The sequence below is a fragment of the Equus przewalskii genome, chromosome 19 (genome assembly GCF_037783145.1).
Source record: "Equus przewalskii isolate Varuska chromosome 19, EquPr2, whole genome shotgun sequence".
In the NCBI taxonomy this organism is placed as follows: domain Eukaryota; kingdom Metazoa; phylum Chordata; class Mammalia; order Perissodactyla; family Equidae; genus Equus; species Equus przewalskii.
Window position 1 is genome coordinate 36,542,043 of NC_091849.1, and position 284,990 is coordinate 36,827,032.

The window sequence follows — 284,990 nt, forward strand, 5'->3', positions numbered from 1 at the left end:
TCTCACATCAAGAAACAACCAGGTTCTTCACTAAATAAATATTTTGCAGGATTTAAGCAGAAGGTGGTGCACCACCATGGAAGGCCAACCTGGCATCTAGACGCCGTCTTTCTCCCCAAGAGCTGTGTCCTGAGTGGCTTCACGTAATTTATGGAAACTCCAGGCCTCCTATAAATTTACTTTGGGTTGTCTTGTTGGACTTGTGTGTGATAAGCAGTCTCAGTTTCTTGTGTACAATTTGCTCAGGGGCTGATGAGTCATATGAGTTAGTTTAAAACACCTGGGAGGATTATGAGCTGATGTTAAAGATCAAATGTAGAAGTGTCATGACGGATCCTTTCTTGATGTCGTCCCCTTGAAGTTCTTCGGGCTTTAAGTATAGTGTCAGGAACTAGGGGAGATGAGATGAACTTTTTCAATCATTTCACATCAAGGCACAGGACCAGCGAGCCCTGCGGCCCACGAGCCCTTGTCACTTGGCCAGAGTCAGCACTTGGTGAAGATGTTCACCGCTCCGATGGGGCCTTCCTGTGCGCAGGCTTGAGTTTCTAGTTTGCCAGTTTGCATAGCAGCTGTGCTGCACCTGCGGTGGTCTCCACCATCCCCATGGAACCAAAGAGCATGTTCACTCAATGAAGATGCCAGCCTAATCGGACAGCCAGGCCTCAGGAGCCAGGATGCCGGGGGCAAAGTCAGGATGAGGCACTGTCTTTGAAAGGATAGTGGGCCCCCTGCCTTCTGGCGCCCCCCAGCAGTGACCTTGCTTCCTATTTCACTGGGAAAAGCAGGATGACCCCGAAGGAGAATACTTGTCCAGGATTGTCTTCCTTCAACACGACTGTGCACCCATCTCCAACTGCTTACCCTCCTCTGCTGCCTCAACGGCAGGCGTCTCTGTCCCCCTCTCTGGAGACTTCCCTGTCCCCACCCCCGCCTCCACCCCCAGCTCCAATGTCTAGCTGTCATCTCAGACACATCTTAAAGTAAACTCATCCTCCACCCAGTTTCCCCAGCTCTGTCCCAGTTTCCCCGAGTCTACCAAAGGCAGCCCTACCCCTCCCAGCACCCAGGCTAAAAGCGAGGCACCAGCCGTGACTCATGCCGCCCATCCAACCAGTCCCCGGGTCCTGAGAGGCTCTGTGGCAACTGCTCCATTAACTTGTCTTCCTTCAGCCGCCGCCCTGGCCTGGCCGCCAGCATCTTAGGAGGATGCAGCACTATCCTCTTCCTTGTCTTCCAGCCTCATCTCGTTGGCCCACCAGGACTCTCCTGCCTGGGAACCCTCCCAGCTCCTCCTGCATGTCACAAAAGGATCACACCTTCCTCCTCCGACCCCATCTTTCTATTCCACCTTATCACCCAGGTTCAAGCTTTGGTTCTTACTACCCTTTGATAACAATAGACAAACCACGTGCTGGGCATTTCACAGTCATATCTGTAGCCTTTACAGCTACTGTGCAGCCTGGGCTGCATAGTCAGTCCCTTTTACAGATGAGGAAAACTGAGGCTCAGAGAAGTTACACATGTCACGTTGCCTGCGAGTAGCAAAACTGGGATTCAACCCACATTTGTCTGATCCAAAGCCCGTCATCCTGTGTAAGTGCCAGTGATCACAGCCACTCCCTCCCCTGTAATGAGCTCGTGCTATGTTTTGCCACAATGCCCTCCCTCCTCCTTCCAGCTTCTCCAAATCCCCCAACCCACAGCTCCACCGCACAGCCTCTCTGACGGCTCCAGCCTGCTCTGCTCACTCTTGTCTCTTAACTATTCTGGCAAGAATCTTAGTCCTGCACAACTTGGTACTTAATTATGGACTGCCTTGTGTGGTCCTCTGGCTATTTCACCTTTATCTGTTTTGTTCCCAAGAAGTGGAAGCATCTGCGTTAGGGGATGGTGCTTCCGCTCGCTCCCACCTCCCAGGGCTCCCGACACAGAGCTGGGCATGCAAATACTCAGTGGAGCTGACCTGACTTGCCAGGAAGGAGGCAGGGTCTCCATGTTCCAAACGCTGATCGGACTCCAGCCTGTCACACCCCACCCTTCAGTCCAGCAGCTGGTCACTTCGTATCTCTCTGTGCGCGCACACGCGCACACACACACACATACACATTTTCTCTGTTGCTCACACATATAATCAAAAGCTCCCTTCCCCAAAGGAGGCACTTACATGCCTGGAGCCACCTGCCGAAGACAGAAATCTCCCTCCTAGCCAAATACTGGGCGTTGCCCTCATTGTGGAATTCTAACACGGACCAGTGAGGCCAGCAGAGTGGGTGGGAGCTCCCTGGGATGGGTTAAGCACTGATGTCACATCCTAACAGAGCGTGGAGCTGGACTGGGCATTGTGCAGGGAACCTAGTGTCCAGATTCTAATTCTGGTCCTGCCTCTGTAAGGTCTGGGGGGGCGGGGAGGAGAGAGATGTGGTCTTGCCACTTGGCTACTTTGTGACATCTTCAGGCTTTGAAATTTGTGGGCTGTCAGGAAGACCCTCCTTGCCAGGGCCACATGGCACAGCTCCAGAGGGGGCATGACCAGCGTCCCCTGGAGCTAACCCCGGTCCCCACGCCCCCTCCCTTACCCTCTGGGCTCCAAAACATCTCTGCCCTGACCCCGGTACTCTCATATCTGGCTTCCCAGTCTGTTCATCCTTGGGGTTAAATATCACCATCTGACACTTCACATTTCAAAGTGGGGTGAGCAGTGTACGATATGAAGCCCCAAACACTTAGAATGATCTAGACTTCAGATTGATTTCTTCTGAGACCCTTAGGACACAGCATGAAGATTTGGGGTTTGGTGAGAGGGTGCTGCCTAAGGGTCAACGGGTCAATGAAGCGCCGGGGAGAAAAGACGGTGAGAGATGGAGAGGCGGTGGTGGGCGGGGCCCCTGAAGCCAAACTTCTCTTCCTTGACAATTTTGCTGGTGCCCAGTCCTGACATCTGAATAAACAGGGAAGTGAATAAGCAGAGGGGTATTTACGTAAGAAGAACAAATAACAATAATTGTCTAACACATCACACATACCACACAGGACCTGGAGAAGGAGCCGAGGGATGGGTGTCGCTGTGGGGGGGAAGGGGGGATGTGAGTGTGTCCCCCTTAGAAACAAGAGCCAATTCCTGCCCCTGCGTGGAAAGAACATGGTCCTCCTGGAGGGAGGCCAGCATTTAATTCCCTTACTACCACAGCGTGCCAGGGAGGGAGGTGCCCTCTGATAACCATCGGAGAGGTTTTGCAACCCCATGTGTGAAGGCTTCGGGCTTCGGGCTGAGGAGCTCCACCTCTTTGGGCTGGCCCTGCACGGCAGCTCCGAGGTGTACCCAGCATGGGCAGAGGGCTGTCTGGGCCAGAGATGAATCCAGCCACGCAATGAAACCAGGGGGGCGCTCAAAGGACCAGGACACTGCGCACACATCTGGGGGACCTTCTGCACCTTGTCCTGGGCTTTTGGGGCTGCCTCCTGGCGGAGCTCAAGTCCAGGAATCAGCTGCCTGAGCCACCCGTGGGTGTCCCAGCTGACCGGGGAGAGACAGCCACATTCCAGGCTCCAGGCTGTCAGGGAAGCTCGGCAGCAAGTTCCAACAGGAGGGCGGCCAAGCTCGGGCAGGCAAGCACGGAGGCCTCAGGCTGAGGAGATGGAAGAACAGGTGTTCAAGGGGGACCCAGACACCCCTCATTCCATTTCCTTCTCGGGCAGTGGATTCCTCTCCTTCTACCAGGCCGGGGCCGTGGACGCCCTTCGGGACCTGGCCCCCCGGATGCTAGAAACAGCGCATCGCTTTGCTGGGACATCAGCAGGTGCTGTGATTGCGGCCCTGGCCATCTGCGGGATTGAAATGGGTAAGGTCTTTGTTCTGGGTTCCCTGGGGAGCTTCTGGAGGGATTCCCCAAAGCGGAGCCTGAAGATCGCTTAGGCATGATTTTGGGAACAAAGCTAGGCCTTCTGGGTAGCAGCAAAGGAAGAGGTGGGTTGAGTGGGTTGGGGACAGCTGTGACATTTGAGATTGGGGTCTGCCAGGTCCCACTCTCTGACCCACTGGGTGAGCTTGGACCCAACTCTCCCTCTCCATCCACACTCTTGCCTGCGATGTCTTATCTCCCAGGGCCTGTGAGTGGGAAAGGCAGCATCTCCCTCCGACATCCTGGTCTGGCAAGTTACCCCATGACACAGTCATCCACTGGGGTGAAGTATTGCTCCTGCCCGGCCTTGTTTAAAATGCAATATCCTTGGGAAGGGCAACACTTCACATCTTTATCACCTTGGTGGGAACAGATTTGTCAGAGCAGCTTCCAGGTGGCTGGAAAGCCCTGGGGCTGGAGGGATGGACAGAAGGACAGAGTGGGAGACACTGGGAAGGGACATGGAAGATCTTCCTTCACATTCTGCCCTTCTTGTGCAGGAGCCCCAGAGAGAAGGGTGGGGCCACACCGCTGACCCAGGGGGCAGAAGCACCATCCCATCCAGAGGGAGAGGACACATTCCTAGCAGCCCCACACAGCAGGCCTAGACCTGGTACTCGATCAGCCCAACATCCACACAGCCTGCCTTGGGTGTATTTATTCATTTACGGTGCTACTGTTCTGTGCCAGCTCTGTTCCAGGCCCTGGGAAAAAATCTCTGCCCTCATGGAGCGGAAATCCTAGAGAGAGGAGACAGATAATTAACATTCAAACGAGTAACCTTACAATGTCACGTCAGAGATGACAAGATCTATGAATAAATAAAGGAAAGGGTCAGAGAACAAAGTGGACAGTCTTCTGGAAAGGGTGGTCAGGGAAGCCCTTCTGGGGGAGATGACATTCAAGTAGAGACCTAAGTGATGTGAGAACAAGCCATTTGAAGATCAGGGAAAGAATGTTGCAGATGGAGGAGCAGCCAGGGAGCCAGTGGGGCTGGGGAGTGCTGGGTGAGGAGGAGGAAGGTGGGGGATAAGGCAGGAGAGGCAGGCAGGACCCACATCACACGGGGCCTTACCGCTGGAGTAGCCAGCACCGATTTCACCCCAGGGAGATGCGGAGCGTGGACACGCTGTGAGGGAGACAGTGCGGGGAGGCGGCCAGGGGCATGCGCCCCAGCTGGACCGGAGCCCAGCTCTACCATTTCACAGTGTGGACCTGGGGCAAATTATTGAACACTCTGTGCCTCAGTTTCTGCATCTGTAAAGTGAAGCTTCTACTACTACCTAGTTCCCAGGTTGCTAAAGGATCAGCAGAGCTGGTGAGTGAACTGCTTATCACAGTGCCTGGCGCGTGGCCGGTGCTTGGAACGTGTCCACTGCCTGGTTTGGGTTTTTAAGGAACCGCGACTGCTGGGCAGCGTGAGTTGGAGGGGGCAAGCGCAGAAACAAGGGGACAAGTGGGAGAGTGTTGAACGTCTGCGCGAGGGATGAGCGTGGCAGGTGCTGAGCCAGGAGAAGCAGTTGGATTCAGGATACAGTTCGAAGGCAGAGCCAAAGAGACTTGCTGACGGGCCAGCTGCAGCGTGTGGGGAAGAGGGGCAAGCGGGGCGCCTTCCTGCCTGGGGACCTCTGTGCTGGGTGGGAAGTCTTTGTCTTTGTCCTTGTTTTGAAGAATAACAGTAATCCCCTTTCACTGAGTACCTCTGTGTGCAAGGTAATTTTTTTCTAATATTTCACAAGCAATAGATTCTTTCTCACTGTACAAAGTTCAAATAATGCAAAAGTATATAGAGTTTTTTTTAAAGACTCCACTCACCCCTCTTGTCCCCTAACCCACTCTCCCTCGTGTAGCCACTGCTAAGGACTCTGCTTGGATCCTTCTAGATCTTTTTTCATGCACAGAGTCCTCTGTGAAGGTAGCAGTTAATGCTTCAGTCACACACTGGACGCTGGGGCAGGGGCTGATCTGAGACCCACACTCCCTCGGGCTGGAGTAACAGAATTCCTGCCCTCGGAGACAGCCCATCCCTGGGATCCTCTCCCTGTCTGGGCATCTGTGTCGCTCACCCGCTCCACTGCACCCACTCTCCTCTTGTCTTTATTTCGACTTCTTAAAATACACCACCTGAGAGAGTCAGTGTTGTCTTCATCCTCTGGCACTCAAGGACTTTTCAGAATCAATTCAGTTCAATCAGTTCAATAAATACCGTCAAAAACTGGCTCAGCCAGGCTGTGACGGGCACGAACAGTAGTTGAGAGGAACTAAAACCAGGAGAGGGGAACCTGACCGCGGGTGTAACCAAGGACTGGACTGTGTGCTGCTCGTGACTCGGAGAGGAGTGCAGGGGAGGGTGAGGTGCACGTGGGCCTTGCTCGTCTCCCTCAGCAGCCTGTTTGTGAGATCAGCCACGTCACTCCGGTCCACAGCGTTCATTTTAACTGCCACGTAGTTTGCTCTTAACTAGCACTTCCTTTATATCAGGCACTGTTCTAAGTTTTCGGCATATTAAACTCATTCAATCCTCACAACAACCCTCTGGGGTGAAAACTATTATTATCTCCATTTTACAGAGGAGGAAACTGAGTCACAGAAAGCGTAAATAACTTGCCTAAGGTCATACAAACAGCTCTTGGTACAGCTAGGATCTGAGCCCAGTCTGGCCAGAGTCTACACGCTCACCGCTGAAACCACTCTGCTTCTTGACAAAGCAGGGTCAGGAGGTGCGGATGCTGGTCGGAGAAATAATGGGGTCCAGGAAGCCTCTGTGAGCAGGTGGAATCTGCACTCAGACCTGAGGGAGGTGAGGGAGTGAGCCACAAAAATATCCGGGGAGAGCATACTACCAAGAGGAACCAGTGACTTGTGTAATGTCCCGTCATCAGTTAGAAGCGAAAGACCCAGGACTCAGCCTCCTGACTTTCCTCAATGCTCTTTACCTCTTTCAGTAAATATTCCATTAAGCCTAGAGCATAGTTTATTTAGCCATTCTATTGACGGACATGGCCAAGTTTTTGTTGCTCTAAACAACACTGCTCTGAGCATCCCTGTTCGTGTCTCCGACGCCCGCGTGGCATGTTTCCCTAGGGTACGCATCACATTAACTCTACCAGACTCGGCTAAGTTACTCTCAAGAGGTTGTACCAGTTTAACCACTAGCAGCATACACGAGTTCTAATTCCCTCACAATGTCATCAAACCTTGGTACTGTCAGACTTCAAAGTTTTAAGTCACTCTAATAAGTGTGAAATTATACCTCATTTTATTTTGCTTATTTAATCGGCGTATCCTGATTACCAGTGACGTTAAGCATCTCTAAGTATTTATTGACCACTTATTGTTTCCCCTTCTTGCCTGCCTGCTCATGACCTTTTCTTGTTTTTTTACCCTTATCTTTTTCTCTTTAACTTGTAGACGTTCTTTGTATAGTCTGCATACTCACCATTTGTTCCGTATAGACATTGCTGATATCTTATTCCACTCCATGGCTTGCCTTTTTATTTTATGACGTCTTTTGTCGTTCAGAAAATTTCAATTTTAGTGCAGTCAAATGTATCAATCTTTTCCTCTTACAATTTGCGTTTTTCAACGTCTTTACTTTGTTACAATGATTTCTTCTCTATTTTCTTTCCAAAGTTTTAAAGTGTTGCTCTTTCATATTTAGGTTAATCCATCTGGAATTTGTTTTGTGGCTAGTTTGAGATAGAAATCTAAGTTTTCAGTTGCTTGCTATGTGATAACCAATTATCCCACGCCATTTGTAGGCAGCCCTTTCCACCCTTGCTTGAAACACTGCCTCTGACTTATTCGAGTTCCTGGATTCTGAAGACTCTGTGCCTGGAGTCTCTCTTCGCTTCCGTGGGGGAATGTGTCTATTTCCGCATCAAATCACATCGTCTTAATCACCAAAGCCTTATAGTAAGGGGTGCATCAAAGGTGGCAACCCTTCTCCTTCTCGTCCAATTTCTTCTTCAAACATTACCTCTGTTGCTCTTGACCCCTTTCTTCCCCATGTGAAAAGCTCTGTTGGGATTTTGATTGAAATGACATCTTCCCATTTATAAACATAGTCTGTCTCTGCATTTCTTCTGTCCTTTTTTTGTCCTACAATAAAGATTTGTGTGTCTTTAATTAGATTTATTAGTTTTTGTTGCTGTGGGGAATAGGATCTTTTTTCCTATGACATTTTCTAATCAAATCGATTATTGCTGATGAAAAGGGCTATTGATTGCTTTGCATGTTCATCTGGTTTTGAGCAACCTTGCGAACATTCCTAATGGTTCTAAAAGTTTGTTGGTGGATGATCTCACATTTTATGTGTTAATAATCACACTATCTGCATATAATCAGAAGTTTGTCTCTTTTTAAAAAAATCTTCAACATGTGGCCCCCTGGGCTCTCTCCTCCAGGCCACGCCCCCTCCTCTTGTTCCCAGCTCCCCACCTTTTCTGTCCTGAGACGGTGTGTTTTGTTCCTGTGAAAGCTGAGGCAGCAGTGGGTCCTCCTTCGGCTGATGTGTGCTTAGTTCTGTGACAGGACCAGTTTGGGGGCACGTGAAACTGTTTGTAAAAACACTTAACACAGTGCCTGGTTTTCACTAGAGATGAGGTAAAGTTCGTTCGTTCATTCATTCACCGGAAGAGAGATGGTCTCCATGACGACCAGTGGGGGTTCAGAATTTCCAGTCTGGTCAGGAGGGGGACTGGGAACTTGCCTCAAAGTTCTATTTGCCTAATTTTTTTTCTTATCAAAGAATGGGGATTTGGTGGACTTAAAACCCATCCCCACTTAAGCTACTACTTGGCACCTTTCCCCCATAAAAACTGCATGCAATCCATCCATCCATCCATCCGTCCATCCATCCATCCATTCATTCGACAAGTGTTTGTTGAGCATACATAGGCCCTGCAGGGGATACAGAGACATCATACAAAATGCCACTGCCCTTGCCCTCAAGGACCTCACGGGCTGCTCAAACTCAAAGGCAGCCATCAAATAGTTATCATACAAGAAAGTTCAAACTGAATGTTAGAAACTAAAACAGCACAGGTGTGCAGAGCGAGGGAGCAAACACGTCCAGTCGTGGAAGGCCTCATGGAAGTGGCAGTTGGGCTGGTGCTAGAAAAGTGTGTAGAAGTTCGACAGGTAGAGACGGGTTAGGCAGCAGCCTAGGCTCCTATCGAGGATGAGGCATGACAGCACGTCAGAGGCATGTGGTGGGAAAATGTGATGCCTCCAGAAGGTGGTGAATAGTGCAGGTGTCAGGGGTTGATGTGAGAGTGTCAGAGAGGCAGCTTTGGGCTCAGCAAGGGTTGTCCAAGATGGAAAGGGCTGATCCCGAAGAAGGGAGCGCCTGCCCTCGGGTGACTGAGAGGACCTGCAAACCTGAGGTCTCCAGATTCCTGGGCCGAAACCCACAGTGAGAAGTGTTTTTTTATATTGTGAGCCCAGTGTAAATGCAAATGTAAAAGGAAAGTTTCCTGATAGAACACTTACCATACGCTATGCCATGATTTTGATCTTCTCTTCTAGTCATTAAAAGACTCTTCACTAAATCAGTCTCAGCTGCACATGCAAACCCCCTGGGGAGCTTTAAACCCTCCGCTGCCCAGGCTTCTCCCAAACGAATTAAATCAGGATCTCTGGGCGCAGGACTCGAACGCCTCTGTGTACTTAACTCCCAGGTGACCCCGGGGTGCAGCCGTGGTTGAGACAGTGCACTTAGGAAAACTGAGATGCATTATCTCCCGAAGATTCTAGGAGTGACTGAACAGGCAGTGGAAGTGGGCCAGGCATCTCATACAGAAACCTGTAAAATGCCCATCACAGTCCTGGAATAAAGAAAATTCTGTATCTGATCATGAATGGGGAATGCCTTTTTCCAGGGTAAAGACAAACAGTTTCCCTGCAGTGGCTTCAGGCCGTGTTAGTTTCCTCCGGCTGGGCCACAAATAAGGAAGCCTGAGCTTGGTTAAGCAGCTGGTCTCTTCCTTCCCCTTAGCCCATCCCCATACGCAATCCACTTGACGAGAAACCGGTGGAGACGCACGGCCCAGAGCCTCTCCTGGCTCTTTTCCCGCCACCCCTCCCCCTTTTTTTTTTTAACTTTTCAAAATAGCTTTATTGAGATATAATTCACATAGCATACAATTCACCCATTTAAAGTGTGCAATTCAATGGTTTTTAGTATATTCACCAGGTTGCACATCCAACATCATAATTACAGAATATTTTAATTGTCCCCAAAAGAAACCCCATTCCCCTTGGCTGTCACCTCTCAATTCTTCCATTTCCCCAAGTGCCCGGCAGCCACTAATCTACTTTCTGTCTGCAGATGTGCCCATTCTGGACATTTAATATAGATAGAATCATATAATATGTGGTCTTCTGCGTCTGGCCTCTTTCACTCAGCAGGATGTTTCCAGAGCTTGTCCATGCCGTAGCGTGCATCAGCGCTTCCCTCCTTTTAATTCTTGAGTAATATTCCATTGTGTGGCTATAGTACGTTTTATTTATCCATTCATCAGGTGACGTACATTTGGGTTGTCTTTACTTTGGGCTATCATGAATAACGCTGCTATGAACATTCACATCCATTGAAAAAACTTTGTAATAACTTTTTGTAATGGAAAAATTTCAAACATATTGGAGAGAATAATACAATGAGCCCCCAAGAACCCATCCTCTAACTTCAACAATTATCAGCATTCGCCAACTGGGCTTCGTCTATCTACCTCCCACTCTGCTTTGTTTTGTTTTGTTTTTTATATTTCTTATTTTGAAATAATTTTAAGTTCTCACAGAAGTTGCACGCAGCCTCCCCTGGCTGTGGTTTTGCCGGAGCGTCTCAGAGCGTGTATCTGTCTACAGACAAGGACCATGAGTCTGAGGAGAAGCCCAGGGGAGCCGGGCTGGTGGAGCTCCTCACAGCACAGGCTGGGGGCGGGCAGGCACCTGCTTCAGGGGCTGTTCCCCAGCTGGGCGAAGGGAGAGATGGGGGCACTGAGTTGACTTTTAGCTGAGCTTATCAAGTGACTTTGCTTTGTCCTTGAAAAGTAAGGATTTTCTAGTAGCTGTCATGTGGCCTTCTCAACGATGCCAACCCCAACCTTACCCACAAACACCCAAACCACTGAATAAAATATCGAAAGGCTGGGATGAGGATTAGGCTGGGATTGGGAGCTCTTCGTCCATGTCCACGGTCATCTCACGTGTCACATCTCTGTGCCCTTGCTCAAGCTGTGCCCTCTCCCCACGATGCTGTCCCCTTTCTTCTCTCCCTATGTTGCATCTCCCCATCCCCCAAAGCCTACCTCAGACATCGCCTCCTTCGAGAGTCTCTTCTGACTCCCAGCAGGCACTCCATCCTTGGTGATCCCGCTGCCGGCTCTGGGAGAGCATACGCCTCAGAGACCAGAATCCTCAGGGGAAAGAACCCTTGACTGACAAGCAGGATCTCTGGATTCTGAGAATAAAAGTGTCCTACAGTCAGACTATGAGCCTACCTTGCCACACACATTATCCTCGCATGGTCTTTCTGAATGAGGTTTCGTAAGAAAGGAGGTACGGTTCCAACCAAAGCTGGTCTGACCCCAATGTCCAAAGTCTCTCCGCCCTTCCTTTCCCTCTGTTGCCGGGAATCCACTCAGCAGTGAGTGACCCTGGACGAGCCACCCTAAGCCTCAGCTCAACTACTGTACAGTGAGAGAGAATAATGCCTGCCTCCTCCCTCCACCCCCAGCAGGCTCTGGGAACCACAGGGGTCCCTATGAACGAGCTTTGCAAACTTGGATTGGTACTGTAGTTGCATTGGTCGGGGTAGCAGAGGCTTCGACAAGGCAGAAGAGCATTGCTCGCTCATGTGGCCTTTGCACTCCAGCCCCAGAAGGCTGGTGTCGTGGCTCCACAGAGTTAGGACCCAGGGTCCTTCCATCGTGTTGCTCATAGTCCAGGAGTGCTCCCGGCTATGACCGCATTCCAGCTAGTCAGAAAGGGGAAGGGGGAGGGCACGCCTCTTCCCTTTAAGGGCAGGCCTTGGAGGTGACACACATCATGCCGCCTTACATGCCATGGATCAGAACTTAATCACGTGGACACACCTGACTGCAAGGCAGGCTGGGAAATGTAGACTTTATTCTGATAAGCCATGTACCCAGCTAAAAATTGGAGGTTCAATTACTAAGGAATGGATACTGGGGGCAACTAGCAGTCTCTGCCACGATAACCACAATCGGAGATACGAGATGGTGGAGAGGCCCTGGCCCTCCCTGGGACCAAGACTATGACTCCACACCACAAGGTCAAGTCCATCTGTTGGCTAGGGAGGGGCTCAGCTCTGAACCATCCTTAGGCTGCCCTCCTGGCAGCTGGGGGTGTGAGCGCCTCAGTCTGCTGAGGGGCCCGTGCAGGGCGCCGTGGCACTCACTGTGTCCCCTACCTAGAGTGACCTTCTGTTCTCTGCTCTAGAGATCTCACCTCTTCCAACACCCTCCCGTTTCACACCACTCGATCTCTTCCCATGATCTCTCGATTATGCAGAGAATCTGTCCGCCCATTCCAGCACTTGCTGGTGGACTGTCTTAATCGTTTCAGACGTTGTATCTCATTTCATTGACTAGATTGGTTGAGCAATCTGAGATCTTACAGGTTCCAATGGCTCCCACAAACTGCTCATCAAATAGAAGCTGCTTGAAAATCCCTGACGATTGCTGGCTGTTGGCAGGCGCGACACTCAGCGTGTCTTTGCAAGTTCTATTTTGAGGTTTACCTGGCTCTTAGATAATTTTCTGGAGTCCAGGTAATGACTTATAATACTAGAATGTCATAGAAGAAAGGTCAGCACGTCCGACTCCTTCGTTTTACAGATAATTGTATTTAGACTTTGGGAGAGGAGGTGACTAATTGGAGGGAGGTGGACCTCACTTAGGCCAGTGGTTTCCAAACTGTGCTCCAAGGAAGCCCAGTGATGTCTGGGGTTTGGGGGGTAGAGACAGGGGAGCAGGGAGAGGACACACACTGAAGCCCTGGGGCCTCCCCCAGCTTCAACAAGTACAGCCCTGCTATTGTGCGACTTATACATGGGGGCTCTTTTGAAAATTTCGTTTAAAAAAAGTGTTCCAGTGATCTTTTTCTTAAGTTTGAAAGCCAAGGTTTGAGCCTAACCCCGCAATGGGCAGACAAAGAAGTTGAGGACCAGATTCTGCCTGAATTACATTAACGAATTACACAACTCATCCATTCATTCATTCTAGGTCCTTGGGATCCAGCAGTGAACAAAATAACTGTCTGCCCGCATGCAGTTGACATCCTTTCGGTGAAACCAAGCCATAAATGACATAAATACAGCCCTGTGGCACAAATGGGCTTGTGTTCTCAGAAAGGAAGGCAGCTGCCCTTCTGGACAGGAAAGGGGCTTCAAAAGGACCTTGCAAAGCATGAGAGGGCAAGGGAGCAGTGAGGGCTTCCAACCCACAAACATGGGCACAGCAGGACCCAGCACAACTCCTCCTGTGGAGACAGAGGACACTACAGGTGTTTTGGTCTGCCTCCCACACCTGGTCCGCTGCTGCCTCGGGCAGTTCCTGCCATTCCAGTGACCAAAGACTTCCTGGGGCCCTGAGCCAAAGGCAGCTGAAGTTATTATCATTGGCAGGTGGCTCATGTGTGTACCGGGCAGCGGGCCCACTGGGGCCTCAGGGGCCAGGACTGGGAGGACAAGACTATCTCTGTGAGCACCCTGGCTCTGGTCATTCTTTTCCTTGGTCACCCGTGTGCCTGTCTTTGTCACTCAGTCGAGGAACCAGTAACCCCAGGGTTGGTGGAGGACACAGTTCCCAGGAAGGAGGACTGAGCTGGAGTCCCAGCTGTGGGTCCTTGGCCATCCAGTGACCGCCTCGCCCTCGGTTGTCCCGTCTGTAACTTGGGGGTACAACCACATCCCTTGGACTTTATGGTGAGGAACAAAAGGCATCACGGATGTGTTCCTGGCATGGTGCCTGGCAAACATTAGTCACAGCGTGAGTCTGTGATAATGCACGTTGAATGAATGGATGAATAAGTGGAAAGAAAATTATGTTGAAATAGAAGAACGTAGGTAAAGTGATATTTTTCAAACTTAACTGAAGAATATCTTAGGGAACTTATTAAACTTATTAAAACAAAGATTACTGGACTCCAGCCTGGTCCAGTTGGGCTCGTCTGCATGAAGACTTGGTTTTCTATGGGAATTCTGTGTGGCCCAGGCAGTGGAAGGACCCGTCTGAGCTGGTTTGACTTGGCCCTGGCCAGGCACCTCAGGGTTCTCAACAGCTGGGGGCCAATTTTCATGCTAACTACCCTGTAAGTGGTGTCAGTTCAAGCTCTAAACCACACATAACGCAGGCAGGTGTGGGACGTGGAGCTTTTCTGGGAGAACTTTGTGTCTTTTCGCCCAGAGCCCTGGACAGGGACAAGCCACTGGCACCTCTCATGGTCCAGCAGTTGTTGGAGGGTCCTCGCTGTAAGCAGGGGTCTCTGCCCCTCACACAGCCCAGGACCACAGGCCCTGTCCCTGCCAGTTTCTGGTGTGATAACCACATCGTCAGCTTTCTCTCTCACGGCGCTGACTTTCAGTTCCTTCTTCATTTCTTTCTTGTGAGTTCAACCATGTCTCACAATTTGGTTTTATTTTATATCAGGCTTTTTGTTGTTACTGTTGTTCCTGAAGCCGGAGAAGTTCCTTTTTAGCTCAGTCCATTATACTGCTGGAGCTGGAAGTCTCTCCAGAGTTCTTTAAGACATGAATGAGAACCTCTATTTTTTCCTGTGGCAGGTGTTCTGTGTGTGTATGTGCGTGTGTGCGTGTGTGTGTGTGTGTTGCCCAGACGTAACCTAGAATTCAGTCCTGGCTCCTGGGAACTTTCAGAATCAAAATGTCTTCATCAAAAATCCTTCCCAGAGTTATTTATCTGCCTGAGATGGCAGTGTTTTCTGTAAAAAGGCACCCTGCCCTGCTTCACATTTTAGCGGCACGCTAACAATGGTTGTTTATCAAGCACGTAGAATGTGCCAGGAACTGTGCTCAAGGCTTTGCACGAATCACTTGCTTTACTCCTCTCGCAACCCTGTCAAGTAGATACTGTATTTATTCCCATTGATACCCAACGGGGCAGCAGGTCTTTAGAGTGATTAGATGACTTGCCCAAGCTTACACAGCAGAGCCAAGCCTGGGATCTCTCTTAATTTCTGTGTTCGACATCCTCTCTAATCATGGTTTCAGAAGTTATTTTACAAGCAACACGGCAACTTTTCTGCCAAACTCCATAGGCCAGGCAATCATTTGCACGTTGGTTAAGAAGGTGAGACCAAATGACATGATATACACAAAAAGGACGTTTTATAAAATGCTACAGAAATGACATCACTGTATGGCGGTGGTTGTAGCTCCCACTACCATGTTGGAACCAGTGTCTTGAGTTACTCAAAGTAACTTGTGTTTTATGTGTTTTAACCTCTCCGACCAAATGGATAAAGATTTATTTTCTCCAAACAACCCTTTGGACTCTTAAGGAGAGCAGAACTGAGAGGAAAATTGGGTTAAACTCTGAATGTGTTGGTCACACAGTAGGAACATCTGGTTCTTTGGAAAGCAGCTCACGCAGGTGACACACCTGGATCCATCCCCCCCAGGTGTTCGCTGAGCCCCTGCTGAGCGGCAGGCACTGTGTGTCTGACAGCCTTGGTCCATCTGTGTTTCTTTTATTTTAATAATAATAAACTTGTTATTCTGGAATATCGTTAGATTTACAGAAAAGTTGCTGAGACCGTCCAGATAGTTCCATACATCCCTCACCCAGTTTCCCCTAATGTTATCATCTTACATAACCACGGTACATTTGTCAACATGAAGACATCAAGGTTGGTATATTATTATTAACTATAGATATCACCAGTTTTTCTACTCATGTCCTTTTTCTGTCCCGGGATCCAATCCAGGATCTCCCATCGTTTGTAAACCAGCTCACTTAGAGAGTGTTAAAATAGTGTTGTTTTCTTTGCTTCTCTTTGGGATGAAGTTCAGTATAGACAGTGGAGCCGCATTTCCAGTGCTACAGGGAAAACAGGCGAGCAAACGATCAACTGCCCTCCAGACTGGTTTGACTCCCATTTGAGTTAGGCGTTGACCCGTCAGTCCTGAGGGTAACCCAGCTCTGTCCTCATGACAGAATGTCCTCCTCAGCCCCAGCTCAGGGGCTCGTGTCCACCGATGTAGGGGCAAGAGTTAGGGGCAGGCCTGACAGAGAGAATGGCTCCGTGGTTTGCCCCATCACAACCCCAGGTCTGGCTGAGTCACTGAAGAATTCCACCTTCCTGCCCATCAGTTGGAAAGATTCCTACCCACCCATTAGAGAAGATACTCTTTGATCTCCTTCAGTTCATTCATTCATTCATTTATTACCATTCATTATTAACCCATTCAGCAAACATTTATTAAATCCCTACAGCATGTCAGGTACTGAATTAAGTACTGGGGGTATAATGGGGAACAAAACAGAAGTAGTCCCTGCTGATGGAACATTAAATTGTGCATTTATTCATTCTTGAATACCCCCTAAGTGTTCGACACTGAGCAATAACAGGGGAGAAGGGTGTTCTGGGCACAGGTTCTGTGCTCGAGGAATGCAGCTAGCCAGAGAGACAGGACAGGCCACCCAAGACAGCCTGAGAGAAACAGTGCAGACAGTAGGGGGACAGGGAGCTAACAGCAGGGGTAATGAGGGAAGGCTTTACAGAAGAGGCCCCGATCTAAAGCTGGGCTTTGGGGTGAGGTCTGCATAGATGGTAAAAAGAAAGAAAGAAAGAAAGAAAAGTGTGTGTAGTGGGGAGAAAAGTAAGACTGTGCACTTTGTGTTTCCCGATGACAGAAGAGACTGAGCTGGCCTGAGAAGGGGGTTTGGGGGTGGGGGTAGAGGAGCACATGCTTGAAGAGGTGATTTGGGTTCTATTGCTCTAAAGAGAGTCTTCCTGTCTCCCAGGGACGTCTGAGCCCTTGGGATGTGTGCCTAAACTAGCTCCTAGGAAGGCAAATCCCGAGAGCCTCCGTGGGACCACCCCCTCGCCTCACGTGGGAAACGGAGGCTCTGAGAGATGAAGGGCCTGTCCCTGCAGCGGGCAGCGAGCTGTGGTAGAAAGAAGTAAGCTGCTGGTTGAGCCTCCGTTTCCGCACCTGTAAAGAAGAGATAACCATAGTACCTACCTCAAAGAAGTGTCATGGGGGCCGGCCCGGTGGTGCAGTGGTTAAGTTCGCACGTTCGGCTTCAGCGGCCTGGGGTTTGCCAGTTCGCATCCCGGGTGCGGCCATGGCACCACTTGGCAAGCCATGCTGTGGCAGGCGTCCCACATATAAAGTGGAGGAAGATGGGCATGGGTGCCAGCTCAGGGCCAGTCTTCCTCAGCAAAAGCAAGAGGATTGGCAGCAGATGTTAGCTCAGGGCTAATCTTCCTCAAAAAAAAAAAAAAAAAAAAAAGGAAGTGTCGTGAAGGTTCACTGAGGCAATGAGTCCTCAGAGTCTGGCACAGTGCCTGGCACCAAGGAGGTACCAAAAAATGGTACCTAAGTAAGAGCGGTAAACAGTGGGGTGGGACTAGAACACTGTGGCTTCATAAGAACTTCAAAACTCATGTAACATAGATGGAGAGGGATGTGGTTAACAGACCCAACCAACTGAAGTCTCAGACAGCTGGGGCAGTGAATAACTCCAGTCGGCAGAAATGAACTTCAGTTATCATGGTTTTGCAAGAGGGAGGCATGGTCATTCCTCTGCAGAGATGCCTTAATTTGGGCAAATCTCAAATGAGGAGATGCTCTGAGAAGGCCTTTTCTCTGCATAGCAGAGGGTCACCTGGAAGTCCCCTGACCACACACACACACATGCACATGCACACCAAAAGACAACTCTTAAGACCCAAAAGTGGGGCTGGCCCCATGGCTGAGTGGTTAAGTTCGCACACTCCAATTTGCTGGCCTGGGGTTTCACTGGTTCAGATCCTGGGAGGGAACACGGCACCGCTCATCAGGCCACGCTGAGGCGGCGTCCCACATAACACAACCAGAGGCACTCACAACTAGAATCTACAACTATGTATTGAGGGGCTTTGGGGAGGAGAAGGAAAAACAAAAAAAGGAATATTGACAATAGATGTTAGCTCAGGTGCCAATCTTTGAGAAAAAAAAAAAAAGACTAGAGAGTGACTAGTTCATAGCTCTCGCATTACCCCAGTGTCCCCTCAGAAGGACAGGAAGAGTCTGTGGGGTACGACAGACCACAGCCTGGAAGCAGGGCCAGTGTTAGTTTCTACCTTGGTGTAGAATCCCAAAGAGACTTCTGGGTCCACCAAAGCAAAGAGTCAGAGAGAAAAGAGCAGGGGCAATGGCCCTGAGAATATTGTGAAGTTCCAGAGAACTTTCTAGACACATTCCCGCCCTGCCTGTTTCATCTCGGGTGATCAGCAGATCCTTTAATGGAAGGTTGGCGAGATCGTGCCTGGCTTTTGAGGGAGAGACATCCAGGGGCAGGGCGAGGGCCCAGGCCCTGGGAAAGAGCCTTACAGACCCTCGATAGCAATCCAGGTGGTCTACCAGCGGGAGGAGCTGATGTTTCCATGGCAACCTGATAGAAGCCGATCTGAACTTTTAAAGTCAATTCTTCAGTAAACTCTTAGGGTTAGAAAAAGGTCTGTGTGGAAGATTGTTATTATCCATAAGAAAGTATTGGTTTTTGGTTTTTGTTTTCTTAAGTGCTTACTGGGTCAGAGCTGTTTTGCTTTTGGCTAAAGCTTATAATGCATTCAGAATAGAGTAGAGAAATGTGAGTTTTCTCATACATTCTAGTTCCGGTTTCTGCTATCATACACTATGTGACCTATGCATCCTTCACCCATTTCTCCAGCCAGCCAGCTCTTCAGCCATATTTACTGAGCTTAACTTCTATCCTGGGCTGGATTTTTTACCTGTAAAATGAGAGAATTACTCTGGCTTAGCATTTTTGACCTAGGCTGCTAGAATCTTAGGAATTTCTGGGTAGTGCTTTCAGGGGGCTTCCTTCCTAGGGTAGGGTGAGGAGATTGGACGAGGCCTGAGACCACACTTGGCTTCAACCCAGAGCAGACCTATTCTTAGCTGTTTTATACGTTGGGCTTCCACTTGAGATTTCTCTTGAACAAAGGCTCCCAGAGTGAAAACTGACTGCCCAGAGGGTCTCTACGGAGAGAGCCTAGTGGCGACACTGCAGTTTTAAGCCAAGTTGTCTTGCAGTAATGCCCCTGCAGTGCCGGGTATAGAAATAAAATGGTGAACAAACCAGGGTCATCGCCCCTCAGGGACTCGCTGTCACTGTGAGGATAAACTGAGATTATAAGTGTGAAAACCTGCTTGGGTAAACGACTATTGTTAAGATAAGAATAATTATTATTATCATAGTGGAGTCAGGCAGTCAGATATACCCGCAGGGAAACGCAGCCCATAATTCAGCCTACAATTAGGGACCAGGAAGGAGCAGCAGACTCCCAGGTGCTCCACACAGGGACTCCGAGAATTGCCAGGGCTTTCCTGGGAACGCAGTTCTGCTTGCCGGCGCCTCCCCAGGGGCCGCTGCTTCCTCGGAGCCCACAGAGCCGGGGGCTGGGGGAGCAGAGCCGGCGGCGGGAAGCGCCTCGCGGTGATTGGCTGAGCCCGAGGTCGTTGCTAGGCTACCAGTCCACGGGAGACTGGGGCCGCGTAGTCCCATCCTCCACGGCAGATCCACCCCCAACAGCAGACCTAATTCGGGCACCCTGTGAACGGGGTGTCCAGCAGTTTAAACTGTCAGCTGCCAAGTGCCCATCTTTCTAGGATTTTTCGCTTAGCAAGAGGTCGTGTGGAGGAGGGGAAGAGAAGCCTTCTGCTTTTATTCTCTGGGTCACCTTGAGTAACTGCATCTCTCCCCAGACCTCCTTTGATTTCTGGGTTCATTGATGTATTCATTATGCATGCATGCATGCATTCATGTTTATTAAGTGCCTACCATGTCTCAGGCACTATATCAGGTGCTAGGGACAAAGGGATGAACAAGACAGAGGCCATCCTTGCCCTCATGAAGGGGGGAAACGTTAGGCACTTAAGCAAATAACTAAGATGAACACATATCTAATTATCTCTTCCTTCCCCTTCAATGATTTTTCTAAGTCTCCTTTTTTCCCTACTAAATCTGTCAGGTCCCTCAAGTTGACAGTGGAGGGAGTGCTGCCGCCAACCGTGCCCAGACAACATTACACCCAACTCATCCCCTTACAGTGCTCTGAAACCAGGGTACACCCTCTCATCTCCACAGGGCTTTTACTTTTGCATCCACACAGGCGCTTGAGCGCACCTCAATAAAGATGTGGGGCAGGGACCATTGTCCCCTATTCAGATGAGAAAGCTGAGAGTCAAACATCAAGAAGCCTTGTCCATGGTCACATGGGGAGTTACTGGCATAACCGATATTGAGCACTTACTATGTGCTGGCACTTTAAAAACTATCTGCCTCATGACATCCCAGTAAGGTAGATTAGCATCCCCATTTTATAGGTGGCAAAATGGAGGCTGGAAGAAGTTATTTGACCTACCAGTGATGACCCAGATGGTATATGGTGAAGCTGAGTTTTGAACCAAATCTCCTGGCTTCAAAGCCTGAGTTCTTTCCAAAAAATGGATCTTGTCACAAAAAAAGAGTAAAAGAGTCTCTGAGTGGCTGAAATTTGGAGTGGCTTCCAAATGCCCTTCAAAATCTCCCTGTCCCAGGATCTTAGTTATTCATTTTCCTACTGAAGTTCTTAGCAAAACAGACTCATAAAACCTGGTGAATTGGCCACACTTAAGATATAGTTAATTCTGTTATCTATCCTTCTGGAATGATCTTGCCTTCGAGCTATTATTGGGTAATTAAGTTAAGCATCTCTTCCCTGTGAACATCTCCCTCGCTTGCTTTTCCTCCCTGTCAGGTTTTTATTTTCCTTTGTTCATACACTGATCAAACATTGAGCACCCACCAAGTGTCAGCGCAAGGCTTTGTGGGCGTAGGTGAGTATGGCCCATCCCTGCCCTTGAGGAGTTCCCAGCCTATACCAAAGGTTTCTGAAGGGCCTTCTATGGGCAAAGCCCAGCGGTAGGCCATAGAGAGGGGAGGACCACAAAGACCTGCCTTCAGAGAACCTCCTGCTGGGCTGGGGAGACAGACAGCACTTAGAAAATACAAAGGTGTGAAAGGAAGTAGGAGGGAGCAGAAGTGGATGTGGCAAGTGTGGGCAGGGGTGGGAGCAGCCAACCTTGAGTTTCCTGGGGTGCTGCTTTCAAATCCCCTCTTGCTGTGGTCTGTGGGGGACACTGTGTCTCAGAGCCCCACAGCCAGCAGCTTGGAAGGAGGCTTTTAAACAGGAGAAGGTGCTGGAAAGTATAGAGATGCATAAAGAAGCAAGCTAAATTTATCCCTCCTCGCAGCATTCAGCAACCGCTATGCTGAACACTTGAGTTTCTACCAATGGAGACTTGTTTAAACGGATCAGTTGCTTCTCCCTCAGCTGGGAAAAGAGGGAGACAGAGAGAGAGAGAGACAGTTAGAGACTCTGAAGACAGAGACACACACACAGAGACCTGAAGAGAAGCAAGGGGAGGCAGAGAGAAAGGCATCCTTTGGGACGCAGCCCCAGTGAGCAGCAGGCAAGAACATTAAATGGGCTCCTGAGTAGGAGAAATCAGACAATCTCATGCCTGCTCCCTCCCTGCCTACATGATTCTGGCCAGAACATCGCTAATTTCCAGGTAGGACCATTTTCAGATGTAAGTATATTGGAGATGTCTATATTATTTCCATTATCTTGGCCACTGCTTGGCCACTGGGTCCCTGTCACCCACCACCACCCCTGATTAGCTGAGAGTTGACTGTAAATGGATAAATACAAAAGCTATGATTAAAATGAACATTACAGGACTAAACGTGCATGTCTTTGACCCAGCATTCTCACCTCTAGGAATTTATTCTAAGGAAAATAATTAAGGAGACAGGCAAAGAATTTATCAGGAGTTTATTCATTGCAGTGTTATTTAGAAAAGGAAGGAAACAAACTAAATAGCCAACCCCTACTGGGGACCTGCTCAAGAAATATTGGTCCAACCTTACAATAGCTTTCCATGCTGCTTGTAAATTGGGTTACACACAGATACATATCGATGTAGAAAGACGTGATTTATCAGGTGAAAAATGCAAGTTACAAAATAGTGTATATAGTATGACCCCATGTAAGTACTCTTATAAGTAAGAATAAAAACGAAAGATCTGGTCTAGGACAACATAAACCAAATGTTAATTTCTGGGTGGAGGGATTTCAGGACATTTTAATTTTTTTTTTTCTTTTTTTGCTTATCTGTATTTTTTTAAATGATTTTTTCCACAATGAGCATGTATTTCTTGTACAACGAGAACAGATTTCTTTCCATGGGTCCCAGCCAGCGCCCCCTGCTGGGAGTCCAGGAGTGGATGGGCCAGCTGAACCAGGTGCCCCTGACTCTGAGGCATTGTGGGAAAGGCCACCAACCCTTGCAAGGCCACTTCAAGCTGCTCATTAAGAATTCCAAAAACAGCGTGTCCCCGCCCTGGTTCGACTCTCCATCCCGACTGGTCTTGTGGGCGAGAACTCAGTGACCCAACACCTTGGTATCCAAATGCTCAGTTGCTGTATAACCTACTGGTGGGTTGGCCACCACCCTCCCTCGAGGGAAAGCACTGTTTGTACAAGTCGGCACATGGTAAAGCTAACCTCGGCCAAACTGCAGGGCCTGCCAACCTCCCAGGAGAGTCCTCCCCTGTAAGGGGGTGACAGCTAAGAGACTCTGTGGCTCAGGTCAGTCCCTACCATACACATGCAGCTGCGATGCTGAATGTTGGCGAGAAAAGGCCGTCACCATGGCAACCCAGGCTCACTCAGCCTCTGGGATCGGTCCAACACCCAGGGAGAGAAGGTGGGGTTTGAAGTCAGAACAAACACTGGCTGGCTGTCTGACCTCAGGCAAGACATTTAGCTTTTCTCTGCCTCAGTTTCTACATCTGTAAAATGATGCTGAGTCTCCTTATCCTATCAACCTCCAGGATTAAAGAGGAATAATCTGTGAACTGTAAAACACAAGAGGAGTAGGGTGTCCCTAGCTTTGGTTTGTCCCCAAATTTCTGTATTTCTCTTTGGGCACATCCCTTAACCTCTGTGCCTCAGCTGCTCTGTTTATAAATAAGAAAGTAATGTCCCCTGTGATAACTTCCCAGGAGTATTGTCAGGCGCCTGTGAGAATCCCAGAATCTCATAGTTGGAAGAAATCTTAGCCCTTACCACCATGCAGGAATCTCTTTAATAAAGTCTCTGAGGTCCTTGTTCCCCCCTCTGCTTGATTACCTCCAGTGGCAGAGAGCTCAGGACTGCACAACTTCAAGTAGCCATTGCTATGTGACACTAATTATAAGAAAATTCTTCTGTATAGGATGTCTTACAGTTAAATATGTGTTTCAAAATATTAGTAATCCTTTTCAGAGCTATTTCTGCTCCTGATTTTCCCAGAAGGCTTGCACTGGGCAGAAATGAGCAGCCATCAGCAAGAAGCAGGTACAGGCCCAGATCAGGAAGTTTGTGGTTTAGTTTGGTGGAAGGAGCATAGGGGTCACAGACTCTAGGTTAAAATCCCACTTCCTCCGCTTACTAGATGGTTGATCTGGGGCAAGTTATGCTACCTCTCTGAGCCTCAGGTTCCTGATCGGTAAAATTAGGACAGAAATACCTACGTCATAGTGTTGCTATGAGAACCCAGCATGATGGCGCTTCTCATTCAGCTTACAACCCTAACTTCCCCGGGGGGACTCTGAGGACTGGGGAGGGGGTTACACCTTGCTCTGCCACCCGGGACAACACATCCTCTCTCCGAGCCCCATCCGGCACTGTAAGCCCTTACGTGGCATGGCTGTGCTCCTCTCAGAAGGAGGGAAGAAGCCATCTCCGCCTCCTGGGGACACCCCCAGCCCAGCCTGGGGTCCATATTTCAGGGCCCTCTCCCTCTCAGGCCCGTAGCGGGGGCCATAAAGGGAAGGCAATGCAATGGTTTCAAGACAAAGTTCAGCCCTCCCTGTAAGTCACCTGCTTCAAGGCCAGCACCCCTCCCTGCCCACAGATTCAGTGGGCACCAAGCAAGTGGCCCAGGGTGTCACTTGGGGAGGGCCCTCAACTGTACCGGCACTTCAATAGGACTCTCACACAGGGCAAAAAGCCTCTAGACCCCCAATAATGTAGTCTGGCGGTGGACTTCCAGGCTCGGGGACAGGAAGTTGGGGAAAGCTATTTTGGGGTAGGAAAGTGCTCCTTTGCCCTCAATACGAAAGGAGTCGGGACACCTGCTCTAGTTCTACCACTGACTCGCTGTGGGCTCTCTGGAGCCAGTGGCTTAATCCTTCCGTGCCTTGCTTTCCTCATGTGCGAAATGACAGGTTGATTCCTGAGAGAGACCTGTCCTGCTTCAGAATTCCGGGTTTTCCCACTCGTCGGATGCAGGATGAGATGGCAAAATCGCCGTGGACCTCTGTTGGTCATGAGCCACTCACCACTGGCTCCACTCTGCTTCCTCCACAGACGAGTACCTCCGAGTCCTCAATGTAGGTGTGGCCGAGGTGAAGAAATCCTTCCTGGGGCCCCTGTCCCCATCCTGCAAGATGGTGCCGATGATGAGGCAGTTTCTGTACCAGGTCCTGCCTGAGGACTCCTACAAGGCCACCACAGGGAAGCTCCACGTGACCCTCACCCGCCTCACAGATGGGGAGAGTGTCGTGGTTTCAGAGTTCACGTCTAAAGAAGAACTCATCGAGGCAAGGAGGGAGGCGGGGCCAGGGAGTGGGGCCGAGGAAGAAGTTGGAGGGCTGGTCCTGCTTCTCTTGACAGGCTCCTGGACTGGTCCATCAGTCTGCCTCACTTCCTTCCTTCTATCTTCCGCTTCCCTGGTACTTCCCTCCCTTCACCCTCCTGGCATCTGTCTGCATGAGGCACACTGTGAGAGGAGACGGACACAGGGAAGCCCTCAATGAATCAGACTTGGTCACCATCCCCGAGACTTCAACACCCAGAGTCCCCAGGGGCTCAGCCCCTCCTTTTGCCTCTGCCCTGCCCTCAGTGCCGATCCTGCAGTTTCTCAGAGGCCCGAGTGTGACCAACAGAGGTCCCACGTCTTCTTTAGCGCCTCTCAGCCTGGGTTGCAGTGTGTCCCCCCCTGAATTACTCCCAGTTGGTGGGAACAGCACCCGTTTCTGTCTCCCTCTTCTAGTGGCCCTTGTTGAAAATATGGGATTATCAGTAAATGGGTTATCACATAGGAAAGAGTACTCTGACAGTGCGCTGCACGAAACTCCTTAATGTGAATTTTAGTTATGAATTATTATTGCTGGAGAGCACTGTGGATATGCCCAATTTTCTTTCAGGACAAAGGGGTTAGGCTGCATGACCCTCCATCTGATATTCCACTCCCCTCCCATCCCCCAAATACAGGGCTCTTACCACCCCATCCGCATATCCCCACCCTGGGCTGGCTGTGATCCTGGGGTGACGATGAGTAGACAGTGGGCATGGATACCTCCTCCACCCACCTCATGTCCCTTGGGTTTGTCAGCACCCAGCTCTTCGAGACTCTTATTTCCCCATCCCTGTCCTACCACCTCCCACTCCTGCCCAGGCCAACCCTAGCAACCCAGACACAAAGCAGGCCTCTGTGCCTTTGCACAGGCTGTGCCCTCTGCCTGGGGTGCCTTCCCTTATTCCCACTCCATTTCACCTGCTTGACAAGACTCCAGTCACTCCTGCCAGGGAAGTTTCCTTCATCACCGCCTGCCCTGCACACCCCTGGGTTGGGTGCCCCTTCTTTGGGACCACAATGCCCATGCTCACCTCCATCACAGCACCTGTCACCTCATGTACATGCCTATTCCCCCTCTTTGAGCAGAACCAAGGGTGGGTATCTCACTGTCCTCTCATTCCAGGGCCTGGGCCCAGACACATACACACAAATGGTTGTTGAATCCATTGGATTCACGGGAATTTGGTGCTAGAAGGGACCCTGCAGATCATTGAGGTCAGCTCTCCCTTTAAAGCTGGAACATCAGGCCCAGATGGACCAAGTGGTTACCAAGTAGTCACCAAGGACCCAGCTAGCTAGGGCCAGGCCAGGACTTGAACTTGGGGCTCCACTTCCCAGAGCAGTGCCTCACCTTGGGTTTAAGGACGGCCAGGCTGGTGGTGGCCCAGTGACCTGCAGGTGAACCGTCCCTACCCAGCCCCAGGGCCTCAGGCATCTCAGCTCTCTTCTCCTCCCACAGGCCCTGTACTGCAGCTGCTTTGTCCCTGTGTACTGTGGCCTCATCCCCCCAACTTACCGTGGCGTGGTGAGTGCTCTCGTGGGAGAGGGGAGCCAGCCGGGATCCAGAAGTGGCCTGGGGGTCCCTGTGACCTGCATCTGGGAGAGCAGAGGGGTGGTCTTGGCATTCTGTGGAAGAGCCACGAGTTGGAAAGTTCCTTGTGTTTTTCTACTCAGAATTTTCAAACAGATGGATTTCTGGGTCTTTAAGATGAACTTCCCCAACTGGGTTGGGCTTCTCTCTGGACCCAGTAACCTATTACTGAGCCTGGAATATCGAGACTCCACAGGCTTGCCAGATTTCCTCAGACTTGACAGAGAGCATAGACTACGGACCCTGGGATGTTGGGACCCGGAACCTTGAAAAATGGGACCCTTTGAGGTCATCTAGGCTAGTGCCTCCCAAACTTTAAGGTGCCCAGGAATCCCTCAGGGGAGTCTTGTGAAATAATGTGAATTCTGATCCAGTGGGTCTGGGGCGAGGCCTGAGAGTCTGCACCACCAACCGGCTTCAGCTGACGCTGGTGCTGCTGGTCCCCAGGCCACACTCTGAGCCGGAGGTTTCCCCCACGCCCCCTCCTCATTTTATATGTAGGGATAATGAGATCCAGAGATTAGGATTCGGCTGGTGGATGCAGCCTGTTGTGTGTCAGCTGTACTCAGGCCCCCAGAGAGCTGGAGCCTTGGTATTTGTTGTCCTTCGTTCATAGTTGAGGAAACAGAGGCCCCAGAGGGGAAGGGACCTGAGGTGGAAGCTCGGCCAGTGGTGAGGCCGTGGTCAGGGGCGCTCTGGAGAGTGTCCGGGGTGCCTGACCTCAACAGAGGGGGGCACTGTGGACCGTGGCCATCTGGGGAGGGGATATTTCACAACCTGCTCAGACCCACTCCACTCCCCAGCCCGCCTGCAACAGTAGAGTGGCTCTAGAGGGGTAGTGTGGGAGGGGCAGCTGTGATGGGGAGAATGCCCTCCTGCTTTATCCAGACTGTGAGTGCCCCCTCCCCACAGAGGCCTGGGAGCCCCAGTCTTGGCCCTACTAAGAAGGCTGAGCGGAGACAGTGCAGGGACAGAGCACTGGGCTGGGAGTCCAAAGGCCACTGTGAACTCTCCAAGTGACCTTGGACACACCACTTACCCACCCAGACCTCGGTCTCAAGGTTTGTCCCGAGGGACCCATTTCCTTGGTGGACTCCCTGAGTGGCGGAGAAGACCTCTGACCCCTGAAGAGCGTTTCTCCCTCTGCCTCCCCTGACAGCGGTACATCGACGGGGGCTTCACGGGCATGCAGCCCTGCTCCTTCTGGACCGACTCCATCACCATCTCTACCTTCAGCGGCCAGCAGGACATCTGCCCCCGGGACTGCCCCGCCATCTTCCAAGACTTCCGCATATTCAATTGCTCCTTCCAGTTCTCCCTGGAAAACATCGCCAGGATGACGTACGCCCTGTTCCCTCCGGACCTGGTGGTGAGAGACAGGACGTCCTGGAGGGGGAGGAGGAATGGGGGAGGGCCACAGGGCCTGGGGGTGGGACGGAGGAGCCAGTGGGGCCCTCTCAGCTCCATCTACGTCTCCTCCCTCAAATGGTCCCTTAAACTTCCTCCTAGACCTGTGTCCTGGCCTTGACGCTAACCACTGTGTGACCTTGAACAAGTCCCCAGAGTGCTCCCAGCCTCGGTTTTCTCCCCTGTAAAACGAGGTGATGCCAGAACCACTAATAGGAATGTTAGCGGAACTCTCCCACTGTGACATGCAGGGTGGGGGTCAGCGAGCTGTGGTTCACAGGCCCAATCCAGCCTGGGCTAGTGTCGTACAGCCTGTGAGCTAAGAATGGGCTTTCCCTTCTTAAAGGGTTGTAAAAAAAAAAGAAAAAAGAAAAGATGTCACAGAGATTGTGTGTGGCCTGCAAAGCGCAAATATTTATTATGTGGTCCTTTACAGAAAGGCTTTGTGGCCGAGAGCTCATGTAATCCTCCAGCATCCTCTGTGATAGATAGTTATTACTCCCTTTTTACAGATGAAGACACTGAGGCTGTGAGCGGTTACAGCCACATAGCCACACAGCCAATAAGTGGCAGCACTGGGATTTGAACCCAGTCTCCAAACTCTGCTCATCATATGGCCCAAATGCGCCTTCTCTGGTTCTGCTACAAAGATCCCAGCCTCTCCTGTCCAGGGGACGCTGATGATCAGCTGTGAGAGGTTTAACATGTTAACGCAGCATCGCTACAGACACGTGGTCAGGAGTTACGCCCAGCTTCTTAGCAGATAGTGAGCGATGGGCACTGGATGGATACATTTTGAAAAGCTCATCAAATAAAGCTCAAGAGCAATGAAAGCAGCTGCTCTGGGTGAGGGGACTGCGGCTCTCTCTGTTGCTGCAGCCTGAGTTCTGTCCCTGGTGTCCCCACCTTGCAGGTCCTGCATGATTACTACTACCGAGGGTACGAAGATGTCGTTTTATACCTGAGGCGGCTGAGTAAGTACCACGAGGGGCCCCAAGGAAGGGGAGGCTTGGAGGTCGAGGCAAAGGCAGGAAGCAGGAGGGCTGAGCAAGGGAGCATTCCCCCCAAATTTGTGGACTGGAAATGCGCTTCACCCAGGAGAACTGGAAATGGGTGCGGGGACCTGGCAGCCTGCATTGTCCAGGACCAGCCACTGTGGCCAGAGGTTAGGATCTCCGTGGAAAGGCGTTGAGGTTAACTGATGGGACAGTGTCTAGGGCTTTTGTACAAATATATTTCTGGATTTAAAAACTGTATTTAGGAAATACGTAGCTCATATCTCCCTGGAGAATTGCGTTTTCATCTCGTTTCATTCTCTTCCATTTTTATTCTTTTTCCAATAAAACTGTATTGTTAATGTAGAACTGGATGTGATTAGTTCATATTTGTGTAAGACTTTGAGTGACATATTGATCAACAAACGAGAGGGAAGAGCCCTTGCCTTATGTTGGTCTAGAAAGCATGGTCCCCACACCGGTCTGTCCTCTGGGCATTATCCGGTGGGAGGAAGATTCCAATGACACGTATGACATGCTCTAACTCCTTGAAGACCATGGCAAACATCTTTGTTAAAAAGAAAGGAAAAAAGCTTTACCATATTTAGAATTAATTCCATGGAATATATTTCCAGGAAAAGGGATTCCTGGGTCAAAGTGTGTTTCCCCAATGTTATATCGTAAATTTTTTTCCATGTTGCCATTTGGTCTTTGTAACTATCTTTTTGGCAGTTGTATAATATTCCATCACAGTTGCACAGAAAACTTTGATCATTCCTTTGAGTTTCCAAATGTTCACGATTATGAACAATGCTGGGGTGAAATTTTTGTGTACATAGTTTAAAAAATATTTTAGCAGTGAAATGAAAAGGTTGAATTGAGGGTTTTTTCCTAGTATACGTTTACTTTTTTTTCTTTAAAATTGCGTCCTGGGGCTGGCCCAGTGGTGTAATGGTTGAGTTCAGTGTGCTTTGCTTCAGCTGCCCAGGTTCATGGGTTTGGATCCCAGGCATGGACCTACACCACTCATCAGCCAGGTGTTAGCACAGGGCTAATCTTCCTCAGCAAAAAAAACAAAACAAAACAACAACAACAAAAATCTTCCTGTTTTCCCAAGCTCCCCTCGTCCTAATCTTTACTTTCTCTTGGGTTCATTCAACAAGCAGGGTGGGGAGCAAGAGAGCAGGATGGAGAGAAGGTGGGTTCTGGGGGCAAGTAGCCCTGGGCTAGGATCCCCATCCCCCTGGCTGTGTGAGCTCAGGAAACCCCCCCTCTCTGAGTCTTGGATCCTAATCTGTGAAAAGGGTTTAGATCCTGGTTCCTGACACCTACCAGCTGTGTGATCTTGAGCAGGTAATTAATCTCCTGGGGCCTCAGTTTCCTCTGTACAAGGGGGCTGATCGTGGAACCTCCCTCAGAGTTTTATTCCTAGCCATGGTCAACGCAGCCCACTGCCCACTCTGACCTCGGAGACAGGCCCCCCTCTCCCCTCTCTGCAGGACAGACTCCTCCTAACCCTGACTCTCCTCTGACAACTCTCCCATCCTCCACACTAACACAGGTGACAGCTATGAAAACTGAGCCCCACGAATCCAAAGGGAGGACCACCTGAGGGGTAGGGTGTAGGTGGAGAAGGGGGCCTCACCTGCAGAGCCTCGGGAATAGGAGGGGCTGGCTAGGGCCTGGGCTCCTTTCCACCACGAGCTGGGGAGCCCCTCCACTCTGTCCTCAGTGACGGTGTACAATGGGGACTTGGGTTGGGGGAGGTCCCCTGATTTGGGACTGGGATCTTGGAACAGACACCAATTCCCTGCCCCAGGAGACCCCTCCACAGCTCAGGTGACAGCCTGGCTGCCTGGCCGCCTCCACACCTGTCCGTCCCCTAGAACATTTCCTTTCTCTTCCCCTTGGGGGCAGCCCTGGGCAGAGTGACGAGGTGAGTTGCTAAGCATCTCTAGTCTGCCCCATTTCTCAGTAGTCCCCCTTCCACCTTCCCTCCCTCCCCAGCCCTTCCACCCTCAGCTGGTGGGGACATTTTCACAGGTATGAATGGCTATCTGAAACCAGGAATGAAACTCTCATAGTAGCAATTGGGGCATCCACTAAAGAATTGGGGCAGTATACCAAGGATGGTGGGTCTTCCCAGTGGCCCTGGAACCCCTCCAAGTAGGAATACACACAACTTCTAAGGAAGAAAATGTCTCATGCTGGCGACCGGCTATTTTTGCTTCCTCTTTCAAATTGCCAGTGTGTGTGTGGCTTCCTCAGGGCAGGTTTCAGCTCCACCATCGAAAGCCTATCGGGTTTGGTGGGGCTGGATTTTCCTACCGGCACCAGATGTGAGCAGGAAGTACTGACACATCCTGAGAAATCGCACTCGATGCCCAGAGTCACACTCCGGTCCCCGCCTGCCATCTGGGAATAGAAAACAGGAGTCGGCTCCAGCCTCCTGCCCCCAGTGCTCTCTGGATGTGGGTCAGCTCAGCAGGAAGCCACACCCGCCAGGTGTCACCCTCAACATCCTGGCCTCCTCTTTCTCCTCCCCCGCCTCACATCCATCTAATTATTTCTGCTGCCAGGCGAGCTTCCCTCTCCACCTTGGCCTCTCCTGGCAGCAGCCTTCTGCCAAAGGGAAGGACATGATTGCTGGTGTGCTCGAACATCCACATTCCCCACATAGACGCGTGGACGCGTGGATGTGGGCGCTGAGGGAGGTTGGGGCTCAGAGGATGCCATGTGTAAAATATCCATCCAGCATCCAGGCATGCCCGGCCAGAGCTCCCTCCCTCCTTCCCTGCCTTCCTGCCTTCCTGCCCTTCTTCCTTCTCTCCCTCCCGCCTCCCTCTCACAATTTAATGTTTTCTGGCACACACACACCACACACACATTCCTGTGAAACCAGCACCACAATCAAGGTGGTTCCTCCCACCTTCCCTCACCTCCCCGCCCCCCCCCCCCCCCCCCCGCCAATCCCCACACAGGTCCTGACCTACTTTCTGTCATTATAGATAAATTACATTTTCTAGAGTTTTTGATAAACAGAATCTTATAGTATGAATTCTTTTTTTGGTCTGCATTCTTTCACTCAACATAATTATTCTGAGATTCATCCATGTTCTTGCATGGGATAAATAGTTCGTTCCTTTTTACATTCCATTATATGAATATACCACTGTTCATTTATCCACTCACCTATTAATGGAGATTTGGGTTGTATCCACTTTGAGCCTGTTATGAATACAGGTGCCATGAATGCATCTCATGCGTGGTCTTTGTGTGGACACATGCCTTCACTACTCTCAGGTGTATACCTAGGAGTGGAATGATTAGATCATATGGTAGATGTATGTTATACATATAAGTAAAAAATATGTAATTATATATTTATACATTTATCATATAAATATATATTTATATATATAAAATTGTGGTAAAAACACATATAAAATTTACCATCTTAGCCATTTTTAAGCATACAGTTCAGAAGTGTTAAGTATATTCACGTTGTTGCACAGCCAATCTCCATAACTTTTTCATTGCAAAACTGGAACTCTGCATCCATTGGCCGACAGCTCCCCATTTCCCCCTCTCCTGGTCCCTGACAACCACCATTCTACTTTCTATTTCTATGAGTTTGAATACTTTAGATACCTCAAATAAGTAGAATCCTACAGTATTTGTCTTTTTGTGACTGGTTTATTTCACTAATGATGTCCTCAAGTTTCATCCATGTTGTAGCATATGACAGGATTTCCTTCCTTTTTAAGGCTGAATAATATTCTGTTACGTGTGTATACCACATTTTCTTTATCCGTTCGTTCATCAATGGATATTTGGGTTGCTTCCACCTCTTGACTATTGTGAACACGGATGCAATGAATATGGCCATGCAAATATCTCTTCGAGATTCTATTTTCAATTCTTTTGGATATATATGGACTAAGACATATATCCAGAATGTATGTTCAACTTTTTAAGAAACTGCCAAATGGTTTTTCACAGTGGTTGTACCATGTTACATTCTCACCAGCAGTATATCAGAGTTCCAGTTTCCCCAAATTCTCACCAATACTTGGCATGGTCGGTCTTTTTCATTTTAGCCATTTTAATAGGTGTGTGGTGGTATCTCATTGTGATTTTAATTCGCATTTCCGTGATGACTAACGACGTTGAGCATCTTTTCATTTGCTTATTATTTGTCCAAATATCTTCTCTGGTGAAATATCTGTTCGACTCTTTTGCCCATTTCTCCCTAGACCTTTAATAAACTTTATTTTTTAGAACAGTTTTAGATTTACAGAAAAAAGATGAAAATAGTACAGAGAGTTTCCATATACTCCACATCCAAATTTCCCTATGATGATGTCTCACATTGGTTAGATGTTATAGTGTGGTACACATACAATTTGGTACACAGTATGGCATATTGTTTACAATTAATGAACCAATATGGATAAATTATTATTAACTGAAGTCCATACTTTATTCATATTTCCTTAGTTTTTACCTAATGTCTTTTTCTGACCCGGAATCCCATCCAGGACACCACCCCAGGTTTAGTGGTGAGTCTCCCTAGGCTCCTCTGTCTGTGATGGTTTCTCAGACTCTCCTCATTTTTAATGACCTTGGCAGATTTGAGTACTGGCCAGATATTTTGTAGGATGTCCCTCGATTGGGGTTGGTCTGATGTTTTCCTCACGATCATACTAGGGTTATTGGTTCAAGGGAGGAAGAGCACAGAGGCAAAGCGCCATTCTCATCATATCGTATCACGGGTACCTGCTATTACATGACGTTTACTGATGCTGTTGACCTTGACCACCTGGCTGTGGGGGTGTTTGTCAGGTTCTCCACCGTAAAGTTACTCTTTCTCTCCCTTCTCGTACTATGCTTTTTGGCAGGAAGTCACTATCCACAGCCCACACTTAAGGAGTGGGGAGTTATGCTTCACTTCCTTAAGGGCTGAGTATCTACATAAGTTAGTTGGAATTCTTCTGCCCCAGAGATTTGTCTCTTCTCCTCCATTTACTCGCTTATTCAATCATTTGTTTATTCAGTGTGGACTCATGGATACTTATTTTACTCTTTAGGTTATTATTCAGTCCTACTTTATTTATTTTGTTACTCAAATTGTTCCAGTTTTGGCCACTGGGAGCTCTCTTGGTTGGATCTTTTGCCCATTTTAAAAATGGAATTCTTTATTTTCTTATTTAAGAGCTTTTATATATTCTAAATAAGTGCGCTTTATCAGAAATATGATTTGCAAATGTTTTCTCCTAGTCTGTGATTTCTCTTTTCAACTCCTTAATAATGTCTTCTGAAAAAGAGTCTTCAATTTTGATGGGATCCATATTATTCATTTTTTTCCTTTATGGAGCATGCTTTTGGTGTCTTATCTAGGAAATCTTTGCCTTACTCAAGACCACAAAGAGTTTTTCTCCTATGTTTTCTTCTAAAAGTTTTATAGTTTTTTGGTTTCTCACTTATGTCTATGATCCATTTTGAATTAATTTTTAGATAAGGTGCAAAGTGTGCTCTCTTCAGCAGCACTGTACTAGACGGGGGACGAAGCATAAATCAAAGTACTTTCTTGTTCACATGGACATCCAGTTGTTCCAGCACCATTTGCTGAAAAGACTGTGCTTTCTCTATTGAAATGGCTCTGTACCTTTGACTAAAATCAATTGTCTCTGTGTGTCCTGGGTCTGTTTCTGGACATTCTATTTTGTGCCATTGATAGACTTGTTTGTCTTTACATCAATGCCATCCCGTCCTGATCTCTGTAGCTTTATAAGAAATCTTGAAACCGGGTAGTCTTAGACTCCAACTTTCTTCATTTTCAAAGCTGTTTTGGCCATTCTGGGCCCTTTGTCTTTCCATGCGAATTTTGGAATCAGCTTGTGAATTTCTACACAGGAAGCAATCATGCTCTATTTCTCTTGTCAACCTATTCTCTCATCGCCTGCAATTACCACCTCAAATCTGCCACCCTCCCTGATCCCCAGCAGAGGACCTTGCCTCCTACTTCACTGAGAAGACCAAAGCCATCACAGAGGTGTTCTCTCAACTTTGTGCTCCCAAATATGCAGACTCCCTTCTCCCTGTTCCCCCTCCTTCCCAGCACATTGAAGGAAGCTCCCCTTTTCAGGCCCAAAGCCACCCCTCCACCCATGCTCAGACCCCTTCTCCATCTCTGGACTCTCCAATTATCTATGATTCCTTCTCTCTCTTATATATCCAACCTCCACTTCTCAACTGGATCCTCACTAGCAACTTTTAAATCTACCCCAGTCTTGCCTATTTAAGAAAATCTTCCCTGGGTTCTCCTCTCCCTGTCTCCTGACTCAATCCTCGTCTCTCTTCTCACTCTGCTTTTCCTTCCTAGGGAATCTCCGCCACAGCCACCATCACGGCTTCAGTCCCACCCATAGGTGGGGCTCCCAAATATACATCTCTAACCCTCATCTCTTCTCTGAGATCCAAACCCACACATCCAACTGCTCACCTTCATCTCTCCTTGGACATCTCGAAGGCCGCTAAACTCAACATGTCCCAGAACAAACTTGTAACCTGCGCTCTCCCCACCCCTCTCCAGACCCATCCCCTCCATGGTCACATTCTCAGCAAATGGCACACGCATCTGAGCATCTGTCTGATTGTGTGAGCCACATACCTTCCCTCATGCCCCAATCCATCCATCACCAATTCTCATTTATTTTACCTCCTAAACAGAATCTTCTACTTCTTTCGATCTCCTTCCAGGTGCAAGCCCCAAACATCTCCCACAGCACCCTGAGGGGTTTCCCTGGGTCACCTGTGCCCTTTTCACTGAGTCCTCACATGGCAGCCACAGTTATCTTGCCCAAACCAGAGGCAGGTCAGCACCTTCCTGCCTGGAATGCTTCATGGTTGCCATGAAAACCAAGTGTCCTCAGTGCGAGGGCCTCTAAGCCCTTGTGGGGTCTGGCCCCTGCCGCCTCCTCAGCCTCGTTCGTCTCCCGCCACAGTGCCCCCTCCCCTGCTCCACCCACACTGAACTTTCAGGCCTTCAGTCTCCTCGTGCTCCCTCAAACCTGTGGCCTTTGTGCGCTGTTCTGTCTGTCTGAGATGCTCCTCCTCTTCCCACCACGACCACCCCCTGGACCACTCGCCCTTCAGATCTCAGCCCAAATGTCCCTCCGTCAGGGAAGCCTCCCGATTAACTCCTCTCTGCTCCCCTCTGTCTTAGCACCCTGTTCCCCTCTTGTCTAGCACTTGTCTTGGCTAAAACTTGAGGTTATTTGGGTGGTCAATGCCTGCCCCCACTCTAGACTATAAGCACCAGGAGGCCAGGAACCATCTCACCTGTTTTTGTCTCCTTTCCCTGCTCAGTGCCTGCTGTAATGCCAGGCACATACAGAAGTTCAATAAATATTCACTGAATAAATGAATTAATACACAGTCAAATACTCAATATAAATTCAAGTAAGTAAGGAAAGGCCATTGAAAAGCACTAATCCTGTTCAGGAAAATCATTGGGGAAACCATCTTTTGCAAACGCCGTGCTGATGCCGGGGGTTAGTCATGCCCCCGTGACTCTGTGCCGTTGTTTTTCCTAGATGCTGCTCACCTTAATTCTCCCTCCAAGAGAGTGATTTTCCCCCGGGTTGAAGTCTACTGCCAGATAGAGCTCGCCCTGGGCAATGAGTGCCCTGAACACAGTCAACCAAGCCTTCAAACAGAGCAGGCCAGTCTGGAAGAATCTGTACAACTTCACACACCAGGGGCTCCCAAAGAGGAGAGAAGGGGTCACCACGGTCCACCTGTGTCCCCATCTGTGCAGACACCTGAGTCTACATGGGAGTGGGCTGTGGAGTCACCTGATTCTCCACCTGTCTCTTCATTTGAGCAGTCACCTGTATCGCCACTTCCCTCTTCACCATCACGTCCTCCAACTGACGTGCCACCTATATCCCTCCCAGCTGTGCACTCGCCACCCAGCTCAACACCTGGGCCGTCACCCGTATCACCACAGCAGCAGATACAACCGTCGGGATCACCACCCAGATCCCCACCCTCCCAGTCATCTGTGTCACCCAGGCCATCCCTGGGGCCTTCAGGTGTGGGGGCGCCTCAAACATTGCCCCCATGTTCTCCTTCGGCATCACCTGCACAGCTACCTGTGGAGGAACTGGGCCCAGAACAGCCCCAAGGTATGGACCCTTCTGGCTTCTCATGGCTTTCTCACGTCTGGAGCGCATCAGCAAGTGTGTAACAACGTGGTGGCCGATAACCGTTGCTTTAGAGGGGCGCGCTGGAGAAGTTAGCAGTTAGCTTTAGCGGCTCTCCCTGTTATGAGGACAGACCACCACTAGAGGGCTGTGGACTTGGCATTTGTTCATTTCTTTCATCCTGTGATTCTCAAAGTGTGGCCCTCGACCAGCAGCAATAGCATCACCTGAGAACTCGTTAGAAACGAGAATTCCCAGGCCCGACCACAGACCTGCTAAATCACAAACTCTGGGGTGGGACTCAGCTGTCTGTCTTTTTGACAAGCCCTCCAGGCGATTCTTTTGCCCGTTAACGTTTGAGAACTGCTGTACTAGTAGATTTTTATGGTGAAAGTCACCGTGCCCGGGCAGTGCTACTCAGAGAGTGGTCTGTGGACCAATGCTCATCCCTGAACTATTTGTTAATAGTTCACAGTGAAATGAGCATAGAAATTGAGAGTAAGCATTTAGAAATGTTTATAGCAAAAAGATGTCACCATGACATCCAAGAGCTTGGTCGTTTTCCTACTAATTTCACAAAAGTACTAGTCCATTACGGATTGTAATAAGATTCTTAAAAACTGGTTCTTCACTGCAGGTAGTTTGAGAAGCAGTGCTGTAGGGGTTGCAAAGATGAACAGTTCTCAATTCCTCACTCTCAGGAAATCTCCCCTCCAGCAGAGAGAATGACATGGATACCAACCTCAAAAATACACGCTGAATTATTAAGTGTTAAGTAATTAACGAAAACAGTGTTGGGGGTATTTATGGAGAATAAGATCTCTTCTCTGTGGGGGAATAAAGAAGGCATCTTGGAGGTGACAGGCGAGTTGAAATGGTCAGGATTTTGACAATCGTGGTTTGTGGGATGGGATTGGATGGAGTAGAAAGAACATTTTGGGTTTCGTTTATTCTAGAAGCTCAGGTGCAGAGAAGGAAAGCTCAGGTTACATTCAGGATAAAGAGGATACCTGTTGGGCCACCATGGATGGTCGGGGTAGGGGCAAGGGGACAGGAGCCCAAATGATGGACTGAAGCCAGGTTGTAGGGTCCTCCTGGTCCATCAGCCAAACTTCCATAGTTATTATGGTAAACAGCGGCACAGATTAGCAAGCTGTCCTTTGAGAATCTGCCCCAAGTCAGGGGTGGTTTTTTCTCTGGAATAGGTTTCCTTTGATTCTTTTAATCACAATGAGACAAAAATATCAGGACATTAAGAATTAGAAAACTGATCAAAGTGTTTTACGTGCTCTCTTATTTCCTGTTAGATGGAATGTGTTTATTTTTTGTTATCACACTCATGCCTGAAGGTATGTGTCTTCATGTGTCTGAGCAGTCCTGGGCCCTGACTCGGCATTCTTCACTCAGACTGGGGGCGGACAGAGGTACAAATAGCCCAGTGGTTCTCAACTGGGGGCAATTTTACCCCCAGGAGACATTTGGCAATATGTGGAGACACATTTGGTTGTCACCTAGTGGGTGACATCTAGTGGGTACAGGCCAGGGATGCTGCTAACTGTCCTCCAGTGCATGACCCCCACGACAAAGAATTATCTGGCCCTTGATGACAGGAGCACCGAGGCTGAGACACTCTGTTACAGCCTCCAGCTGAGCCTCAGTTGCGACATCCTTGGCCATCACAGGGATGGGCAGAGCGAGCCTCCTCAGGCGGTGGTGTTATCAATCACTGATGGCCACGGAGTTGTGGGGGGTGGGGCGGTAGCACAAAGTCCTTGGAAAATCCCTAAACGAAGGAACTGCAAATAGATTTGGGAGCGCCAAGGCCCCAAATGAAAGACCTTCAGGTAGAGGAATTTAACTGGATTCTATACTATTTTTATTTACATGTATTACATAGTCACATGTTCATCTTCATATATTATATATCCTCAAACTCATCAGAAATCTGCAAAGAGCTTACTTAAGAATAATGGTCATAAAACTGTTAATATTTTCTGTTCTAATGAAAAAGAAGAAAGCATGACATAAAGCTGTGAGGGGAGGTTCAGGCCTCTCTGGGGGATTTTCCTGAAAACTTGCCCTCACACGGCTACTTTTTCTGAAGGAATTGTTGATAATCTTACCTCAGGCGTCAGCATCAGTGCTTCCACAGCTGTCACTGCCCTGGGTCTCAGTCAAATCCGACGACACGATTCTGGTCCTAAATATGAGAGTTTGGGAGTGAGAGAGTTCTTTACTGCTCCTAAACACCCTCATTTACTTCCTATTGTTATTTCCAAAATGGCGAAGTACCCCCCTCCCCCATCTCACTCATGTCTCCTGTATCTTTACTTTGGACTGTAGCTCTCCCTGCTTCTTCAAATCCAGACAGCACCGTGCCTCTGGTCAGTGCGAAGGAAACCACCAGCGAGCCTTATGCAGTGTAAGTTTCTCCTGAACTGGGAACGTGGGCGGGGGAGGGCGGCCCAGCGAAGCGGTACTTTCCATCTCTGCAGCTGCCTGAGGAAACTGAGATCCTTTTCTGGTTTGCGTGATCACAGTCCACCCCTTTACAGTTCACAAACCAACCCCCCTACCCCTTCCGCTCAACAATCTGGGGAAAATGAGACTGTCAGCTCCCTGCTGTGCACCCAAGGGAAGGCATCTTCTCTGAGTGCAGTGGGAGAATGCGCCCCCTCATGTCTTACTCTCTGATAATGTCCCAGTTCCAGAGAGCCAGCAGGCATGGGACAACCTAGCCTCAGGTAGCCCCTGCACAGTATGAATTGAGGGACCCCACCAAAGACCTCCCTTAATCCAAATTATTTTGTCAGCGTGATAAGGGGACTAATATTCCTGTGTTGTAAAGTGTCCCCAGAAAATCTTTTTTTGTAATGCACATCGCTTGTCTGGGCTGTGTAACATGTATTCCCTTATTATCTTTGCAGTCATTGTCAGAGGGCCTGGGGATCTGTACATTTTTAAGTTCCATGGGGACCACAGTACCCAGGCTCCCTTGCTGGCTCGATGCCAGTGGAAGGCCCCAGCAGGAGATCAGAGGCTGGGTCAGGGTATCTCCCGCCACCGAGCTCATCCCTCCTTCCTTGGATCAGCCCAGGCAATGATCCGGCTTCTCTCCAGCCACAGTTTCAGCTAATGGAGAGCAGGGCCTGAGGCACTCTTGCTTTTGACATTCCCACTCCATATCATATCAAATATATTTAAAATATACCTGCTTCTCACATTAAGTATAATCTTAATTATAAAACTTTTTTAAAGAGTTTGCATAAATTTAATCATTTTGTGCTTGGGTATTACACATTTTGTTCACGTGATTTAAGCTTTATTGTATTGACATACACTGTATAAAAGTTTAATTGAGTTTCAGTTGGCTAGTTGGCATGGCGTTACTTAGGTAAATATTCATTGATTACAAAATAAAAGTTCGCTGGGGAACTCCGATGCTCGGCCAGGGCTGAGAACCGCAGCCTCGGTGCGTCCGAATACCTGCTGAGGGACCAGGGCCCTGACAGTGGAGGACACGGGACAGGCCTTTAACAAACCACTCAGTTCATCTCTTTGCCCAGGGAGAGTCCTGCTGAAGACTTCAATTGGGTGAGCAAGATATTCAAGAAGAACAAACAAAAGACGAGTGGCACCAGAAAGGGCTTCCCAAGACATCCCCGATCCGAGAAAGTAGGCAGCAAAGCGCAGTGAGCACGACTAACGTTTCTTAAATTGCACGGGGAGGAGCAGCTCCAGGAGCAGTCCACAGGAGGATTACAAGGGGTAGAAGGGGCATCAGTGAGGAGGGCACTAGGAGCTGGGCCTTGGGGTCGGACACACGCAAGGTCAAATCCCCGCCCTGCCTCCGTCTCACTCAGTGACCATGCGTAGGACACGTGCTCTCTCTGAGCCTCTATTTCCTGACCTGTAAGATAGGGACAATAGCAACTCATCGGGTTGTTGTGAGGGTTTAGTGAGGTCATATGGAAATGGCGTCACAGAGTGCAAGGTGTGTACTAGCACTCAATAATTTGTAGACATTATGGTTATATCACTCACAGGGCTCACCTCAATACCTCTCAGCCTCCGAATAGAACTGTACTTAAAACCCAAACTAGAAAGGTGGATGCCCACATAACCCTCAACACGGAGAGCTCAAACTGTTGCCAACCTACAGCGAAAAGCCCTAACAATGTAGGCCTGCTTCTTGGAGCTTTTGGACTCTATTATATTGTCGTTGACTTAATGAGCCCAGCTTCATCGAGCACCTGCTAAGTGCCAAGCCCTCTTCTTGGTTCTGGGGATTTCAAGGATAAATTAAACTCCATCGCCAACTTTCAATCCCAATTTCATCCCAAGTTTCAAACCCAAATTGAACTTCAGACCAAAGATAGGAGTAAAACCTACGAATTTGCTGAACTGTGAGCCCCAGATAAACCAAGTCTTAATTTTTTTACTAAACCACAACATAGTTTTTAAAGGTATCTGTATATATATATATGTGTGTATATATATGTATATATATGTATGTATACGTGTATATGTATGTGTACACATATGTGTGTATATACACATATACACATGTGTATATGTGTATGTATACACCCACCTGCAAATTAAAAATGCCAGCCTCAGACACAAACCAAGCCAGGTGTTATCTATCATTATTTCACTGGACTATCAAACTATTCTCTAAATGGAACAGTCTCACACTGCTATTTAAGTTCCTTTAAGCCTTTCTTGGTCAGAAAAATCCCTAAATCATTCTAAGCAACATCCTTCCGGGTTACCTCTGTTCCAGGTGGGGGCCCCTGGGTAGCACAGGGATGTGTCAGGTAGACCAGGGTCACCCTGGCAGCCACAGGGCCACTTCAAAGGCTGGACAAGTAGGTCTTTGGTGGGTGGTATGAAGCAACATGGGGGAGAGGAGATTCCCAGAGCTGCTACAGGAAATGGGACAGACCCACATGTGATTTGCTGGATTAAAGGATGGGCAGGGAGGGTGCAGGACCCAGGAGGCAGTTGGCGGTCCCTGGGGGTCAGGGGATCAGTGCAGCCTGGGACTAGTCTCACTCTGTTCCTTGCCTCCAACCCCAAGACTTCCCTGACCTCTGAGTGTTCGTCTCTCTGCCCTAGGAGCTCAGGGTCGAGTCTGATGATGAGAATGTAGGCCGGTCTGCCACGGGCGTGAGGAAGCCTCCGTGGGGCTGGGCGTGCCATCCCGGAGCTGGGCGCAGACTCGGGTCCCTTCGTTCCAGGGCCAGGCCTCTCCCCATACATTGAGCAGCGGGAACTACGCATTTCAGCTGGGGCTACTTGGTCGATAAACTTTTAGGAATCAAGGTGCTTTATAAAGAAGCAGGATGTGACAAAAACAAAACAACCTTCGGAAGCCATGGGAAACGCTGTTGTCAGTGGGTCACACAGCCTGCTCTGGCAGGTGGTGTCTGCGGCCCTCCTTTATAGAACGGGTTAGGAAACTGCCTGGGGGCAATTTACCAACTAATGACCTTAAGCAATCCCATGCAGACTGACTGCTTTGAGCTTCAAAGACTAGGGAGGGGGTAGAAAAGAGAAGCTCAAAAACGATAGGCTTAGAGGAGGAGGGGTGATCCAGGAAGACGGGAAATAGGCTCCTTTCCTCCCAAACTACAGTCACGAGAGACACCGTCACATCCATGGGCTCGCCCTCTGCAAACTCCTGGTCCCCAGCTGACATCCCTCCCAACAAAGAGGGGAAACAACCCCCTCCCCACCCCAAGATCTCAGTGGCTTACGAAACGAAACGAGCTTTTGCTTTTCTCTCCCACAGGTCTGTGTCTGGCTGGGTTGGCTCTGCATAGGCTACAGGGTGGGGCCAAATCTGCTCCCTATCCCTTTCATTCCAGGGCCAGCAGTAATGCCAGCTATCCCCTTCTCCGGGAGCGTGGCCAGATGGATGGAGCAGCCCAGCTTTCCTCTGCTGGCCTTGCCTCTCCTCCAGTGGTCAGTGGTCGTCTGACTCAAGTTGTATAACTGGCCTCAAAGTGGAAAGACAGTTTGAGAAAAGGAGAGACTGTCTACAGGCTACAGATGGAAAAGGGGGACATCCAGCTTGCTAATTGCTGGCCAGATCCTCCTAATTGTTACCGAGTCTGTCAGGCTCCCCAAATTTCCCCCATTACAGAGCCCTTCCTTTGACTTACTGTGGAATCTCCCCTATTCTGATGTGAATGTAGTAATAATAGCTATAACTTATACAGTAGTTATTATGTTCCAGGCACCATGGCACAGAGAGGTTAAGTAACATGTCCAAAGTCACACAGTTGGTAGTTGGCAGAGCCAGGATCTGAATGCAGGGTGTCTGTCACCAGCATATTGGTGTTGACGCCTAAGTGATACAGCCTCCCAGGATCCACGGAGCGCTGGAGGGAGAGTCGAGAGTCACGGGGTCTAGTCCTAGTTTCTCCATGTGGGCAGGGAGAGGCCTGGAGGTGCACTCAGAGGGGCACGTGGAGATGTGGCAGGGGCACTCCGGCTGGCTTGGGTGCCATGCTAATGAGGGTGGACATTGCCGCGGTGCTGGGGAGTCACTCAGGGGTTAAACAACAGAGTGACACCATCAGATTGGAAAATTATCCAAGAATGTGCAAGTCCACATTCCAGCATTTCTCCGAGGTGGCCTCTGCAGGTGTCTTCCCACAGTTTCTCAGAGAGGGCAAGTGACTTGCCCAAGGTCACACAGCAGGTGGAGGAGGGCTGGGAACTCAGGTCTTCCCACTCCTTTTTGCCTCCTTTCTCCTCACACGTGCTTCCCCAGCTTCTCACACCCAGGTCTGCTCCCTGCCCCCTCGACGTCTCTCTGCTCTCCACTTCTGAGACAGTGTCACCCACCCGCCTCCTCCCAGCCGGATCCAGGACTACAGCTGCCCTGAGGGTGGAACTCCCCAGGGTCTCCCTGCAGGCCAGGCACTGCCTGCCCTGCCCTGGGATGCTGTGGTGACTCCTGAGCCCCGTAAACCCAGCTTCCTATCCACCCCCACCTGCTGTTCGCTGGGCACAGTCAGGGCCAGCACTCCATCTAATGCCTTGTCCCCTGAGAAAACAGCACGCCTTCCTTGGGAACTTGACTGCCAGCTGCTAGAAGATTGTCACAGTATATGATTTTGTTAGGACAATTGACTGCCAACTACTGGAAATCTTTGAGTGACATACTAAGCTGCAGAACTACATGAATAATACACACAAAACTGTACAAATAACATACCACATAAGTATGTCTAGGAAGTGCCTGCCCCTTTGCACTGGCGGGATATCCTTGTACAGTGTGCATTCTGCACTGCTGTACTGAGCACCCTGGAGGCCACATCACCTCTTCCCCCTTCCTGAAAAACCAAATATTAACTGGACTTTTGTAAACTGAATAATGTTTCGAAGACTCTTTTGTCAACTCCTGCTCTGCAAATGGACGTCTCCATTTGCAAAAGACCCTTATGTAATAAACCAACCCTCCAACTGGCTTTTTGGCCTAAACTGAGATTTCCAATTTCCACGCATCAGGTTGGCCAGAATGGGGCCTGTCTCCTTGCTTGGGACTGCCCAAGGCGTGGGAAGCTGTGAGGGATGTTCTCGGTGGAGGTGAGGGGAGGGAAACCCCAGAGGAGGGCCTTAGAAATGATGAACCTGTGTCCTTTCTCCAGGAAGCTGTGAGCCAAGAGGGAAAAGCTGAGCTGGGACGGGGGAGAATCTGACGACCCCGAAGCGGAGACTCTCCCCACCTGCTCCCAGATGCCCTCCCCTCCCCCGGAGCCCCTCAGGGACCAGGGTGACCCCCACTCCCTGGGCGAGCCCCTCCTTGTCTAAACATCCTCTCAGCTTCCCTGCGGCCCTTCCAGCCCTTGCACCGCCCGGCTCTGGACGGACAGAGGGACGGACGTCAACAGGGACTGGACGGGCGCTGCAGAGCACCCAGCACAGCCTCCTCCCGGCCGGCAGGGCTCGGGGCCTTCCTCCCCACCCTGGCCTGAATGTGCTTCTTTGAGGCGGGCCAGACCAATCCCAGCGCCCAGGATCCAGTCCACGGAGCAAACTCTCGGGGGTCAGGCAGGACTGAGCCGTGGAGGCACTTCCTTTTTCCTGTGCTGTCAAGAGACCAAGTTCTTCTTTTGTTTTGTTTTGAGTTCTCACGGTGCACCAAAGGCTTGACTTGGAACCACCGGACTCCGCCTCAGCGGCTCGCTGGAATCAGCTGATGGCGTTGATGGGCACAAGGTCTTTAAAAGCACGCAGGGGTGATGGGCTGTGGCCGTGTGGAGCAGGCCACTCTGGACTTCCCTGAGTCCTGGTGTGGTTGCTGAGGAGACGGGAGGCCAGCCGTCCCTTCCCCTTCCATCCCCCAGCCCAGATGAGGGCAGCCTCTGTCTGCTGGTCACACCTCCGTGAAAATGCTCCCTGAGAAAGACACCTTCAGCCTCAGTTTTTCCAGCCTGTCCAGAAAAAAATTAGGTCCACCACTCCCCAGAATGTGAATAACCTCCAGCCCCAGCCGGGCCCAGAAAGGAAGCTTGGGCTGCCCAGAGGCCTCAGATGCATTTGCTTAACAAATCCTGGAACACAAAACCCGGAGGACTGGGTGGAAGACAGCCCTGATAGGGGGGAGCGGGGGTGGGAGTGGGCGGTGCCGCTCCGGGAGCCTGAGGAGGATGCAGGCAAATTTAAGGCCCGGGAGGGTGGGGGCCTATGGTGAGAAGGCCCGGGTGGAGGCTGCATTCAACAGGCCCAAGTCAAGGAGAATGCCTCCACACGAGCCCATTTAGAAGGTGCCGCGTGGAAGAGCCTAACTGGACCCTTGAGAGGCCCAGGAAGAATCAAGTCTCAGGTGTCCTTGAGCCCTCTGCCTCCTTGGATTCCGTGGTCCAGACCAGTCAAGGGAAGCGCCCTGGGGGTTGGGTGGTAGGAGGAGCCAGGTCCCTGGAGGGGCTCGCCTGCCTGCTGTGTCTGGCCTTCTCGCTAGGAGTGGCCTTGCTGTTTGCAGGAGGCTGTGTGCCCGGGGGGCCTCTGAGACTCAGGAACTAGCAAAGGAGGGTGTCAGTCTTGCACAACTCGGGAATGCTTGTGTCCTGATGTGCAAGGGAAAACTGAACATTATAATAACAGTTGTTTTAACTCACAGCCTGTATTTACAGCCCAGATGCTCTTATGTTACAAGTTATGCTCTAAGTATCAGTAAATCCCCTGGAATATTTTCCTTCACTTTGCTTAATTTCCCTTTTCCCCATTTTGAGGTAATCAAGAGAATTGTTCTTGCATTAGTCCCAGGGTTGCCAGATAAAGTACAGGACACCTTGTCAAATCTGAATTGCAGATAAACAACCAATAATTATTTAGTGTAAGTATGTCCCCAGCATTGCAATTATTTGTTGTCTATCTGAAATTCAAATTTAACTGGGCCACCCATATTTTTATCTGCTAAATTTTGCAACCCTAATTAGTTCCTGTCTCTTTTTTATGCCGTTTTTTTTTTTTTAAACCAACACTAATGGATTGTTTTTCGTTGTGTCAGTCACTGTGCTTTGAAATGGGAGGTCGCACTGGTGCCAAGGCCAGAACACTCTCTGGTCGTCCTGCAACCCAGCTAACACCCCGAACTCAACCGGTTCCCGGCTGACCCCATTATCTCTGACTCACCCACTTAGCCCCTGACTTCTCAGTGTCCTGATGTCACTTGCCTGCCTTTGTGTGTGTGTGTGAGGAAGATTCTCCCTGAGCTAACATCCATTGCCAACTCCTTTTTTCTTTTTTCACTTGAGGATTAGCTGTGAGCTCACATCTGTGCCAATCCTCCTTTTTTTTTTTTCACTTGAGGAAGATTCGCCCTGAGCTAACATCTGTGTCAGTCTTCCCCTACTTTGTATATGGGATGCCTCCACAGCATGGCGAGTGGAGTAGGTCCACACTCGGGATCCAAAACCCGTGAACCCTGGGCCACCGAAGCAGAGCTCATGGAACTTCAACCACAAGGCCATGGGGCCAGCCCCCTGCTTGCCTGCCTTTTAAAAGCCTTTCAAAGCAGCAGGGCCTCCCAGGCACCTCAGTGCTCTTGAAGGCCTCCGTGGTGTGAGTTGAGGGAGGCCCCCCCCTTGCACGCTGTCCCACCATCCTATATTCCCACTGGCACAAAATTCCCGTAACCAGTGAGGTACATGAGCAACCCAGGGGCAGGGACTGTGGCTTTGCATCTGTGTATGCCATAGACACAGTATCAGACCTAGCATATCGTAAGTGCTCAATAAATATTGGTTGAATAAATGAACTAATGGATTAGATAATGTCGGGGGGCCACAAAAGAAGAGGTTCTCAGAGCTGGGTCCTGGCCTGGTTCTGCCTGTAGCTGTCTGTGCGACCTTGAACGAGGCACCTCCCTACTCTGAGCCTCAGCTTCCTGGTCTGTGAGATGAGGATAATGCTGCCGCCCTCTCCTGCCCTCCTCAGAGCATTACCGGAGCCTTCCAGGGCTGGGGAGTAGAAGCATGGTTTGAAAAGAAGGCAAGCTGTGCACTCAAAAGTGTTGCCTTCCCCAGGGAGTCACTGGAGGGACTCATGTGTTGTCTGAGAGAGGGAAAGGAAGGCCTTAGATGCCTCTGAGTGGAGACCACAATTTCTGGACCAAAACCAGGCTCTGTGTTTTGTCCATTTTTATCCTGGTTCAGAGTGATGGAGTTTGGGCACCAGAGTTGAGGGACTAATAAGACAGATGATATAGAATCACGATTGGCCCAGATTTTCCTGGACATACAATTAACTGTCCCCTTGAAAATCACAGAGTTGTAGAACGTCAGGTCTAAGAGGGCAAGTGTCTTGTCTCCAAGGTCATCAGCCTGTGGGCAGCGGGACTAAAACCCAGGTCCCACGGTGCCCAGAGCAGGGCGTTTTTTTTACTGCCTCATCAAGTTGGGTCCCCAAGGAAGGCACACCTGGAGATCATCCGGAGAAGACCCCACACTCCTCCCGGCAGGAACAACGAGGCTGACCTCACAGCCTTGCAGACACCAGGCTGGCCTGGATGTGGCAGGTGGGCCCCCTTGTTGCTTCCGTTGTGAATAATCCAGGTCAGACCATTGTACTAGTCGGTTTCTTTATTTGCTTAAATAACACAGTACAAAAATGAGACAGACGCCAGCATCGGGAACTCATACCAAACACTCATACAGCTTAAAGAACATCATTCCAAATAAGAAAATACAAACAGAAGTTTCCTGACCCTCATTTCAAAACTGATTCTGATCCTTCACGTTTGGCACTGTGCTCCTGACCACCACCTAAAATAAATCCATAAATAGCTCACCTCTCCTCCACTTCTTAGAAGCAGCAATAACCCTAAATGGCTTTTTAAACATGCTGAGTTGCACTTCCTAAAACTTTGCTTCCGGTTTGAAGCCGATCCCATCCTTAGACGGGGCCTCTCTGCCCTTGGCTTCTCCCCTCCCAGTCCTGTCCTCCGGTGCCCGCCACAGGTTCAACACAGCAATACAATGTCCACCGGGGGTAACAAGATCGAGTTTGCCATCCAGGTTTTAACACCCTCTCCCCTATGGCCTTGTCTTCCAGGCAATGTTAAGGGCTATGTTCATAGCCCTGTCAGACGTGTATATAGACAGCAGGCACAGGGCAAATTGTCCACCTGAATCAAGTCATTGAAACTGTTCAGCTGTGCAGAAGGCAGAACTTCTAGCAACCCACATCTCACCTTTGTGCAAAATCAAAAAGGAGCCCCTTTCTCAAGACACTTTACTGCCATCAGTTGGAATACCGTCATCATAAATCTATAAATCCACAATGTCTAGGAAGGGAATAGCACTTCCTGAGGCATGGTGCTCTTGAGCAGTGCACGCTGGTGCAACCACCCATGGTGATCCAGCTTGAAGCCCTCCCCCAGTTCCTGAAAACTACCCAGATTGTAGCTCTAATAAGAATAACAACATACACAGATATGACACCTTGTAATTTTCAGAACTCTTCACATTCATTTTCTCATTGACTCTTGGCAAAACCCCATGAGGTCAAAGAGGTACCAGGTACCACCTTCATTTTGCTGGTCATAGAATTATAGGACAGAAGGAAGTATTGTGAGAGACCAGGGACACCCAATCCATAGGGCTTCCGCACCTGAGGCCTACAGAGTCCTGGAGGCATCTGCAGACCCACATGGGCATTAAACACTGTTGGTTGACTGAATGAATTCTGCATTGCACGCAGATGTACATTTGTTTAAATGCATGTGCATGCTGGTGAGAGATTCAACAAAAATTTATTTTTAAAACTAACATCTGAAAACACGTCAGCAGGCCTTCCATGTGATAGTGGGCACATTTTTAGCCCCTGGGCATCAAGAAAATACACAATGATAAAAAAATAAATAAGATAAAGGATTTAATAAATATTTTATTTTTGTGCATGTGAGGAAGATTGGCCCTGAGCTAACATCTGTGCCAGTCTTCCTCTAGTTTATATGGGACACCTGCCACAGCACAACTTGTTGAGCAGTGCTGGGTCTGTGCCTGGGATCCGAACCTGCGAACCCCAGACCACCGAAGCAGAGCGTGTGAACTTAACCACTACGTCCCAGGCTGGCCCCTAGTAAGTCTTTTAAATGAAAGTAAAAACCAGGAGACTCACCCAAGGGCACATAAGTCAGCACAAGGGTGGCCTGAGATTGCAAGAGCCTTGACTCCTGGACTAATAATGCCTTTTGAGGTAACTCTCTCATTTCCTCCCTAACCCTCAAATTAGAGACAGAATCAGTGGTTGTGCAATTCCGGTTGAGACTAAGGCCTCCCAGGGAATGCCTGGTAGAATTGCCGGGATCTCAGGAGTTCTCCCCTTTATTCATTCATTCATTCATTCATTCATTCAGTGAGGACTTAAAGATTGCCTCCAGCTCAGAGGGGTGGGTGTATTTAGCCCCAGAGTAAAAGCAATCACTTCCTCTCCTTGGAGAGATTTCAGCATGATAGAGCCAGAAGGGATCCGAGGGTGACTAATCCAGCCCAGGATCCAAGGTCTGGAGAGGACAGGAGGCATGTGTAGGTTCCAGCAGCAAGTCTAAGGCAGCTCAGTGAGCGGAGCCCTGGCCTCCTTACTCCCAGTCCAAGGCTTATTTCTCCCAGCACGGCCTCTGCCTCCAGCTTCACAGAAGAACGCTCTGTGGATTCTGTCTTAACAAGCCCAGCGCAGCCTGGGCACAGGATGGCTGTCCCCTCTTCTGTTGTGTCTGTGAAGCATGGATTAGGACATCATGAAGCATCTTCAGGGTCTCCTGGCTAAAGCCACCAATTGCTTGGCTAGTTCAACGGAACTTGGGTGCAAGCACAGCTTTCAATCTGGACTTTGGATCTCAGGACTTGCAATGTTCTGGGAGGAAAAAAAATACATAGGTTTTAGCCATAGCCCAATTCTTTGTGGATCCCATCCTGATAACAACAGACTTCTCATTCACCCGTCGACACACCACACTAGCTCCCACCTCTGGGTCTTCGCTCATACAGTACCTCCTGCCTACAGTTTTCTCCTCACCTTCTTCCCATCTACAGCCTCCCCATCCTCAGAATCGGTGCTTGCCACCTCCTGAAGGCTCCCAGAACCAACTTGCTTCATTGACCTCCGTTACCACTAATTTGGCATTTAACTGACATTTAATTTTGTCATCAGTAAACATTCTGTCTTTTCCACTAGCAGAAGCTCCCCCAGGCCCTCATAGCACCTTGCACAGTTAGGCACACAGCAGGCTCTCAATATTTCTTGGTTGAATGGATGAGTGAAGTGAATGAATGAATGGTTAGTAAAATCAGAAGATGGAGTTAGGGCTACTGAGCATGTCAGAACTGTTTCTATAATATCCTTCGTAAAGAACTCAGGTCACTCCATAAGCTATTACCTAGCCCATCCTAGAGGGCAAACTATCTGTAACATCCCCATTCTCCGGGAGAAGACAGTGAGGCTGAGAAAAGGGAGGTCTAAGGTCACGAGGAGCTCCCAGCAGGGACACGAGCCAACATAGCACAGCATAGCACACTCGAATGACAAGGTACAAGCATCGTAAAATAAGACCAGCTTTCTCAAGAAACTCATCACGTGGCTTCTGAAAGTAATTCCGGGACAAGGAGACAGAATGTTTGTGATGGTGACATCATCGCAGTAAAGGTCTGGTTTCCGGGGGACCATCTAGATGTAGAAGCTCTGATCCTGTTTGTCCAACACCAACAGACAGAAATTTCATTCTTTAAAGTCACACCTTCGTTCAGTAGCATCTATGCTATAGATCTGGGTCAAACGTCTGTAAGCAGGTTATCTTAAGGGAATTTGAAAAGGGTGGAGAAAATTACTTTTCAGCGTCCACCAGAAAACATGAAAACTCAGATCTTTAAAAAAATCAGTGATGAGTATTCTCTCTAAAGGAAACAACGCAGAGCCTTCGGTGCGGTGGGGGTTACTAGGGAAAGCCTGCAGCAATCAGAAGAGTGACGGGGACACCAGGGGAGGCCCTACCCTTAGTCAATCTACCAAGGAAAGGTGGGGAAGGATGCCTGCTGGGAGCCTTCAACCAAACAGCCCACACGTCCTTCTCATCTACCTCCACCATCCTTTATTTGATGTGGAATCTTCCTCTCCTTTGCTATTCAAACTCTATGACAGTCTAGAATTGGGAAGCCAAGCAGCAGAACCCAAGAAATAAGAAGGAGGCAAGCTAGGATAGTGGCCAGTCCATGTTCCACACTGCTATCAACAGTATGAAAATGCACATACAGCTAGAGACCAGAGCCAAACGAAGAAGATGCTGATTAGTGAGTAGAGCCCATGAGGGTTTTGGAAAAGAAAAGGTCCCTGTGGTGTAGAATCATCTCAGAAGGCCTCAGCAAGGAGGTGGTGTCTGAGCTGGATCCCAACTCCTGAACTAAGGAGGGGAGGGGAGAGGACAGGAAGGAGGTCCTGTCATGCCCACAAGCCTGTTGTCACTTGTGCCATACTGCCCTTTCTCACCTGCGGGGCCTCCCCGTGTGGGAAGTGGGTGTAACTGTGGCAGCTGAAGTGTAGGCCCCTGAGGCTGAGGACGGTGTGGCTGTTGTTGCCAGCAAATGTGTTAGCCAAGCCAAAGGCAAACTGGTAGGATCCCTCGGCCAGGTTCCTGTGGGGCGCAGTGGACTGGGCCTCCCGGCTGCCCAGGGCAGCCGCCAGCTTTCTAAGGGAGGAGTCTGAGAGCTTGCAAGAATACCTCTTCAAGCTGGGGTGTCGCCCGATCTGGAAGCAGAAACGAAGGTGGGTCATCAGTGTTGCTGGCAGCTAGTCCCCTCTCCCGAGCTGAGCCTCCCCCAACTGCACACAGCCAGGCTGGGCACCTCAGTGGCCCGGGGATGGGTGATGAGCTCCCCCTGTTCCATTCCTCCACCCCCTCCCCACCTCTCAGAATCTGTTCTGCAAGGTCCAGCTCCGTGCAGCAGGACAAAGAGGAAAAAAAAGTGCAGGTCTTTGGACTCAGATAGGTGATGCTTCAATTGCATTGAGTAGCTGTGTGACCTCTCTGAGCCTTTGTTTGGTCGTGTGTCAAGTGGGAATAATAATATCCCTTCCCTCCCCCATTGTTGTTGCGGGGAGGGGGATTAAGTGAGGTACTTTATGTAAAATGTTTCCTGCAGAGTAGATGTTGGATGAATTTTGGTTCCTGACCTATACACCTCCTCTTCATACCTAAATGTTTTAGGTCAGCTTTCCCCCAGAGGCAGACCCAGCGACAAGGACTCAGGTGCAGCTCGAGTATGTGGTAAGCGATCCTGGGAACCAGTGATGGGGGAATGGAGACCGGGACAAAGATGGAAGGCAGCCCTGCAGGCAGGCAGCTGGAACCTAATCCCTTCACGGGCAGAACACACTCCTCGGAGTTATGCCCCCAAGGGTGAGGGAGCTGGGGTGTGTGTATACCAGCTCCCATCAGGCAGTGGCTGAGGGCAGCACCCGGGGAGGTGGACAGTGTTCATGCTGGCCTGCCATGTGGACTCAGGCAAAAGGATGCCGGCGATGGGAGTTGGGCTGGCGTGCACGCTGGCGGTAAGGGAGGCACCAACAGTGTCCCCAACACTGATTACTCATCCATGACTGTGCTCCCACTGACACCTCCTCACATGTGGTCTGCGTCTGTCTCTCCAAGCAGACTGTGAGGTTTTCAAGGGCAGGGGACCTTCCGTTATAGGCTATCTAGCAGGAGAGGAAAATCTAAAAGCTCGAAAGAATTGGAGCCCACATAAATGCTGAAGCATGTGCTGAGACAGGGAGAATAGAGAGTTGGCAGAGGACGAGATGAGCAGGACCGGGAGGCCGGACCAGGGGAAGGAGGTTTCCAGGGAGGTGGGCCATGCAAGGCGGATTCGCACTAGGGGAGCCACATGAGCTTTATATTGTTTTAAACTAACATTTATCTCATCTGCTACATGTCTGGCATTTTCCATACAGGCACTAAACTTTGTCAAGTAGATATTAATCCCCCATTTCACAAAAGAGGAAACCGAGACTCAGAGAGGTTGAAGGACACGCCCAAGGTTGTCTAGATGCAAAGATGGGGATTGAACTCCGGTATCAGTCATGGGTTGATGAGGCCCCCCCAGGGTTGACCTTGGGGAGACCAAGCAGTCCTCACCTCCTCCCCCAACTGGCCACCAGCTTCCTGGAGAAGGGCCACCAGCTTCTGGACGATCAGCTCCTCTAAGGAAAATAAAGAAGGATTGAGGGACTGTTGACAAGTTCTGCAACAACACATCCATTGATGACAGATGTATTTTGTCTCTAAAACACAGCACACAGATTGGTTATGAAGGGCAAAGAAAAATCTTCCCCTAAACCAGGGCTGGAGCATGAGAGCTGCATTGGGGTTTGCTTTATGGAAAGAAAGGGGCTTTGGCCTGCTGAGCCTCACCTGCTAAACCTTACCACAGCTCCGTTTGACGGATGGGGGAACTGAGACCTCCCAATGTCCCTTATCCAGAGTTCAGAGGAGTGTGGTCAGGGATGGGAGCTTGGACCAGGAGCAGCTAATCAGGACGCAGGGAGGGGAAACACCGTGGCTGCTGATGCTGGGGGAATGTGCCCATCGACCTGGGCTATAAACAGCCATGCGCAAGTGGCCGTTCATACCAAAAGTCAATTGCAAATATTCAGGAAATTCGTGGACCCATTGTTGTAAACTGTTGGCAGCTTGAAATTGGCCATGGTGAGAATATTTATACCACAGAAATCTGCAAATACTACAAATCAGGGCTCCCCCACCCCACACCAGCCTGTTTGCCAGTGCACATCTGGGGTTCTGAGACCCAGAGCAAGCTAAGGATTTTGCATGAAACATTCAAGCAAACGGATGGGGAGGGGGTGGCGTGAAGTCACATCCCACAGGATAGACAGGTGTCTCCACCTGAAGAAGGCTCTCGCTGCAACCCTGCCCCCCCCCCCCCCCAGCCCCTGCTGAAAGGCCAGTCCCGTCTCCTTGCTGTCCCTCTAGAACCTCCTGGAATATTTGTCAGCTGCCCTCCCAGTTCCCTGCTGGGACTCAGCCTGTGAAATCCCTGCCAAAGGGCAGCCCCAGGCAGCCATTGTCGCAGGTGAGAGCAGGGTGGTACTAACTAGATTCAGACGCTCCATCCGGCTGCGGTCCCCCTTCTGGCTTGTGGCTTCTGGCCTGGGAGGGTGCTTCTGAGGACCGAGCTGGACCCCCTTCTGCAGGCGAGGACTCCTGGAACTCGAGGTCCTCCAAATCTGAGGGCAAAAAGGAGTTGGCCTGGGTGTGTTTTGCACCTGTCTTGAATCCGCAAGCACATCGCTGAATCCAGGTTCTGATGAGAAGCTGTTCAAAGGCACTGGCACCAGAGGGGTCCTGGCTTCCCAGGCTCCTGGGTAAACCCCCAGCGCCCCTGGAGCCACCTCAGAGGAGTTCACAGTGCTCTTTGCCCCCTCCAGAAATCTCATTCTTCTTTCTTCACCAACCCTCTCTGCCTCCTCACAGTCTGGGAGGAAAACAAGCAGGCCTGCCAACAGGTCCCACTGAGTGGACCCACTTCCCGTTTAACTCTGCGAGGCTTTGCCGAGTCACTTAGCCTGTCTGAACCTCACTTTCTCCATCTGTCAAATGGGAGTATGAGACTGACCTCCCAGGGTTGCGAGCAGGTTCAATGAGATAACATGTAGTAGGCACTCCGTAAATGTCAGGGGAATCATTGCACACCCGTGGTCCCCACACTTCGGAGGAGTGAAAAAGCAGAGGTCCAGGCCATACCCTCCTTCATCAAACCTGGGTGTCTGTTTTTCTATCAGCTTTCCAGGCGATTCTGAGGCACTTATCTGATGAACAGATGCACCGCTCTCGTACTGCCTTTGTTTTCAAGTGTTTATGTGTGCATGTATGGGGGTGAGGGCGTGTACTGTGAGTGGTGGCTCCTGCTCACAACCAGCCCCTCTGTCCTCTCCACAGCGCCCCGCCCCCCCCCCCCCAACATCTCCCGTCTCTGCTCAGAGCAGAAAGCAAAAGTCAAGACTGAACTCGACACCGCACAGCTGGCCCTGGAGGAATCCTCGGGGCCAGAGGCAGCCTCTGTTACCATGGCAACACCAGGCCTGCTCACCGAGGCTGCTGGAGCTGGAGGGCCGTTGGCCCCCAACACACAGGGGCAGAAAGCTGGGCCTCTTGGGCGGCCGGGACTCCGGGCTGGCAGCATGTGCAGCCCCTGCTCTCTTGGGCTCCTTGAAGCCATATTTCTTCTGAGAAAAGGCTCTTCTGAAGTTGGACTTTTTCTCTTGGGATTTCTTTCTGCAGGCTAGGCCCAGGTTTTCTACAGCCACCTCTGGCTGCTGGACTTGAAGTTGCTGTGGGGGAGATGAGCGAAACTGAGTCAGGGCCCCCGACTTTGAGGAGAAGGCAAGTGAGCTGGGGAAAGAGACCAACATCCTCTGAAACAAACGGAGGCCCCCCTGTGGGCTGAGGGTGCGGCCCAGGGAGAAGAGCAATGGATGCTCTGAGCCGAGGAGACAAGTGCAGCCCACAGGGGTCAGGGCAGGCTTCCGGGAAGATGCAGAATTGGGGGAGGGGAAGGGAAATTACTGTGCCAGGCAGGGGTGGGGTGTCCAAAGTGAGGGTCAGGGGCCACATGGGGCACATCCTCCTCACCTTCTCTCCCTCCTGCTCCTCCGGGTCTTGGAGTAGGGCAGTGATCTTCTGGGTGAATTCTCCTGAAAAAGATCAAAGGGGCCGCTTACACTTTCGTGCTGAGAAAAGCTTTTCCACAGTCAGGTTTCATTTCCTAAGGCCCGGTGTCTCCCTGGGTCATTCTGACAGGCGCTAAGGAGGTTGCATTTGCGGTTGTCCCCGTACATGGGACCCCCATGGACCCGCAGAGGAGGCCTGAGGGCAGAGCTGGTTTCATGGGAACATAGTCACTCATCCTCTCACCAGCTTAGATGGGCCCTGCTAGGCAGGAGGAGCACAGACAGGCCCCTGCCTCCAGGAGAAGGTGTCTCAAGGCCACCTGGAAAGGCCTGGTCCCCACAAGTCCCCAAACCTTCCTTCTCCTCTAGGTACAGCAAGAGCCCTTCTAATTCCCTTCAAGGCACGTTTTCTGTGAAAAGCGAACCAGGCAGCATGGACGTGGAGGAAGCAGACTTTTAAAAGCATCTTCGCACACAGAACTGAGAGTGATTCCGTGATCCTAGATTTGGCTCTGCCGGTGACGAAATAATAACAATAGCGACGGCAGCGACCATTTCTGGAGCTTCTCCCCTACGGCCCCTGCCCCCTTCTCCTGAGGCTCTCTTCTCAAGCTGGGCTGCCTAACAACAGTAATAATAACCATCACTGGCAGCTAACATTTATCAGCTGCGAATGGGCACTGCTCTAAATGCTCTAGGAAGTAGGGACTATTATTATTCTCCCCATTTTGCAAATGAAGAAACTGAGACCAGAGATGAAGTACTGTGTCCAAGCTCACACAGCTGGGAGAGGTCGGAGCCCAGGCCCTAAAGTCACACCCTCTCTGAGCCCTTGCCACGGGCCAATGTTGCCCTCCATTTCCCTACGCTGGCCCCACCATGGAGGGCGCCACCACTATGGTGGTTTTACAGCCAAGGCTCAGACAGGTGAAGGAACACAGGCCAGCTCGGAGCCTGTGCTCTGGGGCCCTAGCTGCCCCCCACAACCGGCTGCATTCAGAGGCACGTCAGGACAGGCCACTGCCAATCTTTGGTTCAGTTTCTCTTCTGCAGGTGGAGGGGTCAGGCCAGACAGGTTCCAAGGGGCCTCAGGGGAAGGGGGGGTACTGACGGGATTCTGTGTCTCCGTCCACCTGCGAGTCCCCTTCCGGTCTCCAGCTTCCTGCGGGCATGGAAAGCTCGAAGGGACTTGGACCGCCGACATCTGTAGACAAGGCCTCTTGAACTTCAGGTTCTTCCATGCCTGAGAAGCAAGATGAAATGGGGGGTGTGTTTCATCAGGCCAAGGGTGTTACCTCCTGCACAGAAGTTAGCAGAGCCTCTAAAGTGCCTTCGAGGCTAGAGTGCGCCAAGGCCTGGTGGGGTGGAGGGGAGCTGGAGGGGGGGGCGGGCGGGGCTGGGGCTCGGGCTTACTGGCCCAGACCAAGCTCTGTTATCCCTTTGCACTTCCACTCAACTGGCTTTCCTAGGTTTTGCTCCCCACACCTCCCTCCCCTGGCAACCTCGTCCCTCTACCATCTTGGCTTGATCCTCGAGTGGGAGAGTGGATGCCTGATCCCACGGTACGAATTAACACATCACGTCCAGAATCCCGCTGCGTGAAAACATTTCCCCTTGTGGCCTGAAAGTCCACCACTCGTTCTTGCCCCCTCCTTTTTAAAATGTAAGTTCCCCTGGCCAGGTGGGCCTGCCAGGTTCTTCCTCCCGGACAGCCAGAATGACCCTTTCTCCCTCTAGCTCTGTCTGGCTCCCTCATTGACGAGCCATGTGACCTTGAACACACTGTTTCACCTCCCTGAGCCTCAGTTCCCTCATCTGTGAAATGGGGATAATAATACCATAAAATGGCTGTGGGGACTGATGGAGATATAGATAGGCACCCGGGAAGTGTCTTATTTTACAGGCGAGGAGAATGAGGCGCAGAGATGGGGAAGGACATAGAAAGTACAGCTCACCACCCACGTCTCCTGCCTCCCAGGCTCCAGTTCCTTCCTGCATTTGCTACCCCCCGCCAGGGCATGGAAGCTGAGGCTGCGGTGGGGGAATTCCCAAACACAATTTCCATCGGGGGCTTAGCTGGGTTGCCTCAACCTTAGTGAGCTGTCGAGTGTGGAGGTGACCTGCTGGCAGCCCATCCCGCCTCCCCACAGCCCTCCCCACAGCGCTCAGGGTAGAGCAAAAGTCAGAACAGGGAAGGCAGCTCTTAAAATGGCCAATTCCAGCCCTGGGGAAGGTTCCGGAGCTGGAGGCAGCCACAGTGTTGCTATGGTAACGGCAGTCTGCTCACCAAAGCTGCCGGAGGTGGAGGGCCGTTGGCCCCCAACACACAGGGGCAGAAAGTTGGGCCTCCTGGGCATCCGGGACTCTGCACTGAAAAAGTCTGCAGCCCCGGCTCTCTTGGCCTCCTCGGAGCCGTGCTTCTTAAGAGAAAAGGCTCTCTTGAGACCAGACTTCTTCCTTTGAGATTTCCTCCTGAGGGCCGGTGATGGATTTTGTGGAGCCGCCTCTAGCTTAGGGCCTTGAAGTTGCTGTGTGGGAGATGAGAGAAACTGAGTCAGGCCCCGATCTTGAGGAGAGGGGACAGCTCCCCAAGAAGCAAGTGAAGAGCGACCAAGTAGTTCAGAGGGGCCCAGACAGGAGAGGCGACAGAGCCTAGAGCAGGGGAGCCCTGAGGCCCAGGAGGACAGGTGGGCTTGAGCAAGGAGGGGGAGAAGGCGGCGAGCCCCTGGGGGTCTACGCAGACGGTTTGCTCCTCACCTCTTCTTCCCACTGGTCTCCCACTTTCTTGAGAAATTCCACTATCATCTGGATGCAAGCATCCTCTGGAAGAAAGCAAATGCCCCCAGTTAATCCTTCTAGATGCACAGAGAACTCTTTCTAGTCACTGTCTTGGGCTTCTGAGACCAACGTGGGCCTTCTGTATTGAGTAAGGGTCCGCTTAAAACAGCTCCTTAGGCCAAGGAGGGGGGGAAAGCACCACATCCTGGGGCTGGTCCTTTTGAGAGAGGATTAGAAAGGTCCACAGGGAAGGGTACTGGGCCGAAGCATGAAATTTTATGCAGGAAATTTCAGGTCAGCCCTTCATGCATTCCACTTGGGCCCCACTGTTCTTTTGAACTTTACACATCGACGAATATCTGCTTTGGGTCAGGCAAGCTGTGTGATCTTGGGTAAGTCTCTTAACCTCTCCGGGCCCTCTTCTCTTCCCCTGTGAAATGCAGATCATAATCCCTGTCTTGCTTCCCTCTGAAGCTGACAGGCCGTCGAATGAGGGACTGTGCCTGGAAATACTTTGCAAATCTCATGCTGATCGTGCAACCTGGTTAATTCCAGTGGGGGAAATGGCGGAGACCTGGCCTAAGGTGGAAGACGGAGGGACCCCAACAGGCAGGACATAGCCAGCCTGCCGCGATGGCGCCTCCACCACATATCAAATCTTTACAGAGAAGCCACGAACAACAGAAATGGTTTTCTTCGACACCCCGGTCAACCTATCCAAAGACGATGAGCCTAGAGTGGCCTCTGCTGGTTGCCCGCTGATCAGTTTAGGAGCAAACACACTTGCTTCCCTGTTCCCAAGCTGTCTGCAGGGGTTTTTTCACCCCTCACTCCCCTCCGTCACTTCTCTCTCATTTAAAAATCCTGTTTCGCTTCTATTCCTTGAGAACAGAATTAGCATGTAAAATAAACACCCTGCAGAATAACCAGTTAAATGCCTTTTAGCTATTCCTTGACAGACACATAGCTCCTCCATTTTGTATCTTTTATAATATGCCCATTCTTTATTGGAATTAGATTAATAGAACATTACCCATTTTATTAGGAGCAATAACAGTATGGTGGTTGTGTATGAGACTGTCTTTATTTCTTGGGGATGCATGCTTAAGTATTTAGGGATGAAGCGTCATTTTACTTAAAAATGGTTCAGTAACAAAATTATACGCACATACACAAAGCAAATATGGCCAACTGTTAATAATTGTGAGTATATGAGTATGCCTTGAACTATTCTTTGCACTCTTCTATATATTTAAAAATATAAATATAAATTCCATATTCCTCTATTCTATAAATTTAAAAAGACTTCTAAAAAGTCCCATTCTCATGAACACATAAGGCAGGAGCATTTGCCAGCAGCCTTTCTGATTCCTGAGAATCCCTTCAATAAAACTCCAAAATAAGGAAATGTGACGAGAATCAGCAGAAGGAGCGAGATCAGTACACGCATTTTGAGAGCGACCACGCAAGGTCTTAGCGGTCAAGCAGAGCCATCTGCCTCATTGTAACAGCCACCCCAGCTGCAGGCAACAAGGACACTAAGTAGATTCTGACTCACGGTCAGGCTGTGCGAGATCCTCTTCCCGCTGGCGACCTGCGTCCTGGGAAGAAACCTCGGAGACTCCAGCACCCTCGCCTTCGATGCACAAGGACCAGTGGAGATCAGATTCCACCCCACCTGGAACAAAGATGAAAGCAAATGTGTGTGGGTGTGTGGGTGTCAGTGCCATTCTTCTGACCTTGTTAATCGACACAATAAAACAGCGCCTGAGCCACAGCAGGACTGGCACTGCTGCAGCCAGCTCTAGCCTCAACCAGAGCATCAGAGACCCGCCAAGATTTCAGTTTGAAGAGGCTGCCTCAACCCAGACATCCTTCTCCCAACCCCCAAAATATCCTGGATCTTCCTTGGGTCTCTTCTCCCCATTAAAAACATGCTGAGTTTTGAGTGCTACAGGGCAAAGCTCCATCCTTTTCCAGGTGCCTGTGGGGCACCCAACTCCAGGACTCTAGAGTCAGAATAGGAAGGCACCTTGGGGACCAGCTCCCTCATTTTGCAAATGAGGAATCAAAGGTTCCAGAGAGAGGAAGCAACTTGCTCAAGGTCACACAGCAAGTTTATTCCTGACAGAGCCAATTCTAGAACGAAGATCTAGAACCAAGACCCCAGCCACGGGCTCTTTTTACTTCCCAGCATCCACCCCCAGGCCTCACATATGGACTAGTCGGGGGGTAGGGCTTCCCTCCTCTCCTCCCTCCCTGCCTTCCCATTTCTCCCTGGTCCATCGTCCTGGAAATAGAGTACTTAACAATAACAGCTGTCCTTTATGGAGCGCTTTCCATGTGCCTGCTCCGGGCCACGGCCACCCCATGAGACGGCAACTGTTATTATCTCCATGTTATCCATGAAAAAAAATGAGGCTCAGAGAGGAAAGTCACCAGCCCCAGGTCACACAGCTAGTGCATGGGCGGTTTGACCTCAAGCTCTCAGCCACTGTGCCATTCTGCCTCAAAGGAATTTCCCAGTGGTGTTGTCCCTGACAGTCCCCTCTGTTGAGAGGTCTCAAGAGCCAGCTTATAGCACCCTAGCCCTTGGGAGTGGAGTGGTGGGATTACTATAGAAACGGGCACGGTCTGCTCACCCCCACGAGCTGAGCCCAGGTCAGCCTCCTCGGGCCACACGGCAGCAGCCATCGCGGGCAGTCCTGCCTCCCAGCCTCCCACCTCCTGCTCTGGGGGGCCCCTGGCTTCCTCGGCAGAGCGTTTCTTGTGACCGTGTTTCTTGCGGCTGGCCTTCCTGTCGTGGGCTTTCTTCCTGGAAGCCAGCTCCCCGGGTGCTTCAGGGGTTTCCGCGGGCTGCGGGGGGCCATCCTTCCCCTTCGCCCTCCTGCTGGCCTTTTCTTTGGGCTCCTCGAGGCCTGTCCTCAGGAAGATGTTCAGCAGGGTCTTCAGCCACCCCTGCGGGGCCCACCTCTGGGCCTTGTCCTTCTTGGAGTCCTGCGGAGACCTCTGCTCTCTGGGGAGGAACTCCTTGCTCTCCTCCGGGCTGAGGGCTGTAGCTGTGGCGCCCTGAGCCTCCGCAGCCGGGGCTGGGCTCTCGGGGCGTCTGGCCCCTTCGCTGGCCGTCCGGCGAAGTGCCCTCTTGGAGGGGGTGGCAGGCAGGGAGAGGCACCGGCAGTCCCACGTGTCCGAGTCCCTCCTGGGGTCCCGTGTCCTGTCCAGAGACCCTGCTCTCCTCCTCGGGCCCTGCGGAGGCTCCATCGTGCTGCAAGCAAAACAAACAGCTCCCTTAGGACAGGCCACCAGGCGCCGCCCGGGCGGGCCGCCCCCCCCACCACCCGTCCACCCTGTCCGTCAGGGCGAGCGAAAGCCACTCAGCGCTGCCGTCTCCCTTCAAGTCCTCGACAACCTGGGAGGGGGTGTCCCTTGTCCCCATTTTCCAGAGGAAGAAACGGAACTGCGGGAGGTCACACCCCCAGATCCACAGCCGGGCCGCGGCTCCCCGGGGCCTCCAGCCCCGCCAACACCTTGACTTCAGTCCCCGAGCCTGACTGCAGGGACCCTGGACCTCCAGAACTGCAGTAACGAAGTCGGGCTGTTCCCAGGCCACTGAGCTTGTGCCTTTGTTACAGAAGCGACAGGAAACGAATGCAGCCGGAGCAGGAGGCCCAGTCCTGCCCCTCGGGACTTCAGGTAGCTTTTCTGGCCCAGTGTCCCCCTCTGAGACAGGCCGAACACCTGCCTGCCCATCTCCCAGGCTCTTAAGAAGGTGACAGCTCAGTCAAGGGCACTCTCTTTCTCCAGTTGCTCAGGCCAGAACCGTGAAGTGGTCCCGACTCCCCTCTTTCTCTCACTCCTCGTCTGGTCCTCAGCAAAGCTGGCTGCCTCACGTCCCTGTCTCGAGCTCGCCAGGCCTCCCGCCTCCTCCACTGCCGCCTGGTCCAGGCCTGTCCCTGCTCACCTGCACCGTTGCGGGAGCTCCCAGCTGCTCTCCCTGCTCCACCCTTGTCCTCCTTCCTGTGATTTCTCCCCTCAGCAGCCACAGGGCCTCTACAACACGAGGTAGAGCATGGCGCTCTCCTGCCTCCACGGCTCCCTTTTCACTCAGAGTCAAAGTCAAAGTCCTTACGATGGCCGGCAAGGCCCCACGCGACCTGGCTCCATTACCTGTCCCGTCACCTCTCACTCACTCACTCCACTCCATTCACACAGCCCTGCTTGCTGTCCCTCAGGCCCACTCAGCCTCAGGGCCTTCACGCCAGCTGTTCCCTCTTTCTAGAACATTCTTCCCCTAGACAGCCTTATGGTGTGTTCCCTTACTTGCCTCAGGGCTCTGCTCAACTGTCACCTTCCCATAGAGGCCCTCCCTATGCACCCACATCAGCACCCCCTCCTCTCTTAACTTACCACACCATGTTTGTTCATTGTCTGAGTCTCTCTCCCTCCCCTTTGCCTGTCTTGCTAGTTCTCGAATCCTGAGTGCCCAGAACAATGGCGGCACATCACTGACATCAGTTCTTACGAAACAAATGAATAGTGTATTACACACACAGTCAATGGTCCAATACAGAAGGTGTCTCTGGACGTATAGTTAACATACAATAAACGTATCTGGACCAGTCCCATCTTAGAGCAGCAGGGACCCTTCCGGTCTGCATCCAGGATGAAGCAGCTGCCCATGGAAATGACAGATGAACTTCCCCCCCCACCCCCAAGTCCTGGGCAGCGTTTGAAGCGGGCTGCAGTGTGGGCAGGTCATCTGTGTGCCTTTAATCTGAAATTCTTGGGGCTTTCCAACTTTTCCAAAGTCGTTCAGAAACCCTTCGCCCTTTGGTGGAAGTTAAAATAAAAATAAACCATGGTTTTGAATCCCAAACCTGAGCTCCCAGAGATTCCTGTGGAGTTCAGATTTGTGGATTGCCTACTCTAATCTGTAATTACAGACTCACCAGGCATTTACTAAGTATTAAGGAATGCGTTATGTATTTATGTATGAATTATGCATGTATTATGTATTTACATCACATCTCCTGCATTTACCAACTGATTCTTTTACTTTAAAATGCACTGTATTACTATGTCCAGCTTAGAGGCAAAAATAAGAATCTATAGTTGTGATTTCAGATGTGGAGGATCCTTGTGAATGTGAGGAAGATACATAAAGAGAGAGAAGAAAGGGCCTGGGGAAACATGGAGAGATTTGAAGGTGACAGTGACATTCAGGATGCCTTCCCTCTTTCAAGCACGGTTCTAGGAAGAAAGGAGAGAGGTCATCGGCTGACACCGACACGTGGACAATCTTGCGGGAAAGCACAAAACGGGCCGGGGAGGAGGCAGGCAATTCAGAAAGCTTTATAGGTTGTTTAATGTTCCTTAAAAGGGACATCTGGGTTACACGCGAACTTCTAGCAACAGTCGTCTGTGCCTTACATGGGAATCAGTCGATGTTCTCGAAAGCCTCAGAGGCTGCTTGCGTTTGTGCTTCTGAAATACAGTGTGGGGTGGGATAAAGAGAAGAAATCATAGGAGAAAATGTTTTTCTTTCTTCTCATTTATTTCTTTTAACAAACATTTAGTAAGCATTCACTGTGCACCAGGAATTATGCTCGGTGCTAGGGAATTAACAATGAACAAGATGCAGGGTGTGCCCTCAAAGAGAATGCGCTGGTCTTCCAATGGGCAGGAGTGGGGACGTGAGTCAGCGGTGGTGACAGTAATGCTCTACTCCCCTGACATCTGCTCTCTCTTCAGTAGCACAGTCTTAAGAGAAGACAAATTTAGGTGGGAGGTCTATTTGATGTTAAGCTCCAAGTCAGCTGAGCCAGAAATATTTACTGAATGGTGTCAGAGTTCCTTGCTTTTTCCGTATGTTCCTGTGGGCAGGGCAAAGTGGATGGGGTTGGAAGAGAAGCTGTTCAAATAACAAAACCGCCAAACCAGCCGAACACACAGGACACCCTTATTCGGCTCAGCCCCTCATCTTCTTATGCTAACTTGGCTCAAGGGGGCCCATCGCACAGAGAGCCGGAGCATCCTTCCCCAGCTAATGGGAAGAGAGGCTCAGTAATCTTATACAAACCCGTCATTGCTATGGAAACGGTTTTCGCCACTGCCGATGGTTGCAGCGTCCTCCTACCGCATTCAAAGGACACTCTGTTACTTCTAATCAGAGCATCAGTATAATTCTGCCAGGCAATATTTTTCCATCTTGATGTTTTTTCAAGAAAACTGCCTTGATTTGGGCACTGCCTCCCTGGAGCAACAGTGCCTTGAGCCCAGAGGGTAGTGAGGGAGGCTAAGAAAAAGAGCCAAATGCAGCAGCTGCTCCAGCCCCAGAGAGGGAGAGGCGGGACGAGCAACGTGTGGCCTCAGCCATCCAAGAGGTTTCCCCCGTGAAGAGAGATTCCAGGACCTGCCGAGCCCTCCTAATCCCAAACCCAGTGACCTCTTCCTGTTCCTCATCGTCTCTCGAGATGCTGCAGCCTCTAATACCATGCCCACTTCCTTCTTCTGGAAACTCTCTCCTCTCTGGGCAACTGTGACCCAGCTTGGCCTGGCTCTCCTCCTACCTCTGACCACTCCTCCTCTGTAATGTCTCGAAGATTCTGTCTTCCAATGCTAGGCCCCGGGGTTGAGAGAGTGTGGCTGGCCAAGGAGGGCAAACCCAGCCGCCCCCAGGGAGTCACCCTGGAAGGTCCTCTCTGAGGCGGATGTGTTCTCAGACTTCTAAAGTCTCTACACTCTAGGAAGATTGAGTTTTAATATTATCCCCCGACACACACACGTGCACACTAAATTCTATGTGTGCTGAAATTAAATCCTTCCAGATTTTCTGGTTGCAAAGTTTTGCTTATTCAGAATTCATCAAAACAAGACTTTCTTTTTCCTCTCTTGTTTATCTTATTCTGGGCCCCTACTTTGCCTGGGGGTTCACCCACGTTCCACCTGACCCACAGGGAGTCCCACGCTGTCCAGGACCTGCTTGCTTCCAGACCTGTCACCCTGGGACAGCAGCTGACTTTCACTGGATAGAAGCCTGGCTGCCCTCATAAACTTCTTTATTGCCTTGGCAGAAGGTGGATTTCAGAGCAAAGTCCGAGTCTGCTCGGAAATACCCTAGTGATCGGCAGCTCACAGAACCTCTGGTAAGAAGTGACATTCCCTGGTGACATGCTTAAAAACACCAACAAGGTGCCAGGGGAAGCGCACAGAGCTGACCTTGAGTTACCGTGGAGCAGGAAGTTTGCCAGTTTTTCCCAAGCATGCTGCTGTTTTTAGTTTATTTTCTAAAGTGTACACTGACCTCATCTATATACTTATTCTCTGATTTCTTCCCCCGGCCGTATTACTCTGTAACCTCTCTGGCGCCATTTCACAGAGACACCTTGCCACTCCCTTCTCCACGCCTGTGGTTCACACAATCAATATTTAACAAAAAGCTGGTCACTCCAAGGAGGAGTGTGTGTGGCACGCATGTGTGGACCCAGAGTCAACCTACAGACACTCATTGCTGTAAACTGAATGTTTGTGTCTCCCCCCACCCCAAATTCATGTGTTGAAACCTAACGCCCAGCGTGATGCTATTAGGAGATGGGGCCTTCGGGAGGTCATGAGAGCAGAGCCCTCATGAATGAGATTAGTGCCCTTACAAAAGGGGCCCCAGGGAGCTCCCTCACCCCTTCCACCTTATGAGGACACAGAGAGAAGACCTGGTCTACGAACCAGGAAGCCCTCACCAGACACCAACTCTGCCAGCGCCTCAGTCCCAGACTTCCAGCCTCCACAAGAGTGAGAAACAACATTCTGTTGTTTATAAGCCACCAGTCTGCGGGAGTGTGTTATAGCAGCCCAAACGAGCTGACACTGATGTGTCACAGAAATACACACATGTACACTATAAACCTATGTGGACCCAGAACGTCCTGTATTTTTCCCACCCCAAGGGTAAGGGAATAATTATTTATCTATTTACTGTCTGCCTTCCCAGTCTAATTCCAAGCTCCAAAGAGAGGACCCGAGCCTGCATGGTCCCCTTCCATGTCCACACTGCCTGGGAGGCTTTTGGTGTTTGTGGAATGAATAAACAATACACAGATACGTGCAAACACAGCTAGCTCACCCATAAACTGCCACATGGCGGTCAGAATGCCCTTCCATCCACATTATCTCACTTCATCTCGGCCACACCCTGTGAGTCAGAGGGGCCGGCAGTGGGGAATTGAGGCTCTGACGGTTAAGAGACTTGCCCACAGCCGAGAAGAGGAGAGAGTTGGGACTTGAATCCACTCCTCTGGATTCTGAATTATTTCTTCTCTCTCCTACACCAAGTGGCCTCCCGTAAATATAGACACACACATGCAAGGACTTCCAGGTGAGCGAATCTGCTATTTCACACTGAGAGAGATAACCACAGCCACACACATGCCCACCGTGACCTGCACTCTCGGAGTCATGTGTTTACGTGTGCCCAGGTATAGACACCTGCACCTCAGAGGCAGATTGCAAACACGACGCGGGGCACACGGACCCCTTGGCTGGAAGCCAGTCAGGGGCTGGCGGGTCAAGTCTGCGCCCTGAACTCACGTTGCTTCTCCTTGGCACAGGTGGGCCCACGGGCACTCTGCACCCCCAGGGTGAGAGCTGAGCCTGTTGGAGCTCAAAGCCTTCCACTGGGGCTCCTGGGGTGATGCAGCTCACACTTCCCCACATGCAGTGTAATGAGGGGGGGCCTGGGGGGACCCCAACCTCCACTGGCAGCACTCGAGTCAAGGACAAGGTGGTCCTCTCTCCTCCTCAACACTGGACCCGTCCTGCTCCCATGCCCACCCCCCAGGTGTTAGATGGTAACAATTCAAGTATTCCTTCTTCTTGGTGGGGTCCTAACAGGTTCCCAGAGCTGGAGGGATGGGAGAAAGATCTAGCCCCTCCTCCTGTAGGACAAGACTCCTTTATGCCCCACTACCGACAGGCAGACTTGCAATCCCTGTTGGAATACTTCCCACAATGGGAACTCACCACCCTTTGAGGGAGAACGTTCCTCTGCCGGCCAGCCCGGATTTTAAGGAAAGTCCCCTTCAGACTGAGCTGACTCTGCTGGCGGCAACCCGTCACACCCCTGAGGAGAGGTCCCAGTACCCCTGGAGTCCTCTGTCTCAGTCCATCACCCTAAAGACTCAAGTCTCTTGGTAGTTCCTCAGATCGCATTGCTTCTAGACCCGTCCCCTGCCAGGACACCTCCCCTGGGTATTCCCCAGCTGGTCCTTGTTCACTTAAAGACACAAGGCCCAGGCCCAGACACTCCAGCCAGGGCCCGACCACAGCTGCACCCAGTGGCGTCTTTGCACAAAGCCTCAGCCCACAGCGGCATTTGAGCAGCCACATGGCACCATCGGAGGTGTCAGCTCTGCCTGGGCCGACCCACAGCTCCGTGTATCGGGCTGACTTTAACCATCTGCCTGTTCCTTACTGTCACCACACACACTTATCACCTCGTGCCTATTTTCCAAAAGGTCAGGGATTTGCATGTTTTGAGGATCTTGCACAACCCAAAAGAATGAACTTCCTAATGGGGGACCTGAGGCCCTGTGACAGCAGTGGGGCAGACTTGGGGTGGGGCAGTGGGGACGTCATTTACAAGGCTGGAGAACTCCAACACGCCCACCACTCCCCTCCATCCAAAACTAGAGTCTGTGCTCCGAGGGTGTCCCCACCGCACCCCACCCCATCCCCACCCCATCTGTCCTCCATCCAAGACCACAGGCAATGCAATGCTACAGTCCCCCTCAAATCCTGTCAGAGCAGCGAGCCACCAGAGCTCTTTTCATAAGATCTCCCTGTCCTCGGACTAGCTTCCAAGAACCTTAAAGCAATAGAACTTTACTCCAGCCAGACGTAAACATAAAACTTGTTCGTATGAAGCTTCCCTTTTCTACGTCCCTTCACATAAAGTCTATGACTTGCCCTCTACAGCATCTAATAGAAGAACGAGCAGAAGAGGTATGTAACGCTGTCCCCATTCTGCAGATGAGGAAACTGAGGCCCAAGGGAGAGCAGTTCCTTGCTCAGGGTTCTGGGCTAGTAAGCTGCAGGGCTGGGACCCAAGTTCAGAGCTTGTAAGTCCAAGTTACTTCAGAGCTGTTTGCGTGACACCCCATTGGGATCTGCTCTGTCTTTCTAGAGATGAAGAAACTGAGGCCCAGCGAGGGCCCAGGTAGAAGCAGAATTGGGGCTGGACCCAAGCGTCTGACTCCTAGGTCTACCCTCGTCTGAGGACCCGAAGATACCCCTACCCACTGCTCCAGCCCCCTAAGGAAAGAGTATCATTCAACCAACCTCGGACCACGAAAGTCACTCGCGTTCCAGGACGCTCTTGGGTGAACCTCCAGACCAGGGAGCTCTGCGTCAGGTACCCCCGCAGCGGCTGGGTACCACTCCCTGTCAGCTGGAAGTTGTGTCTGATGAGGAGCAGCAGGCCCAGCAATCCCAGAGAGAAGATGCTGCTGTTGCTGCTGCCAAGTCCAGAACGTCTCAGAAGATGCTTTGGTCATAGTATATATAATCATTATCTCCGAGGAGCTGAGCTCATGGGCAGCCAATCCAGGGCCCACCCACTACAGCCCCGTCCCGTCCAATCCCCAGGCTGCTTCCCGCTCCTCCAGCAATAGGAGGCTCACTCACCTCAGCTACCTGGGAAAAAAAGAGTTTCACTTGACAACTTCCTTATGACACCCAAACCCCAATGAGAAACCAATGCTCAGTAAACAACCTAAGGTCTAGCTGGAGGTAGGTCAGTCCACGGAACGAAAAACAAGCCCTTATGGGAAACGCAGGTGAGGGAAATGGAGGGGACGGTTTTACCACCTCCACACCCTCCCTCACTTCTTTCTGAAGGACTCCGAAGAGGGAGGGATCTAGAAACCGAGGTCATTGAACACGACCCATGTATTTCTTGATCTGGAGACAAAATTTGCAAAGAGAAGTTGGTAAGGAGCGTGTTTTCCAAATCCTGCTACCCCTGGGTAGGGTTGCCACGAATCTTGACAAAACATTGTAAAAAGTCTTAAAAACTCACATTTTCACTTTTCGTAGTGCCTGAATTTTTTTTTCTTTTTTTTTTTCAGAGAGAGTACATACATGTTTATAATCAGAAAAGAAAAACTAGTTTTATTTAGACAAAAGGGAAAAATGTCAGAAATCTTGTTTTGGTTAGTTGCCATGGGGAGGCATTACAAGTCACAATTTCCAGAGTGTAAATATTTATTTATTTATAAGAAACTTCAAAAGTAAATGTTGAAATCACTGAGTTTCAAAGTCACCCAGACTGGAACCATCTGCCAGCTGTGTGACCTCCAGCTGGGGCCATGTCTCTGAGCTTGTTTCTCACTCAAAAAACGAGTGGGGAAAAAAAAAAAAAAAACGAGTGGACACCTCAGAGGGTTGATTGCAGGTCCAAATGTGATAATGCTTATAAAGAAGACAAGATCATTTGTGGAGTGCCAGGCACTTTTCTAAGTTCTTTCTGTGTATTAAGAGCGTCCAGTACCTGGCAAGTGCTCCATAAAGAGCCAATATTACACTGTTGGTAGCAGAGTTATTAACGCTTCATTCATTGTGTTGGCAAACAGGTTTTGGATCCAGCTGTGTGCCAGGCACTGTCTCGACACTGAATTTAGAGAACGGATTAGCCTGAGAGCCGACCCAGGCTTCAAACAAGGGTTAAATTATATCCCACCTTTTTCATCTGTTAACGAATCCATGTCTTCTTACCCACCTCCTCGGGCCCCGGGCACATCACTCGTGCTCCTTCTTGCTCAGAGGTGGATAAGCCTGGCCTGGCCCCGGCCCTCGTGGAGGTCACAGTGTGGTCGGGGGAGAGACCCACATACAGGAAGTCACAGAAGCCTGTGGAAGAGATTGGGGAGTTGCTGTTTCACGAGTGCAGAGTATCAGTTTGGGAAGATGAAAAAGTTCTAGAGATGAATGGTGGAGGCGGCTGCACAGCAATGTGAATGTCCTTAATGCCACTGGGCTGTAGACTTAAGAATGATTAAAATGGCACATTTTAGGTTATGTATATTTAACCACAATAAAAGAGATTAAACACAAAAACAGCTGGAAGAGGCAGCGAGCCGTGCGGGGCACGGTGCCGGAACGTACTCTGTGACCCAGTAACTCCAGCTGCAGGTATACATGATCACCAGTTCTCACCCGAGGGACAACCATCCTGGGGCCCTTGTGGGCATTTGGCACCTTCTCTAATCAGGCAGAAGGGCAACCCAGCCCTGTCCTCAGTGCCCGTCAAAGACCAAGCCTTGGATGGGGATCTGTGGACAGACACTGGCAGCTGCCTGTGGCCAGGGCCAGCTATGTAAAGAGTGAGGCCCAGAGCAGACTGAAAATGAAAGGCCCTTTGTTCAAAAAGTATTAAGAGTGTCAGGACAGAGACAGCAGAGCACGAAACCAATTTCAGGCTCTTCTGAGTGCGGGCCCTGTGCAACTGTACCGGTCACACGACCATGAAGAGGACTTTGATGGGGACAGTTCTCAACCAAGTGCTGTGAAGACAGATGACAGAGGAGGGAAGGGAAGATTGAGAGAGATTATTTTTTGAAATTTTTATTGAAGTATAACATACAGAAAAGTGCACAAATCTTAAGAATACAGCTTGATGAATTTTCACAAAGGAATACATCCACGTAACCAGCACCCAGGTTAAGAAACAGAGTGTTACCAGCACCCCAGAAGCACCCCTTCATGCTTCTCACGGGAACCTCCATCCTGGCTTCCAACAGCGTCGGTTGTTTAGCCTGCTTGGGGGCTTCATAGGAATAGGAATCAGACTGCGTGTTTTCTCTTACGTCTGGCTTTTTTCACTCTATTTCATGTTTGTGAGGTTCAGCCGCACTGCTGTGTGTCACTGCAGTTGTAAATTCTCAGACTGACAAAGCCACATGTCAGAGACGATGTGCGGCGACCAGAACTTTCATATGCCGCCAGTGGGAGTAAAAAGTGGTACGAGTACTTTGGAAATTTGAGTGGCGATATCTGCTAGAGCTGAATAGTCGCCCCGGCTGTGACCCAGCAATTCCACTCCTAGTACACACACAGCAGGAACGCATGCCCGTGCTCCCCACAGACAACACCTGGAAGAGTGCTTGTGTCAGCACTATTTGTCACAGGCAAAACCTCAAACGGTGGAACCTACTCAAATGCCCTAACAGTAAAATGAAGAAATAGTGGTATAGTCACAAAACGAGAGAGAATTTTTTTTCCCAAGAATCTGTATGTTTATTTGTCTAGAAAGACTGTTTACCCTCTTGTGTGGCCTAGGTCTGCAACACAGGGACACAGAAGATAAACGTGGTCTTGAGAGAGAATGAAGGCATCAAATTAAGAGAGGAAGGTAGAAGAGAGCCCCCTGGTCTTGGGAGCCATGTCGGGGTAGGGGAGTGGGGAGCTCTGAGTGACACAGTAAAGGGAACAGTTCTCTCAAGGGACACTCAAACCTGCCTGAGTTTCAAACCCCGATTCCCAGAAATCTCATCCCATCCCAGCAAGAATATTTGCATGATGGACATGAAGCCTGTGCTTTCGGTGATTCCCAGCAGCAAGGAGCCAGCGCGTGAACACGCCCTCCCTCCCCGGGCCACGCTCTCTGCCTCCACTGTGCCCGTTCCAGGTCCAGCCCCCACCCTGGGTTTGGGCCTCCCACCCACCGAGCTTCCTGGAGCGATGTCTTCTCCCCTCTCCTCAGTGAGGGGTACCTGAAAGGCTGTGACCTCACCCTTTCCCAAGCCAGGTCAGGACCCAGGACCGGAGTCCCTTGGCCAAAAGATAGTCTCAGAATATTCTTTTGGTTGCTGTGCAAAGCGGCTGAATTTAGGTCTTGTGCCTAAATGGCTCAATGAATCTCAATTCCCATTCACGCTCCCCTGCCTCAGGGACTTTTCCTGTCCCCCCAGTGTCTCCCAAAATCTCCCCTCTCTCAGTCATTCCTGCATCACCACTACAAGTGGGCAATTCAGGTGACCATCAGGATGGCATGGCTTTGAATTGGACAGAGATGCTCTGCCACCCAGCTCCTCATCCCCATGGGCTTATTAGTAACAGTAATAACAGCAGCCGTTCAGGAAATGTTTACTTAACTTCAGACCCTGTACTAAGAGTTTTTACATACATTATTTATTTTTACCCCCATAATAATGTTTATAAAGTAGGTATTGCTATTTTACAGATCTTGAAAGTGAGGCTCAAAAAGGTAAAATAAAATGCTTAAGTGACACTGCTAGTAAACGGCAGGTTAAAACGTGTCGGTCAGTCTGCAAAGCACGTCATTAGCCACACAGTCCGCTGTTTTTCTGATCCCCGGTTTTCACAGATGTGGGATGGGACTGACACCGACCCTGCAGGATTGCTGGGAAACTTCAAGGAGGCGATTCCCATGAGCCCAGGCACTGGGACAGTGGCAGAGTTGGGTCTGGAGGAGCCCACAAGGAGGTCTCACCCGAGGGACGGCAGCCCCCAGTGCCCTCACAGAACTGGCTCCAGGACTAACAGTGTGGCGTGAGTGAAGCCAGCTGGAAGAATTCCCTGCACTCCCTTTCCGGTGCCCTAAGGTGGACATTGGTCTGCCCACCTGCCTGTGGCTCTGGCCGGGCTCTCACCCTCTCAGTATCAGTAAAGGAAACACTTGGTCAACAATGGCTTAAGCTGGGGTTACTCACCTTGGCTATATTGACATTTGGACCAGGTAATTATTGGTTGTGTGAGCTGTCCTGTGTATTGTAGGATGTTTAACAGCATCTCTGGCCTCTACCCAATAGGTGCCAGTAGTACCCCCCTTTCAGTAGTAAAAACCAAAAATGTCTCCACACAGTCCAAATGTCCCCTCAAGGCCAAAAGCCCCCCAGCTGAGAAGCACTGGCTAACGCAGTGGTGACGTGTAACGATCTCCGCCAACTAGGAGTCCCCGCAGGTAGGCAGTTCCAGGTTTGGTGCAGCAGCTCGATGATGCCAACAAGGACCAGCTTTGTCCTGAGACTCACCACCTCATGATCACAAGATGGCTGCCACAGATCCATTGTGCCACCATCACAATCCTATTCAAAGGCAGGCAAGAGGGGCAAAGGGATGGTGCCATTTGTGGCTTCATCTTTAATCTGATGAGTTTTCCCAGACACTTCTCAGCAGGTCTCTCCTATGTCTTATTGGCCAAAACAGGTTGTATGTCCACCCCCACTGCAAGGGAGGCTGGGAAAATGACTAGGTGGCCAGGGAGAAGGGGTTTGGAAATGACATGGCCTCTGAATAACATGTCTCTCTGACATGGCAGTGTGGGCACTCCTCACAGCTGTGGAAATTATTTTTCTATCTCCTTTCCTCACTAGACCTTTAGGTTAGGACAGAAACCTTGTCCTGTTTTCCTCTGTACCCTCAGGACTCAGCCCGGTGCTCAGCACTAGGAAGATGCTCAATCAATGCTTGCTGAATGAATGAATGAATGAACGAATGGATGGGTGAGTGAATCAATCAGTCAATGACTTGACCTTTCCTTTTCCTTGCTTATATCACCAAGCTCCTTGTATAGGCAATTATTTATTCATATGCAAACTAAACTTGGCTTAACGAGAAATAGCCTATAATGCAAATGATAATGCAAACATCTCCCAGTTCCTTCAACAAGCCATGATCTCTCAGCCATTGGACATGCTGTTCTCTTTACCCAGAACGTTCTTCCTGCCACCTCCAACCTCCCCTCACCTCTCTTCACGTGGCCACCTCCCTCTCACTCTCTAGGTCTCTGTTTAGCTGTTACTGCCTCAGAGAAGCTTAGCCTGACCTCCTCAGTGCGGCTCAGAGGCCTCTGCTAGACCCCCCCTGAGCCCCTCATGCAGCCCCATCCTAGCACTTGTCATCCTGGGTTGTGACTGTCTCCCTAGCAGGAGAGGAAACCCACAGGGAGCAGAACAGCACGGCCTTCACTGGCAGGTTCTCTTTAAACTTTTGTCGATGGAATCATTGATACCAGGGCTTGCAAAGCTACCTTGTAAAGGGACAGATGGTAAATATTTTCAGCTTTGTGGGACATGTGACCTCTGTTGCAGCTATTCAGCTCTGCCTTCAGAGAGAGAAAGCAGCCATGAGTAATTCGTAAACAAATGAACGTGGCCGTGTTCCGATAAAACTTTATTCGTGGGCACTGGAATTTGAATTTCATATAACTTTCACATGTCATGAACTACTATTCTTCAAAAAAATTTTTTCAACCGTCAAAAAATGTAAAAACCATTCTCAGAGGTTCTCAGGCCGTAGAAAAACGGGTGACAAGCCGTTGACCGCTGGCCTTGATTAACACTGAGAGTCACACGCTTTGGGTTTTCCAGATTGCTCTTGGGGACACAGTGGGATCGCTTACAGCAGTAATACAACAGCATTTCTTAATATCAAGCAGTAAATTAAACTTGGAAGTACCCTAAACAACTTAGCCATCAATCACATCCAAAATAGACTGTATTTTAGGAAACCAATGATGATTTAAGATTGTGAGTAGATTTAAACAAAACTGTCTGATGATTTCTAGATGCAATCCTGATGGAAAGTTTTTTTAACTAGGCATAGGCAAATATTTCTTTTTCATGATAAAAATTATTTATCTTAAATAATATCCAAAATATTATTTAGATTAATGAAAGCAACCACTGGAAGCCGCCCAAATGCCCTCCATGGATAAATGGATAAAGAAGATGTGGTATATACATGCAATGGAATACTACTCAGCCATAAAAAAAGACAAAATTATCCCACTTGCAATAATATGGATGGTCCTTGAGGGTATGATGTTAAGCAAAGGAAGCCAGACAGAGAAAGATAAATACTGCATGATTTCACTCATATGTGGAAGATAACAAATACATGGATAAAGAGAACACAGTAGTGGTTACCAGAAGGGAAAGGGGTTGGGGGATGGGCCTAAGGGGTAAAGGGGCACATATGTACGGTGACAGACAAAAATTAGACTACTGGTGGTGAGCACGATGAGGTCTATTCAGAAATTGATAAATAATAATGTACATCCAAAATTACACAATGTTATAAACCATTATGATCTCAGCAAAATTATAGAAAAAAAATTTCAGTTCTCTGCAGGTTAATTCACAGTTCGCCACACTTTGAATTAAAATTCTAAAGAATGTTTGACAGAATTAGAGTTTAGAAGCTGACAAAATTTCCCCGGCTATATTTCACCTGGAAAATTAACGGGTAAGATTACTGTAAAATTTTGGGGAAATATAAATAATTGGCATGAGGAAAGGACATTTTCTCTGCCAGATATTAAGCGTATTATAAAGCTAAAAAAGTAAAACAAGGCTGTATCAACAATAGTTAGTGGGCAAATTAATGGGGAAAAAATAGATAGCTCTGAAACCATTCCAAGTAAAATAGGAATTTCATGGACAAGAAATTCACCAACCAACAAGAAGAGGTGGATGATGCAACAAACGAGGTTTGAGAAATTGACAGGAAGGTCAAAAAGGATCCATTTAGATCTGCACTTTACACTGTACCCAAAAATTCTTTCCAGATGGATTAAAAGCATTACATGTAAAAATAATGCCATCTTAAAAAACTGAAAAAATAGAGAACTAAATTTGGATGAAGGACTTTGTACAAACAACAATAATGAGAATAGTCATATAAGAAAAGAATGATTGACTGGACTAAGCCAAAATGATAAACTTCTGCGTATCAAAAACATCCTAAAGGATTAAAAGGCGAACAATCAAACTAAGAAAAATCATTTGCCACAAATAACATAGGCAAAGGATTACTCTTTTTATTTTATAAAGGATACAAAATAAATAAAAGTAAAAGTAAGTACAAATTTTAAAGTAACCCATAAACACAAGAAATGTTCAACTTCATCGTTAATGGACAACCACATCTCATGTACATCTCATGTAATGTAATCTGGCATATACATTACGACATAACATTAAGTAGAAAAGTCAGGACCTTAAAGTACATATGCAGAATAATCCAAATGACATTAAAACATACACATTTTTAAAAGTGGAAATATAATCACCTAAATATTTTAAATGAATTTCATTTGGAGTGGCATCATAGGTGATTTTTATTTATTTTACTTTTTTATTCTTTGCCAAATGTTCCAACTTTTCTATAGTAAATATGTATTGTTTAGAGCCAGCCCTGGGAGCCCTGTGGTTAAAGTTTGGCACTCTCACCGCTTTGGTGGCCAGGGTTAGCTTCCTGGTCACAGAACCACACCACCCGTCTGTCAGCTGCCATGCTGTGTTGGCGGCCCACATAGAAGAACTAGAACCACTTAGAACTGGGATATACAACCATGCACTGGGGCTTTGGGGAGGGGAAAAAAAAAAGAGGAAGATTGGCAACAGATGTTAGCTCAGGGTGAATCTTTCCCTACCAAAAGAAAAAAAAATAAAAATAAATATATATATATATATATGTATGTACGTATTGTTTAAATACTCCATTTTTGAAAATTAGTTGAGTATTTCCCTTATTCACCAGGTGAATTATAGAAATGGCTAGCCTCTTTTTTGGCAAAGGGCGCTTGAGGGGAGGATTCCTGGAGTATCTCCCCCAGCGACAGCTCCCAGTTCGCTGTGCCCCGTGGAAAGCTTCCTTCCTGTCCACTCGAACATGCCCTGGGTCTCTCAGTTTCACAGAGAAACTCAAGCTGCCAGGCCTGCTCCATCATGACCTCTCTCCCAAAGAGAATGCCCAGCAGTGGCTCCAGCTCTCCGGACACAGAACAAACAGAAATCAAGCCATCTCACCTGGAGGGTTGGGGGAGGTCCCCACCAGCACAAGGCCTGGGAGTGACCACAAGCAGAGGGGAGGAGGTAGGCATCTAGAAGGCCCTTCCTCCTCAGGACCTGAGCACCTGCCCCAAAGTCCCCGTCTATTTCTCCCTCCATTGAATGGGCCCCATTATGCCCCCTTTCCAGCCAGGTCTGAGCCAGAAGGATGCAATTTAGGCTCCGGGAGCTGGGACCTCTATTACAGATATGAGGTTACACAAATTATTAGGCAAAGAAAGATTTGCAACATACCATGACAAATTGCAGCAGCCTCAAGGGCAAAGAGAGCAGCGACTGTCCCTCTGGATCCCTAACTATAGAGGATTGAATAATGACCCCCCGAAGGATGTGTCTGAGTCCAACCCCCAGAACCTGTCAATGTGACCTTCTTCGGAAAAAGTCTTTGCAGCTGTAACTGAGTTAAGGACCTCAAGATGAGATCATCCTGGATTTAGAGTGGGCCCTAAATCCAACGACAGAAATCCTTAAAAGAGAAAGGCAGAGGGAGACTTGAGACTCACAGAGGCACACGGACGGAAGACGGCCATGTAAAGATGGAGGCAGAGACTGGAGCGATGCATCTGCAGACCAAGGAATGCAGAGGATCTGGGAGATGGGCACGGAGTGGACTCTCCCTCAGGCTTCCAGAGAGAATCAACCCTGCTGAAACCTTGATTTTGGACCTCTGGTCTCCTGGGAAAGAATAAATTTCTGTTGTTTCCACCCCTCAGGTTTGCGGTAATTTGTTACGGTAGCTACGGGAAACTCACACGCTGTCTTTCACACTCGGTCATTCTCCGGGTCCTGGTGCCCCGACCCAGCTGACCCTAATCCAGGCTCATGGCTCGGCTGCCCATTTCCTCTGAGTCAGGAACCCCCTGGAATAGTCCCCTTCCTGTGGAGGGAGCACTCAGGAGCACTCTTCTTTGATCCATCGGATTGTCCAGCAAAAGGGTGCAAGCCAGGCAGATGACAGGGCTGTCCTGTCACTTCCAAAGTGTTCCCTGCATGGCCCTAAAAAATAAGCAAATAAAATGAATAAAAGAGAACATAATTAATCTTGAAATAAAAAACTGAAAACCAGTATCGAGGAAACTGAAGTCAGGCTGGGGTTGATCCCCACAGCCTGACTCAGCTTTTTCTGCCCTTAGTCCCTTTCATGCTTCGTCAGCCTCAAGCTTCCCTGTAAGTCCAGGGGAAGACCGGGTTTCCGCCTGCAGACACTGCCCACAAGGTGACATTGGAGGGCCGGGCTCTTCAGACCGACCAGAAATTCCCCGGGGAATATGATCAGCTGGCACAAGGCCCGAGCTGGAAGGAGCTATGTTTCAGGGAAAAGGCAGGCCTTCGCAGGAGTGAGTGACTGTCCTCTGAGAAGATAAGTAAGATCGCTCCACAGGCGCTGTCCAGGCGGACTCTGAAGGGCTTATCTTATCCAAACAAGAGCCTATTGACGGGCAGGCAAGTCTGCTAGCCAACTTTGCTGGCAGCAGAGCTGGTACCCTGCAACAATGATGTCTGTGTGTAACTTAAGACACCAGAGACCTCACAACACCCCACACCGTGGAGATAGCCACTGTTTTGAATAAGCTCTTCTGGGATCCTTCTTATAGAAAAGAACATTGCATCATTTTTTTTCTTTTCCACAGATGGGCGCATTCAATACACACTGTTCCACAGCTCGCTCTTTTTCCTTCTTTTGGGTTTACGTTCCTGTGGTGGTGGTTCCACTATAAACACGGTCTTCAGGGAGTTTTTGGCCAAAGAGTAGGCAAGACTCCCTTCTCCCTTGCAAGCCTCAAAAAGTTTCTTTTCTTTTCTTTTTTTTCGGGGGGGGGGGGGAACGATTAGCCCTGAGCTAACATCTGCCGCCAATCGTCCTCTTTTTGCTGAGGAAGACTGGCCCTGATCTACCTTCTGTGCCCATCTTCCTCTACTTTATATGTGAGACTCCTGCCACGGCATGGCTTGCCAAGTGGTGCGTAGGTCTGCACCAGGGATCCAAACCGGTGAACCCTAGGCTGCCGAAGCAGAGTGTGTGAACTTAACTACTGCACCACAGGGCCGGCCCCTACTAGTTTCTTTTTTTGACTTAGTGAGTGAGAGGGTTTAGAACTCCAAGAGACAGTCAATAAGCAAGAGAGGTGCTCAGTAATGTTCCTGTATTTCCCCACAAAGTGACATTAAGAAAGTTGCATTTTACTGGCTTTGCAGCCTCCTGCTGATGACCTTTCTCCTTGGGAGCTTCCAAAGTTGGAGTAGAACTGGCAGCCCCCGCTCCCACCTCAACTTAGGCAGGAGTGGGGGTGGGGGGGGCAAGGAGATAGACCCAAATCAGCTTGTCCACGGCTAGGTCACTGCCTTCCTCCCCGAGGTAACCCTCTCAAACCCAATATGGTTGACAATTAGGACATCCAAGTTCAACTTTTCCTTTCTCACTCGGGGCACTGAGAGGCAAGTAAAATTCTCATGATTTAATGGAAGACACGAAGATGAGAGAATATTCCATGCTTTCAGTCTAATTCCATGATATAATTTTATAAACTACCTTATAGAACAAAGCAGACCTTGCCGTGCCATGCTCTCTGAGTCACGGTTTACCAGTTCCAAGTGTGCACAGACAAGGGTAGCATCACCATCCGGCAAATGGCCAAGAGCCCCCAGCCCTTTACCCGCAGGAGTGCCCACGTGTCCACTCCACGTCAGTACCTTCAGAACTACTTTTCAGTACTGATGTTAGCTGCACAGTATTCCCTTGGATTTCTTTATCCAAACCCCATTGCTGGTCATTTGGAATTTTCCCAAGTTTTTATTTTGATAACCCAGTGCTTCAGAGAATACCTCTATAAATATATTTTTGTGTGTCCGTGAGAACATTCCTGAAAGGTACGTTCTCAGCAGTAGAATGGCTGGGTCACAAGGGAGACACATTTACATTTTTTGGTAGGCCCTGCCAAATCCCCTTCAAAACTTTCCACCTCCTTCCACCTCCAGTGGTGGTCTCTGAGTGTGGCAGCTTCTTCCCGCTCACACCACCGTGGACACTACTGAGCCTGTGCGTTGCTGGATCAGATGAGCCACTCTCGTTTTAATTTGCCTTCATTTAATAGTGAAGTGATGCATCTTCTCGAACGCTTCTTGGCCTCCGAGTTTCTTCGTGAGCAGCTGGTTGTTTGTTGAAAAAACACTCAACTTATCAAGTTATATTGTTTCCTCCAGGAAGTGCTCATTATGCTCAAGAGAATACTTGGGAGCTCCAGCTTCCTATAACGCAGAGGAGTTTCTCACATCCTGCAGAGAAAGCGATTATTCATTTTAGCATCACCCGGATGCAAAGCGCTTGGATTCAGATTTGAGGGCTCCTCCAAGAAAACCACTGCGCCAGGTTTCCAGGGCTTGTGTTCACAGACGGGGCTCGGAGGAAATTTATAGACTCCATAGATGGGAAAAAAGTTATTTCACTCTGCAAATATAAATTTTATACAGACACACACAAAAAGGATCATCCATTGTTTACCTCGAGTAAGTACTGAGCCAAATCAAATGTTAAAATCTTGATAGAAGCAGGCTGGTCCTGAGGGATTGACCCCATTCACGTCCATCCCAACCAGAGGATTCCTTCTTACACCTCACAGGCTGAAAAACTGAGAAGCACACTTCCCAGGCTCCTTTGCGACTAGAGCCTCAGATTTGAATTTGGATCTGACAATTAGATGCCCTGGCCCAAGATTTGGGAAGAGTACGTGAGATGGGGGCATCTGGTTCTGTGGATCCAGTTTCCACTGGGACAAGCAAGGTCAAGAGAGGCTATGTATGTTTCAGCAGTGTTTAAGCATGCGGGCACCCCTTTAGGGGCCAAGGGTGGCCCCCTGCTGTCGGGATCACAGTGGTGCTGGTATTCCCAAACATTTCTGGAGGTCCCACCTGAGACCCACTCCTCCAATCCTTCCAACAACTTTGTCAGCCCTGATTCTTTTCCTGTTAAAATTAGCTGGCTAAGTTTCTGTTTATTCCAACCGGACCCTGCCTGGTACAGCTCACAAATACTTATCTTGGCTGAGCCATTCGAGACAGGAGGAAGAAAAGCCCAGACAAAGGGCAGCGCAGTCGTGAATCACACTCATTACGATTTTCCTAATAGCACATTAGTCAGATACCTCGTCCCTGTAGAAAATTTGAAAAGTACAAAAATGGCACAAAGAATGGAATAAAGATCCTCTGTTACTCCACAAGAATCAAATGTTGATGAGAAGAAAATATTCAGCCCCACTGAGATGTTGGTCCTACTCGGCCAGCGGCTGCCGTTCATTTGAATGCAGAATTCCCGGCTCTGCCGAGGGAGCCTGGGCTGATCTTGTGCTCACACTGAATTTCTGACGTGAGACTGCACAGCATCCCCAGCCCCTTCCCAAGAGGCAGGGAGGAGAGTCGTGGGACAGAATGTGATAATAATAACTTTCCTGTTTTGTCTCCTAGTTCTAACCCACAGACCTGGCGACACCGGTGGGAGGCTGAGTAACTGTATTCTTTCTCCAGTCACCCTCCCAGGACCCACACTAACCATCTCCCCCATGCCTAGAGAGGGTCCTCCATGTCCCTCTGACCCAAACTAGAACCTAAAACCTATTTGTCTATTTCTTAAGCTGGGCGTCCTCTTCCCACCTTTCACCCAAGGCGAGGGTTTCCTCCCAGAGACCTCTTTCCTCTGTGTCCAAGAGAAAACAATAATAAAAATAGGTATCATTTATTGAATACGCTGGGCTACCAAGCAGTTAGTTCTCATAAGAACACTAAAAGTAGGGATTATTTTCGTTTTCTAGATGAGAGGCTCAGAGTCAATTTCCCAACATTCCACAGCTCAGAAGAGGTGGAAGCGGGATTCAAACCCACAACCGTCAGGATCAAAGGCTGGATTTTACCCCTTACGCTGCGTCCCAGTCTTCCCAGCCTAGCAAAGAACCCCCGACCTGCTGCCCTCTTTGGGGAAGCTGCCACTCCACTCAGAGGCTCTGTTGGCTCATAAACTACTTTTATCTTTATTTACACCTTTACTGAGATCTAATTCACATGCCATAAAGTTCACTCTTTTAAAGTGTACAATTCAATGGGTTTTAGTATATTCACAGAGTTGTGCATCACCACTACCTAATTCCAGAACATTTTCGTCACTCTGAAAAGAAATCCCATACCCATGAGTGGTCACTCCCCATTCTCTTCTCCCTCCAGCCCCTGGCGACCATAACCTACTATCTGTTTCTAAGAATTTTCCTATTCTGGGAATTTCACATAAATGGAATCATAAATATGTGGGCTTTGTGTTTGGCTTCTTTCACTTAGCATAATGTTTTCAAGGTTCAATCCATGTTATAGCATGTATCAAAACTTTATTCCTTCTTATGGCCATATAATATTCCATTGTATGGATATATCACATTTTGTTTATCCATTCATCAGTTGATGGACAATTGGGTTGTTTTACCTTTGGCTATTATGAATAACGCTGCTATGAATATTTGTGTACAAATTTTTGTGTGGACATACATTTTCAACTTTCTTGGGTATATACTTAGGGACGGGATTGCTGGGTTATATGGTAAATCTATTTTAGCTTTTTGAGAAATTGCTCAACTGTTTTCCACAGCAGCTGCACCATTTTACATTCATGCCAGCAACATATGAGGGTTCCAACTTCTCCACAGCCTCTTCAGCACTTGCTATTGTCTATCTTTTTTATTAAAGCCATCCTAGTAGGTGTGAAGTAGTACCTCATTGTGGTTTGATCTGCATTCCTGGGGCTGGCCCGGGTGGCACAGCAGTTAAGTTCGTGCATTCCAATTCAGCAGCCCAGGGTTCGCCCGTTCAGATCCCAGGTGTGGACATGGCACTGCTCGGCAAACCATGCTGTGGTAGGCATCTCACACATAAAGTAGAGAAAGATGGAAACAGCTGTTAGCTCAGGGCCAGTCTTCCTCAGCAAAAAGAGGAGGATTGGCAGCAGATGTTAGCTCAGGGCTAAACTTCCTCAAACAAACAAACAAAAAAAGAGTGTGCTCTGCATTCCCCTAATGACTAATGATGTTGAACATCTTTTTACGTGCTTATTGGCCATTTGTATATCTTTTTTGGAGAAATGTCTATTCAAGTCCTTTGCCCATTTTTTAATTGGATTATTCATCTTTTATTGTTGGATTGTAAGAGTTCTTTATATAAGCTGGATACAAATCCCTTGCCAGATACATGGTTTGGAGACATTTTCTCCAATTCTATAGGTTGTGTTTTCAGTTTCCTGATGGTGTCCTTTGAAGCATTTTAATTTTGGTGAAGTCCGGTTTCTGTATTTTTGCTTCTATTGCTTATGCTTTGACTGTTCATGTTTAAGAAACTATTGCCTAACCCAAGGTCATGAAGATTTATTCTTGTGTTTTCTTCTAAGAGTTTTATAGGTTAGTCCCTGCATTTATATCTTTGATACATTTTGAGTTAATTGTGTATACAGTGTGAGGTAAGGATATAATTTCATTCTTTTGAATGCGGATACCCAGTTGCCAACACCGTTTGTTGAAGAAACTATCCTTTCCCCATTGAACAGTCTTGGCACCCTTGTTGAAAATCAAATGCCATAAGTATTTGGGTTTATATCAAGACTCTAAACTCTCTTTCATTGATCTATACATCTATCCTTATGCCAGTAACGCACTGTTTTGATTACTGTACCTTTGTAGTAAGTTTTGAAAGTGGGAATTGTGGGTTTTCCAACTTTACTTTTTTTTCAGTATTGTTTTGGGTATTCAAGGGTGCTTGCAATTCCATATGAGTTTTAGGATCTCTTTGTCCATTTCTGCAAAAAAAAAAAAAAGTGGTTGGAATTTTTGTAGGGATTGCACTGGTTCTGAGATCAGTTTGGATGGGTAAGTCTTCTGGCGCACTAACAGGGGCGTCTGCCCATTTATTTAGGTCTTTCATTCTCTCATCAATGCTTTGTAGTTTTCAGAGTATATGTCTTGCACTTTAAGTTTATTTCTAAGTATTTTATTCTTTTTGATGTTATTGTAAATAGAATTGTTTTTAAATTTCATTTTCAAATTGTTCCTTTTCAGTGTATAGAAATACATTTGACTTTTGTAGATTGATCTTATATCCTGCAACCTTGCTGGACTCATTTATTAGTTCTAATAGATTTTTGTTGATTCCCAAGGATTTATTTATATATATATATTATCATATCATCTGTGAACAAAGATAATTTTACTTCTTCTTTTCCAATATGGATGCCTTTTATTTTTTTTCTCGCCCAGTTGCCCTGGGTAGAACCTCCTGATATCAGGGGAAGGCAGCTAGTCTTTCACTATGAAGTATGATGGTAGCAGTGGGGTTTTCATAGACGGCCTTTGTCAGGTTGAGGAAATTCTCTTCCAGTCTTAGTTTGTTGAGTATTTTTATCATGAAAGCATTTGGATTTTGCCAAATACTTTTTCTGTGTCTATTGAGATGACCATGTGGGTCTTGTCTTTCATTAAATTCGTAGAGTATATTACATTGAGGCTCACAAACTCTTGATCTATGGGTTTGAGAGAAAACTAGAACCATATTCAAGCACTAGGCCTCTAATCCTTAGCGGGAGGAGATTGTACACAAAGGGACTATGATTATTACTGAGAATATTTAATCCACCCCACTAAACCTCCTGAGCCCCCCTGAGGGATTCCCTCTGAATCACCCCAGACAAAAGACATCCCTCTCTGCTTGAAAACCGCAAGTGACGGGGAACTCACCTCCTGGGATAGAGAGAAATGGCCGGCTTGGGGGCTAACTTGAGGAGTGCCAAACAATCTTTTGACTAAAAATTGTACTTTTTCCTCAAAATACAGTCAGAGCTTTGTTAATTGCTTAAGACAGAAACCCCAATTCGTACCAACTTAAGTAAATTTGTTGGAAAGTTATTGGGGTTATCAAAGAATTGAAGGAAGATCCACAGGGATGGGGACAGCTCAGGGATCCTGAGGATTGGAAGTGGAGACCAGACCCTGCGGGACCTCACCTCACCTTTCTCCTTCTCTAATGTTCCCTTGTAGCAGAGGACACGGCACTACCAGCCTGGGGATAACTTCCCTGCCAGCTCAAGTTAGAGAAATCCCAGGGAAAGACTCTGATTGGGCTGTCCTGAGTCACGTGCCATCTCTGGACCAGTCTCTGGAATCAGGGGAATGAGCTTCTCTCAATGGCCCAGCCTGGGTTACAAGGCCCTCCCCACTGCCAGGAGCAGGAGACTGCGATGGAGTAAGAAGGGAGCCACTCCCGGAGGCAAAACCAATTATTACCAGGAGGATGGCAAGAGGGTGCTGCGCTGGTATCTGCATTCCCTCACTGCCAGCCTCTCCGGGGGTTAGGCCGGGTCCTGTGAAGATTCATGTTTCACGCATAGAGGTGTTACTGCAGGAAATTCAAGGGACTCCTTCACCTCCATTAAACATCCTCAGAGGTTAACTTATCAAAGTACTGAGCCGTAACCCAGAGGAGCCTTCAAGGGCTGGAGCCCAGGACGGGACATCATTCGTTTTCTAGGGTTGCCGTAACAAAGGACCACACACTGAGGGGCTTAAACAGCAGAAATTTACTTTCGCGCAGTTCTGGAGGCTGGAAGTCCCAGACGCCAGCAGGGGCGAGCTTCTCCCGGGGCCTCTCGCCTTGGCTGGCAGGCGGCTGCTTCTCGCTGTGTCCTTACCAGGGTCTTTCCTCTGTGTGTGTACGCATCCCTGGGGTCTCTCTGTGTCCTGATCTCCTCTTTTTATAAAACACCGGTCAGATTGGCCCACTCTGATGGCCTTGTTTTAACTTATTTACCTCTTTAAGGCCCTGTGTCCAAATACAGTCACATTCTGAGGTACTGGGGGTTAGGGTTTCAACACAGGAATCTGGGGGGACACAGTTCAGCCCATAAGGGGAAATTAGGAGAAGATAGATGGCAGGTGATGGATTATAGGCTTACCTCCTTTTTGGAGGCAGAAAGAGAAACATGCATTTGAGTTCACAGGTAAAGAGCCCGATATGTCAGGGCGACCAAGATACTATTTGCAGCTGGAGGGGGTGCTGAACATGTGTTGAATAGATTTCCTTGCCCAGCCACTTATTTTACAGAAGAGGAAACTGGAGTCCAGAGATGTTGCGCAAGGTCACAGGCTGACAGGCCAAACAGCACGTAGGTCAGAGTGGATGGGGCAGAGGGCTAGCCGTCCGCCAGAGTCCCTTCCATTCTGTGGGGACAGGCTGCCCAGGCTGCAACTCCACTCCTCAGCCCCTCTGCATCTATGTGCGCCCGTGCATAGCACTCAGGGTCACGACAGGTGACAGGGGGTACACTCATGCCGGACGATTGTGGAGAGTTTAATAACGAGACCATTTACAAGGGTAGGTGTTGGATGTAAGGAATGCACCCATGGCGATGCCGTTTCCTGGGGTCAGCAACACGAGGCGTTATCACCACCTCAAGCCTAAAAGGGCGAGTGGAGGGAGCGGTGACACAACTTGGAGGGAGTGACTGTGTGGAGGGGGCAGTGACAGAAACTGTGGCCCTTAGTAGAGGAACACAGCCAACCTCTGGGACCTGGCAAGGAGGGACTGGGGGAATACATACCTTAGCCACACTCTCCTCCAATCTCTTGCCAGTGGCTTCCCTGACAAACCCAACTAGAAGAAGAGGACAAGGAAGCCTGTTGGTGCAATCCATCCAGGTCAGCCTCGTGGCCACAGAGCAGGATGAAGAAGCGTGGAGAGTGGTGTGAACGAGGGTGGAAAGTCATTCAGAAGGAACAAGGGACATATATGGGATGCCTCATACCTGAGTCTGGCAATGGAATCTGGGCAGAAATCATGGATGCCTTCCCGCTTGGTGTGGCTCGTAAACACCCTCCGCATCCTCTACGCCCTCTCTTTCCCACCTGCGGGCTAGAAGTCCACTCCCTCCAGGAAACTCCATGAAGAGACAGCAGCTCCTGCATCAGCCTGGGTCCCCAAACGTCTTCCTGGAGAGGATCCCCTCCCCGTGCCACCAACCAAACTTTGCGCGACGGAGAAACAAAGGTCTGCCATGCGAAGCCACTGAGAGCTCAGTGTATACGCTACAGCTGTGACTAATGCCGTAGTTTCCTTAACTAATACAGTGGAAGCAGAATCATCGGGACTGGCTTCCTTAGAAGAGGAGCTGGATTTTGATCTGGGCACGTCTACCTCACTGTAAACTCGGATGAATGAAGTGGTATTATCAGAAAGGCACTTCATCTTGCTCAAAATAAAGATGTGGTTGAGCCAAGTTTTCGTTTCTGTCATTTCTTTGAGGACCTTCTGCGGTTAGCTCTAGTGCAGACCTCCGGCACTGTCAAAGGCCCTTTTCTCCTTTTGTGGCCCATCAAGACCCAAGTTGGTGAATTATCCACTATTCAGCCAGGAGAACATAACATTCTTTATTGCAAATCCCTTTAGAGTTGGCAGAGGGCTAGAGTTGGCATGGTCTGTTCCACAGCTTGGAAGGAGCTCTAGATGAAAGCCAGGACCCCAGACCCTTGGGGTCCCCTTGACAACTCAGATCTTCAGTTCTCCCATCCCTAAAACTGGCTCATATCATGATGCTTGTGAGGGCTGGTAGGGAGAAAAGTGCCTTTGTCTGGCGCTTCAGAATCTCTCTGGAAAGCCACACGCCATGTCCAGCCACCGGCAGTCATCTGCTCCCTGAGAATCAGACGTGCAGCCCCGTCCCACGCCACAAGTTGAGAGCCTGTGCACGTCACGGGCTGGCGTGTGTGGACATATGACCAAGGGGAAATCCTTTCCTGCCCAATTGCTGGGATTTCAAGAGCCGTATTTAGAACTCCGGGGCTTTCCAGCCAGAGCACTTTCAACAATACACAGAGGTTCCTTGAGCTGGGATGTTTAGATGGGCCTGACCTGGAGCGCTGAGGGCTGTTCAGGAGACTTTACGATCTCATTGGTCTTAGCTTGTGGCTCGCCCACGGGCAAAGGAGGAGGATAGAGAGGGACGGAGGGCTCTGGGCCAAGGTGGTCTTCTCCTCCCAGCCTTCCTGTTTACATTATTCATACCCATTAAGATGGCATCTGACTGCACATGACAGACACTATCAACAGAGTCTATCTCGGGTGCGACTTTCATGGTGGGAACCACAGGCCAAACAGAAGGAGGACAGACGGACGACAGGCGGACAATCAATGGAGGCAAAGATGACCTGCTCCTCCTTTCACGTGCTTTTCACATCTCTGCAGCTCACTTTAAAGTCGTCCCTTCCCTTGACTCTGTTTCATTTTCCTTCATGGCGCTTATCACTGCTGGACATCATGTGCTGTATTTGTTGCTTACCTATCTGTCTTGGCTATGCTGTATTCCCCAGTGTCTAGAACAGTGCCTGGCATACAGTAGGCACTCAATAAATATTTGTTAAACAAATGAATACATTATTTCATTTGAAGTTTCTCAACAACTTAATGTGGCAAACAGGGCAGAGGATGCTGTTATTCAATTTACAGACGTGGAAACAGGCCCAGAAGACAGGCTCTGCTAAAGCCACTGGGAACTGCAGGAGCTTCAGTCCTTTTGGTTCCTAATCAGGGGCTGGTGGGGGGGGGGGGGTGTGTAGAGAGGCTATTGACACACCCTGGCCTGTGTCCCAGACCTGTGAAAGGTCTCTTCCAGGCCTCTGCTCAGAAATTTGATAAACCAGTCAGGGATAAGGTGATAAGAAAAGGAGATAGTAAGTTCTTCCCAAGAAAAAGGTTGGGAACATAGGAATTTCAGAAACCAGTGGCCTGCAGGTTGGGAGAGGAAGGGTGACATTATCACTAGGCAGGTGGCTTTTTGGTACCCTCAACTCTACTGCCTTTCCTACTGCTTACTCTGCCCCCAGAGGTGGTGAGCTCCCCATCCCTGGAGGTGTCCAAGTAGGGGCTGGGTGTCTACTTACGGAGTGTGCCTGAGTTGGAGACCTGTACTGACATCCTAGCGGGAGAAGGCAGGCGGGCTGCGTCGCAGAACAGGCCCTGTCGGCCGCCGCCCGTCCCCAACACCAACACGAAGGGGCTTTTGCGCCACCTGGTGGACACGGCTTTAAACTGCAGGCCTCTCCGTGGAGAGACGCGCTCAGCCGCGCGTCCCCGGAATCCTGGGCAGTGAAGCCAGAACACAGGCTGTAACCGTTTCACAGGACGCGCCTCAGTTTGCGAGAGCTCAGCCAGGCCCCTGCGCTGGGCCGGCCACCCGCAGGCTTCAGAGAGGCCACTGTTACAGGGAGGATTTATGATGGGCCGAGGGGTTGCCGAGGCCTGTCGCTGAGATGGAAGGGGCCGCATCCCTCCCAAACTTTACTCCAGATTCCTGAGCTGACAAACTGGGAAGCCGCCCGGGGAAGGGCAGGAGGAGGCGCCTTTGTCCATTCTGCTCCTCTTTGTATTCGCCAGTGACCTTGCATTGTCTTTGCCCAGGGGTAAAATTTCCCGATTCTGCTCAGTTCTTCAGTGAGCCCCCGTGAAACCACCAAAGCACAAAAACAAAAACTACCACCTCACCAAAACAAAACCTCTGTAAGGTTTTGCCCCATGGACATCAGATTCTGAAAGATTTTGTCTACCAAAGTGCATATTTTCATTACATTTGTTATACTAGCATTTATGTTTATCTTATTGTGTCATTTATTATTCGTTCAGAGGTCTTTGTAACACCCAGTAGAAGCCAGGATGAGCTTGATCCATTAGCATTACCGCACTTTAAATGCCAACTAAAGATCATTTCATTTGAGCAAAAACTGAAGCCATTTGAGGGCTCAGCACACCAGCACAGCCCGCCTGAGCTTCCTTCTAAAACACTGAGATGGGCTCCGGTGCCCAGTCCAGATTTCTGCTCCCAGCTCAGCTGCCCCTGAGGGACCGTGCTGCCTGCCCTCTGCTGAGCCCCCGTCCCAGGCCAGCTGCTCCTCTCATCATTTCTCCTTCCGGTTTCACTGTATTTCTGAGCAAAGGGCATCGTTTCAATCAACAGTCCATCTCAAGCCCAGACCTGGGCGTCAGAGACCAGCCAGGCTCCTGTGAAGTGAGTGAAGCCCCCTGCGCAGAGCCTGAGACCACGCTGCTCCGTAAAGTCTGTTGGGTGAACAACGGAAGGTGCCCCGTGGACTGGCTTCAGATAGTGTTCTTCTCCTCACAGCATCAGTTGCCCCCAGAAGTGGGTCGTGCGCAGAGGATGCTGTTAGGAGTTTCCTCCTGCTGTTCTGCCGGTCAGACAGTCCCTCCCTCTCCCAAAAGGCTCCCTCCTCACCCTCGTGAGGGTCTGGGCCCCTTGCCTGTCTTAGTGAGCCTGGCCGTCCCAAGCACCAACCTCAGGGACCCCTTTGTCCTCCCTTGGGCACTGGCCTCTGCAGTCAGCCACACTCCTGGCTCCCCTGGAGCCCGCACTGTCCCTGACCCCTCGAGAGCAGAAGGCCCACAGCCTGCCGTGCCTCCAGACTGCACCCCTGCAAAAGGGAAGGGGGGAAACAGCAGAAGCCAATATGATCCTCCTTAGGGACACTCCCTCTGGTGACTCCCAAGCAGAATCCACCAGTGCTAGTTTGTCCCCAGCTGACCCAGGGGGCATGCTGTCACTGCACCTCTCCCTGGGGACTTCAACAATGTCTGCCCATCAGCTGCTTCTGCTTCCCCCACAGATGTGTGGACTTCTCAAGGGCAGGGCCCTGCTCTCCTTTGTGTGCCACTCCCCATCTGAGCAGTTAACCTACAAGGATCCTTGGAATTTAAAAAATTAAGATCATACCTAAAATATTTTTGAAATATGCAGATTCTGGTTTCAGAGCAACCCACTTTAAACTCCCCCACCCAAATCTTGGGGCTGTCCCAGTGGCAGCTCAGTTCACAGGTCCCACATGAGTGGCCAAGCCAGCATGGAGGAGGGTACCTGACACCAGCCTTCAACAAGGCGGAGCCAGCACCATCTTGGCTTTTACCACCAGATGCCGGATAGCTGGGAGTATGGAGACCTTGCTCTATAAAAGTGTATGTTTTCTGTGTGTCCCTATAAAACAGTTGAGAGAACACTTGAGGAGAAAATGTGAATTAACATCATAGGGAGGGACCAGAGGAAGAAGCCAAGAAAAGTTGTCACCACTGGGACCCTGCAAGAGAAAGAGGATGGATCACAGCATCAGCCCAGGCTTCCTGCAGTAAGAGCCCGAATGTGGCAGGGCCACCAGGATTAAAGAAGATGCTAGGCGTTGTGCACCTTAAACTTACACAATGTTATATGTCAATCGTGTGTCAATAAAGCCAGGGAAAAGGGCTAGATCTGGAGCATTCTTGTGAAGGAAAAAGATTTTCTTGGCAAGAATCCATCTAATGGAGAAGATGAGAGCCCGTGCTCCTGGCTTAATGTTGTAAATGACTTGACTGGATGGAAACAGTGACTTGGATCATTTGTTCATTAATGAATTTCTTAATAGACTCAATTTTTTCATAAATTATTTACTGTTGACTTTAATGTAACCTGGCAAAAAAAAAAAAAAGACAGACAGACATGGCTGGCTACTTTTTTAAGTCATGAGAATATATTTCCTGCTTTTTTAAATTATTTGTGAGGAAATTCACCTTGACATGTGTAGTTTTCAGTGGCCCATCAGTTTTCAGGAATCTACTTGTGTAAAAATGGATACAAACCCAGAGACTCACCTGGTGCCAGGAACACAGCAGGTGCTGACTAATGCTTGTGGAAGAAGGGCTGAGTGAATCCCTCATTCCCGGCACCCAGGTGTCCAGCCCAGCCAGCACCAAACGGGCCTGGGGAGGTGGGGAAAGAGTAAACCTCAGCCCAGGCCAAGCGGAGAGTCCGAGGGTCTGGGACCTGGGGCGGCGGACTCTGCCCAAGCCTACAGCCCATTCCTGGCTCCAGTGGTCCTGGCATTGAGTGAGACTCATTGCCCTGGGTGAAGACACAGTCCCTGGGATACACAGCAGTTGACAACATTAACACACCAGCAGGCAAACGCCAACATCATAACCGAAAGAAGTGACTTACAACTCCATCCTCTTGTTTAAACCTCTACATCTTGGACCCACGAGCAAGATATGAGACGAGAGGAAATATGGCAATGTCAGAGGCCAGCACACTGAGCTGGGTTTTGTGACCCTGGGCAAGTCATTCCCCCTCTCTGGCCTCAGTTGCCTTATCTACAAAAGGAGAGGCTAGACAAGTTGATTTTGATGGTCCCTCCCAGTCCAATTCTGTAGTTCTGGGTTGGGGATGATGAGAAAAGATATGGGGTGTGGGTTCATCCTAGAGTGAAGTCAAGGATGGAACAGTCCCTGGGCAGCAGAAAGGGGCCGAGGGTTTTCCTACCGACGCTTTTTGCCCAGGCCACCTGCCTGGCCCCTTCTGGGGTGGAAGTGTCGAGAGCTCAGGCAGGACTAAGCCAGGAGTCTCCCAGCTCATGAGCTGTCACAGCTTTGAATCCCAAAGTCTGAGACCCTTATCAGCTTCTCCTGTAGAGTGACTCAGGGCCAGCTCAGGCTCACAGGACAGGGGCTTTCCTGGCTGGATGGATGCAAGAGGCCAAGGTGGTTTCCTCCTTCCAAGAAAGAAGATGCAAATCCAAGAAGCTCACTCCCCATGCCCCACCCGCCCCCACTCCCACTCCCCACCCCTGCCCAGAGGCCCCAGCCAGTACTGGGGGTTGGGGAGCAGAGAGGAGAAGCTGAACCCATAGGACAGAGGCACTGTCATGCCTTAGAGCAGCTTTGGCTTTGCAGCGTCGTCTTAGCTAACCCGGATTCAGTGCTCCTCACAGAGCATTTCACAAAGACCCTCTCAGAGAAGTTTCCTGGCAATCCTGTGAGGTCAGGTCAGGAGTAGCGTCCCCATCTTACAGATGAGAAACCTGAGGCTCCAGAGGTGGAACGACTGCCCAGGTCACATGGCAGACACGGGTACAGAAGCACAGGAAGCCACGTGGGGGCAAGCTTCACTGGGTCACAGTCACAGAGTCACCAAAGGACCGAACACTGAGGACAAGTGGGTTGGGCCAAGGGAAATGAACTCTTCAGCAAAGATGCTGAGGACAGAGGGGTGGGGCGCTGGCCTCTGTTGAGAAGCGCCCAATACATTCAGAGGCCCCAAAAGAAAACAGGCGACAGCACTGGGCTCTGGACAGGTGTCCGGCTCTGCAAGCCCCTGCCCCGCGTCCCCGTCTTCAAACCTGGTGTGTGAACTGAATGAGAGACAGTCTAGGTTAGGACCCTTCGCACAAGGCCTGGCACCTAGCAAGCCCTTCAGTGTCAGGAGTCATTATTGCTTTTATTACTGAGGCTGAAAAGCAGTAATTCTTTTTTCCATCTCACGCATCAGCCCCCTGAGGGCGGGTTTTCAGGAGCACGCCCCGTTCACAGATGAGGAAAGCTGAGGCTCAGTGCTCCCTTCTTCTGTAAACCGAAGGAGTTGGGTGGGATGCTCTCTCAGCATCTGACTTCCTCTCCCAAGCTGGGCAGGTACCAAGGGGCAAGGCAGGGAGAGAGTTCATTTCCTGTGCCCCGCTTAGCCCCAGGGCTGCCCTATTCGAAGAATGATGCCCCCCACCAACGTCCCGGATGTGGGGCCTCCCAGTTCTCGGCCCTCCCGGGTCCCCAGGCAGCCTCGAGGTCTGAGCCAACAGCTGTGATCCCGTGAGTGCAAAACTCAGCTGGGAGTGCCCACTTGCCCTGGGAGGAGGGAGGGGCCACCCTGCAGCCAGCTGCCTCCGTGGGAGACTCAGGCTCTGCCCATCGGTGCCGGGTGCCCGGAGTCCACGTGCCCCTCATGGAGAGACTGCCCGAATCTCCTCCTTAAAATCCGGCCTGTCCTGTTCCTGGCTCTCCAGCTGCTCCAGGCGGCTGCCCTTGTCCCGGGTGGTCTTCCCGGGTGTCTTCAGAAATCTACAATTGAGGCCCCAGCAGCAAGTCAGCCCCCACCCTCCAGCTGCAGGGGGCTTCCAGCCCACTCGACCGCAGCCCCTCTTCCCCTTCGCACCTTGGCCCCTAGTCTGCTCACCTGAACAGGAGTTTCTGCCCGGGCTCCTTCTTGATGATGTTCAGCTTATAGTAGTGGCGCAGGGCACGCGACATCTTCTCGTAGGTCATGTTCACCCGGTTCTGGAAGGCAAAGCAGCCCCACATCACCCCCTATGCCCACCCTGCTCCTTCCAGGCCTCGGTTTCCACATCTGGAAGGAACAGGTTAGACTGGATGGTTTCACAGCCCAGGGTTCTGTGAGGGCGATGAGAGTTCTCTTGAGTTTGGAAGGAGAAAGGCAGGGGGAAGTCAGGGGAGAAATAACGCAATGGTTCTCTCACCTACCCCGCTGAGAACCACGGGGCGGGGGTGAATCACATGCTGCTTTTACATGGCAGTGTCCCAAGGAGTAACAAGTAACTATATGCTTAGTCAGAGGGACAGCGTGGCGGCTGGCATGAAGGCCTTGCCACCAGCCGCGTGACTTTGGCCAAATCATTGTTTCCTCTCTCGGGGGGTGGGCAGCGCAGAGTAGGGGCAATGAGGCTGGGCTTTGGTGTCAGTGAAGCCCCAGCTCCACCATTTGGCAGCTGTGTGACCTTGGATAAGTTTCTTTACCTCTCTGCGGTTTTCCCGGCTATAAAATGAGGATAAAAACATCTGTCTCACAGATTTGTTGTGAGGATTAAATTAGTGAATGCATGAGAGAACTTAGCATGGTGCTGGGCATGTCGTATGTGCTCATTAAACGGAACTGCTGCTCTCTGGGCCTCAGTTTCCCTCCCTGTACTATACGGGGATTGGACCAGATAAGGATGCCCAAACTTCCGTCATCCTATCTGCCACCAGCACTGCTGAGAGGCAACAAATAGAACAGAGCATAGAGCCACGGGGTCTGGTTTCAAGTCCCTGCTCTGCCACCTACCGGCTGCAAACTCTTGGACAGGTTGATGAGCCACTGTGTGCCTCAGTTTCCCCATCTGATAATACCTGCCTCACGAGGTCGTGGCGAGGATTAAATGCGTTAATACAGGTGAAGCCCTCGGAGCGTGCGGGGCAATAAATGCTGTACCACCTCAGGAAATGCTCAGACTGCAGATTATCAACATTGGTGATAGTTTTCTTTAAAAGATTCATTTTTTTAACTTAAATGAATTTATTCATAGACAAGGACACTTGCTTTATATCACCACGGTAAGTCATGACATTAACATAGCAGTCAAATTTTTAAATTCTAATTCTTACTAAAATAAATATTTAATTATTAGAATTTGGAGCAAACCACCCCAAATCCCCTGGCAGACACCCATTTTGGGTGTGGGTGTTCCCCATGTTGGGAATGCTGGCCTCAGTCGTCCCCAGGCCCTTCCAGCCCTGACACCCGATGCCCCTGTGGGGACTGAGACCTGGGTTTCCGTCTCAGCTTCCTCCAGGGAACAGCTTCCTCATCCGGCTCAATGGCCCCACAGCATCCGATGCTCAGTTCATGCAAACGAGCTTCGAAAGGCTCAGATGCTGAGCAAACGTGGGACTGAATGATCAGAAAGCAAGATTCCTGAGTTATGGGGTCAGTCCCCATCCTCAGGAAGCAACAGCCTTTCCCTCAGGATTTCCCAATATAAAATGATGCCAACACTTCTGGGGCTGCTGGTGAAACATTCTGTCAGTTGAGGACTGTCCCCTAGTGCTGAGGGGTCCACTCTGACCCCCTGCCCTCTCCTCTGCTGGATGTGTTGACACCATCCCGCCTGCTGGCTGAGGTTCACCTTGTGGTTTCCCCAGAGTCTGGCGAGCCCATTTGGATCCACAACTCGGAAGATCTTGGCATTCTTGTCTTCCCACCTGATGTAGGGCTCGTACCTGGTGTCAGAGAGCAGCTGGTACACGTAGTCCCACAGCAGCCGGCAGTCTGTAATCGAGCACAGGGGCTGCAGACAGGGCACTCGCCTGGAGCTGTGAGGCAGCACGGGGGCTCTGGGGCTCCAGAGGCTGGGCCCAGACGTGCGGCAGGACAGTGAAGGTGACAGCGGTAACAGGAACGGCCACTCGGGGGCTCATTACTCAGCATCTCATTCAATCACCCCAACCCCAGGTTATCCCCGGAAGAGGAGAGGAAGCCAGCTCAGAGGGGCACAGACGGGTCCTAAGTCGCCCAGCTCCTAAGCAGCAGGCAGAGGGGGAGTTCTAACCCAGTTCTGCAGAGACCAAAGGCCCCTTCATCTGCGGGCAGGTGGTGGGGCAGGCAGTGGCCGCAGCCTCCCAGTCCGTCCCTGCCCCTGGCCCAGTCACTCAGCCCCCTGGATCTCTGTTAAATAAAGTTCGTAACATCCATCCCCTTGAGCCCCCGACGGGAGGTTAGGGAAAATCAAATGTGCCGTAGTGGAGGCAAGCGGCAGAGGGCGCCTGGGAGCAAGACCTGACGTCCCACCCCAGGCTGCCTGCGGGGTCATTTCAGCCGGTCACCCAACCTCTTCCAAGCCAGTGTCCTCTCACGGGGTGACGTGAGGATTAAGGAACACAAGAGACCAAGGCACGGTGCCTGGGAAAGAGGAAGTGCTCTAAGAATGTTAAGCATTATTATTAAAAAGACCAAATCATTGCGTTTTAGTGGTTCCCAGCCATTTCAGAACCAGGCTTCTGCCCCCTCTGTGCTGTCTTAGAATAAATGTCGGAGCCCCGCCATGACTAGAAAACACCCTTTGGAAAGGCGGGCAGCTTATCTGTCAGTCTGTCTGGCTGCCTGTCTGTTGGTCAATCTTTTAACAATGAATGTGGAGTGGGAGTGTATCACCTGGTTAGAGCTCAGGCTCTGTAGCCAGACCGCCTAGGTCCACAACCCAACTCCACGACTTACTGCTGTGTGGTCATGGGGAAGTCACTTAACCGCTCTGTGCCTCATTTTCCTTACCTGTAAAATGGGGATAACAATACTACCAACCTCAAAGGGCTATTGTGGGATTAAATAAAGGCTTTAGAACCATACCTGGCACATAGTAAATACTCAACTATTTAAAAACAAATAAAGTTTTAAGGGGGGGATACTCCATGTCAATCTGACTGGCTGTGACTGGCTAACTGTCCGTGTCCTGGAGACAGGGTGGGCTTGGTGATCCAGATTGCGGCCAGAACACAGGATGGTCACCCCACGCCCCCAGCACCCAGGACAGACCCTCTTACCCCCCAGATCTAAACAACCCTCTTCCTTGTCACCTCTGGGACTCGGCCTCAGCACACATCCCTCCAGGCCGGGGACACACCCTCCTACTCACCGGCGATCCTGCCGTCGATGGGGGCCCGCGGCATCGGGGGGCGGGGGCAGACCCCCTCAGCCCTGCAGCCGAGCTCCGCACAGTGAGGCAAGGTGAGGGACTCCTCCCTGCTGAGGGGCCACCTGGCCAGGCCGGGGGCATCTGAGTGGCTCAAGGAGCTGGCAAGCCCCAGGTCGGGTGGCAGCTGCAGGAGGCCCCTTTGGGGGGCCACCTGAAAAGGCCCGGTCCCCTCTGTAAGCAGATGAGCACTATTGATTCTGTGGTCCCTGAGCACCCCCAGCCCAGACCCCCCTCCACGTCCTTCCTGGGAGCCCGTGGGGAGCACCCCTAATGCTCTTTCTCCATCCTGCCCCTGGTCAGTGGAGGCAGTGGAGGCCTCGGGTGGGGGCCAGACAGCCCAGGTACTAACCCCGGTTCCCACACAAGTATCTTAATCTCTCAAACCTGTTCCCTCATCCGTACAATCTCTCACAAGGCCCAGGGGTGACAGAGCCAGGCCCAGAGCCCAGGGGCCCTGATTCTCCATCCACCCAATGAACATTTGTTGAGATTCTTCCATGAGCCAGGCATCATTCTAAGAATCTTGGGAACACATCACTGAACTCAAAAAAGCCCTGCCTCCATGGAGCTTATATTCCAGTTAGGGTGGGGCTGGGCTAGGGGGAGAGAGAGGATTAAAAAAAAAATAGAAACAGTATACAATGCAGCTGGGGTGGGGGCAGGGAGGGGAGGCGGGGAACGAAAGCACTATAAGGCAGATAGAGAATCCTGGGAAAGGCACAGTTGCCCACTGATCAGAGAAGGCCTCAGTGACATGCTAACACTTGAATAGACACCTGAGGAGGTAGAGGAGTGAGCTCTGTGGGTGTCTAGAGAAGAGAATGCCAAGTAGAGGGAAGAGCAAGTGCCAAGGCCCTGAGGCAGGCGTGTCTCTGGCTTGTTCAATGAACAAGGAGGCCAGTGTGGCTGGAGCAGCATGACCAAGGGGGAATGGGGTGGGAGAGGATGGCAGAGGGCAGGGAGGTTATTGTTAGGACTGTTGCTTTGACTCTGGGTAAGATGGGAGCCACTGGAAGCTTTTGAGCAGAGAAGTGGCAAGACCCAACTTATGAAGCTCTCTGGCTGCTCTGTTGAGAACAGATCATAGGAGGTGAAGAACGGAAGCAAGAAGACCAGTGAGGGGTGTCTCCAGAGGTGATGGGGGCTGGACCACGGCAGCAGTGGAGGGGCGTGAAGCAGCTGGATTCTGGGTAGATTTAGAAGGCAGAGCCAACAAGATGTGTTTACAATGGGATGAGGGTGGGAGAGAAAGAAAGCAAAGATGACATGCAATGTTTTGGCCCAAGCAGTCGGAAGTATGGAGCTGGGTTTGCTGAGACAGGGACGCCTGGGAGAGGAGCCGGGCTGGAGAGGAGTGAGGGGGCAGGGGGCAGGGCTAGTCTGAGGAGCTGTTAGGGCTCAGATGCCTGTTAGAGACCCAGGGGAGGTGTGCAGCAGACAGCGTGGGGTGAGCAAGTCTGGGATTCAGAGAGGTCCGGGTATACACGGAATCATCAGCACTAGATGGTATTTGACACCCGAGACCAAATGAGATTACCCAGGTCTGAGTGCAGACAGAGAAGAGAAGAGGCCCCCTGCGCCCCGGGGCACCCCAACATCTAGAAGTAGGGGAGAAGAGGAGAAACCAGGAGACTGAGAAGGGGCAACCGGTGACGTGTCCAGGAAGCCAAGGGCAGAGTTTGTGGGGGCAGATGGCCCCTGGGTCGAAGGCTGTGAGAAGTCATAGTGTATGATAAGGACTGAGAGGGGACATGGACAGCCCCATGCTCAGGGCCCTGGAGACCCTGGGCAGAGGGGTCTCCATGGAGAGATGAGGAGGAGAGGAAACTAGTCGCCACACAACTCTTTGCTGGAGAGGAGTGAAGAAACGAGAGGAGAGGCACAGCTTCTCAGACGGCCACAGCACCAAGGGCCGCCAGGAGGGTCCAGAGGGCAGAGGTCAGGTAAGGAGGCGGGACAGGGAGGATGGGGGAGCTGGCCCACACCCGGCCTCTGTCACTGCTTTGCCTGGAGGAAGCCCCGCCTCCACCTCCCAGTGAGGCCCATTTCGGGGAGGGTCTCCGCGCAGAGCCGCCTCACCTTCCTGGAGGCAAGGGCAGTGCTGGGGGGATATCTTCTGCCTGAAGTCTCCTCCAAAAAAGGGCCCACACACCAGAGCCCGCCGCTGGGTCTTGATGTACTGGAGCAGCTCATACAGGACGTCACCTGGGGGTGGGGGCGGGAGGGCAGGCTGCTGACCAGGCCGGCGGGGAGGGCTGGCCGTGTTACCCTGCCATCACCTGCCTCTCGGAGGAGGACTAGCATGTCCCGTCTCAAGCTTAGCGCTGATGGAGATGAGAGGTCCTAGTGTGGAAAAGGGTGGGGAGACCAGGGCCGCGGCGACAGGGAGGGGAAAGTGAGAGGGTGGGACAGGCCCCTGGGGCTCTGAAAATAAGCCCCAAGTGGACTCCTTTGCTGCAGGCTCTAGCTGGGAACCACCGGGCAAACATCTGTGCAAAGAAGGGCGTCTGCAGTGCTGGGAGGTGAGCACGATCCTCCCCAACTGACGCCCCACCTCTCCCCTTGGACCTAGCCGGGTGTCCATCAGAACGCTCCAGGCGGAAACCAGGGAGTTGCCCTGACCTGAGCCTGGTGCGCGGAGCCGGAAGTCATCCTTGGTGAGGATGCAGAGGGCGCGGCCGTTCATGTCGAACCCGTGCTCCCGGGTGGGCTGCAGCGCGTACTCGCCCTCGGCCCAGCGCAGCCAGTGCAGCACGTCCTCCCTGCTCCAAAGCGCCGGCTGGATGCCTGCAACGCGAGGACACGGGCTGGGGGGCGGGCACGGGGTGGGGGGCGGGGGGCGGGAGCTCTCCCCCGTCAATCACTCAGCCTCCTATCTCAGCCCTCACTTGAATGTCGCCTCCTGGGAGAAGCCCCCTCTGAACATGCCGTCTGAGCAGATGCTCTCCTGTCCTGCCCCCCACGCCCCGACACTTTCTCTGTCACTGTGTCTTGTCCTTTTCCTTCCTGGCACCTTACTCTCTTTGTAATTACATTTTACATTTGATAAAATCATGTGTTTATGTTTACTATTATCTACACATTATGTAAGTAATCACTTATTTATTTTTGGTACCCCTCCCCCCGGGCCTATTTACCAATTATCCACTCAACAAATGATTAATGAGGAAGTACTATGTGCCAGGCACCGGGCTGAGCGTGCTGGGAACACTGCTGTATGCATTCAGCACCTAGGACAGTGCCTGAAACACAGTAGGTGCTTGAGAGTGTTGAGTGACTGCAAGAACGACCCAACAGTCCTATGAAGAAGGTGCTAATATTACTGTTTTCCAAACGAGGAAACTGAGGCTCCCAGAGGTGAAGGCTCACCTGAGGTCACACAGGTGCATGCGGTACAGCCAGGCTTGCAACCTGGGTGTCTGGTTGCTGTATTCTTTGCTCTGTTGTGCCAACTCAGATGTGGGTTCGCTTGGGGAATGGCCCAGGGGACAAGGGGGTCTCCTACTCCCAGACTCCAGTCTCCAGCAACACTCAGCCAGGGGCTGCTTTCCTTTATTCCCCGACACCTCTATTCGCCTGGGCCTGTGACACTCCTAACACCAATCCTCAGCCCACCATCAGGGTCGCCTCCGCAGAGGCTCGTTCTGACTCGCTTGGGCCCTCAGCACTCTTCCTTCATGGGCCCTACCTCCACTAAAAAAATTATCTTTTATGACTGCATTGGTATAAAGAGGAGGATACTGTTATATATTAAAACATTTTCTTCTGCCTAAAAGTTCATTTTTTTCTTCCAATTTTAAAAGAATTGGAACATTTGCCTGGGCCCCTCACAGGGTCGGGCCCCCGGCACTGTGCCCACTGTGGTGGGCCGGCCCGGTGGTTCGCTGTGTGAGGGACGTCTCCTCCCCAAGAGCTCCTCGTCCCTCTCAGAACCCCCAGTCGTGTGAGAGTGGAGGAGCTCAGGGCTCATCGGGTCCAGTCTGACAGGTAGGGAAACTGAGGCAGAGGGGAGCAGCGACTGCCCAAGGCCACACCATGGCAGTGACAAAGACTAACCCAAACTCTGACTGCCTTGTTCCCAAGACAACACTGGTGTTCGTGTCTGAAGAAAGAAAGATGTGCGCCATCTACTCATTCATTCAGTCAGCCAATCCTAACAAGCAACAGCCATGTGTCTCACAAGGTGCCACTGCTGGGGACATGGCACAGAGCGAGGCTGGCAGGAGGGAGGGACCCCAGCAACCCAGGACTCGCCAATGACAGTCCTCGTCAGCGGCACTAAGAGAAGGCGCACTGTGCTACAGACACAGAAAGGAGAGCAGCGTGGCCCGCCCTGGGAGGAAGGGGACCCTCCCCTTGCTTTATTGTGGGACCCAAGAATGCATAAAAGGAAAGAATAAATGTCTGAAATCAACCAAAAAATTATTTAAGGGGAAAAAGAAAATAGAGATGACAACTGGCCTGTGCTGTACATCATGTACAAAGCCATGATGTAATCAACATCTGATCGCATTAACCTAAGATTGACAGGTATCATTGGAAACGACGAGGGAGCCCAGAATTCGTGTGTGTGTGTGTGTGTGTGTGTGTGTGTGTGTGTGTGTGTGGAAAGTTAATACATGACAGAGGTGAGATTTTAATTCAGTGGGAAAGGATAGTTAATTTAAGATATGGTAAAAACCACAACTGGGTCTCCACCTGGACAAAAATATATATGGACCCTCACCTCCCACCATTCACAAAAATCAATTCAGATAGATTAAGGCCTAATGAATAGAACAATAGAAATCTCAAAAGAAGTAGAAATAGGAAGCCACATGCCCTAAACAAGGGTAGGGGAGACCTCAACCATGAAACAAACTTGGAAGCTATAAGAAAAAATGAGGGGCCGGCCCCGTGGCTGAGTGGTTAATTTCGCACACTTCACTTCGGCAGGCCAGGGTTTGCCGGTTTGGATCCCGGGTGCAGACATGGCACCATTCATCAAGCCATGCTGTGGCAGCGTCCCACACAGAAGAAACAGAATGATCTACAACAAGGATATACAACTATGTACTGGGGCTTTGGGGAGAAAAAAAAAAAGTGGAAGATTGGCAACAGACGTTAGCTCAGGGCCAATCCTCCTCCCACACACACACACAAAATGAAAGACACATTTAGCTACCTTAATTTTTGTATGTGTGGCAAAAGATATCATAAACAAAACTAAAAGAGGACAGATTTGGGGGAAATATTTGGAATACAGATGGCAGATAAAGGGTGAACGCCTATCATAGGTCAAGAGCATCTCTAAATTGATTTTTTTTAAAAAGGACAAAAAATCTTACCAACAGGTCGCAGTGGAGCAGGGTTTCCCAGCTTCAGCACTACTGACACTTCAGGCCTGAGAATTCCTTGCGGTGGGACAGCATCCCTGGCCTCTACCCACTAGATGTCAGCAGCACATCCCCACCACGAGTTGTGACAACCAAAAACGTCTGCAGACATCACCACATGTCCCCAAGGGGAAGGGAGCAAACTCCCCGCCAGATAAGAACCTCTGCAGGAGAGCAGATCCACTATAAAAACCTATGGTGAGACAGGTCACCTCAACAGTCAGGGACACGCACAGTCAGAGAAGAAGGAGGTGTCATTTTAATGAAGACCCCGCACCCGGCAGGAACGCAGGGAAAAGGCTGCCTTGCTGGTGGAAAGAGAAACACAGAGCCTCTGTGGGAGATCAGTCTGGCGGTTACAGAAGTGAGTCACAAAAAGCTGAATGGTGTAAAACTCAGAGACCACACGATGGTGACATTCAGGTGTCAGGGGCGGCTGCCAGGGCCCCCGGGGCCAACTGGCAATTGCTTTTTTATGGGGTCGCCTATTTCATGATGTTTGAGGCTGTCTCTGATTCCTGCGTCAGAGGTACATTTTCCTGTGTTTGGCCAGAGGGTGGGGATGGATTCCACAGCCTTCTGGCCGTTCTGCCTCCATGAAAACACTAAAATTACACTAAGAGGGGAAAACCCTGAACTTGGCAGACATTATCAACTGCAGATGTGGTCCTGCTCCCAGGCCCAGAGAGACAGGCAGGGGACTTCCCAAGCTGTGTCTGAGGGACCCTGAGGCCCCACACAGCCCACAGGAGCCCCTGGAGATGAAGCCTGTCATCTTCCTGGAGTGGAATTTGGTTTTTCTTTCACTGCCTCCTGCTCTCTTCTACCCTCACCTTTCAGCCCATTGCTGCCAGCACTTCCAGTCCAATAAATAAAGAGAGGGAACCTTCTTGTTCCTCATGTCTTCAAAGATGTTAATGTCAAAAGGCTTTTCCAGGGGCCTGGCCCAGGGGCCGAGTGGTTAAGTTTGCATGCTCCACTTCAGCAGCCCAGGGTTTGCTGGTTCGGATCCTGGGTGCAGACCTACACACTGCTCATCAAGCCATGCTGTGGCACCATCCCAGGTAGGAGAACTAAATGACTTACAACTAGGATATACAACTATGCACTGGGGCTTTGGGAGAGAAAAAAAAAAAGAAGAGGAAGATTGGCAACAGATGTTAGCTCAGGGCCAATCTTCCTCACCAAACGGCTTTTCCAATAGGACTTGATCCCCAGGAAAGGACCAAGTTCCAAGAGTGGGTCAGCCACCAAGGCCTCAATCAAACCAGCAGTGGGTCAAAGCCCCTCACACCAGTGGAAATGCCACTCACTGGATCAGCCACCTGGCTCTGGGCCAAATCCCCAAGCTCAGGGTCTGGGTTCCAGCTCAGCCCCTTGCTAGCCAAGTCACCTCATCAGCCACTCAACCTCTCTCAGCCTTAGTTTCCTGCTCTGTGAAGTGGGGTAATAACATTGCCTCTCTGGGCTGCTGTGCTGTTTGCGGGGCAGTGCGGTGCAGTGGTTGGGAGCTCAGCATTTCCACTCCTAAGGAAAGACCATGGTGGACACGTCCACAGAAAGACATGTATGCAAATGTCCACAGTGGCTCTGTTCACAGTAGAAAATAACTGGAAACATCCCAAATAGCCATCATCTAGAAAATGGACAATCAAATTGTCATGTTTTCACGCAACAGAATGCTGCTTGCCAACAAAACAGAAAGTACAAATGACGGCTACATGCAACGCGTGGGTAAACCTCAAAGATATTACATTGAAGGAAAGAGGCCAGACACAAAACTACAGTCAATAGTTCAGTGCTAATAAACAGTGCTAATCTAGGGAGAGAAAGCAGAATAGGGGTCGCCCTGTGGAGGGGAACTGACTGGGAGGAGACAGGAGGGAACGTCCTGGGCCGTGGAAATGGCTGGATCTTGATCTAGATGCCCTCGGCTACACGCACATGTACGTCCATAAAAATTCACGGAGCTGTACACTTAAGATTTGCATGCTGGACTGTATGCAAATTATACCTAAAAAAATAAAAAGTAAAAGTAAAAACATACAACAGCAACAAAAAGTACCGATGATGCTGCCAGGTCAGCTGTAAATGCCAGGAACTAAATGACTGTGTCTCAGTTTCATTATTGTCATGAGGACAATGACAAAAATAGTACTAGCCACACAGGGCCGTCACGAGGATTCTAAGAGATAATCACTTTAAGACCAGTGTCCAGCACGTGGGATGTCCTTTCCAAGGCAGACGGAGCGCCTGCTGTTCGATGAGGTAACACGTGTAAAATGCTTGGCAGGGACCCAGCACACCTGAGAGCTCAACACACACTGGCGAGTGTTACCTAAGGTGCTCGCTGCCCCCCCTGAGGTCTCCCTCCCAGTTACTGGGGTGAGCCTCTCTGGGTCTCCCCTTCCCGGTCTAACCCCACCCCAGGAGCCTCACCTGCAGACCAGCCCGTGGCTGCTCCCTCTCCCGGCAATGATCCATCATATTTTCAGCTCCTCCACATCTACCATCATCGTCTCTCAGGACTCTAGCCTGCTATCATCTTACTCTCTCTGCCCCAGTGACTCGCTCACTGGGGATTTCCAGCTTGGCCGGCTCCCAGCTTCTGGGACAGATCCAGGAAGAGCCCCCAGCTGGTGCAGTCTCTGAGGAACTCTCTGCCCAAGACACAGCTGGAGGGCTGGGATGTCTCCCTGAAGAGTCAGCACTCCATCCTCCTCACCCCAGAGCAGGGTTATGGGGACTCTCCTCCTCCTCTTCCTCAGCTGTATTGTCCTCCACTGCCCTTACCACTGGGCTTAGGGCTTCCTAGGTAGTCCCCCCGCCCCGCGCCCAGAATGTCATCTCCACAAGGCACACACTGCCGGTCTCAGTCCCTGCGGCATCTCCAGCCCCTAGAGCAATGCCTGGCACATAGTAGACGCTCCATAAACACAAACTATCTAAATGAGTGAGCTGAGCAAGCAGTGAGGGGCCTGAGAGACTTATAGGCATGCTGACCAACGCCCTCTCCTGCCCCCCAGCCCCACCCCAGCCAGGTCTCCCTTCCTACAGCATCTCTTTCATTCTCTTGCTCAAGAAACTAACATGGCTCCCGACTATCAACCCCACCAAGTCAAAACCCCTCTGTCCAGATTTCAACACCCACTCGAGCCGCCCCTCCCCACCTGGTGAAAGCTGTGTCCCCCTACTCCTTACCACACCCCTGCAGTTTACTAGGTCAGTGACCTCCAGAAACAACAGAGCTGGACCAACCTGTAGCAACCAAATAGAACTAGCAGCTGGCTTTGACCTACGGACAGGGTCCCCAGGAGGAACACAGGAGACGATGTAAAATTCTTGGCTAGTCTCCTAAAAATGGGAGTTGTCATCATCTGATGCTGAAGGCTGTCGCTCAGAGTGAGTGACAGCTGTGGGGTCTGAGGTACACAGGCTCGAATGGCAGCTCCAGTACTTTACTGTGGGTGACCATGGACAAGATATTTCCCCTCACTCTACAGCCAGTTTTCACATCTGTAAGGGTGGGGATAATACAAGAATCTACTTCCCAGGCCTATTTGAGTGTATTAAATCAGACAGGTATACAGAAAGCCCAGCACAATGCCTGGTCAAGAATAAAAACCCAACAAATGGCCTTTAGTATGATTATCAGCGTCTTCACTGGTGGAGCTTGCCCCAAACAAAGGAACTATCTTGTTTCTCTACCATGACGACTGTGGTTTAGCAATTACCATTGTCCTTAGTTGACTTCATGTCACTGTCTGTCCAGAGTCCCCTCAGATCCATCCCCCCATTGCTTGTCCTGGTTGTCTTGGCTGATACTGCTTTTCTTGGTAATCATATGTGGCTTTCTGGTTGTCACCAGACTGTGGGGGCAGGGCCAGCACGTACAGTTGTGTTGTGTACTGCACAAAGGCACTGTCTGATGGAGAAATGGGAGAGTGGGGATGTGGTCAAGCCAGGCTGGGTTTGGCTTGGCTTCTTCCCAAAGAAGGAGTCAGCTTAGGGGTGGAGAGGCTTTTTGTCCTCAAATTGTTGGTTTGGGGAATCTTTGATCTGTTTGTTGTTGCCATATTCCCTTTCATTGTTAGGTGACAGCACCACTGTCAATACGCACAGCTTCCAGAACATTCTAAGTTTCTAGTCTCCATGCTCCCTGCTCCATCCCATCTCCCTCTTTTACACCTGCATCCATCTAATTTCCTGCTTCTAATATGCCACGATCCAGGGCAGCATTTCTCAAACCATCCTTTTTTTTTTCTTTTTCTTATTGATGTAACGTTGGTTTATACCATTATATAAATTTCAGATGTACATCATTATATTTTAATTTCTGTGTAGACTGTATCATATTCACCTCAAACCATTCTGACCTCAACTCACAGTAAAAAATACATTTTTATATCATGACCCACACACACGTATATGTAAAGAGCCAAATCAAAGTATTCATGAAATCATAGCTACTACTACTATCTATGATGTACTCTGAAATGTACTATTTCATTTTTTAAAAGTTGACCTACTAAATTGATTTTCCCTCCTTAGTGAGCCTTGACCAACACTGAAAATCACTGTTAGGACTCAGCTGCATAAAATGAGGCCCTTGAAAGCACTTCCAGCAGCAACAGCCCGGCCTAGGAGTTTAATAGCGATGCAGATCTCAGGCCCCATGCAGACCTGCAGAATCGGAATCTGCATTTCCAAAGGCTCCAGGAGACTCACGTGCACGTGAAAATTTCAGGTACCCTGGTCTGGGATTCCAGGAAGCCACACTGGCAGAATTGTATCAAGCACTAAAATCAGTGCTGGGGACTCTCTCATAAGTGAAGGATGTGAACCTGAGCAAGGGCACGAAAAATATGCTGACACTCGCCAAGGGCCCTTTTCCCTTGTTGTATGCTGCCAGGGAGCTGAGGAGAGGTGCCAGCCCTTTGCCCTAAGTGACATCTGAAAATCAGAGGTGGCGCTGTACATCGCCTGTGGCTTAGTCACAGCCAGGAGCTCTGAAAGTCCACTTCAAAACACCAGGATGTCTCAATCCCTCTGCATCCAACAGCGGGAACTTCATAGAGCTTTTTTCCAGGAATAAACTCCTAGAAAATGAAGAGACTCCGGACCTGGGTGTGAGGCCCCATGAGGCCATTAGCATCACAGATAACTTTTGTTCTCTCTCTGTCATTGAATGAGGCTGTACTGGTGACCATCTCTAAACTGCCTCCTCTGAAAATCCCCTGAGTTGTCCCTTGAGGTGGCATCACCTCCTCCATCCCACCCCACCCCCCCCAGGGCAGGGGAGGAGCGAATCCTCTCTCACTGTCCACTTGCACAGAGGGAAGTATAGTTGTGAATCTCCTTTTGTGAGTGGGGGACACCCTGCTAGAGCACCCCTGGACCCCACCCCTCCATCCCAGCCCACCTCCTGTCTCTAGACATCACAGTCATCCTCGGAGTGGACTTTCCGTGCTCGACTGCACATCTTTGTTTATTTCAGGCAAACAAACACTGGCGAGTGCGCTCCACAGGGAAATGCCTGGTGGGCTCCACTTGGGCGGACTCCCAAAGCCGAGCAAGATGCGTTTTGTCTGTTCACCTTCCCGTGGAGGCAAATCAGCCCTGAGGATTAGAATGAAAGCTGGAGGTGGAGGAGGGAATGGGGTGGGCGACTTGGAATAAATGTCAGAGAGATGCCCAGCGATGGAAACCTAATTTCCAGAAATGTGAGAAACGGGCTGACATCACCCCAGCCATGTGAAAGGTCAAACCCTCATTTGGTGTCAGCAGTTTGCTCACTGGGGATGTTGTTTACAGGAAAATGACTCATTTAGCATACCCTATCTTTTAAGACTGTTAGATATTTACTAAGGGCCAGAACTGTGTTGTCTGAATATTTTCAGAAGTAAATATGAGTCATGGAATCTAAGACGAGAAGTATGGGAGGTGCTGTTGGTGCCCCGCCCATGGCCCTTGCTCTCACCTCTACACTCTGGGGGCGGCAAATGCCGAATGCCGGCCTCTGACTCTGCACCTGACTCAGCCCGTGCCCAGGGCACCTGAGAAAGCTGGGAGTCAGCACCCCTGGCAGCAGCCCTCATCCCATCATGCTTGGGAAGCGGGTGGATATAGACCAGCTGCCTTACCCCAGCGTTGGGATAATTCAGGGTAGGCTTTCACTGTCCCCCGAGGTCCCCACTGGGACTGAGCTCCAGCTGCCCACAGTGCCACCTGGCCCAACAGAACGTTCTCAGACTTCCTTCTCTCCTCTGTGGGGAAGAATTTCAGGGTCTGCTTCTGGAGAAATCTAACCCAAGGCAATAGGACTGTACCTCAGGAGCTCTTAATAGGTCATAATGGCCCTGTATCCCGAGTGGAGTAATCAGGGAACAGGCTGGCTTACAAGAGGGAAGACATTCCTGTCACTAGAAAGGTGCAGGAAGACCGGGTGACCATCTTAGAGGGGCCCCACCAGGCTTCAAAAAATTAAAAGGCTTGTATAATTGTATTTACCGAGGTGGTGATTAAACTTTCTAAATCCCCACTGCTCTTCCCGTGCCCTCTCACCCAGGGACCTTGAGCTGGTGCTGGGGGAAGGGAGAGGAGGGAAGCTTACACAACCTCGGGCAGCGCACAACCTCCTGGGCCTCAGACTCCTCACTTGGAATACGAGGGAGTTACCTGAGGCGACATCCAGGGTCTCTCCCAGGGTCGAAGTTCTAGGACTTGGCAAGCTGGTTGTGGGAGCGGTCTTTGACTATCGGGGGAGACGAGAGGGGACAATCCAGAGTGCCCTGCACAGAAGCCCCTCCCTGTCTGAGGCTCCGTGTCCTCAGCTGCCATGAGGGGACTGGGTTAGATGACCTCTAAGAGCCTTCTCAGCAGCAACAGTCAGGGTCTTCAGGACTGGCCCCAAAGTCCTGTTTTCCTTGTCACCACGGATTGGCCTGGGAATGGAGCCTAAATCCTACTCTCTGTGTAACTGTTGCCAAACATCTCCTTGCAGCAGCCCTGAGCCCCCAAGCTACCGGCCAGGGCTGGCATTTGGACCAAATGAAGCAACACAGGTTCCTTACAGAGCTCCCCACCCCATCCCCAAATCGCACTGCCACTGGGGTTCTCTCACGTCCGGGAGTCCCCACCTTCCTTCTAACGCTGAAAAGACAGGCTCTGTTCCTTGCATTTAAAGAATGCCAGGCAGCGGACGGCAGAGGTATTTGGGGGCAACAAGCTCTTCCCAAGGCCTGTGAAAAAAAATACCCCACATTCTGCTCAGTTCTGTCAGTGGTTCAAAAAGCAGGTTGTGGCCAGAAAATTGGAAAGATGTGAAATCAATAAAGCAGTGTTCCAGCCTCCAGGCCAGCTGAGCAGGAAGGGGTCAGGACACTTTCCAATCCAGGTTAGACGTGACTGCCCTAAGACTCCCTCCCAGAATAAAGATCCCACCAGCAGTCAGCTAGCCACCTATCCCATGATTTCCACGGCTTGGGAAGAACATTTAAGAATCTCTTAGAAGATCATCAGCAGGACGGAGGTTTCACCTTAGCACGGAGAGCCTGTGTGATCCTGAGCATGTCACTTAGCTTTTCCACCTCTCAGCTTTGCCGTTTGAAACACAGGCACAAATATGTTAATCTAAGCCTGCTCCATGGCCATGAGTTTCCTGGGGCAAGAGCATTACTTAGGAAAATGAAATGAAACGATACCACCAATGCATTTCCCATGGTCATCTTTGGGTGGATTTGATTGTTCTATATATTCTTCTCATGCTTCTCTGCCATTTCCCAATTTTTGATTACAAGCACATGCTACTTTTATAACAATAAAAGTTAAACATAATTATTTAAAAGAGGGCTCTACACACATACAGTTGTTCACTGTTTAGCCCCATCTGGCTTCCTCACTGGCAACGTCCCCAACTCTTTGCCTTTAGGCTGGAAGGGACCCAGCAGCTCATGCACCCTAACCCTCATCTGACCAATGAGGAGACCGCCCGCCCTCACGTGTGGCCCTGTCAGCTGTACTCCCCGCAGGGAGAACTCACATTTACCTCCTCTGACCTCCTCACCAAGGAAAAGGCAAAGATAACCCAGCAGAGAACTAGCAAATGGAGGAAAGGCAATTTCTTAGATCAAGAAGTTTATGCATCACATTGACGTCCTTTAAACACATCGGCCTTCCTCCTCCCCTGTACTCACGGAGTCTTCCTGGCAGCTTGCAGATTGGCCCCTCGCCCAGCAGGTTCACTCGAGAGGCACCTCGGGCTTGGGTCTGGGTGCCTGGGGAAGGTGTGGCTGCCTCAGGGCTCACAGGAGAACTGGCCAGTGCTCCCTCCTAGAGAGAGGAAAAACCAGGGCCATGAAAGTAGAGCCCCTTGGTGAAGGGTCAGTCATCCTTAAATGTATCAATAATTTTTTTCAAAGGGAAAGAGCATCTATCTCTGCATCTACTTTAAAGGTGGGAACCAGGGGCCGGCCCCACGGCTGAGTGGTTAAGGTTCTTCACGCTCTGCTTTGGCGGCCCGGGTTTCGCGGGTTCGGATCCTAGGCAAAAACCTAGTCCATCATCAGCCACGCTGTGGAGGCATTCTACATACAAAGTAGAGGAAGATTGGCATAGATGTTAGCTCAGGGCTAATCTTCCTCAAGCAAAATTTAAAAAAAGAGGAAGACTGGCAAAGGATGTTAGCTTAGGGTAAATCTTCCTCACACACACACAAAAAAGGTAGGAATCATGGATGTCTTCAGCTTGTCAACATCTTGTGCAGACTGGACACTTGATAAATTACATCTTTCCCATTCAAGCTTTTCACGCATGTGCCTAATCCCAGCAGAGGGCTCCCCTGCCAAGACTTGACTTGTAAGCTAGAAATCTGAGGACCTAGGACTCACTGGAACCTTGGGGAGAAGACACAGTGAACCTGAGGGGCCAGGATACAAAGACCTTAAATCAGAAATAAATAAACAAGTAAATGTTATTTTCAAAAGAGAAAAAGAAAGGATAAATCTCTGAATCCCAAGGTCCCATCAAGTAAAGTCTGTATCTTTACAGCTTTACAAGCTGCCCAGCCCCCAGAGGTGAGGTGGCTCATCCATCAGGATGAAAGGATGAAAAGAGTGACAGAACTTTGTAGAAACAGGAGGATCCTGGGGGCTCATGCTCAGCCAAAGGAGGCCACATCATGAAAAGTAAAAGCGAAACCAGTCCCAGCAAGGGTCATTTTCTCATTCTAGGATCCTCAAGAGCATTACATTCATCTCTCGGTGTCTGAGGAGAGCCATCTGCAGAAAGACTGTGGATCTGGAGCCAGTGAAGCAAACTCCAGAAGCCTTGGCCAATGCAGAAGAGGATTCAACACCTTTCGGGGAGCTCTCGCCGCACTGCTGGTCGGCTCCCAGTCCTGCTGCCCCAGTGGATGCTGTTTCCCAGGTAATCCAGCCTCAGAGGCTGCCACCTGGCCACTGGGGCTTGCAAGCTGGAGAGCTAGGACCTGCAGGAAGCTCCTTGTCTGCTCCTCCACCCTCTTCCAGGCATGAGGAATGGGGAATTCCAGGCTGTGACTGCCTGGAAGAGGCCAGCTGGGGAGCTGCTGAGGGTTCGAGCTCCGTGCTTCAGCATGAAGGTCAGGGAGAGGTCTGATAAAATTTGGATGTGAATATGGATCTTAGAGATGGGGAGGGAGAGGAGAAAGGCCTTGGAGGTGGGAAGTGGGCCCGGATCTGGGGGTGGTTCTGAGGCTCCTAGGGAAATACGGCAAATGGAGGGCAAATGGAGAGGGACAGCTAAGGAGGGAGGCCCCTGCGGGGCTGCGATTGTCAGCTGTGAAGGTCTGGCTTGTGTAGGAACTTCCAGGGACTTCACATCTGGTTGATGTAGGGGTAAGGAGGGGGTAGGAGGAGCAGTATAAAACGCAGAGGATTTCAAAGAGAGAGCGAAGGGCTGGAGGTGAGTCAGGGGCGGTGAAGGGTGGATGGTGAAGTTTGGGAACGCGTTGGAAAGTAAGATTCCAGCCAGAAAAAAGATCTGAAAAAATGGGTACGGAAATTGAGGTGGTGGAGAAGGGATAGGGGGCAGGTGGCTCCGCGGGCGCGCTGCGTGGTTCAGCCGTCAGGCTCTTACCTGCATTACAGGTGGAGGTGAGGGAGCCACCCGGCTGTTCGTCGTGAGAGCTCCACTGGCTGCGGCTGCTGGGCCCTAGGCCGGCGCTCTCAGGCGTTCCTTCCCCAAACCCTCACTTGGCCCTGAAAACTGGAAGGTCGCGTGGGAGGAATCTCTTTCAAGAAGCGCCGGCTGGCGTGCGCTTGGGTTGCCAGGGCGAGCAGGCGCCGAGGGCTCTCCGGTAATTGCTATCCTTCCGGGAAACGAAAACGAAAGAGCGGGATCCGGCTTCCACTCCAGCCCCGGCGGGCTCGGGGGAGGGCATAGGCTAGCCCCGGCGGGAGCGGAGCCCCAGGGCGCTGTCCGCTCGCGGGCAGGGAGGCGCCAGTCCTGCTCGCATCCTCTTGCCGGTGGACAGCCCCTCGGGCAGCCTGACCCCGGCTCCTAGGGGGACGCAGATGGGATTCTGCGGGATCTGGGGAGCCGAGGGAACCCCTGGTCCCGCGCTCCGGACAGCGACAGACCAACTTCATGTCACCCTGTGCGTCTCTGCAGATGGATGAGAGGGGGCTTCCCATGCTGTCCGCCTGGACCAGGTGCCTCGCCCCTTTAGGCACGAGTGAGCTTCCTAGCTCGACCGGCTTCCGCCTGCCGTTTGGCTCCACTGCCCTGGGCCCAGCGCCACCATCAGAGCGCCTGTGGTGCTCCTGACCGAGAACCAAGTACTCAGTGGATCCCCACTGGCACCTGTCCCCAGGCCTCTGGCTGCTCCAGGTGTGGCGCCCATCCACCCATCACCCGTGTGCACCTGCCTCAACTTCCACTGCCTTGAGGGGAAGCCAAGAGAGCTTGTAAGCACTAAAGTAGACACACTGCCAGAGAAAAGGAGGGAAGAAACCTTAATAACCTGCCAAAAATCTAGCGGTGTAGATGCTGTTATAAAGAAGGCTTAGGGCCTGCCATGGTGGAGCGGTTAAGTTCACGCCCTCCACTTCAGCGGCCCAGAGTTCCGCCAGTTCCCATCCTGGGCGCAGATGTGGCACCGCTCATCAAGCCACGCTGAGGCAGCGTCCACATAGCAGAGCCAGAAGGACCTACAACTAGAATATACAACTATGTACATGGAGGCTTTGGGGAGAAAAAAAAAAAGAGAGAAGATTGGCAACAGATATTAGCTCAGGTGCCAATCTTTAAAAAAAAAAAAAAATTAGAGGCAGGAGACAGAAAAAGCCATGCCAAGAAAGAAAAAAGAAGATTTAGCAGTGATATACCATGAGCTCCTAGAAACCAGTAAGAACAAGGCCAGAAACCCAAGAGAAAAATGGACAAAGGATATGTATAGACAGTCCACATAAAACAAAATGACGAATGGTCCTTGAACATAGAAAAGGATGCTCAGACTGACTCATTATAAAAGATGTGCAAATTAATTATTCTGAGATATCATTTTTCACCCATTAATTTGGCAAAAATTCATAAGTTTAATAACATAATCTGCTGGAGAGGCTGCGAGTAACGGGCCCTTCACTGGATGTGTAAAGTGGTCCAACTCATGGCGGGCAGTACATCAGGATGTAGCAAAGTCGCAGATGACATTCACCCTTCCCCCAGCAATCCCACTATTGGAAATGTATTCAACAGATATACCTGCACGTATTCAAAATGCCCATGGCTATTTGTTTCAGCACGGCTCATAATGCCAAATGATTGGAAACAACCCAGGCATCCATTACAAAAGGGGCTGATGAAATAAAGTATGGTACATCCATTTAGCAGAATACGGTGCCGCGTCTGACAGAGCTCTCTGTGGACCATGGCAAGCTCTCCAAGGGGCAGTCCAGCACAGCACTGAGGGACTGGGACTCTGCGGACCCTGTCTGGCTTGGAATCTCAGCTATGCCACTTACTGGCTGTGTGCCCTTGAGCAAGTTAGTTAAGCTCTACGCTGCCTCTCTCTACTATTACCTCAGTTTCCTTAACAATAAAACAGAGCTAATAATAATACCTGAGTCATAAGGTAGTTATGAAGAGTAAATGAATTAACATTTACTAAGATACCTAGAACAGTGCCTGACCACCATGCCAAGCAAAAAAAATCAAGGAACAGAACAGTGTGTATTACATGCTACCTTTTGTGTGTAAATATATATATATATATATATTTTTTAACTGGTATTTGTACAAACTCTGGAAGGATATATAACAAACTAATAAACATAATTAGGATTCAGGATAGAAAATAAGAGCAAGGGTTTTCATTATAAACCTTTTTATAGTGTTTTGATTTTTGAACTATGTGAATAAATACCTATTCAAAAAAATAAAATAAACAAATAAGAAGGAAGTTTTAGGACCTGTTCCATGCCAGCAACCCAAAACCTAGGTGATGATGGAAACAAAGGCATTGCCTGAGACAGACTGAAAAAATAGACATTTCCCTTTGGAAGGACAAAGATGATGTTACATATGATCAAAGTCTACAGAATTATGAACCCATATGAGCAGGAATAAATGAAATCCCTCCCTCGCAGAAGAAATATGCACAGGTGTTTCATGCTCAATAAAATAACAAAATTTATTTCATTTTTTAAATAACACTTTTCCTACAAAGAACTCAAAACGCATATATAAAACTTATAATTTATAACAATAAACTTTCTTAATACTTGTAATACTTCTAAAAGGGGCGAAAGGGACTTCGAGGTAGCCAGAAAGGTGAAGGGGAAGACCAGGCACTGCAGATCTGGACCTGGGCAACAAGACGGGGCCAACAGGTCACTGGAGAGCCTGGTCCTCAGGGAGGGGCCCAGGAGCAAGCGCCCATTTCTGTGCCCTCCTGTTTGAGGATGAGGTTCAATTTCTCTCATGGAAGGAGATGTGCAAAGTTTCCTTACAAGGAGCACTGGGACCACCCACAGTGCTGGTGTTTCCTACATGGCAAGGCCTCCTGGGTTCCTAAGTATTCCCTGGGCTCTACCGTGAGGCAGTCACAGACATCTCAGAGTTAGTAGTTCTGAACGGACAAATTGCCAGTGAGTCCACAGTTCTCCAACAAATCAGGAATAAACCAACAGTGATGGGTAAAAATGAGAGGGGGAGGGAGAAGGGTCTTCTTCCCATCTGTCCTGGGGGGATTCACATTTTCTCAGACAGTAGAAGGAAAGAAGAACTTGACATTTACGTTCCTTCTACATCAAATGGTTATTCCAGAGAAAGCGCAGCAACGTGTGAACTCCTCCAAAGAAAACTAAGACAAAATGAGCCAGTGCGTCTCTGCCGTCCTGCTGAAGATCCTGTTTAAAAAGAGAGAGAAAGCAACTATTAACAAACCTAAAAGGAGATATTAACAACAACACAATAATAGTAGGGGGCCTTAATACCTCACTCACATCAATGGATAGATCCAGACAGAAAGTCAACAAGGAAATAGTGGAATTAAACAAAAAACTAGACCAGATAGACTTAACAGATATATATAGAACACTCCATCCAAAAACAGCAGAATACACATTCTCCTCAAGTGCACATGGAACATTCTCAAGGATAGATCATATGTTGGGAAACAAGGCAAGCCTCAATAAATTTTAGAAGATTGAAATCATATCAAGCATCTTTTCTGACCATAATGCTATGAAACTAGAAATCAACTACAAGAAAAAGCTGGGAAAGTGACAAATATGTGGAGACTAAACAACATGCTACTGAAAAACCAATGGAGCATTGAAGAAATTAAAGGATAAATAAAAAAATATCTGTAGACAAATGAAAATACACCATACCAACTCATATGGGATGCAGCAAAAGTGGTCCTAAGAGGGAAATTCATAACAATACAGGCTCACCTTAACAAACAAGAAAAGTCTCAAATAAGCAATCTTAAACTAAACCTAACAGAACTATAAAAAGAAGAACAAATAATGCCCAAAGTCAGCAGAAGAAGGGAAATAATAAAAATTAGAAAAGAAATAAGTGAAATTGAAACCAAAAAAAGAGTAGAAATGATAAATGAAACTAAATTAAGAGCTGGTTCTTTGAGAAGATAAACAAAATTGACAAACACTTAGCCAGACTCACTGAGAAAAAAAGAGAGAAGGCTCAAATAAATAAAATTAGAAATGAAAGAGGAGAAATTACGACAGATACCACAGAAAATACAAGGGATGATAAGAGAGTACTATGAAAAACTGTATGCCAACAAATTGGACAATCTAGAAGAAATGGACAAATTCTTAGACTCATACAACCTCCCAAAACTGAACCAAGAAGAAATAGAGAATCTGAATAGACCAACAGACAAGTAAAGAGTTTGAAACAGTAGTCAAAAACCTCCCAAAAAATAAAAGTCCAGGACCAGATGGCTTCTCTGGAGAATTCTACTAAACATTCAAAGAAGATTTGATACTTACCCTTCTCAAACTATTCCAAAAAACTGAGGAAGGTAGACTACTTCATAACACATTCTACAAGCCCAACATCACCCTAATACGAAAGCCAGACAAGGACAACACAAAGAAGGACAATTATAGGCCAATATCGCTGATGAACACAGATGCAAAAATCCTCAATAGAATATTGGCAAACTGAATACAGCAATACATTAAAAAGATCATACACCATGATCAAGTGGGATTTATACCAGGGACACAGGGATGGCTCAACATCCGCAAATCAATCAATGTGATACACCACATTAACAAAATGAGGAATAAAAACCACATGATCATCTCAATAGATGCAGAGAAATCATTTGACAAGATCCAACATCCATTTATAATAAAAAAACTCTCAATAACATGGGTATAGAAGGACAGTACCTCAACATAATAAAGGCCATATATGACAAACCCACAGCCAACATCATACTCAATGGGGACAAACTGAAAGCCATCCCTCTGAGAACAGGAACAAGACAAGGGTGCCCACTCTTACTCAACATAGGACTGGAGGTTTTGGACAGAGAAATTAGGCAAGAAAAAGAAATAAAATGAATCCAAATAGGCAGTGAATAAGTGAAATTCTCACTGTTTGCAGACAACATGATTTTATATATAGAAAACCCTAAAGAATCCACCAGAAAACTATTAGAAATAATCATCAACTACATCAAAGTCACAGGGTACGAAATCAACTTACAAAAATCAGTTGCACTTCTATACTCTAATAACAAACCAACAGAAAGAGAACTCAAGAATATGATCCCATTTACAATCCCAACAAAAAGAATAAAATATCTAGGAATAAATTTAACCAAGAAGGCGAAAGACCTATATGATGAAAACTACAAGACATTATTGAAAGAAATCGATGATGACATAAAGAAATGGAAAGATATTCCATACACATGGGTTGGAAGAATAAATATAGTTAAAATGTTCATACTACCTAAAGCAATCTACAGATTCAATACAATCCCAATCAGAATCCCAATGACATTCTTCACCAAAATAGAACAAAGAATCCTAAAATTCACATGGGGCAACAAAAGACCACGAATAGCTAAAACAATCCCAAGAAAAAAGAACAAAGCCGGAGGCATCACAATCCCTGACTTCAAAAGATACTACAAAGTTATAGTAACCAAAACAGCATGGTACTAGTACAAAAACAGACACACAGATGAACAGAACAAAATTGAAAGCCCAAGAATAAAACCACACATCTACGGACAGCTGATCCTTGACAAAGGAGCTAAGAACAAACAATGGAGAAAGGAAAGTCTCTTCAACAAATGGTGTTTGGAAAACTGGACAGCCATATGCAAAAGAATGAAAGTAAGACCATGATCTTTCACCATACACAAAAATTAACTCAAAATGGATCAAAGACTTGAAGGTAAGACGTGAAACCATAAAAGTCCTAGAGGAAAATATAGGCAGTACACTCTTTGACATCGGTCTTAGAAGGATCTTTTTGAATACCATGTCTACTCAGACAAGGGAAACAAAAGAAAAAACAAACAAGGAGGACTTCATCAGACTAAAGAGCTGCTGCAAAGCAAAAGAAACTAGGCTCAAAACAAAAAGTCAACCCACCAACTGGGAGAAAATATTTGCAAATCATATATCTGACAAGGGGTTAATTTCCAAAATATATAAAAAACTCACACAACTGAACAACAAAAAACAAACAACCTGATCAAAGAATGGGCAGAGGATATGAACAGACATTTTTGCAAAGAAGATATACAGATGAGCAAGAGGCACATGAAAAGATGTTCAACATCTCTAATCATCAGGGAAATGCAAATCAAAACTACACTGAGATATCACCCTGCACCCATCAGAATGGCTATAATTAATAAGGTTAGAGATAATAAGTGTTGGAGAGGATGTGGAGAAAAGGGAACCCTCATCCACTGCTGGTGGGAATGCAAACTGGTGCAGCCACTATGGGAAATAGTATGGAGATTTCTCGAAAAATTAAAAATAGAAATACCATATGACCCAGCTATCCCACTACTGGGTATTTATCCAAAGAACTTGAAATCAACAATTCATAGAGACTTATGCACATAGGGGTCTATGTTCACTGCAGTATTATTCACAATTGGCAAGATGTGGAAGCAACCCAAGTACCCACTGACTGATGAATGGATAAAGCAGATGTTGTATATATACATATATGTATATACATAAAGGAATACTACTCAGCCATAAAAAAAGACAAAATCATCCCATTCGCAACCACATGGATGGATCTTGAGCGTATTATGTTAAGTGAAGTAAGCCAACCAGAGAAAAGCAAACACGGCATGATTTCACTCACATGTGGAAGATAAACAAACACATGGACAAAGAGAACAGATTAGTGGTTACCAGAGGGGAAGGGGGTCGGGGGTTGGGCACAAGGGGTAAAGGGGCACATTTACATGGTGACTGACAAATAATAATGTACAACTGAAATTTCACAACGTTATAAACTATTATGACCTCAATAAAATAAAAAAAAATTTAAAAAGAGAGAGGTTTAACAAAAAGCAATAGAATAAGTCAAAGCTAGAGATGCAATGTTAATACTAATTCAATCAACGCTGCACAGCGGCTTCTGGGGCTGCTTTACGAACTGTATGAGCGGAGGAGTCCGTCTCGGTCTCTTCTACAACGTCCAGACCCTCCATGCCGCCCCGGGAAGTCTTCCTCTCCCCGTGTTTTCCTATCTTAACCATCAGCAAATGGGGGCATTCTTCTCAGGGCTCATAACCTCTTCCTCTAGCTTCCCAGAGCACTTTCTTAGTCCTTTCAAAGAAGCAAGGAGGTTTGCTTTGGGGTTGGAAGAATGGATAGACTTAGATGGGTGAAGAGGGGAGTAAATGTGAGCAAAGTTGGAGGTGACAAAGAGCACAGCAAATGCCACTGTTTCTACAGTTAAAGGGGAACATCAGGAGAGGGAGGCCAAGGTCGGCGACAAACGCTTGTCCCTGCCCCTCCTGCAGTCTATTCGCAACCCAGCAGCTTCGGTTGACTGTTGAAATGTGGCTCCTCTGCTCAGTGCTCCCTTATGGTTCAGCCTCAGTCAGAAGAAAAGTCCTTACTTGACCTCCAGGCCCTGCCTGACCGGGCCCCCACCACCTGTCTGACCATATCTTTTACTACTTTCGCCCTTGCTCAACTTCAGCCATACCGGCCTCCTTGCTCTATTCTTCAAACATGCCAGGCATTCTCCTGCCTCAATCTTGTCCTCCAGCTGCCTCCACTGCTCTCCCCCAGATGTCAGGGCTCCCTCTCCTACCTCTGTAAAGGCCGTGCTCAGAACTAGGCTCCTCAGCGAGGCCTTCCCATAACTCCTCTACTTAAAACTGTAAACCCCCTAATACTCCTCATCCCTTTCCTTGCTTTATTTTTCTCCAAAACATTTGTCACTATTTGATAAGCTATATACTTTGTTTGTTTATTTTTTGTCTCCCTTATAGAATATAAACTCCATGAGATTAGGGAGTTTTGTCTCTTTTGATCACTGCCATATCTCCCATACTTAAATGGAGTCTGACACACAGTAGGTGCTCAGTAAATATTAGTTGAATAAATGAATGAATGATAAACCATTAGCAGCAGGCTAAGGAATTTAGACTTTGTCCTACCAGTAACTGGGAACCATTAAAGGATTTCTTCCCTTTTATAGTTGATATCAGTTAGGAAATTGAATGAATTTCCTTCCAGCAAGGCAGATGAGAAAATGTATACAGCACTGAGTCAGATGCTCATATATTTAAATTCCAGTTTTGCTACTTAGTTGCTGAGTGACCTAAGATAGGTTACCTAACCTCTCTGAACCACAACTGGTTCCATGGAAATACCTGTGATAATAATTCATAGGGTAATTGGGAAAATTAAATGAAACATGTAAAATTGTCTCAAAGAGTACCTGGAAGAAACTGTTTAATAAACGTTAGATTCTCGTCCCTCTTTCTAACAAACTAAGAAATTCCCTATACATTACTGCATCAGTCAGGGTCCCAGAGAAAACAAACAGCACACTCAAATTAGGATAATTCAGGGAGGGTTAAATGAAGAAACAATCTACAAAGATTGGGGTGACGACAGAGGGGGGTGCAAACCGGCACTAATAACATCAGTGTTGTTGCCACTCCTAGGCCTGTAGGGACGGGGAGGGGGCAGTTTCTAGAACCCAAAAGGAGAGTCTTGTAGAGAAAAATTTCAAAGACACATTTAAGATCCTAAAAGCGATGGGAAGACTATTTTAGAACACGCTTTTTATCTAGGAAAATTCTATGCTCTAGATTTAAATTAAAAAGACCAGATCCTTGAATCAAAACCCCTTATAACTAAAAAAGCAAAATAGAAGATGTTATTTTAAGAATCAAGGCCCATTTGAAAACGCAGAACACTTGCTTAAGTGAAAAGAACAAGAAAACAAGCTACGTGGCAGCTCAGGAACAACTCAGCAGACAAAAATATAACTTGGTGAGCTCCTTGCTGGGGCGTTCCAAGACCAAGTCTGAAAACCATCAACAGCAGGAAGGCATCTGGGGAATCAATGTGAACACTTAATTAAACAGAGCACAAAAGGTGAACCGATGACAACTGTACATGAAAGAAATGCACCTTGACAGATTTGAAATTCTGTTAAAGTTGCTTGATTTAAGCCTTGAAGCTGTGGAATAAAGCTTTTAGCATCTTAGAGCCAAACTTAGGAGGAATTTTTAAAATTATTTCTAAAGTGTGCTGTGGTCTATTTAAAAGTATTCTAAAGTGCAGTTCTGTGGCACAGGACAAGATAGCTTTAAAAGTCTAGGTCAAAGCCAGCTTTGTAAAACGCTGCCAGAAAAGCTAGGGCAGGCGTGAGGATAGACACACAGATCAATGGAATAGAACTGTGTCCAGAAATAAATCCTTACATTTACAGTCAATTGATTTTCCACAAAGGTAACAAGACAATTTCAATAGGGAAAGAGTAATCTTTCCAACAAATGGTGCTGTGACAAGTGGATATCCATATGCAAAAGAAGGAAGATGGACTTTAAACTCACACCATAGATATAAATTAACTCCAAATGGATCAGAGACCAAAATTTAAGAGCTAAAATTATAAGTCTTTTAGAAGGAAACAGGTATAAATCTTCATGACTTTGGATTCAGCAATGGTTTCTTAGACATGACACCAAAAGCACTAGTAACAAAAGAAAAAATACAGTCACGCACCACATAACAACCTTTCATTCAACAACAGACCGCATGTATGACAGTGGTTCCACAAGATTATAATTGAGCTGAAAAATTCCTATCACCTAGTGCATCTAGAAGAAGATACTCAAGAGGTTCATCTGTGATTTCAAAGGATTTGCCAAGGATGAAGAGGTTGCAAAGATCAACAAGGCTGTGGTTGAGACGGCAAACAACCTTAACCTAGGTGTGGATGAGGACGACATGGAGGAGCTCCTAGAGGCGGTTCCTGAGCAATTGACTAACGAGGACTTGTTGGAACTGAAACAGAAACAAATAGCTGAAGAAGAGGCCAGAGAAATGGAAACTGCAGAAGAAGAAAAAAGAAGAACCCCCAAGAAAATTCACAGTGAAGGGGTTAGCAGAAGATGTTGCAGTTCTCAACAGGCTTCTTAAAAAGTTTGAGAACATGGACCCTCACACCAAAAGGTTTTCAGTAACAGAGAGGAATGTCCATGGTGTGTTATCTGCTTACAAACAAATCTATGATGAAAAAAACAAACACACCAAGCAAACCACCATGGACACATTTCTGAGAAGAGTGACGCTACCTCAAGAAGAGCCTCAGACAGGACCTTCAGGAGGTGTTCCAGAAGAAGGCATTGTTATCATAGGAGATGACAGCTCCATGAATGTTATTGCCCCTGAAGACCCTCCAGTGGGACAAGATGTGGAGGTAGAAGACAGGGAAATTGATGATCTTGATCCTATGTAGGCCTAGGATAACATATGTGTTTGTGTCTTGGTTTTTAACAAAAAAGGTTAAAAAGCAAAAACAATTTTTAAATTTTAAAAATAGGAAAAAGCTTATAGAATAAGGATTTAAGAAAATATTTTTGTACAGCTGTACAATGTGTTTGGTTTTAAACTAAGGGTTATTACAAAAGAGGCAAAAAGTTTAAGAAAAATTTAAAGTTTATAAAGTAAAAAAGTTACAGTAAGCTAAAATTAATTTGTTATTGAACAAAGAGAAATATTTTTTATAAATTTAGTGTAGCCTAAGTGTACATTGTTTGTGAAGTCTACAGTAGTGTAATGTCCTAGGCCTTCATTCACTCATCACTCACTCACTGACTCAGCCAGAGCAGCTTCCAGGACTCCAAGCTCCATTCATGGTAAGTGCCCTATACAGGTGTACCATTTTCTATCTTTTATGACATATTTTTACCGTACCTTCTCTGTTTAGATATGTCTACGGCCACAAATACTTAGCATTGTGCTACAATTGCCTACAGTATTCAGTACGGTAACATGCTGTACAGGTTTGTAGCCTAGAAACAAAAGGCTATACCATACAGCCTAGGTGTGTAGTAGGCTATACCATCTAGGTTTGTGTAAGTGCACTCTCTGATGTTCCCACAATGATGAAACCCCCTACAGTGCATTTCTCAGAATATATCCCCATTGCTAAGTGACACATGACTGTAGATGAATTGAACTTCATCAGAATTTAAAACTTTTGTGCTTCAAAGATCATCAAGAAAGTGAAAAGACAACCTACAGAATGGGAGAAAATATTTGCAAATAACATATCTGAAAAGGAACTTACATCTAGAATATATGAAGAATATTTACAACTCAATAATAAAAAGATAACCCAATTTTAAAATGGGCAAAGGACCCGAATAGACATATCTCTGAAGAGATATACACATGACCAATAAGCACATGAAAAGACGTACAACATTAGCCATCAGGGATATGCAAATCAAAACCACAATGAGAGACCACCTCACATCCATTAGGCTAGTATAATCAAAAAGACAGTTAATAACAAATGTTGACAAGGATGTAAGAAACTGGAACCCTCACACACTGCTGACGGGCCACAATGTAAAGTGGTGCAGCCCCTTTGGAAAACAGTCTGGAAGTTCCTTAAAAAGTTAAATATAGAGTTGTCATATGACCCAGCAATTCCACACTGAGGTACGCATGCAAAAGATTTAAAAACATATACCTACACAAAAACTTCTACACAAATGCTCATCATATCATTATTCATAATAGTAAGAAAGTGGAAACAACCCAAATGTCCAACTGATGAATGGATAAACAAAATGTAATATATACATACAATGGAATATTATTCAGCCATAAAAAGAAATGAAGTACTAATAAATGATATATGATGTGAATGAACCTTGAAAAAAACATTATGCTAAGTGAAGGAAGCCAGACACAAAAGGCCACATACCATACTAGTCCATTTACATGAAATGTCCAGAATAGGCAAATCCATAGAGATCGAAAGTAGATTGGTGGGGCTGGGAGGAAATAAGAAGTGACTATTGGGTTTGGGGTGTCTTTCTAGGGTGATGAAAACGTTCTAAAATTGATCATGATGATGGTTGTACAATTCTGTGAATATACTAAAAAGCAATCATACAGTTTAAATGGGTTGTGAATTTTATTTGTATGGTATGTGAATTTTATTTCTCAATAAAGTTATTTTTAAGAAAGAAAGAAAAGCTGGGGCAGTTTAGTGTCAATTTATTGAGCTGCAGAGGTAAATTTAAGACAGTAAATTACAGCTTAAAAGGTAAGGGAAAGTAAGAAAGAGAAAAATGGAAAAGGAGGTTATGCAGAGCAGTGACCTCTTGACTGGGTTCAGGCAAATGCAGAAAATAGACGGTTGTGATTTGTCATACTTTGTTCTCTCTTCTTTAGAGAAAAAAATTAGAAGGAACCACACGTATTCAGAGAACTAGCTGACAAAGAAGCAGGAAAGCTGAACTAAGGACTTTCCTAGAATTCTTCAAGTACAGTCATCAGTGAGAACTTTCGGAAGAAACCATAGCACGGAAGGGACGTGGTGAACACCACGAGGATGCTGTAATAATGATACTCGGCAAAGAGGCGTGCAACCCCAAAGACTGAAAGAGCAAAGACAAAAAACTAATTATTTGATTTAGATAACATTTATTGATTATTTTCTGTGAGTCAGGCTCTGTTCTAAGTGATTTACACAGATTCTGTCATTTAATTTTCACAACAGCCTACTCTCTGCCTGCACCCAGTCTCCATTCTAAATGCAAATCAGCTCACAGCACTCTCCTGCTCTCCCTCTCCAGAAGCTTCCCTGGTATTTAGGGTAAAACCCAAACACCTTCCACCACCTCTAAGACCGAGGCCAACTCGCAGACCTCACCTCACTCCACTCCAGCCATTCTGGCCTCTTTGGTGTTCCTTAAGCCTGTTCCTGTCACAGGGGCCTTGCACTTGCTGTTCCCTCTGCCTGGAACACTTTCCCATAGGTGTTCCCATGGCTCACTCCCTCACTTCCAGTATCTGCTTGAATATTACCTCCCCAGAGAGGCCTCCCCTGATGACCCATCCAAGTCACTCTCCGTCACTCAGTGCCCTCTAATCCTCCTCAGAGCCCACATCCCTGTCTGACTAGACTGTTCATTGGTTCCTCTGTCTCCCTCGTGGATTATGAGTTCTACGAGAACAGGCTCATCTCTGTCCTGCTCTCTGCTCTAGCTACCAGTGCCTGGAACTGAGTCTGGCATATAGTAGGCACTCAATAAATATTTATTCGAATGAAATTGGTATATCAAACATTTTACTTGTGTTTATATACTCTGTTTCCTTCTTGCTTTCGGGAGCATTGTTGTTGGGACCTTCCATTCACGGTTTGTCTCAGGGGATGTTTTGTTTGAGGGAAAGGCCACGGATGGTCCACATTGGGACCAAAATGTGAAAGAGGACATGACACTCCTGAAGCCAGCATGCTGGCAGCAGCAGTGATGAACAAGAAATCATCTGAGGACAGGGGAATTTAAGGGCAAGAAGTTAGGCCCTGAGGGGCAGCAACCTGCCCAACACGGAGCCCCAGGGGATCAATCTCTCTCTGCTGCCAACTACAGGCATTGGCTTTCATCACCCCTAAGATTTCAAACAGTAATCATTATTCTTTCCTGTTTTCCCTTCTTACCTCTTAGGATAATCAGGAGAAACTACGAAATCAGCAAAGTGGGGCTTAGATTGTAACCTCTGGGTCAGTTCAGGGGGATAACCACAATCTAAGGCAGAGTTTCTCTTCCCTCATTGAGCATTAGATTCACCTGGGAAGCTTTTAAAATGCCTGATGCGCAGCCAACACCTCATGCCAATTGAATCAGAATCTCTTGAGGTGGCTGCCCAGGCACCTGTAGTTCTTAAACTCCACAGGTGATTCCAATGTGCATCCTAGTTTGAGGGTGTGGAGCAAAGTTTCTCACAGTTTAGTGTGCACATAAATCCCCTGGGGTGTGTGTAGAAAGGCAGATTCTGATTCCAGTGTTGTGGGCTGGAGCCTGAGCTATCGCACATCTGACCAGCTGCCATGTGATGCTGATGTGGCTAGTCCATGGAGCACAGTTTGAGAAGCAAGTGTGAGATGAAACACTGGCTTTGACTCAGGTTCACAATTTTCAGTTCTAATGTTTGGTGATCCAGACACTATTAATCCATGTCTTCTGTTCATTCCTGGGCATCCCAGGCACTTGGTAGCCATTGTTCTGTTTGTTCTTTCCTCCTACCCAACAGGCCCTTGCTGGGGAAACTGAAGCCTCACCTCTTGAACCATCCTATGATCAATGCTGTCTCCAACGTTTCTCAGCTGCATGGCCATCTTGTGGATTACTTCCTCCTGGTGATGGTTCTGGCTAATGCTATTCTCCTTGGGCTGAGAAGGTGGATTGTGATCTGCATTGACAGAAAAGAGTTCAAAAGAGATAATTCCATTACCAAATCACCCACCACTAGTCACTAAAAACTGTCTTAGACAATGAGAGGGATGAAATCTCATCATCCTAACGGTTATCAAAAAGCAAAGACCTGCGTTGGAATGGATCAGCTCTGTCCAATAGAAAGATAATTCAAGCTGCAAGATATTAATTTTAAATTTTCTAGTAGTAAAATCAGGTAAAGTTAATTTTTAAGCCAATATATCCAAAATATTATCATTACAGCATTAATCAATACAAAAGTATTAACATGTTTTGCATTCTTTTTATTATATGTAAGTCTTCGAAATCCAGTGTTTATTTTATACTTACAGCACATCCTGATTCAGGTACTAACTTTTCATTGGAAAACTTTGATCTGTATTTAGATTTCTTGAAGTTTAGTGTTAAAAAAGTAGATTCATATATCTAAGTTGTTCCAAACATACTTAAATTTTTCCAACAATTAAGTATCAGTTTTTAAACTGAAATTAATTAAAATTAAATAAAACTTAAAATTGAGTTCCTCAATTACACTGGCCACATTTCGAGTTTTTAATAACCAAGTGTGGTTAGTAGTTACTGTACTGGGCAGCACAGGTCTAGATCTTTACAGTTTTTTAAAATAGATTTTTTCCATTTAATGTTTTTTCCCAAGATCCTTGAATGAGTTCCTCCAAACCTTATTTGCTTCCAGCAACCGATGAGTGTTTTTAGGCAAGACTATGAGTAAACTACTATGCTTGGGCTTTGCAGAACTTATAAAGAATAAAGACAAGGTTTCTGTCCTTACAACCTACTGGTTAAGGATGAAACAATTCCCAAGTGCCTTAGGAATACAGAGGAGGAGGAAATAAACTTGGGCTAAAGTAGATATAAGCATGGCTTCATAGACAGAGCAAGTTTTGCACTGAACCCATTTCATTTCAATAAAATTTGAGGACTTTGATTTTTCAGGCTTTGTACTGAAAGAATAAGCTGTGTCCTCAAAGAGTCTAGTGGGAGAGAGACACAAACTACAATTCAACATGTTACAGTACGAGCAGGGTCTGCACAGAGGAGTCAGGGAAGACGTCCCAAAGAAGACGATATCGGAGTTCAGTCTTGAAGGATGAAGGATGAATAAGAATTAGACAGAAGAGAGAGACGGGGGCGGGGGCCAGCTGGGAGGAAGTGGCAAACAGGACATTCTGGGCAGAAGGATCACATGAGCAAAGGTGACAGACAGTGAGGTTTTGTGCATAAACTCTAGGTAGTGCTATTGTTGAAAGGCAGGGAGTGACAGGAGACAGCTAACAGGGTCAGCAAGAGCAAAATCTTGAAGGCACGGTAAGCAGCTTGGGCTTTATCCAGTAGAGTAGGGGACCCACTGAAGGGTTTTAAGAAAGAAATGACATGATCGGATTTGCCTGCTAGCCACTTCCCTCTGGGATCAGAGTGGAGACTGGTAGGTCTTAAAGCAGGGAATGCATTTAGAGGCTACTGCCAAAGTCCTGGGGAGAGATGGCAGGCGTTGCCTAACAATAACCAGCATGCTTACCACAGGCCAGATCATACATGCATCATTTTACTGACTACTCCCTCACCATGATCCCCATGAGGTCATTACCCCATATCACAGGTGAGAGAGCTGTGGTTTAGAGCAGTGCTTTTGCAAACTTGGCTCCACCTTGGAATCCCTTGGGGAGGCTTTTAAAATTCCCAAGGCTCAGGCCTCGCTCCATTGCAATGAAATCAGAATGCTGGGAGTTGGACCAAGCATTGGTTTTTTTTAAAGCTCCCCAGCTGGTCCCCATGTGCAACTAAGTTTGAGGACTGGTGGTTTGGAGGGACTGAGTAACCTGCCTAGGGTATGAAAGCCAGTGAGTGTGAGAGCCACCACGTAAACCCAGGTCTGTCTGGCTGCAAAGCGAATGCTCTTAACCTCAGCATCAGAGCCTGAACTGAAGCAGTACTAACAGAAGTGGAGTGGTCAGAACAGATTCTATAAGTATTTAGGAAGCAGAATAGGCCGGAATTCTGCAATAGATTAGATGAGAAAATTGAGAGAAAGGGAAATCCCTACTTTTCCGGCTCAGGAGACTAGAAAGGTGGTGGTATGAGCAGCTTGTACAGAGAATGGGGGTCGGAGGAGGACAGGTACAGCAGGTGGAGGAGGCGGGTAGAAAGAGAAAGAAGAAAATTCGAGTTCATTTATAAATTTAAGGTACCTGTAGGACATCTTAGCAGGCATCTGGATAATATCTGAAGCTCAGGGGATGTCAGAAATTAAGCTAAAGATTTAAGAATCAGCATTCATTCATTTATTCAATAAAAATGCAGGAGAGCAGATGAGAGATTTCCGAGTTTGTATAGCTGATGACAGACCCTGTCATCAGCTAGATAGATAACAGATAACACTAGCAGTTAACAAGGTAGGCAAAGGAACAGAAGTCCACAAAAAGGACTGAGAACGAAGAGTCAGAGAGGGAAAAGGGGAATCAGGAAAAATGGTGTTTCTGAACCATCTGTCAACTCTTGTTGAAAATTTCCTTCTGAAATGTACTAGTGGGCATTGTTACTTGTTTGACTACGGTATACAGAATATAACAGTGTGTGTGTGTCTGTGTATCTGTGTGTCTGTGTTGATGATGATGATGATGATTCAGAATCCTGAAACACCCCATAGGGTCGTTGTATTAAAGATGTTAATCGTTGTCTTACTTGCCCACACCCTCTTCCAAGAGAATCTGTCCTGTTGCCTAACCAATCAGGTTCTTTCCTACATGACCACACCCCAACCCCAGGCCACAGCTGATTGGATCAGAGATGGACACCTGACCTAACAACAAATAATCCATTGGCTGGCCAGGTACTCAGAACCCAGTTCCAAAAGACAACAAGGTCCCTTCCTCTCTGCTCAATGTCAGCTTCTTCTCTGTTCAATGTAGACTCAGGAGACTAAGGAAAAAGTTGGCAGCGGGATGAGGAATGTCACAGGATTATGTTGGGCCCAGGATAAGTCAAAGCCATTTGCAAGTAAAAATTAAGAAGAGGAAGAAAACATTTAAGGAGTTGGGGTGGGGTGGGGGAAAGTTGGCTGATAGAGAAGAACTGAGCAGACACTCAGAAAGAAACCAAGACTCAAAAAAAAAAAAAAAACCAGACTGGCCCCCGAGAACTGCCTCAGAACCCAAACCCTCTAAGTCCAGGGTTTTTTCATAAGCATCCTCGCCAGAAACCACAGCTTTCTGGAGGTGACCGCAGTAGGTTTCTCTTCCCTGCAACCAAACAAATAATCATAAATATCTACATCAATTACCATTGTCCAGAGATGTCTGATGTAGAAAAAACTGTGTAGGAGATTGTGTTGGCTATAAATCAGCTTCAGGACAAACTCTGAAAGTGAAATTTAAAAGTTAAGTTGCTGATATTAGTGGCTTATATTTTTGGTTCTGGCCATTTACTCATTCCTCATAAATGCTGAAAGCAAAATGGTTAGAGAGCTCTGCTGTACTCAACCTATATATGGCATTATTTGCTGGCTAAAGAGAGTTGGTATAACTCTCTTTATAAAAGAAATTTATAAAATAAAATAGCTATACTACTGTAGTATAAGCAACATTATAAGATAAATAACATAACAGGAAAGACATCACTAAATCAAAGCTCTAAAGTGATCATATATTGGAGAAGTGAGAAGTCTTGCAACAAGATCATCGAAATGAATGAAATAAAAAAGTAAAACTCGGTATTATTTTCCAAGTATTGAATTTGTAATATCCAGAGGAAAAAAAGTATCTCACTTCATGCTGAAAAGCTGTGTGAATATGTATATATCCACACTGAATTGTGAAAATAAAATTATAGTCTAAATGACCTAGTAAGGAATTTGGAAAAATCTCGTGGTTAATCTTTTTGCAAGAATAACTCCTTCATAAAGCAAATAATACGCCTCAATGCATTGGAACTTCTAAAAACGTTGTATGTTGAGAATCCAATATGAGAAACTTGTCCAGCTGTTTCTTCAGTTACATTTAGAAAACTTTTAGGCAAACACACTCTTAAGGTTTTGTGAGTGCTTGTCCACTGCCAGCTATAATGCAAATATTTTATTTTCTCATTTGGTGGTCATCCTTTTATAATCTTGACTGTGTTCACTAAAAACAAAGGTCCTCTGGTTCAAGACTGAGCACAAGCATTGGCCTCTCCACTTCTCCTAATTCCTCCCAAGACCTCATCAAAATCAAAGTATAAAGAAGAATAAAACCACAACAGTGAGGAGAATGGGAGGCAAGGTCAGCAGCAGATGAGAGATCTGTACATGTTTCTGGAAGGCAGAAAGGAGGTGAGACAAGATATGGACCAACGAGCCAGGCAGAGAAAGCGTCAAGAACCTACCACAGGGGCCCTGCGGCTTGGAAACCCATTTACTCCAAGACCTTGAGGCTGGGAGAGGGAGACACTACTGACAGGAAGTCTGCTGGAGATCCACTGCGCCACTTGGTCCCTTGACACCTTCAGCCCACTGTACCCAGCATAGATTTCAGGCAAAAGAACCCAGACCGCTCTTTTCTAATGGAAGAGAACAAATCTTGTGGAGAAAGCTAAAGCTTCTTTATGAATATTGGTGCCTCAGATTAAACGTCTCCTTGTTCTGGCATTTGGGGGACCTGGGGCCAGAAAGCCAGCTCCCTAATTCACCTCCCTACAGCCTCCCCAACTCAGAGCCCTCTCGTGCCGCATTTGAGTCCTCACTCAGAGGGGAGCCCTGCAGAGGCAGTCAGGCGAAACGGTACAATTCTGAAGCCAGAAAACTTGGAGTCAAATTTAAAATCTGCTACAGAATTTATTCTCATATGCAACTATGTAACCTGGGGCAAGTTATTTAACCTCTCTATGCCTCAGTTTCTTCAACTGTAAGATGGGAATAGTAATGCATGTATTATTTCATCAATTCTAAGATTTCTTTAATGCCTCCAAAATCAAAATGTGTTTGATAATGTATGGCACGTCATATTTCAACAGCATTGTTTACCTTCTCAGTAAGTAAACAAAATAATGATACACCTTACAATTGATAGAATATTAAACTTAATGAAATACCACAGTGACTACCTCATAGAGGGGTTGTTGAGATGATTAAATGAGTTAATATATTTAACCTGCTCAGACCAGTGCCTGGAACACAGATAAACACAATGTAAATATTAGCTACTGCTACCGCCTGAGAAAACAGCCCCACTCACATAACAGAGACAAAACCCATACAAGTTACCCAGTCCATATTTCTTTAAAATAACAAAGGTCACCAAGCAACTGAGAACCACAGAAAGAAAAATACCAGAAAACAAACAAAACCATAATCTGAAGAAAACACATATAATTCAGGAGAACGAGGAGAATGTTCACAAATTCTAATGTATATGTTTGGAGAGATTTAAGAAAATATTACATTAGGGAAACAAAAGAGAAAGCTATGAAAAAAGAATAACCCTAGAACAAAATCTTGCAGATTTTAAAATATGATTGCCAAACTTAAAAATACAATTGATGGTCTGAAAAAGTAAAGTCAAGAAAATCACTCAGAAAAACATCAGAAATTGAAAAATATGAGAGGAAAAATAGGTGATATTGAGGGCCAATAAGGAAAGAACAGAATCTGATTAACAGGAATTCCAGGAAGAGAGATAGGAGGGACATTATCAAAACAAAGAGTACAAGACAGCTTCCCAGAGCTGAAGGATGCCAAACCAGATTAGAAAGTCCCACCAAAAAAAAAAAAAAAGCCCCACCAAGTTCCCAGACAACAAATGAGGAAATAAAAACCTCACCTCTGGAACACAGTGAGATTTCAAAACACCAAGCACAAGGAAGTGCTAAACATCTCCAAAGAGAAACATTAGTTTGGCGACTGACTTCCCATCGACAATGGAGCCTAGACTATAATGGAACAATTCCTGCCCTCAAAGATTTCACTGAAAACGACTTTCACCCTAGAATTCTATGCCTCGCTAAACTCTCAGTAATATGTGAGAGGTGAATAAAGACATTTGCAGACGTGCAAATGGAATGTGGATAGAAAAACAGGAAGTTTTTCTCCCATACACAATTTCTTAGGAAGCCTCTTGAGGAAGTATTCCAGTACAGCAGCGTAAACAGAGTATGAATAAACCAAGAGAGAAGAGGACAGAAGATTTAGAAAAGGTGGATCCAACCCACGTGAAGGGAAGTCCCTAGATGACAATGGCACAATAGGCCTCTGGAGTAACTACGGGAGAGAGCAAGAGGTCGGCTCTGGAAGGGAAGTCCCCGGGGAAGGGAGATTTGATAGAAGAGATAGTATTTAAAAATTGGGGGAAACTTAAGGATATCGTAACTACAAATCATTTCGGGGAGGGGAAGAAAGGCAATGAGAAAGTCCAGAAAACAGTAAAACGTCAAATAGGAAGTTTATGGTCCAAATGTGAAGCAAATTAAAATACGGCTTGTTTAAACTGAAGAAATTTTGTTATAGCTCCTTCCAAGAGGATATTCTTCTGTGTTAAACTTTGCAATACTTTACCTATACGACTATGCATAATTTAAGTAATTGCAGCTTTAGCCCCTTGTTTTGTTACTGGGAAGTGATTATTCTCAGGGAAAATCACTGCAGTACATACAGACTTTACCGCTGGTAGCCACCACCCCTAAATGCCTTGAAGAGGATGTTTGCACAACCTTTTACCTTTGGAATGCTGACACAACAGGTGGACAAAAACGAGGATGAGGGTACTGGAATCTCGGCCTCTCCTCATGCTGGACCTTCTGCTTCCAGCTTGGAAAACACACACCTCCCTTTTTCAGAGACAAACCACCTCACCAGAACTTAAAATAACTTGCTTAAATTTAGCAGGACAACTAATCAATCTCAGAAAAACTCAAAGTCTCTTACCAAGGACAAACTGCTCCTTTAAAAACAGATCGCTGGTATCACCCAGGTTTGAAGGATAGCAAAAGGGAACTGCTGATGCACTAAGGATAAAAGGAAGATTGCCCAACAGTGAGGTGTGAATCTGAGCTACCAGACTAGACTTGGCATCAACACTTGCAGACTTCTCTTCCAAGAGGCGACCTGATGAAGGAACGAGAGAGAACAGGCAAGAGGAAGACGCATGTTGAAGGAATTTTCTAAGTTGAGAGTCCTGAGGAGGTTTCTAGGTTGAGGAGAGGAACCAGAGTGGGAATGATGGAAAATGGAAGACAGAGTAGGGCAAATTGTTGAGGCAAAGTCCTGGAGGTTTAGGAGCAATGAGAATGAAAACACATGGAAGGATTAGCTTTGAACAAGACGGGGATCCCCCCCCTTCCTTTGAGATAGGATGGAAAGAGATAAGGCGTGATGCTCACGTAAGGAAGTCTGGAGCAAAGGAAAGGAGATTCAAGTGTTTACCTCTGGAGACATCAATTTCGCACATGAAGCAGAAGAATAACCCATCTGCTGAGAAAGATGGGGATCCCCAAGTGGCTAAAATTAGTCACTAACAGAAATGGAAAAAAAGAAAACCAAGGGAGTACAACAGGAGCTGAAGACCACCATCACCCCCCAAAAAAGAGAAAGAAAAAACATGTAGATGGCCTTGCTGTGCATTCTCTTTCCAGCTGGCAAGGGTCCTAAGCTTGTATCTAAAGAAAATTTTATCCTATTCTCCCATAGGGGAAGGCTCAAGTCTTGGCTCAGTGACTTTCTAATTTCTTATTCTCAGGCAACTTACTTAGCTCCTCTGTGCCTCAGTTTCCTCATTTGTTAAAAGAGACTTTAAGATTATTATGAACATTAAACAACGATGTTCATAAAGTGCTTGGTACACAATAAGCCCTATATTATATGTCTTAGCTACTACCACAGGACTTGGTGTTAGACACTTTTCACATAGACACAATAATGTAAACTGCGGTTATTAGTTTTTAACTTTAGAATCAACTGATGGACGAAGCACCGAAGAGTTGGTTGTGGCTGGAGGTCAGAATGTAAATGTTAACAACTCTGGCTATATAAAAAAAAAAAGTATAGGGGACAAATATCAGCCCGTGGAAGGCTGAGCAAGAAGAGGGCAGGGATGTTAGTATCTCTATCTTATAAAATGGGGAGTCATGTGATATTGCTGAAAATATATGAAATAAGAAATGAGTTTAAATTTTTTAAGTTTACAAAGACAACAAATAGAAGTATTAAAACAATAATTTAACTATCAAACATGAAAAGAGAGGATATAGTTTGAGCTAAACCTCATCTGTCACGTCAACGAATCAATAGATGACATCAGTTTGATAAATCAAGAGAGAGAGGAATAAACATTATTTAGAATAGTGGTTCTCAACTCTGGCTGCACATGACTATCAGCCTGGAAACTTAAAAAAAAATTTTTTTGGTGGTCTGTGAATAAAACTACACATTTTAAAGCTCCCCATGGGATTCTTACATGCAGCCAAGGTTGAGAATCACTGATCTAGAAAACTGGAAGACACAGGCCGCTAAAGAGTTTCCGTTCTGGGAATGGGACAGCGGGATGGAGTAGAGATGAGAAGCAGAGGCTGGGTACTGACTTTGCCTTCATTCATTCATTCAGTCAACAAGTTTTGCAGAAGGCCTTCTATGTGCCAGGCACTGCTTCCGGCCCTTTCTCACTATAAAAGCTCCAGTACTGGTTGGTTTGTTTTCATGGACATGAGTACTCGGATAAAAAGAAAACTTAATGCAACAAAAACAGAGCATGATTACCTGAATCCATACTTTTAAATACATTGGGCAGCTGGGGGAACCACTTCCGCCTGAGTAGAAAGTGTATCGCCCACGTAGGGTGATAGGGATGGAAGAAACCACCTTTCACAAAGGGCAGCCAGGCTGCAAGCTGACTGGGAGAAGATAAAGGGAAGAGTGCCTGAGGGCACTGCGGCGTCCCCCACCCCACTTCACAGCGCCCCCCTCTCCTTCTGCCAGATGCCACTGAGCCAGGGCCGCACAGCTGGGTTCGAAAGTAGAGAGTTCTGAGGGCAACTGTCCTCAGAGCTCCAGGATCCTACAACGGAGTAAAGGGTGGGAGGGAGAAGATGGGGAAGGGGGCAGGGAGCACCAGGGTCTCAGAGCATTAATTCACCCCAGCCCAGGTAAGCCCCTAAGCATGTGGTTTAAATACTTAAATAGTAGGTGAACTACATGGCCCTTTAATCAAAATTGCACCCGTACTGCCTGTCATTTCAGTTTCTATTGCTATTTTCAAGAGTATCCTGAAACATACACTCATTAATGAGATTCTCACCTCAAGCCATTTTGAAATAACACCCTAAGAATTAGTTGACATCCTAGCAAGGATTACTTGACAATTAACTGAGAAAAAGTGAGGGTACCAGTGAGGGCTGAGAGCTCACCCAGAAGAGAAGGTGCCCAAAGTGTAGAAAGGGTAACCGAGTGGGGAGATCCTCCAAATGAATGTCACCTACTTCCAAATGGGTTTAGGGCCAGCCCTGCCTGTGCCAATCAAAAGCATAATGATTTGCAATGATTAATTTAAATAATTAACTAAATGTCACCTGGGAAATACAAAATCTAGTATCTGCATTAGACAAATGGAATACAAATTGGATGTTTCAGTAATGGAACTTGGGAAAAACGAAGGAGGTACAAGGAAGCCAACGAGCTCAACTGGGTAGGCAAAGGGGCAGAGAAGGAAGGACTTGGAGACAGGATGCAACAAAGGACTGACTGTGCCAAAAGCAAGAGGTATGTTTTGTGTTCTGGAACTCAACATGATAACTATTTATAGTTTGTGCATATCTGACCAACTAAATGCTGAAACCCTGAAGGGCATGAATCTATTTCATATCTCTGAGACCCAGCTCTGTGTCCAACACATAGAAGGCACTTAACAGATATTGTTGATTATTATTATAAAGATGTAGCTGCCTAATGGAGTGGAGAGAATGGAACAGAAAAGAAGGTTAGGTTTGGATGAAAAATGTTGGCTACTCTTGCAAGTTTATCTAAGGAAAACTCTCCCTCTTAGTTTGTCTTGAAGTCAGCTCTCCTTTCATTTAACGTTGTAAAATAGCAACAATAACGCAAATTCACATATTTTAAACTCTTGATAGAACCTTCTCAAAAGCCTGGAGATACTCTCACAGCTGGTGGGAATGTAAATTGGTACAACCCCTGGGGGGGAGGATGTATCTATTCATCATATTTTACAAAAACCTTTGAACACACAAATGTTCAAGGTTATTTGTTGTAGCATTGGTTTCAACATTAAGTGAGTGGAAACAACCCAAATGTACATCAACAGGAAACTATTTAAATAAATCATGATGTATCCAGACAATGGAAAAATACGCCATTGTAAATAAGAAGGAGGAAGCTCTTTAAGTATTAATGCAGAAAGATCTCCAAATAATATTGTTAAGTGAGGCAGCAAGGAAGAAGAGTGTGCTTAATATGCTACCTTTTGTGTAAAAAGGGAGAGGGTATAAAACTCTATATTCACAACTGTTCATATTTGCATAAAGAACTTCTAGAAGGATACCCAAGAATCTAAGTGCAATGGTCGCCTATGATAGGCAGTGATGAGAGTGGGAACTCAGCTGACGGAGGACAAGAATGCAGGAGAGACTTTTCACTATCTGACTTTTCATGTTCTTTAGTTGTCCAACCATGAAAATGTATTTTTTTTAAGCAAACACTTATATAGCACTAAAAATGTGTCAGGCACTGTTGCAAGCCATTTAAATTAGTAACTCATTTATTATTATTTATTCACATGAATAGTTATTCAAAATTTAATTTTAAAAGTATCCCAGAAGTATAATTATACTGTGGTTAGGCAGAAAAATACTTTTGTTCTTAGGAGACAATATGTGGAATTATTTAGAGATGAAGTTAGTACGTTTGCAACTTTATCTCAAATGGTTTAGCAAAGAAAAACATGTGTGCACACATTTGTGAGGGTGTGTGTGTGTGTGTGTGTAGACAGAGAGAGAGAGAAAAAGATAAACCAAATGTGGCCCAAAAAAGAGGTAAATCCACTCAAAGGGTATATGAGTAACCATAGACTTATTTGTGAAACTTTTTTGTAGATTTTAAATTTTCCAAAGTAAACATTGGAGGGGAAAAAGGTATCTCAGAAAAGTCCTCAAAACTTAAATAAAACATTTCTATTTAGTTTCTACAAACTCTTTGGACTGGTTTTCAAGGCCTTTAGAATATATCTCCACTTATCTGTCCAGCATCCTTACTCTTCTTCTTGAACCTTGTGCTCTAACTAAACTATAACTCCATTTGACCAAACCTTACCTTTGAAGTACACCTAAAAGTTACTTTCTCTAAGATGCCTTTTTTGTCTTCCAAAATCATATGATCTCTCACCATTTTGAATATCTATAGCACTTTCAGTTCTATGGAGATATATCATGTTCTATATTTTGTTATAATCACTGCATGTTTTTATTATGTAAAACAGAGACGATAATGCATATCAGATGTGCATATTAGTATACTTATCTATTGGATACACATTGTCTACAACAATAATTACAGGCTACGAGTTACTCCCAAAGTTGGAATTGAAAGAAAAAAGTCTCTTCTGAGAACTAAGAGGCAATATTAATGCATGTATAGTGGAAAAGGGTGAAATGTGTAGTCACAGGCAGGGGACAGGCTACCAGCTCCCCTTGCACAAGCTGCTCCCTCTGCCTGAAACTCCCACCTCCCTTAACCCCTTCAGGTCTCAGCCCAGGGTTACACCCGGAGGGAAGGCTTCTCCAACCTCCCTGCTAGGTCAGAGCCCCATTCTAGCATCTGAACCTCTTCTCAGCACTTAGCACATTATGTTTAACGTCGGTGTGTGTAATTTTCCTCCATCTGCCTCCTCTACCAGACTGTACACTCCAGGAAGGGGCTGTCACTGTTTTTGTTCACCATTGTCACCCCAGTACCTGGAATACAGTAGGCCCTAGTACTTTTTTGAATGAATAAAAAAAGAAAATGTGTCCACCTAGAGGAGGAGGGGGAGAGCTGCTGAGCCTTAGAAGCAAGAAAATAAAAAGAGGCAAAAACGAACATCCACGCATTCTCAAAGGGAGAAAGAAGCTGAATAACTGGACCCTACCGACTTCTACAATTAATGAATCCATTCATACTACCTAAACACATAGATATACACGTATGCGTTTTCAATTCTGCCCTTCCCTATTAATAATTATTACATTTTTAGACGTGGGCAGGGCCTTTTGTTGCTTTTACTCATTTTCGTTTTCCCAAGAATTTCTAATTTCTCTTAAATGACGTATCAGGATGGTTGTCTAGGCATCCCAAGTTCCTATCCACCCCCTCAACTTTTCTAAGAAAAACTGGCTTTAAGTTCCCCATTCAAAAATTATGTTTTTTTCCCGAAGAGTTATGTTCATACGTGTAGGTTTCCCCAAAGTAACAGAGATAAAATTCGGCCTCAGAGGGTCACTTTCCAGCCAATCTGGCTTGTGATTTCCATTTTCAGTCTGTATGGCAGCCCGGGACAAAAGCGACGGAGCGAGTAACGGGACCTTCTCCATAACCAGCTTCCTCACTAAGAGTTGTAGTCTGGGCAGTATCTAGGGCTGTTTTTTTAGAGTTCCCAGCGGGAGAGCTTGGGCGGTCCTCCGAGCACCCGACCCTGCGCCCCTGCAGGTCCCGCCACCGCCGCGCCGCCCAGGCCAGCTCTCTGGCGCGAAAAGCGCGCGCTCCGCGGGGCGGGGCCGGCGGTGGGGGCCACGTGGCCCGCCCTGGCCAATGGGGAGTGCGCACGGCGCGCGCGCGGGCAGAGGCGGGATGGGGCGCCGGGCTCGCTTCCAGACGCTAACCTGAGCTGGCGGCGCAGAGACCCGGTGCCCGAGGACCCGGCGTGCGCCTCCCATCAGCCCGCCTTGGGCGTTCTCGACGCTGCAGTAGTAGCTCCACGTCCCTCTCACCCCGCCTCCCTCAGTCTGCACGTTCCCCTGTTTCTTCAGCGACCTCATAAAATGCAAAGGGAGAAGCGCGCTGCTGCCTCCCGGGCCAGGAAAAGCGTGGGGAGGGAAAGGAGGCTAGTGTCTGCTACCACCTCCAGTGCGGGGGCGGGGGTCCTTGTTTCTAATTGGCAGTCGTTGAATGCACCCTGGTGGACCCCCGGACTAAAATAAAATCACAAATAAGATTTGACGTACATAGTAAAACGAGAGTTCTGGGGATGAAAACAAAGGTAGATAAGCTTGTTAGCTGTTACTCTCTAATTTATAATCAAAAGTGCTAGCATTATTAATTCTTCACCCTGCTTCTGCTTTTGAGGTGAAACTGAAATTAGGAAAGCATTTTGGGTAAATGTGGCAACCGCCCACAGGGTACCTCAGAAGGTCCCCCATCAGCTTCACGAGGAGTGTGTGAGGGTCAAGCGGTACAGTGAGTGAGAAAACATGTTGGGAAACGTTTACAATAAAACAGAAGTTCTAGAAGATTGGTGACAATTGCACAACTTTGTGAATATACTAAAACCCACTGGATTGTGTGCCTTAAATAGTTGAACTTTATGGTGTATGAATCACATCTCAATTAAAAAACAAAATCTATGTTCTAGAGGGTATTCACAGGTGACAGTCTCAGGCTTTGAGAAATAATTGTTGACACTTGCACAGATGAAAATTCAAAATTTTAGTCAATTGAGTTCTTTCTAGAAAATGGATACCACGTTTGATAGGGTGGCAAGAGACGATCAGGATGCTTGAAATTTCCACTTTATCAGTGGCATGTAATTCTTTTTAAATTGGGAATAGTTTGAGATTAGTTTTAATAGTTACTTTCAGGTTTCTAGCATGTTTTTAATCTGAAACTCTAATACCCCATACATTTAATCCCATCACTCTTTAATGCTTTTCAAAACATAAACCTTTAACTTTACAACATTCTGGGACGTTTGGGAATCATACATTTTTGCAAAACAAAATTCCAAGTTTATCTTTCCTTCATGTTCTTTCTATACTGGCAAAATCAAGAAGGAACTGAAACTGAGTTTTCCCCACCTTAACCATGCAGACATTGTCAGCTCAAGTTTAAAGACAAATTTTTATTAAAAGATAAATTTGATCTGTTTTAGTTGATTTGGGATCATCTTAATTCGTTGTCACATCCGTGATTCAGAATTAATAGAAACTAAGAGACTCAATACCAAGAAGCAGTCAGTTTTAGATTTTACCACCTAAGAACTTTGATGAATAGATTTACCACTATCTTCTTGCAGTTAATGTTTAAATAATCTATTTAATACCCAATTTTATGTCCTCAGTACCCAAAAAAATACATGCTAAGCAGAATATTTATCTTAGTTTAATACGAATAATATCTTACCTGGGTTCCTTGACATGGCTGAAACTTGCTGGGAGCTGACAAGTCGGGTCATGTATGCCTTCTGAAAACTGTACTTCACCCACGGTGATTTGCAACAATTTGTTACTTTCGGAGAGGGATTCAGGAGTTCTTCAGGTTCACAAACAGTGGCATCATGTTTTTTCTTCTTCATGTTTTTTCCCTGTTGAAAAATTTATTTTCAGAGGACTTTCCTCAATTCTCAGTATATATTTGGTATGTTAGATGAATATCGATGTTCGAACAATACAAGCAGCCTTTATTCCATCCATAAAAGGGTTATGGATTTGGGTGGAAGATGGAACAGGGTGATCTCTAAGGTCTTTTGCAACTTAGATAAACATCTTTCTATGTTGCTTGGTCTTTAGATCTGCTGCACCACCCACATCCTCATCTCCTAGCAGATTTTCTTTGCCTTTTCCATAGCCACATTCCTTCAAGGGAACGGTCTAAATAAGTACACACAGAAAAAAGAGAGTAATTTGTAGTGTAGCCGAAAGAAAAACAGATAAAAAATCTAGAGAAGTGAGGAGGGTTGGAACTAGAATACATTCTTTGTCTTCTGTGTGTGTGTGTGTGTTTCCTCCCCAGAATGAGTCTTGTATCCTCTTTGATCCTCCATATAGACAAACACACAGTCCACCTCTACAGAGACTAATTAAGGCTATTCTCCAGTCCCTTCCCTTTTTTCATAATATTTTGCACCAATGCGGTAAGTTGAAAAATTGAATGAAGACTTTCATTGCCTACCAGTGTACTTAATTCTCTTGACTTGGCCACAGAGTTTGACTTTCTATTTGTACCTTCTAAATCTAAGCAGTTACTGGAAAGGGAAGGAATGGATAAGAAGGTCAAACCATAAAGAATGACTAAAGAAGGAAACGGGGAAGCCTTCAGGAGCCTTAGATCAGTGCTATCCAATAAGAATATATGAACCACATATGTAATGTTAATTTTTCTAGCAGCTACATAAAAAAAGTAAAAAGAAACAGGTAAAGTTAATTTTGATGATATATTTTATTTAACCAAATATATCCCAAAATAAATCCAATGCTATCATTTCAACAGTAATCAATATAAAAAAAATTAATGAAATATTTTACATCTTCACTAATATAAGTCTTCAAAACCTGGTATGTATTTTATACTTACAATACATCTCAATTCAGACTAGCCACATTTCGGGTGCTCAGTAGCTACATGTGGCTAGTGGCTACTGTACTGGACAGTAAATACAATAAAGCTATATTGCACCTTTAGAGGAAGAAGCCAGAAGTGAAAAGAAATAACTTTGAGAGAAAGGCAATAAGCAGCTATCTCAGCTACATAAATCAAGGGGGGAAAATCATCAAGTAGAATTCTGACTCATCATTTTCAAATGTACCACATTTTCCTGTGTAGAATGCTACTTCAGTATTTTGATTATTGTAATTTGGGCCAGATTAGGGGAGAGGGAGCTATGGGATGAAGGGTTGTGAGTGCCTGGACATTTTTGGTGCCTTGGGAAGCCTGACGTTTGAACTATATTCATCAGGCAACCTTCTGACCCTAATTTGATTTTTCAGGTAAACTTTCCATTGGGAAAAAGACATGCTCTCCAGCTAATGCATCAGAGCCAGATCAGCCCTGAATAAAATTATTAAATTACTAAACGGGTAAACTTGAGAGTCAAGATGCAGTTCTAGGATGAGGTTCTTATTTGAAAAAGCCAGCTGACGGCCTTACCCATCAGCCCGCTGTGAAACTGTCGTTTTGTACCAGTTATTCACATGACGTTGCTGGATAACTGAGGATAAAATATCTAACCATGGTCTTTTAAATTAAATGATCAAGAATGTTGGACTTGATTTTCTCCAAATAAGGTTTTATTATAATACAAATTTTTCCCAAACAATTCTGCAGGATGTTAAGAGGTATTTATTGAAAAATAATCAATGCTAATTATATTTTTCATCTAAAGTTTATTTTTAATTATATGTAAGGAAAACACTTTGTTGTTTGTATAACTAGATAATTGCCTTTAGGAAATGGTGTGCCTACCTGAAAACACCAAGAAATCCCAGGATTTACAAAAGCATGATAATGGACTTGCACATGGAAGCCTAGGCAACCATTGAGCTGATATATGTTGTCTATTTAATAATCATTGGTTTATGTTAGGTGTCTTGTCTCATTACTTCAATATATATTTATGATATTTTTCACTTAAAGTTATTTTATCTACTTTGAAGGTTGTTCTGATATAAAATTTTAAATATATATGCGTGAAGTTTTTATCATTTCTTGCAGCAGCTAATTCATCTTTGGGTTCACATTTTGCCATATATGTATGGTAGGCTGAATAAGGGCCCCCCAAAGATCTCCACATGCTGATCCCCAGAACCCGTGAATATTTTATCTTATGTGGCAAGTGGACTTTGTAGATGTGGTTAAATTAAGGCTGTTGGGAAGTGGAGATTATCCTGGATTATCTGGGCCCAACCTAATCATATGGGTTCTCGTAAGAGGGAGGCAGGAGAATCAGTCAGAGAAGGAGGTGTGACAATGGAAGCAGAGGTCAGAGTGATGTGAGAAAGGGTCTGTGAGCCAAGGAATACAGGCAGCCTCTGGAAGCTAAAAAAGGCAAGGAAACTCACTCTCCCCTAGAACCTCCGGAAGGAATGCAGCCCTGCCAGCCCATTTTAGACTTCTGACCTCCAGAATTATATGATAATAAATTTATGTTGTTTTAGGCCACTCAGTCTGTGATAATTTGTAACAGCAGGAATAGAAAACTTATATACTATATTGATCTGAGGGCATATTATATTATCATCGGTACATTAAAATTTTTAAAGTGTTCATTGTAAAATAAACTTGAAGATGGACAACAGTCCATATTATAGTATAGCGTTTCCATAACAATAACTAGACAATCATAATAACTAGGATTGTTGAACTCTAAATGACTACTTATTGGTGGTGGCAACTGTAAATTAAGCTACAAATCTTTATAGTGAGCAATACATGTTGATCAACATTAAAAAATATGTATTAGTCCCTTACAGAATGCAGACATTGCGCTAGACACTAGGGATATAGCAGTCAACAGGACAGAAATGGTCTCTTCCCTCATAGGGTGATAGGCTAGCGGGGAAGACAGACAGTACATACTGAATTAGAGTCAAGGCAGGTGTTAGGAGAACATTTCATCTGGAGTGGACCTAACCTAGTCTGGGTGGTCAGGAAAGACTCATCTAGGAATAATCTAGCTGGGACCTAAAAGATGACTTGGAATTGGCCAGGATGGAAGATGAGGGAGGGAAAAGAAAATGTCTCAGAGAGCTGGAACACCAAATGCAAAAGCCCAAAGGCAGTAAAGAACTCAAGGCATTTGAAAAACTAAATATAAAAACAGTGAATGCTTTCCAATTCAAAATAGCTGAGATCTTTTCTGCAGCACTTCTCTCAAAAATAACAAGGAGGAAATAAAAACCCCACAAACACAAATTTCATCTTATTGAACTGGTAGTCACCCCAAACCACAATGCATGAAAATAGAAAATGGATGGAGGATGATAAAGGACGTAGCAGTCCCAAGGAAGGTCAAGCCTAAGCAGTTGGAGAAGGAGAAACCAAGGAGATGCAAGACAGCTCACCTAGAGGAACTCTGGGAAGACTCAGGAAATGGAAGCAGGAAGAGGAGTAGAGATGGAAGGCGTGTAGTGCTGAAAAGGGAGATTTGTTTGAAAATCTGTTAAATGTGTGGTCAGATCCTCAGGTCCCCACTCCACCTCATATAATCAGGCTACTACTTCTACCTCTGTAGCAAACAAGAAATGTCACCTCTGGAGAAAGTAAACCAAAGAAATTGTAGATGTGGGGACCCCAGGTACAGATCAGAGTGGGAGTGAGACATCTTACTGAAAAGAGAGGAATTAAGTCTGAAACTGAAAATGAGACACCCAGGCTTCTGCTCAGATACAGAACTTCACAGCCAAGTTCTACTCTCTAGCAGAAAATAAAGGACTTCTCAGGAAAAAATGAAGCATGCCAGAAAAAAGAGCCACCGATACTGACATTTGGGGGGCCTCCATAGGAAAAGCCTACAGTGAATTCCTTCAATTGACAAGACTCAAACATACACGCGGGGCCTCCAATCAGCTTTTAGAACTTCACTCTTAAAATATGAATAGACAAAAATCACCAGATACCAGAGGAAAACCTTCAACAGGAAAAAATTAAAAATCTCCAACATGTAAGAATCAGGGGGAAAAAAGGAATCACAGGAAACAGACAATGCAGAGAGCATAAAAATATTTCAAAGAAATTATAGTATCATCAGAAAAATATTGTATCCATGAAACAAGAACAGGATGCTAAAAGAAACAATCTAAGAGCAAAAAGAACAGTTGGAAATTACAAATACTATAACTAATTAAAATCGAGTAAAAAATTATATATTGAAAGATAAAGACAAAGAGATCCTCCAAAGTAGAATGACCCTGAAAATTGCTACAAGTCAGAAAAAGTAATGAGAACATTCTATAAGATAACTAGCTGATCTGTTTTAAAAATCAGTATTATAGGGAGATAAAAAAGAAGCTAAAGAGGGGGACCGGCCCCATGGCTGAGTGGTTAAGTTAGCGTGCTCTGCGTGGGCAGCCCAGGGTTTCGCCAGTTGGGATCCTGGGCGCGGACATGTCATCACTCATCAGGCCATGCTGAGGGGCGCCCCAAATAGTACAACCAGAAGGACCCACAACTAGGATATTCGACTATATAGCGGGGGACTTTGGGGAGAAGAAGAAAAAAAAAGATTGAAAACAGATGTTAGCTCAGGTGCCAACCTTTGGAAAAAAAAAAGAAAAGATGTTAAATTCTCTTCAAAATAGTAACTCCATTGTTATCAATGATTGTGGATAAAAGGAGAAAATATTGAAAATATTTTGTCACTGTAACATGTTTTTATTTTCATTAAAATTGCATAATAAATGTTAAGGAAACCAGTATATTTTGATATACAAACAGTTTACGGTTGACATTAAGGAGGGCAATTTTATCCCACAAGAGAGTCTTTGGGTGTTCCTTTCAAAGATAATACCAGTTTGGATGGAGTGTATGTATAACATTAATCCTAATGGTACCTTAAATTTCTCTAGTGTTTTGAGGTTATAAAATACTTTTGCAGAGGCCCACCCTGTGGCTGAGTGGTTAAGTTGGCGAGCTCCGCTTCGGTGGCCCAGGGTTTCGCTGGTTTGGTTCCTGGGCGCGGACATGGCACCACTCATCAAGCCATGCTGAGGCGGCGTCCTACACGCCACAACTAGAAGGACCCACAACTAAAAATACACAGCTATGTACTGGGGGGCTGTGGGGAGAAAAAGGAAAAATAAAATCTTTAAAAAAATAAAACTTTATCATATATTTTGATTATGTTTTCTTCCTCCTAACAACTTCATGGTAAAAGGCAGTTCAGTTATCATTTTACAGATTAGGAAACCGAAGCTTATGCATGACTTGCTGGGTCAGTAAGTGGTGGGATGGCCTCAGACGGAGGTCATCTGCCTCTTTTTCCAATGTTTTTTCACCACATCATACTGCTTTCTGAATCTGACATCGCTTCAAGCTCTTACACTTCCTTTTTGACGTACTTTGTATGTTCACGACACTGACATTTCCAAGTAGGTGTCACAAGTCCAAATAAGCAAGGAGAACACTGTTTGGGCTTCTGGTTAACAAGCAGAAGGCTTGCGGAATTTTCCTAGTTCCCATTGTTTATCTTATTGTTTATCTGGATGTTTTTCATTATAAAGTTTCTCAGAAAGTGGAGGTAAGGGGCCAGGACACATGCTTTGGTAAAAAGATTTTGCCTTTTTTCAGTTATTGAAAGTTGGGGGAAAGAGGAGTGGAGGCTGGCCTGGTGGCATAGTGGTAAAATTCACACACTCTGCTTTGGTGGCCCAGGGTTCACAGGTTTGGATTCCAGGCATGGACCTACACACCACTCATCAAGTCATGCTGTCATGGCATCCCACATACAAAACAGAGGAAGATTGGCACAGATGTTAGCTCAGGGACAATCTTCTTCACCAAAAAAAAAAAAAAGAGAGAGAGAGAGAGGAGGTGTGATGTGAGCAAGGTAAAGGAACCTCATGCTTTCTTCTGTGGTGGCTCAGGGGGTGACTGGAGACTATTTTGTAAGCCTAAAGTTCATTGGTTCAAATCCTAGTTTGAAGAATGTATATTTTGGAGCTTATTTATTTGTTTTCTTTTTCAGATGCAGTTTATTTTAAACTCATATAAAGTTAAAAAATAAATCTTCACAGCATTCTCAGTCTTGGGTTCACAATGAGGCTTCGGTGTTCACAAACAGGCAGTGTGAGCTTCAGAGCTGGGACATGGAATTGGGAGGTCAGAGGCTGTTTGTAAACAGGAGTCACAGGAGTAATGAGAGATAAACATAATATCAGTTTGCACCCAGCCTCTGCCAAAGCCCGAGGTAACACACTTCTGCATTTTCTGGCTCACCCATGCTGACCCCCCACGGGACTTCTCTTTAAAGAGGTTTCTCTGATTCTTGAATCTCAAGCTGAGCATTCTATGTACTTTTAAAAAGTCCTACAGTTCTGAGATGAATTGATCTGGCATGTGGGTGGGAAATGGAGGGAGCTCATGCCCTCATCAAAATCCCAGTGGGAAATGTTGGGTTTTGTTTGTTTGTTTGTTTGTTTGTTTTTGGTAAGGAAGATTGTCCCTGAGCTAACATCTGTGCCAATCTTCCTCTATTTTGTATGTGGGATGCTGTCACAGCACGGCTTGATGAGTGGTGTGTAGGTCTGTGCCAGGCATCCAAACTGGTGAACCCTGGGCCACCGAAGTGGAGCATGCAAACTTAATCACTACGCCAATGGGCCAGCCCCATGGGAAATGTTTATAGATAGCTTTTCTGGCCATTATTGGAATTTGACCATTAAGCTTCAAGAAATTGTTCTAGCCTCCTCATCTTTCATCATTCTGTTTTATCTTTTCTCTAACGCTCAAAATCCACTCTACTACCTACTTGTCCATCACGTTCTAAAAAAAGAGAATATCGAAATAAAATTCTAAAATTGTATTGCAATGTGGAATATCTTTCAAAGGATTTCAGGGTGGTTTTTCTTTTAAGCATTTATTTTTCTTTTAAAAGTAATTTAACCTTAATTGTCCCAGGAACCCAAATGGATACATTTGCAAACAGCTCGGTGTGGAGAAAATATATTCTGTTCTTGGGTACGACTGGCCTCTCCTTCCAAACTTTTTATTTTAAAATTTTTTTATCATGACATAAAACAGAAACAGAAGACAACACAAAGGAAATGTTTGCCTTAACGAATTATTCTAAGGCAAACACCCTCATAACCACCACCAGGTCAAGAAACAGACCTTCGATGCCCACCCTTAGAAGCACCTTCCATGTGTCCCTCTGGATCACACCCACTTCCCCACCCCCACTCCCACCTAATAAGTAACCATTATTCTGACTTTTCTAGAAATCTCTTTCACCTCCTTGTTTCTTTTTTCTTTTTTTCAAAGGTTTTATTTTTCCTTTTTCTCCCCAAAGCCCCTCGGTACATAGATGTATATTTTTAGTTGTGGGTCCTTCTAGTTGTGGCATATGGGACACCGCCTCAGCATGGCTTGATGAGCGGTGCCATGTCCATGCCCAGGATCCAAACCGGTGAAACCGGAGCACACGAACTCAACCACTCAGCCATGGGGCCGGCCCCTCACCTCCTTTTTTCTTTAATGGTTTTACCACCCAAATGTTCACCCCTAGGAAGTATAGTCTCCCTCCCACACACATACACTTTTTTTATTACTTGAATTTTTTTTGGGGGGTGAAGAAGATTGCCCTTGAGCTAACATCTGTTGCACATCTTCCTTTTTTTTTTCCTCCCCAAAGCCCCAGTACATAGTTCAATACCCTAGTTGTTTGTCCTTCTACTTCTTCTTATGTGCGACATCGCCTCGGCACGGCTTGACGAGTGGTGCTAGGTCTGTGCTCAGGATCCAAACTGGCGAACCCCAGGTTGCCAAAGCAGAGTGCACAAACTTAACCACTATGCCACCGGACCGGCCCCAACACACTTATTTTTTTTTTAATTCGATATATCTTTTAAGTTTTTTTTTTTTAACTTTACAACTTATCTCTCAAAGAACAGAGGACTTTCGACCTGTAAAGTCTCCCAAAGGCAGGTCTTTGCAGATTGCATGATCATGGTGCAGTTCAGCAGGCTCCTGTTTGCCCTGTATTTCCTACACTGGGCAGCTGGATCCTGAGTCTAGATCAGGCTTCGGTTGGATCCCTTTAGCAGCATTTTAGGTGGTGGTGTGGTCTTCTCTTAGGAGGCACATAATGTCTAGTTCTCTCTCTCTTTATGATCTTAGGAGCTGTTGATACATAGTGCCTGTATCTATTCACAGGGGGTTGCAAAATTGGGATATTTTGTCATTTGTTTTTTACTTAACAGTGGAATACTTTCATGTAGATTCACTTTCTTTGATCTCCCATTTGTTACCCAAATAACCAAGCGTAACTTTTCCTTCTTCTTCTCTCCAAAGCCCCCCAGTACATAGTTGTATATTCTAGTTGTAGGTCCTTCTGGTTGTGCTGTGTGGGATGCTGCCTCAGCATGGCCTGATGAGTGGTACTAGGTCCACGCCCAGGATCCGAACCAGTGTAACCCCGGGCCCCCAAAGCAGAGCACGTGAACTTAACCACTCAGCCACAGGGCTGGCCCCCAAGCTTAACTTTTTAAAGTTCCCTTAGAGGAGAGATCCTGCAATCATCATCTACATAGTTCTCTTGAGGTCCTATGCCTTTGGACCATGGCTGCGTGTTTGTTGAATTTGCAGATGAGACGTTCCCAATAAATGTTGTATGTAAAGCAGATGTATATTAATAAACATTTAATAGGAAATTCCATCCATTAGAAACTTAAAATTCTTGATGCTCTAGTTCATTATGTATTCAAAGTCCAGTCTTTGTTTCCTGCTGGTCATAAGCCTTTGCGACTTTCACAAAGAGCTTGTTAGCAAAGGTGAACTGATGAAAGTAAAGTAAAAAGAATTTATGAATCTATTTTGGGTCAGCATTCAGGGTTCCAGCCCTCACTCTAGAAAGTAGGAAATTAAATAATTATTTACAACTATATTTGAGCACAATTTTGGACTTCCAAATGAAAGTAATTATTCTTTTTTTTGTTTGTTTTTGGTGAGGGAGATTGGCCCTGAGCTAACATCTGTTGCCAGTCTTCCTCTTTTTGCTTGAGGAAGATTGTCGCTGAGCTAACATCTGTGCCCATCTTCCTCTATCTTACATGTGGGACACCGCCACAACATGGCTTGATGAGCAGTGTATAGGTCCACACTCAGGATCCAAACTGGCAAGCCCTGGCTGCCGAAGCAGAGCACACAAACTTAACCACTATGCCACCAGGCCAGCCCCTGCTTATTCTTTCAACATGTCTCATTTGATATGTCTGCAGTGATCTAGAGATCATACAACCTAAAGCTTTTAGTTAAAAAAATTTTTCAGGCTGGCCCAGTGGCGCAGTGGTTAAGTTCACACGTTCCACTTCAGCAGCCCGGGGTTCGCCAGTTCGGATCCAGGGTGTGGACATGGCACTGCTTGGCAGGCCATGCTGTGGTAGGTGTCCCACGTATAAAGTAGAGGAACATGGGCATGGATGTTAGCACAGGACCAAAGTCTTCCTCAGCAAAAAAAGGAGGATTGGCCGCAGATGTTAGCTCAGGGCTAATCTTCCTTAAAAAAAAATTTGCAATGTCATTACTTCGAGAAAGAGTTAAAAAATCTTGGAAGTTTTGATTTGTTTTTATATTTACCAAATATGATGTAGTACATAGAAAAGATAATTAGTTTCTTATATAATAATTAATAATAGCTATTACTTTAAAAACATCTTTATTCTAAGAGAGAGGCAACCTTAAATTGTTTGTCATTAATTGGAATGAAGGCATTAATCGGAAGCAGTCAGGGAGGACTGCCATATGCTCAGAGGATGCTGAGCAAGAACTTTGGGGTCAGACGATCTGGGGTTCTCAGCCCCTAACGACCTTAGATGCTTTACCTGTTTACGTCTTGTTTTCCTCATTTGTAAATCTGAGTAATAAAATCTGTCTCCCAGAGTTGTTGAGAAGTTTAATTGATGTAAAATATTGGGAAAAGCGCTTTGTAATATTTACTGGTAACAGATGTTACATTTAAGGAGACTCAAATAACACCATAAATCAGATGAACTGTATTGCCTTTTAAATTGGCATTATGACAACTCAAAATTGCAGGCCTGCCAATTTGACATTAAAAAGGGTTTTAGCTTCAGATATAAATACATCCCAGAGACTGAGGTTTTGGAGATGCACTCAACTAAAAATCAAATGATAAAAATCAGCATACACTCGTGCTTTCCGTGAAGATGCATTTGTCATTCTGCGTCTCCTTGATGTCTACCCCAAAAAAGTACCAGGTCTGATATGCTATTCATTATATGAAATTATAGACGAAAACAGAACCATTTAATCTGAACTATTAAAGACCAGATAGTTAGCCTGATTCTCCAATCTTTGGGCCAGATTTTTGTACCTTACAAATCAGCAGAGAGAAACCTTTTCAGAAAGGAAGAATTTGTTGCAAGAATTGTCTTGCAGGAACATTGTTTTGTTTTCTTTTTTTTTTAATTACTCAAAGGGCAAAACATCGTACTTTACAGAAATGGAAATAAAGGCATTAGTTTGAACAATCCTCCACATTACATTGGTAGTAAAGTTTGGATCCTTTAACACTCGTTCAAATTGGTTTATATTCATTTTTACCGTTGAACACTGTGGCAGAGACAACGTTGTGTTTAGCAAACCTTTTCATGTCCCTTTTTCCTGGGCACATGGGAAGTTATACCTCCCAGCCTTCATAGAGTCAGTTGGGTTGGGCCACTGGCTAGTTCAGGCCAGTGAAATGTCAGCAGAAGCGAAAGGTCCACTTCAGGAGGAGGCAGAGGGAAGCCCTCTCGGGATTCCTCAGTCTAGCTCTTCTGCCATCCCTGCTGTGGAGCCTCGTGTGGGGTCCGGGCATGGAAGCAGCTGGGAAGCTGAGTCACCGCGTGGAGGCGAGCTGCCCTGCAGCTGCAGCGTCATAACCCAGCCGGTCCTGATTCAAACCCCCTACTGGATGCTTTACAATCACTGTAGGTGAAGGGAAAAGCAGAAGTGGGGGATGACCCTCTAGGCCTCTAAAATCAAATTAGAATGAAAACATTTATAGGTTCAGTTTTTAAAATTAAGGTTGTTGAGCCTGATAACACAGTTTTGCTATACAAATATCCACTAACCATTTGCAACCTATTGGAACAAGAGTCAAACTATTTTCTCACATTTCTTCCATTTCTACTCCTAATCCTTAGCCCCAAATTAGTTTGTAGACTCTTTTGTAATGAAAAAGAAGTTGACTCAGAATTTAAGAAATCATGTTATGATCACATTTGGTTCTCAACAATTTTTAAATAGACTAGTTTGCATTATCAGTATAACTTTTTATTTAATTAGTATAATAACTTCTTAAAAGTACAAAATCCACTAGAAGTCATGAGGGTAAGGACTGACGCTCTTTCTTTCCTTCTCTTTTCCAGCATTCGTTTTATAGGACATGGACCACAGATAGTTTTTTGAGTGATAACCAGGCAGGGAGGTCACCTTATACGGCAGTCGTAACACAACCAGTTTTCCAATAACTTGCTTCCAGTTAACTTAAAGTTTTGTAGTTCAACTTTGTTAGCTATAGCACGTAGTTTCATTAAACTCAAGGTTTGAGAAAAATGTGTTTTTTTCCTCTTTTTTTGGTCAGAATGGTTATCTAGTACAGGGGCTTCCAGGCAAAACGTGTTTAATGAACCCCATCATTCCTACCACCTCCTTACCAAAATGTTTGCAGAGCTCCGAGCTCCACAATTTCCTATAAGCATTAGCAGTCCTGGGGCTGCGCGAGCGTAGTGTACAATTCAGATAACCACTAACTTTTCCGCTTTCTCCCTTTAATAATTCAGAGAGGGTACCCGCAGCTCAGAAACCGGAGCTGCCCTGGCTGCGCAGGCGCGAGAGCGTCCTGCTCCGGACGGGCGGGGCGTGTCGGGAAGGAGAGGGCACGCCCACCAGCGCGCCGCGGCCCCGGGCGGCGGGCCAGGAGCCCGGCCTTCCCGGCGTGCCCCGCGCCGAGGGACTCTTAACGTGAAGCGCTGGGTGACTCAGCCGCGTGGCCGCGCCGGCGGGTGGGGGTGGGGCGGGGAGCGCCGCTGCGGCAAGGCCGGTCCCCGCGGCGGCTGCTCGCGGCGCCGAGTGCGCGCCTCCCGGGCGGGTTCGGGCCCGAGCGGCGGGGAGCGGCAGGTGAGTGGCGGCTCGGGGCGAGGGCGGGCGGCGAGACCGGCGGTGGGCGCGGCCCGGAGTCTGCCTGTGTGTGTGTGTGTGTGTGCGTCGGGGGCCGGCCCCGGGGGAAAGGCCGCGGCGGGGACGGTGTGGGCAGAGGGGCGCCGGCGGCCGCCTTCGCGCGGGGGGTGCATGGGACGAGCGGGCAGGGGGTCGCCTCCTGTGGCAGTCGTGAGCGGGCGCGGGGACGGTTTCCTGCGGGCCTTGGGTGTTTTTATCCCGCCGGAAGAGAAAGGACGAGGACCCTGGAGTGTTTCTTGAGAAAAACATTTGCAGGCGCGTTTTTGTCTGGCAGTTCGCTGAATTCATGAAAAATTATGTCGTTGGTCGGACTTCTCCCCAAATTGTCTGGGGCAGAGTGGGTTTTGCTGCTCTTGTCGCCCTGCTTCAGAGTCTGCCTTCTCTGCCACCCCCAGATGACTAGCTTTCATCCGTGGCGCTGGGGAGAGCCGTAACCCGTAATTTTCTGTTAAATAAAACCTTACTTTTCATAGCAGACAGTGTCTTCAGCTTTACAAGCCTCGTTCCGCACTATCGAAAAAGCTCTTCTGTTTTGGAGTTTGTGACTCTTTCTGCAAATTCCTGGGTTGGACCGATTTATTTTTAAGCCATAAACTAGTGTCAAACTAACAGGATAAACAAGGCAGTGGGGGGAGGCGGTGTTTGACCCGTTTAGGAAAACACCCCCGGTAATCGTGCCTCGCTGCGCTGTTAAACTATCGCTGCGGCTGTGACCTGAGAAATTGAGGTGTGTGTTTCTTCTCACGGTCCCTAAAACAAAGTGTTGTAGTAATATCAGTGGAATGTAATGAATCCCGAGTCGAAGGACCCTCAACTCCTCCTCGGCTCCCCTCCCCGCCAAAAAATTCTGGGGCAGTAGTTCTTAAACAGAAATTTGCTCCTAAAGAAACCCAGTACCACTCCCAGAAATTCGATTCCAGAAATTTGTGATGGGTCCCTGAGTCTGCATTTTTAGCATGCACCCCCCCTCCCTTGGTCTGTTATTGGTGATCCAGAGACCACAATTTGAGAAACACCACCATAGGGCTGGCCTGAGAATTTCTAGAACAGCCCAGCTCCCTTATTCCTTTAGTCGATTTACTCTCCCCTGCCCCCTAACCAGTCATAAGCCAAGAAGCTCTGACTTTCCGGAAGGAAACTTCAGAAAAGATAGTGCTTTCTTGGACTCTGACAGCAGAGTAGGAAATGACTCTCAGAAGTACTCTGATATTGGCTTGGTGGTTTTGAGACAGCCCGTGCCTATTAATCTGTCCTCTTTCCTTCTGGGGGCTGCTTGCAGTGCCGTCAGAGCTTGAGCAACACCATTAGGCCAGATCTTCCCCTCCCATCTAATGGAGTCTCCTTCCCTTTAGAAGCAGGGCCGTCACTGCCATGTAATTCCCGTGGCCTTGGGCTCTCAGATTTCCTGGTATGTTGTTCAACTGAACATTAATTCAGTCATGGAATACTATTCTGTGCAAGGATGCCTGTTCTGTGCAAAGCAGTGTAGTAGGCCTTTTTAGCAACAACATTGCAGAGATGGCACAGAGGTGCATTGCTCCCTTGAGGCAGAAATGAGGGCTGGATAACCTCTGCTGCCAAAATATCTATTTCTTAGCCCCTCTTCAAATAGATGTGTAGGGATGAGGTTAGAGTTAGGCTATGTGTTTCTGCCTTTTTTTCTATCTTTGGTATCTTTTTGGTGTCTGATTTCTCTTATTAATCGATCTTTTTCTATTGGTTTACAAAACATATCTTTCCTTCTATTGCCCTGGGCTTCCTGATTATTGTGTCTTCCTCTGCCCTGGAATCTGAATGTGCCTGCCCCTGCTTAGCTAACTGGAGTAACAAGTTTAGGGAATTTGTTGGAATATTGAGTGATTTCTAGTTGAAGACCCATAGTCATGGAAGTATGAGGCTTAGAGATATAAGGGAACCTATTATAAATGTGTCTAGTGCAGTCCTCTCATCTTTCAGATAAAGAATCTGAGAGATGAGATGGCACAGTGAGGACTCCTGGCTTTTAGCCCAGTGTTCTTCTCACTAAATCATCTCAGAAATGCTTCAAAAATGGGAAAGGTCCAGAGAAATTGTTATAAGTAGAGGAAGAAAATGGAGAGACTTCCACATAACTACAAAAGCAGTATTATCTGGAAACATGGAGATTGAAGGAGAATGTGACTTAGGCATATAAATCATGAAGAGTGGGAATAGTACAGTAAGAACTCCAACGCCTGAAATAAGTAGTAAAAGGACAAATAGGAGCAAACAGATAGTTATCTTGTGATCCCAAGAGATGTTATAGACTCAATATTTAAAAAAAAAAAGATTCAGAAAAGATTAAGTACATTGGTGAATTCTTATTAAATGTTACATGTTTGAGCAATGTCCAGAATCTTTTGACATTGTCACATAAGTGTATTGTTGTCGTTACCTAAGTTGTTAGGTATCTCTGTGGGAGACAGAATATAAGACTGATCTAACCACTAATCTGATTCAATATATGTCTTACATTCTTATGGGAAATGAGATTAATGGAATAGTATATGCATTTCTGAAATAGAAGGGAAAGGATGGATGAAAGAAGAGAATCTTTTCGATATTTTTGCCTAGAATCCCCAGATTAGACATTCTTGGATTGTTCTTGTATATTCATTAAAGTAGAATTAGAAATAATAAGGGCTTAATGAGCACTAGACATTATTATGTATCAGACACTACTAAAGGCTTTTACATCCCTTGTCCCATTTGATTATCTCCATTTTAAAGCTGAAGAATCTAACATGAAGAGCTTAAGCTTGCCCAAAGTCACTCACCTAGTAAGTGTCAGGAGCCACTGTTCAAGCTTAAATCCCCTAACTGCAGAGCCATTAAGATTCCTGTTCGGTAGTGCCCTCATTGTGCTTCGTTGGGTAGGGTTAAGAATGCCAGCTTTGGAGCCGGTCTTTCCTGGGTTCAAACCCTAGCTCCTTCATTTATGAGCGCTGATAGAGTACTCATCAGTTTCTCTGTCTCTGAAATGGAGACCGTAATAGGACCTACCTCGGAGTGTTATTAGGATTGGGTTAATTAATGTACAGTGCTTAGAACTGTGCCTGACACTTCGTAAATTCTCAGGAAATGCTGGCTGTTAATTGTTTTTTAAAATATTATAATTTCATTTATTTCAAGACACTGTTTTCTTTAGATTCAGATTGTCCTTTCCACTGTTGAAATATTAAGTCTTTATGATAAGCATAAAGTAAACTTTATCTCTGCTCTTACTAAAACAGGGGGAGCCTTACTAAAACTTTGGAAAGCACTGGGGTTTAGTGGAAAGATCGGTAACCCGGGCCAAAGGTTTTGGTTTTAGTTGTTTCTCTTACTATAATCCTGTTTGTTTCGTAGAGAACGTTGTAAAGATCAGATGAAGTAACAAATGAGTGAAATTTGAATTGCGTATGCTACACAAATGTAATATACTGTTAGTAAAGTTATAGAGGAAAGACAATAAATTACTGTTGAAGACTATTGAAAGTTCAACTTCCTTAGAATAAAACAGCTAGAGATTTATACCTCTATAAGAAGATTGCAGTCTGTCCATAAAACCATGTAAGACCCCTTCCGTGCGTTTGTCCTAAATCTCTCCTTTCGGTGGGAGAGGGTGAAATTTAATTTTCGCAGTTGTATCCGTGGATTAGTTTGCTAGGGCTGCCATTACAAAGTACCACAGACTGTGTGGCTTAAACAACAGAGATTTATTTTTCCACAGTTCTGGAGGCTGAGATCAAGGTCTCGGCAGGGTTGGTGTCTTCTGAGGCCTCTCTCCTTGGCTGGGAGATGGCTGCCTACTCCTCCCTGCATCTTCACATTGTCTTCCCTCTGTGCCTGTGCCCTCATCTTCTCTTCCTAAAAGGACACCAGCCCTTTTGGGTTAGGGCCCACCCTAATGACTTCATTTAACCTTAATTACCTCTTTAAAGTCCCTATTTCCAAACAGTCACATTCTGAGGATTTAGGGTTAGGACTTCAATTTAAGAGTTTTGAGGGGAACACAGTTTAGCTCATAACAGTCTGTTTAGGGAATTGTATGCCAGGTAATCTGAATGCTCCATTGCCCTTATTGTTGAGTGCCCTGTGCCCTGGGGCTCAGAGCATCCTTTGCCCTGTGCCTGCCCACCTTCCATGCTTGCTGGTGAGCACTCTGAGAGGCAGGCCTGTGCGTGCATTAAGTCGTGCATTGGGCTTAAAGCCATCGAGGTTATCCTGTCATCCCATTGAAAAATCTGCTTGAGAAACTGTTTCATGTATTTAATTTAAATCCCTAATTCGACTGGTAAGCATGTTTCTTCTTTAATCCAGATGAGAAAATGTCACAATCTCTTATGTAGGAATATATCATTTTCTTTTTAAACTTTTAAAATTTTCTCTTAAACTGTTCTAAGCTTTTTTAAAAACAAATTCCACATTTTCTTGAGGAATTCCCTGTTTTTAGAGATACATTTTCCTTTTTAAAAGTATAACACATTCATTTTAGAGACTTTGGTATAAAATCACATATAATTAAAGAAGAATACTATTAACATTTTCAGTCTTTTTTCTATGAATGTATTTATTGTTTCATCCTGCCTATCTTAAACCTAGTATATGAATACTGTTTCATGCTGTTTTAGTTAGTATTCTAAAACGTATTTTTTTTTTTAAAGATTTTATTTTTCCTTTTTCTCCCCAAAGCCCCCTGGTACGTAGTTGTATATTTTTAGTTGTGGGTCTTTCTAGCTGTGGCATGTGGGACGCCGCCTCAGCATGGCTTGATGAGCCGTGCCATGTCTGTGCCCAGGATCCAAACCAGCGAAACCCTGGGCCGCCAAAGCGGAGTGAGTGAACTTAACCACTGGGCCACGGGGCTGGCCCCTAAAACATATTTCTTTCTAGTCTTTTAATGTGGCGAAATATATTTTTGAATGTAAACCTAACCTTTGTTATAATGTATTATTAATGTGTTATCCTTTTTTATCTATCTGGATTTGATTTTTTAATAATTTGTCTAGGATTTTTGTGCTGATGTTCATGAGAGAAAGTGGCCTGTAATCCTTTTTGGTAATGTCCTCGTCAGTTTTGGGTCAGTGTTATGCTGGCCTCAGAAAATGGATTGGGAAATGTTCCCTCTTTTTGTACTCTCTGGAAGAGTTTGTATAATATTGATGTAATTTCTTCCTTAAAGGTGTGGAAGAATTTGCTAGTAAAGCCATTTGGTCCTGGAGTTTTCTTTATGGAACAGTTTTAATTGTGCATTAGGTTCTGTGTGTATGTATCAGAATAATATATATCATCTCTCTGTATACGTGCACACACAGATATTAACATATTTGTTGCAGGGAGTTGCCGTATCCAATTGTAGGGCCTGGGCTGGGCGTGAGGAAGGCAGGAGCTGGAGCTGCAGTCCACAGTAGACGTTCTTCCTTAGAGAAACCTCAGTTCTGCTCTTAAAGCCTGTCATTTGATTGGATCAGGCCCACCCAGATTATCTAGAATAATCTTCCTCACTTAAAGGGAAGTGATTATAGACTTTAGTCACATCTACCAAATACCTGCACGTAACACCTGGATTAGTGTTTGGTTGAATAACTAGGACTATAGCCTAGCCAGGTGACATCTAAAATTGACCATCACACCTCTCCAGAAATTGGCCTTGGCTACCTTATTAGTTGGCTGATGCCTTCAAACATGTTTTTTCTGTTTTACCCAGCTTCTCTGAAGGATGTGTTATTTCAGGGGGCAGGACTAAACCCAATGCATGGAAGTCATGGTGGGAGCGCAAAGGAAGGCAGACTTCAGCTTGATTTAAGAAAGCAAAATTTTTCTCCAAGGATTGCTGTCCGACAATAGAGTGATCTAAGCAGGAGAGTCTTTATTTTTTAATATTTTTAGGTAAACTGGACTGAACTAGTAGAGTGTTTTTGTAGTCCTAGATGGAAGGTGATTGAGATCCCAGATTGTCTGAGATTCATGATTGGTAAAATTGGAGGGGCAAAACCGGGGGTCTATCATAGGACTGCCAGCATTTTAGGACATTTAAAAGATAGATATCTGGCCATCATTTTCTGTCATCATCATTTCCTAAAAGAAAAGGCATTTAATATCAAAAAGAGAGTAAAAATATAATTTAGGTACAAAGGACAGTCCTTTTCAAGAAAGCATTTTACGCTAACATATACCATCATTCTTAAGTTCACATTTTAATATTTTTGAAATCAGAATATATCTGAAAATCATGTGCATATTTAATATGATAGTGCTGCTTTTCCCTAAAAAGCTGTATTAGATTGATGATATCTTAGTCAACGTCAGGTGTCTTAGAACTGGGAGAATTGTGTGTGTGTGCATGTGACATTGTGTGCATTGTCCTCACTTTTGCTAAGAATCGGTGAAAACTTTTTACTCTAATTGGTACTGGTCCTTGAACCATCTTCTGACACAGTGAGTGATTTTGGGTTGTCTCCAGAATTTGACGTGTTAGTTCTGTTACTAGAGTACTAATCCAGGGGTCTGTCTCCTGAGACCTTCAGATCTTTTTTTGCCATACAAACACCTAGCTCTTTCCTGTAAAATGGCCTACCGTGTTGACTAAAACATTTTTTAAAAATGTTTTAATTACACTGCCTTGTACTGTCCTTTTAAGACATTATTGCTAATAGTATATCCCTTGGATATTTTCTGGAAGTTTCCCATTAAGTAATTTTCAACAGCTGTGTATCTCTTCCTGTAGAGAGTTTTAGGTAATAGCAGGCAGAAAAGTGTCCATCACCCTGGAGATTCTATCATATGTTAACTGACTTTTTCTTAGGAGATAAGCTTTGCCTGGTCTATTATGTGCCTTAGATTGTTCTTAGTTTAAAGGTGTCACTAAAGTGATCATAACTAGTTGAATCCAATAGAAAGATAGAAGCGGGGCCAGCCAAGTGGTTGAGTTCGCACGCTCCGCCTCGGAGGCCTGGGGTTTCACCGCTTTGGATCCTGGGAGTGGACATGGCACTGCTCGTCGGGCCATGCTGGGGTGGCATCCCGCTTGCCACAGCTTGGGGGACCCACAACTGAAAATACACAGCTGTGTACTGGGGGGCTTTGGGGAAAAAAAGGAAAAAGATAGAAGCACCCTGAGCCAGCCCCGATGGTCCAGCAGTTAAAGTTCAGCACGCTCTGCTTCAGTGGCCTAGGTTCAGTTCCGGGAGCAGAACCACACCACTCATCTGTCAGTAGCCGTCCTCTGGTGGTGGCTCACATAGAAGAACTAGAAGAACTTATAACTATACACAACTATGTACTGGGGCTTTGTTGGGGGGGATTGGGGGAGGAAGAAAAAAAGAAGACTGGCAATAGATTTTAGCTTAGGGCAAATCTTCCCCTGCAAAAAGAAAGAAAGAAAGAAAAAGAAGCACCCTGTGTGATAATTAATAGAATTTCATCTACCCATTTTTTAGGTAATAAAGTTGAAAGTTATAGTAGAATTTGGTAAGATCTTAATTTGAACTTGGGGAACTCAGATTGTGAAATTAACCTCCATTTGGAGGTAACTGATTTAGAGGTCCTCTCATAGCAACTTTTAAACAGTAAAGGTGCTAGGTGTGCCCATTAGCAGCACGGAAATGTCATATGTCCTGGTCCTAGATCTTGGGCTTAGAATCATAGCTCCACACCTGTGAAACTTAGGTAGAAATAACATTTATAAAGTGCTTAAAATAATATGTAGGACATGATATGTATTAAATCAATAGCTTTTGTCATCTGGACTTAAAATGTAATGTTTGCAGTAATTTGACATATTGAAGAATCTCGACTGATTAATTTGTGATTCTGATGTAAAATGTGTCCTTGAGTAATTGTGTTTAGGTTTCATTATTAGTTTATGGTTGTAAGAAAACTTTGCTAAGTTTGAAAAGATTATTGCAATGTTTAAGAACTTTTTGAGATACACTAGATTCATAAGTTTAATTTTTTTAGGATTTTCTGTAGTTTTTTCAGCACTGAGAGAATTGCTTGGTAGGCAGTTGAAGTGCTAAAACAAGAAAAGAGAGTATTTTAAGATTATAAGTATAGTTTAAAATATTTGATGGAAGTGCCAAATAGGATAGTGGTTATCGGGGATTCAACTATATTGTCATGTTTTATATTTTAAACTGGGTGGTGAATACAAGAGTTTTTATTATGTTGTTCTTTAAATCTTTTTGTTTATAGTATGATAATTTTTAATTAGATAATTTGATAAAGTTGTAAAAGAAACTAAACTGATTGTTGAAGGGCCTTCAGACAGTTACACATTGAACATAAGGTCTCAAGTCTTAACTTAAATTCGAGTAACTATAATGTAGTCTTTTTCTGTGCACTAAAGCTCTTCTTGAGCATAAACTTATATTGACAAAAAGGTACTGAGGGCAGTAAGTTAGGGATCTCAAGGAGAAGAGACAGGAAAATATATCCAAGCAGTTAGAATCTTGTCACTACTGTCATGATGCATTTATCTGCAGGGGATTCCCTGACTTGTATGATGTGGTGGTGACCCTGATCTCTCCCACCCTTTTGCATTAATCCTTCACTCTCACCTGATTGGTTTCCCCCTGCCCCCTTTCATTCCTGCCTGTCTAGAATGCCGTTTCCTCTTTTCTCTATCAAAGTTCTGCCTATTAACATCTACAGAATGGAGTATTAAGCAGCCATTAAAAAGAATGAGGAAGATGTCTAAGCACTCCTATGGAGTGATTTCCAGGATATATTGAAAAGGAAAAATAGCCAACTACAAGACTGGGTATGATATTCCACCTTTTGTGTAAGGAAGAGAGGAATTAAGAATTTATATGTATACACACACATAACAACAAATTAACAAATCTGGTGTCTGTAGGGAATAGATGGGAAAACATTGGAGGGAAAGGGAAGGGAGAGACATTTCTCTGAGCATTCCTTTTTTATAACACTTTAACTTTTGAACCTTGTAAGTATTTTACATGTTCAAAACATAATGAAAAATATGCTCTAATTGAGTATAAAGAGAAACAAATGAAACCTAACTTACAGGACATACAGAGAAAAAAATAAAAGAACCTGAATATAGCAGCTGACTATACATCCCTAGTAGGATGTACTTTAAGGACAAAAAGAACTGCCCCCAAAAGACACTTGAACTTAGTAGGCTTACTAGTAATAATATTGATGTTATAATTTTGAAACTAGTTTATGAACCAAGATCTTCAAAGTGAGGGAAAAGGTATACTAATATAAAATAAATAAGGAAAAACTATAGTGTTGAATTTGAGTTGAAAACATCGGTATAAACTCATGGTTGTTTTTAAAAAAAAAAATCCCCAATTTTCTCTACTGAAATGGCTTAGAAGCAACGGCACCCAGTAGCTATTGAGGACACATAGTACTGAGATCCTGATTTATAAATGCCATTGCCTACTAAAAGGAACAGAGGCTCCAGGGAGAAGTGGCAGATTCCAGGTCTGGGGCAGAGATGGTAAAGGTGAGCTTGGAGAAATCTTGTGCCAGGAAGTAGCCTCGAAAGCCAATAGAATTGTGTAAAAGTGACACAGATGTTTGTTGGCTTGAAGGGAACCCCGCTAGCCATATTTGGGACAATTTGAACCAAAAATCGGGAACAACTTGAAAAAAAATTGATGGTAATAGATTATTATAATACACTAGATTAAAACAAATCTTTGAGTTCATAATGAAACTTGAAAAGACAGAGATAAGGGGAGAGTGAAGAAATAGTTCTATTTCACAGAAGAATGCTAGGCAATAAATGTAGGAGGAATGATAGAATTACAAAGCTATCATTTTGTAGCCCCAAATGTAATAATTGATTCAGGCAAGAATCTAGATGCAAAAACTGCTGGGTGAAAGGTTATTGGGAGATAGGGTGTTACATCTCTATTTACAAGGGGAGATGTATAGTCATCACTTTAACCAAGTGATCAAACTTATCTCCTCTAGTAGGTAACCTGGCATTATATGCCTCTAATGTGATGGCAGTTGGAAGGATACAACTGCCATCCAGGTAGTATTCTTGTAAAAAAAATAAATAAAATAAAATTTGTGTCCAATCACATGGAAACAATCAGACAAATCCAGAATGTTGGAACTGATCTAGAGAGTTTTAAAATTTCAATTTCATGAAAAACAAAACAACCCCAAAAAGTGAGGGTGAATAATATACAAGATTAAAAAATTCAGAACAACCAAATGCAAGGATTGAGCCTTGATTGAATTAAGGATCCAAAAAAAGTCTATAAAAGAAAATGAGGCCAGTTGAGTAAATTTGATGTGGATTATATATTGATGATACGTAATTATCTCTTAGATGTGAAAATGGTACTGTGTGTTTTGTAGGACTGTGTTCTAGTTCTTAGAATATGCATGCTGAAGTACGAGGGATGAAGTGTTGTGATATCTGTAACTTTCAAGTGATTCAGAAAACTGTCGGGGCGGGGCGGGTAGAGCGTGAGTGCGCACACAGGGAGGCAGGACGATCACTGGGAAGTCGGAGGGGTATGTAAGTGTGCAGATGGTAATGATTTTTCAGTTTTGGAAAGTTTCAAAATAACAAGTTCTTACGTTTACCTCAGAGCCCAGCTAAGATTTTGTCTTATGTGAAAACTTCCTTTTCCCAACCACACTAGCTAGAGGTGATTTTTCATGAGTTTTTATAACTTTTATGTTTGTCTTCTGACCCCCAAACCTGAGTGCGCATGAGAGCTGCCTGAGAAGTTGACTTTTTTAAAAGTTGCAAATCCTAGCCCCACCGTGAGCCTGTGGAGACGACCCTCGGAGGGCAGGCCTGAGGATGTGGAACTACTGGTTTGCACCGCTTATTCTGAATTTATCGCTTGAGTTATCTTTTACATACTTCCCCACCTAACCAGCAGGGCAGCTTCAGACCAACCCTGGAAAGTGTTGCTCAGTCCTTTGTGTCCCTCGGTACCGGCACACAGTGCACATGCCTTCCACACAGAAGATGTTTGGTAAATACATACTGACTATATATGTCAACTGATTTGTTGATAATCTGAAGAGATAACCAGGAACTTCTCTACAGTTTTGAGAGATTAAAAAAGAAAGAAACCCAGCTGATAAAGGTGCTTAGTTGGTACAAAAGATCCATTAGAAAGCTGTGTAATTTTTAGTTCTAAAACTACAGGTTTGGTTTACAGAAATGACATGTTTGTTATCAGTAAATGTTTTGAATTAAGAGTTAAACAGTGGTATCATAATTGAGTTTTATTAACTCTGCAAATTGATATATTCAGAATCCTGTACTTATTCTCTATAAAAATACAGATACCCAGCAATATAAATAGAGGGTTGTTGGTATTGCAGGTGAGAGCAGGGATGCTGTGGTGGCTAGGTATTAATGCAAGAAAGGAGAAACAAGTAGAGATTTTTAAAAAGTAAAGTTTTTGTATATGATTTTTGTAAGCTTGAAGCGAGTTTAATATAAATAACAACAGCTAACATTTTTTCAGTGTTTACCATACCCCAGAGACTGTGCTTTATCTCAAGTATTTGTAACCCCTAAACAGTTCTTCCAAATAGTTAGTTTTATTCTTAATTTGCAGATGAGAAAATTGAGGCTCAGAGAAATTAGCCATGTGCCCAGCCTCACACAGCTAGGAAGCAGTGGAATCGAGAACCAAACTAGGCAGGCTGGTTCCAGAGCGCTTGCTGGGAAATAGGGGGCAGGATAGCTTCTGGTTAAGTAGCGCTTCCCTTAATTTGAGACCGTGTGTGGAAACGGTACGGTAAATGGGGAAATATTTTATAGCGTCAGTTCTTTGAAAAGAGAAAGAAACAAAAGAGAAAGTGGCTCGGGCAAGGGAATTGAGCTTTACCAGAGATTAATTCTACAATTGCTCAGGCTCACAGGCAGAGTATAGAAGAAAGGCATGTGTATAAACCTTGACCAGTCTTCAGGAAACACCACGTCACGAGAAGTCCTTTTTCTGCACAGAAGAAAAGTCTTCCAGTATGGCTGCAGTGTTAATCTAGACAACGTAATCTATCTTTAAAGTATATAACATGTTAATGTGTATTAAAATAGCTGAGTAAACTTTACTTTTTGAATTAAAAATTTGATTAAACACTGTCTCTTAATGATAAACAGCAAAATTGCTCTAGTATGAATAGTTTCAGTTATCCACGCATATTTTTGTTAATATTGCATTGGGATGAGTTATGAAAGTAATATTTTTAGGTAAAGCAAATTTTTCCTTCTATATAATAGGAGAACAAAAAAGCTACATTCTGGGTAATAAACTGATGCAGGGAGTCTGAATCTGTGCAACTGCCATCTTCATTAACTTTGATGTTCTCTGAAACTTATCACAGTAATTCTAAACTAATAAAACTAATAATAAAATGAGTGTTACTCATTGCAGAAAAAAATATAAATGAGTGGTTAAGATATAATTTTAAAGATCAGAAGAAAAAATTTCCCTGTTGACAACTTAAAAATACCTACCATTTTGGACAAGTGACATAGAAAACCAATGGCAAGATTGTTAAATTAAAATCATATGACATTTTCACAGAAATAGATGAGTCAGTGAAACAGAGTTTAAAAACCAGACCAAGCGTATATTGTACGTTAGTATTTGATAAAGGTGACATCTCAAATCAGTGTGGAAAAATGGACTCTTCAGAATATTTTGTTAAGGCAGTTAGCTGTTTAACTGTTTAAATTTTGTTAGATCCATACCTTGTGCTATATGACAAAATAAATTCTATATGTGTTAAAGATTAAATGTAAAAAAAAACCACCCTGTGAAATTGGTTGAGTAAAATTTGGTACAACCATGTAATAGAATATCATGTACCATTGAAAATGATGTAGGAGTATGATTATTGACATACAACCAAGTTCATGGTATGTTGAGACTACAACATGGTATTTATAGCAGAATTTCAGATTGTAAAAGAAAAAAAGATAGATTTATGTATTTATGCTTAGGAAAGCGTGGAAGAGGAATTAATGGGTGATTTTTGTCTTTTCGCTATCTTCTGCCACGAACAATGAGCATGTCCTACCCAGTGCAGGATTATTGTTTGTCTTTGTTTTTTAAAATTCCTCGGGAGTAAAAGAGCTAAAGAAAGGACAGCTTGGTAGGAGAAGGGGAAGATACAGTATTTTCCTGAGGGAAAAATGGAAAGACAGAGAAGGTTGGGTGCAAATGAAAAGTGAGGCAGCTGAGGCAAAAAGTAATTCAAAGAACTTCAAAAGCAGTACAGTGTATCATTTCACTAAAACAAAAAGAAAAAGGTGGCTGAAATCTGTAGAACCATTCAGAAGGTAAAGAGTACATTCAGAAGTGGAGAATGAGGATGCTGAGTTTCAAGAGCCGAATGAATGTAACTAAGCAGCTCTGTAAGAGAGGTTCACATACCCAGCTTTAGCTCTTGCTTTTGCAGGGTGCGTGATGCTTTTTTTTTTTTTTTTTTTTTGAGGAAGATTAGTCCTGAGCTAACATCCACTGCCAGTCTTCCTCTTTTTGCTGAGGAAGACTGGCCCTGAGCTAACATCTGTGCCCATCTACCTCTACTTTATACGTGGGACGCCTACCACAGCATGGCTTGACAAGCGCTGCCATGTCCGCACCCGGGATCCGAACTGGCGAACCCCAGGACGCCAAAGCGGAACATGTGAACTTAACCTCTGCGCCATCCGGCCAGCCCTGTGCATTATGCTTTTTGAGGGTTTTTTTCATACATCTCATTTGAGAAGGGGTTGTCTAACTTGGTAGTGACAGATACCATCCCATTTTTATGGATGAAAACACAGAAACTTAAAGGACATTTTCTTGGTGACATGGCTAGTTAATAACAAAGCCAGAGCCAAAACCTGCTTTGCTTCAGTCTAGTGAGTGGTCTTGTCATCATACCGTGTTGTCATCTCACTGGCTTCCAGGAGATGTGAGCAAGTCGTGGGAAACATCTGGTGATTCTAGTCAAGCCTGACAAACTGGCTCTGAGTAAGTCACTGCTCTTACCTAGTATCCACCCAGCTTGGACACTACCCACCCAAAACTTTTAAGGCTCTCAAAGGTGAGATTTTGGAAGTGTTGATAAAAATGAATGTTTTTAAATGACCACATTAAAACGAGCTATCATATTTCACTTATCAGATTGGCAAAGATGAGGAACATTGAAACCCTGAGTGTTAGCAAGGGTTCTAGAGAATGGAGACTCCGTGTGCTGGAAGGAGTGTAGTGAATTGGTATATTTATAGAGGACAGTCTGGCAGTACATATGAAAACTTGAAAATTGACCTTTTTCCATAGCAACTTTCCTTCTAGGAGTTTATTCCAAGGATATAATGGAGTAGATGCCCAAAGATATGTGTGCAAAGATTTGACAACTTTGTTGATTTTTAAAGTGTTTACATCTTTTTATATTGACTGAATTTTTCTCAATGAGCACATACTGCTTTTATAAGCAGTAAAACACTAAGAATGCTATTTTTAATTATGGAAAAACATAACCATTTTATCAAGGATTCTTGCATTGCTACCATAACTCCCACTTGATAAGAACTGCAGCCCTAGTGACCCTGGAAGCTACTGGTTTTCTCTTTCATTGCTGACAGACAATAGAAGGAATAACTTCTAGAATCTGTAATGGAGGAAAGGAAGATGGTTTGGGAGACGCAGTGTGATTGGATGGAAAGAATATGGGAATCTGAGGACCTGGGTTTGGAATCTGTCTTTTCCCCTTAGCTAGAGTTGTGATTTGGGGCAAGTTGCTAACCTCTCTAATGCTTGATTTTTTTTTCCCCCCAGCAGTAAAGTGTGGATAATTAAAGCATCTCTACTGGAGTTGTTTCAGTATCAAATGAGATTAGGTTTGTAAAGGTCTTTGTAGATTCTGGTTCGAGAATAATAACAATAATCAACATTTCTCAGGTGGTATGTGCCAGGCATTGTACTTTAAATGGATTACCTCATTTAATCCTTATGTCAGCCTTGTGTGCTTAATGATTATTATCCTCTCTTACAAGTGAGGAAGCTGAGACACGGAGAGACTTAGGAACCTGCCATGGCTGCACTCATAAAGGGTAGAGCCGTAATGGAAGATGATACTTGGGGAGAGATGTAGCAAGAGATCTCTGAGAAGTATTCCTGTCTCACCAGTCGGCCAGCGTTGATTGAGGAAGACAGCAAGAGCGTGGGAAGGGAGGACCCAGTGAAAATAACTTACTAACAAGTGTCTCTTTCTTTGCTGATTTAAACAGCTAAATTATTATGCATTTGGGGACATTGTAGGAAAACAAGATTTAGAAATATTAAGAATAGAGTTTATATGGGCTTAATACTGGCATGGTTTTATTCAATATTTTTAGAAATAATCTGGAAAAAGGAAAACCAGGAAGCCTTAAATAGAAGACGTTTCTTCTGAGATTGGAACAGTAGAGTAGCACATGCAAAGGGAGTAAACAGAACCATGACAGAAAAGCTTCCGTGGAGTTGGTTTAAAAAATGTGTACGCAGAGTACATTCTGAAGATGGGCCTCTTAGCCGTCAGTTAACAATATCCTAGAAAGTGATCTTGTAGACATTTTAGATTGTATCTGTCAGTCAATTTACATTTTTTATCTGTCTATCATTTTAAATTGTCTCTCCCTCCACCCTCACCCTCTTTTAACCTTCAATACCCAGAAATCCCAGGTATCACCAGAGAGCATACGTGAAGCAAAACAGAAAACCTGTTCCCCTTTCATAGGGAACATGAGCAGAGTTCTCGTTACTGTGCATTAAGAAAAAAGCCTAATGGAACCAGACGAAAGTCAATGACAGGGCATTAAAATGGTTAAAGAAATGTCATGGTTTTCACATAAGAACAGACTGAAAGGACTGGGATTTGTCAGTAGAGAATGAAGGTTTGGCAAAGATGTAATTACTTTCTAAATTTAACTATGGAGTAAGGATGAAGGGTAGATTGGTCTCTTTACCAAATTCTGTGGCATCCTACCTCATCTTCACCACCCAGCTCTTACAGAGAGGAGGCATGGTCCTGAAGTCAAAAAGGACACTGCCTTTTAAAAGATCATACCTTGTACCACTGACAGTCTGAAATCATTATGATTTTGAGTTACATCCATGCCCTGAACCCCATTCAAACTAGATTTTAAAAATCTGAATAGTTCAATGGCAAGATATTGAAGTTGATGGAATACTGATCCGTGTAATTGTCTTGTTTTCTTCAGAAATAATTGATGAGAGGAAATTGCAAGTAAGAAGAAAAGACTTAGACTTATTATCCAGAGGCTATTTTGGATTAATACTCAAGATGGTTATGATCTAGGGAGAAATCAGTGTGTCCTTTTTTTAGGCATAAGGAATATGTGGAGATAATTCCACCAGCAAAGATTGTGTATAAATTTTCCAAGGTGGGGAAATGATGATGCTAAATGGTTTTGCTATTCCAGGTCAGCAAGATCAAGACTTAACAAAATATGGGTCTTCATGGGAAGCCTGTGAAATAAATAATAAAAAATATATTTGTGTAGCTATTTAGAGTGTATAAAAATGCTTTCACATACTGTATGGAAGTGAAGCTTGAGCTGGCTTGCTGATGTTGTGTTCTTTGCTTCACAGCTATGCAGTCGGAGTTCCATGATTAATATATTCTAACTCCTAGTTCTTTTCTCAAGCAGTCTCTTTAGTTACTGTTAGCTGTGCCCGGGGTGTCATGATCCTTTGGTTCTTCTTCTTGTACACTACTGTGACTTTTAGGACTGCATTAGCCAAAATAGTTTTGTAGCAATAGAGAATTGTATTGTTGAAGTGCTTTGCTTATTTCTTTCTTTCTTTTTTTTTTCTTTTCCTTAGATCTGTTCTGAGGACCAAGATTCATTTGGGGGATGGTTACAGAATTGAACCATGGTAGGCAATGAAAATATACATTCAAAGTTGAATGAAACATCCATCCTGGAAGGGGAGTAGACCCTTACTATTATATTTAAACTGACTGGCTGCTTTGGTGTATGTCGAATAATTTGGTGTCAGTTTATTTTTTAGGTTTCATAGGTCAAGAGAGTTTTGTTCTGTCATTCTAGGATTATAGAGGAATTAGTTCATAAGGGACTTTGGGAAATGTTGGATTAGGTGACAGTGTGTGCCATTAAGCATTAATGCTGAGACAGTTTCTTAAAGAGTTCTGATGCCAAATCCATTTGGGAAAACTCTGCAAACTGGGTTCTGTCTTGGAGTTTCATAGTACACTCTGACCTTGTTCATTGAAGCATTGTTTGTAAAGGTAAAGTTAGAAACGACCTAAATATTCATAGATAGGCGAGTGGGATCCTAGAATATTATACAGCAGTTAAAAAGGAGTGAACTAGATCTTGATCTTCCAACGTGGATGGATCTCAACATTTATAAAAACATTACAGAATTAGAATGATGCATGTAGTATATCATTTTTTTTAAACTATCTGCTTTTACAAGTATATGTGTATAGTATAAATGCATTTTTTTAAAGTCTAAAAGGATTCATACCAAGCAAGTAGTGATAGTTACTTGGAAAAGTGACTGGGATTGGAGGTGACAGTCAAAGGGTCCTCGTTAAGAAGGGAAATAATTCATGTATAATTTATAATAAAAGTTAACTAAATACAAATAAAATGCCTCTTAAATGCTCAACGAGTTCTTTTCCTTCATTGGAGATGTCTACCTTGCTAAGTTCCAGGTATATCTTTCTGTTTATTAATTTACTGTATACAAGTTAAACTGATTTTTGAGCCCTGGTACAATAGGCTAGGAAGAAAGTGTCTTCATTCTATTCCATTATAATGAAACTATTTCTCCTACATTATCAGGAATTAAGGAAGTAACTTATACAGTCTAGTTTGTGCAAATTCTCAAGAGAGAGGCGTATTCAAGCTTAGTGTGTTTTGGTCCAAGAGGTCTTTAGGAGAGCAACAAAGAGAAATTTGAACTTGGTTCTTGACCAGCTAATGAAGAGTTGAGAAGCAGCCGCTGTAGGTTGAGTGAAACATAGTTCAAAACCAAATAAAGATGCAGACCCCCTTTTGGTCTTTCTGGTGTTGATAATGCTTTTTCCAATTCCATGGATCTTCTTTTTTATCCTGTTCTGTAGACCTGATTTTGACATCTGAATCAAACTTAAGGGCAGTGGTGGATCTATTTGACTTTACCAATCACCAGGGATCAATTTTTAAGTGGCTGCATTTTTGTGTAAATATGTTTTTTCTTTAGGAAAGGGTAATCCTGAAAACATTGTAGCCACACATTAAGTTTTCCATCAGAACATTCACTTTATTCCCTCAATTTCTCTGACGTTGTAAGAGCCATTGTCTGAAAATAAAAGATTTCATCTTCTCAAAGTGTCTCTTCTTTAAAATAATTTGTTTTCAGGCACACATATTGATTCATCTTTTTCAAAGTGGTCATTTTTATATTTCGTCCAAGTTAAAACAGTGACTAACTGACCAATCAACTTTATGCTCAAAAATGTATTAATACAGATTATGAAGGGATTCAAAGTTTAATTCACATTGCAAATGTTTATTGACACCTCTACATCAGAGTATTATGTTAAAACATGTTACTGCTAAGAGCAGTAAATGAGTGAATCAGTAAATTAGTGATCTAATTTTCTAAAACGGTGTTAGCAGGCAATTCATACGCATAATAATTGCTGGTGAGGAAAGATGATTCTGCCACCAGAACACCAAGTGGAAATCAGTACAGTGTAAACTGTGAAAGTGCTAAGCAGAGTGACCTTCAGGAATGTTTTCAGTGTTGGGCAGCCCCCAGGGATGGCAGGGCTGCAGGGCACGATTATCTGGAAAAAAGGTGTGAAGTCTCCTGCATGGTGCCTCCATTCTGCCTTCCCAGATACCTTGCTCCTGGCAGTCACTGAGCAGGTATTGTTCATCATGAGCATGCACTGCTTGCGGGAAAGTTAGCCTTACAGCTAGTGACATCTTGGTGTGATGCATACATATTTTGTGTGTGTGAGGAAGATTGACCCTGAGCTAACATCTCTTGCCAATCTTCCTCTTTTTGCTTGAGGAAGATTGTTGCTGAGCTGACACCTGTGCCAGTCTTCTCTGTTTTATGTGGGATGCTACCACAGCATAGCTTGATGAACAGTGCTTGGTCCATACCCGGGATCCGAACCTGCAAACCCTGGGACGCTGAAGTGGAGCGCGTGAACTTAACCACTATGCCACCGGGCCAGTCCCAATCTTGGTGTGATTTTGAGGTGGGGGTTAGGGGTTGGGCATAAGGTACAGAAAGTGAAAGAGAGAACTTACAAAGGAGAACTTGAGCACTAGAAGTCAGATTTTGCTTTTTTTAGGGTAAGTTGCTTCTAGTCTCAACTCTTAAACTAGCATTATGGTTGCGATTGTTTTTCATTTTCTAGTGCTTGTTGCAGGAGTGTATGTGTCTCAGTTTTTAAAAATATAAGGGCAGGTTTTCTTTAGTTGACCAGTTGGGCTCTTCCCTTCCCTCCTTTGTGTCTCTGGTATAAACACCACCAAATTACTGCACCACCACTTAATATGTAGAATTGATTGTGAATGTGGCCAGAGTCAGTGAATTTGATATCTGTTTATGGATAAAGCTTAAAATTATTCCCTAGGAAGAAGTTTATCAATGTTCTTAGTGATTTGGTAAATAGAATTTAAACCAGCCCAATTCTTCTCACTAAAAAATCACAGAAATGCTTAAGATGTCATTTCTTCTCAGAACAAGAATGAGAGCTGTCGCTTCTCTAGTTCAGCGTTCATGCCATGGAAGTCCTTGGAAGCTGTTTTGAGAGAGTTCTAAACCATGCATATTCCTGTCTTCCAGGACTTCTTTCTGATCAAGCAGACAGTTCAGGATACAGAGTCCAAGGATGAACATTCACTGTGGCAGTGAGAGTGACAGGTTCCTGCGGCCAGAGGCCAGCTGCCTGATGGATGAAACCTCAGCTGCAGCCCAAGAAAAAGAAACAAATAATCTGACTTCTTCTGGTCTTCAAACCCTTGCTTATCCTCTAGGTCCCAGGAATGATGGTATGGTGATTAGATAGTGACTTAATTTACAGGGATGACACCTGAGCATCCACTCCACCCAGAAGGCAAAAATGTTCTTAATCTAAATAAAATATCCAGTTAATTGGCTTAGCTTACATATCACAATTATAGAAAGCTGATCATCACAGAAAATCTCCACTTACCCCATCAGTGTAGGACATCGAACTTGGCAATAATAGTGTAAGAAAAAAAGTGGAGTCAGAAGACAGATTCAGATTGTAGCTCTGCTGCTGCCCAGCTGTAAGCTGGATGAGATCCTTCATCTTTCTAGCCCTGCTTTCTTCATCTAGAGAACTGGGCTAGTAATATGCTTCCTACCTCACTGGGCAGGAAGGTTATTAACTTAATGGATGTGAAGGCTCTTGATAAACAATAATAATAGCAATTACCATTTATTGAGTATTCACTCTGCTAGGAACTTTACGTGCATGTTTTAGATCAAGTGTGGCAAGCTGTGGCCAAATCTGGACTGCGTGTTTTTGTAAATAAAATTTTGAAATACAGCCGTCATGCCCTTGTGTTTACATTTTGGCTGTAGCTGCTTTCCTGCCACAAAGGCAGAGACTGACCCACAAAGCCCCAAGTACTTACTTTCTGGCCCTTTACAGCAAGTTTGCCCATCTCTGCTCAGTTTAATCCTCCCTTGACAGTTGAGGAAACTGATGCTTCCACAGCTTCGGTAACTCGCTCACGTTCACACTGCTGGGAGGTAGGGGACTGGGGTTTGAACCCGTGTCTTTCTGAACCGAGAGGGGCTGGTATTTTGTGTATGTCAGCTGACAGAACAGCAGAGTGATACCCCTCTCAGTGCACCATGAGGGGAGTTGGTGCCAGGAGTCTTCCTGCTCACCCACGGGAGCAGGCGGAACCCTCGGGGCCTTCAGGAATCCACCCAGTTTAATTGCTTCATTGCAGTTAAAATGAAAAGCATTCTAAAGTACTGGATTAGTGATTTCAGAAGCTGTGGGATGTGCATCCTATGTAGGTTTTTGGTCTAGATCTTGGTTTCCGTATTTTTTTTTTTGGAAGTAAATGGGAAAAAAATTGAGTGTACTCTAGCTACAACTTGTTTGGTTATCTGCGTGCCCAAAATCAGACTCATTTCCCCAGGTCATGGGCAGTAATCACATTCATGGATTATTGTATACAAACTTAAAATGCAAGAGGGGTGGAGTGAGACGTTTATTTGCAGCCTTGTAAGGAAAGAAGAATACTACATTTTATTTTACAGTGTGGGTGTTACTGCCTTTATTCCCCCTCAACACACACGCAGTAGAAAAAAGCGCAGGGGATCCAACATGAGTCTCTAGTTTGTAGTTTTTCTTTACTTGCTCTAGGCAAGAATTTTTGTCTGGGAACACCTCAAAGTTTGGGGTTTTTGTTTGTTTAATGTGTTTGATGTTTTTTAAAGAAGACGTGGTTTGTTTTCCCCCCAGTGCTTTTTGCTGTCAAGTTATTTTGGTTGGTTTATCTGATCTTTTTAGACCTTTCACTCGACCCTGCATCTCAGCCAGCAAACCTTCAGTTCCCGCACGTAATGCCACTTCCCGAAGACATCAAAGGCTCTTGCTTCCAGAGCGGGAATAAGCGTAACCATGACCCCTTTCTTGCTCCAGAACGATTTGGAAACAGCACTGTGGGCTTTGGCAGTAATGTTCATTCCCAGGCACCAGAGAAAGTGACTCTTCTCGTAGATGGCACACGTTTTGTTGTGAATCCACAAATTTTCACTGCTCATCCAGATACCATGTTGGGAAGGTAATAGACGATAATTTCCTTCGAAACTCACTCTGTTCCCTATGAATAGAAATACCTGCTGTTGGATGTTAGCTCAGGGCCAATCTTCCTCACCAAAAAATAAATAAATAAAAAGAAATTATTAAAAAAAAGAAATACCTGCCATTTATCTTACATTAGATTTCAGAATAGAAAACATTGCATTGCTTATTTTTCTGCCTTTATACTTTTGTGAGACATGGAGAGCAAGCTGGTAAAAGCCTTATATGTGTTGGTGACTTTTTTGGGGGGAGTACTTACTTTATTTACAATACCAGTATACTGAAACGAGCCCCCACAAAAGGGGGTGCCATCAGTTAGAACTATGGAGAATAATTTGCTGAATCTCATTCCCTATTCCTCTATAAACTCACTCGAAAACAGAAGTCAGATTCTTTCTTTCTTTTATCCACAATTTGTATAACCTCAGAAAAAGTAATGTTTTCTGAGTTCCACGGGTCAAAGATACTAGGATAAGGTGAGCTCTAAAGTGTGGTTTGTTTTTTTTTTTTTTTTGGTCTTTTGTCTTTTAATAAACAGACAAATGTTCCACATGACACAAGAACAAAGCCATTTTACTGAAAAGCATTTTGCCTGCCATCTCTGCCAGTTATGCTTGGCAGTAGGTGTTATGCTCTCATTTTCTGATGCCGCCATCACAGCTCAAGTTTTCTGAAACAATCTTTATATCTGACTGTTTTGTCGTTTCCTGATTGCTCTCTGTTCTTCATATTCTGTGGTGCTCCAGACAATAGTCTTATCCTTGTCTCACCCTCTCCTGCCCCTGGCTTTTTGGGATTAGAGTTTAGGACATGGAAAGAGCCTACTGAGCAGGAGCACTGTCCAGGAAGTACTCCTCGAGCCTGGCTGGGAGTCAGGAGATCCTCCTCCTGGCCAACCGTAGACCTTAACATGAGGAAGAGCAAATTGGGATAACAGTAAAATAATAATAATAATATGGGTGTGAATACACAAACAAATTTGGTCTTTGAGGATTTTTATCTACTTAGAAGTAGATTTTATTTTATTTAAAGACCTAACCTCACTCAAGACTTTGAACTAATTTGAACTGAAGTAGAAATCAGAATGGGCCACACTGATTTGTTGAATTTTAAGTTATGATGGAATCCAGCTATTTTATGTTTATATTTGAACATATACATACAAATTCATGATGAACCATTTTTAACCAGACCCAAACCTATATATTTCTCAGACATCTAAATTAAGATTAAACTAAAACATTAAAATATTTTTCAAATTGGCCCTATATTTTACCAGACTTGACTTCCTCAATCTTGATATCACCACCACTATTGCCACTCCCCACAAAAAATTGTTCCTTGGGGCTGGCTGGCTGTTTGAGATAGGTTGCCTCTGGTAGTAATCAAGAGAAGAAAGGCAAGCATTTTCTGGGTGATAGATTCTTGAGTGACACTGGTTCTTTGAATTTAGGACTGGATTTTCCCATGAAGAAAGTCTGATTCTTTATCTAGGTGGTTCGTCAGCTGAGTCAGCTGAGGTTATGAATTCTGAGAGTTACTTGGGTTTGTTGCATCCTGTGGCTACTACATACGGTGTTCATAAGCCTAGCCAGTAAGCTGAAAATGTAGACCGCTAGTCACAAGGGGGACAAGCTGCAAAACTGAGAATGGATTAATGCACATCCATGCCACTACTAGATAAATAACTCTGAGCTTAGGTCCTCCTCATGATAGATGGGGGCATTATATTTATGGCACGTTATTCACTACTTTCATTCATAACTGTCTTAGCTAGACTTCAACTAGAATATTCCAGAAAAATGTCAGCATTCTTTGAAGACTACCTTTATCAGGATAGATTTCTTATGTATGGTGTAGTGAGTTGGAAAGCATGTGCTGTGGAGTCTTTTTCAGATCTCTGAAAAGCAGCCAATTCAGGGTGGAAGAGAACAGTTTTGGACAGTTGAACAGCAGGCCTTCCCAGCAGGTTAAGGAAGGAAATGGCAGTGAGCCCCCCGGGAATTCCAGTCAAGCTGGCTGAAGATGCCGACTCCCTGCTCTGTCCTTGCTGGCTTCCCATTCCACGACTCATTCACAGAAGTGTGATGGGAGTTGTTGAAGTCATGGGGCCAGCTTTACTGAAGGGGATCTGAGAAAAGGGAAGAAGGATGGACAAAGATGAGTAAGAAAAGCCAGACCTCCTCCCTGTGCCCTCGTGACCTCTGAGTTCATGCCCAGAGCAGGCCTCCTCTCTGAACTGTCAAACTGCTGATGAGCCTAGTTCCCACCCTCCTTTTCCACTTGACTCGAAATGCTCATCATTAGAATTACTCTTTGGATGAAGAAGGGCTTTTTTTCCAGAACTCCGCCATCAAAACGTACTAGGAAAGGGACAGCATTACCATATCTGCACCTACTAATACAGATTCATCTATCAGGTTAGATGTTGAAAAGCAAAACCCAGAAATAGTGAGCACTGGCAGACTGGAGAGGTAAATGTTGGTGGAGGAGGGGAAAGGAATAGGAAAGGGCAGGAGCACCGGCCATGCTGTCTTCCTGGGCTGCCGGTGTGGGGGCAGGTTCCTGGGCAGTGGGGAGGCCGTGAGAGGCAACGCTCACTCCAGAGATTTCCCAAGGCAACTCTGCAGATGCTGTTTGACTTCATTTGCTGTCACAGCAGCTCAGTACAGGTGAGCTTGAGGACTTGCTCCTTCATCCCTCCTTGCACTCAAATGCTGAAAGCAACTGCTGCCCCCTTTTCCTAAGACTTGAGTGTGTCTTACAGGGGTTGGGTCCCTATAACTAACACTGTGAGAGTGGAGTGGAGCCTTCCAGAATGAGGTGAAGAAGGGAGAAGTCTCATTTGTGAAGAATCCTGCTAGAGAAGGTCACGTCGTTGCCTGGGTGTCTTTCAGGATGTTTGGACCAGGAAGAGAGTACAACTTCACGCGGCCCAACGAGAAGGGGGAGTATGAGATTGCTGAAGGAATCAGTGCAGCTGTGTTTCGAACGGTGCTGGTGTGTAGTCGCCTTCATGTTACATCCTCCCCAGGCCCGTGCAGAGTCAGAGCCTTGAGAGTCCCATCAAACTGTTACTGTCTCGAGGGTCTCCGGTTTCCAGTTACTGCCTTTCCCTCTTGATGTTCTATTCCTGTGCCTTTTACATCCTTCTTTGTGTGAGCCCAGTCAGGTATCACGTTGTCATGATTATTAAACATGTCAGGATACCAGGGGCCACTCTGCCGTCCCATGAATCAGCCAACTTGGCGATAGTTCTAGTGACTCATCACTTGGACAGAACCAGGAATGAATAGGGGGTTGAAGAGGTAATGTTTGAATCTTGTTCTTTGCCTACATTTCTTCTTCCTAATCTATTTACAGGATTATTACAAAACTGGTATCATCAATTGTCCTGATGGCATCTCTATCCCAGACCTTAGAGACACGTGCGATTATCTCTGCATTAACTTTGACTTCAACACTATCCGATGTCAGGATCTGAGTGAGTACAGGAACAGCTGCCAGCTGCATTCGAACAGCTAAACTTTGAGTTGCCTTGGAATTGAGTGATATTTTTATTACTAAACAGAGTCAAGTGTGGGTTGAAAATCATCTGAGGGCAGAGATGTGATACTAACTTATTCCCTCTCTTGCTTCAGAGCACTCTGTGAGGAAGTGGAGTAAACAAAAGAGAACGTGTAGTGGGTTCTAAATCTAGCTTGACCGGGAGTCACCCAGCAAACTGCTTCCTCTCTTGGGACCTTGGTGTCTCAACTCTTTAACCAGTAAGGATACTAATTCTCAGCTGTGAGGGAGGGCTCACTAGTAAAGTCAAACAGCACAAACTGGCTGGGTTCTTACAGGTTATTTTTATCGTTATTATTAACTTAGTGTTCCCTAAGTGCTTTATAGATGTGGGCTTGCTTAAGTCTTACAACAGTTAACCCTGAAAGATAGGTGAACACCTCATTTAACAAATGAGAAAACTGAGAAATTAGTTTTCCGAAGCTCTAAGCATGAAAGCTGGGATTAGAACTAATTGTCTGACTATAAACTCCATGCTCTTATCATTACCTAGGCTTCCTGAAATTATTTTCAGAATTATTCTTTGAACTTCATGATACAGTTCCCTGCATATTCCATGAAGTGCTGTGGACTTGTGGTTTTTATACTGGGTCTAGTACACACGTAAGGCAAGTCCTTTGGTGTTGCCAAACTTCAGGTTATTCCTCTTCTGTGGTATTCTGACTCCATGAAATTGGGGCCAGAGCATCTTCAGAAGAGGTACTACAAAGAGTCATCCCCAAATGATGGTCTGTCTCTTGTAGGATTAATGTTTATGGTCTGACCCTGTGTGTCCAACAAAACCTCCATTGATCAGAATGCTCAGGGATTGTAAACCATGAAGAAAGTGAAGAGTGGTGGAATGTGAAACATGTCTAACAAAATCAGCTGAATTGTGGCCTTGGAGCTGGAAACAACCCCTGCTTTTTTTTTTTTTTAAGATTTTGGTTTTTTTCCTTTTTCCCCCCAAAGCCCCCTGGTACATAGTTGTATATTCTTCGTGTGGGTTCTTCTAGTTGTGGCATGTGGGACACTGCCTCAGCGTGGTTTGATGAGCAGTGCCATGTCCGCGCCCAGGATTCAAACCAACGAAACCCTGGGCCGCCTGCAGCAGAGAGCGCGAACTTAACCACTTGGCTACGGGGCCAGCCCCCAATCTCTGCCTTTAAATGGGCTCCTTCTGTGGACCTTATCAGTGATAACAGCTGTTATCTCAGGGTCTTTTTCGCACCAGGAATAGAGGCATTGGCAGAGAGGATGTTCACCTGCGTTCTCTCTCCCGCAGGTGCTTTACTGCATGAACTGTCTAACGACGGTGCTCACAAGCAGTTTGATCACTACCTCGAAGAGCTGATCCTGCCCATCATGGTGGGCTGTGCCAAGAAGGGCGAGCGCGAGTGCCATATCGTTGTGCTGACAGATGAGGATTCTGTGGACTGGGATGAAGACCACCCCCCACCCATGGGGGAGGAATATTCCCAAAGTAGGAGCCCCCTCATGGTATAGATCTTTTCAGCAAAAACATGCTGCCCAGAGGCTCGGATCTACCAACTAGATCCTAGAACCAATATGAAGATCACTGTGGAGCTGGTGGTGAGCACACTCACCTGGGTGATCAAGTCAGTCTAGTGATGCAGGTCTAACTGCCGTGCTGGGGACCTCCACTGCCACCCCTGGTGTCCAGTACTCAGTACTGAGGCAGCACATTACATGGTGGAGTCCTTCTGCCCTCCATTTGTTTCATTTTTAAATCCTTTTGAATTGTTAATAATTAAAAATTTTAAAAGTACAAAAGGATATACATTGAAAAGTCTTGTTCCCACGCCTGCCTCATCTACCTAGTTTTCCTCCTGTTTCTTTTATATCCTTCCGGATGTATTCACTGCACGTACGTAAGCAATTACATACGTGCTTTTTCCTTTCTTTTCAAGTGAGACCATATTATACAGACTGTTCTATACCATAAAGCTTCCATGATCATTTTTATGGCTGTATAGTATTCCATTGCATGAGTGTGCCATGGTTGATTTAACCAGCCCTGTTGATGGACATTTAAGCTATAAATTATAAATGATGCTGTCGTGAATATCCTTTTAAACAGTCTTTTCACACATGTATATCTCTATATAATAATATTCCTAGAAATGGAATTTCTACATCAAAAGCTTTGTGCTTTTATAATTTTGGTAGATGTTGCCGAATTATCCTCCATAATTTAGGTTGAGCCAATTTACACTCATAAACCAATGTATGACAGGTTTGTCTCCCATACCCTCACCAAACGGTGTTTTGCTAAACTTTTATCTTTGCCACTCTGATATGTAAAAAACAGCATTTGAGTTTTAATTTGCATTTCTCATTTCATGAATGAAACTGAACCTTTTAATTTTTAAGAGCCATTTTAATTTCCTTTTCTGTTAACTGTATTCATGTCTTTTGTCTGTTAGAAAATTGTATTGTTAGTCTTTTAAAAACTTTGTGATTTGTGAAAGCTATTTGTTACCCCTCTCTGTTTATCAAGGAAATTAGCCCTTTGTAATATGAGTTTGCAAATATTTTTCCCAGTTGATTATTTGCCATTTTTAGCTTTGTTAATGGTGGTTTTGGCTAAGTAGAGACATATTTTTATGTAGCCGAGGGTGTCAGTTTTTCTTTTATGGCTTCTAGGTTTTATGTCATACCCAGAAAGGCCTTCCCCACCTTGAGACTGTAAGTTTTTCATATGGTGTTTGCTTGTGGTTATTACTTAACATTTAGTCTGTGATCCATCTGGACTGTTTTGGCATCAGAGTCAGATGTACCTTTCATTTTGGTAGCTGTCTCCTCCATCTTGTGGAGATCTTGCTCTGACTAATACCAGACTTTTTTTCTAGTTCTTTACAGCTCTAAGCTCTACAGATTCTTCAAGTACATTGAGAATCGGGATGTCGCCAAAACAGTGTTAAAGGAGCGGGGCCTGAAAAACATTCGCATTGGAATTGAAGGTAAAACATATCCCAGTCAGTCTTCAGCTTGCACGGCTTTATGGAGTAGGTTGGATCTATGACCACAGCTTATGGCCTTCAAACTCAGCTTCCAGGAGACCTAGAGAACAGGCACACATGGAAACGACCTTCCTACCCAAGTTTGAAGGATTCCTATTTTTTTTTGTTTGACCTTACATTTCCTTTTCATTTTATTTCTGGTTGAAAATGCTTTAAAGCAGCTGTAGGAATAAGTTCCAGTTTACTGCCTCAGGATGAAGAGCACTGAGGGCTAAGGACATTGGTGGGTAAATGTGGCACGGCTCATGGAGCCACTAAGTGGGAGGGCCATGCCACCAACAATCTTGGTGAAGATCTTCCTGGGATCTGCAAGGGCCCTTCTGAAAACTATAGCTTGGAGACTCCGAATTTAAGTTTATTCCACTATATACCTTTGAGGAATATCTGGATGTATGGACAGAACCTTAAACTATCTTGAGCAATGGCTTCCAACCTGTGGTCTCCACGGAAGGGTCTTGGAAACTGATTCTTGGAGAGTGCTGAAGCCATCCTGGTCTCCCCTCCATGGGTCTTTGACTTTTGTGTTTTGCTATTCTTGCTGTCTCAGTCTTGCCCATGAAACCCATCTAACTTAGGTTGGAATTTAAAGTTGGAAGAGATTTTTGAGATCATCCATTAAACCTCTTTCTACTGTGTCCCTCCCTTGTGTCTTTGGAAACCCCACAGACAGGGTGATAGGGATCACTCCATTTCCCAGAGCAGCCCATCAGACTCTTCTACCATGAGAACATTCGTCATGAATCTAGTAGATAACTGCCTCCCTCTTCTGTCTTCCTTCTGGCTCTAGCTGTGAAGTTACTCTGAATAAGATTTCTCCCATTTCCATGTGACAGCCTTTCTGATGTTTTAGGCAGCATCTCTGTTTTTTTCTTTAGGATAAACCAGTCCACATTTCCTTAACTACTTCTCATACAGTATGCCCTCTGAGCAGTGGATCTAGAGGACTGGAGTAGCTCTGCGCCAGCAGGATTTGTGTTCCCGTATTGTGGCCAGCGTCTAAAGGCTTCTGAAATTAATAAGCCTTTCTCTCCCCCTTCCATTAGAAGGGATAGAATTTCTGTTCCTTCCCTTCTAGGGACAAGAACCTGAGCAGGAGGGAAGCGAGCGTGTAGGTGGTTGGGGTGGGAGGGCATGGTCAGAGCCTGGACACTTTCCCAGTAGGTTTCACACATAGTCTTTGGATTTGGGAGGAAATTGATGTGGTTAGGAAGGAGAAAGTATGGAAGCCAGAGTGAGCAATTTGCTGGAGTCCTGAGAATGGCCTTTTTCCTGTTTCAGGTTACCCTACCTGTAAAGAAAAAATTAAGAGAAGACCTGGTGGCCGATCTGAAGTAATCTATAATTATGTACAGCGCCCCTTTATCCAGATGTCGTGGGAAAAGGAAGAAGGAAAGAGTCGCCATGTGGATTTCCAGTGTGTTCGAAGCAAATCCCTCACTAATCTGGTAGCTGCTGGAGAAGACGTCTTAGAGGACCAGGAGGTACTAATGTACCACCCACCCCAAGTGGATGAACTTGACCGGCTAAATGCCCCACTTTCTCAGATGGCCTCTAATGACTTTCAGGATTAGGGCCAGTTGTGGGTTCACCCCTCTTCAGAGGTTTTCTGTCTGGGAGGCCCACAGCCAGTGCTCCCCGTGGTTTGTCTCACCCTGAGTAGGAGACATGCTTCTCCCTCATCCTTTCTCTTTCTCCATAATCAAAGTGTGTCCTTTTCAGTCAGTCTGTGCCTCTGGCAGGGGATGAAAGCACTCACTGGTAATTAAGCTACCAGCTTTACAGCAGCCTTGGTAACTTGAAAAATTTGGGTCTGGTGCTGTTCACTGAGTCTTTGCATTACTGCAAAAGCAGGAAAAGAAGTCAGGACTCCTCTTGCCTCATGCTCAGCAAAGCAATCCTCATCCTTGACACTTTGTTCCTGGCTTTGTTTTGTTTTGTTTTGTACCAGGCAAATTACTGAGCAAAGGGACCAAACTTAAAAGACAATCTCTGTCTTCTGCAAACAGGCACTAATGGGATGCTCATTAGAGGTTAATGAAGATGCCATTCCTGGTGGCCCGTGTGCCCAGATTGCACCTGGGAAGAACTGGGCCCTCATTCAAAATGTGCAAAAGGAACTTTGTAAGAGCTTCAGTTCAGTTCTGTTTTTCATTAATTCAGTGAACAATCCAACCACACAGAGAGATTCTCTGACAGGAGGGACAGTGGCATAACAATGTTTAGGAAACCTTTTTAGCTTCAAGGTTTTTGAGCCTAAACAAATTGATTATTCATTTGGAATGAAACTTAGAACTGAAGTAGAACTCTCTAAATCAGGCCACTTTGATTATCCTGGCTCGGAATCTAGTATGAAGCCACAGGTCTTCACCCTAGGGCAGCACGTTGCTGTGGGTATCGCTGGGAGACGACAGATACAGCTTAAAGGCATTCCAGATGTGGGCAGAAGTTTCTCACAAGTGCTCAGTTTCTCAGTAGACTTGTAATAAGAGCTCCAGGGAGGAGGGGGCATTTGGGGTGAAGCTGGGTGGGGAAACATCACCTGCTCAGGTTTTGTCCCCATGCAGAATTTTTCTTTGTATATTCTTTTCATACTGTGGAATTTTTTTGCATATCAGGCTATTTCAGTTTTTGAAATAGCCTATCAGCTGCTCACACTGGGTAAGGAAACCGTAATAATGTCATCCCCAAAGGAAGGAGGAGTTGAAGGGAGATTAGGCCTAGTAATTTTGTTTGCTCTTCAGCTATGGATTAACAATGCATGATGATGACAACCCAGAACACACTCCCAGTCCCCCCAGTACTGATGACCTTCCCTGATGTCCCATGGCTATTAACAGCAGAGCAAAATTTAGTCTAGAGCCAGGTGTAAGTGTCTTGGGATTATCTCCCATTTTGTGGTAGAGCTTGGCCTTCCAGGTACCTACCCAGAGCATTTACTCATCACAGATTATGAAGAGGCACATAGTTTCCTTCAAGTTCTTTAAGATGAGAACATGACTGTTTTCTTAAATTCCATTCCCGTAAGATACTATAAGGCAAGCTACTTGATTCCATTTTATGACTGCCCTAGTCACAATCCTCCAAAGGTAAAGTCAGATGGGTGATGAAAGCTATTCTTTGCAGGCTTGAACAAGGGTTCTTAAGTGTGTTCTCCGTGCGTGTGAACAGCATCACAGTGGAAATCAATGCTCTGTTCCTTACGCAGAAAAAGCCCTAGTAAGGAGTTAAACTGAGCCAATTCCCACGTGCAGAGTTCTTCTGATTACCATTGGCATCCATTTGTAAGGCTGATGGCCAGGGTTAAGGTTTAGGGTTATTTTGTAGCCAGAGGGTAGTTTTATTTCTGTGAAACTAATGGGCTCATATTTGAGGTCAGGTTTGGCTTTGAGCTTACCTACATTCATACATTCAACTAGCAGTTGACCAGTCCAGGTGATTATTTAATGGTGCTTCCTCTATGCTTTTCAGTTGACTCCCATGCCATCACAAAGGAAATTTGAATTAACTATGTAGTCTCTGACAAGTATGTGTAACTTCTGTTATACAGCTTGCGTACTGTTAACATTCAAGTGTAAACATGCTCCAGCTAACACTCTAAAACTCATTAGTCCTTGCTTAGGTCAAAAGCCAGGTATGAAAGTATGGCATGTAATTAACAAGTTGTTCTGTGTGATTAATTTCCTCAGGCTGTCAAGAACTGGGTCTTTTTTCCTTCCAAATTGGGTCAACATGCTTTTGGCCCCAAACCTTGGAGTTTGAGTGAGCTGGGAATCTGTGGAGGTAAATGTGCCAGTGTCACCAGGTGGTGTGTCTGAGGGAGAAGCTGGCCCACAGGTTCCTTCCTCCCAGCCTGCACTCAGCAGCACTGTGATTGGGTGGTTCCCTTCAGCCACAGCTGCTCTGTCCCCAGGGCCAGGACATTCCGCAATGGCAGGACCTCAGTCCTCGCAGGGACAAGGGCTGGATTGTGCCCATTCCCTTCAGAGTCAGTTACTGGCCAGATGGGCAAGAGGTGTTTCTAATAAAAAAGCTGGAACTCAGGTCTGGTGTTTTTTCTAAGTGCCTAAAAAGTAAGCCAGGCTGCTTATACAGAAACATTTTCACAGGAAAATGGTTTTAACTCAGGCTGTCTTACTCAGAGGTGTCTCAGCAAGCCAAGATGAACCTGAATTTGAGGTTTAGAATCTGAGTGTGTGTCTGCATCCTGTCACGTACAGTTCCTTAGGAAACACTGCCACTGAGGAGCTGGAGAGCAGCAAGGAGATGGCGTCACACTGTGTCTCGTGAGATTACTTACTGGTTTCCCCAGCGTGGAGGAAAGGTGTTAAAAGGATGATAGCTAAAGGGTAAGGAAACTAGAAAGTAGTTGTATTTACTGCACAATATGCAATAGCCAATATTATTTTAAACTAAATTCCAGGAGAACTGTGATACCTGATGTATAGAGGTCTATGAAAGTATTGTGGAGTAAGCCTGGGAAGGGGGAATATATTTTCAGATAGTGTCCCAACGGGTCCTTGTCTAAGTAAAATCAGAGCACAGGCTTTAACTCAAATTGTCAAAATGTGATGTGGAGGCTTTTTAATCGAGTGTCAATAGAAAGTTAAGAATCAGGGGGTATTAGTAATTTATTCAATGCCACTTCTTGCCATCGTTTTGAAATTGTTCAAATGGGCATAGTGAGTTCAGAAAGCAAACCTGACGCCTTCATGGGAGATGGAGCCACATTCGCACTCTGGGTGGGATCACCTGCAGGAGAACGTTACATTTCTCAAAGGCAAAATGCTTGCAGGTTTTGCCCCTTTACTTTGTATTGACTTTTAAAGTTGCACTTGTTCACCTACCAGTGTTTACGGAAACCTATATTTGGGATGCTTTTTCTATAATAATAAAATATTATCATTTGCGTCCATGTTGTTTTTTAGCAGAAAATAAAATTGGAAGTCAAGATGTTAAAAGGGACTGAAAGGAGTAGCAGCCAGACTGCCCAGAACAGAGCCTCCTCCTTTCCCGTGGGGCTGGCCTCGAGCCTGCCTGTGCTTTTCCCACCCTGCTGTTTCTTTAGAGGTCACAGGTTCCAGAGCCCTAATGGCCTGCTTTCTCAAGTTTCTGGTTAACTTGCATTTAAGACCCCTTCAACCCTCAAATCCAACTAAGTAGGACCTCACAAAGCCAAATGTAAATGTGAAGGGTAAGAGGACTCACCAACTTCTGTGTTCTAGTTTTGTTTTAAAGCAAGTGAGGAACCATGGCAGGAAGGAAGGCAGGGGAGACAGCAGGGTGGAGTCCAGGCAGGCCGCTGCTGTGGAGCCTCTTGCTCATCCTTTGGTCTGGCCCTACTCTAGCCAGATGTCTGCTGAGCTCCCTCAGCCCACTTAGCCTAAGAGCTTCCTAGTGATGCTGACAACTTCGAGGGGTGCCGTAAAGCAAGCTTGCGCCTCCCTAGCAGGCCTGCCTGTATCAGCACAGAGGTTAAGAACATGCTCTGAAGACACGGCCTGTTGAGTTTATTCTGTCCCAAGCACTGCTTGGCCACAGGGACACGCTGACTAGGATACAGCTCCTCCCTTCAGGGGGCTTTTCCACTCGCGTGGAGGAGAAATCCATAAACAGTCCAGGTCGTTGGGGAAGCCAGAAAGGATGGAGTAGCCAGGCTTACTGTGAGGAGCAGAGTTCCCAAGAGGATTCTAGGAGTGACACATGAACCAAATTATAGAGGACAAACACTAGTTGTTTCGGATCCATGAATACAAGGAGAGGAAGTATTCCAGGCCAACGCAACTGTATGAGCAAAGGTGAAATAATCGCTGCTTGTCATCAGGGAAAGGGACGTGGTGATGCAGAGATGAGGAAGGACTCTTGTACCTCTGACAAGAGTGTTTGATCTCGTTATATAAACTACTGGGAGCCATAAAGGGTTTATGCAGGAGAATGACATGATCAGATTGGAAATTTAAAATTATTTCTTTGGCAGCAGGAAGGATAACACTTGAAAGGGGAAGGACCAGGGACTAAGAGGTCAGCTAAGAGATCACTGCAATGGATCTGGCAAGGAATGATGAAGGCACCAGGAGGATGGCTGGCCATGCTCTGGAGTTGTACATGTGGGTGCGCCAATTGACAGCACTGTTGTCAGCAGGTCTCCCTTGGCCTTCCTGCAAAGGGACAGCCCACTGCCCTTTAACACTGAGCCAGGTGGAAAGAGCACATACACAGGGCCAACAGAAGACTGTCTCTTTATATGGACATCCATTCAGAAGACTTGTTCTCAGGGAACAAAACCGCAGGTCCCAGCTTCCCTGAGACAGAAAGGCACTGTGCCTAAAGCTGGTGATGCAGTGTTCCAATGGTTTGCAGACAAAGGGGATAAAAGAAGCCACCAGCACACCACCTCTCTGAATCACATCTGCTTTAAAACACATCAGATTTACACCATCATTTTCACGCAGTTTATTCAGAAGTTTCAAAGTTAAAATGTGGGCATCTCCCCCTAAAACAAACCATCCCCTGCCACTCCCTAACACACAGACTGTCACCACTCCTGTTATTCTCAAACTCTTACAGGACACGGGGTCATGACCCCAACTATTGGGTAATACAAAGAAACTGCCAAGTTGCACAAAAGAATCGCATTTACTTCCTTTTCACTAACAGACCGTGAATGAAAGATTAAGGGGCACACACATTACCTTCATCCAGAGTTAATACTCCCCTAATCATCTTTTTTCTTCCTCTAAGACATTAAAACCCAAAGCAGTTTGACTTACTGCTATAACTTTGATATACCATTTTTCTTTTCTGAATGGCTAAGCTAGGGTATACTTTCCTTTCAGAGCTGCTCTTAACCTCAAGACTGGCAGAAAGCAGTCCCCCAGTTATAGCTTGGCCGTCACACTCTGCAACAAAGTTAACACACAGGTGCAAATGATGCTTTAAGAGTTATCAAAATTTTAAAAAGTAATAATGCATTAATATGGAGGCTCCATATTTTTCTGACACAGCAGAAGTCCTCTAAAGGTGGTGGCAGCTGTAAAAGAGAAGGCACTTTGTGCTAAAATTCAGAGGGTCTCTCATGAGGGAGAGCCACAGCAGAGAGGCCTGGATAGTCCAAGCTGCAGGCGACCCTTTAGGGTAGAGAGGAGCATCCCCCAGAAAGGCATCTGCAAACGAAAAATCTGTAATCATGATTCCAAGGCAAAATGGTTACTTAAAGTCGGGAGACGAGAAATACCGAGAGAGAAGACAAAACACAGTTGCACCCAGGACTGAGAGTGGACTTTACAAGGACTTGTAGGCTGGCTCAGCACTTTCTATTGGGCTGGTCCTTCACCACTTCCCAGGAGGTTCCAGAGACGGAGCAGCACCTTAGCCAAGCGGGTTCCAGGCCGCCTGCCTCTGCCTGGGCTCTCCTTGCTGTGTTCCCAGGAATAAACCGAATTCCCGTCGGCAGCACTCGGTATTGCTGGTCCACGGCAACATCCGTCTAGGGATTTTCTGAGGCAGCCGTGAAGAGGGTCTTCCACGTGATGCAGGACTCCTTGGCAACGCCCGGCGGCTTTTCGGTCTTCTAAGAGTAGCAATGGATCAAGCGGGTATCGCCCCATCAACACTCGGAAAACAGCATGAGTGTTTAGCTGGGCAGAAGGAAAAAGTCAGCGGATTGAAGGTCTTTATCCTAGTACCATAAATAAAGTGCACCATGAATGGAGGCTATACAAAGCCACTTGCCCAAGGCCGAGGTATGGGGGGAAACTACCGCCATCACCACCCGCTCAGAGGGTGGTGGGTCATTTCCCTCAGCCAGAATGCTGGCTGCTGAGGCTTTCATTATTGCTTTATTTCCTGTACTGTGGAACTTTTAGCTGTAAAGAAAAAAATACCTGGTGGGTTTGGCGGAAAGCACGTCACGAAATGACAGGAATTGGCTGATATTTGATAAGTATATGTTACAATCTCAATAAGGTTGAATGATGGCTGTTTTTTCCCCTTCCTTCTGATGAACTTAGGAAAACACAAGGTTTTCAAAACATCTATCAAATTGGCTCGTGATGCTTCTGAAGAAGCAGGACAGCAGTTTATGGCCAATGTAGTAGAGATGGTTGTCTTTGTTCTACAGGTTTTCAGATGCATATGGAAGAGAATCCACTTACTATCACATTTCAGGCAAGTTTACCATGACATATTGGTAGGTTCCATAAACTTCTTGGAAGCTCTTTCAAAAGAGTGTTTGAGAGGAAGACCGTGATGTTGCACATTTAGGACTCCGGTTCAAGCGTACTATTTTGCTGCTTTCATGTAGGACGGTATTGCCCCCCGCGCAGTCAGGCCCTCAAAGCGCTTGTACGTGTAATTGATGAAGACCCAGTCTTTGTTCTTGTAGTCAGTCTCAGGGTGATTACTTGTTGCCACTGGGAAAGAAATAGACGTAAGAGATGGTTCACTGCCCTACCCAGACGGACTACTCAGAACTGAAGGCAGGACATTCTGAAGAACACACCTCAGTTTTTATTTGGGAAAAGTTGCTTTTCACTCTGCGAATTTTCTACATTTGCTTGCCTGTGTTCTTTGAACCTCATTATTTTTCATAAATATTTTTAAAGTTTTCTTTTCCCATTTGTGTTATCTCACGTTACCTAACCTTTAATTCAGTAACAACAAAAGAACATCTTTGTGATTTACCCATCACGTTGAGTCTAAACATGGGAGTTTGTATCCATTTCCCACTCGACACGGTCCCACTGCTACCCAGTATTAGCACTGGAAAAATACTTACAAAGAACCCGAGGAACTGAGGTTCCCTCCATGTTCCCTATCCTAATTTGTAAACATCATCCTAAATTGGGAGGAAATAATGGACTTACAAGGCAGCGGGAGGCAGTTAGGTGGTATTACCTGTTGGCTTAAGAATATCAGATTCTGGAAACTCATCGAAGTTTGAGGTATCATCAATGCTTTTGATTTCAATAGATATTGCAGCAGGCCTCTCTCTGCCAAGAACAGACATGCCACACATTACTATGGTTAGTAATCATGTGATCATAACTAAGCCTTCTCCAGAAAAGACCCCTGGTCTGACATGAGAGGACTATCCACTGGCTGGCAGCATTTACTTTCTCTGAAAAGCTCATGACCACTGACCAACCACGCCAACTGACTACATCCAAACAAAAAATAAGTTACGATGAAAAAATATAAATATTCATAGCTAAGAAGAAAGACAAAAATAATGAGAAATTTAAATCCCAAGTTAGTGCACTCCCCTTGATGGCCTGCCCTGTCTGCTAAAAAGGGAAACTGAACCTCTCAGTGTCCCCTCACGGAGGGCTCTGGCCTTCTTCTACCAGAGGCACCAATGAGTAGGGTGGCTAAAAATGCAGCACACGGGAGACAAAGGGAACAAATCAGAACACGATTATCAAAGAGGTGACAGCAGTTTCATCTTCTGTTTAGCAACCAATGAATGCTGAGTAAGAGGGTCTGAGACACATCAGGTGGTACGGGCTCTCGTCACCATTGACAGCACTCTACAACCCCCGCCATGACAATTTTCACTCTCCCTCACCACTCCCCGCCTGCACCACTGCCCACCCCAATCCTTCTTCCACTCCTTTCTTCCTTCTCTCTCTCCCAGTGATAGCCCCTACCCTGTGGGCAAGGACAGTCCTGCTGGTGGCCCCCAACAGCAGAGAGGTTTGTGTGTTCCAGGTAAAAGCAATGGCAACCTGCTTCTTAGATGCTCCCTTCACCATGGGACCCAAAGGTCACTTCCCTTTGGAAATAACTGCGGGCTTCAACATATCCCATGGCACATGGCCGACAGGAAGCCTCAACTCTCAATCCTCACCATGAATGAAAATCAAGAAGAGAACCTGAATTTCTAAGCAGCTCTCTTCTCTTACTTGGCTTACCAGTAATAGTGCTTCCAAGACAGTATTAAGCCAACTACAGCCTTTCTGAAATAATCCTGAAAGCTTTCATAGAGATATACCTGATATGGTCCCAGTCAACGCCTTCAAAAAAAGAATTACTTTTGATTTCCTCAACTCCAGGGGCTCCAATTCTATGTTCCCATTCACAGCAGAATCTGGAAAAGACAGAGGCCTTTCAGCACACCTCAGGGAGTCTCCTGAGAAAAAGAAAAGGAATAACCTCCCTTTGTTTTAAAGAGAGGAATGGTAAGAAGCAGGGGGCAGATCCAGGATAAATGATGAAAGTTTAAAAAAAATGGATTCCTTCATGTCAAAAAGCCTAAGTGGGGGGGCAGGGGAGGTATTTCTGACTGATACCTCAAAATTAGATCCTTGGCTTTCTCAGAGATAGGAACTTCTGGAGGAAAAGTCAAAGTTTCTTTCCAGTTCATCACCTTCTTGTATGTCTCTTGAGGGGTCTCAGAACAGAAAGGTGGGTAGCCTGCAATCAAAAAGGAACTTCGGAGCCTCTGCATCCCAGGACCCCGAATCCGACAGACTATTCTCCATAATATGATTCTATACATCTTTAATGACCCCATACGTCCTTCCCTCCATGACATGGACAGCATTTCCACTCATACCAGAAAACATCTAAAGCAATTTTTGATTTCCCCCCAAACTTCTAAACCCAAAATGAAGTTGTACTTCTGGTAACTAAGGAGTCAGCTAACAGCTGAAGCTGGGAAAAGAAAGGAGGACATAAGCAGAGGTGCAGATGTGGGTATCACTGTGCCCAAAGGAGAAATCAAAGCATGAAATAGCACCATTAAGAAATTACTCCAGTCTCGGAATAGCCTTATGTGGGTAAAGTGCCAAACAAGTTGAGTAAGAAGAAAGCATAGGTTTTAAAAGTGACCACCAGGCCTCTTTTTGAGAACTACAGGCAAGAGGATACTCACATGCCGTATTCCTCTACCTGGCCGCCACAGACATTACATCGTCTCCACAGGCAGCCACCCAATGTCTCCGAAGACAAGGCTCCAGATACCGCAGCAGTCATCCACACAGACTCACTCGGTGCCACCACAGACCTACTTACTCTCCTAGTGCTTTTGCGCATATGACCACACCCACAGATGTGTCCCCCAGATACACAGACACACCATCCAAATAGGAGGGAGAAAGGCCAGGGGGTTCCATGCTTTGAAGGCTTTGAGAGAGAAAGCGAACAGCAAATAAGAAGAGTGTGTGAGGGAATGCCTAAAGTTCTCTGCATACAATAGACGTTTAATAAATGCCAGTGACTGAAAGAGCTACTAGATGGAGAAGATGAAAAAGTAGAAGAAAAACATGACAGATGATCAGCAAAGCAACCACAGGATGCCAGTAAGCCAGAGGATATGGTGGGGTACATTTGACGGCCAAGAGTCTTCTCCCTAGGAAACTTCACTTTGAAACCACAGGAAGGAAAGTGCTTAGATCACCCGCAGTTGAAAGAGTCTATTAACAATGCAAGAATCTTTCCTGGCTGCACAGAAAGAGCCCTCTGAAGGCATGCAACTTACCGATGAGCATCTCATACATGATCACCCCAAGCGACCACCAATCACAGAGCTTGTTGTACCCGGTCTGCATGAACACCTCGGGAGCAATGTAGTCAGGAGTGCCTACTGTGGAGAAGGCCTGAAACACGTACCACACGTCAGGGAGGCCCAGCAGGCAGTCGGGTGCCCAGAGTTCTGTTCTAGACACCTAAGGCTTCAGGTACCACCTAGAGCTACCCACAAACTAAATAAGCAGGACGGCCCAGTAGCTTAACAGCAAGTCTGATTTGCCAGAGCACTTCCAAAATGAACAATAAAGCTTTGTCAGTGAGCAAGGGATCTTCCTACGTATAGCCAAAGCCCACAGTTCACTAGGTCAAAGGTACGTGTCATAACTACTAGTACCACAACTTACTGAGCACCCAGTGAGTGCCAGGCTCTGTACTTCTTATATGTTTATGAGCCTGTTTAAGTCCTGACAAAATTCAGCAAAAAGGACGTTAATAGCTCAACTTTGTAGATAAAAAATCTGATGCCCAAAAGAGCTTTCCGCAAGGCCTCAGACTAGTTCAGTGGCAGAGCCCCATTTGGAAATTAAATATCTTGCTCCAAATCATCCCTCTTTGCACCATATATATTCTTTGATTTGAGAAAATCATAAAGGGAAGCTTTATTATCAAAAGCTAAAGTTATCGCCTATAGGTTAAAGATTTATGAATGTCTATTTACTAAACCTAATCAGCGATGTCAAAAGTTCTCAGAGGAGTATTTGCCGAGCCCCAGCACTCTGCTCGCGCACACAGGACTGCAGCGCTGTGGGGAGGCCCGGGCTGCACCTCCCCCTGTGCACCGCACTTGAGGTTTTACCCCCAGAAGGCCCAAACCTAGGTGCTCTCAACAGTGTGTCACTCCTAACATTACAAATTACAGCTGCGCTGTCTTTAAAAATATTAGGAATACTGCAAATATGCAGGAGAAAAAGCACAGACAATATAACACACAGCTACCCATCACCCATATTAAAGAGAGGTTAATAACATGTCTATTTGTCTCAGATCATGTGTCTTTTTACAAGAAACGAAACTAGAGAAACGATTAAAGCCAGCGAGTCCCTCTCTGCCTCCCTCCTGAGGTGGAAACCACCCTGAAGTTGCTGCGCCTTGCTTGTCCAAATGACCTATCACTTCTTGTAGATTTCAGCTTTTAATAAAGGGCTTCTACAACTTGTCCTTTTTTTGTTTTTCCTGAGGAAGATGTTTGCCCTGAGCTAACATCTGTTGCCAATCTTCCTCTATGTTGTATGTGGGTCACTGCCACAGCATGGCCACTGACGAGTGGCATAGGTTGCACCCAGGAACCAAACCTGGGCCTCCGAAACAGAGTGCACCAAACTTAACCACTTGGCCATGGGGCTGGCCCTGCAACGTGCTTTTTTTTACTCAACATTATGCTTTTGAGATTTACTCATGTAGCTCCAGTTCACCCATTTCACTGCTGTACACAATTACTCCATTATACAAGTCACAATGTTTTTGATCCATTCTCTGGTAAATGGACACTTATGTTGCTTCCAATGTTTCACTATGACAAATAAAACCTGAATAAACATTCTGTAACACCTCCTACGCAATCCGCAAAAATTTCTCTAGAGGATATACTAGAAGCAGCATCGCTGGGCCTTGCGTTATGAGCATCTTCAACTTAATTAGACATCTTCCAATTGTCCTCCAAAGTGGCTACACCTATGCAAACGCCCCTAGTAGGGATGAGCTCCTGGTGTTCCACATCCCACCAACGCTTGGCTTTGTCAGACTTTTTCATTTTTACCAATCTGAATATGAAATGGGATCTTGTTGCTTTAATTTGCATTTCCTTTATTTCTGGCAAGATTGAGCACATTCTCATATGTTAATTAGCTATTCAGGTCTTTTTTCTGTGAATTCCTGTTCATCTCCTTTGTTTTCACTGCTCTAAAATATTCTATTCCAGAACGTAACCATTTTGCTGTCAATGGACAATAGGTTATTTCCAGTTTTTCGCTATTACAAAAATGCAATGAACATTCTTATACATATCTCTTGATTCACAGGTGCAAGAGTTTCTCCGGGGCATACGACTAGGGTAGAACTGCCGGATAGCAGGGTGTGCACATGAACTGGAAGATAATTCCACAGTACTTGGACCATGTGGCTTGTCTTTTCATTTGTTTATGTCTTTCAATATACAGGAGGATTTTTTTTTCCTTTAAAATGGTAAAATTTTCATTTATGATTTGTACTTCTTCTATCTTATTCAAGAAATCCTTCCTTACTCCGAGGTCATAAAGATATTGCCCTGTATTTTCTTCTAAAATTTTTAAAGGGTTTTTTTTAATGTGAGGAAGATTATTGGCCCTAAGCTAACATCTGTTGCCAATCTTCCTCTTTTTGCTTGAGGAAGATTGGTGCTGATCTAACATCTGTGCCAATCTTCCTCTAGTTTATACAGGAGGCCGCCATAGCACGGCATGAAAAGGAATGGTAGGTCCGCACCCAGGATCCGAACCTGCGAACCCTGGGCCACTGAAGCAGAGCACACAAACTTAACTACTACGCCACCGGGCCGGCCCTGTAAAATTTTTAAAGTTTTATTTTCCATCTACAATTTATTTCTGTGTATACTGTAAGGTAGGAATCCATTTTTTCCATATAGATAACTGTACATTGTTTTCTTTTAAATACATATATTTATAATAACATAAATGCCAATTGTTCTCTTTAAAGCTTTAACATCTGAAACATGGATTGGGTCCTCCCCAAGAAACAAAGTATTTTCATTCTAATTATAAAAGTTAAGAAACTACAAAAACCCTTCAATTTAGAGACTGGATTTATTCCAGCATAACTGAATGTTAAGTAAACCTTATTTGTTCAAAGATTTTTATTATAAAATCGAGATCTACTGCCACAGGAAAATAATTCCTTCAAGATACCAAGGCGTTAAAAAATCTCTGGGAGTTATAAACTATAGCCAACAGCAGGCTCAAACCCATGCACTAAGGTAATGTTTTCACTCTGGGAACTAGAGTCCCGCTCTGGGAGCCCACTCGTGTTTGCCCGCACTGACAGTACCGGGCAGTAGGGACTTCTAATCTAGGGACTACCCCTTCCCAAACTTGTGTCTGTTTTCCACACCCAGGTGTTCTCTAACTCCAGGTTCCCAATACCTCAAATCTGCACTCTTCTTTTTCCTTTTGTTGTCTGGGTATTTACAGCGCCAATTAGAGCTGCACTCTAAAAGAGCTTTGCTGGTTGTTAATAGTCATTTCAAACACGTGATATGTTCCAACTTATGATTTCATATAGGATTTTAGGGGAAATATAGCAATTTAATTTCCTACTTAATCACTTTTGTAAACTCTACACTGAAAAAAAATAAACTGACAAAGATGGATGTACTTCATCTCTTACCTCTGGTTTCAGAACTTAAAGCTGACTCATACCTATTTCCTAAGCAGTTACTAGGGCCTCAGGTTACTCAGGACCACAGAGCTATTTAAAACATTACAATATGACTGAAGCAGCCAACGAGGGAAGCTAAAGCCTCTACTTCTTTCAGTGATTCTCAGTGGACTGAAAAGTAATGGGCTGCGTGAGCAATTATATACGTTAGGCTTAACCTAGAGCTGTAAATTTATATTAAGCATTAACTAATATTAACCTTCCACTTTGTGCTAGTTGAATGGGATCATACACGAAAAGTCAAAAGCACAGGGTTAACCGACCTTTTGAAGGCTAATGGGTGGCTTTATTTTCTTCAAGTTATCAAAAGAGGTAACATGACAATGACCTTAATACTTTTCCATTTCTACTGTAGGTGGAATAAAAAGGGAAAAACCTTAATCACAGCTGAGAACCTTAGTTTATTCAGATGTTTTTTAAAAAACATCTTAAACTATTAAAGGACATTTAACTCCAAATTTGGAAACTGTAAAATCTCCTTCCTCTCAGACCCATAAGTGGCTCCCAGTAAGTCTCCCGTGACACTCTGGTACACGTCAAAGAGCATAAAGCTGGTCTCAGAGTATAAGGATAATTTAAGGTATTTAAGCTTAATTACCCCAAAATAAATATTAGCACAGTGGCCAAAGGTTAAATCTTGGCTTGCTTTAAAAAAAAAAACAAAAAACACAGAAGATTCCCTACCTTTTGTTAGCTTCCAAAACACAGGTTACTATCAGTTTCTCAATGAGGCAGGAGATACTGTTTAAGAAACAGTCCCTTCAGTGGAGGGTCTCAACCTTCAACACACAGTAGAATGACCCAGAGTCCTTTAAAAATCAGATACCGAGACTGTATACCCCGAACCACTGAATCAGAATCCCTGGGGTTGGGACTCAGATAGCAGCACGTTCTTGAAGTTCCCCAGGTGATTCTGACGTGCAGCCAAGGTTAAGATCTACTGCTCCATGAAGAGACATAACAGGAGCATCTGACACATTTGTTCCTGATGTCCCCTAACCCTCAACAAGCCATATAAACAGTTTTGCAACCAAATACAGAATTTAGACATTTAAAGAGTATCAGAGCTCCTAGAGAAAGGAGACTATGATGTGACTATACCAAACTTAAGTATCCCCAAGTTAATACTAGAAAAAAGATATCAAAGATTAATTTCAGTTACTGCATCTCCAAAAGTGTTCGGTTTAAGTTAATGCCTCTCCCAGGGCCAGGTTTAAGATAAAAAATCATAATACTCAAAGCCTGGTCTAAGGCCCACTGATGGGCCTCAAATAATCACAATGCAAGCCTTTCCTTTCATTCTTTCTCAAACAATCCTACAGGCTCCCATTTCCACATACAACTGACAGCTACTTACTAGTGAACTACAGAGAGTTATTAAGGATACTACAGAAAACTCTAATTCAGTATTTTACTCAGAAGTCTGGCCGAAACACAGTATTTGGCAAACCCATTAAGTTACTTTTGAATACACTGACAAGCAGAAGTGCCATCATTCCCAGATTAATACACAGGCATGATCATCACTCCAAATTAGTCATAGTCTTCCATACTGTTACTCTTGCTTTCTAGTGACCAAACGTTAGTTTAGCTTTATCATCATCAATTTCATTTGCCATGGGTTTTGAGCAAAGCCTAAGTACAGAGTGATACACATTTTTATTATCTCTGGTCAATAATTTTCCAATAACTACACATTGGGACATGTATATTGAACTTCAAATATGAACCAATGGATCGGAATAAAAGTTTGCCTAGATAGCAATATTTCACTGGCGAATTTGTACTATTTAAATAACTTCTAATGTACTATCAAGGTAAATGCAATAATGTTACTTATTTTTAAGCTTGTGGGGCATAATTTTATGTGTATATACTCAAATACTCATAAAGCAAGCAATAAACATTTCCCTTACATTTTTCTCCAATTTTTATCACCAAGTTCTTTTTTCCACCTCGAAGTAGGAAAGGGTGGAGCGCGTGAGCTGAGGAATCTTGACTCACCTAAGCGAATCGAAATTCTAAAAGTTTGAGAACTACTGCTCCTAAAGCTCTGCGTGGGCGTTTGCACTTAGTTTCCTTTTAAGAGAGCTCCAGCTTAAATAAAACACCTTTACCACCCGAAAAAGAGGGAAAAGATGCAACAAGAAGAAAAAGGGTTGTCACCCATGTAAAAAGTCAGAATGAGGTCATCCACTGAAAACATCACAACCAAAACAACCTAATATTATCTGCCCTCCTTCAGAAGATTACTTCTGCTGCTATTGACATAATGACACTGCTCTGTTAAGCTAATCTTAAAAGTAAGGGATAGATATGCTGCAAACATTTATCAAACGCAAATTTGCATATTTTATCTTATTCATACTAGGTTTGTAGCATTTAAGAAGCCACAGATATTACTTACTAGCTGACGTCTATTTCTTTTCCAAGTTTCTGCTTTCCTTTTGGAATTCATGTTCTGGAAAGCTAAAAGTAGAGAAAAGAAATTCTAACCCAAGTTCAGACAGGAATGTTTACTGTTTTTTTAAGCTCTGGTTCAAGCCATATGAGACCCACAGACCCGCTGCTTTTCTGCCTATAGAGCGATAACTCTGGATGACACACTACCCGCAAGTGTACAGACCCAAATCAGAGGCTCTAAAGCATTAACTCAAAGAATCACACAAGGAGAGCTGTGAGCAGCACTCCCACGTGGACCACACAGCCAGAGAGGAGACAGACAGGTAGGCCTTAAGCAGAATTACAGGAATTCAGTCTCCTCAGAAGCAAAGGCCCCAAGTGGCCTAAAACATTCATAATCTCTCAAAATTACCATCAAATTTTCAAGAGCAGTAATTGCTACATAATCAGAGACTTCTGAATTTCGAATCCACATTTGACATCAGCTTCTCTAGGATGAACTGTAATTTTACTACATAATTTCAATGGTTTGATAGTGCTTCAATGAAACAACACTCATAAAGATAAATTTCTTTCTGTCACAACTGAAAGAGCGCCTAGGATAAATCTAAGCTGGATTGTTCCCGGGACGTTTTCCTCTCCTACTTTTGCTTGCCTGCCCCATATTCATCCCCAGTAACCTCAGCAGAGCTCCAAACAAAGCACTTTTCAACATCTGCCTTAACACATTTGGTAGCACTCATCTTGCCTCACCTTGTAATACAAATGGCAGTCAAACCTGGGAAAGCATTTTCATTCTCTCAGGACATGCTGTGAGACGCTCCTAACCTGTCCCGCACATTTTAGTTACCAGGGGAACAGCTCTTCTCAGCCCAGTTAAGGGATAAAAAGGCTAACATCACTGTTACACTTACTGAAATCACTGGGGAGGCTGTGGTTCAGATTCCTATAAAATTCTGTCCTATGTGCTTTTTTCAATCCTGTGCAAAGGCCAAAGTCAGAAAGTTTCACATGGCCCTGTGGGGAAGAAGAAACAAGGTAACAGAACGGAGGAACATTCAGGGATGTGGAACAGAACATTATCTTGTCCAGCTCCTTACAGTATCCATTATAGCGCCACAGCCAAAGTATGCTGCTTTTTTTTTTACTACAGGGAAATACATATATAATAGCAAATAAATTTTGTAAAGATCACCCCAAATCCTACTATACTAATAAAAGTATTTTCATTTTTGTACATTATCTTTGTTTCTGTCCAAATATAAACTTTTAAACATCATTGAACCCTCCATAGCATCTAATTTTACTACTTCTTAAACTAACTCAATCAAATATTTCTCTGTGTTTCTATATGGTCTTCAAAATTACCATTTTTAATGTCTACGTAATATTCAATTGACTTAGTACTTCTTTGTTTAATAATCCCCCTAATACTGGGTGCCTACTCAAGTTCTGATTCTTCACTCTCATGTAATATGGATGATTATAAGTACTCCTGTGATAGACAGGGCCTGTGTTCCCAACCCTAACCACACATAGTACAGAAGATGGTCTAAATAAATGGTTGTTAAATGATGAGTAAATGAACAAATCTTTGTTCACATAGCTTCTTCTCTTGAATTAATTTCATTAGGATAAATTCCAAGGAATAAATTATTCCAAAGACAAAGGGAATAAACTTAACTGCACAGTTCTTGATAAATGTTGCCATACTGTATTCCAATCACAAGTCTCAAACTTTATCATTCTCTTCAAGGAAAATTCACACCTCCTATGAACCAGGCACCAGGCTTTAAATGTGCTGTCTCAGTTATAACTCTTAAGCCGCACTTCACAGACTCAGAGTCATTAAATGGCTTGCTGGTGAAATGGCAGAACCCAAGCCAGAAATCAATCCACGTTCTTCCTCCCCACACCAGGATTACCTAACCTCTGCAACCCCTCAGTCTCACAGGAAAATGGGGCTGATAATATCCTCCTGTCAGGAATGATGAGAATGAATGTGTGTAAGGCTCCCAAGCTGGTGCTTGGCACATAACCAGCCCTAAGGGAGAGGTAGGTGTTCTTGGGGTGGTGAAATTTTAAGTATACAAGGAAATAAAACCAAAAATAGAGGAGGGAATCCTGACACTCAGGAATCTACACTGCTCATGGTCACACAATTAGAAGTAGTGTGGCCGAAGCTTGAGCCTCAACGACTTCAACATCTATGGTCTTTCCGTGATGCCATCTTCCTTCAGGACATCCTCAGGGCTTAACACACAAACTTCCCAGGGTACAAGGCTACAGAAGCCCTGTTCAGATGGGTCAGGTATTATTTTGTTTTGTTTTTAAAGAAATCCTATTAGATTTGCTGTGTGTGTGGGGGTGTGTGTACACACAGGTGTGTGCAATAAACTGCCAAAGACAGCTTTGAGCCTACTAAACCGGTACCTTTTTTTTCAGATTTGCAAATACTTTGTTCTACAAACTAAGGAACAGAGTTTAATTTATAGTTCTCATAATTACATGTTTTACCTGGATACTTCTAAGAAAGAAGTGTGTCTTGAAAAGCAGTGCCTAGAGCAAATGCTATTCAACCGTAGAATGTCAGGGAATTCTGTAGCTTTATTCTGAATAAATAAATACCTTTATACAGCAGGAACTCAAAACTTCTACATTTTCACTTCTGCAATCTATATGGCTGAATACAAATGAGCTCACTTATGAGCACGTTTTTCTACAAGTCTGGGCTAGCATATTGTAGAAAGCAAATCTACACCTAACAGGGCTCCCCACTTCTCAGCTAGATTGAGTCCTCAAGTTCTTGGCCTTCAGTACATTTGCTGGACCTGACCAGAGACTACAGGGTAGAACTAAGCCAGCACTGACACACCTTGGGTACATGACCACACAAAGTAGAGCCAGTGCTTTACTGAAAATGTACCTGAACTTAATGACATAGAAAAATACTCTCAGATACACCAACACTTTAAAAGCAGAATACGAAGCTATTTACTTTTAGGATGCTAACTGTATATAAATTATTGACACAAACAGAAAAGGTATTGAGGCTATTATACCAAAATAGTGGTTATCTTTGAACAATTAGCTTTTAGGTATTTTTCTTCTTCTTTTTTTGGTGAGGAAGATTGGCCCTGAGCTAACATCCATTGCCAATCTTCCTCTTTTTGCTTGAGGAAGATTGTCCCTGAGCTAACATCTGTGCCAGTCTTCCTCTATTTTGTATGTGGGATGCTGCCACAGCATGGCTTGATGAGTGGTGTGTAGGTCTGCACCTGGGATCCGAACCAACAAACCACAGGCCACTGAAGCAGAGCATGTGAACTTAACCACTTTGCCTCAGGGTGGCCCTGGTATTTTTCTTCTTTACAACTCTCTGTATTGTTCAAATTCTCTATTATGTATGTACATTATTCTTATAATGAAGAAAAAAGCTATTAACCAAAAGAAATTATCTGACAAAGCTCCTGCCCTCTTGAAACAGAAAGATAAAAGCTTTCAAAGTAAGTAAACCAAAATTTCAGGTTTTTTAAAACAGTGAGAAAGTTAGCAAAAGACAGCAAGAAAGAAAAACACTCTAGAAATTAAATTTACTTTTCTACTTAAAAGAAAAATTCAGAGGCCAGCCTGGTGGTACAGTGGTTAAGTTCGCACGTTCCACTTCGGTGGCTCAGGGTTCGCTGGTTTGGATCCCAGATGTGGACATGGCACCGCTTGGCAAGCTATGCTGTGGTAGGCGTCCCACATAGAAAGTAGAGGAAGATGGGCACGGATGTTAGCTCAGGGCCAGTCTTCCTTAGCAAAAAGAGGAGAATTGGCGGCAGATGTTAGCTCAGGGCTAATCTTCCACAAAAAAAGAAAAAAAAATTCAGTCAAGACAACAATCCTGTGTTAAAAGAACAGAAAAGTCTAGAATTTTAGACCTGGAAGGGACTTTGGAGCTTCTCTGGACCAATACATATACTCGCTTTATAGATAAGCGAGGTCCAGGCAGTGGAGAGACTTGCCAAGGGGTATCCAGCAGTTTAGCAGCCCATGGATTCTCTTCTAAGTTGCTGTGAGCTTAAGAACCAAGCAGCTAAGCTCATGTGCCTATCTGAATATAAACGTAAAGAAGCCATTAAAGAGGCTGAGCAGGACTCTTCTTTGAGCAGATGTCGTATGATTTAGAACCTGAACTTTGTCACAGATTGTTGTTGTCTTGCCTCACTTCCTGGTTCTTGGCTGGACTCCTCCCTAATGATGAGGCTGACCAGCAGAGGGGTTCTCCATAGGTGACACATTAGGATACTTAATTACATGCTAAGACAAGATGACTATCTTTGGTTTTATTACAAAACAACCTGAATCAATTTTACTCTTAATGATTTTCAAAAATGTCCTTTGTTTCTAAGAGGAACATTCAATCAAATTATAGAATCATAAGGCTTTCAGAGAAAGGAAGTAACAACAAACTCACCTGTAAAAAAAGAAAAATACACAAGATAGTTCACAGCTACCCTACTGTGATTACAAGTGGCACAGGCAGTAAGGCAGAGGCAGCCGCTCAGGTCGGTAAAGATACAGTGGGCATGCCCCACCCCTCACGGTACCTTGCTGTCCAGAAGAAGGTTGTCTGGTTTGATGTCTCTGTGGATAAATCCAAGCTGGTGAATGGAGTCTATGGCTAATACTGTTTCTGCGATATAAAACTGAGTCTCCTCTTCTGTCAGGGTATCCTTTTTCATCAATAGGGTCATCATGTCCCCTAGAAACAAGACACAAAGCCACCACACACACATACATACATACACACACACACACACACACACACACACACAACAACACATGAGTAAGTGCCAGTTTCAGACAGGTCTTTCCTATCTGCCAACATAAGGCAGTGCAAAACTGTTCCAGAGAGTGACCCACACTGCCGATATAGGGGGAAATGGGAAGTAGTTTCTAACTCTGAAAAGCTCAAATTCACAGCCATGGAGAGCAAAGCACTTTCCCCTGACCTAACTGATGCTGACCACTAAGTTGTGATTTCTATTTTACTTGGGAGAAAAAAAGGAAATTTCTCTCAGGCTAAAAAAAAAGAAGTAAATTTGCTTATGATAATTTTTTGGACTTGGGAAAAAGACTACTTTACTTTTCACTTTGTCTGTACAAATATCTGCAAACCTCTCTACTACCTAGAAGCAAACGGCTCTTCCAGATAGGTCAGACTGCCGTTGCACAGAGAGGTGACAAGCCAAACAAAAACATAAACGTTTGGCAAGGCTAAAAAAAAAAGCTCTCCAATGTCTATTCACAAAACACCAGAACACAAACAAATAAAAATGCGGGATTTAGGTAGCAAAGGGTTAGTCAACAAAAGCTACAAAGGAACTGACAACACTACATACGGGACTGTGTAACAGCTGCCTCCCCCAAGTGCACACTGAACCCCTCCCAAGACCAGCGGGCTGTTTCTCTCCCGTGTCTTCTCACAGGTATTTAAATACACACCAACAGGCTTTATGCAACTTTTACAACACAACACCAGTATTTTAGCAGTTAAAAGGTAACCTCCTTAGTTGTCTGCAAAGTCAAAATTTAATTATTTCTGCTTAATACCAGCAACACAAAATGGTGAAAAAAGATTCTGATCCTAACTCAATGGTTAGACAAAAGTAAAGCAAAGAAAATATGTATAAGCAGTTTAAAGCTAAGAGAAACAGGAAAGATTCAGTTTGTATCTCATATAAAGCCATTTATGTTAGAAACAGGGAAAAGAGAAAGAAACCTCTGATTTTAATAGAGCATCATGCTGCTTTTTGAATTTCATTTCATTTGTAACTTTGGGGGAATTTTTGTATTCTTAGAGAAAAGTGGGTATTTTGCCTTCAGACAAAAATTAAACCATTTATTAAAATGCTCTCTTTTTTGACTGAAGACTTGGAAAATATGATTCCATAATCATTCCTGGCAGCCACATATTCACTCTGAAGGCACACCAGAGGCATGGGGGTGCTGCACTCAGGCAGGCTCTAAGGGGGCTGTGTGGCCATAGCTCTGTGGCCCAGGAGAGCAGCCAGGGGCCTCACCTGTGTGAGCTGGCCCAGAAAATCAGAGAGCTCAGGCCAGATGCTATACGGCTCTGCGTGCCAGCTCCACTGAGCGCAGAGGGCAGGGCCCAGGAGACACGAGAAGCTATGGAAGATGGTGCATGTAAGGTTTGAGGAGACACACGTCAAGGGGCTGGTGACTGAGCTGGTTCTAACACCTAATGAAGAACTGATATTTAAATGTTAAAAAGTTTCTCCTCATTCTAGGGGCTGGCCCTGTGACCAAGTGGCTACGTTCACGGGCTCCGCTTCAGTGGCCCAGGGTTCGGATCCTGGGCGCGGACATGGCATCGCTCATTAGGCCATGATGAAGTGGCGTCCCACATGCCACAACTAGAAGGATCCACAACTAAAAATATACAACTATGTACTGGGGGGATTTGGGGAGGGAAAAAAAGCAGGAAGAAAAAAAAAAGTTTCTCCTCATTCTACCAGACTCTTTTCTAACTTTCATCAATTTTTAATAAAAAATTATTCATGACCCTAGATCTAAACTAAAGGTTGTCACATGATCAAAATATTATGCCACAATTCTATTTGCTTTGCTATAGAACCAAAAAAGAAAGTTTTCTTTTTTTCCCACCAGAGTTTGCTCACAGTTCATCTGCTCCCTGGGAAACAGACTGTGTTCCACAGAACAGATGGTATGTTCTGTTCTGGGTTTACTTTGGAGCTGTCTTAGGAGACGCACATGCTGAATTACATAAAACTCAAAATCTCATAAAAGATACAGTGAGAGGTGGGCCCTGCGGCCTAGTGGTTAAGTTTGGAGTGCTCTGCTTTGGCAGCCTGGGTTCAGTTTCCAGGCACGGACCTACACCACTCATTGGCAGTCATGTTGTGGCGGTGACCCACACACAAAAAAACAGAGGAAGATTGGCACAGATGTTAGCACAGGGTGAATCTTCCACAGCAAAAAAAAAAAAAAAAAAAAAGGAAGAAATGAGACATTGATTCTGGCTACTAATATAGGTAATGAGAAAGTCACTCCTTGTATAGAAAAAGAAACAAAAATGTTGAAGCAAAGAATGTCATAGGTTCAATTTTGTCACTTAGGTAACTGATTATATATGATTCCCACTGACTGAGAGCAAGCAGAGTCCCTAGTTTTACTCCTATGTATTTAAAAAGAAAAAGAAAGAAACGTCCATCTGAAATCATGAGAATGAATGAGAAGGTTACTTTTATGGCACTAAGAATTGTAGTAAGGCACCCCAGCACCAGACAGGTTACTGACCTCCTTTACAGACCTAGAAAAGATATAGAAAGCAACTTTGTGAGCATGAGTAAAAGTAGAAAGGAGGGTTAACTGACGTGAAAGAGAAACCACAGAACAAAAAGGAAAAATGACCTTTCATCGTCAAGTAATTACCTCCAGGCAGGAACTCCATGATTAGGTAGAGGTTTAGCTTATCCTGAAAACTATAGAACATTTTCACAACCCACAAACTGTCTGCCTCCACTAGAATGTCACGCTCCGCACGAATGTGGCCAACCTGGAGGTATACGCAGTTGATTAATGACAAGCCTTGCTCTGCTTTATTAGACTGTATATTTGTTTAAACAATTTAAATACTGTTTTGAGTATCAAACTGTGGTGATGCAAAAGATCTAATTTATGCTTAGGCAAACCTGCTAACTCAAAATACGCAACATTTGACGTGAAAGTGTTCGGTGATGAAAACTTGAGTGAGGAAAGGCTTTAAAAACGGCAAAATGAAAGGTTTTAATGCAAATGGCAACTTTAATAGTGCTACAAACTGAACCTCTGATTAGTTAAAATTACCATTCTTTTGCATATTTCTTTGTTCTAATAATCTTTTACGATAAAAATAAGTCCTCAAGATGAGACTCTCTAAACAAGTCCTGTTCATGTCTGCAATGATATCTGAGATGACAGTGCCCTGGTTGACAATTCCAGAATACTACGATACCACACCTTTCAGTTCACCGCTATGCACAGAGTATGTGCTCAATCAATTCTTACTGAATTGAAATAAAAGAACACCTAAGAAAAGTTATAGATTCAAATTTACGACATTTCCAGTTTTCTACTTTTACTGAAATATCTAGCCAAGGAGCTCAAGTTGCCAAAGGTTTGGGAGAACTGGCAGAATTACTTCATTAAAATGTTTTATTATCAAATTTACCTTATCTACTTTAAATATATAATAGTAATCAAAACACCGCTGCACATTATCAAGTCCTGCCCCCTCTCCTCTTACATAAATGTCACAAGATGCAAAGTTGGGTTGAATCAGGTCTAAATGTATTAAGCCCCAGTCCAATCCTCAATAGAGGTTTCGGTCTTAACATATGCTCCAGGGCTGGAGTTCCACGACACGTTGAGAGGTAAAGATGTACCAAGGTTCACTAACTAGCACTTCTGTTGGCAAATTCAGCCACTGGCGGTTGTCTTCTTTGATACAATGTTCTGCACACGTTTGTTTTAGCGGAAGGTCTTTAGCAAGGCCAGGCACTCTCTCTTCCTTTGGACACAGACCCCACCCCTCTCTCCTGTCTTACACCTAACCTGCCCCACTCTTCCAGGCTAACTCCCATGGGCCTGAAGGCATTTGAGTTTACATATTTGAGTTTTCAGTCTCTACTAACATTGTTCTTTGGGATATTTTTAAATAGCCTCAATGTTGCCTAAAACTTACATTTTTACATCCCTACTTACATTACGAGGATGGGAAAAACGGAAGATAAGGGTGATAAGGAACAGGGCTATGAAACCAGGAGGAAGCTGAGTAAAGTATCTGCCTTTACTTGGCTTTAGTACAGAAGCAAAGCTTTTGGGAAATACTAACTCCACTTGCTGAACTGCAGCCGTGACTATGACCCAGTCATTACTAGACACGGAGACTGCAGGAGGCGGCCTTCACTGCCTCTGCTTCCCCTGGCTCCTGCTAAGGCCTCCTCCTACTGAGGGGCCAGAGAAAAGGGGTGGCACTACGCTTACCACTTGTCACTCACCTTGGAGGACAGAATGGCGACTGCAACATTCCGTTTGTTAAGAAGAAAGCTACAGTCACTGTGAGCACACCTTGCCCTTCTCTCCTGGGGCTGAAACAGCAGCTAGGAACCTCAAGTTCTAGGAGTGGAGTCAGGTGAATATAGGGTAAGGCAGGGAAGAGCCAGCGGTGCAGCTCCCAGCACAGGTTCCCTTTCCTTTGTTCCATAAATATTTAACAGTGTGGGGAATTGCATGCTAGCTGCTACCCTGGGCACCAGGAAAGCAGAGATAAGGTCTGTCCCGTCTTAACACTACACTGGAATCACAACTGGAGGTTTGCCTTTTGCACTGGAAGAGAAACGTGAAGACACCAGCTACATGCTGGGCTCTTATCCTTTAAAGTTTACTTTCCAGGTAGCAGGTATTTCCACCCTGGGGGACAGAATAACAAACTAAACTCTCAGCAGGTAGCTTTAATTCCTGCTCAGTTTAGTAAAAACAACAAAAAACTTTTCCTCTAGATAAGGCACCTATATCTACAAAACGTGAGGCTCTGAACCTGAACTGTGAGTCCTACGCAAAGTGATGGATTTGCACTGGTCTCCTTCCACTCTCGCCTCGCACGAACCTGCAGCAGGCTTCTTCAAGATGGCTGACCCAGGGAGTCTGTGGCCGGAAACTAACTGACCGTAACAAGACCGGACCCAAGGAGTTGAGTCCATCAGCAAACTGAGATAACAATGAAGTTAATACATCGTCTAAAATCCTAATTCTAACAGACATTTCCTTTACTTTCACGTAGAAAAATTTTAGAAATTGATTTTGAAGAAGGAAGAATATTTGAGAAAATGTTTTTACACAATATGTTTGGGTCATCCTCTCTTACCATGCTGGGCAACTGGCCCATGCTATGAAGGATTAAAAGCAAAAGTCATGGTATGTACTTCTCTTTAAATTTTATTCTGAATGCTAATTATTTGATTAAGGTCTTGAGCCTTGGTTAAAACTATAGGAAATATGTCTTGTACAAATAAAACTTACTTGTGAAATACAAAATATTTTGACTAATCAATATGGCTTTACATTTTCCTTTTCAAGATTAGCTGAAACTCTTTCAGTGCCTACCCCAAGACCAGACACTGATTTTTAGATAACACACAAACAGGGCTGCTGCGCCTTTTGAATAAGGCTAGTGTCAGCATAAATTATAGTGAATAGTTACTGCCAGGGCACTGGATACTCAACCGAAATTCCTGGGAGCCCAAAGCTTCTGGGCAGCATATGAAGTTAAAGAGAAAACAATTCCAAATCTTGAGCTGGCACTTAAATGAAGGGCAGAGAAACCTCGGTGAGATGACCTCCTTTCAAAGGGCAGAAAGGTCTGGGTACAGGGCAGTCTCCTCCCCTCTCTTGGGCTCTGTATCTGGAGTTCTCCCGGCCACAGGGTCTCTCTTTTCCCGCCGGTAGCATCTGATGTTTTACAGGATGTTTGCAGGTGTCACCCACTACAATCTGTTCTTAAGCAACCAGCTAAATTAAACTAGATTTATAGAAAGCCTGCATTCTTGTTTTTAATATACTGTCCAATATTTAAAATCTTACTGATTTTGCATAAAGTACTTATCCATCTTATAAATCTATTTGCAAAGTAGGTTGAGGTTTTAGAAAGTGTTCTTAATCACTAAAGTGGAATTTGTATTGCTCTGCCATTTGGAGTATATCTTTTCAAGTTCACTCAGAAAGAAGACTGGTCTCTTTTAGGTAGGTACTCAGAAGACCCAACTTCAGTTTGCATGTACAGAATGAAACATATTAAGATACATTTTAGATTGCAAATTCCAAATTCTAATTCCTAAGCCTCAGTTCCAAGGTCTGTAAAGAATTTCTATCTCTCAGCATTCAGTAAGGAACATGCTACCACAGCAAGTATGACTTCAAAAATAAGCTCCTCGTGACAAGAACAGGTTGTGATCAACTGGGAGACACAAACAGCAGATGCTTCTCTAACAGGTTTTCAACTTTTGAAAGACTGCACATAAGGTACAGGCATTGTTTGTACTTTTAAAATGTATGTCACTGCTTCTTTGTTGGGGAAAGAAAACTAATATTATATATATTCACACATGACAGAGCTAAAGAAAACTAATAAGAATATAAATTTCAATTAAGCAAAAAGAACAGCTTTAAGAGACAATTCATAAGCTGACTAAAATCACTGCTACAATGTGCTTTACCTGCTCTTTTTCAAGCATATCTGCTTTACGGAGTATTTTCATTGCATACACATGCCCTGTATCTTTCTTCTGAACAAGTCGCACCTAAAAGTTATAAAAGAAATGTCAAGTCAAAAGTTCACAATGCCAAGCTAATGTTTTCATATGTTATAGGAATATTTAAACTGAAAAAGTACTAGAATTTTAATATAAGCAACTAGCAATAAAAAAGCAGAAGAAAATGCCTTTCGATATTCCAAAATGGATATATTATACTCAGTGAAATCAATGCTGGAAACACCATCAAACATCTCCACTTCTGAACAGCTTTGGCTCCCGAGTTGAACAAATCAATCTAATTCAAAACCCTCACTATCAAACTTAAGGACTCAATAAATCCCACACAGCACATGTCACCCAGCCAGCTCAGAAAACCTAAGGAAATTATTACAACAATGTTTAAAACAATAGGGGCCGGCCTGGTGGCACAGTGCTTAAGTTCACACACTCCGTTCTGGAGGCCCAGAGTTCGCAGGTTGGGATCCCGGGCGCGGACCTACTACACACTGCTCATCAGGCCATGCTGCAGCGGCATCCCATAGACAAAGTGCAGGAAGACTGGCATGGCTGTGAGCTCAGGGACAATCTTCTTCAAGCAAAAAGAGGAAGACTGGCAACAGATGTTAGCTCAGGGCCACAACAAAACCAAAGCTCATGCATAGGAAAAATGTCTGGAAGGAAAAAAAGCTTAAAATATGTAATTAGGGAAATGGGGTTTATGCAGTTTTCCTTCCTCTTTCTTATTATCCAATGTTTTTAGAGAGAACGATAATTTTATGACAAAAAGAAAATTAATGGTCTACATACCCAAAGAAAAACCTTGGCAATTCCCTCCACGTCCTCCCACCCCTCTCCCAAGATACATATGTCTTCTTCTGTTTTCTTCTCCCTGCACCTTTCTTCACGTTTTTCCTGATCGAGTCCCATGTCCCTTCCGCTCTGAGAGGTGGTACTGTACGTTTGCCTCTCTCAAGGGGCAAACAGGGATTCTAAGCACTGAGGGGTCACTTTAATCGTTCACCTTTGCCTTTGAATACTTACTCACGTTTCCCCTCGGTACTGGTTTTTAATAATATGTTGCTCCTTTTATAGAAAGATAAGGAAACTAATGCAGTAGTAGGTCACCCACTTTGGGTGTGTTTCATTAATGGGGAGGACCTTGCATGGGCTCATTCAAACCCTCTCCAACAGAGTTCTCTTGTGACCAAGTAGGATGTATTTGCAAGACCAGCTGGGACAGTTTCAAATGCATTCAACTCTCTAGCACCATCTATATAACTCATTTCTATAAATCCTGTCTCCTAAGGCCATCTTTTTAGAGCTGTACCAATCTGGCGGGAAGAAATAAAGGGTGGAGACATGTCATTTGCTCATGGAGAGGCAGTGTGATACTAGCAAAAACAAGAGCTTTAAGATCAGGAAGACCTTGGCCCAACCCTTGTACCCCTGCCCAGTGGCTGCGTGACACTGGAACATTATATATATCCCCTCTGAGTCTTAATTTCATCAGCTATAAAATGAGTTATTGCCATGATTATAGGAGAGAAGCACTCTGGAAATAATAATATTGATTTCCTTCTACCTTTCAACTCTCCCTCTAGACCAATATCTAAAGACTCAACATCATCTCTGGCAAAAAAGAAAAGAACAATCAGAGATCTGGGACAGTGGAGAGGGGAAGAAGAGGAGGAGGACACACAGGGCAGTTAAGACGTGGGCCTGGCATGCTTGACCCTCCTACCCCATATTTCAGTTACATTAACAATCATGAGCTCATTGTATGTTAGAAGCTTCAGAGTTCTGAGGGACTTCTGTATTTGTAAGTAGCTGTGGTGTATTACCTCACCAAAGGCTCCTCTCCCGATTACTTTTAAGGACTCAAAATCTTCCAACCCAAGTCTTGTTCTTTTCAAACGAAGAAACTCTGTTTCCTTCCGAGCGTGTGCTGATCTCCTGAGTCGTTTCTAATGGTTAAACAAGGGGGAGAAGTGGGAAGGAAAGGAGCTGAAATTCTGAAACTGCAACAAAGTTTTATTTGCACTTTGACCCATCTGGAAAGCAGGGCCCCACTAGACTAAGGGTAATCTTTTCACACGTGGAAGCACCACGGAAGGACCCTGGAGAGGTCACTTCTCCCTTCCTCAGCCTTCAACTGCAATCACCAAATCCTACTGACAGATGGGGCCTCCTCTGAGGACTCTGACAACCTGCTTCTGCAATGCACTATTCTAACTTTTCTGAAGAAGGATAAATGATCAACATTTTCCTTTAACGTTTTTAATAGAAAATAAAAATGTGCTTTAAAAAATGTCCCTCTGGGTTTTTTACACATTGCAGTTCATTTTATGCTCTTTCTGTTATTCCTATAAGTCTTAGGTATTTTTCACCATTTTCCTGGGTTCTGCAATTCATTCCTATTTCTGAAAGTATCCCACTGGCACTTCAGCTCCTTGCACAATTTCTTGTTACCTATATTTTTCTTCTTCCACATCTGGGCGCTGGGGGGAAAGGCTGATCTGAGAGATATTTTGCCTTGATAATGGTTTCAGAAATCTGCCCCACTTCTATGGACCTTTTCAGAGAATTCTGTAAGTATACCATAATTTGCTTTTTTAAATATTAATTTGATTCCATCTCTTCCTTTTCTTGGAATTCTAAATCTAATTAATTTATTGCAACTGTGCCTAGAAAAGTCTTCCTCTCCTGGGTACTTACTAGGTAACTTCTCCCTCTGCGTAAATACCTAAATCCAGAAGTGCACCCGCCCTCATACGTCCCTCTGTCCATGAGCCACCCTTCCCCCTGTGCACCACGGCTGACGACTTGCTGGACAGGACGCGGCCTGCCACGCCGGGCTGCAGGGAGAACTTGCCAATGTTAATCACCTCTTCATCCTTTAAGCCTTCTTCTTCCATCACTTTTTCCAGCTTCTTTTGTCTAAAAATAAAGATGTGAAGTAACATTTGAATAATAGCTTTCTGAAAAGTCTATACAATTATTTTTTTAAAGGATAAAAACAGGTAAATCTCAAAACGCCTCATTAAAACAACCAATTACAGCTACCAAGACAAGTGCAAAGACTCCCACCCTTTGTTAGTTCTACATTTTGAAAAAGATTGTATAAGATGTTAATGCAACAAAGAATCTTATTTCGAAATGAAAAGTTCTCTCTTTTTTTTTCTTCTTTTTGGTAGTGTTTCCTCCTTAACAAACCACAAAACAGCCGGTGTTTGATAACCTTTTTATCAGTGTTTCTCTCCCTCTCCCTGACTGAACCTACTTCCTTTATTTTCACATCTTCCTGCTCCTCCCTGCCACAAGCAAAGAGTAATAAACAACAAAGGTAACGGCAGAATCTGGAGATTCAAGGGGGGAAAATGATCAAAAAAGGTGACTGGCACCACTATTAAGACTCCAAATCCTTGGAGTACTGAACTTTAGAAACTGCATCCGAGAATACTTATGATCTACAGTCTCATACTGATTTGCTTAAACTCAAAGAAACAAGAAAAACTTCCTTACAACCCATTTCACACCTTTTCTATTCAGTATAATAAATGAAAGCACATGGGCTGGACTCTGTCCTGTATCACTTATCAGCATTCCAGATAACAGGTGATCTGAACAGGACAGGAAAGAATACAAGTACTGGGTCCAAGAAGCAACAGCATGTAGCCTAGTGCCGCTGAGGCACAGAGCACTTCAAATGCCATACTAAGAAGGTTGGCTATTAGTCTGCAGACAACGAAGAGCTAACAGAGGCTTGTGTGCAAAGGAGTGATGTGATGAGGTTTCTGTTTTAGAATGGCAGCCAGCTGGAATGAGCTGATGAACTGGCAGGGAAAGCAAGTGACAAAGACTGAGGCAAATTAAAAGGCATAATGATTCAGATGTGCAGTAAAGATCTGGAACTACGGTTGGAAACCTAGAAGGAAGTAAACAGAGCTACTGCAAAGATGATCAACCGGCAGTAGGAGTCAGGGGAAAAGTCACAGAATTTCTTGTGTAGGAGGATAATGATGCCACTAACCAAGACAGGAAACACAGAGAGGAACATGGGAAGATAATGAATTTTATTTTGGTCAATGAATATTTATTGCAACAACAGCATTTGGTTACAATGAATATATCGTTAGAAATCAATATTACAAATCCACAGGATCAGACAATAAATAAGAATTTGTGTCTCAACTCTCAGGAAGTGAAAGACCTACTCTGACCCTGAGGGAAAGAAGAAACCATATACACGGCTCCCAGACTGCCCACTCTTCTAGTTCCCAAAATATTGTGGGATATGCATCTATGTGTGCACATGTATTGGAGGGAGAAAGCTGTACCGTTGGTAGTTTCAGGAGTGTAAATTCATTCCATTTCAGTGGTTAAACAGTTGAAGTAGGAAGAGTATGAAGAATCAAAGCACAACATCATGGCAAAAACTCTAAGAGCTCAACCACGGTCAGCTCTTCTGGTGTCTTGAATATCAACTACCATCATCCACCACAGCTTCTGACTATATCTTCTTTTTTGAATGATCACACCAGACTGGGCTAGAAGTCTAAAATGCTATCACACTGTCTGTCACAGAGACAGCTCCTTCTGACTACATTTTAAATCTAAATTCAAACTCAGAAGTTTTCCATAGTTTTATTGCAAGTTAATTCAATCGGTTTCAGCAGAATACTTGCCTGAGAGTAAAGGTACCAGTATCACCTCCTTGAACACACTCACATTCTCTCATTAGGGAACGTATCCAAAAAGAGCCTATCAGGAAGAATTACCCACGGTAATGATTTACTGGAACCAATTCAACAAAAACCTTGAAGACACCAAAAATGGCAAGCACAGCCTAAAATGAGGCTTGCAAGTGACATCCTCCACGAGATGATATCAAGGAACTACTGTTAACTTTATTAGAGTCTTGGTGGCATTGTGATTATACAAGAAAATGGCCATATTTTTGGAGATGCAACTGAAGTACATAGGATTGAAATGACAGACGTTTGAAATTTGCTTTAAAACACAATAGCAAGAAAATATAAAATGGAACAGATGAAACAAATTTAGCAAAGTCTTGATAATTACTGAATCTGAGGGATGGATATATAGGGGTTCACTGTATCACTCTTTCTATCTGTGTGTGTGTTTAAAAGTGTTCAAAGTGAAAAGAAAAGCAGACCCCTCCACTGGCAGTCTCTGGTCACAACATCAGGGTAGCTAACACTCCAGCCTTTGGCAAAGCCCCTCTTCCACTCTACTCCAATGTTCCAAACCAGAACCCTGGGAGAGAGACAGGCCACTTTCACACTTAGACGCCACACCCAACCTACCCTAGCAAGGCCTTCCATGAGCTCCATTTATTTGTGTGTGAGCCCACTTCCCATATGAGATGGTAAATTCTTTTGAAGCAGGGGTCACATGTGAATTCTTCTCCACTAAGAAGAGTGCTTTGTACACAGTAACTTTTTAAAATGTATGTTGCTAAATTTAAAAAAAAAAGGTAAGAATGTGTAACAATGTGCAGAGACATTCAAGACTACTATTTGTAATTAGCCCCCTTTTCTAAGCCCAATTCAGGCTCGCCTCCCAGCACAGCTTGATTCAGAGGCAGCAGGGATGGGAGAAAATGGCTATTCCACACTACAGAGAGTTCAGCAGACAATATTTCTAGTTTCTATGGATGAGACACTTAAAATCAGGAAAAACAGTACAGAAATAAACAGTGATTGTTCTCTCCATAACCAAAATTAAGAAAATCCTCAAGAAATATCCTAAAAAATGAATGTTACACAGATTTTTAAAAACCTCAATAAATTCCTTTGCTTACTGTTATCTGGTCAGTGAATACCATCAGAAGGTCTAGACTCACTCACCCCTGGGGCATAAATAAAACTGACACTTGCTCACTAATAATAATCACACATTGCAACTCCTATCAGATTAGACCAAATGTAGACAGTCGGAAAACCTGGGTAAGAAGATGTTAGAGGAGCAGCAGACCATGCTGGCTCTCAGAGGGTAAAATGTAGGAAAGTCCTTATTTGATTTGGGGACAGAGAAGGGGGCAAGCATATCATTACCGCCTATTAAATTAGGTTTTTGTGGCTTTAATTAACCCACCAAAATAGTATTCATGAAGAACAGAAACAACACAGAATATTTTGTAGGAGGAAATGCCAGTTTCCTAAGTTTTTATTTTGGACTGCTATAAATTATCCAAACAAACCATTACTTCTTTTTTTTTTAGATTTTATTTTTTTCCTTTTTCTCCCCAAAGCCCCCGGTACATATTGTGTATTCTTCGTTGTGGGTCCTTCTAGTTGGGGCATGTGGGACGCTGGCTCAGCGTGGTTTGATGAGCAGTGCCATGTCCGCGCTCAGGGTTCGAACCAACGAAACACTGGGCTGTCTGCAGAAGAGCGCGCGAACTTAACCACTCGGCCACGGGGCCAGCCCACAAACCATTAATTTTTTAAGAATAACTAGGCAATTACCTACTGGCTACCCAGATCACATAAGAGAAAGAACAGAAGGAGAATTTCTGTTCCTAGGGAAGCTTACCACAAAGGCCACTACTGAAGGCAAAACACAGATTAAATAACAAAGATGAACGAGCACTATCAAATGCACCCGGTTTATAGTCTACCAGTAGCATTAATAGGAGACCACCAACCAGGCATTCTGCAACGCTGTGTGATGCACCCTAGACTCAGGGCATTTGTTTTTAAACCAATCTGTAGAACTTGCTGGAGTGTTTCTGAGAATGCCCAATGTTCTCATACTTTACTTTTAAACAAGAAACAATTCCCAAACGATTTTTATTTTTTCTTCTACCTCTAGGCTTAGTCTCATCTCCTCCTGCAGTAAGTCCTTTAGTTCAAACATAATCTAGTGCTCTGCTGTAAATGGAACAGCAAAAAAATTGCATGTAAGTGGGAGAAACACTAGAGATTTAAAAGCCATCCAGATGAGGCACATACAAACAAATGAAAATCTTTGTTTTTTAAAGATTGGCACCTGAGCTAACTGTTGCCAATCTTCTTTTTTCTTCTTCTTCTTCTTCTCCCCCAAGCCTCCCAGTACATAGCTGTATATTCTAGTTGTGAGTGCCTCTGGTTGTGCTATGTGGAACGCCGCCTCAGCATGGCCTGATGAGCGGTGCCATGTCCGCTCCCAGGATCCGAACCAGCGAAACCCTGGGCCACCCAAGCAGAGTGCCCGAACTTAACCATTCAGCCACAGGCCAGCCCCCAAAATGAAAATTTGTATTACAACCTGATGTCAAAATTTACTAGCCCAATACTTATTATTTCAAACTCCTCATCATATAATAGCCATATACTAACAATAAAATGTCTCTTTATCATCAATTGTCTCACATCATTAAAACTCTGCTTATTTCTCAAGGTTCTATGATGTTTCCCCCCATAACATCAAAAAGCTTGAAAATTCATCTGATAGCTCTAATTTTAGTTTATTTGCTACTACAGTAACTCATGCCAATCATTGTTTTTCTTTTTTAATTTTTTAATTTTCTAGGGATAATAAAACCTAAAATAGTCTTATCAAATTGTATCAACAAACCCCAAACCAAATAGCAACTCATGTCTGAAAAAGATGGCACTAAACAAAAAAGATTAACAAGGAAATACTGATTCTGAAAAGCTCAAAGTATCTACTGCTTTTTCTAAATGAAAAATAATGGTGATTTGCTAACAACAAAAAATTACCAAAAACAAAATTCTAACCCTCTTAAATGTCTAACATTCTCTTCTTCTTATCGGTCTTTTAATTAATTTCACCTTTAAGAAAAGGAAAGCTACCAAAGCTTCTGGAAAGTCCTTGCATCTTAAGAAACCAAAACAAAAAAAGCACTGACTTGAGAAAGAGAAGAGAGAGAGAGAGACCGAGAGAGACAGAGAGATGTCTACTCTCACCACTTACATTCGACATTGTACCTGAAATCCCAGCCAATGTAATAAGGCAAGAAAAAGAAAGAAAAGGTGTATAGATTGGAAAGGAAGATGCAAAACTTTCTATTTAAATATGACATGATTGTTTACATAGAAAATTCTAAGGAATCTACAAAAAAGTTACTAGAATAAGTAAATTAGCAAGCCTCAGGATATAAGGTCAATATAGAAAATTCAGTTATATTTCTATTTGCTAGCAGCAAACTAGAAAATGAAATTTTGAATATTCACTTACAATAGCATCAAAAAAACCCCACAATATTAGATGAACAAAAGACATGTAGGGCCTTCACACTAAAAACTAGAAAACGCTGCTGAGAAAAATTAAAGAAGACTTAACAAAATGGAGAGATATACCATGTTCACGCATCAGAAGACTGAATACTGTTAAGAGGTCAATTCCCTCCTAAACTGATCTACAGATTCAATGCAATTACAATCATAACTCCATCAGGCTTTTCTATAGAAACTGACAAGCTAATTCTAAAATTTATATGGAAACACAAAGAACAGAATATCCAAAGCAATCTTGGCGGGAAAAAAAAAGTTGAGGACTTAGAGTACCTGACTTCAAAACTTACCACAAAGCTACAGTAATCAAGACAGTGTGATACTGGCATAGGGACAGACAAATAGATCAACAAAACAGAACAGAGCGCCCAGAAACAAATACATACTTATATGGTATTTGATTTTTGACAAAATGCCAAAGCAATATAATGGAGAAAAGAAAACCTTTGCAACAAATGGTGCTAAAATAACTAGATATCCATAAGGAAAAAAATAAATCTCAACCACTACCTCATAGCACACGAACTTATTAATTCAAGGTGGATCACAGAACTAAATGTAAAAACTAAACCTATACAACTTCCAGAAGAAAACATAAAAGAATATCTTTATGACTTGGGAGCAGGCAAAGATTTCTTAGAGGTCACAGAATGCGATAACTATAAAATGAAAAAATACAAAATTAGATTTCATCAAAATTTAAAACTTCTGTTCATCTAAAGATAGTGTTAAGAAAATGAACGGGAAAGCCACAGACTGGGAGAAACTATTTGCAAAACATATATACAACAAAGGACCAGTACCCTAGGATATACAAAGAACTCCTACAACTCAGTGGTCAAAAAATTTGAACAAACACTTCACAAAAGAAAATATACAAATGGCCAAAAAGCACATAAAAAAAGTTCAACATCATTAATTATGAGGGAAAAGCAAATGAGAACAACAGTGAGATACCATTAAGCATCCACAGAAATAGCTAACGTTAAAAGACTGACAGGGGGCTGGCCCCACAGCCGTGTGGTTCGGTTCATGCACTCTGATTCGGCGGCCCAGGGTTTCACCAGTTCAAATCCTGGACATGGACATGGCACCACTCATCAGGCCATGCTGAGGTGGCATCCCACATGCCACAACTAGAAAGACCCACAACTAAAAATACACAACTATGTACCAGGGTGCTTTGGGGAGAAAAAGAAAAAACAAAATCTTTAAAAAAAAAAAAAAAAAAGACTGACAACATACATGTTAGCAAAAATGTAAAGCAACTGGAACTCTCATACATTGTTGGTAATATTTTGGAAAAAGGTCTAGCAGTTTCCCATAAAACTAAACATATACCTATGTATGTTTATAATCTAGCAATTTCACTCCTAAATATTCACCCAAGAACTGAAAACAAATGTTCACAGAAAGCTCCGTACACAAATGTTCACAGAAATTTATTCAAAATAGCCAAAAAGTGAAAAAAGCCCAGATGTTTATCAACAGACAAATGTATACACAATCTGAGGTACAGTCAGAAAACAAAATGGTACTCAGCAATATAAAGGAACAAACTATTGATACAAGAGCAACATGGATGAACCTTCAAAGCATTAGGCTGACTGAAAGATTCCTTACGCAAATGAGTACTTACTATACAAATCTATTTACATGTTCAATTTATATGGATTAGGCAAGACTAACCTATGGCAGAAACAAAATCACAAGAATGGTTGCCTGAGATTGAAGGAGCATCTCCAAGAACGAAAGAACTTTCTGGGAATGATGGTAATGTTCTATGTCTTGACAGAGGTTTAAGTTATACAGGTGTATGCATTTGTCAATACTCATCGAATAAGTTATACAGGTATATGCATCTGTCAATACTCTTAAGACTGTACATTTAATTATATGCAAATTTCACACTCCCTTAAAAAAAACATACACCATATGCACCAGATAATGATGTTCTGGTCAATAACAGACCACACATACGACGGTGGTCCCATTACATTACAAATGTTTAGCCTAGGTGTATAGTAGACTATACCATCTAGGTCTGTGTAAGTGCACTCTATGATGTTTGCACAATGACAAAATCTCCTAACAATGCATTTCTCAGAACATATCCCCATTGTTAAGCAACACAAGACTGTATAAATATTGAATTCTAGTTTGTTATACAAGCAGAAATATTCAGAAGTAAAACATACTGATGTCTGCAACATACTGTGAAGTACAGCAAAAAATTAAGACGAATTAATGAGGGGATAGAGGGATGGACAGAAGGATTTGTGATAAAACAACAAATGATAAGTATAGAATCTAGATGATGTATATATTCACCATACAATTATTTCAACTTTTCTGCACTTTTGAATATTTTCATAATAAAATGTTGGAAACAATATTTTAATTATGAGTTACTACATGGATAGTGTACATGAGATCAATAACAATAGCTGCTACTACCACTATTCACTAAGCGATTACTACGTATGAAACACTGTGGTGAGTACTCACAAGTATCTAATCCCCACAGCAATCCTGCAAGGCAAGCAGTATCAGCCCCATTTTCCAAATGGGAAAACTGATACATAGAAAGACTAAAGCACTTGTTCCAGCCCCATACAGCTACTAATAGTAAAAAACTCTAAACGTAGGTCTGACTCCATAAGGCCTGCTCTTTCCACTACATCACGCTGCTTTAACAATGAACTCCAAGGATCTATCCCCAATTAATTTTTTTATACTACCATGGAATTATGTGTTATTGACCAGTAGTAGAAATAAGTGGGTTAATAGCAAGGGCTTTGGAAATCAGTGACACTGTCATTCCATTGTAATGGGATGGGCTATAACAAGGCTATACCATGGCTGGTGCTATCCTTGTCCCCTTTCATTGATATTGTGAATGTGTTTTATAATACCAGACATGAATGCCAAAACCATGACAAAATTTTCTCAAACAAACTGTGTCAAATCTTTACCTCATTTCTCGTTCTTCATGTTGAGCGATAAGGTTGCTATAAAAATTCTCCAGTGTCACTTTGGTCATTGTCACCCTTTCCTTTGTATGATTACTCATGGACGAGCAAGGTGTTGAGCCTGTCATTGCCATGGCTGCTAGGAACAAAGAAAAGAAGAGGTATTAGCTTTGGAGCTAGAATACACCAATTATGCATTCTCCCACCCTACTGGCAGCAATGTAAATTGGTACAAGTTTTCTGGAGGACAAACAAGTACAGTCATGCACCACATAACGACATTTCGGTCAACAACAGACCACATATACAGTAGCTGTCCCACAAGATTAGTTCCATATAGCCTAGATGTGTAGTACGCTATACCATCTAGGTTTATTTAAGCACACTCTATGATGTTCGCACAAAGACGAAATCGCCTAACAACACATTTCTCCGAATGTATCCTCATTGTTAAGTAACACATGACTATAATACGCAAAAAAGCCAAACAAACAGAGTACTTGGTGAAAATAAGTGTATATTAATGTCCTGTGACCCAGAAATATCATCCCTGGTATCAGACCTAGAGGAATTGTCACACAGGCTCTTAAAGGGACACATACAAGGATGTGCGTTACAGATAAGAGGATCATTATGGCATCATTAGTCTTATAGGAAGTAGGAGGCAAGTTAATAAGGAAATAAATAAGTAATATTTATTTTATTTTATTCTGTGGACACATACTAAGAAATACCATGGGGGCCAGCCCAGTGGCGCAGCAGTTAAGTGAACATGTTCCGATTCTCGGCTGCCCGGCGTTCGCCGGTTCAGACCCCGGGTGTGGACACGGCACCGCTTGGCACACCATGCTGTGGCAGGCATCCCACGTATAAAGTAGAGGAAGATGGGCACAGATGTGAGCTCAGGGCCAGGCTTCCTCAGCAAAAAGAGGAGGATTGGCAGTAGTTAGCTCAGGGCTAATCTTCCTCAAAAAAAAAAATCTGTAACTAAAATCCTCATCTATAGGTATACATGTACTCTGACATGTCTCATGGTATTTGATATACGTTTGCTGTTTATTTGAATTGATAGGTTAAAATAAAGACCTGTGATGGAAACAATATTACAAAGAAAAAACCTGAATCATAATTTTAGTGATGGAAGGTACCTTAAAAGCAAGGGACCCTAACTTCCTGGTTTTACACATGAGAAAACCAATACCAACAAGGTTTAGATAGCTTATAGAAGGTTTTTTTCCCTAAGTTTAAATCTCATTTTCCCCCAGGCTGTAGTTTTTTGGGTTTTGTGGGCTTTTTTGGTGAGGAAGATTGGCCCTGAGCTAACATCTGTTGCCAATCTTCCTCTTTTATTTTTTCTCCCTAAAGCCCCAGTACATGGTCGTATATCCTAGTCGTAGGTCATTCTTGTTCTTCTACGTGGGATGCCACCAGAGTATGGCTTGATGAGCAGTGTGTAGGTCTGGGCCCAGGATCCAAACCAGCGAACCCCAGGCCGCTGAAGCGGAACATGCAAACTTAACCACTACACCACCAGGCCAGCCCCAATCCCCCAGGTATTTTTGTCAATCTATATTGTCACACTTGGCCAGACTGTTCACCAACCTTAACCTGCTCCAGCACTGGCAATAATGCTCAATACACTTTGTCCTTATTGTGCCTTCCTCCCACATGACCTGCCACTGTCTGTCGTTTCATCCAGATAAAATAAAAATCAGTAGGGGCCAAGGGCCATTTTCAAAGATAGTGCATTTTATGAAAAGTTTTCTTAAAGTCCTCTCCTTAACACTTACCAGCTTTTTTAATTGTTTTGTAGATTAAACTAAAGCTTTTAAGGAATGTGCAAACTTGTTATTACTAAGAAAAAAGACAACATTAAGCAATTTTATAAAAAAGATACTCAAGGGAAAATTACATAAAGAATAATCCTTTCAGAGCAGAGATTCAAAATCAAGGCTCTACTTCAGAGTCAAACATTTTGTTTCATGATGTCCCAAAATGATCAGTAACCACAAATTCAAGACATTGTACTCAGCTCTACATAACTACAAAATGTTATTTTTTATGGGGAAGTTTCTACTAATACCAAAGCAAACTCAAATGTTTTTAGGATATCAGTAGAAGAATTTTTTTTAAATCTCTGTTTGGTTTTTGAAGCTTGGGTGTGGTTCCTTATTTGTCAGCCTGTACCCCCTCCACCCACAATGAAAACCACATGTACTCTAAGTTTGGTGAAGAAATTTTAAAACCAGATTTAAAAACAAGTCTGAAGCAAGCAAGCGCTTTGTACTCCTCCCTTGTCTGAAAATTTCTGGAGACCCTTTATACATATATGTAGCTACAGTTGAACAACTGAAATTATTTCAACATAAAAATACAACAACCAGAGTGTTTAAGCCTAAGACAAACAGTGCCTTCCACATAATAGGTGGTTAATAACTCTAAGTTGAGCAAGTTAATGATTTTTATTTGTCAACAAAGCTAAACAACAAAATTACATTAACATTGATAGGTATATAAAAACTTAGGGGGAAAAGTTTTGCCCCATTTGAGTCACTGGGATGACTCTGAACTTTTTAAAAGATCAACAGGAGAGTAAGTGCACTCAAAGATCTTCATATACTCGGCCAACAAACTTTCTAGCAGAATGGTTTTCAACCTTCACATACAGTCTCTAATGTAAGGGCAAAGGTTGCACTGTCTTCCCCTTTGACCTTTCTTCAAAACCCCCTCCTCCTCTTTCCCCACTCATAAAGGGTTAGCTTAATTCTAATAACCTGTCATCAAAAGATAGAATTACTATTGCCCTACAGTAATTTATAGGTTTACTGGGTCAACCAAGTGCTTTTAATAAGACAAGGCTTTCCCTCCTGCTTTTGATAATTCAAGCCTTCATGCCCTGACCTACAGGCCACGGGAGGCCCTTGCCCTATTTGTTCCACTCTCCAATTCTGCAGAATTAGGGAACAATAGGTAGGTGAGAAATTCTTAAAAGTTTAAAAAATGTAACAAAAGAACATGATCCTCATAAGTCAGAGGTAGGTACTGCAAACATAAAAGGAGATCAAATGAAAACCGCTGTTTTATTCAATCTAGACAGTTAAGCCTCGTTGACTGAATTCACGATGGTACTCTATTAGCTCCACAAATACCCCTTCTCTCACCAATTCTTCATTTCTTTCTTTGTGACTGACAGTTCAACATCTTTTTTTTGGACAACGTTGACTCCAATTCAATACTCGCACTAAGATTATTCCTTAAGAGTCACATATTTAACTTTTCCTACTGCACTGTAAGCCACTGGAAAGCACGCACCCTGTCTGATGCTACTTTGTAATATCCTTCCCCCATCTTCTACGCAACGCTATGCACTTAGGAAGCACCTTATAAAAGATTTACTAGGAAATCTCTCCTTTATTATGCCCCTGACTAGGAGGGGAGAATACGTATGCGCGCAGGGTCGGGACACGGAACGCTTTCCTCTGCAGAGCTCCCACCTCCTCAGGAGGAAGATGATGTCCAAGGTTTGGGGTGGACAGTGGAGCCTCTTACGGTGGCGGTGGTGGTTTTACGTTTGGGGGAAACCACCTCTACCGCTTGGTGAGTTCTAATTCGGAGCAGAGGTGAGCTGAAAGGGAGAGGAAGCACAGAGCCTACCGCACTCCAACCTTCCTCGGTACGTTTCAAAAGGAACCAGTGGCCCCGGGCGTCTTTTAGTCAATTCCAGACGCGGCTGGGAGACCTGTCCTCTCCACCAGCCGTCCTGCACACTTCCTGACACGGCTTCTCCTCCAAGTCCTCCTCGACTTTCCTCTCCCACTCTCTTCTTACAAGAAGAGTTCACTAAACTCTCCTGGGACATGAAGCCCCGCACCCTAAGATGAACCATGGGGAAGGGGGCAGACGCTAAATTACCCCACCTCAAGGCGGGCTTTCCACACCTCTGTCTCACACAACAGCCCTCAGGTTCTCAGACCCCAGGAAAAAGAGGAGGTGGTGGAAACTGGTCACGACCGAGATCCCGGCGGGGACGGCGCGGTGGCAGCGAGCAGACAAAGCGGGCGACACGTAAAGGAGGAGAGCGCCTGGCTCCCCGCCCCGGCTGCACGCGAAGGAAGAGAAAGGACGGGGTGAGGAGCCTGGGATGGGGAGTGCGGAGGGGACCGACAAGGAGCCTCCGGGAGCGGGAGGAGGGGGACTGTCAGGAGGGGAGGGGAGCGGCCAGGGGCCGGGAGCACAGGTCTGGAAGGAGGGCGCGGCGGGAGGGCAGAGCCCCAAAAAGGGCTTGGGAAAGAGGTGATGAAGGAAAAAGCCTGCGACCGACTGAGGACAGCGGCAGCAGGACACTCACCAGAGCCCAGGGGAGGCGGCGCTGGGGGCGGCGGGCAGCCTCCGACGCCGCCGGCCGGCCGTCTGGACGTGCGCACGGGCCAAGCCCCAGCGGCAGCAGCCAGCCGACCAGAAGACCGGAGGGGACGCGTCAGGGGCTCTGAAGTAGCGGCCGAGGGGCCGTTGCGGGCGAGGACAACAGGAAGCGCCCCAACTGCCGGAAAAGACGGCAGCGCGGAGGGGCCAAGGCAGCCGGGTCCCCAACCGCAGACACGAGCTGGCGCGGCGGCCGCAGGCCGAGACTGCGCAAGCGTGACTTCCCGGCGACGCGGCAGGGATTTCAGGACTGCGCGTGCGCAGCCCCGCCCCGCCCCCGCCCCGCCCCGCGCTACCCGAGCAGGACACGCCCGGCTGAGGGGAGAGATGTCAGGTGTGCGGCGGCCTGCGGGTGGGCTGGGTTGGGTTCGGCGGAGGTTTCCTTTGGTCTTGTTTTATTTCACTTTTTATTTTGGAATAATTATAGATTCACAAAAAGTTGCAGTTAGTGTAAAGAAGTCCTGTATCCCCATCACCCACCCAGCTTCCTTCAACATCTTACATAACTACACTACATCGTCAAAACCAGGAAATTGACCCTGGCACGATACAATTAACTAGCCCAATACAATTAACTGGATTACGGACCTTGCTCAGATTAACCAGGTTCGCATGCACGCATTTGTGCGTGTTTGCGTGCTCGCGCGCATCTGTAGTTCTACGAAATTTTATCATCTGTATGTTCGTCACCCCCCACCTTCCCTTGATTTTCGACCATCGTAGCAAGAGGTCTGCAGGAGCCATTGGCCCCACCTACTATTCCTTACAGTAAGGATTAACATGCTTCACCTTGGCATCTGGCGAGACCTCATAGGTTTGGATGTCGGCTACCGGAAGGGTGTCCCAGTGTGCATAGAGGAACCTACTGTCTAAGGCTACCCAACCGCTTAGCCTGTACTACCCCTTGGGGTAAAGAGGTCCTAAGCCTTTGGACACTCACTCATTTCTTGAAAATGGAGCACGGTGCTCTTGACCAGAAAGTGTCAGTCTCCTGGAAACAAAGATGAGTGAGACGCAGCCCCTGCCTGCCTTAAAGGGGCCATCCAGGGAGCGAAAACAGCATGTGTGCAAGTCATCATTAAGGTGTTTTGTGGTATTACGGTGCCTCACTCTCTTGTGTAACTGCTCGTAAGACCATAGAGCTTGGTTTGATCCTTCAAGCTTGGCGTCCCAGGCTTTGTTTCCTTAATGATTTTAAAAAGATAGGCCTTCCTTGACTTCTTTCATCTTTCTAGACTTCAAAGCCCAGTTTCCTTTTGTCTAGCCTCACGAAAACCACTTCACCTTTCATTCTCTCCGCCTAGAGGCCCTTCTGCCCAAAGCCTTTTGTGTCAAAGTCCTTCCCATCCTTAACCACTTAATGACAGTGGTAGATGTTTGAATAGTGCTTCTCAGTTCATAAACCGCATTCACTCATTTAATCTCTGTTGATCCTCCCAACTCTTTGGCAGGTCACATAGGAGGAGATTTTACGGATATAGTAACTAAAGCTCACTCAGGAGAAGCAAAGTGACTTGCCCGAATTCTCACAGCTGTTAAGTCGAGCAGGGAAGCTGAGAACTCCATTTTCTGCCTCCAGATTCAGTGTTCTTTCTGCTTTCCCCTTTCCTTTGTCTAAAGCCCAGATCAAATCTTATCCTTTTTTTGGAGCTTTCCCAGTTTCAGAAGAGAGATTTCATTCTCTGCTCTCTATAGTCCTATGTTAATTTATCTGTTCCCTAACTCTAATAAATACTAAAATTTTCCTCAAAATAGCCCAGCCAGAATATGCTGCTCTCCCTTCATGGATCCAAGAGATGGCATTTTACCCTGACTCCAGAAAGTGTGGCACATATTTGTCGTTGGTTTTGACCCCCTAGGTCCTGAATCCACTTCTCACTATCAAAACTGGCAATTCCAGACATCCTGCCTCCTAGACTTCCTTGCGCCTAGGGAGTGGGCACAAAACCACAGTGCCACCAATCACTTACCCACTCCAGACTGTGAGCTGGAAAGTAGGGTGATCTGTCCCTGGACTTGGACTCATTTGCCTCACTCTAATACTGGTGTTGTTGGATCCTGCCTTTATTTTAAATGTTGCTATTTTGTTCATCATGGATTTTTTTACATTGATTTTTAATTCTTAAGATATCTTGATTGCTGAGTTTTTTGCCACCCGCATAAATTTTGTACCTAGTTGAGTGTCTTGCTCCAGGCCCTGAAAAGATCGCTCTGAATCCACTCCAGCAAGAATGGGGGCTGCTTGCTAGAGTTTCTAGAGACTTCCACTGAGGTCTCATTGGCCAGAATTGTATCACATGGCCACCCTCCTTGGGAAAGCAGTATTCAGCTTTTTTATGCTCTGTAATGGGGGCAGGCAAGGAAGAAAGGGGTTTGGGGTTATCTAGCTAATAATGTCTGCCATGGTAATTATATTACTTTGCTGTTCTTAGTCTAATTTACTAACCTAAATGGAGAACTGACATATAGCAGGACCCTTGTTAATTGACTTCTGGTTAATGGGAACACTGGACAGAGTCAATCCCTTTATATTTTCTATCATATATTATCTCTGCCCTCATAAAATTATAATTACTATATAAATCACCTAATCCAAGCTTCTCAGTTTTATAACAAATTTCTCTAAAAACTTTTAGAAAAAACAACCGAATACACTGTTATTCTCTATCCCCATGGGACTTGAGTTACTTGGTGTGAATACTTTTTTGTCTTGCTCTTTTCCCCAGTTTCAGAGCCACTAGCCTTCCCTTTTTTTTTTTTTTTTTTGAGGAAGACTAGCCCTGAGCTAACTGCTGCCAATCCTCTTTTTGCTGAGGGAGACTGGCCCTGAGCTAACATCCATGCCCATCTTTCTCTACTTTATACGTGGGACACCTGCCACAGCATGGCTTGCCAAGCAGTGCCATGTCCACACCCGGGATCTGAACTGGCAAACCCCGGGCTGCCAAAGCAGAACGTATGCACTTAACTGCTGTGCCACCAGGCTGCCCCATCCTTTCTTTTTAAACGTTGCTCCAAATTGTTCTTTGTCCCAAGGGAATCACTTGCTTCTCCTCCATCAGGCTGACCTGCGATTACTTCACCCGTTGACACCCAGCCTCTCAGCAGCGCCCACAGTCCTCTAAAGGACAGGTATGTTACCCTGTAGTGTGTGCCCCACCCATTGGGGACAATGACATCAGTTGCCTCTGAAAATTCCTACCATAAGAGGATAGGAACTGTGCTTGGTGTCTGCTAGCCCAGTGTTTCTCAAACTGTAACACGCACACAAATCCCCTGGGATTCAGTTAAACTACAGGTTCCGATTCAAATAGTCTGAACAGGGCTGAGATTCTGCATTTCAAACAAGCTCCCAGGTGATGCTAATGCCGCTGGTCCATGTACCACACTTGGAGTAGCCAGGAACTTGAACATGGATCTAAGGGAAAAATCAGAAGGAGAAAGAGCCCATGATCCGGCAGCCCTAGGTCCCTACCAGGGCCAGACGCGGGTGAGGCAAGTGAAGCACCTAGGACACAGCACTGAAGGAGGCGTGCAAGCTCAGATGCGGCCCCGGCGCTTGCGTGACCGTGAGAGTAAGCTCACCCTTATGTTGTGTATCCAAGGCACCTCGCTTGCCCACCCTAGTCCTGGCCCTGGTCACCACCAAGTAACATTTGGGTGAGTATCCCTCCAGACTACTTTCTAATACACATATAAACACATATGGGCTCATATTGTATATGATTATACTGAATATAATTATACCCACAATATTACACATGCAGTTAATTATCCTATTATTTGTTCGTTTATACCTAAGTTGTAATATTTTGAAATCCTCAAGCTCTAAAATTTAATCTCAGCAAATTTATTTAATAATCCTCTTCCTCTGAAATGCGCATAGTTGCTTTCTCAGAGTGGAAGAATTGTGAGTGGTTATTATTTTCTTCTTTATACTTTTCTGTACTTTCCCAACTTTCCCCATTGGACTCACATAACTTTTAATTCAGTTTTTATTTTTATCAAAGTAATACGCATATGGACTTCAAAGAAACCAAACGCTCTACAAGACTTATGATGATAAACAATTGCCTGCCCCACCCACTCCCACTGGACTCACTCGGCAGAAGCAGCTGCTTTCAACGCTTTTAGTTGTTTCTTCTGCTGTTTACCTCCTTGGTGCTAAATAACATGCTATTGTGTAAATTTTCAGTTTCAGGTATTTTTTAATTTCCTCACTGAAGATGAGATTTTAACTCACTTACACCACAACTTCCACATAACTTCTTCTATACGTCTGCCATTCTTCTTAAATTAATATTTAGTGTTTACAACTGAGCCAAGCAGAGCAGAATAATTACCCTATCTTCTTGTACTATTTTTCGTTTTCCCTGGAGTTAACGGTGGCCTAAGGGTTTCCCTTGCTCGGTTTTGTTTTAAAATATCTGTCGCTGATTTTTCTGCAAGCTTTCTGCCAAGACTGGAAAACTTTTCTCAGATTGTGGCCAAACCCACAGTCTGTCAGCTCCATTTTTTTCTCTAGGGTCATCCTTTCTGGAGCCCTCTGTATTACTCAGGGTTCCCGGAGAAACAGAAGCAATAGGCTAGAGAGAGAGAGAGACAGATTTGTTTTAAGGAACTGGCTCACATGATTGTGAGGCCTGGCAAGTCCTAAATCTGTAGGGTAGGCTGGCAGGCTGAAAACACAGGCAAGAGTTAATGTTGCAGTCTTGAGTCTGAAACCCACAGGGTAAGCCAGCAGACTGGAAATTCAGGATTTCTACATTGTCATCTTGAGGTAGAATTCCTTCTTCTTTGGGACACCTCAGCCTTTGTTCTTAAGGCCTTCAACTGATTGGATGAGGCCCACCCACATTATGGAGGGTCATCTGCTTAACTTAAAGTGATTATAAATGTTAATAGTATCTAAAACATACCTTCCAAGCAACATCTAGAGTAGTGTTTGACCAAACTGGGGACCATAGCCTAGCCAACTTGACACAGAAAATTAAATATCACACCCTCCATCCTCCTATGTAATCTCTCTCCCACAATTTTTTTTTTCTCTTTAGTGTCCCCCTCCCACTTAATCTCATGGCCCTCCCTTTAAATATCAGCAATAGTTTTCAGCAAATATTTCCCAAGTGAACTAAGACAACCCATCGTGGAATTGTGCTAGGGTGGATAAAGTGGATGGGAGCGTCAGTGGGTGCCTCTTCCACCCCCATCCAGCTGCCTTCTCATCTCCATTTCTTTCCCACTGTCCTAGGAGAGCAACAGGGACAATGCTGAGCTCAGACAGCATATATTGTGTGGTAAATGCCAATAACCAAGCCTGGCCAGGAGAAAGAATTTATTTGCAGGTCCAGTCCTTCTAGGAAGCATTAGTGTAATTAACTGGGCCTGCAGCAGCTGTCTGACTAGTCATTTTTATCCTAATGCTTAGGCTACAAACCTGAAAACCTCATAGTAAAGAAAGCACTAAAGGGGCCAGCCCGGTGGCATAGAAGTTAAGTGTGTGCACTCTGCTTCGATGGCCTGGCATTTGTGGGACAGATCTCAGGTGTGGACCTACACACCACTCATCAAGCCATGCTGTGGCAGCATCCCACATACAAGATCGAGGAAGACTGGCATAGATGTTAGCTCAGCGACAATCTTCCTCGCCAAAAAAACAAACAAACAAAAATCTAAAAGAAAGCACTAAATGCAAAGGTAGCTTTTCATGTTATTTCTTGGTTTCAGACTTACAGATATACCAACACATAGTCCAATGATAACTTTGATCATGTGATTTTTGCCTTCTTAGAGATTTTTACTTAAACTGAATGCTTCATGATGGGGCCAAAATAATTGAGAAGTCTTAAGAAATACAGATTTTAAGTTAATTTTTCCAAATGACTGTGTGTGTGTGTGTGTCACGATGAGTCAATGTTTCTTTGGGAGTTGAGGGTGGAAAAACCTCAAAAACTAGGGAAGGATGTGAAACATGGCAGGTCTAGTACCCAAATGATAGATAGACTTTTCCCATTTACCTGTTTGGGAGGGAAGAGAGTATACAAACCTTATGGAGCAAGGAGAGAAAGAGAACTATAATTTCTGAACAAAAAGAGTGACAAAAACAAGTTCCCCAAAGCAAAAATAAATCTGAAAGCCAGAAGTGAGAGGGAGAAGACATCCACTGACCTCATCGTGCTTAGATGGGAAACTTCCTGTAAAACAAGGGAGTTTCTGAGGCTCCCGCTGCTGAAAGGTTTTCTTTCAACTGGTGGGGTGGAGAGCTGCATGAATCACAAGACTCTCAGGCTCCCTGAGGAATGTGCAAAATCTTCCCAGATTTGCAGAGGCCCCGGAACTGTCCCGGATGCCAACAGATAGCTGATCTCATAAATTCCATAAAAACGGAGGCATGGGAATCCCATTTGTTCCAAATAGAGGTCATAGGACACCGAAGCGTTCCATATCCATAAGTTTTGGAAATGCTGGGTTAAGTAAAATTATGTTTATTGCAGGACTTCTCAGGACCTTTAGTAGCATCGCGACTCTCCACCAGGAACGTTTATTACAGGACTCCCCAAATGTATTTGAGATGTTTCATGGAGCACTGATTAACATTTCTCTAAACCAGATGGTCATCATCAGGGTGTCTCTTGTTTAGTCGTAGGAGAAAGGGGACAAGATGATCACTTGCTAGGTCTTGTATAGCTTCAAGTCAGAGAAGCAAAAGAAGACCCAACGGCCCGTTACCATCTCCCGGCTTTGAAAAATGATCTCATGAATTCCCCTTTACTTCTGACTTGCTAACGACTGTTTCAGAATCCAATAATATCAGAGCCGAAAGGGGACCTGGAGATCTCTTCATCTAAGCCTTCCATTTTACGGGTGTGAAAACTCGCCTAAGGAGTGGAATAAGTGGCCCAAAGTCACAGGTAAATTAAATTGCAAAGCTCAGCTAGAACCAGGTTTCCTGACTTCCTGTCCACTCTCCTCTCTCCATGCAACTGAATCCACAGACTAGCAAGGGGCTGCTACTGCATGACTTTGACAAGTCTGCCTATGGTCTAAAATGAGATCTAAGCCCCGCTCATGGCCCATGTTATCTCAAACAAATCTCGATTTGGTAAAATAATTCAGGCAGTCATTGGCATTTGAAGCGGCAGTGTTTCAAATGCGCTGACCTGTGGTTTGAACACAAGATTCTTCATTTATCTCTGAGACTGCAGCCTCACGCTGTCTTCCTTGAAAGCTGAATTGTAAGTCATGTTGATGTCATGGTCCATCTCTAAAAGTGTTTAAATAGGTTTGTATTGTTCAAATATAGATCAAGGATTATAAAAGGTTCCAAGTGAAAATCTCCTTCGTACCTCTGTCTCCCGTCCTCCCATTTCTCACCTTCCCTCTCCACATGTTAGCCATTCATAATAGTGTTTTATGTATTTCTGGAGTTCTTTCTGCAAATAGGAATATAGAGACTTATTTTTCTCCATTATTTACACAAAATGGCATGATCTCTCTATTAGCAAGACTCCTCCTTTAGGCCTTGGTTTCCTCATTTATAAACAAAGGAGGGGCTGACCTGGTGGCTCAGCAGTTAAGTGCGCACGTTCTGCTTCGGCAGCCCGGGGTTCACCGGTTCAGATCCTGGGTGTGGACATGGCACTGTGCAGCAAGCCATGCTGTGGTAGGCATGCCACATATAAACTAGAGGGAGATGGGCACGGATGTGAGCTCAGGGCCAGTCTTCCTCAGCTAAAAAAAAAAAAAAGAGGAGGCTTGGCAGCAGATGTTAGCTCAGGGCTAATCTTCCTCAAAAAAAAAAAAAAGAAAGAAGATGGTACCAACTCTCTCCACCGTCCTCTCTGTCTGATGTTCTCAGATGCTGGGAATGCATCAAGCCCCCTGCCACTCGTTCTGCCTCTCTTGACAATGTTTGGCCTTTTGGAAAGTCACACTTGCATGGCTGGTCTTGTCAGTGACCTCAAATGTAGAACACTCAGGGTGTGGTTTGGACTCTGGTATTTCATGCTTTAAGAACACCCAGTACACAAATGTCAACATTTCCAAAGCAAAATAGGGAGTGGCTGTTCGTATTACAAATGAACCTTGTAAAATGATTCACCAAAGGCATCTTTTATGTATTTACATGTATTTATTTATTAAATAAGTAATCCTTAGTACAAAATTCAAAAGAGTATACGATGAAAACACCCCGCCTTGATCCCTGGTCACCGAGCTCCACTCCCCATGGGCCACCTTCGTCATCAGTATCTTGTGTCTCCTTCCATGTTCTTTGCACATGCAAACATATCCATATATAACCTATTCTGAAAACAGTACTCTAAATGCACTGTTTTGTACTTTGTACTTTTCACTGAGAAATAAATCTTGGAAATCCTTCCATATCAGGACAAATAGAATTGCCTCATTGGTTTTTTAAGGGCTGTATAATTTTCCAGTGATGGATATACCAAAATGAATTTTTTAAGAGTGAACTCTATTATTCCATTGACAATCGGATTTGACCCCTGAAGTCCTGTTTCGGTTGCACTCTATCGTGGGGAACAAAATTCTCTCAGGGTGCTGCTGCTTGTGCACTGTGCACAGTCAGAGCAGGCACCAGCACCTGTGGACACACTTGTGCCAAACAGAAATTCACAAGTGTTTTCACCTCCTAAATCTTAAGGTTGAATCTCAGACTGCTTCAAGAACCTCAAAGCTTAATCTTCCTAATTTTTTTTTTTAAGATTTTATCTTTTTCCTTTTTCTCCCCAAAGCCCTGCAGTACATAGTTGTATATTCTTCGATGTGGGTCCTTCTAGTTGTGGCATGTGGGACACTGCTTCAGCGTGGCTCGATGAGCAGTGCCATGTCTGCGCCCAGGATTCGAACCAACGAAACACTGGGCCGCCTGCAGCGGAGCGCGCGAACTTAACCACTCGGCCACGGGGCCAGCCCCAATCTTCCTAATTTTTAGAATAAGTTTTCCCCTCCCTAATTTTTAGAATAAACTTTTCTCCCCCCCTCTCTTTCCCTCTTTCTCCCCACCCCTCCTCATTAGTGAAAGCTGAACAATCCAATGTAGCTTTTCTTATTTCTTTCTTTCTTTCTTTCTTTCTTTCTTTTTTTTTTTGCTGAGGAAGATTCGCCCTGAGCTAACATCTGTGCCAATCTTCCTCTATTTTGTATGTGGGTCACTGCCACAGCATGAATGCCAACAAGTGGTGTAGGTCCATATCTGGGAACTGGGCCAGCACCGGTGAAGCAGAGCATGCTTAACTTAACCACTAGGTCACGGGCTGGCCCCTAGCATTTTTTTTTTGAAACCTTTTGAAACCTGCCCCATTCTCCAAGGCTCTGACTAACCCCCTGTTGACTACTAGCAGCTCTTACCCTGGGTGGTCCCCAGCTCAGCCCTCATAACAATAAAACTCCTCTGCAGTCATTGTCACTATAGGAATAGAAAGAACTCGGGTCAGAGGCAGGGGGTGATGAAATATGGATCTCCCAGCCCTCGGTGTAGCCAGAGGTGCCAGGCAGCCTTAAAGAGCCTCATCATCCATTTACTTCAGGGGATGTACAAATGTTATCGTTTTTTATGTGTGACAGTGAGAAAGGTTGGGAAGCCCTGATGAGCACAATGAGAGGGAACATTGTCCTCAGCACAGAGTTTAGCCCATGGTGTATCCTCAGTTAATATACTGAGAATTGATTAGTTGGCTGAATGATATGATTAGGCACTGTGTACTCAATAAATAGTAGGTATGGGGCTGGCCTGGTGGCTGAGTGGTTAAGTTCAGGCACTCTGCTTCGGCGGCCCAGGGTTTCGCTGGTTCGGATCCCAGGCACTGACATGGCCCCCGCTCATCAAGCCATGCTGGGGCAGCGTCCCACATAGCACAACCAGAAGGACCCACAACTAAAAATGCACAACTATTTACCAGGGGGCTTTGGGAGGAAAAGGAAAAATAAAATCTTTAAAAAAATAAATAAATAAAAATAAAGAGTAGGTATTATGATTATATCTTCTCACTGTTTTTTTTGTGCCCCAACCCAAAGAAAGAAGACCTGACACTCACGGCTATTTTATAATACGAATTCTAATTGACCTCTTATCTCACTTACTTAAAATATTCACTTCCCTCAGTTCTGTAACCTGATGCTCTCCTGCTTTTCTTTCTTCCCTCTGAATCTCCTTTGTTGATTCTCCTTTCTCTACTCGGCCTTTAAATGTTGGGGTTTTCCGAGTCTGGCTCTTTGTCCTCCTCTCTCCCTGAGCCGCGTCAGTGACTCCTGGGACTCCAGAGACAAACTGTGTTCTGCTGACCCCAAAATTTGATGTTGTCAGCCCATTTCCCTTCTCTGAGCTCCAGACCCCTGAATCTGACAGCCTCTCTGTTATCGCTTCTTGAACTCACTGAGATGAAGCATCTGCCCCCTAGAGGAATGAGAGCTCAAAATAGAAATAAAGGTACAGAAAAATAAGGTTTTTCTTGCACGTCTGGAATTTGTACCCACTCTACTAGCTATTTCAGCTCTTTTCGACCTTCTTCAGTTCTTTGATTTTACTAATCCTTCCCACCGCCATTAGCAGATCCTACCAGCCCCACTTCACAGAGGGCTCGCTCACCTTCTGCCGCCAAATCTGCAGACATCTTCACTCTCAGACTTTTTTCCTCTTCAGGCCAATTTCCTGCCTGGGCTTTGGCTTGTGTCACTTCCCAGTTCCTCAGGGCTCCTTTGCTCCTGAGTGTCCACCCTCTCCATCCTCTCTCTTTTACCGGCTCTCTGTACTTGCTGCTTGCCAGCAATGTTTATACATATTCAAAGGCTCCCCAATTTAAAGTCTCTGCCTTTGACCCCATGTGCGGCTCCCACTGCCACCATTCCTTTCACAGCCAAATTTCATGAAAGAGTTGTCTCTGTTTACCATCTTTATTTCTACACCTTCCCTACGTCTCAGCCTCCTGCCATTTTGCTTTCTTCCTACAATCTGCTGAAACTATTCTTGACAAAGCGAACACCAATGTCTTCCGTCTTCTTTAATCCAGTGCTCCTTATTTGCTTTGGCCTCTCGGCAGCATTTGCCACTGTTGACCAGTCCCTGCTCCTTGTTTCCTTGCTGATTTCCTCGTGACAGCATTTGTAATTAGTTCTGGGTGGCTCACCAGGTAATTGCCAGCCCAGGGACTGTATTTTCTTGCTACCTTCACAAACACCTAGTTATCTTTAACTCACCCTTCAGGTCTCAGCCCAGGATGCCCTTCCCTGTCCCCCTGGACCAGTCCGCATGGCTTCCCGTACCTTGCCTGAGGAGCAATTATCACAGATTGCAATTAGATGTGTTGGAGTCATTCTACACCCCCAGCTTTTCCCCTGAGTTGTATCTAATGTCCAGGGACTCCTATGGTGGGAAGACACAGGAGAGGGTGGCTTTCTGCTCCTGAACATGATCTCTTATGCTGGCCTGGCTGAAATGTGCTGAGAGTTCGCAGTGCCCAGCAATGCTAGTTTAAAGGGATCTGGAAGCTCTCTTTCATTCTCCTCAGGCAGTTTAATATTTTCCTTATGTTTTTCCAGATTTCATCCAAAGTGGTCACTGGAAATGATTGAAGCAGCAGTCCCTGAGGGGGACCTGACAGTGGCCACACGGCCTCTTCCTATGAGATTTTACGGAACAACCACTGAAGACACCAAAACCGTTATCAGGGCATTCTTCTCCTCCCCGCTCCTAACTCCCATCTCAGAAGGCCTGGACCAGTGATGGGGGCACAGCACAGGGCCTGGAATGCACACGCTTCTGAGTTCTCCATCCGCTTCTCCTCAGTCCGGGGCCCCTGATCTCCCCTGGAGGTGGGGTGGACTCTTCCAGCCCTGAGAGTTGTCTGCACGTGGTCCTTTCTATTTCCCACAGGGTCCTGGCTCCAAGTCAGGAGGACTCCTTCTTTCAGCATGGTCCACCCTTCCCTGGGTTAACAAACATTTGGTTCATTGAATGGGGGGAAAGGCAATGGAGAAAAGAAAATCCTGGGGACAAAAGCCACCGGTCAATATTCCAAAGTAGCCTCCTGGCACAGTGCTGTGGATACTGAGAATCTAGGAAATGTGGGTGTGAAGACAGCAGATGAACCAGAACTGCCTGATGTCCTTAGTAGATAAATAGGCGTAGCAGACAGAAAAAAATCATTTTGCCAGAGAGGAGAAAAACAAGTGTTGTTTCATCTTCAACATTACACAGAGGAATTTCTGGGGGAAAATGTGAAGATTTTGTGACTGTTGAATAGCAAAGAGTATGAGCCATTTGTAAATATTAAGAAAAATAAAACATGTATTTGTGCCTAAACGTAGCTAGCAAGAAAGTTAATAATCACCCACATATCTCCCCTTAGTTACCTAATTAATCTAATTGCCTCCTACCATTTTTTGACCTTTCTCTTCCCACATATCCCCATTTATTATTTATTACCTAAATGGAGCAACACGGTCACCCCAAACAAAAAGCCTGCAGACAACCGAGAGAAGCCACATGTTTGAGAAACACTCGCATCACATTTTCTTTGAATCTGCATTATTAACATACCTCCTTTTTTTAGAATCTCAAACCCTGGGAGGCAAATGTCAGATGCAAGTGGAAGGCCAGTGACCTCATGCTTTTCTGCAAATACTGCTGGTTCTCCGGGGGCAGGAGGCCGACTCCAGAGGCTTCTTGCTATTTGATAATCCCTCCGGACACAGCAGAACAACACGCACTAAGAGTTTGCCTGCAGGTGACTAAAACTTGACACTCCCAGAATAGAGTCTGGCTGCCTTCTCCCTCAACACCCTCAACGCCTCCTTCAGACGCACCTTGACATCTGCCTTCCTTTGGCTGATTGAGAAAGACTTAAAATGGTGAAATCTTGGCACTGGCCGGGTGGCACAGCGGTTAAGTGCACACCCTCCACTTCGGCAGCCCGGGGTTTGCTGGTTTGGATCCCAGGTGCGGACATGGTACCACTTGGCACACCAAGCTGTGGCAGGCGTCCCACATATAAAGTGGAGGAAGATGAGCATGGATGTTAGCTCAGGGCCAGGCTTCCTCAGCAAAAAGAGGAGGATTGGCAGTAGTTAGCTCAGGGCTAATCTTCCTCAAAAAAAAAAAGTTGAAATCTCTCTTCTTCTTGACAGCCATAGAGCAGAAATCTGGCCTTCAGGAGTCCCCGCAGACAACTTTCTCCCGTGATGCTCTCTCTATCTGCCTTGGTTTTTGGAAGCTCTGCTTTCTTGCCCTCACTTAGATATCTCCTTGGAGAGAGAGCTTTGGAGAAACCAGAATAATTGGGCTCCAGGGAGAGCTGAGTGGCAGAGATGAGGTTTAAACAAACTGACAAAATAATTTTTCTCCATATCATGTTTTTATTTCAAAACCCTGCTTAAAAATGGACTTCTCATTGAAGTATTCTATTTTTTAAGCATTATCATCGTTATTATTAACAATCACTTATTGAGAATCTAGTCAAAGAACATTGCACTAGGTCCTTCAGCTAGGTTCTTTCAATTGCTCTTCTGGCATCCATGAGAAAGAGGAATTGTTACTCCTATTTCAGAGATTAAAAAACTGAGTGTTAGGGGCTGGCCCTGTGGCCGAGTGGTTAAGTTCACACGCTCCACTTCAGCGGCCCAGGGTTTCGCTGGTTTGGATCCTGGGCGCGGACATGGCACTGCTCATCAGGCCATGCTGAGGGGGCGTCCCACATATAAAGTAGAGGAAGATGGGCATGGATGTTAGCTCAGGGCCAGGGGTTCGTGGGGTCAGATCTCAGGCAGGGACTTACACACCACTCATCAAGTCATGCTGTGGCAGCATCCCACATGCAAAAAATAGGGAAAGACACGCACGGATGTTAGCTCAGGGACCATCTTCCTCAAGCAAGAAGAGGAAGATTGGCAACAGATGCTAGCCCAGGGCCAATCTTCCTCACCAAACCAAACCAAACCAAACCAAACCAAACTGAGCGTCAGAAATAAAGGACTAATGAAGAGCAGACTGAGGCCAATTAAGCAGGAAGCTACTGAAGCTGAAGCCACAGGGCCCCTCTTCCATGAGCCCCTTTCAAGGAGCTGCACCTGATTCTGTATCCATAAGCGTTATTTTTCTCCTAAGTTTTCAAAATTGTATTAGCTTAGATCCACAAAATCTGGATCTGTCCCTGGTATGGAGTCAATATTTGAACCCAGAATTATCTGACTTTTAAGTCTATGCTCTTTACACAGAACTGCTGTTAATTGTGAATTACAAGAGTCAGAAAATATGATTTCCGCTCCCTAAATCTGCTGTAAACTTGAAAACTCCAATAACCTTAACAGAGAGCTCTGTTCAAATACTCTTGCATCACTCCTTTGGAGAATCAGAGACACATATCAGCCGATACTCGCAGAAGTGAGTAGTGGGTGTGGCTAGTGGGATGAGAGAGGACAGGCTTTGGAGCTGGCTCCCTGGGTTGGAATCCTGGTTCTCCCACGTCACCTTTAGCTGTGTGTGCTTAGGCAAGTTATTCACCCTCTCTGTGCCAGAATTTCCTCTTCTGAAAAATGGGTACAACAATAGTTCCTACTACATAGGAGTTTGTATGTGTCTGTGTGTATGCATATTAAATGAGTTAAAGGATTTTTCAAACTGCAGGTCAAGACCCATTAGTGGCTCATAAATCAATTTAATGGGTTAACCAGAGTTTCTTAAAAAATGAAATAGAATCAGAATACAATCTAACAGAAGATATCAGAATGCATTGCACACATGCAGGAGAGGTAATTGTTTTCTGAAAGCTTTTGTTTCTGTTGTGAACAGTATGAAAGTGTGTATGTATGAGTGTGCTGCATTGTTCTGGAAATGCATTTCTTATTGTCAGTCACCATCCAGAAGGTCTGAAAGCCTGTGAGTGAATACAGGCAAAGCAATTAGAGGTGGGCCGGGCACCTTGTGACCCACAGGAAATGTTAGTTATTATCGCAGTGCTAGACGCTGTGGGGTAGCCACAGGTGTGCGTGACGTAGTCCAAATGCTTTCTTTCTATTATCTATTGTCTCACGTAATCCTAACATTCTTTTTAGAAATAACGCTTTATTACTATAAAATCATGTGTGTATAAGGCATAAAGTTAGGAAATCCAAGTAGGCAAAAATAAGAAAATATCATCCTCCTGTTACCCAGAAATTACCACTTTTAACATTTTAGTGAATAACTTTCAGGATCTTTTTCCATACACATACTTTTTAACTCAAATAAAATGATATGCTTCATATTATTTTGTAATCTTTTTCTCAGTCAACAATCTCTTCCTTTGCACTCATAAACTTTCATTTTATTTAATATTGAGATTTCTCCCTAATATTCAAATATCTCCCTAAAATGTCCTTTATAGCAGATTTGTTGAAACCAATACTGGTGCAGGACTGCTCATTGATCTGGTGGATGTGGCCCTTAGTGTCTCCTAATCCTGTTGTCATGACATTGACTTTGAGAGGGACCAAGCCAGCTGTCCTGCAGAATGTTCCACTTTCTGATTTGTCTGTCTACTTCCTTGTGCCAGTGTTTATCTTGCACCCTGCATTTACTGTAAATTAAAAGTTATATCTAAAGGTGTGAGAGACTCGTTTCAACATTTTGGCTAGGCTACAGTTTAAGTGTTGTGTTTTCATATTACCTCATCAGAAGACAATGTCTAGACCCGTTACTGATGCCAAGATGGAACCAGCCTTGGGAGAACGTCAGTCTGATTCTCCCATTATACAGTTATGTCCACTCCACTCCCAATTTGAGACTGAAAGCAAACCAATATAGTATTAACTGGCACTATTTGTTTATCCGGTTCTCTATCAACCATTTGCTTAATTTTTAACAGCTTTTTAAGGTATAATCGGCATACAAGCACATTTTTAAAGGGTACTAGATTGATTTTCTATTGCTGCTGTAACAAATTACCACAAATTTAGTGGCTTAAAACAATACAAAATGTGTTCCCTTACGGTTCTGCAGGTTAGAAATTCAACATGGGTCTCACTGGGCTTCGATCAAGGGGACCGCAGGGCTGTGTTCCTATGTGGAAGCTCTAGGGGAAAACCCACTTCCTTGCCTTTTCCAGCTTCTAAAGGCTGCTCACATTCCCTGATTCACGGTCCCCTTTGTCCATCTTAAAAGCCAGCAATGTTGCATCTCTCTGACCATTCTTCGTAGTCATGTCTCCCTCTGACCCTCTCTTCCACTTTTCAGGACCCCGTGATTACATAGGGCCTACCCAGATAATCCAGGATAATCTCCCCATTTTACAGTCATTTGATCAGTAACCCTAATTCTATCTGCTCCCTTAATTCCATTTTGCCATGTAACATACATATTCATAGGTTCCAGGAATTAGGATGTGGACGTCTTTGAGGGATCATTATTCTGCTTGCCACAATCTGCTCTATGATGTCCAGAGATTTATGTCCATCTGATATGCCATATATATTCACCCCATTCCCCGAAAGTCTCAACCCATTATAGCATCAACTCAAAGTCCCAAATCCCATCTAAATCTCATCACTGAAATCATCTAAATTAGATATGAGTGAGACTCTGAATATAATCCATCCTGGGGCAATATTCTTCTCTATCTGTGGACTTGTGAAACTAGAAAATAAGTTTTTTGTTCTCAAAAGACAATGGTGGGACTGGCATAAGATAACAGTTATTGACATTTCCATTCAAAGAGGAAAAAAATAGAAAGAATGAAAGAATCACTGGACCCAAGAAATTTAAAAATCCAGCTGGGTAAATTTCATTAGGTTTCAAGGCCTGGGAATAATGCTCTATGGCTCTCAGCCCTGTTCTCTGGGTCCAAGACTTTGTCCTCTGAGTCATCTTTCCCTTTCCATGAAAGGCGCGCATGTTTACAGCTAAGTAGTTTTCTTTTGTTTTGGTGAGGAAGATTGGCCCTGAGCTAACCCCTGTGCCTCTTCCTCTATTTTGTATGTGGGTGGCTGCCACAGCATGGCTTGATGAGCCATGTGTAGGTCCATGCCTGGGATCCAAACCCGTGAACCCCAGGCCACCAAAACGAAGTGCACAAACTTAACCACTATGCCACTGGGCTGGCCCCTACAGCTAAGTAGTTTTATCAGCCTGCTTCCTGTCTGTAGAATTTTAGGGGTCCAACAGACTCCTTTCATTTTACTTTCTCTCTGTCCCTTTCAGGCCAAGCTGTCAGTGTTTTTGCTGGTATAAAATTCTCCAGAGCCTTGTGGGTCTCCTGTGTATGTCATGGGAATTCACTCCAGGAGATAAGCAGTTTCTCTACTTACCTTTCCTAGATAATCTCATCTCTATTTTTTTTTTCGTTGACATAGATGAGAGGATCTATGAGTCACACCCTTGATCTCTTCAAAGAGTCTTTTTGGTCTACTACAAAGAAAGCTGCTATGAACATTCATTTATAAGTCTTTGTATGGACATACACTTTCCTTTCTCTTGGGTAAATACCTAGAAGTAGAATGGCTGAGTCATATGGTGAGTACATGTTTGACTTCTTAAGAAGTTACCAAACTGTATATTTCACATTCCCACCAGCCTTGTATGAGAGTTCCTCCATATCCTCACCAACATTTAGTATGGTTAGGCTTTTTAATTTTAGCCATTCTAATGGGTAGATTTTAAAACTAATTGATAATTCTTGAATCGATTTCATTAGAGCTTGCAAAATGCTCTAAATATCCAACATTATTTCTATATTGACTAGCTGGCATTCTTCAGTAAAATAGAGCTTTCTCTCACCAACTGAGATTATGTAGTTATCCTAAATATAGTTCCCACTAGAAAGGAGGTTAAATGTTTAATTCTTTCCCTTTAATTGCCAATTTTCAAAACAAAGATTTGTTTTAATCCTCATGCTCCTTTTTGGTTGAGGTAACTCATTCTTGTTTTCCCATTTTGCAGTATGTAGGATATGACAATACAATTCAAAGAACTTAAGGAAGCTGCTCAAGGTCTCAATCTCAGCCAACAATAAGAATCCTGGAGGCTGGCCCGGTGGCTCAGTGGTTAAGTGCGTATGTTCCACTTTGATGGCCCAGGGTCTGCCAGTTCAGATCCCGGGTGAAGGCATGGCACCGCTTAGCAAGCCATGCTGTGTTAGGCATCCCACATATAAAGTAGAGGAAGATGGGCATGGATATTAGCTCAGGGCCAGTCTTCCTCAGCAAAAAGAGGAGGATTGGTGGCAGGTGTTAGCTCAGGGCTAATCTTCCTCAAAAAAAAAAAAAAAGAATCCTGCTAAGAGTTTGCCTCTAAACTAAAAGGTCTCAGTTGCCAAGGTACTTTGAAGACTTGTCACAGTAGGCCTGTACTGGGCGCCTGCTTCCTAGTCACGTGGTCAGAGCCTATTGAGAAACATTTCATCTCCCCCTCATTAACTCATCCATTCACAGCACAGTCATTACTGAGTGTCCCACAGGCTGCTGTGCTGCCCTTCCCAGAATCTGCTGGAATGAGGCGGAAGCTGAACACTGGGGCCCAACAGGCCTCAAATATATTCCTTTGCCATGAAAGCCCCCTTCGTTGACTTCTGTCTGAACAGACTGCTTTTCTTTCAGAAATTAGAAGTAATTAGGTGACCTCCTGGGCTCTTTTCCAAGCAAGGATGGGGCAGAAAGTAGCAAGTGGCAGAAAAGCCAGGAATCTGAAAGGGGGGTTAGAGGCTGGATCGGTAAGAGACACGGAAGCTAAGGCGAAGACAGGGCTGACGTTCAGCTGGAAGGCTCTGGAACAGACATAAGCAGTTGTTAAAACATTCAAATGCTTCTGTGTTCGTTGGTAAATAACCGCTGCTTGAGAATGGCCCTCAACACCCGTGCCTATCTTCCACTCACCCCCAGCACCCAGCCTCTTCTCTTGCCACCCTCTCATGACCATTTTGACTAGTTAGGGTCTAGGCTGAACTATGGTTAAATATTTTGAATAACTCCTCTGGGTGTGGACACAAACTGGACTGGAATTCTAATTGGTGTGACCTAGCACCTATATTCTAACTTGAATGTGACCACGTGTTGTCAGCCACTGTTGAGACAGCCTAGACACCGCTTACCTCTGAGTCATGTACTCAGGTGAATACTGGGTTGTTTGTCCCATGTATCTCTTACCGTTGGGATCAAAAGTTGAAAAAACCCAGGCAAGGGCATTCCAGGCAAAGGGGACTCGATGCAGAGGCACACAGCTTGTTTCTGGAAAGGATAGATGAGATACCAGGGACTAGGTGGGGGCCAGGTATGACAGCCATGAGGCTCATGGCCTGGAGGCAGCAACACTCCGATGTGGCGCACAGGATAGAAAGATGGTGATTTGGGGATCTGAAGTACCATGGGGACGTAAGAAAATAGAGTGTATGTTTGGATGCATGGTTCAGGAGTGGAAGAATAGACACCTCATCAAAGACAAAGCAAAGAACTTAGGTCCTGAAAGCAGATGAGGTCCGTCACGGAGAGACACACACAGCGAGTCCAGAAGATGGAGGAGGGAATCCTGAGGCTCCATACCTTAGTGGGCAGGGGAGAAAGAAGTACAGAGAAAGGCACTGAGAATGAGGAGCCAGAGAGTTGGGAACTTGCAAACCTGGGAGCAGAAGGACAGAGACGTAAGAAGAAGGCAATCAGCAGGCTAAAATTTGACAGGTCAAGTAGGACAGGGACTCCAAACGCCCGGGTGGCCTCAGAAGCAGTCGGGGCCTGTGGCTAGTATCCTGACTGCAGGGCTCCACACTGGCTCTGTGAGTCTGAGCTCTGGGACCTTGGGACTTAACCTCTTGTGCTCAGTTTTTTCATCCATAAAATGGAGAGAATAAGACCATCTACCTCAGAGAGTTTCAAGGATTAAATGAGAGAGAGTGCGTGTGGAGAGTGAGACAGACTCTGAATCAGGTTTACAAGGTTGTAAGTGCTTCGTATAAGCATATGCTAAATTATGACAGCTGTGGCACCGGCTACATAAAATTTTTTGTACTTTCTGGGTCTGAGTTTCCTTGGATTGATGTGTAAACTCTAGAAACTCAGGAAAGAAGGAAAGAAAGCAAGCCAGCCATGGCGGTCCTGAATAAACACAGATCTCTTTCAAAAAACAGCATTTAGCACACAGTAAAAATCGTGACATCTCCACACCTCCACTCTGCCCTCTTCAGTTGCTTCTTCTAATTGTTTTTGAGGCCAAACTTGTTTTTCTGTATTTGTGATTTCCAGAGCCTGAGCCAGGGTCACGGAAATAAAGATTTCTCATTCCCTAGCTGCATAAGCAATCCTTTTATTCTGGCTTGGATCCTTTTCCAGACCTCTTTGTGGGTCTGAGAACCAAATAAGGTAATATACTGAGGCAGGCATTGAAGTTCAGGCGCCGCCACGGAGGGGGGAAGAGGGTGGCGCTGAAATCAGCAAAGGAGGCTCAGGAACCGAGCTGCCGCTGGGGGCTGGGCACAGCGAGGAAGGACATCTGTTCGTGTAACATGTTGTTCCTTGGGCTCCCAGAGGAACGTGGGGAGCTGAAAAAACAAACACACACACGCAGAGACGCCAAAGGCAGCCTTTCCAAATGGCCACGGTTTCTGAGCATTACTGCATTCCGCTCCTCAAGTTATCACCAGGCTTCAGACTCGGGGTTTGAATCCCGTCTCCATCACTTACAAGCTGCGTGACCTTGGGCAAGTTATTTAAGCTCTCTGTGTCCCAATTTCCACTTGTTTCAACTTCTCTAATGACATTTTATAAATCAGGTGAATTCCAGAGAAAACGAGAGTGAAACTTATTGTGTGTGTTCGGGACGGGGAGGAGTTGCATGTGGAGAAAGGTATTTGGTGGGAGTGGTGTCAGGGAACTAAAACAACTCAAATGCTCTCAGCCAGCTCACAAACTTCCGTGGTCATGTGACACCCCCCAGACTAGGAGAAATCAGATAATTAACTGATGATTATTGGAAACTAACTGTGAACCAATTTAAAAGTTTTAAAGCCGAATTCTATTTTAGGTATTTTGGCTCTTCAGTAAAAAGAACTTGTATTAATCGTCATTAAAATCTAAGTATAGAAACTTAGACAGGAGGCTGAGTGGTTAAGTTCACACGCTCCACTTTGGCGGCCCAGGGTTTGCCGGTTCGGATCCTGGGTGCAGACTTACACACCAAAAAAAACACATCAAGCCATGCTGTGGCAGCATCCCACACAGAAGAACTAGAATGACTTATAACTAGAATACACAACTATGCAGTGGGGCTCTGGGGAGGAAAAAAAGAAAAGAGGAGGATTGGCAGCAGATGTTTGCTCAGGGCCAATCTTCCTCACCAAATAAATAAATTCTTTAAAAATTGATCATAATTCCTTAATGTCATCAAATATTTAGTCAGTGTTCAGATCCCACGTCCTGGTCCAGAGTTGAAACTTGGATGTATCACATCCATAGATCTGATTTATTAGCTGTCTTAGTTAGTCTGGGCTGCTGTAACACAGTGCTATAGACTGGGTGGCTTATAAACAACACCAATGTATTTCTCACAGGTTTGGAGGCTAGAAGTCTGAAATCAGGGTGCCAGCCTGGTCAAGTTCTGGTGAGAGGCCTCTTCTGGGTTGCACACTGCTGGCTTCTCCACATAGCCTCACATGGCCAAAACAGGGCTAGAAGCCTCTCTAGAAGCTTCTTCTCTAGCGACCTCTTACAAGGCCACTAATCCCATTCATGAGGGCTCCACTCTCTTGTCCTAATTACTTCCCAAAGGCCACACCTCAAAATACCATCACATTGAGATAGAGTCTCAACATACTGATTTGGGAGGACACAAACCTCCAGTCCATTCCATTGGAGTTATGAGTTCCTTAGAGGCTTAGAACACTTTCGCTTATTATAATTTTCTCTCTTTTTGCTTTTTTTAAAGATTGGTACCTGAGCTAACATCTGTTGCCAATCTTTTTTTTTTCCTTCTTCTCCCCAAAGCCCCCCAGCACATAGTTGTATATTCTAGTTGTAGGTCCTTCTGGCTGTGCTATGTGGGATGCCACCTCAGCATGGCCTGATGAGCAGTGCCACGTCCATGCCCAGGATCTGAACCAGAAAAACCCTGGGCCGCTGAAGCGGAGTGCACGAACTTAACCACTTGGCCACGGGGCCAGCCCCGCCATTTCTTTTTTTAAATTGGGGTGAAATTCACATAACATAAAATTTACCATTTTAAGGTGAACAGTTCAGTAGCATTCAACATTCACAATGCTGTACAACCCCCACCTCTGCCTAGTTCCAAAATATGTTCAGGACTCTGAAAGGAAACGTGGTGTCCATTAAACAGCTGCTTCCCACCACCCCTCTGTCCATGACCACCACCAGTCTGCATTCTATCTGTGACTCTATCCATTCTGGATATTTCCTATAAAGAGAATCAGACAATTCGTGACCTTTTGTGACTGGTGTCTTTCACTTAGCATCATGTTTTCAAGGTTCATCTACGTTGTACCATGTATCAGTACTTCATCCCTTTTTATAGCTGAATCATATTCCATTGTGTGTATATATTACAATTCGTTTATCCATTAATGGACATTTGAGCTGTTCCTACCTTCTGGCAATTGTGGATAGTGCTGCTATGAACATGTATGTCCATGTACTTGTTTGAGCAGCAGTTTTCAATCCTTTGGGGTATATACCTAGAAGTGGAATTACTAGGTCATAAGGTAATTCTATGTTTAACTTTGCGATGAACTGTGAAACTTCCACAACAGCTGCACTATTTTAAATTCCCACCAGCTACATATGAGGGTTCTCGTTTCTCCACATCCTCATCAACATGTGTTATTTTCCTTTTTTAAGAAATTATTATTATAACCATTCTGATGGATGTGAAGTTGTACCTCACTGTGTTTTTGATTTGCATTTTCCTAATGACTAGTGATGTTGAGCATCTTTTCATGTGCTTGTTCACCATTCGTATATCTTCTCTGGGGAAGTGTCTATTTAAATAGTTTGCTCATTTTTTAAATTGGGTTGTTTGTCTTTTCGTTGTTGAGTTGTAAGAGTGCTTTATACTAGTTCTAGATACTAGACCCCTATCAGATTTGTGATTTGCAAATATTTTCTCCCATTCTGTGGGTTGTTATTACATTTCACCCCCAACTGTTGCAATACCAACTGGTGTAGTGCAGTCCAACTCTGACAGTGGCCACCCAGAGTTAGCATCAGGCTCTATAGGTTTAAGGGCATGGTTCCCAACAAGACACCAGCCTCAATTTCTTGGGGTCTCCAGGCCACCTGCACTTCTGAACTTTGTGGCTACAAATGTAGGGGTTCCCACTACTCCCTCAGGCTTGATAATTCATAAGAATGACTCACAGAACTCAGGAAACCATTATACTTGCTGTTCCATTTTTATTACAAAAATAGAGATCAGGAGCAGCCAAATAGAGAAATGCAAAGGGCAAGGTCTGGGAGGGTCCCGGACGTAGAGCTTCTGTGCTCTCTCCTTTAGAATCCGGGTGCATCACCCTCCCAGTGCATCAATGTGTTCACCAGCCAGGAAGCTCCACTAACCCTCAGTCCGGAGATTTGAATGGGAGTTCCGTTACATAGGTTTGATTGATTAAATTATTGGCTACATGATTGAACTCAATCTCCAGCCCTCTCAGCTCTCCCTAGAGGGAGGGCTGGCTCAACGTCCCAACCCTCTAATCACGTGGTTGCTCAGGAAATTCCAAGGATTTTAGAAGTTTAATGCCAGGAACCCGGGACAAAGATTTGTCCGAGACAAATTCTTTATTACACTAAAGTTGCCTTTTCACTTTCTTAATAATGCCCTTTAAAGCACAAACATTTTTAATTTTGATGAAGTTCAATTTAGCTATTTTTTCTTTAGTTGCATGTGCTTTTGGTGTCATATCTAGAAATCCATCACCAAATCCAAGGTCATGAAGATTTACCCCTGTGTTTTCTTTTCTTTTCTTCTTCTCCATAAAGTCCCCCAGATAGTTGTATATCTTAGTTGTAGGTCCTTCTAGTTCTGCTATGTGAGATGCTGCCTCAGCATGGCTTGATGAGCGGTGCCATGTCCGTGCCCAGGATCCGAACCAGAGAAATCCTGGACCACCAAAGCTGAGCGCCCAAACTCGACCGCTCGGCCACGGGGCCAGCCTCGGCTATGTTTTCAAGTTTTATGATTTTAGATCTAACACTTAGGTCATTGACCCATTTGCAGTCAATTTTTGTAGATGGTATTAGTTAGGGGTTCAACTTCATTTTTTTGCATGTGAATATCTAGTTGTCACAACAGCACTGGTTGAAGAGACTCTCCTTTCCCCAGTGAATAGTCTTGGCCCTTGTCAAAAATGAGGTGGCTATAGATGAATGGGTTTATTTCTGGACTCTCAATTCTGTTCTATTGGTCTGTATGTCTATCCCGATGCTAGTACTACAATGTATTGGTTACCATAGCTTTGTAGTAAGTTTTGAAACTGGGAAGTGTGAATCTTCCAGCTTTGTTCTTATTTTTCAGTATTTTTTTGGCTGCTTGGGGCCCCTTGCAATTCCATATGAATTTGAGGATTGGCTTTTCTATTTCCTCAAAATAAGTCTTTAGAATTTTGATAGAGACTGCATCGAATATGTAGATTGCTTTGGGTAGTATTGACTTCTTAACTATATTTAGTCTTCCAACCCATGAACGTGGATATCTTCCCTGTTAGAATTTTAAGTTAGACCTTTGAAATGTTTCAGAAAATTAAATGTATTAAGTGGACAAATTTTGCTTGATATATTGAAAAGAATTCAATCAGTCAAGTGTGTAAATAAGGTTAATTTTTTGGGAAAATTCTGCTTAACTTCTGATCCAACTAAAGATTTATCTAAAGACAGTGGGAATTATTGATCTTATTAAAAATATTAGATTTTCAGAAAATAAAATAACAGCTGGGAGTTTTGCTTAACCATACAAAAAGAACTGGATTTGGGAATTGGAAATGTGGATGAATTTAATATTAAGCAAAACACCAGAATCAATCATTATTCCTTTCCAGGCACAAGAGTCCCCCTCGGACAATAAAAAGTCTAGTTGTCACCTGGAATCTTCTAAGTGGGGGTAGGGGGACGTCTCCTGGGTGCACATACATCTAACATACATTATAACAGCTCTCTCAGCCTTCCAGAGAGAAACATAATAAGTGTTCAATGAATGTTTATTGACTGACTGAATGGATGGATTCATCTTTGGTTCTTTTTATTTATTTTTTTGAGGAAGATTAGTCTTGAGCTAACATCTGCTGCCATTCCTCCTCTTTTTGCTGAGGAAGACTGGCCCTGAGCTCACATCCATGCCCATCTTCCTCTACTTTATATGTGGGATGCCTACCACAGCATGGCTTGCCAAGCGGTGCCGTGTCCACACCCGGGATCCGAACCGGTAAAACCCCAGGCCGTTCAAGTGGAAGGTGCACACTTAACTGCTGTGCCATCGGGCCGGCCCCCATCTTTGCTTCTTGAAAGCACTTAGGCAGTTGGTAAGTACTTGTTGATGTATGAATAAACACATGTATAAAATGAGTATTTTACATATTAATAAAATTTCAAATCTATCCTTCACTCTGTACTTCAGCCACACTGGCTTTTTTTTTTTTTTTTAAATTCCTCTACTTCCTACAGGAACTTTACACATTCTGTACCCTCTTCCAGGAACATTTTCTCACTTCTCCCACAAACCTTGCCTGATGCCACCTGCTTTTGCTCAATCATCACTTCCTCGGGAAGCCTTCCTTGGTCTACCTAATCAGGCCAATCTCTTCTATGACATGTTTTTAAGACACCACTTCCCTCTCCAGACCATTTTCCACACAAATAATTTCACGACTACTTGTGTGATTTTTCTCTAATCCTCCTCTATATTGGAACACATCCCCATGATGGCAGCTGGAGGCTCTGTTTTAGCTTACTACTTTTTCCTCCAAATCCATCTCAGTGTTTGGAAAAGAGAAGGTGCCTAATAAGTACTTCTTGAATGAATGAATGATGGTTAAATTTGTAATATGATCCAAAAAACATTTCAGGGAATCATATAAAAACAGAGAAGGCTGACAGTCTCAAAGTATCAAAGTACTTTTTTAAAAGCTTAAAACTATGTAATTTGCAGAAACACTAATTTCACATAATTGTCCAGGATATTGAACTAAAAGGAATTTTTAAATGATTATTTGCTGCAATTGTGTGTAGTTATTTTCCATTTGTCCCTGTAGATTGACAAACAATTTTTACGTATTGAGGTATATGGGGTAACTATTCAGGTTCAAAACTGATTCAGCTTGAACTAAAAAGCCTGGTTTAGGGCCTCTCAAACAGACACTGCATATCTGCATAACCATTAAAGAATGCACTCTCGGGGGCCAGCCTGGTGGTGCAGCGGTTAAGTGCGCACGTTCTGCTCTAGTGGTCCGGGTTTTGCCGGTTCGTTCTTTTTTTTTTTTTGAGGAAGATTAGCCCTGAGCTAACATCTGCCGCCAATCCTCCTCTTTTTGCTGAGGAAGACTGGCCCTGAGCTAACATCTGTGCCCATCTTCCTCTATTTTATGTGGGACGGCTGCCACAGCGTGGTCTGACAAGCAGAGCGTAGGTCCATACCCGGGATCAGAACTAGCGAACCCTGGGCCACTAAAGCGGAACATGCAAACTTAACCACTGCCCCACCGGTCTGGCCCCCAAAATAGTATCATTTCAAGATGTCATAAATATAAAAAATTAATGAGATATTTTATTTTTTTCCATACTGTTTGAAATCTAGCATATATTTTATGCTTACAGTACATCTCAGTTCAGACTCAAATAACCACATGTGGCTGACATATTGGACAGCACAACCCTTCATCAGTTTTCCGGTCTTCACTGCCCTCCCTGCTCTGTGCCCTGGGAGGCCTACTTCCAGGCTTGTATCACTCAGCTCTCTTGCCCTCAGGTTTCCAGATGGCTTTGGGCAATAAAAGCCATCATTAAAAGATGGGACTACGGGAATAGAGAGTGGTCCAGCTACTCTAATACCGAACTTCTTAATCTCAAATTTGTGTGCCTGATGTACAGAAAGCCAAACACTGAGACATCAGTGCTTGGAGACGGAGAAAGACCCCATTGGAGCTGGCCAAGAGGAGAAGGCGGGAGCATGGGTTTGCTCAAATCCACCTCATCTAAGAACAGAAAGCAGGGGGGTTTTATAGAGCTAAGGGGCGTGGCAGGAGGAGCTTCAGGGAAACAAAGGGTCCCTCCCAATAGGCCCCTGGGCAACCTGACTTCTGGGCTGCCACTGGCTGCTGGGGACCAGCCATCTGGTGACTGCAACCTCCCCAAAGGCATTCTCTGTCTTCTGCAAAACAAGCTTACAAATCTTCAAGACCCCTGAGACACCCCTCAGCTTAAACAGGAAAATAGCAGATTGGTTTAACATCCACAGTAACCCTCAGGTACCCGGCTTCCATTCCACCTCCAATCCCCCCAAAACTGGGCTGCCGTAGCTCTACCTAAGGCCATAGTGACCTCTCTTCCCCAGGGAACTTGGCTGGTTCTGGTAACCCTGTTCCGTTCCTTGCCCCGTTGGGCCTAAGAGCTGCCTCTGGGAGTCCCACTTCCCCTGTGGGTTTCCTTAACGCTGCCCACAACTCCGTAAATAATTAACTCTTCAGTTAACTCTTTGTTCATCAGGCCATCTGTCTCCTGCCAAGACCTTGACTGAACCAAGTAGTTAATGAATTACTTAATGAACTCACAATATTCAAAGCTTTAATTCTTATACATGGGTATTAATGGTGGGCCATCAATACTTTCTTAATTTAATTAAAAAAAAAGTACTTAGTGAATTGGTAATGGGTGAATCTTAGAATTGGAAGATAACTTTAGTGCCATGGTTTTCAACTTGAGGTAGTTAGAAGCCTGTCAGAGTAATTTCCGTATTTCGAATCTTTCTGCTTGTAAGTGACAGCAAAAAAACCAAGTCAAAGTGGCTTAACGGAATTCTAAAAGTGGAACTGGGTTTAGAGCTTCTTAACCAAGAGTTCCAGGGCTCCTTATTTCCCACCTCTCAGCTCTCCCTCCCTCTCCCCTTGGGTCCACTGAGACCAGCTGCTTCCCTCCTGGAAACAGGGTGGCTGCCCTGGCTCAGGACCCCACTAGTCAGAGGAAATGAGCACCTCTCTGGTTGCCCTAGCAGTTGCGCTGGAATTAACAGTTGACTAGTCTGAATGATTACTCATTCATTCCTGAAGTAATGGGGTGGGGAGGGGCTAAGAAATGGAATGATTTCATTAACCAGGGGTGGTCATGTCCCTAACCCTGAAAAAGTGGGGCATAGGGCCCAACCACACCTGAGTCAATAACATAGTCTGTGAAAAAGTTCCCCAAAGAAAATCAAGAGATGTTCACTACAACATATGATTCCCATTCTGTCCCTCCCAAGACCTTCTTATATGTCCTCTCGAAGCTTCATGTGGTTCTGGGGTCTAGACAAGAGCGGTTGGTGGTCGAATAAATTTAAAGGAACATTAAACTATTCCATAATTTATGGATAATCCACTTGGCTGTAGTTACCAGAAGATGGAAAGTGTGTGTGGATGGCCAGAGGAGGTTCAAAGTGTATTTGAGAATACAGTTGGAGGGAGGAAGAGAGCTCCATTGAAAGATGGTTGCGGGGCCGGCCCTGTGGCCGAGTGGTTAAGTTCGCGCGTCCCGCTGCGGCGGCCCAGGGTTTCGCTGGTTCGGATCCTGGGGGCAGACATGGCACCACTCGTCAGGCCATGTCGAGGAGGCATCCCATATGTCACAACTAGAAGGACCTGCAACTAAGATATACAACTATGTACCAGGGGGGATTTGGGGAGATAAAGTGAAAAAAAAAAAAAAAAAAGATTGGCCACAGTTGTTAGCTCAGGTGCCAATCTTAAAAAAAAAAAGAAAGATGGTTGCTATACTAGCATTACACACACAAACAAAAAAACAGGAAAATGGTGGGAAAGAACTGGATACTGAGATGTAAAAACAACATTTAAAAAGTATTTTTTGAGCAGAGATTGTGCCACATAATTTACATACTCATTTAATTAATTAAATAATCAAACACGTATTGATTGCCTGCTGTGTACTAGGTTTGTCCCCAGGCCCTGGGGATGCAAGAGTGACCCCAACTGACAAAAGCTGAAGTTCCTGTGGGAGGAGACAGCAGTAACAATCCTGCGGGGCTGGTCTTATTATCCCATTTTACAGAGAGGAAGCTAATCCTGAGAGGTGAAGGGATTCTTCCCAAGACACTTTAGCAGTGAGGAGCAGCAGTACTGAGGACTGGTTTGACTTCAAAGCCTTTGCTTTGATAGAAGGAAACAAAATTAAAAAAGGGAGAAAAGCTTACACAGAGGAAGGGAGCAAAGCAAGGTAAATATAAGTGAGCCAGAGGAGAAAAACATGTAGTGAAGGGAAGAAAAGTCAGAAGAGAAAGAGAAAGGATTTGCTAGAATCCTCCCTCCCCTGGGAAACGCCCCAGGAAGGCGAGCTCAGGATCCTGCTGAACAACAGTAGTTCTCAGAGCCTGTCTTCCCTTGCAGTATGAAATCCCCATTTTACAGGTGAGAAAACTAAGGCTCAGAGCACGATTAAATCTTTGCATTTCTTTCCCACTATAGAGAAACATTTTAGAGCCACAATAAGAGATAAGGCTTCAAAACAAAGTTATCTGGGAGAGAGAAAACATAAGTAAATAACTGGCATCTTTCAGCCAATGACTGAAAATACAGGTGATTATTGTTTTTCTTTTTCTGGAGAGATTTCAATAAATTTTAGCGGTAAGTCAGACTCCATTGAAAGAGGCTGGGGGAGTAAGTTTGAGGACATCAGACAAACTTTCCAGCTGAACTCACTGTTCCAGAGAGGGAGAGTTTGCTGATTTTTCTGACACAACCGCGGTATTTCTCTCCCAACAGTGAGTTATTCCCGCAGCTCTGTCTTCCTAGGGGAAGAGAACAGAGGAAAGTGTGCGTGGCCCACGGACTCCACCCCACCCCAGGTCAATAATACAGCAGCCTTTTAGGAGAAAGGCCAGAGGTGCCGTGCCTGGCATTTGTTTGGGGGCCCAGAATTTAAATTCGATCTTTTTCAGGAGCTTCCTTTTACTGTTATTTACTAAAGGTGATAATTTCCAGATGGCCTGACCGGTCTCACTTGCTTTTGATTTTCTATCACACATTTTAAGAGTCCAGGATGATGACGCCACCGTCTCTGCCTAATCCCGCCGTTTGGGTGAGAGGCGGGAAAGCAGCCAGATGCGGGCACTTCCCAGGATCGAGCTATTCCCTAAGTGTGGGACCTGGGCGGGAATAGTGTGATAGTAGCTCGGTCACAAACAGCTCAGTGACCTTGGGAGCTACAGTGAAGCATATTTGCAAACGCGATGGTCTGATTTCCAGCCTAACCGCTCACGAGGATGAAGTAATTGACGAATTCATCCACCACCTGAATCTTACTAGGAGCCATGGCTGTATCAGGGTTTGGGAGTGACGGTGGAGGTGTTATTAAACCCCAGCCTATTCGGAGATGAGGGAGAGGGGACTGAGAGTAACTTGGAGGTCGGCAAGGCGGGAACGACACCCGAGGGAGCGCCAGGCCCGAGGCCACCGGAGCACGGAAGCGCACCTCTCCAAGAACCAAGAGGCACAGCCACGGCGCGCTCTCGGCAACCGCGGTTCTCGTTGCGTTTGTAGCCGCTACGTCACGGCCTCTTCCGCCTCTCATTGGGCGAACTCGTCCAATCATGTGACCCCAGGGCGGCGTATAAATAGGGGCGAGGAGAAGGCGGTGGTCCGCCATTTCGTGGACTCCGGGGTAGCGTGAGCATCTGCGGGGTCCGGGCGGGAGGGGAGCGGGAAGAGCCGTCCGAGGGTGTGTGGATTTGAGCCTCCGCATTTCTATCCCAAGATCTCGGTAAGAGACCAGCGACTGAAGGAGTGAAGTGGGAAATGGAACGTGACCGTGCCGAGGTGGAGCCAGGCCCAATGGCGGCTCCGGATTGAGACAAAGAGACGCCGCCGCCATTTTGTGACGTTCAGCACGGGGCGGTGGCGGTGGCGGGGGCTCCCGGCCCCTCAGAGGATGTCCCCCGGTCTTGAAGCGGAGGTGTTTGGAATCCTTGGCTGGGGTGAAGCGGGCTGTGGGATTACTCGAGGGTTGACCGGCAGCGGTGGGGGGAGCCGGCAGCCGAGTTGTACTCCGGGCTGCGGCCTTCCGATTTATGGCGCCTTTTTTTCCGCCCCTCGATCTTTGGGCCCCACGTTTTCATAGAAAGCTTCACGGGATTTTTTTTCTCAAGTCACTCATCCACACTGGTCCTTTCCGTCCATGTGAAGTGATTTCTGTATTCAGTCTTTATTTTCATGCCGTTCTAATTGGACTCCGTTTTTTGCAGCCTGAACCCACGTTTTTTTTTTTTAAACCGGTCTTCCTTGAGCTGCGTTGTTCTTGCAGCCATTTCCCGCGTAGTTAGGCTTGAGACGGGTCCACGGCAAAGTTTTTGGGGAAGCAATTTCCAGCCGTGGTTGGGGCTCAGAACTCGTGGGCACAGGGTGGGGCCACGCGGATAGGATGTGTCTGGGCTGGTTTTTTTTAATAGGATAAGATCAGAGTGAGAAGTGCGTGGCGTTTGGAAAAGCCCTTGAGTTGAATTTCGGGGTAGGCTGTTCTGTCGGGCAGGTGAAGCTGGCCGGCAAGTTGACTAGATTGTATTGCCCAGGCGACCTTCACTGTTGAAGGTTTATCAAACAGACGCCCCCGAGGTGCAGTGAATTCTTGGCATAACACACACCTATCCCCCACCCCCCCCCCCGCCCCAGGTGAAATTAACGGAAGATTCCTTTTAAAGTGTACACTTCAGTGGTATTTAGTACATTCACGATGTTGTGCAACCATCACATCTCTCTAGTTCCGAAGCATTTCTATTCCCCCCTGAGGAGATCTGTACCTGTTAAGCACCCGCTCCCCGTTTCCCCTGACCCCTCTGCCCCAACCCCTGGTAACCACTAATCTGTGCCTGGATTTACCTATTTTGAGTATTGTTCATGCACATGGAATCGTAATAGGTGCACTTTTGTGTCTGGCTTGTGTGACTTAGCATGTTTTTGCAGTTCACCCACGGTTGTCAGTACCTTTGCCTTTATCAGTTGCATTTATCAGCACTTTTTTCCGGAATGATCCATCGTATGGATAATGTAGTGCTTAATTATCCACTGACGGCCTTTTGGGTCAACACCTCTTGGCTGTCGAGAGTAGTGCTGCTATGAGGTATATATTTTAAAATGAACAGCTTGTCTTGCTGCATGAGGAATGAAGCTGGTTATGCTTTGCTTATGAAGGTGCATTAGCGTCACTTTCCTAGCGATTTAGCCTTAACTCCTGTTTTATTTTCAGCATTGTTTTCATTTCGTTTTTGAGTCTCCACGATTTGCTTCTCAGTAGGTTATCCTACTTTTCTAAGTGCTTTCTTTTTGAGATAATTGAGAGGACTGGTTAAGTCTCTAAATGCAGTGCCCAGATTGTAGTAAATGTTCCTCCAGTGTTTTTCCCCCCTCGCTTCTCAAGGAGGCATTTTTTCTTAGCAGTTTGTGCTGGCTTCCTGGTAGTTATCAGAAATGATTAGGAAGAAATGAGTGTTTCACGGCTAGTACTTTTACTTGATTAGTTTTTAGTATTTTGGAATTCCTTCCTGAGGATCTGATTTTTCATTGTGTATATTATTTGGGTAAATGATTAACATTTTGGGTATTTTTTTATTACAGAAATGCATCGTGATTCCTGTCCATTGGACTGTAAGGTTTATGTAGGTAATCTTGGAAACAATGGTAACAAGACTGAATTGGAACGAGCTTTTGGTTATTATGGACCACTCCGAAGCGTGTGGGTTGCTAGAAACCCTCCCGGCTTTGCTTTTGTTGAATTTGAAGATCCCCGAGATGCAGCTGATGCTGTCCGAGAGCTAGATGGGAGGTAATTTAATGATTAATTTATGCTAATGGTAAATATGTTGTTAGTGTTTTTAGTGTTTAAACTCTCTAAGATACATCACTTTGAGATGGCTTCTTGGTGATCTGCAGCTGATGCTACTGGAGATTTACATAAACCTTTTCTGCAATCAAAAAAAGGACAACAGTTTTAGTGAAGATACGCAGGAAGTTTCTTTTTATTCAGTTGACTGTTCAAGAAAATAGTTAAGTTTAATAGTCAATTCTTGGTGGGTGGATAGCTGCATCCAAAATATGGTTGAAACATTTTAATCTAAATCCCCCACAAAGCATTCAGCTTTGGAATTGTTTCTAAAACAGTTGCGTAATAAAATAGTCTCTTTAAGTAAGAATGCCCATGAACTGATAATTGTAGCTGGGTGATGGTTACATGGGGTTTATTGTACCGTCATCTTTCTTTTACATGTTGTGAAATATTTCACCTGGGAAGTGTGGATCATACGGTTATTTCCCTTTGTGTTTACAATGTCCTCTTAGCTAGCTGGTTAGTAACACCTGAGTCTTACAGTGAACATGTGTTGCCTGTCTCCCCCTCCTTGGCATTTGAAAACCGTTGGATTTCATGAAACCAAAAACTTAACGGGTCTGAAGCTTGGCTGTAAAGCTGTATAAAAGGTCATTTATCCAGGCAGATTGCAGAAACAAAGTTTTCCGGGGCCCTACCTTTTCCCGATCACTGTCCGAATATAGTGGCTTATCTAAACTTAATGGTTGTGGACCAGTGAAGAGGTGGGGGATAAATAACTGTCTTTTTCTACTGCTCTTCAGCTGCAATTTCTTGTGTGTCACCTCTTGTTGATTGAGGGGAGAGGGTGATGTCAAATGCCGGAATACTGCTTCCCTGTTGGCTGCTCTGTGTACTTGGAGAGGGATGGGGGGAGGAGGGAGACCAATGTAGTAACAGCAGTAAACAGGTGCTGGGACCTCTAATGAAGTCCCAACAGGATGTACAGATGAGCTAGAGCTACTACTTTGAGGATGAATGCTGGGGTTTTCACACTTAAATTACAACTCTTAACATTGAGCCCAATGATCAGACTGACTCGAACAGAGCAGTAAAATGTAAGGAAGTTGGTTTTCTTTACTGGAAAAAATAAGGGAACTAAAACTTGGTTTGGTATTAAGGATTCTACAGACGTTCAGATGTGTGCTTTGCGAAGAAGCTAACTAGGAATGGCTTTGTTTTTTGCTTTAATGCATGTCTCTTAGAAAGTCAGTTGGGCTGCTTTAAATTTAATAATGTTTTTTTCCCTCTTAGAACATTATGTGGCTGCCGAGTAAGAGTGGAACTGTCTAATGGTGAAAAGAGAAGTCGAAATCGTGGCCCACCTCCCTCTTGGGGTCGCCGCCCTCGAGATGATTATCGGAGAAGGAGTCCTCCACCTCGACGCAGGTACTTGAGAGATAGCGTGTTGAGAGGTATTGGTGTAATGGAGTAGCTAATAGGAGCAGGTATTTCTCTTAAAGTCTGTTGGTGGGTTTTAAAGTTAATTGTGAAGAATCGGAGGTTTTTATGAAACATTTGCTGGGTGTAGTTTGGGGTATGTGAGTTGTGCTGAGTGTTGGCTTTTGTCTTTAGGTCATTGTTCATGTTGGTAGTCAGTAACTTCTGTCTTGGATCTATCTTCTAGTTCATCTTCTAGTTGCATCTTTCCAAGTCTTCCCTTATACTTCAGTTTAGGCCTTTTTCCATTTCTTGACTCCATAATGACAAACATTACATTCAACTCTAGCTCTTCACAAAAATGTGTTTTTTTACTGTTAGCACGATTGTAATATTTATCAAACAGGCAGCTGTTTTAATGTTACTGCTGGTAAAGTAGAAATCATTCTGAAACTAACTTAAGTCACTGACCAATAAAGGGGGCTAAAAAAGTAATCCCAGTCATCTGTTCTTCAGACCCAAATAGGAGAGAATTCAGTTTTTTTATAATTGAAAATGGCATCGTTCTTGGACCAGGCAGTATTGTCTGGATGCTAACTCCACATCTCCTCAAACCTCCAAAATAGTTTCTATAGGACTGAATTTACCTCTTACAGGTGAGTGAAGTCCTTCTAGGAGATAAGAGTTCAAAATCTTGCCCCTTTTGCTATTTTGAAAAACAAAACACACTGTTGCCCATCATAATAAAGAGTATTTGTTAGCTAATAGATGGTTGTACTGATGGCTTGTTTTTCATTTTTTTTTTGTGCTTTTTGGTCCATCTATTAATAAAAATGAACCCCGTTACAGAGTCACCATCATGTCTCTTCTCACCACCCTCTGAGTCTGCATTAGCCAGTCAACTAGCCCTTTCAGCGTCATGTGACCAGCGCGCCCCATTCAGCTTGGCTGGTGTCGTTTCACATGACCCAGGCATGGCCAGTCGTCAGGTTGCACCGCCCTTTGGTTCCCGAGCATGCTGTTTTCTCTCAGCCTTCTCTCCAACCTTAACCAAATCGGCAGCAGCCACCTCGACCGCCCACACATTCCTGGCCAATCAGCTCAGCTGTTTATTTACCAAATGTCTTCACAACAACTACAGCAGCAGCCTTCGGCTAACAAAAAAGCAGGAAAAATCCACAACACCCCCTTCGCCAACCAACTAAATCCAACGCAACATCTGGCAAAACCTTTTCAGCAAATTCTTCCTGGCCGTCAGTCCGGCAGCCTCACCTCACCATTTCTAGCTTGTTGAAACCCAAAACTAGTAAGTTTTTCCTGCTTATACAGTTTACTGCTGGTTAAAATAAGGAGTAAGCGGCTTAAAGTAATTCTTTTTTCTGGATCAAAGGCTGGCTGTGCATAATTGAATGGTAACGTACATATATATTGCTTGAATAAAACTTTTAAGGGTGATAGGGAACTCATAATGTAACTAGACCTTCAAGTGAAACTTATTTGCATGTGTGAGATGCCAAACTAAAAATTTTAATAACTCTAACAGATTTAGCTTTCCTTTCTAGCAAAAATTTGTTGAATCCTATCACCTTTAAATGGTTTTACTAACAGTTTTCAAAAATTTAAAATTTTGGGGGTGAAGTGGGCCAAGCTAAGGTAATTTTGATAAGCCTAAACACACTCTTAAATGTGACGATCACAAATGCAGTTCTAATGTAGCACTTAATGGCATCAATATTTACACCTAGCGCGTTTTCACAAAATTACACTATCCACCTGGTACCTAAGTCTTGTCATGGACTTAATAGGTTTGCATGGGTTCCAAATACTGGTTTACGGTACTGTTTTTGGAACTACTTGTGGGACTACATTTTGGTGTGGTGTTTGGGTAGTGAAGTTAGTTTGACATGGAGTTTTGCATTGGACAGATCTGCTGTGAAGCATTCTTTGTTAAAGTGAATCCATGGTTGGAATACCTGCTTTTCACTTGAGCTTTTGGTTCCTTAATCCTTCTGTGCCTTTTTTTTTTTTCTTTTCTTTTTTTTTTTTTTGGACGATGGGTGCCAGTTCTTCGGCACATTCACTGGGCCCAACAGTGAGATTGAAAAGTTGGGAAATGCCTCACGCCATAAATACTAATTGACAATTAGACTAATTTTCCTGTTTCTGCTTTTAGATCTCCAAGACGGAGAAGCTTCTCCCGCAGCCGGAGCAGGTAAATAACTACATTTTTGGTCCATGTTCTCAGAAATGGCAGTGTTTCTCCTATTCCTATTTTCCAAATGACTTGGTTAATGGTAATAGCCTGTGACTTTAGGAATGAATCAGCTTTTAGTTTTCAAAGACTTCTTAGAGATAATTTGTTTTGTATAATCCTGGTTTGCCCTATTTTTCTTTCCCTTCTGATTTTAGGTCCCTTTCGAGAGATAGGAGAAGAGAGAGATCACTGTCCCGGGAGAGAAATCATAAGCCGTCTCGATCCTTCTCTAGGTCTCGTAGGTAAGATCTTTAATGACTTGAGCCATTTAAGACCTTGCATACATAATATACGAAAAATATACATAGGTCTTCTTCTAAGCCTTTTTGATGTAATTTTTATTACCATAAAAATCTTTGGATGTTTTGTCACTGAGTGTCACCAAGTTACATAACTTCTGTTTTTCTGTTTCTTAGCCGATCTAGGTCAAATGAAAGGAAATAGAAGACCAGTTTGCAAGAGGAGGGGTGTACAGGAAATAACTTCATTTGACAGGAGTATGTACAGAAAATTCAAGTTTTGTTTGAGACTTCATAAGCTTGGTGCATTTTTAAGATGTTTTAGCTGTTCACATTTTTTGTCTCTTGGAACAGTGACACATAAAGTTGTAATTCTCTATGGTTTGAAATGGATCGTATGAGGCATGTAATACCAGTTGTTACTTTACAATGTTCCCTTAAGCAAAATTGAATTTGCTTTGAACTTTATTTAGTCTTGCCTAGACTGATAATAAACCTCTAACTCCTGCCCAGCTAAAGTGTGATGTTTAATATGAGGGAGACAAAACTGGCAGAAATTGAACTAAGACTGACTTTTTCCATAGCTGGGATATGGTGTACAGCTGTAGTTGAAAAATCAGTCTTTAGAAGTTGCTGCGAACACAAGGCAGCAGGTAAAAATTAAAGCTGCACCATTAAACTAAATTGGAGGGGGTTTGGTTTTGTTTTAAAGAATCCAACTAGTCTTCGCACTGGGCAGAGGTTGTCTAGTTGGTGTAGAATCTAAGGAGTTTCAAGAAAGTTAGTTTACCTTTGCTTTAGGTCATAAGGTCCTTACGTGATTGCTGTATATGAATATATAACTCTTTGTAACATTCTTTATTTGGAAATTTGAGACTATTCAAGATACCAGTGTCCTGCCAGTTTAAGGGTACATTGTAGAGCTGAACTTTTGAGTTAACTGTGCGAGATTTTTTTTCATGCTGTCATTTGTAATATGTTTTGTGAGAATCCTTGGGATTAAAGTTTTGGTTACAAATTGTTGTTTAACCTGAAAGCCTGTTTTTCCTTGCAAAACTAAAATCTATGAGCTTGGTACCAAGTCCAGGTATAACATTCCTATTGGAAGCCATACTTATATTTTCTTGTAAAGTGCTTTTGAATTAATAAAATATTAGTATAATTGTGTAATAGTCAAACCCACTACCATAGTTCTTGTCCCGTGGAAAGCAATTGGTTACACAAATCTTACTTTATAGGAAACACAAGTGAGGCTTTTTAAGTGAAAGGAGTTTTTGGTTGTCACCTTAAGTGTTTGTTAGTAATTACCGTTTTTTAGGAGTAGAACCCAGTTCAAAGTCCATGGTAGTCAGTGACCAACATTTTAAAGTATAGCAGCCTGGCACATTATAACCCAAAGTTGCCCATAAAAAGGGGCTTTTAAATCATCAGCATGAGAACTTTCCACAAAGCTTTAAAAATTGCTTCCATTTTATATAATTTGAGGTGTTGCATGGGAATTCTAAATTGATCCATCATGATGTAAAATTCACTATATGGTTCAAATGTAACAGTGCAGAATTGAATATGGAGGCATGCATAACCTTCCTCATAGAAATCCAGAGGAGTTGTAATTTCAAATTTTTGTGCAATTAGATTAAATCATAATGCAACAGTCTTGTGGCTTAGTTTCCTTAAATGTGCTATTTAAAGATAGTTTTGGATTATGCTTTACTGACTTTCTTTAATATTAAAGATAAGTCATTGCATTGAGAATTCAACCTGTAAGGATATTTTATAAGATGTAGGCCCTAAGAATATTTCCAGTGGTCCTTCTTAACCTTTCATGCGAATATCAATGAGGGAAGAGAGTCCTTGGTGTCACAAGGGAGAATTGGTGTCAGTTGAGGTTGAGTATGAGCCTTACTACGGAAGACACTTAAGACTGCCTGTTGGTGTACTGGGAGCTCTGTCTTGGGCCTTTTGTCTTGGCATTTCCCCGTGGCCTAAAAGCAAGGCAAAATAACTTGAGTCATGAAAGTAATACAGCACATCAATAGTTAAAACACTTTTCTTATAGCTGGACATTTATATAGGCATTTTTGACAGTATGCAACTTGCAGAATCTTAAATTGGAAGGATGTCTGTAAAAAGGATAATAGATAATGGGTATAGTGTGGTTAATACAGAACCTGAGAGAGAAAGTTGACCTTCGGGAGTTAGCCTGACTTAGGGTCCGAGTTTACCATCACTTTTACCAGAGGCCCTATCGCAATTTTATGGCTTGTAAAAAATATGGAAGATAGGAATTATTAAAACCTTAGATTGCACATTTGGATTGTGGCTATTGAAAGTTCTAAAGTTACTGTAATTTCTAAAATTACAAGTCCCATTAGTTTTGTCATAACATACACTGAGTTGAATATGATACTGAAAGTCACAAAAATTTTTGACTTGCAGTGTAATGAGTACAGGTGCTCACTAGAGGTCACTGTTATTAATATTTGGTGATAATTTAAGGAAACGTATCTAAGGATTATAATTGGTTTTTATGCTTTCAAGAATATTTAATGATCTGTGGTTTTCAGTTCACAGTGGGTTACTTTTGACCTCCATGTCTTACTTAAGCAGAAAGGTGAAGACAAAGATAAATTAACTAGAGAAATTTTAATTTCATGAGGTGCAGATACCTTTTATCTACTGTTTATATCCTTTTTACAGTCCTTTGAGAGAGAATTTTATTAGAGATGGCGCCTCTACCCTTTTAATTGGATTCACCCAGGGACGGGAAGTTCTGCTTGCTTTTTATCGTAGAGTCATGGTTCATACTAGTACAGTGCTGCTTTATCAGGAAGGGTGTTGATCATAGAAATTTTTCAAAATATACACAACCTAATTCCAGGCCCATTGACTCAGTTTTCCAGGGTGATCTAGCCCTGTGTTAATTGGAAAAATTCTCCCAGGTGATAAACTTCCTTGGTTATACAAGAGCCACTGGTTTAGCCACTTTGTCTTAATATGCTTTTATTTTCAGAATCCTGAACGTGATTCAGTTGTCAGATCTAGTTGGTGATGATGTCTTCCAGTTGTATATTTTTGTACTAGACTGTTGCCTTCTGGTTTTACATTTTTTTGAGAACTTGAAAGATTTTTATAATTAAAGTAGATGAAGAAAAACTGGGTTGGAGTATATTTTTATCAAAATAGTCCGATAGTGTTGAATTTGATTTTTGTATGTCCACGCAAATTATCTTCATCCTATTTTATTGAAGATTCATTGGGTGCTTCAGAAGAATTCAGCTGTAGCACACTTGTGAGGTTCTGAGAAGAGAGCGTTGAAAATTGGTCTTTTGATAAACGTGGTATAACTGCTTAGTTTTATTCATGCAACTTTTCCCTTATTGGGATTGTAGAAATTCATATGGTATTTAGATTTATCATGTAGTATCCTAGTTCTTTTTAAATATCTGGAACATGTGACAACAGCCAAAATGTTTCCCAGATTAATACATGAAATACGTGTGTAGAACATTGTACTCTTCTCATCTTTAGTTTTCCTCAGTTCCTTCTGACCTACATAAAACATTGTATTATATGATTGTTCCCTAAAGTCTTAGAATCTGATCATATGAGTATTTTACTGTAAGTTACTATGTGTATGTACTTAGTCTTGAGGAAGTGAAGATCTCTGGGAACATTGATACTTCACTTCCTTGCTAGTCATCATTTGGAGAGGTCCTGAGATGGGAAAATATTTTGCTTTATTTCCAGAGCAAAATTAAGCCTTCTAGAAAAGTAGTCTATGGGTGATGTTCCCTCTCTTTAAAGTCCTGTTCACTTGTGAATGTGCTCCTTTGTTTCAGTACAGACTTCAGATGTCATTTGGGGCAAGTTAGCATGCTTTAGTGGTTGTTTTACTTGCTGACAAGCCCCAAAACTTTATTTTTTAAGAGATTTTTTATTTTTCCTTTTTCTCCCCAAAGCCTCTCAGTACATAGTTGTGTATTTTTAGTTGTGGGTCCTTCTAGTTGTGGCATGTGGGACGCCGCCTCAGCATGGCCTGATGAGTGGTGCCATGTCTGCGCCCAGGATCCGAACCAGCAAAGCCCTGGGCCACCGAAGTGGAACGTGCAAACTTGACCACGTGGCCACAGGGCTGGCCCCACCCCAAAACTTTAAATCAGAGCCAAGGGGGCAGTCGCTGAATGCTTCTATAATGCTGCCCTTCTGAGGAGGAGGGGTTGCTGTTCGTATTGATCATTTGGAAAAGGAAATGATCAATGTAAAAAACACGTGTAAGTTTTGAGAGCTAGAAGTTGTTTGAAAGAACAACCCTCAGGAAACAATTTCTAAATCTTTTTAAGCTTAGATGGCTGGCTTAAATCTTTGATTTAACACATTCCAGCTGGCTTTCTGTCATCAGAATTTGTTTATAATAAGGAAATTTAGATGAAACCATTTTAAGTTTCAAGAAGTGCTTTGCAAACAAATACAAATTAGAGTGATTTATCCTCTAATTTTATTGTGTAACACCTTCCCCACGTGGCAGTCCATGACACAGCTGCTTAGTGGGGAATAGGGTACAGCAATAAGGCACAACACTAATTCAGTATCTAGAAAGAATATATAATACTTGTGTTTGGCATCAGTTCAAGTTGAGGATGTTGAGACCTTGGACCAAACAGTGTTCACCCCTCTTAGATTAGGATAATTTAAGAGGTTCATTTTAGGGCTTTGGATGCCTAAGAAAAAGGCTCTTGGACCTGCAGTGAGGTGGCAAGTAATCTTTAGTTGAGGGCGCTTTGGAAAGCCCCTTAGCAGCTGAGGAAAGCTGGTGGATTGAGTCAGATGGCAGGGTGCTGGGGGACTAAAGGCAGAGCTCACGGATAAGGAAAGGCTGTGTAAACCAGCTGGTGAAGGAATGGGTGAGTACCTAGTCGCAAAGTACAAGTTTAGAGGACAGGAGCAGTTTAGTGTGCAAGTCTACAAGGGTTTGGAACAATTGAAAGCATGAATTGGCCCCAGTCTAATTTTTAGTGTATTAGAGCCATACTGCCAGATAAGCGGGTGTGGATGGCTTGTCCAGCTTTAGACTGGCAGGAAGGCCAAGAAACTGGGAGCGTTGGACTGCCCTAATGAGATGGTTGGCTCGTGTATCCCGGCTGCCTGGGGTTAAATGGGGACAAGAAGTTGACTGAACTGGTCGTCCTGGGTGGACTTCAGTTGGCAGTGTATAGCAGTCCATTTAACGTGAAATTGGCTTCCAGGAGTGAGATTGGGAGTAGAAATTGCCCACCTCTAAGTAGCAAGGAGTAGATGAACACTGATAATTTGGAGAGGGCTAAGAACTGAATTTTTGAAAGTAGCTGCTTTTTGGGGTACTGGAAGCTGCAGTGAAGACAGCTGGAGCGGTCAGGATAGGAAGGGTTTTTATTATTATTTTCCGTTTCTTTTTCTGGCCCGTCCCCTGCCCCCTCAAGTCCTTTCTTGGGCCAGAGGCCAGCTGTGGCCTCCAGGAAAGGAAGTTTTGTCTTTGAGTACCACTCTGCCAAACATCTTGCAGGACTTGTGTGTGACGTGAAGCACTCGAGAGGTGAGTATCACTGGTAAAAGAGAGCCAAGTTCCTTGCACTTGCGTGACTCGTCCTACTAAGCAAGTGGCGTCTTCAGAACCCAGGCTAGCGTTGCCACCAAAGCCCTTGTTTTATGTTCTGTGACATTTTTGCTTTCTCAGCCCAGCGCTAACATGCCATTTTATTGCATTCACTGATTGTCAGGAGTTAAGGGCATGCCTTTTTAATTGTAAAACGTGCTCCTGGTAAAAAATGTAAGTTGTATGTACACTGGAAAATAATTAACGTCCCCTAGTCTTTCTAGAGGTAACTTGTTAAAATATTTTCTTCTAGGAAGTTAGGCATATGTGGTGAGTATTTATACAGCTAGAAATGCTAATCGTGTCTTGTCAGCTTTTTCCTTTTTACACATCCAGAGCATGCACATCTGAGGTGTATATACTATATAAATCTACAAAATGTGCCATCTGGGCAGGTACCACAATTGTTAAACAGTTAAGATGTTACTTGGCAAAGGCCTTTCTAACTTTGTCCTCATGTTTAGTGATGTTCAATGTGACTAAAATGTCACTGTCAAGGAGGACAGAGCTGTGCCAATGTGGATGGGATGGATTGACATTGATTCCATCTGTCCATGTTCACTTTTCGCCTCGTCGTTCACATGCTTCAAAGCTATAACTTAGTTGCTTCAGCTCCTCCGGTCTCCTGGTCTTGACACCACCCCAGTGGTGTTAACCCATTTAGGAATGTGAGAGTGACGTTGGTGAGTATTTTAGACAAGGACTGATAAATACTAAACTTTGGGGGCTTTTTAATTTAACTTTTTCAACTTCATAGAGGAAAGTGCACACTTATTTTTTCTTTTTGTTTTTTTAAATGGAATCTTGTGGGGAGCACCCCGGAAGAATTCCATGGCCAGACAACACTGTTGCAGAGATTCATGAGAGCACCTTCTCTGGTTTGAAAACCAGGTGGCCCAAGTTAGGAGTCTATTGTGCGGCATTTCTTAGTTGCTGGGGAAGAATCTACTGATACAGGTTAAGCAGGCATATGTGAGTGATCACTCAGATGTTGACAGTGGACTTGGTGATTAAAGTTTAATTGTCCACCAGCAGCTGCACTCTGACCTGGAAGAACACAATTCCTTTCCTCAGATGATTTTGACTTATTCTCAGTAGAGGTGGATTGAAGGAAGGGTGTTTAAGTACTTAACTGTGTGCATCATCCAAGACTGGTTCCTGAATCAAGGCCAACTTTTTGGACCTGACAGCAGTTGACATGAAGAAACTAATCCAAAAAGGTATTAGTAATAGGGCGATGTGATCATACTACTTTATTGAGGAAGAGATTGCAGTACAGAGGAAGCTGGACATTATTTGTCCGAGGTCACAGCCCAGCAGTGACGGGGCTGGAGTGGTGTAACCCAGGTTGCGACCAGGTGTAGAGTAACTGGAAGGAGCCGTAGAGTCCGTAATCCCAGTCCTGTGTTTAGCGATGAGAAGGTGGGTTTGTCCAGTGTCACGCAGGGACACGGCAGAGCTGGGACGAGGACTGCCCAGTCCAGTGCTAGTTCCAGGGAGCAGTATGTTAAGCTCCTCGGGCTTTGAAGCCAGTAGCCAGAGTTTGAATCCTGGCTTCCTCGCTTATAGCTCAATGACTGGACCAGCTACATGATCTCTGGAGGTTCATTTTTCTCATTTGTAAAATGGGGATAATAGAAACAACTACCTCGTACTGTTTGTATCTTGAGAATGTAGTGATGTGAGGCAGATAGAGCATGCCACTGCTCAGTAAACAATCACTATGGTGGGCTCACTGGTGTGCAATTAGCACTCAAGGAATGGCTTTTAAGCAGAATGGACTCATTTTGGTGCTGGGCAGGCAAGAGTGCCCCCAGTGCGTTTTTGCATTCCCCAGTGCGTGCTGGGAGTGTGTTTCCACTGACCCCGGGCCTTACCCACTTTTGAGTCTATTCTCCAGTTTGAGGGCACACTGGTTTGAGGGGTTTGAGAGACGTGTGTGACTTGAAGGGGTTCAAGAAAGGGCTCGAAAGTCACAAGGATAGGCAGGTGGGAAAGATAGGATAAAGGATTAAAACTGTTAAATAGCTTTCTAAAGATGAGGGGTCCTCCCCGCCCCCAGGAAGATTATCGCTGAGCTAACATCTGCCAATCCTCTTTTTGCTGAGGAATACTGGCTCTGAGCTAACATCCATGCCCATCTTCCTCTACTTTCTATGTGGGACACCTACCACAGCATGGCTTGCCACGCGGTGCCGTGTCCACACCCAGGATCCGAACCGGCGAACCCCTGGGGCTGCCAAAGCCGCACGTGCACACTTAACCGCTGCGCCACCGGGCCAGCCCCAAAGACGAATTTTCAAATTAGGCCAGCCTGGGCTCAAATTTCCGTCTTTTGGCCACGTGCCTGGGGCAAGTCACTTATCTTCCTTTATTTCTTATTTGTAAACTTGGGGATAACAAAAACATACTTCACAGAGTATCTGCCCATCTCTGCCTTTTAACCTCGCTGGGAGAGGCAGCCCTGGTTCTGTTTCTGTAGAGGCTGTGGAGCTGGATTGAAAACTCCCAGCATTCCTTGGGCGCCTCTCTCGGTGTCGCCTAGCAGCTGGATGAGATTGTTATCATCAGAAAATGCTTTTCTGGGCCGACCCAATGGCCTAGTGGTTAAGTTCCCGTGCTCCGCTTCGGTGGCCCAGGGTTTCGCCAGTTTGGATCCTGGGTGCGGACATGGCACCGCTCGTCAGGCCACATTGAGGCAGCATACTACATGCCACAACTAGAAGGACCCACAACTACAACATAGAACTATGTACTGGGGGGATTTGGAGAGAAAAAGCAGAAAAAAATTTAAAAAAGAAAATGCTTCCCTTTGCTCCTTCGTGGAGCACATTCACAGTGCTGGTATTGGGGATACCCCTTGAGCAAGGTGTGGAAGAGAAAAGGTAGACAAGCAGATGGGAAGGGAACTAAAATGGAATTACCACATGCTGAGCACGTGGATGGTGCTTTTTCTCATTAACTCTGATGTTGGGTTGTGTCCCATTTACTCAAGAAGCTCAGACAGGGAGAGTGGTCTCAGCCCTAATCAGACTCGGCCCCCCTTTTTGTAAAAAAATGCTTTGTAATGATTCGAGTATTCTGAAGTGAAATCCATTTTCTACATTATTTTTTTAAAAATCAAGATGAAGCCTTAACTGTAATATAAAAAATAAAGGGGAAGCAGATTATAAAATAGTCTATATTTTTCTGTGCGAAAGTGTTAGATATGACTGCCCGAAGACGTAATAAGAGAGAGGGAAATAAGCTTCATCGAAGAAGGAATAGCACGGCCGGACAAACAGACTGCTGAATTGGAGAAATGAGGAAGTGCAGTATTCCCACAAATGAGCTGGGCCTTAAAACTGATGTCAAAAATAACTCGTCAGTGTGGGGCAGAGGGAAGTAAATGGTGAGGTAGCTGTCCCGTGGAGCTGTGATGGGGGTTTAAGTGAATTAATACAGGAAATGTGCTCAAAACAGTTCCGGGAACTTAAACACTGTCTAGGTATTAAGTAGTATATAGCCTTTGTTAGAAGCGGCATAAGTGGATTAGGAAAAATTGCGTAGTCTGAATGCACAGGGTAATTATTCAGTTATTTGTAGACAGTGTCTTTTTTCCATTCATTTGTTCTCTCTTTCCATTTATTCATTCAGTGGGCTTATGGAAGCACTTTAAATGGTTTATACCTCTAGTTGGTTCAGTTCTGTGGGCACGGGCAATTCTTTGTGTGCCAGACGTTTAATCTCTCAAACTCCTTCCCCTAAAGCCAGTTATGCTCCCTGGACAGTGTGACAGCCATCAAAAAAAAACAAACAAAACCAATTTCCCAACCAACCACTGGGAGGCAGTACTGCTTCATTGAGAATACTGGACCAGATTCTTTGCCCGAGGTCACACACCTGTCTCTTAGTAGAATTGAGTCTCCAGGGACTCCAAAGTCTTTTCCTCTAAGACAATAACAAAGATGATACTAAAGACAGCAGTGATGATAATTAGCGTTTCTTAAACTGTGCCAGCACTTTGCGGAGTGTTTAGTGCTTATGCATACCACCAGCTCACTTAAGTCTCACCGCTTGAGGGAGGTTCTGGTACCTCATTTTGCAGGTGAAGAAACAGGCTTAAGTCCAAGACTCACGACAAGGGTTTCGTGTAGAAGAGGGAGGTTGTGAGCTAAGAGTCGTAGGAGGGGACTGGGATAGAAAGCTGGCTACAGAAGGCAAGCTGTGTGCGTAAAAGTGAAGGCAGGAGACTTCAAGGTTTTATGTGGACAAGTTTAAGACCCTCTGAATTTGTTCAGGCTTTAGAATTGAAGATTAGTAGAAAGTCAGAGCTGGAGGAAAACTTAGAGGTCATTGGAGATGGTGGTTTTCAAACTTGAAAATGAGCCAAACCTTTTTTGGGAATGAAATCTTATAAAATATGTAAAATTTAAATGATATTACTATAAAAAGTAAATTCTAGTAGATAATATTGGCTTATAAAGACAGGAAAAATAATGTTGTTTTGATGAATGCAGTCTTAGATTGACCTCAGAAACCAATTTTTTTCCTGTATTTTGGTTGTGGAGAGAAGTAAATGCAAGTGGTAATATTTGTCAACACCTCATTTTGCACTCCCGCAAGTGACATGATAGGAAAGTCTAGCCCAAAACAACCTAGAAGCATAGCTTCACTTCAGCATGTTAGTGTGCATATGGTTGAATAGATTTTATGGTAAAAAAATACTTTAAAAAAATTGTGAGACGTACGTGTATATGTTTTAAACCGACTCAGATGTCTGAGCCGCCTGCGCCTGCAGCGTGGGGTGAGACTTCCTCGAGCCGCCCACATATGAGCAGCCTGAGGTGAAGGGACGCGGAGTGAGTCGCTCACACTCAGGGAGCCCAGCCGGGGCCATCTCCCGGCACTCGGCCTCCTGACGCCCAGCCCCGTGCGCTGAGAGGCCAGCCATGACATCTGGTGTGGCAGCGTGCCGCAGCCTGGCTGTTCAACCCCTCACCTGAGAGGGCCTGGCCGCCCGCCCATCTCCCTGGCAGATAAAGCGCAGACAGAGGGCAAACAGAATGTGGCTCCAGGAGTCAGGGCAGGTCTGACTCACCCGGGGGTTTGTGCCCGTGCCAGCCCCCAAGCTGTCCCCTGATCCACTGCTCTTTGTTGTCGCTTCCCTCGCTGTGGCCAGATTGGGACTCTTGAGCAACAGGCAGACACCTGTGAGCATGAGACTGGGGCTGGCGCTTTTCAGGAGGGTTTTCCAGGCTGCTCGGGGCTTGTTGGCCCCATTCCTCTGGGCGCCTCAGGGCCTTGCCCCATCAGCCTCGGTTTCGGATCAGGGTGGGGCAGTGTCGCGGGGTGGAGCTCTGTGTTACCAGGGCGCAGACATGTTGGCGACAGGTGGTGGCTCGGGAGCAAGGGAGAACAGGTGGGCTACCTCCCCCAGGAGTTCAAAAATACCATTTATCAGCCTTTGCCTTTCGAAAGAAGCAGTCTGCTTACAAATGTCAGAATGTTTAGAAATTTAACTTGCTCTTTTGTTTTTCTGTTTTCAGAAAGCATTCATATTAAATTATTCTTAGGAGATGTCTCTTATCACGGTATAATTAGCATTTTTGTTTAGAGAATGGCTTGTGTTGCTACTGAAGAGAAGGAGAATGCCACATGCAAGCCATGTTTTCATACAGAAACAAATGTTTTAAAAGTAAGTTCATACACTGAAACCTGTGGCTGGCCGCGAGGCTGTTATTTAACCGTAAATTAACCTGCCCTTGACCTGGAGCGGGTCTTCCAGAGCAGGTTCTGGGGTAGCACTCTGCTGGGGAGGGCTTGGCTCAGGCCCTGCAGTCACGGTCATGGTCCGGCGGGGGAGCAGGTTCTGCTTTCCCCATGCTGACCTTGATAATCCTGCTGCGCGTTTGTGTGCTCCCTTCTGGCATGGCACTGTGGCCTCGTAATAGTGAAGCCTCGGACTTCTCTGCAAACTCGGTCTGTGCAGCAGCCCAGAAGTGGGAGCCACCCTGCTTCCCTTTCCAGGCTTGTTGGGACAAAAACCTGAGGGAACGCGTGTAAAGCGTCAACAGCTGTGCCCGGCACAGGGGAGGCCCCAGAAGCTGCCGAGCTCAGCATTTTCCTTCACATCAGCTCTGCTCCATCCTCTGTAATTACCCAATTTTAATTCGAAGGTAATCCATGACCATGGTCGAAAAATTGGAGAACACGTATCAACAAAAGAGGAGAAAAGTGACCCAGTAGCTGCTGGGTTTCATAAGGAGTTTTTCCCATCCTGTTCTCTTTAGTCTGTTTGCTTGGAGTAGGTTTCTTCATTGTGTTTAGAGGGTGTTAGAGAGGTGATATCATGGCTCTGCTTTGCGAATGAGGAAACTGAATTCCAGAAAGAGGAAGTGCTTTCCCCAAGGTCACGCAGATAGTAGGGAGGTTAAGCTGGGTTTGAGACCCACAGCTGCTGAGTCCAAGCCCAGCAGCCATGTCAGGACGGGGAGCGGCCTCAGAGGTGGGTCCCAGACACCGGTCCCTGAACTCCCACGTGTGCTGGGAGCCTGTGCCCACACCGTATTTCCCTCATGACCACTTCAGGTCCTTACCATTCCCCACTGAAGACAAACTGCTGTTTCGTGGCCAAGCCAGTCCTGGAGTCCTGGGAGGGGGCAGGTGGCCAATAAACAACCTGCTTAGGTGGGGTTTTTCAGCCCGTCAGTTTTGCTTTCCCAAGGATAGTGGGTTTGCATGGAAGTGCTGTTCTGGGTGTTTCCCTCATTTTAAAGGGTGCTCTTTACTTTGTGTTTGCTTTCTTCTGACCTGTCCTGTTTTCTAGCTGGCTGTCTTGGGGTTCCCAGCAGGTATTTCCATTGTTTTCTAGAAGAAACAAACATGCACTCTTTTAATGGCTAAAGTAACAAATATACACTGTTTCTGTGGTTAAAATTATGCCTTGAGGTGAAGGCCAAGTGGATTGTGGGCAAATTGTTTCCTGAAATCTACTCTTAGTATAATTCTAAAGAATACCAAAAGATAAAGACATCAGCTATGAACCCTAATTGCGTGATGATTGTAAGTAAGCATGGGTGACGTAGGCTCTGCCGTATGCTGGTCCAGGTGGCCCACAAACCTGTCTCCTGTGACAACACAGCAGTCAGATCTGGTAGTCCTGAGGGTCAGGTGAAGGAAGAGAAAGGATCTTCACTTGCACGGTTTGCCCATCTGTAGGAGGGGGCAGTTGGGCCAGATGCAGCACGTGCCCACGCCCTGTCCACACTGCACCCTGGAGCACATGGACCACAGTGTGCTCACAGCCAGCCTCTGACCCGGCCCCATCCACTGCTTCAGGCAGAGGCGGACCCTGACAGGAGATGAGGCTGCCACGCTGGGACCAGATGGCTCAAGCTCCTTTCCAGCACTGACATTCTAGGGTTTGGCAACTCCAGAGAAAGAACAAGGTTGTTTCTTTGTAGGGATGGCAGGTCCAGATGGTCATCTTCCCGGAGGGGAAAGGAAGAATGTTAAATGCATACAGTGGGTAACTGTCCAGGCAAGGCAGGCTATATAACAGGCTTTTTGTTCTGCAGGACTCAGGCAAGTGTTAGTATTTGATCAAGATTGGAGTAATCTCTTAAACCTTAGTCCTCATGCCACTCTGTTAGGAGTTACTGTCCCCACTGTACAGATGTGGAAACTGAAGCTTAGAGAAGGAAGATAACTTACCCTCGAGGGAGGAAATGCCACAGCCAGGACTACAACCCAAGGCCTGCCTTCTCAGCACGTCTCAGCTGTGTGTGTGCTAACAGGCCTCGCATTGGGATTCACATTGGTTCAGAGGCTGCCTGGTGAACATGGATACCCAGGAAACCCCTGAAGGAAGCAGCAGCTTTCTCAGAAAGGGCCAGTGGGTGAAGGATGCTCCTGAGAAGTGAAGACCGCTGGGGCTAGGAGTTGTCTCTACAGTGGCCCCTAGGTTACCTCCTGTCGCTCAGATCAGCAACAGCAGAGTTTTCTGCCTGCACTTTTCCAGGTTTTACATTGGGATCGAGGTCCTATGGCCATCTCTGTGGGAAGAGCACCGCATTCAGAGTCCAGAGGCCTGGCTTGGCTCCTGGCAATACTATTATGCAAGCCTGGGCAAGTCACTTTGCTCCTTCAGCCTTTGTCTTGTCATCTGTAGAATGGAACTAATTATGCTACTTCATAGGGCTATTATAAGGTTTGAATGGAAAAAGCAAGCACCTTTACTGAATGCTTGGTAGGTGCCAGGCGCTGTTCGCCTGTATTAACTCATTTAATCTTCAGAGCAACCCTCAGAGAGTTGGTGTTCCTACTGTCTCCATTTTAGGAAACGGGCATGGAAATGTTCAATAAGTTGCCCAATGTCACAGAGTAGCAAGTGGGGAAGCTGGGATTGGAGCTTAGATAGTTTGGCTTTGGAGCAGGTGTTCAGTAAGAATCCATAGGATGAATAGATGAATTCTGTGGCTGGTGAATCCTAGACAACAGCTTTCTGGGTGTCAAGGACTATTCAAGGTAGACCTTAGAGGGGCCTTAGTTTAACCTGCTGTTTAATGGATGAGGACCCCGGGGGTCAGAGGGTGAAAGACCTGCTGGAGATCTTGGTAAGTCTGTGGGAGAGCGGAGGTGAGGACCAGGCCTCTGGACAGCCATGCCCATGTCGGGGCACCCATGGTCCCAATCCTGAGGTTATGGTCTAGGAAACAACTCAGTGAAAAAGTGTAGTCAGTCACTTCCATAATCATTAATGTAGAGTCTCAGTGAACTCTTAAGGCGCTACCTCTCTCCGACATGTATAAATTAACCCTGTCCCCAAACACGTGAAAACCCTGTTACTAAAATGGTAATGAAGGAGTAAGGCACAGTGCAATGCTGTGTGGCGATATGTGCCTATAAAACCCTGCACTTTAGAACACATGCAAATAAAAGGATGTACTGGAACAGCTGCCCAGGGGGCAGCGGAACGGGAGTGACCCACAGATTGAAGAATACGTAAAGCAAGAGGGGACTAGCCAGGACAGTGATGACCATCAGCTGTCACCCGGAGAGTAGGATTAATTCATCCCACTGCACTGGAGGGCCAAAAATAAAAGCGAGTAGAAACAAGAGATGGGATGAAATCCTCTGCCTGAAGCATGTTGGCTCTGGGCTCGAGGAGCAAGGGTGGGGACACCTCTTGGGCAACCTCACCAAAGGCAGAGGCCTGGAGGAGTGACCCTGGGTCAGGCAAGTGAGGTCAAGGGGAGAGTCAGTCACATCTATCTCTGTGAGCTCAAGCTCCAGACTGGACACCGTGGACACACCCTCCAAGGCCCTAGAGGAGGGTGAAGAGCAGCTCCTGGGTTAGTGTTGGAGGTCACACAGTCACCTGCTGCCACAGCTTCCTCACCACGGCTTAGCCAAATCCACTATTTGGATGATTCTAAGGATGTTAAGATGACACAGATATAGGCCAATAATCTTGTGATTGTATGATGATTGTAGGCTAGGTCACTGTAAGGGTCCTGTCACATGCTGGTCCAAGTGGCACACACACTCATCTCCCATACAGAGAGCATGCCTATGAGGGTCAGATGGAGGAAGAGGGCATCTTCACTTACTCGGCTTGCCCATGTGTAGGCGGGGCCCGGTTGCGTGGAGACCTCCCCTGACAGCCCGCTTGGCTACTGAAACCTCCCTCCCTGGGAAGTGGTTATCCCCTGGGCACAGAACCTGCAGTTCTGGGCTCACGTCACAAGGTGGCAGCATGGGGAAGTAAGCTGGTTCGCGACTCCATGCAAAGGACATCCAGGTTTGCCTGCGGATATGGGAAGGGGGCACCACGGGCCTTCAAAAGCAGCTCATTTGTTCAACATGCACTGAGGCAGAAGCATGTAACCTCAATGGCTGGGAAAGAGTGGTAAGGAGAGGCAGGCATGATTTTCTGGAAAGTAAATCTCCAAGCCTGTCAGTCTTCAGCCATTGATCTCCACAGGGGTGGGTGACGCTGTGTGTGACTGCATGGGTGTTTATGTGTGTCTATATGTGAACATAGGATTGTGTATGTGCATTACTGTGTGTGTGAGGGTGACGGTGTACGTGAGCCTAAGAGTGTGACTGTAAGTTGGGGGAAGGGGGAAGCAGCAGGTTTAGGTGTCGCCAGAGAGGCTGGGAGGAAACTATAAACCTGGGCGATGTCCTCTTTATCAGCCAGCCCTTCTCCTGGGTCAACAGGGCAGAGCACAAAGTTCACGCAGATAGTAGCCTGAGAGGCAGGAAGCATGGCGGTGGTATGGGAGAGGAGGAAGTGGCGCTCTGATGGCAAAAGAAGGGCCCCCACTCAAGGCCACTTAGCCCCAGACTCAGAGAGTGGACTCGGGGCCCAGCAGAGCCAGCTCCCCACCAGCCCGGCCATTTTCAGGTGGTGCAGCGGGGACAGTCAGCCTCCCTGGGCTTCGGTTTCTCCACCTGTAAAATGGCAGAAATAATCGGGCCTGCAGTCCTCGCCCTGTGTGAGGTGAAGAGAGCTGTGTATATAACGTACTTAGAAGGCCTAGTATGGATCAGAGCGCATCTGTTGGTTGTGAGAAAACATGAAATCATGCTATTCGAGGGGGCCCGTGTCCGGCCTGGTCCATACCTGGCACTGGTGAGCTCAGTCTCCTGTCCACCAGCCCCCAGCCTGGCAGAGAAGACCTTCCTGATGGCAGAACGGGCCCTCTCTGGAAGTGGTGAGTGCCCCGTCTCTGGGGAGCGGGGTTTGCAGGGGACAAGCCTGCCTGGAGGGGGCTGTTCGGCCGAGACCTTCTAGATCCAGCTCCAGCCGTGAGACTGCACCCTGCAGGCGGTTCGGACAACTGACTCACGCGTGCTCCTGCTCAAGCTCGGCTCCTGTTTTCCCTCTTTTTTATTAAGGACTGGGTGGAGAGCCTTTGGTGTCATCAGGGATTTCTTTGAAACTACCGCCTCACAACGGGAGCTGGCTTGAGTCAACTGGTCACCATGGAATTTCTTTTTTTAGTGCGTAAACAGCCAAGTTACAGGCAGCTGTCGCCCCGTCCGGGTGGAAGGCAGCCTGTTGATGTGGAGCCGCCTGGCTCGTCTTTCTTGGACACACAGATGCCATGTCTCTCAGCTCACCAATGAGGAAGCCCAGAAACTGTGGTTTGGAGCCCACATGTCTAGTTGTGTCTAGTTATTCAGGTGGCTTCACCTGGGAAGCCCTGTCTGAATGTCAAAGTCACAAGATAAAGGACACATATAGTAGCTGGGGTGCTCCAGTTCTTAGGGGCCACCCCAGGAGGCAGGGAGCGCTAAGCGCCAAGTCGGTGCGGAAACTCTGCTTTGGAGCCAAAGCATAAAAGCCCAGCCACAAACCACCAAGCCTATACTGGGCGGTGGTTTTGTGCAGGTTCTGAGCCAGCGAGGTCCTCTGAGGGGAGGGGAGGCTGGGGCTGGAAATTCCAAGTAGTAGGAGAAATTAGGCTGGACCGGGTACAGCCCTTCCAGAGGCAGGAATGGCATGAGCAAGGGCGTGGAGGTAGGAGTATATAAAGTATGTTACAGGGAAGAATTTGGTCAGAACGGAGTTTACAACAATAAATTCACACACATTCCTTAAGCATCTACTATGCGCTAGACACTGTTCGAGTCACCAGGATGAAGTTGGTGAATAAAACAAAAATCTCTCTTCAGTGAACATTCCAGTGAATAACAATAGAAATTATAAGAGCTCACATTTATTGAGAGCTCACTACATACCTGGCACTTTTTTAAGTACTTTATATTTATTTACTCATTAATCCTCAAAACACTCACATAAAGCGGCTGGCCCCATGGCATAGTGGTTAAGTTCAGCCCACTCTGCTTTGGTGGCCCAGCTCATGGGTTTGGATCCTGGGCACAGACTTACACCACTGGGCAGCCATGCTGTGGTGGTGACCCACATACAAAGTAGAGGAAGATTGGCACAGATGTTAGCTCAGGGCAACTCTTCCTCAGCAAAAAAAGAAAAGAAAAAAACCCCACACCCATATAAAGTAGATATGGTTATCACCTCTACTTCCTGGATGAGGAAGCAGAAGGGTAGGCACTGAGTGGTAGAGGCAGACTTTAAACCCAGTGCCTGTGCCCTAACCTGACTGTGACACCCATTCCTCCACTACCCTCAGTAAGAGGGGGAGAGGTCAGGTCAACAGGTGACGTGGACTGGTCTGGAGGGTGGTGAATGCCGGGCACGGGGAGGGAGGAGCCAGTGTTTTGGGAGATTAATCTGGGGTGTGTGTGGAGTCAACTGAGGGGCAGGTGCATGGAGGGACTTGGGAGTTCGGGGGGCACTACGGCCCCCTGGCCTCACTGAGGAGGGGGAGAGGAGTGAAGACAGAGAAGAATCAGTAGATAGGGCTTGGAACATTCCTCAGGCCGTACCTTGCCTGGAATTAATGAACTTGGCAGAAATTGTTCCCTCCCTGTCAGAGAGGACTGGCTCCCAGTTTATTGTGGACTATTCTTTTTATTATCATAAATTGCAATTCATGAGGGGTGAGGGGGCTTTTCTGGTGGGTCAAGCCATCAGCCCACGGCAAGGGGCCAGGAGGGCCTGCCAGGCTTGGCCAGAAGCCTGATGATTTGCACAATGTCCAGCCTCTGTCCTCCTCTCCAAATTCCATCAGCCAAACCCCAAACTGGGTGTTCAGGTGAGTTGCAGACCCACTTCCATTCTCCTCCATCCCCTGTCCCCTCCTCCCAGCCCTGGCTGCAGGACCCTTCACATCTCTCCATCAGGAATCCTGGCACCAGCCCCTATTGGTGGCCAGCCTGCAGGTCCCTGTGCATGGCTGGAGCCACGCTCCTGTGCGGGGTGGTACCACCGCCTCCGTCTCCCTGCCTGCCATCCACTGCTGCGCCTGCTCCACACTCCCAGAAGAACAAGCCAGATCCCTGTTTCAACCTCTTCCAGTTTTCATCCACATTTCCCGAACGGATGTAGGATCTCACTCTGGCTTAGGTAAGAGCAGCCAAGTTTATTTTTTGGCTGCTGCCACCTGGCTGCTGCTAGTGCAGCCTCTGAGAGCGCCCCTCCCTGCACCTGCACGCCCTCTTGGCCACATAGCTCTGCCAAGCTTTCTCCTCTCCATGCGCTGCCTCAGGGAAAGACCCTGCCCTTGAATTCCAGAAGGGCCTGGACCCTCGGCCAGTTAGGCCCACCCACCAGGGTCCATGCCCCCCCCAACCCCCTACCTAGCCCTACCCTCTCCCTCCCACCCTAGCTCTGCTCTGACCCTCAAAACACAACCCCAACATCATGCATATACCCCTCTGGGGCCTGGCGGGGGCCAGGGGTCAGGTACTCCCATGAGCCAGCAACAGTGTTAAGAACGAATTTCAAGATTGTCCTTTAAGAACATCCTCAGCCTGGCACAGCCCTTGAGGGCTGGGGATTCCTGCCCGGGAATTTTTCCAATATTCTGCCAGCTGTTTCTTCTCTTTCAGTGGTTTTATTATTTTTCTTTCTGTTCCAACTCCTCCTTTCGCTTTCAGTATAGAAGCTCTGGCCAAATGGCGGTGGAGGGTGGGGACCTGGCATTTGCTGAGGTAGGAGCTGTGGCCACGGCCAGCTGTGCCAGGGGAGGGGATAGGATGGAGGAGGAACCGGGAGTGGAACAGAGGAAGTGAGGCCAGCAGCAGGCGGCCTCTTGTTTTTCTGGTGATCTTCACGTCATTCGGCTCTGGGCATACGGCCGTGTCTCCTGGCCCCCGTCAAAAATGCACATCTGCTACTTGGGAGGGTGACACATTAACCCAGTAACACCAATCCACTTGTCAGATGTGCCAGCTGTTGCCTAACAGAGCAGAGCCAAGGAGAAGGGCACATGGAGCAGATAAGTTGTGAAGAAGAGCGTAGGAAGGGGGTTGGGGGCATGGAGCCGAGGCTCGGGGAGGTGCCAGACACCCGGGGTTTGGGGCAGAAGGGACGAACCCCTACCTAGGACTTTTTTCATTACACACTTAGGCTCCCAGAGGGTGGGTAGGGCAAGTGGTTGAGATCATTTGGTGAGATCATTTCGCAGGTGTGATGTTGACACCACAGCACCTGCCTGTGCCATTGGGTCTCCACGGTGGGTCCCTTGAACAACTTCCTGATGGGCTGGCCACTGGCCTCCAGCTTCAGATAAGCATTAAACTCAGCTGCATGTAACAGAAAAGCAAAATAAATGGCTTAAACTGGAGAAAGCTTTATTTTTCTCTCATGTAAAAGAATTGTGGAGGCAGACAGTCCTGAGGATTTTAGAAGCAAGACCTAAAGGAATAGAGACAGCTGCGTACCCATGCCTTCCCGACTCCACTTCCAGGCATTTTCCCACGCAGGCAGCGCATTCCACATGGAGCTGGATAAATGCAGCCTGCGTGGGCTTCCTCCCTTCCCTGTCTCACGGCCCCACGCCCCCACCTCCAGAATCCTTGTCTTGGAGTCTGCATCTGGGGGAACCCCAACCAAGACGGCAGTGTCAGTGAGCGCTTACTGCATGCAAGGCATTGTCTCATTGCCTCCTCAACCCTGTGAGGGGATGTGATCATGAAGCCCCATTTTAGGGACCAGACCATAACTTGTCCAAGGTCACCCAGCCCTGGAGCCAAGACTCAAATCAGGCTGATCATTTAGTGATATTTCCTCAGGATGGATTCCAGGCCTGAACCCCCAGGTCAGCGTATGCCTGTTTTCAGGCTTTTGACCTGTTCTGCCAAATCGCCCCTGAGTAAAGTCAAGCCCGATTGCCCCTCCCCACCAGCA

The 284,990-nt window shown here is 45.4% G+C and overlaps 8 protein-coding genes and 3 long non-coding RNA genes across 32 annotated transcripts; 6 read left to right on the forward strand and 5 right to left on the reverse strand.

Annotated features, from left to right (window-relative positions):
* The first annotated feature begins 3,111 nt into the window (after positions 1-3,111).
* PNPLA1 (patatin like phospholipase domain containing 1) lies at positions 3,112-47,307 on the forward strand. 4 transcript variants are annotated; one of them, XM_070584467.1, is made up of 9 exons: positions 3,112-3,842; positions 24,558-24,790; positions 26,288-26,353; positions 27,579-27,788; positions 28,740-28,800; positions 36,420-37,013; positions 39,375-39,453; positions 40,598-40,723; positions 42,905-47,307. In XM_070584467.1, exons 1-9 carry the CDS (start codon positions 3,638-3,640, stop codon positions 43,029-43,031), a joined length of 1,701 nt encoding a protein of 566 aa, XP_070440568.1. In that variant the 5' UTR covers positions 3,112-3,637; the 3' UTR covers positions 43,032-47,307. The 4 variants fall into 4 exon arrangements, with proteins under 4 accessions (XP_070440568.1, XP_070440570.1, XP_070440569.1 ...); XM_070584469.1 differs by having other exon boundaries at positions 3,245-3,842; positions 44,696-47,307; XM_070584468.1 differs by having other exon boundaries at positions 3,245-3,842; positions 42,829-44,419.
* A 1,026-nt stretch (positions 47,308-48,333) lies between these two features.
* BNIP5 (BCL2 interacting protein 5) lies at positions 48,334-69,610 on the reverse strand. 2 transcript variants are annotated; one of them, XM_070584465.1, is made up of 12 exons: positions 69,342-69,606; positions 61,652-62,274; positions 60,568-60,687; positions 58,989-59,053; positions 58,519-58,759; positions 57,343-57,474; positions 56,194-56,255; positions 55,652-55,892; positions 54,657-54,788; positions 53,680-53,744; positions 52,032-52,289; positions 48,334-50,405 (listed from the first exon to the last, which is right to left on the reverse strand). In XM_070584465.1, the coding sequence occupies exons 1-12, from the start codon at positions 69,569-69,571 to the stop codon at positions 50,370-50,372; spliced, it is 2,205 nt and encodes a 734-aa protein (XP_070440566.1). In that variant the 5' UTR covers positions 69,572-69,606; the 3' UTR covers positions 48,334-50,369. The 2 variants fall into 2 exon arrangements, with proteins under 2 accessions (XP_070440566.1, XP_070440567.1); XM_070584466.1 differs by lacking the exon at positions 57,343-57,474 and having other exon boundaries at positions 69,342-69,610.
* LOC139077305 (uncharacterized) lies at positions 52,173-65,847 on the forward strand. Of its 5 annotated transcripts, none has more exons than XR_011529705.1 (4): positions 52,173-52,307; positions 52,750-52,809; positions 62,642-62,702; positions 64,134-65,847. It is a non-coding gene; the product is annotated as an uncharacterized lncRNA (long non-coding RNA). The 5 variants fall into 5 exon arrangements; XR_011529701.1 differs by lacking the exons at positions 62,642-62,702; positions 64,134-65,847 and adding exons at positions 55,843-55,944; positions 56,601-56,888; XR_011529702.1 differs by lacking the exons at positions 62,642-62,702; positions 64,134-65,847 and adding an exon at positions 59,453-59,944.
* Positions 69,611-75,181: 5,571 nt separating the features above from the next.
* On the reverse strand, positions 75,182-86,631 carry LOC139077306 (uncharacterized). The gene is made up of 2 exons (XR_011529706.1): positions 83,623-86,631; positions 75,182-78,871 (listed from the first exon to the last, which is right to left on the reverse strand). It is a non-coding gene; the product is annotated as an uncharacterized lncRNA (long non-coding RNA).
* Positions 86,632-92,352: 5,721 nt separating this feature from the next.
* On the reverse strand, positions 92,353-114,409 carry ETV7 (ETS variant transcription factor 7). Of its 2 annotated transcripts, XM_070585999.1 has the most exons (8): positions 113,703-114,409; positions 111,782-111,917; positions 100,834-100,998; positions 100,291-100,416; positions 98,152-98,382; positions 96,649-96,791; positions 94,923-95,023; positions 92,353-94,807 (listed from the first exon to the last, which is right to left on the reverse strand). In XM_070585999.1, exons 1-8 carry the CDS (start codon positions 113,706-113,708, stop codon positions 94,690-94,692), a joined length of 1,026 nt encoding a protein of 341 aa, XP_070442100.1. In that variant the 5' UTR covers positions 113,709-114,409; the 3' UTR covers positions 92,353-94,689. The 2 variants fall into 2 exon arrangements, with proteins under 2 accessions (XP_070442100.1, XP_070442101.1); XM_070586000.1 differs by lacking the exons at positions 111,782-111,917; positions 113,703-114,409 and adding an exon at positions 106,026-106,173.
* On the forward strand, positions 112,833-126,922 carry LOC139077497 (uncharacterized). Its single transcript, XR_011530074.1, has 2 exons — positions 112,833-113,012; positions 126,029-126,922. It is a non-coding gene; the product is annotated as an uncharacterized lncRNA (long non-coding RNA).
* On the reverse strand, positions 116,231-142,609 carry PXT1 (peroxisomal testis enriched protein 1). The gene is made up of 3 exons (XM_070586001.1): positions 142,433-142,609; positions 127,920-128,050; positions 116,231-116,974 (listed from the first exon to the last, which is right to left on the reverse strand). The coding sequence occupies exons 1-3, from the start codon at positions 142,602-142,604 to the stop codon at positions 116,870-116,872; spliced, it is 408 nt and encodes a 135-aa protein (XP_070442102.1). The 5' UTR covers positions 142,605-142,609; the 3' UTR covers positions 116,231-116,869.
* Positions 142,610-154,682: 12,073 nt separating this feature from the next.
* On the forward strand, positions 154,683-188,257 carry KCTD20 (potassium channel tetramerization domain containing 20). Of its 10 annotated transcripts, none has more exons than XM_070586008.1 (9): positions 154,683-154,864; positions 171,763-171,816; positions 174,757-174,962; positions 176,600-176,741; positions 179,659-179,761; positions 180,125-180,245; positions 181,593-181,790; positions 183,181-183,291; positions 184,630-188,257. In XM_070586008.1, exons 3-9 carry the CDS (start codon positions 174,803-174,805, stop codon positions 184,920-184,922), a joined length of 1,128 nt encoding a protein of 375 aa, XP_070442109.1. In that variant the 5' UTR covers positions 154,683-154,864; positions 171,763-171,816; positions 174,757-174,802; the 3' UTR covers positions 184,923-188,257. The 10 variants fall into 10 exon arrangements, with proteins under 10 accessions (XP_070442109.1, XP_070442104.1, XP_070442106.1 ...); XM_070586003.1 differs by having other exon boundaries at positions 154,695-154,864; positions 176,468-176,741; XM_070586005.1 differs by lacking the exon at positions 171,763-171,816 and having other exon boundaries at positions 154,697-154,864; positions 176,468-176,741.
* Positions 188,258-189,786: 1,529 nt separating this feature from the next.
* On the reverse strand, positions 189,787-227,898 carry STK38 (serine/threonine kinase 38). 2 transcript variants are annotated; one of them, XM_070586002.1, is made up of 14 exons: positions 227,615-227,898; positions 223,270-223,405; positions 214,919-214,970; positions 213,875-213,997; positions 211,995-212,078; positions 208,174-208,297; positions 205,305-205,459; positions 201,624-201,726; positions 200,714-200,775; positions 194,828-194,945; positions 193,638-193,761; positions 193,340-193,435; positions 192,244-192,338; positions 189,787-191,759 (listed from the first exon to the last, which is right to left on the reverse strand). In XM_070586002.1, the coding sequence occupies exons 2-14, from the start codon at positions 223,398-223,400 to the stop codon at positions 191,629-191,631; spliced, it is 1,398 nt and encodes a 465-aa protein (XP_070442103.1). In that variant the 5' UTR covers positions 223,401-223,405; positions 227,615-227,898; the 3' UTR covers positions 189,787-191,628. The 2 variants fall into 2 exon arrangements, with proteins under 2 accessions (XP_070442103.1, XP_008538575.1); XM_008540353.2 differs by having other exon boundaries at positions 223,270-223,402; positions 227,615-227,896.
* LOC103564540 (zinc finger protein 469-like) lies at positions 227,548-240,010 on the forward strand. 3 transcript variants are annotated; one of them, XR_011530075.1, is made up of 3 exons: positions 227,950-228,022; positions 230,751-230,820; positions 239,248-240,010. XR_011530075.1 is itself a non-coding variant. In XM_070586014.1 (2 exons), the coding sequence occupies exons 1-2, from the start codon at positions 227,563-227,565 to the stop codon at positions 239,274-239,276; spliced, it is 489 nt and encodes a 162-aa protein (XP_070442115.1). In that variant the 5' UTR covers positions 227,548-227,562; the 3' UTR covers positions 239,277-240,010. The 3 variants fall into 3 exon arrangements, 1 of the variants encoding a protein (XP_070442115.1); XM_070586014.1 differs by lacking the exon at positions 230,751-230,820 and having other exon boundaries at positions 227,548-228,022; XR_011530076.1 differs by lacking the exons at positions 227,950-228,022; positions 230,751-230,820 and adding an exon at positions 234,484-234,599.
* Positions 240,011-258,483: 18,473 nt separating this feature from the next.
* Positions 258,484-267,750, forward strand: SRSF3 (serine and arginine rich splicing factor 3). The gene is made up of 6 exons (XM_070584472.1): positions 258,484-258,627; positions 260,475-260,682; positions 261,976-262,110; positions 264,275-264,313; positions 264,511-264,597; positions 264,772-267,750. Exons 2-6 carry the CDS (start codon positions 260,477-260,479, stop codon positions 264,797-264,799), a joined length of 495 nt encoding a protein of 164 aa, XP_070440573.1. The 5' UTR covers positions 258,484-258,627; positions 260,475-260,476; the 3' UTR covers positions 264,800-267,750.
* The last annotated feature ends 17,240 nt before the right edge of the window (positions 267,751-284,990 follow it).

Bases quoted from the DNA above. Each gene is read 5' to 3' on its own strand.
- PXT1 (XM_070586001.1), bottom strand. From the start codon at position 142,604: ATGAAGAAGAAAAAACATGATGCCACTGTTTGTGAACCTGAAGAACTC. The intron at 128,051-142,432 runs GTAAGATATTAT...CTGTCAATGCAG, and splicing joins AGCCATGTCAAGGAACCCAG to ATCACAATCCACCTTCTCAG. The intron at 116,975-127,919 runs GTGAGGCTTCAG...CTTTTTAAACAG, and splicing joins ATCATAGGATGGTTCAAGAG to GATCTTCAGCAGGACGGCAG.
- KCTD20 (XM_070586003.1), top strand. From the start codon at position 174,803: ATGAACATTCACTGTGGCAGTGAGAGTGACAGGTTCCTGCGGCCAGAG. The intron at 180,246-181,592 runs GTGAGTACAGGA...TCTCTCCCGCAG, and splicing joins TATCCGATGTCAGGATCTGA to GTGCTTTACTGCATGAACTG. The intron at 183,292-184,629 runs GTAAAACATATC...TTCCTGTTTCAG, and splicing joins CATTCGCATTGGAATTGAAG to GTTACCCTACCTGTAAAGAA.
- STK38 (XM_070586002.1), bottom strand. From the start codon at position 223,400: ATGGCAATGACAGGCTCAACACCTTGCTCGTCCATGAGTAATCATACA. The intron at 201,727-205,304 runs GTACCGTGAGGG...TCTTCCCCACAG, and splicing joins ACCTTCTTCTGGACAGCAAG to GGCCATGTGAAACTTTCTGA. The intron at 194,946-200,713 runs GTAAGTAATATC...TACGTGTTTCAG, and splicing joins AAAGAAATAGACGTCAGCTA to GCCTTCTCCACAGTAGGCAC.
- LOC103564540 (XM_070586014.1), top strand. From the start codon at position 227,563: ATGAAGGAAAAAGCCTGCGACCGACTGAGGACAGCGGCAGCAGGACAC. The intron at 228,023-239,247 runs GTGTGCGGCGGC...ATGTTTTTCCAG, and splicing joins GCTGAGGGGAGAGATGTCAG to ATTTCATCCAAAGTGGTCAC.
- ETV7 (XM_070585999.1), bottom strand. The intron at 100,999-111,781 runs GTGAGTACAGGG...CTCGCGTTGCAG, and splicing joins CAAGCTGCCAGGAAGACTCC to GCATCCAGCCGGCGCTTTGG. The intron at 95,024-96,648 runs GTGAACCTCAGC...TTTGCCTTCCAG, and splicing joins GACTCTGGGGAAACCACAAG to AACCGGGTGAACATGACCTA.
- SRSF3 (XM_070584472.1), top strand. From the start codon at position 260,477: ATGCATCGTGATTCCTGTCCATTGGACTGTAAGGTTTATGTAGGTAAT. The intron at 264,314-264,510 runs GTAAATAACTAC...TTCTGATTTTAG, and splicing joins TTCTCCCGCAGCCGGAGCAG to GTCCCTTTCGAGAGATAGGA. The intron at 264,598-264,771 runs GTAAGATCTTTA...TCTGTTTCTTAG, and splicing joins TCCTTCTCTAGGTCTCGTAG to CCGATCTAGGTCAAATGAAA.
- BNIP5 (XM_070584465.1), bottom strand. From the start codon at position 69,571: ATGATTATATATACTATGACCAAAGCATCTTCTGAGACGTTCTGGACT. The intron at 60,688-61,651 runs GTGAGCAGACCG...TCTTTGTTCCAG, and splicing joins CCTGGGCTCAGCTCGTGGGG to GTGGGGTGGAATCTGATCTC. The intron at 57,475-58,518 runs GTGAGCAGACTG...CTTGCTTCTCAG, and splicing joins CTCCACCTCCGGCAGCTTTG to GCATGGAAGAACCTGAAGTT.
- PNPLA1 (XM_070584467.1), top strand. From the start codon at position 3,638: ATGGAAGAACAGGTGTTCAAGGGGGACCCAGACACCCCTCATTCCATT. The intron at 24,791-26,287 runs GCAAGGAGGGAG...CTCCTCCCACAG, and splicing joins CTAAAGAAGAACTCATCGAG to GCCCTGTACTGCAGCTGCTT. The intron at 40,724-42,904 runs GTGAGCACGACT...CTTTCATTCCAG, and splicing joins AAAGTAGGCAGCAAAGCGCA to GGCCAGCAGTAATGCCAGCT.